The sequence below is a fragment of the Panthera tigris genome, chromosome C2 (genome assembly GCF_018350195.1).
Source record: "Panthera tigris isolate Pti1 chromosome C2, P.tigris_Pti1_mat1.1, whole genome shotgun sequence".
Lineage (NCBI taxonomy): Eukaryota > Metazoa > Chordata > Mammalia > Carnivora > Felidae > Panthera > Panthera tigris.
The window spans coordinates 147,382,034-147,667,257 of record NC_056668.1 but is presented as its reverse complement, the minus strand read 5'-3'; the positions used below and the strand labels follow the sequence as shown (position 1 = coordinate 147,667,257).

Here is a 285,224-nt window from a genome sequence, read left to right as displayed (position 1 = left end):
TGATATTGACCATTGTTGAACGTAGTCAACATGTGGTACTTGTGGGTTCATAATATGTACTCTTCCGATTCTGTACATATTTAAAACATCCTATAATTAAAAGTTGAAAAATCTCCCAAGCATGGGTGAGTAATACAGATTTTATTTAAGATTTAGAAACAGAATGGAGAGTTGGGTTGCGATAGCAAAACTTACTCAGATGTTCCCACTAGACACCTAGCCTCACTCACATCTCTGCGTTGCTTTGGCCACACCTGTCCTCCCTTTACTGCCTCCCCAAACCCACCTCCTCACCTCCCTCTGTGCTGCAGGGTACCTCACTCTTCATCATGGCTTCTCCACCCCACTCAGCAAAGCCAGAGCCTTTCACGCAGCCCAGCAGCGACCACCTGTATTTCTCCCACCGGCTCTGGGGGCCTCCGTTCACCCTGCCACCATATTAAAGCGCTGGTCCACAGCAAATGGTGGCTATTTTTCCTAGGGTCTAGTCCTGCAGCTCCTCAATCATCTGGAAGTGTTTAAAAATAAAGCCCCACGGCGCATACTGTCTGTCTGTCTGTCCCTCTCTCTCTCTCTCTCTCTCCTCCCCTCCCCCCTTCCTCCATCTGGGACACAAGCACCCACACCAATGGCTGGACCCCAGAGTGCCAAGTGGTGATACCCACTGCTCTCGAGAACGAGAGGGCAGGACATTACATGCATTGTATTGTCAATGATCAGCATAAATAACAGGGAATGTTTCTCTTCCAAAACATTTTTAAACCATTAAAAATACAAAACAGACTCTATGTTAGACTCTGAGGTAAGATACTGCCCCAGAATTTCCCTATTCTTAATTTAAAGCATTTGGTGAACAGTATTTAGAGACTGTGTTGATGCTCAGCTTTTTCCTCACTTGTAAAATGGTCAAAATAATAGCACCTACTTCTTAGGCCTCCCTCACTCCTTGTTCCTCAATCCCTATCTTTATCTCCCACCCCCCCCTTACCTCCCTCCATAGCACTTACCACTACCTATTATGTATTTTTCTTATGCTTGCCTATGATCTCCCTCAGAGCCCCCACCAGAATATAGTCTCCAGAAGGCAGTGATGTTTCTCTGTGCTGCTCACTGTCTTATGGTACAGTGCTTAATACATGGTAGAAATTGTCATTGCTGAGGCTTTGAATGCTTACCAACTTGGATGGCTGGGAGGATAAAATGACTTACCAGGATGCTTAGAAAAGTGCCAGGCACCAGAGAAGCATTCAGTAAAGATTTGCTATTATTAATATTCTGAACAATTAGCTTTCAGAGACTGGTCATGCCATACACCAATTTTCAGGGACTTTGTTTTCAATCCCCCCTCACCTATTTTTCCCTGAAATGAACTCCCGCTGGTCCTTAATGAAGATTTAAACAGTTCTCCATTAAAGCGGCTTGTGTGTTTATTCCATAGCCAAACGGGCACTTTACCCCCCAGACATTGGTCACTCATACTGCACAAGGGTTTGGCCTCCTAAAGTTTCTCATCGAGATACTCCCAAGGCCTTGGGGTCCTATGTGGACCTCCCCTGTTGACTAATTTTCCTGTTCTCATCAGCTCAATCCTTTATTCCCTTCCCCAATGCCTCCCCTCCCCCTTTCCCTTCTGCCATTCTTCCTTAGAGGAATATTTGGTTCCCAGACCCCATCCTCCAGCCCTGAGCTTGAAACCACAAACAGCAAGCCCAGAATGGAGAGCGCTCTGGCCAATGGCTTCTCTTCAATCTGCAGACTGGGGACAAGGGCAGGGTTCACTGCACTGTTCCTCGCTTGCTGTGAGAACAGTAGTAATCGACTGCCCTCACCGCGCCCCTACAGCCTGGTTGACAACCACCCCATCCCCACCCAGGGGATACTGTAATCATTTGTGAGCTTCTGGGATCCAGACTGTGGTTCAACTCTCTTTGCAGCCCAAGAGGGAGGTCAAGATTGCATGTCGAATAAATCAATGGACACTTCCTAAGCAGGCGGGATGGTACTTAATGTCTTACCCAAAGCCCATACCGAGTGGCTCTGCATTGCACACTTCGGGGTGCTCAGCTGGCACCATCAGCAATTTTTCCTGTTCCCACATCCCAGCTTGGGTAGCAAAAAGCCTTGCCACTTTGCTAATGGAGGGATCCTAGAGAAATGAGACCTGGTCATGGGCCACTCTTCAAAGATATATGGCAGCCTCAAGGACAACACAAGAGAGCAATACTGCTGAGCATCATGGGAAGTGTTAGTACCTCAGGTTCAATAGCTCTTACAGATAAATGACAGGAACGTGAGGAAAATAAAAATGGAGAGGGAGACAACCACAAAGCCCCAAGAGAAAGAACAAAATCTAGAAAAGCTTGTTGAAAACAACAAATGTATCAAATGTACCAAAGGTATCAGATGTAGTGGGGAAGTCGGAGAGGTAATGACAAAGCACGGTAAGTTCTAATTTTCTCAAGAAAAATGTGATGCAGCAATTGAAACAAGTAGGAATGAGTTGAAACAACCGTCTTGACAGCTAGAGCTAAAGTAGAAAGTGGGGATGGGGTGGGAAACAGAAAAGAAATTATCTGAGACCCAGAAGATAAGTCTTTTGGGCATCTAGAACGCCCAGGAATGGAGGGAGATCATCCCCGAGGATTCTGATCACAGCCCGCGGTCCTGCTGAGCACGTCCAGTGTGTCTGCTGCTACCTTCAGGCAGCCCTCCCAGAGGCTGTCCTCAAAATCCCCACAGGGCCTAGTCTCATGCTGGCCCCTTCACAGAACGCTCCCGCTCACCCTGTGGTAAACCTCACAACCACCCTTCGGGGAAACTCCGCCAGTTGTTCACTCTGAATGAAGCCTGGGATCTTGCTGTATTTTCCAATGCTCTATTCACTCTCTCAATATTGAATCACAGGATGATCGAATGGGAGGCCGGGGGTGGGGAATGTCCTTTAAAGAGAATCTTTAGTGGATACAAAACCCCCCAGGGCAATCTTGCCAAAATGCAGATTCTGGGTCACATGTCTGGAGTTGGACCTGAAAATCCGCACCTTGTCTCAAACTCCGAGGGGATGCCGGGGCTGCTGCTCACCAGACCACACTTCCAGAGCAAGACTTTGCACCTCACCGTGCAACACAGTAGCCACCAGCCAAATCAAATATAACTCAAAATTCACTTTCTCAGTCACACCAGCCACATTTCAATATCCACCATATTGCACAGAGCAGAACAAAACATTGTCACCACCACAGAAAGCTCTGTGGAGAAGCACTGAGAGATCAGTGACCTCCTCAGGAAGAAATTCCTTTTCTTCCTTGCTGCACACAGATCTCCAGTGTCTCTGCCCGTGGGATCCAGGAATTTTCATTCCAACCATATGTTACGGGCTGGATTCAACTGATCTGACCCTCACACCCAGTTTATTTTCCATCTTGGCTGCCCACAGCCAGTCTCCCCATTTTGAAGATGTAAAACGGCCCAAGACACAGCATATCATTTCGTTCTAAACAGCCACTAGCATCAGATAAACATCTCACGTCTCAGAAAAAGGTGGCAGAGGGCTCACTTCCTGCCAAAGACAGTTGTCAAAGACTCCAGCCCTGCTCTGTCTGATTTGTGGCTCTTAGAAAACCAAGAAATAAGGAGTTCTTGTTTTAAGGGCCTCTAGAGCCTTCCAGTGGGCAACACAAAATAAGAACAGCCCCTGGTTTGCACGTGACATTGGCAGTGTTCAGGCAAACAGCTCCGTGGGTCCTGGTTTTATGTTCTTGTCTGTGGGGAAAGAAGATGAGGGGCCTTCACTCTTTCTAAAAGGCACATAGAAGACCATCTGTCTTGGGGCGCCCAGGTGGCTCGGTCAGTTAACCGTCTGACTCTTGGTTCCAGCTCAGGTCATGATCTCGAGGTTCGTGGATTTGAGCCCCGTGTCGGCCTCTGTGCTGACAGTGTGGAGCCTGCTTGGGATTCTCTCTCTCTGCCCCACTCCTGTTCATGCTCTCTCTCTCTCTTTCTCTTTCTCTCTCTCTCAAAATAAATAAACAAAAAAAAGTTAAAAAAAAAAAAAGACCATCTGTCTTATATCAGAGTAACACATCGTACATATGCTATGCCCTTGTTCTTAAAATCATGGAATAACACAAATTCAGGTGTTAAGCAGTGTAATTTTCTTTATCACTTTATAAATCATGATCATTTCTATGATAAATCCCATGATGGAAGCTGGGATGTGCCTTCCAGATCTCCCTTCAGGAATGAAGAAAGCATTTTTTTCCAGCTGTTGGTCGTGCTGCTGGCAGACGGCCTCCACCGTCAGCCCCTTTGGGGACTGGCCTGGCTGAAGGGAGCCGTCTCCTCCAAGATTACCCTCCTTTTCCCTGTGGCTGCATCCAATGTCTGATCAGCGCAGGGGCGTACTGGTCCAGCCCCCTTGCCCCAACTCAGGATAACTCTAAAGGCCTATCCCAACTCCAGAGCTGCCCAGGCAGTTGGCTGAGCTCTCCAGTGGGATTGCATTGCCACCCAGCTCCTCCCTTTCTTTGCCCAGCCCTGCTTCCAGCCCCTCCCTCCACAGGAGGTGATCCTGAGAGCACACCCTAGTAAACATCCTGCAGGCTAGTCTCCATCCCAGGATCTTCTGCCCGGGGAACCCAACCTGTGGAGGGCCCTGTTTGTCCATCTTCAGGCTATTCCTGATTTCCAGGGGTCATCATAAACTCAAGGCATCAGGTGAGGGTAGGGGAAATGATGATACAGTCTTTCATTATCATCTGCCTACACCGCGTCACTGAGATGCCCAACATCCCATCTGGTCCTCGGATGTCTTTTCACACTACTCCCTGCCAAGTCAACCCCCAGTGGTCTCTACCAGCCTTTTGGGGCCAACTCTTTTTATGGGTGTCCCTCCATGCTCCAGGACATGAAGGAATCCACTCCTGTGCTCCCACATCATGCTGGGACCCAGGGGACTCTCTCTAAAGCCCCATCTTTATGTGCACATCACACAGCCATCTCTTTTTGAGGTCTTGCTATTCCCCCAGGCTCACCCCCAGAAGTGATACCAATCTGTTCTCAGAGCTACAAACCTATTTAGAAATTTCTGTGTCATTCCTCCTCCCTGGGCTTGGCCTGGGAGAGGGAGCAGGACACAGAGCCCCTCTATGGTAGATTTCAGATGGCTACCAATTCTTTGACATTCCCCCCTTAAAAAATAAGATATATGTCCCCCACTCTCAAATGTGGGTGTGCTTTGTGACTGCCTCCAACAATATATCACAGCAAAAGTAACACTGTGACTTTACCCATAGCTGGGCCCAGACATTAAGAATCTAGCAGTTTCCTACCTCTTGAAGCACTCTTTCTGGAAGCCCTGGGCCACGATGTAAGAAGCACGACCACCCTGAGACCCCTATACTGGAGAGGCCATATGGAGGTACACCAGTCATCAGTCCTGCTGAGCCCAGCTTGCCAGCTGCACCACTATGTGAGTGAAGCCATCTGGGACCCTCAGGACCAGTCAGCCACCAGCTGAATAGTACTGAGTGACCCCAGTTAACATCACATGGAACAAAAGAATCGCCCAGCTGAGCCCTGCCTGAATTCCTAGCCCATGAAACTGAGATATAATAAAATAACTGTTGTGTCGAGCTACTGCTACCCTGTCTCAGCAATACCACGGACTTCTTCATTCTTCTCCATCTCTATTCATACCCCCGTTAGTGAATCTGTACTGGTTGAGAGGCGAAACCATACAGAGCTGGGAACTAGAATCTCTACTTCTACATGTCGTGCAGTCTTTCAGATTACTCAGGCCTGAGCATGTCCCTCTCCCTGCCAAAGGTTTGGCTTTTAGAACTCAAAAGCCAGACTTTCTTGTCTACTTTCTGCTGTGCCTTCCCTTCCCCGAAGGCAAGGAATGATGAAGGACCTTGCTGCCAAAGTGACATGGTGGTGGGAGATTGTGGGAGGAAATACAGAGAGAAACATGAGAAAACATTTAAATATTATACTTCCACCCACAGAATTCTAGTGACTTTGGAGATCAAGGTCTCAACCACTTCTGTTCAAAGAAAAACAAAGACACAGGAAAATAGGTGATCAGCATAATACACAGGGCTGTGTGGCAGGGTGAGAACTGACCCTGGGACTCTGACTTCAGCCCTGTGGTCATTTGGCAAGTCTTCCAAAATATAAATGTCCAGCCATGTTTATTTGAAGTTGAATCATTCATCTTTTCTAAATGTCTATTTATTTATTTATTTATTTATTTATTTATTTATTTATGAGAGAGAGAGAGAGAGAGAGAGAGAGAGAGAGAGAGAGCGCGCACGCTCACACACAAGCGGGGTAGGGGCAGAGAGAGAAGGAATCTGAAGAATCTGATTCAGGCTCCAGGCCCAGAGCTGTCAGCACAGAGCTCCATGCAGGGCTCAAACCTACAAACTGTGAGATCGTGACCTGAGCTGAAGCCAGACACTCAACCGACTGAGCCACCTAGTTACCTCTGAATTATTTATCTTCAAAATATAATTCACTCTCATACAACGCTGGTGGAAATGCAAACTGGTATAATGACTTCAGACTGCTACTCCAAAGTTAGGCACACACCAAAAAGGTATGCGCGCACCTCCAGAAAACATGTACAGAAATGCTCATAGCATATTTATTCACAACAGCCCAAAACTGGAAACAACCCAAATGTTCTTCAGCAAAAGAATGGATAAGCAGACTGTGGTATGCTCATATAATGGAATACTACTCAGCAATAAAAAAGAAAGGATGCAACAAGGTAATTGAACCTCACAAGCATTGTGTTGAGCAAAAGAAACAAGACACAAAAGAGCATATATTATATTATTCTATTTCTATGAAGTTCAAGAGCAGGCAAAAGTCATCTGTGGGGTAGAGGGGCTCTCTGGACTGGGAAAACTGGCTAGAAAAAGGCAATGAGAGAACATTCGCATGTGATGGAAATGTTCTGTGTTTTGGTATATGCATATGTAAGAGTTCATCAAACTCAAGATTTTTCAATTTTACTGTGTGTAACTTATACCGCAGTTAAAAAAAAAAAATACTCATGGGGCGCCTGGGTGGCTCAGTCGGTTGACTGTCCAACTCTTGATTTTGGCTCAGGTCATGATCCCAGGGTTGTGAGATTGAGCCCTGCGTTGGACTCTGCTCTGAACATGGAAACTGCCTAAGATTCTGTCTCTCTCTCCCTCTACCCCTCTCTCCCACTTGCACTCTAAAATTAAAGAAAAAAACCCTCATACATATGTATATAGATGTGTATATGACATGTATATAAAGAAACTGTACACTCACTGTAAATACACATATATACCATATATGTGTGCATTATATGTATATAATATATATGCACATCTGTACGTGTTTTGTATATTATATATTACATACATATTACTGCTTCCAAATCTAATTCAAGAAGTTATTCTTCTGGCTACTTTTCTTTTACCACCAGGCATGGTTTTGATTCTCATTTTCTTCAAGATCAGTCTCCTTCTCTTCTCTTTAAATTTTGATTTTACCCCTATGATTATATCATTGGCAAAAATGCATTTTCAGCTGTTAATATTTTCTAAATGGCTGACTCATCAGGTCATATAGTTTTGCCCTCAAAAACACCAGGGAACAAGCCCCTTCTGCCTGAATGCACCACACAAACTTTCTTCTTCCAAGATCTTACTGCCTCCCCAGGATCCTCCAGAAGTGGAAAAGATCTTTTTGGCTCTCAGACCTCCACGATGGTTCTGGCCTACATGCCTTCACACATGCTGTTCCCTATGCCTGGAAAACCCTTCCTTCTGTATTTGTCCGACTTCTATACATCTTTCAAAACCCAACATCCTTGGTATCCTCCCCTTATCCTTCATCTGCTTTTCATGGCCTCTGCATCAGCTTTCTTCCCACCAGACTCCAATTGTCTGTTTCACCTCTGTGAATTTCCCCAGCTCATGTCAAGGGGCAAGTCTGCATGGGCTTTGCACCCCCTTCTTGGCACAGCAAACATGAGGGATGCAATCTGTCTGGAGGTGACTCCAAAATGGGCGGATAAATCCTCAGTTTCCACTGCAGCACAGCTGTTTCACAGGGTTTTCATGAACAAAAATTTCCAGCATTGCAAAAATTCATCTGGAGACTGGGAGAAATGAAATGTTCACAAAAATAAAAGTGCTGTGAGTGCAACTGTGTAAATGGGAAGCCTCTCCTTTCTATGGAGACTAATTGCCCCCAACGGGCTAACAGCAAATAATGAGGAATGAAGGATGCCAGAATTATTTATAAAGCTTCGACTCCTGTGGCTTTGATAAATTTATCATGAAATGCCCTGCTGAACCTCCACCCCAGGGGGAGCACATTGCTTCTGTGATCACAACTTGAGATGTGTTTAAGGCTCTGCCTCAGGCCGGGTTTAGAAACATCAAATACCTGAGTGTGTGTGTGTTGGGGTGGGGGGGGGTGGATAAAAGCTTTGGAAAACTGACTATTTGGACATACATGTTATCAGAGACTGCAGGCCTTTGACACATCTGTTGATTCGTGCCTGGTATTGTCACTGGGGGTGTGAAGAAGGACCCTGGAGAGATGGAAACCCTGATGGATGGAGAAGCATCCTGATGAGGGTTGTGACCATCTCCTGTCCACCCTCTGAAATAACCCAAAAAATGTGAAACTAGAGGAAGCCTGCCAGGTGCCAACCAGAGGTCAAAAACGTAGAGCAGTGTCTGCAATAAACATGCAGAGGAAACCAAACTGAAGAAGGCCACAGGGTGGGCCTGTAGCCAATCTGCTCGGAAAGTACGAGTCTCATGAGAAGAATGTCTGGGAGACCTGGGGTTGCATGAGCCTCTCATCCTTCACTTCTAGAAACAGAAGGGCTAGAAGCAGAACAGACTATGAGCACACGGGAGATCCTGGGGTCCCTTTGAAGATTCTCAAAGTTTAGAAGCACAAGAATCACCTGGGTAGCTCTTTAAAATGCTGCTTCCCTCAGGGCACCTGGGTGGCTCAGTCAGTTAAGCGTCCAACTTCAGCTCAGGTCATGATCTCACGGTTCATGGGTTTGAGCCCCGTGTCGGGGGCTGTGCTGACACCTCAGAGCCTGAAGCCTGCTTCAGATTCTGTGTCTCCCTCTCTCTCTGCCCCTGCCCCCGCTTGCATCCTGTCTCTCTCTCTCTCTCTCTCTCTCTCTCTCTCAAAATAACAAATAAACAGTACAAGACCCAGGAACCAGCATTTATCGAGCACACAAGAAGCACTTTTTCAGCTAGAGCAACAGACCTGTCACCCACAGGTAGACTCTCTCCGCGAAACCCCTGATTTCACCCCACACTGACTGACCCTCATGCCTGATTCAGCACTGTCTCACATCCTCCCCTCCATCACTACACACACACACACACACACACACACACACACACACAGCAGAAAGAACACTCCTCCACAAGACTCCTGTCAGGTTCAGAGAGAGGTCACACTGTAGGACACTCAGCATTTCATCACAAACTTCTCCTTTGGACAGCTCCTGCGCAGTACCTCCTCGTGGGCACCAGCCATGCTCAGTCTCTCCCTCCTGACCTTTCCCCAACTGCTCTACATTTCCCTTGTCTCTCCCTCACATGCTCCAACTCATTGCCAAATTTAACTCCGCCCACTCTGCCAATTTTGAGTACTCATACTTTGCAAACAAAATGTCCCCAGCTACTAGGATCCACACCCTCTGCCTTTGCTGAGGAGCCACAGCGAGGATGGGGCTCACCCCTGATGAGACACCAGGGGGGAAGCAGCCAGGCAGAACTATGCCAGGAGGCCCAAAGTCATGGTGAGTGCATGGGTGTAAGAAGCCAGTGGGCCATGGGGAAAAGGCTCCTCAAAACCACCATGCGATGCGACTCCATACCCACCAGGATGACTAGATTCAAAGTCAGGTAAGCAGTAGTGTTGACAAAGAGGTGGGGAAATTGGAACCCTCATACACTGCTGTTGGTAAGAATGCAAAGTGGTACGACTGCTTTGAAAAGCCGTCTAGCACTTCCTCAAAAGGCTATGCATAGAGCTATCATATGACCCAGCAATTCCCCCTAAGTATGTACCCAAGAGAAAGAAAACGCAGGTGCACACAGAATCTTATACATGAGGGTTCATAGCGGCATTATTATATTACATTAGCCAAGAGGTGAAAACAACCCAAATGCTCATCAACTGATGAACGGATAAACAGGTGGTCTGTCCATACACACTGGATGGAATGCCACGGAATACTACTCAGCAGTACAAAGGAATGAAGTGGTGATTCATGCTACAACAGGGATGAAACTTAAAAACATGTGAAAGAAGCCAGCCACAAAAGGCCTCATACTGTAGGATTCCATTTATGCAGAATGCCCGGAATGGGAAAGTCTATAGAGAGAGAAAGCAGATTAGTGGTGTCCTAGGGCTGGGAGCACTTGGGGAGAAATGGGGAAGGATCACTAACAGGTACACGGTTTCTTTTTTGGAGTGAAGAAAGTGTCCTAAAATGGATTGTGGCGATTGGCTGCACAACTCTGTGACTATCCAAAAGCCACTGGGTTGTGGATTTTAAATAAGTGAATTGTATGGCATGTAAATTATAGCTCAATAAAGCTATGATGTTTTTTTTTTTTTAAATAGAGAGAAAAAGAGTGAGAAGTCCAGCAGGGTACTTCATAGTCGTTGAGCCAAGCAGGCCTCTGGTGAATATCAGCTCCAACACTTTCTGGCCATCTGGCTTTGGGTAAGTTATTTAACGTCTTAGCGCCTCTGTTTCTTTATCTATAAAGTAGGGACATAAAAACATACTCACAGGCTCATTGTGAGATTAAGATCGTGAATACAAACTGCTTAATACACTGTTACACAGGGTAGCATACACTCCATAAGCGGAAGCTAACAGTGCTGCCAATAACGGTAATAACTGGTGTGCTTACAAAGCCTCAGAGATCTTTGCGCTCATTTATCCATTCAGTGAATACATACTCAGGGCTACCCTGTGTCCAGCAATGTTCAAGGCACCGGGGATACAGCAGTGAGCAGATCACAAAAGAATCCTGCATGTATGAAGCTCGCATTCCAGTGTGGGGAGAAATAACACAAACAGACAGTCAGACATGGCAAAAACCAGATAGGCTCAGACGGGCCTCCAGGCCTCCTCCTCAGATCAGCTCGCTGTTAGGTTTCGATGGCTGCCCTTTAAACGGGGTTTTATTTGAACGTCCACTCCTCAAGAGGGCAAAACTTCTGCCCACTTTATCCTCGCGACACTCCGAGCTCCATCTTGGGGCCAACGTGACATTTCTGGCATAAATGTTCTTTCCGAATTTTATCCTAATGACATGGCTTGAAATAGGCCCTCTTCCCAAGTCGCACAAAATTCAATTTCCCATCACTTCCAGTGAAAGCTAAGCTTCCGAGCAAATGCAATTCCAAGTAGTCGTCAAGATTCATGCTGCTAATAGGGCCTCCTGTCTTTCTGATTCAGTTTGGATCTTTTGAAAACGCCTTGATTAAATCTGGCTCTTCTGAAAATGTCAGGGGCTTTGATTCAGGAAGTGTGAATTCTCCGCAAGCTTGCCAAGTGTAGGACGCTTCTCTCCGTCACACGTTCACTTTCCTCGGTGACTAAGGCCTGTGTCTTACACAAATGGGTACATTTTTAGCCTGGTGGCTGAGGAAAAACACCTGCCAGAATTAAATTCCCATTTCCCTTTGCCTTGCAGCTCACTGTGCCGTGAAGGTGCCCTCAGTCCCCTGACCGCGTCTGCAGGGACCAGGCTGTGCACATCCCAAGCTTGTTCATCAGCAGTGCTCAGTTAGGAGGAGACGGGGACATGGCACGGTATCTGCCTGAAGATGTGCTTGGCTGCAGTAAAGCACTTCTCAGTTTCCAAAAGTCCCAGAAGCCTCCTCGGTCTTCTCTCCTCAGTCCTGAGCACACGGCAGACAGATGAGCTGGGATCCTCTCATGCGGTGCATCTGGCATCGGCTGACAGGACAGACACGATGACAGTCCCCTCTGGGAAGCAGCACCAGGAGCTGATCGCTGTATTTTCTGACAGATGCCAGGGGAGGAGGACGTGAACGGACCAGGTACACCTGTCCTTTAATAGCCTGACAGCTGTAACAACATCCACCCCCGTGGCCATGTTGGGACAGGGTTGGGACAGGAATAATGACAGACCCTTGGGATGTTTAACTGAGAGCCTCTGTGGGTTGCCGGGGAATACCTGGAAATATTAGCTGCACTGCCTCCCATGTCCTGGTTCTTTCTCAGCCCCAAGAGATACAACCTCCCACGGGGACAGGAAAAAGAACCAGAGCCAAAACCGTGGCTTGGTTTTTAAATGTCAAAAGTCAGCTTTGAGTTGTAAGAAACTGAAGGACTCAGAGCTTAATTCACAGATAATCTAGAAACTTGGAAGACATGTGACAGGTCAGAACCAGACTGCCCAGCTCCAGAGGAGAGGAAGTTCCCAGGATGGCAGGACAGAGAGCCTTTGGGAAGCCTTGCAGGCAGCAAGGGAGATGGACGCAGGAGGAGGTGGGGGTTCCCTGGAGATGATCTGCTCCCCCACCCCCCATCGGAACCTGCAGGGGACTGAAGAATATGACAGAGACCTCAGATGGGTGTGGGAGTCCTGGGGAGAGGGTCCCACACTTAGGGTTGCCAGATAAAATGCAATACTTGGGACACATTTATACTAAAAACAAAAACAAAAACAAAACAACAACAACAAAAAAAAAACCCCCACTCATTGTGTACCTGAAATTCAAATTTAACCAGGCAACTTGTATTTTTACTTACTAAATCTGGCAGCCCTTCTGGCTCCTCACCTCCTGGGGAGAACCCAAAAAGCCCCCTGGCCGTAGGTATGACAAGGAAGACCAAGGCAAGGTAGGGCTGCAGGGCACAGGGTCTGGAACAGCCTTGGGAACATCGTCGACCCATGGCCAGTAGCAGAAGGAAAATGCTGCGCAGTCAAGGCAGGCCCGGAGCCAGCCTCTGGGTAAGGTTCCAGAAGTCAAATGTAGAGGACACAGCTGCCACCTGCAGGAAGCATTCTACTTACTCAGACAGCACAAGCATGGCCTGACAGTGTCACCCAGACCAGATCTCTCTCCCTCTCTCTCTCTCCCTCTGCCTGCCCCTCCCTCCCTCTCTCTCTCTCTCCCTCTCTCTCTCTCTCTCTCTCTCTCTCACACACACACACACACACACTGTATGTGTGCCTCTGTGCAAAAACAATAAAAGCCCACACTTACAGAGCACTTGCTATGTACCAGGGACTTTTCACATAACTTATGCTTAACTCTTTCTAAATGCACTATACTTTGTCCACTCCTCTAATCTTTGCAACAACCCACAAGGTAGGTAGTTTTATCTCCATTTTCCTGATGAGGAAACAGAGAAAAAGAAGACAGATAAGCATCTCAGAGTCATCTGGCTGGCAAATGACAACCCAAGTGTGAGGTCAGCTGTTTGGGTCCAGAACCCACACTCTTAAACTCCATGCTCTACAACCCATATCACTTGGACTTGGGTGTAACAGCAAGTTATGGAAAAACCCAGTTAGCAGTGACCTAGACACAAGTCTAGAATTGGGCAGGCCAAAACTGGTGACAGCTCCACAAGGCTTCTCCCAGGCTTCCCTCTGCCCTCCTAGGTGACTTTCAAACTCATGGTCCAAGATGGCTGCTGAAGCCCCAGTCATCACCTCTGTGTTCCAAAGAGCAGGCAGGAGGGAAAAAGGTGAGTTCCCTGTCCTTTCAAACTCTTCCAGGATGTCACACAGACTACCTCTTAGTGATGTGGCCTCATCTTGCTGCAGGAGAGTCTGGGGCAACTTATCTTTGGGTTGGTTGGCAACATATCCAGCTACAATTAGGAGATAATAAAAGGAGAACATGACTACCGAGAAGCAATAGCAGTCTCTGTTACCCTGTCTCTGAAATGTGACAGTCCCCGGAACTATCCACCTCTAGTAAATTTCCCTTTGGCCAAACCCCTCCCCTCAGCTCCATCATGGGCACAGCCAACAAATCAGTGTGAGTGGTTTCTCAAGGCATCTGTGAAGAGCTCACAAGGCTGGAGGCTAAGGTACAGAAACGTTCCCAGGGACTGTCCCCATTCCCTGAACCCCCTCTTCGAAGCAACTACCATTCTGATTCCTATTACCATGGGTTAGTTTTGCATTGTCTAGAACTCCATATAAATCAGAATCCCAGAGCATGAACCTTCTGTGTCTGGGCTCTTTCACCCCGCCTTTTGTCTGAGATTCCTTCCTGTGCTGTGTGTCAGTGCTGTGTGGTGCTCCCTAAGTGTCATTGTCATCATTTGCTTATCCATTCACTCGTTGAGGGACATCTGGTCTGTCTCCAGTTTTGAAATACTATAAATAAATCTCGCGTGAGTATTCTTGCACAAGGCTTTTTGTGGACATCGCCCTTGAGTGCTGTTGGTTAAATACCTAGGATTAGGACAGATAGACCTGAGTCATAGGACAGATAGACATTTAACTTTCTACGTAATTGCCAAACAATTTTCCAAAGTGGTCATAACATTTTACACCCCCAGACAATGCACGAGTGTTCCAGTTGTTCCACAAGGTGACTTCCAGGGAGGAGCCCCAGCAGTGACACATTGTCCTCATCTGGACCTCAAGGGCCTGGTGAGAAGATCCCCAGGTGAAGCTCTACCCTCGGAAGCCAGGCAGAGTCTCCCCTGCTGGATGACCACAGGGAGGGCTGGGCTAAGGAAGTCCAGAGCACGAGGCCACGCCCACAGGTCCTGTCACGTGAGGGCGGCGTGGGCGAAGATATTCCTGGGACCGTGGAGATGGCAAGTCCCTCACAGAGGATGCTCCGGGCTCTCCTGCCATCCTTCATGTCCCTACTGGCCTGTCAGGAATGCAGGGATACAGCAGGATATATGGGGGAGGGGGGGGGAGGTAGGAGATGAGCCTGAAACACTCAGGATGGGCACCAAAAGGAGTAATGGCCCCAGAAAAGAGCCAGCAATGCCTCCCTCCGGAACCCGCACATGCTCTAAGAAGCCAGTTCGCAGGGACCCCACTGACCAGGAGTACAAGGAACGTGCAGGTGTGAGGAGCTGTTTCTCCCAGATGCAGAAGATTCCGTTGCCTTATGCAAGACCCTCCCAAGGGAGTCTTAGGTCCACAGCTCAGGATGTCTGGAAAATCATCAAGGATTTCGGGTGACTTGATCAAGAAACATCTCTCTCTCTTTGTATTTCTTCTGATTTTACTGTCTCCTCAACACAATCTCTGCCATAAGCTATGGCTAGGGATAGTGACTTGGGAGTAGATTGTAATACTCGTTTTTAATTTGTTAGATGTGGCATAGCCTAGTAGTTAGGGGAGAGGGGCTCTGAAGCCAGCCCAGCTGGGATTGAACCCCAGCTCTGCTGTGTGACATCGGACAAGTACTGAACGTCTCTGTGCCTCAGTTTTCTCAGCTAGAAAAGGAGGATGATAATAACGTGTGCTTCACAGGCTTTTCTGAGGAGTAAATTAGCTAATTTATGTACAGATCTTTGAGCAGGCCTAGAACACAATAAGCCCTTAATAAATTATGATTCTGGAAGATTGGGGCTTTCCTTAAAAGCTGCTGTAGTGGCACAATTAGTTATGGCTCTGAGTAAGGAAACTGAGGCACAAATCCAGCCCCTTGCCCAAGGCCCGGAGTCTCTAAGTCGCAGGGCAGTAGTTCTCATGTTCTCTGGGTGACTCCATAGCTGGGGTCCATTCTTTATACCTCTCCTCTTTTTATTTACATCTTGTAAACCGACGGGGCTGAGTGGTGTCCTGAGGGCTCCGGAACGTGATTCCACTGCCACCTGGTGGTGATGTGGCCACATGGCCTGAGGCTGGGGCTTCCCATGAAGACAAGGGGACGGAGATGAAGGAACACTCCACGGCAGCATGACCAATAGAATACAACAGGTTCCCAAAGCCTCTCTGGAAGCTTTGTCCCCGGAGGGCTCAGGATTCCCACGATTAGAATCTCTCCTTCTAGAAGAGGCATCTTCAGGTAAATGCTTGCCAACGTTTTTATGGATAACTAACACCTCAACATCTTAGGTGTTTACCTCGTCAGCTAGGGCTTACGAAGGAGACAGAAGGGTCCAGGGGATGGCACACAGGACTCCCATAAAGTTTGATGGGGAATACGCAATTCAGAAGTCGGGCTTAAAGCAAGGGCCTCATGCTCATCCAAAGAGGTCAGATTTGGGTGGGGGCACTGAACTGGGCGCTTTTTATAACTCTGTCCCCATTTGGTCGTCTTTTGCTAACTCCCCAAGTTGGGTGGAAGAGGGTGGGTAAAAATTCTTAATGAGGAATACAAAGCCCTCGGAGCTCTGGATCCCGGGATGTGTCCAGCCTCCTGTCCCCTGTCCCATTTCACACCCTTGGGCAGTTCCACACTTAGGGGAGAGTTATAAATTGGGCTGCTCCCTGCACACCCACTTTCTGGGAGATTCCCTTCATCCCTATAGAGGAGGGGGGGAAATGTCTTTTCGTCTAGGTTCCTGGCTGAGGCTCTGTAACAAAAGACAGATTAACAAGAGACAAAAATGGACTGGAGTTTATTAACACATCTCTCGTGCCTGTAACACAGGGAGGCACCTACAGATGAGTAACTCACAGGGATGTTTAGGGCTTACGTCCCATCTCAAGCGAAAAGAAAAGACGCTTGGGGTTTTTGGGTGGGCGAGGCGAGTCTTGGGCAGGTGATGGAAGTATGGTCAACAAGGGTTATTCAGTAAGGTTTTTTATGCAGATTTAAGTTGTGCCTACTCCATTGATAAGAGTTAAGAGTCCTCCTCTTCCTGGGACAGGAGAGGGAGACTTCTCTACAAATAGAAATTTCCTTTATCATAAACATAAATTTACTTTACCAAAGGAAAATTTGTTCCCTGTTTCTAGAGCTTTTTCCTGCACCCGCTGGTTCTTAATGACCTCAAAATAATCCATATGCCAGGGGCGCCTGGGTGAATTAAGCTTCAGAGTCTTGATTTCAGCTCAGGATCTCACTTGAGAGATGGTGCCCCACATCAGGCTCTGTGCTGATGGCGCAGAGGCTACTGGGAATTCTCTCCCTCTGTCTCTCTCTGTCTCTCTCTCTCTCTCTCTCTCTCTCACTGCCCTTCCCCCACTCATTCATGCTCGCTCTCGCTCTCTCTCGAAATAAATACACAAATAAACATTTTTTAAAGAATCTATATGCCAAAGAGGTGCACTTTGGGGTGGCATGTTCTGGAACCCCTTAACCCCCTAGCACTAAAACCCCAATACTACATACTCTAAGAGTACCTCCCACACTGCGTTCTATGTGGATGACATCCCTGGGTCACAGCTCAGATTATAACACAGGAGGCGCCTCAGGCGACTCATGCACCCTGCAGAATGCCACTGCCACTACCATCCATGCAATTGTGATGGGCAGTCATCTTCACAGCCGTGCCCTGACCTCCAGGCCATAGTTGACGGGTCTGGTGTGGGCTCCAAAATCAAATGGAGCTAGTCAGAGAGCTCCCATTCCCAAATATGAAATGGATATGAGATTCTAAAATCAGATTGACTGGGATGTCAAATAAAGGAAGGGTGTGTGACAGCCCTAAACTGTGTGTGACGGTGCCCCGACCAGCTCTCCCTTGTCAAGGTGGGGCACCCATCCGTCTGGTGCTGTGTAGGCTGCCAACGTCTCAAAGCTACCTTTTCTCCGGAAGATCATCTGCTCTCACAGACAGTCCACCTCTCCCCAGCCGACAGTCACGGAGATGCAAAAGGCCAGCCTGAAGGCACAAGAACTCTGCAGTGGATTTGCATCCCAGAGGCCCCTCCACCGACCCTGCTCAGCCCTCTCCTTCCCATTCATGCTTCTTCCCTGCATTACCAGCTTCACTTGAGAACATACCCCCAACAGACCCCCCGAAGCCGTCTTTCTGCTTCTAGGGAACCCACCTAAGGCGGCTGTGTTCTATCACACGGACTAGAAGCAAAGGGGACCAGTCTGTGGGGAGACAACAGCAAAGACTCTCCTCTTAACCCAACTTTAGATGGTTTTTTGACGAAGTCCCAACTTTGGCCTATAAAAACCGCAGACTCTCAGCACAAATGACCCATCCCCACACTAAAAGACTTGAACCAACACTAACATAGCCTCCAACAGCTCAAGGCTGCGTCCCTAGGATGTCCCGCTTAAAGTGATCGCCTGAGGGAGCTAAGGCTACCAGGAGAATCACGGCTTGTTCCAGCCAAAACCTGGTCCCTGAAACCCAGCCCCCAACCCTTAGCGCAGTTACTCTAGAAAGCTTGCCATCGTGAGTCCTTTCTCTCCCCCTTGACGTGTGGATCTTCCACCACCGGAACTGCCTTGTCAAGGACCTGAGTGCTATCTCTTTGAGATGGAAACATTTAGGGGGTAACTCGCACCTCCCTCCTATCCAACCCTCCCAGTCCTTGGGGACCTTGCTTTAATTTACCCTACCTCCCGACACAAAGATGTGAGTTTGCTTCTCCGCCAGGTGAGCACTGATGAACAAACCCAGTCTCTGCCCCAGCTCCCCACAACTCTTCCTTCAAAGTGCCCAGTCATCTCTGTACAAACCAAAGTTGAGTTCAGTTCACACTGGATCTTCCCCACCATCGCAATGGTTACAACTGAGTAGTCTATCCTTACCACATTAGACAGTGTCCAGCTTTACCTTGACAAGAGAAATGAAGCAACTATCCCATGGGCAGTGGGGGGGGAGGGGGGCTGGGAATCAGTATTTCTAGCACTCGAGTCCCAACTTTCCGGTCATTCCTGGGCACTTCATCCCTGCCCTTAGGCCCCATAAGATGCCTTGTGACATAATATATCCCCACTTCTTGCTTAGACGAACTCATGTCAGTTTCTATTACTTGTAAGGAATTCAGCCTTTACTGATATGTTTCCTCCTCATGCTGTGCCCTTCTCTTCCTTGCTGTCTGCCTGGCTTATACCTACCCATCGTTCCACACAGCTCCAAAATTAACTCCTTGAAACCTGCCCTGATAAGCCACTCTGCAGCCCCTGGTGTGTGCCTCCATCATACCCAGAACCCCTCGAACACTGTCTACATCTTTGGTTTACAATTACAGAAGTCCTTTGAGTTTATATGGGAAACCCACTTGGCCAAGAGAACTGAAAAAGTGTGTGCTTCACTGGAAAACTATGCATTGTTTACAGCATACTGGTTCCAGTTATCTAATCCTGATTTCATGTGAGTGAATCTGCAACTCTGTAAATCATAGACAACTGATAGCAATGCAAAATCATTCTTGCCTAGAGACATGTAAGTAAATTCTGTGCAAGGGAGGAGTGACCTTCCCTTCTGTGGAAAAGCCGGTCTTGCATCCACTTGTTCATTCATTTCAATATTCCCAATCCATCCGTAAATGGGTCTGTTCTTTCTAGTTGTGAAATTTTTACCAGTTTTCTCATTAGTAAGCTAAATAAAACCTTTAACATGTGTTCGTGTTTATACCTGCATGAGAGTCATGATTCTACCAGTTTTGGAAAATTGCTCTTTAACAGAAAACTGGGGTCTCTTTAATTATGATAATAATGGCTGCCACAAACTGCACAGTGGGTAATGGGTTATACTTTCAATGTTTCATTTAGAGTGGAGATGTCATCAGTCTCGTTCACTGAATAAAATACACCACAGCTCTTAGAACAGTCCCTGGCAAATAGTAAGTGCTCAAAAACGTATTTGTAACTAAATGAATAAATCTCAACAATGCCAGGCAAACCTGCTGTTTTCATTCCTATTTTACTTTTTTAAATTTTTTTACAGTTTATTTATTATTTTTGAGAGGGAGAGAGAGAGAGAGAGAGAGAGCGCAAATGGGGGAGGGCAGAGAGAGAGGGAGACACAGAATCCGAAGCAGGCTCCAGGCTCTGAGCTGTCAGCACAGAGCCAACTAGGGGCTCAAACTCACAAACCATGAGGTCATGACCTGAGCTGAAGTCAGATGCTCAACTGACTGAGCCACCCAGGAGCCCTTTCATCCCCATTTGAAAGATGAGGAGGCTGAGGCACATAGCTATAGATGTGTGAGATGATATATAGGTATCATCTATATCTATAGATATAGATATATACATCTATAGATGTATAGATGATAGTGTGAGAATTTGAATGCCTTGGGTCCTTAGATGAAACTGAAAGGAAAAAAAAAATCTCATTACATTTCCTTTTATAGAAGTATGGAAATTATTCCAACAGGAACTCCCAACAGATTTCTCCTTATTTCTCTTTGACCCAAATTGCAGAATATGTCCTTTGGTGAAGCAATCACCAAAGGAGTGAACTCTCACTTAGCCCATCTGGGCCATGCCTGGAGTTGGTGCTGAAGCCATATGCAGGGGGGCGGGTCTGAACAAAGCAGGTGGGTTCACAAGCAGCTGTGTCTACTCCAGCAAGTTTTGCAATTGCCTCTTCCCCACTGAGCTCACCAGCTTAGAATCCATTTTATTTTTGTCTTGTTAAATTGATTTGTATATTGTCATATTGTCATCATTTTTTAGAAATATATCATTCACATCAATGAAATGCATCTATTTAAAATACATGATTCCATAAGTTTTGACCCATGTGTAAATCCATGTAACCACCACCCACCCCAAAGTGTGTTTTTGTGCAACTTTCCAATCAGTCCCACACCCCTACCAAGAAGCAGGCAGTCACTGTTCTTGTTTGTATCACTAGAGACTAGGTTTGCCTCATCTAGAAATTCTCATAAATGAAATCATATCATATGTACTTTTTAATGCCTGGATTCTTTCATTTAACATAATATTTTGGGGATTCATCCCTGTTTTTGTACATATCTATAGTTTGTTCTTTTTATCACTAGGTAGGACTCCATTCATACAATGGGGATATATACCACAAATTGTGGATCCATTTTCCTCTTGTGAATATTTGGATTGTTTCCAGTTTGGAGTTTATGAACAAAGATGCTAAGAACATCCACATACAAGTCTTCTCAGATCTGTGTTTGTTTGTTTGTTTGTTTATTTGTTTTTAGAGAGAGAGAGCCCAAGCAGGGGAGAGGGGCAGAGAGAGAGAGAGAGAGAGAGAATATATTAAGCAGTCTCCATGATCAGTGTGGAGCACAATGTGGGGTTCAATCCCATGATCCTGGGATCATAACCTGAACCAAAATCAAGAGTCAGACACTCAACCTACTGAGCTACCCAGATCTGTTTTTAAATTGTTTTCCTGGCTCAAGGATCCCAGACCACAGGTGAAATTAGCCGAATACACACAAGCAGCAATGGCCCAGTGACCCATGCAAGACTTGGTTTCCACCCAGGGACCATTTCTGGACCAGGATCCTAGGCTGCCAGGCTGAGCTTTCATTCTTGTTTAGAGATCTCAGGGAAAACAACACCATCCCAGCTCCGTATCTGGCCCCCTGGCACATCTAGGAAAGGCCTCAGCAACTTTCCCTGAGTAGGGATTATACATTCCAATGCCTGAAGTGTGGATTTTGTCCACATCCACCCACTCCTAGGGCATCACACAGCTCCAACTCCAACTCACCACTTTGGCCATGGTGTAAGGACCTAGAGATTTTTCTTTCTTTCTTTCTTTCTTTCTTTCTTTCTTTCTTTCCTTCCTTCCTTCCTTCCTTCCTTCCTTCTCTTTATGCTCAACTGAGAAACTTAGTCTATTCAGTCATCCATTCATTAAATATTTATTAAGTACTTAGTATGTATCAGGAAGTAAGGATACAGCATTAAACAAAAGACAAAATAAAAGCACCATCACCAAGAAACCAAACCTGTGTTCAGGTAGACTGAAGGGCTACCCTCAATGACAGTTGCAATGGGGTGGATAATGTCTAAGAAAGACTATAATTCTCAGCCTCCTTGTAATTATTTGAGGGTCATATGACTACTTCTGACCTTGGAGTGTGAACAGTAGTGACATGTAACATTCCTGGCTGAGGTAAAGGATAGACATACGCCATGTACAATTCTCCAGTCCCCCTCTTCCTTTGGCCATTGGCAACCGGTCCCAGATGTGGCTGCTACAAAAATGATGGTATTTCAGTTAGCCCGTGGCCTTGAGCAACGGTGCAGCAGTCTCGTGTCTCCCCCCACACCCCACCAACATGTGGCAGGCTTTTGTTGTGTTACATCACTGAGATTTGGGAGATGTTTGTTACCACAGCATAAGCAGTCAATGGTGACTAATGCAGAAAATCAGTACCAGAAAGAAATCTGCTATAACAAAAACCTAAAAAATGACTTAACAGTCAGACCACATATAGCAAGGAAATAGATAGAGAAGGCTGGAAAGATGACACTACAAGTTACGTAGGGGCAAAACATTTGAGAGAACCATTCCCTGCAATAATTTGGGAGCTAGGGGCGCCTGGGTGACTCAGTCGGTTAAGCGTCTGACTTCAGCTCAGGTCATGATCTCATGGTTCGTTGGTTGGAGCCCTGCATCAGGCTCTGTGCTGACAGCTCGGAGCCTGGAGCCTGCTTCAGATTCTGTGTCTCCCTCTCTCTCTCTCTCTGCCCCTTCCCCACTCGCACTCTCTCTCTCTCTCTCTCTCTCTCAAAAATAAAATAAAAACAGGGAACAGCATGGAAGTTTTTTGTGCATCTTGCGTCCATAAAATACAACCAGACCAACACTGAACCATCCTACACACCTAGAAAACTGATTGGGGGATTAACACAACAATCTGCACAACCTGAACCACAGAACTCAGCAGGTATGCGGTGCAGAGAGTTGAACTTGGGGAGCAAGAAGCCCCGAAAGGTAGGGAACTGCTTTTGTGGGCAGAGAGAGGACAGAGACTGGGCAAGGGGGGAGAATATGGGAAAATCACCCCTCCCCAAAAGCAGCTGGAAAGAAAGTGAAAAATTGGAAACAGCCGCAGAGACTAAACTGAGAAGGGAGAAAGGAAAAAGGAGAGGGTTTAAAATCCATTAAGACTGTAAACAAGGGGAGCGCAAAGGCTGCAACTCCGCGGCTCCCTACCTGGCGGTGCTCTGGTGGGAAGGGCGAATCCCCAGGAGCAGAGTGGGGTCCGGGAGGTTCTCGGGCCACACAGGGAAAAGCGGCTCCACTGCTGGAAGGACATTTGGTAGAGACTTTTGAAGCCACCTGGTCCCAGCAGAACCCAGAAGGCGGCCACATTCACTGGTGCTGGAAAAGGTCATTGGGGATGAAGCCTGGTGCCAGATGTGTGTTGTGATTTTCCATAATCCCTGAAACCCTGCTGCTACACTGTCTTGCGAACTTTTTCTGGGGCGGGTGGCACCTGGCTGCAGTCTCAGGGCACCGGCAGCAGCAGGGTCCAGTGGACGTACCTGGGTGCAGCTGATATTTGGCCATTGCTCATTCGGCCATTGCTCAGTGAGACCCTCCTGCAGAAGGGCGGAACGGGTCAAAGTCGCAGTCCTTCGAAATTAGGGGGCTGGGCAAAACAGCTGCATCTGAGACAAACTCGGGAGAGAGGTGCTGCCTGGGACCTGGTCACGGAGAGTGAAAGAGCGGGGAGTGGACGAAAGCTGAAGACAGAGGACGGATGCGCTGCTGATCCGGGAGAACAGACTGGGTGGCTGGCTGACGCCATTTTCACCATTCCCCCGCATGCGCATACGCACCTACCAGTGCTGCAACACTCCGCCCCAGTAGGCCAGCAGCGCCACCTAGTGGAGAGCAGAGCTGTTACACTGAGCCCCGCCCAGCTGGGCCAAATTCGCTCTTCAAGAACACAAGTCTCACTGCCGACTTAATTTATGGACTATAAAGAACTACATAGACTGACTTCTAGGGCAAAACGAAGCAATTTCAGTCCTACTTCAATCTGTTAGCAGGTTCATCTATTCAATGTTCTTTTTTTTTTTTTTCCTTTTTCTCTTTTACAATTCTTTTCTTTTTCTTGAATACAGAAAGAGAAACAATTCATTTTATTTTCAATTTTTATTAAAAATATCTTTCTTTAATTTATTACTATACTTTTTACTTTTGTGTAAATTTTTTCAAATTCTACTTTACTTCCATAATTTTATTTTAGTATACTTCAGTGTACTCACCTTTTCAAATTCTCAAACAATTTCCTTTTTCTTCTTTCTTTTTCTTTTTTCCTCTTTTCATTTCTTTTCCTTTTCTTCAATGCAGAAAGAGAAAAAGTTCCTTTTTACTTTCAATTTCTATTAAAAATATTTTTATTTAATTTTTATTACTATATTTTTTGCTGTTATGTAAGTTTTTTCAAGTTCTATTTTACTTCCATCATTTTATTTTAGTCTACTACAGTGTATTCACTTTTTGAAATTTTCAAACAATTTTTTTCTTTTTTCTCTTTTTCTCTTTTTCATTTCTTTTCTTTTTTCTTAAATACAGAAAATGAAAAAAATCATATTTATTTTTAATTTTTATTAAAATTTTTCTTTAATTTTTTTCTACTACATTCTTTACTTTGGTGTATATTTTTTCAAATTCTATTTTACCCCCATCATCTCATTTTAGTCTACTTCAGTGTATTCATTTTTTCAAATTCTCAAACGATTTCTTCCCCCCCCCCTTTTTTTCTCTAATCTGTCAAACCACTTTCAACACCCAGACCAAAACACAACAAGGATCTAGTATCATTTACTCAATTTGTGTGTGTTTTTAATTTTTAATTTCAATATTTTTTTTAATTTTAATTTTTTTTCAATTTTTCTACCTCATTAATTCCTTTTCTCCCTTCAAGATGACAAAACGAAGGAATTCACCCCAAAAGAAAGGGCACGAAGAAACGACAGCCAGGGATTTAACCAACACAGATACAACCAAGATGTCTAAATGAGAATTTAGAATCACAATAATAAGAATACTAGCTGGAGTCAAAAATAGATTAGAATCCCTTTCTGCAGAGACAAAAGAAGTAAAAAATAGCCAGCATGAAGTTAAATGTGCTATAACTGAGCTGCAATCACAGATGGATGCAGTGGTGGCAAGGATTGATGAGGCAGAACAGAGAATCAGTGATACAGAGGACAAACTTATAGAGAATAACAAAGCAGAAAAAAAAAAAGAGGGAGAATAAGGCAAAAGAGCATGATTTAAGAATTAGAGAAATCAGTGACTCATTAAAAAGGAACAACATCAGAATCATAGGGGTCCCAAAAGAGGAAGAGAGAGAAATAGGGGTAGAAGGGATATGTGAGCAAATCATAGCAGAAAACTTTCCTGACCTGGGAAAGACACAGACATCAAAATCCAGGAAGCACAGAGCACACCCATTAGATTCAACAAAAACTGACCATCAACAAGGCATATCATAGTCAAATTCACAAACTATTCAGGCAAGGAGAGAATCATGAAAGCAGCAAGGGAAAAAAAAAGTCCCTAACCTACAAGGGAAGACAGATCAGGTTTGCAGCAGACCTTTCCACAGAAATCGACAGGCCAGAAAGGAGTGGCAGGATATATTCAATGTGCTGAATCAGAAAAATATGCAGCCAAGAGGTCTTTATCCAGCAAGGCTGTCATTCAAAATAGAAGGAGAGATAAAAAGTTTCCCAGACAAACAAAAATTAAAGGAGTTTGTGACCACTAAACCAGCCCTGCAAGAAATTTTAAGGGGGGCTTCCTGAGGGGAGAAAAGATTATATATATATATATACCAAAAGCAACAAAACATTAGAAAGGATCAGAGAACATCACCAGAAACTCCAACTCTACAAGCATCATAATGGCAATAAATTCATATCTTTCAGTAGTCACTCTAAACGTCAATAGACTCAATGCTCCAATCAAAAGGCATAGGGTAACAGAATGGATAAGAAAACAAGATCCATCTATATGCTGTTTACAAGAGACCCACTTTAGACCTAAAGACACCTTCAGATTGAAAGTAAGGGGATGGAGAACCATCTGTCATGCTAATGGTCAATAAAAGAAAACCAGGGTAGCCATACTTATATCAGACAATCTAGACTTTAAAATAAAGACTGTATCAAGGGATGCAGGAAGGCATTATATCATAATCAAGGGGTCTATAGACCAAGAAGACCTAACAGTTGTAAGCACTTATGCACCAAATGTAAGAGCACCCAAATATATAACTCAGTTAATCACCAACATAAGGAAATCCATTGATAATAATACCATAACAGTAGGAGACTTCAACACCCCACTCACAGCAATGGACAGATTATCTAAACAGAAAATCAAAAAGGAAACAATGCCTTTGAATGACACACTAGACCAGATGGACTTAACAGATATATTCAGAACATTTCATCCTAAAGCAGCAGAATATACATTATTCTCCAGTGCACATGGAACGTTCTCCAGAATAGACCATATACTGGGACACAAATCAGCCCTAAGTACAAAAAGATCGAGATCATACCATACATATTTTCAGACCACAACACTATGAAACTTGAAATCAACTACAAGAAAAAATTTGGAAAGGTCACAAATACTTGGAGACTGAAAAACATCGTACTAAAGAATGAATGGGCTAACCAAGCAGTTAAAGAGAAAATTAAAAAGTATATGGAAATCAATGAAAATGATAACACCACAACACAAAACCTCTGGGACACAGCAAAGGCAGTCATAAGAGGAAAGTATATAGCAATCCAGGCCTTCCTAAAGAAGGAAGAAAGATGTCAGATACACAACCTAACCTTATGCCTTAAGGAGCTGAAAAAAGAACAGCAAATAAAACCCAAACCACCAGAAGACAGGAAATAATAAAGATTAGAGCAGAAAGCAATGCTATCAAAACCAAAAAAAAAAAAAAAAACAAAAACAAAAAACAACCAACCAACCAAACAAAAAACAACAGTAGAATGGATCAATGAAACCAGAAGCTGGTTCTTTGAAAGAATTAACAAAATTGATAAACCACTAGCCAGTTTGATCAAAAAGAAAAAGGAAAGGATCCAAATAAATAAAATTAAGAATGAAGGAGGAGAGATCATAACCAACACAACAGAAATACAAACAACAATGAGAGAATAGTATGAGCAATTATATGCCAATAAAATGGGCAATCTGGAAGAAATGGACAAATTCCTAGAAACATATACACTACCAAACCTGAAACAGGAAGAAATAGAAAATTTGAACAGACCCATAACCAGTAAGGAAATCAAATTAGTAATCAAAAATCTGCCAAAAAGGGGCTCCTGGGTGGCTCAGTCGGTTAAGTGGCCGACTTCAGCTCAGGTCATGATCTCGCTGTCTGTGAGTTTGAGCCCTGCATCGGGCTCTGTGCTGACAGCTCAGAGCCTGGAGCCTGTTTCAGATTCTGTGTCTCCCTCTCTCTGACCCTCCCCCGTTCATGCTCTGTCTCTCTATGTCTCAAAAATAAATAAACGTTAAAAAAAAGTTTTTTTTTTTTTTTAATCTGCCATAAAACAAGAGTCCAGGGCCTGATGGCTTTCCCGGGGAATTCTACCAAACATTTAAGGAAGAGTTAACACATATTCTCTTGAAACTGTTCCAAAAAATAGAAATGGAAGGAAAACTTCCAAACTTTCTATGAAGTCAGCATTACCTTGATTCCAAAACCGACAGAGACCCCACTAAAAAGGAGAACTATAGACCAATTTCCCTGATGAACATGGATGCAAAAATTCTCAACAAGTTATTAGCCAACCAGATTCAACAATAGGTTAAAAAAAATTATTCACCATGACCAAGTAGGATTTATACCTGGGATGTAGGGCTGGTTCAATATCTGAAAACAATTAACGTGATTCATCACATCAATAAATGAAAGGACAAGAACCATACGATCCTCTCAATAGATGCAGAGAAAGCATTTGACAAAATACAGCATACTTTCTTGATAAAAACCCTCAAGAAAGTAGGGATAGAAGGATCATACCTCGAGATCATAAAAGCCATATATGAAAGACCCAACGCTAATATCATCCTCAATGGGGAAAATCTGAGAGCTTCCCCCTAAGGTCAGGAGCAAGACAGAGATGTCCACTCTTCACTGTTATTCAACATAGTACTGGGAGTCTTAGCCTCAGCAATCAGACAACACAAAGAAATAAAAGGTATCCAAATTGGCCAGTAGGGGGTCAAACTTTCACTCTTCTCAGATGACATGATACTCTATATGGAAAACCCAAAAGATTCCACCAAATAACTGCTAGAACTGATTCATGAGTTCAGCAAAGTTGCAGCACATAAAATCAACGCACAGAAATTGGTTGGATTCCTATACACCAACAATGAAGCGACAGAAAGGGAAATCAAGGAATCGATCCCATTTACAGTTGCCCAAAAAACCATAAAATACCTAGGAATAAATCTAACCAATGAGGTGAAAAATTTATACATTGACAACTATAGAAAGCTTAAGAAAGAAATTGAAGAAGACACCAAAAAATGGGAAAACATTCCATGCTCCTGGATAGGAAGAACAAACATTGTTGAAATGTCAATACTACACAAACCAATCTACATATTCAATGCAATCCCTATCAAAATAACACCAGCATTCTTCACAGAGCTAGAACAAATAACCCTAAAAGCTGTATGGAACCAGAAAAGACCCCGAATAGCCAAAGCAATCTTGAAAAAGAAAACCAAAGCAGGAGGCATTACAATCCCAGACTTTAAGCTGTACTACAAAGCTGTAATCATCAAGACAGTATGGTACTGGCACAAAAACAGACTTTCACATCAATGGGACAGAATAGAGAACCCAGAAATGGACAACTAATCTTTGACAAAGCAGGAAAGAATATCCAGTGGAATAAAGACAGTCTCTCCAGCAAGTGGTGCTGGGAAAACTGGACAGCGACATGCAGAAGAATGAACCTGGACCACTTTCTTACACCATACACAAAAATAAACTCAGAATGGATGAAAGACCTCAATGTAAGACCGGAAGCCAGCAAAATCCTTGAGGAGAAAGCAGGCAAAAACCTCTTTGATCTTGGCCACAGCAACTTCTTACTCAACACGTCTCTGGAGGCAAGGGAAACCAAAGCAAAAATGAACTACTGGGACCTCATCATCAAAATAAAAAGATTCTGCACAGAAAAGGAAACAATCAACAAAACTAAAAGGCAACTGACAGAATGGGAGAATATATTTGCAAATGATATATCAGATAAAGGGTTAGTATCCAAAATCTATAAAGAACTTACCAAACTCAACACCCAAAAACCAAATAATCCAGTGAAGAAATGGGCAAAAGACATGAATAGACACTTTTCCCAAGGAGACATCCAGATGGCTAACAGACACATGAAAAGATGCTCAACATCACTCATCATCAGGGAAATACAAATCAAAACCACAATGAGATACCACCTCACACCTGTCAGAATGGCTAACATTAACAACTCAGGCAACAACAGATGTTGGCGAGGATGTGGAGAGAGAGGATCTCTTTTGCATTGTTGGTGGCAATGCAAACTGGTGCAGCCACTCTGGAAAACAGTATGGAGGTTCCTCAAAAAACTAAAAATAGAACTACCCTATGACCCAGCAATTGCACTACTAGGCATTTATCCAAGGGATACAGATGTGCTGTTTTGAAGGGACATATACACCCCCATGTTTATAGTAGCACTATCAACAATAGCCAAAGTATGGAAAGAGCCTAAATGCCCATCGATGGATGAATGGATAAAGAAAACATGGTATATATATACAATGGGGTATTACTCAGCAATCAAAAAGAATGAAATCTTGCCATTTGCAACTATGTGAATGGAACTGGAGGGTATTATGCTAAGTGAAATTAATCAGTCAGAGAAAGACAAAAATCATATGACTTCACTCATATGAGGACTTTAAAAGACAAAACAGATGAACATAAGGAAAGGGAAACAAAAATAATATAAAAACAGGGAGGGAGACAAAACATAAGAGACTCATAAATATGGAGAACAAACTGAGGGTTGCTGGAGGGGTTGTGGGAGGGGGGATGTGCTAAATGGGTAAGGGGCATTAACGAATCTACTCCTGAAATCATTGTTTCACTATATGCTAACTAATTTGGATGTATATTTTAAAAAATAAAAAATAAAATTAATAAAATAAAATAAAAACATAAAAATATTTTAAAAATAATTTGGGAGGTAGCTCACGTGACTCATAAATTTGTAGCTATAGAGAAGTTTGGCATCAAAACAATAGTAGCATCTGGTAATATTGACCTCATTGGCAAGATAATACAAGAAAGAGAAACAAAACTGAATAGAGAGAATTTTTAAAAATGGGCATTTCACATTACCAAAAAGCCAACTGTTTGGAGACCCTAATTACCAGAAGATAAATTGAGAAAGCCCACCAAAACTCAGACTTTCAGCAAAGAGCAGGCTATCCATAGAGCTTTCCCATGGAAGCCTGATGGCCTCAAAATACCCCTCTTCAGAGTGAGAACAAGGCGGGGTGGCACAGGGGGAGGCAAGCAAAGAAATATGGTGATCTGAGAACTAGATCTTGGAAAGAACTATATTTATGGTTTCAATGACATGGAACTGGCTGGGGCAAATAGACAATAAATCTGCTAAGTTTTTGAACTGCCAAAGAAACAGTTCTGAACGAAAAGAAATCTGTGACTCCTCAAGATTTACACTGACCCCTCAACTCCCAACTTTCCTTTGTTTAGCAGGAAGTGAACTAAGAAATCTATGCAGCCCCCAAAGAGAATATATTCCCAACCCCCACCTGAGATTAGCCAAGGATAATAAAGAAGAAGCAAGAAATAATCAAAGAGAATTCCTCAGTCCCACAATAGGGGCACTCACAAGACCTACCCAGTAGAATTTCAGAATTGCTTTTGAGACACATTTGGAATTCGTGGAAGAGCCTGGGCTGGAGATATAAATTTGGGAGTCATAATTATATACAGAACTATTTGAGGCTGTAGGTCTGAAAGAGATTAACAAGACTGATGGAGAAGGAAAGTGGTCCAAATACTGAGACCACGGACACTGGCAGGTTTAAAAGTCAGCAAGATGAGCGGGAACTAACAAGGGAGCCTGAGAAAGAGGATGCATAGGGGTGGGTGGAAACTGAAAAAGCATAGAAGCCTGCCAGCCAAATGAATAAAGGGTGCCAAAGAATAGCTTAAAGTCATTTAGTTTGTACACAGCTGAAAATGTATTCACATACCAGAAATGTATTCACAACCGTGTATAAATTGTCACTCTAAACAAAGGAAAAGGCAGGATTTATAGAGCAAACGTCATGGAGACCATGTGAATCTTGTCCTTGGGTAGGGTGGTCGATCACAAATATTCAGGAAGGGCAGTGTGTCCTTGAGAAGGTTGGCAGGGTTAGGGAAGACAGTTTAGTTCTTTTTGGGGGTATCTCAGAAGCCCTAAGGGCTCTGCTGCAGGAGTAGATAGGACACCTGCCTCTCATGGTGGCCAGTGTCTTTCTGCTGGTGTCTCCATCTTAGGTAAGAAGGTAGTCTCTCCATGTCCCTCATTATGACTTCTCAGTCTCGCATTCGGTCAGCCTGAGCTCACTGAGTAGCTGAGAAGGCCAGCAGGACCACCGTTACTTTTTTTGAAATGGTAGTCAGATAGATTTCAGCTTGGGGTAACAGCTATAGAGTAACATTTAAGTGCCGGGAGATCCAGAGTAAGGCAAGAGGAAAGATACTGGCAAATACCATAAGAAAAAAGTAACACCCACTTCATATCTAGTTTCCTCTTCAGCCTACCCCTCACCAAGAGAATAAGATCAATTGACCAACAACCAAGTATCCCTTTCTCTCATTTGACTGATTATTTGGCTCCCCAGTGAATATACTCTGTTATAGTCTGTCAAGCCCCTGCAGCTTGAGTGTTTCGTTTGTTGTTTGGGCTACAGTCCCAAATAAATAGTGAATTTCTGTTAGATTTTGACAGTCGCTTATTCGTTTCTATATTTTTTTAAATAAGGACTTTATAACCTAGCTTATTGATTCCCTCTGGAGGAAGGGAAAGATATTGTAATTGATTTGCTCTGAGTTTTCATATTCAAGAGAAAGGAGAAGGAGAAACGTCATGTATTTAGAAGCTTTAGGTTGGAGGGAGGGAGGGCAGCCATGAAGGTCTAGATGAACCAAATGCAACGACCTCCTTTTATTTCTGTTCCAGCTGAGATTTGAACTTTTAAATACATATTTAGACTCACTTAAACAGTTCTTATACAAAACAGGTAATCTTGCTTAGAAGCTACAGCTCCCAGTTCTCTCCATCACGTGAGACCAATTTCAGTTAACTCTTTGTATACATTGCCTCCCTTTGCTGGCAGGTCGGCTCTATGAATTAGACATACATATGGTGCACACAAATGACAAGTTCTTACGGCCATTTAATCTCTAAAATTCTCCCCCCGCCCCAAGAAAGAGAAGTGGCTACAGATGCAAACAGAAGAAGGGGGGAAATAGTTATGTACAGGCAAAGACAACTGGAAGTCTCCCTTTTTTTTAAATGTGTAAATGAAATTTATTCGCCATTACCCCTCCAAAACACGGCAAGAGGAGGGAGACCTCGCAATATTGCTGCATGTCTAAGACCAGGCCCATCCTCCCCTTCCTGGGCTTAGTTCTTCACCTGTAAGATGTGGAGTTTCAGCAGGCTTTCCCTAGACTATTTTCCAGCTCTGAAATGCCACAGTTTTATGTTGAGTGTTCAACACTCATATTTTAATTTTCAGGATGACAGTATAGCCTAGTGGCCAAGTGTGGCCCCCAGCAATAGACTGCCTTATTCTGAATGTTTGCACCATCTCTCTTTTGTTTTTAATTCAAGTTAGGTAACATATAGTATAGTCTTGCTTTCGGGACATCTCTTACATATGACACCCAGTGCTCATCCCACAAAGTGCCCTCCTTAATGCCCATCACCCATTTAACCCATTCCCCCCACCCACCTCTCCTCCAGCAACCCTCACTTTGTTCTCTGTATTCAAGAGTCTCTTATGGTGTGCCGCCCTCTCTGTTTTTATCTTATTTTTCCTTCCCTTAAGTGAGTCAGAGAAAGACAGATATACGATTTCACTCATATGTGGAATTTGAGAAGTCTCCTTTTAAAAAAAAATTTTTTTTTAATCTTTATTTATTTCTGAGAGAGAGACAGGGTGTGAGCAGGGGAGGAGCAGAGAGAAAGAGAGGGAGACACAGAATCTGAAACAGACTTCAGGCCCTGAGCTGTCAGCACAGAGCCCGACGTGGGGCTCGAACCCCAGGAACCGTGAGATCATGACCTGAGCCGACGTCGGATGCTCAACCGACTGAGCCACTCAGTCTCCCTGAGAAGTCTCCTTTTTGAAACATATGTCAAAAACAATCACTGACATGGGGCGCCCGGGTGGCTCAGTCGGTTAAGCGTCCGACTTCGGCTCAGGTCATGATCTCGTGGTTCGTGAGTTCAAGCCCCGCGTCGGGCTCTGTGCTGACAGCTCAGGGCCTGGAACCTGCTTCGGATTCTGTGTCTCCCTCTCTCTCAGCCCCTCCCCTGATCATGCTCTCTCTGTCTCTGTGTCTCAATAATAAATAAACATTAAAAAATTTAAAAAAACACAATCACTGACACCCGTAAGCCAATTAGTCTACTTGCCTTATTGGGGCTACTATAGATCTTTATACACAAACAGTAGCACCACATCCAGGGACATATTCCAGGCCCCGAGGCTCTACACTGAGGGATGGCTATCCATGTACCCATCCAGGTCTGCCAGGCTCTCGCTCAGGAGACAACCAAGCCAGAGTGTTTTAGACTCTCACTGTCCAAGTCCACGTCTGCCAGCCTTCCTCTGGCAGACGGTCCTTGCCCATTGTCCCTGCTTCTAAAGTGTGAAAGACAAAGACATCTAACTATATCTAACAGACAAATAATGTCCATCAGATCTGAAAATGAGAACAAGTTGTTGAGTCTCACCATAAACTCACCATAAGCAGTTCCATAAAGGAAAGGCAGGAAGACACCAACGATCTCAAAGGTGCACTTGCTGCGATATTTCTTGATCTGAGGCTGTTCTCCACTTCCAGATGTTTGCTTTGCACAAAATTCTATTTGCACAAATTCTATTTGCTAATGACTTAAGCTCATACTGCTACGCAGACAAGCAAATAACACAGAGGACGCTATCAACTGTTGGGATTAATGAAGGATTAATCTGGCCCAAAAAAAGTGTTTGGCCCTTTGCCTCTTGCTCCTCACAGGCAACCTCTGAGGTCTTTGAAATGTCCTACCTGATAAGAGAGTGTCTTTCTTGTTTACACAGAGACAGATCGCCTGTGCTAACAATGTGGTTTGTGGAGGGAGCTAGACCTCTGAGGGGGGCTGGAGACTAAGGCCAGCAACCCATGCAGTCCTCCGTGTCTATGTGGCCAGCCCCCAATGGACACCATGGCTCTGGTGAGTCTTACAAGTGGGCAATACTCTGCACATATTTTCACACGCTGTTGCTGGGAGAAATAAGCATTGTCCACATGATTCCGACTTAGAGAAGACAAGTTTCATGCCTGGTCTCTCCTGACCCTTGCTTTCTGTGCCTGTTCCCATGGCTGATTTTAGTCTGTACCTTTTCACTGTCGCAAACTGTAACCATGAATATAACAGCTTTGCTGTGTTATGCAGATCTGTCTAGTGAATTACCAAACCTGAGCATGGTCTTGGAGAACCCCAGACTACAACAAAGAGACAAATTGTTTATGATGTGTAAGTGCATGAGTGACTTCTCAGCACTGTGCTTGAGACCAGCTAATGATCTAAATCAAAGCTTTGTGACCCAGTGATAGACAAATACCCTCCATGCGGAAGATATCATAATCCTCAAAGCAAAGTGTCAAAAAATATAACAACAAGTCACTTTGCTGCCACTACCAAACAAAATTGAATGGCCATGTGCAAAACAGAATCAGAATAGAATCAGACATGACCAAGAGTCATATTCAATGTTTGAGAACCAAAGAGTTTGATTACCATACTTACTAGAGAAGCTAAAGAAGGGTGAAGCAGGATTCAAGGAGTCAATGAGGTATACATCAGGCTTATCATTTGCTCAGCTCTAAGAGAGGGCAGTATCTTAGTATTACTTCCCAAGCTGTGAAAGAATAACTGAGATGTTTGGTTGAAGTACAGCTGAAAGTTTACATGTCACCAAGGGAAAATAACCATGTATACAAGGACAAAAGGCTTTGTAAAAGCAAAAACTATAGTCTGCGGAACATGGAGTCATATATTTTGTCCTTGAATTGGCTAACTGACTAAAAGTGGGCTAGAAGGGTAATCTGCTCTTAAGAAGAAAAATATAGTTGTCAGAGAAGGCAGTTTTAGTTTTTTGTGAATTTTCTCTTTGGGATATTAGCTCTTGAGTGTACTTTGACCTGACCTCAGACCTCATCCATAGTCATAAATTTGACCTTCAGAACTGAGTTTGCCAGGACCTTAGATGTGGACCTTGATATTGGACCTAAACATGGACAGTGGAAATGGACCTTAGACCAAGAATTCTCAGAAGTTCCTACTGCAGGTTAGAGTGAGTTAAATTATATCTGAGCAGTATTGGTGTAAAAGAGCCATTGTCACACATTGCTTTAAAAAAATAAGTTAATTTCTTTTGGCAAGTTAGAACCAATAAGATGAATCAGATAAGTGTATGGGAAAATAAATCACTTCCCCAAATGTGTAAACAACTAGTCTCATACACTGTTCTCAAACGTATGGTCTTACTGCAAATTAAATGAAAGTAAGTACACAAAGAGAAAGAAAACAAGTTCAAATTAAAGTCAGAACTTAGTACCAACATGAAAGTCCAAGTCTAAGATCAAAGGCAAATGTCTAGGTCCATGTCCAATTTCCATGCCTAAGGTCTAGCCCAATGTCCAAGCTAAATAAAGCAAGATCCAGGATCAAGGGCCAAGGTCTAGGTACAAGGTCCAAAGACCACATCTAAGGCTCAAGTCCAGGTCTAAGATTAGAGTTCCTGATACAATTTCCAGAATTGAGGTCCAGTTCCAGTGCAGAGGTCCATGCTGCAGGCCCCAGGTTCAAAGCCAGATTTAGAGCCAAGGTCCAAGACCAATGTCCAGTTGGTACAAGTTCCAGGTCTAAGGTAAGATCCAAGGAACTAGTCAAAGACTATTCCAAAGAGTAGGTCCAAGATTCACAACCAGATCCCACATCCATATCAATATCCAAGGTCAAGTTCAGGTCCATGATGGAGGTATAAGCCTCAGGTCAACATCTGAGGTTAGTGGTCAAAATCCAAGACATAGGTCCACATCCAAGTTCCAGCTCTGAGGTTATATCCATGTAAGTAGAAAAACCAAGTTTCAATGTCCAGGTTCAATATCCATGACAAGATTAGAAGCTCGGGTCCAAGGTGCGATGTACACTTCCAAGGTCTAGAAAAACTGCATATACAAGTTCTAAGTTCAAAGCTGAGTAACAGTTTGAGATCAACGACACAGGTTTGAGGTCAAAATCTAACTCCAGGCTGAAGGTCCAAGTCAAAGTCCAAAGTCCAATTTATATTTCAAAGTCTGAGGTCCAAGCCAACATCCAGACACAAGACAAATGCAGGTCCAAGGTCAAGTTCTGATTCCCATCAGGGTCCAAATACAACATCCAGGTCAAGTTCTAAGGTTTAGAGTCCAGTTTGAACTCCAGTCAAGGTCCAATATACAGATCCATGAATAAGCCCAAAGCCCAAGACCTGGTTCAGGGTGCACATCCAAGTACAAGTTCTAAGTGTGAGGTCTAGATCCAAGTCCAAGTTCTAACAGCAACATTCAGGACTATATCCAAGTCCTGGTCAAGGCCCTGTTCTAAGGTCCAGGTCTGAGTTTAGGTCTAAGCTCTAAAGCTGACTTTTAAGACTTGAGTCTAATTTCAGGCCGAAGGTCCAGATCCAAATGCAAGTCCAAGGCAGAGATCCAAAGTGTAATTCCGAGTCTAAGGTAGAGATCCATGTCAAGGTCCAAGATCTAGGTCCAAGGTCCAGATTCAGATCCAACTTCTAGGCATAAGATCAGGTAAAAATATAAAAATTAAATTAAAATTGAAAACAGATAAAGTTTAAAGTCTGAGGTTGCAATCTAAAGTTTAGATTCAAGGTCTTGATTTGATATCTAAGTTAAAAGTCCAAGTCTAAAGGATCCAAGGCTGACTTCCAAGTTTCAAGTCCAATTCCAGGTCCAAGCTCTCAGACCCAAATGCAGGTTACCAGTAGAGGGTCAAGGACAAGGTCCAAGTCCTGGTCTAGGTTTAGATTAATATCTAAGTGTAATATCCAAATCCAGTTTCAAGATCCACATCCAAGAGCAGTCCAGAAACTAGAAAAATATCCATGACAAAATTCCAGGTCCAAAATCAGTGTCCCAGGTTAGTTAGTTCCAGGTCCAAGTCTGCATTCCAGGTCTGAACTCCATCCCAAATTTAGGAGTCCAGGTCTAAGGTCCAAGATACAGTTTCAATGGAGGTCTTAATTGAGTTCCCAAGTTCAGTTCATATCCACCTCATAATCCAGGTTCAACATTTAGGGCCAGGTCAATGTGCAGGTCTAAGGTCCAGGTCCAAGGTTCAGCCCTGATCCAGCATTGAGTACCAGGTCTAAGTTCCAAGGTCAAAAAACATATCCAAGTCCATCCAGATCTGAGCTTCAAGATCAAGGTCAAATGTCATGGTCCAAGATTCAAATCCAAAATCCAGGCCTATGACCAAGGACAAAATTTATAGTTCTAGGTCATGGAAAAGTCCAAAGCCAAAATTCAAAGCCAAAATTGAGATCTTATGTCTGGTCTAAGGCCCAAATCATATCTAAGGGCTATACCAAGAACTAAAATTCAAGGTCCAATTCAAAGGTTGAAGTCTGGTATAAGGTATGATCCAAAGACCAAATCCTTGTCTAGAATTCATCTTCAAGATCTTGGTCCAAGATCAAGGTCTAGGTCTGAGGACTAGGTCTATGTTTCAAGTACAAAGTTCAGGTCCAGGTCTCAGTTACTGATCCAAGGTCATAATCCATTACAGAAATCCAAAGTCCAAGTCCAACATCCACATCCATTATGTTCCATGTCGAAGTTTGGAGGTCCAGGCTAAAGTTCTATTGTCCAAGTTTTGGTTCACATCAAAGGTACAGGTCCTAGGTCCAACTCCAAGGTATAAAGTTTACATTTGACATTCAGGTCCAGGTTTGAGGCCTAGATCTAAAGAATATGTCTAAGACTGAGGTCCAGGAACAAAGTCAAAATTCCATTACCAAAGTTCAGGAGCAAGGTCCAAAGTCTAGATCCAAGACTGACATTTGAGTCAGAAGTTCTTGTCCAATATCCATATCTATAATCTTGTGTCAGTTCAGGTATGATGTCCAGGTCTGAGATCAGCTCCAAGTTTAGAAGTCTAAGTCCTAAGTCCAGTCCAAAGTCCATGCTCAAGTTCAAGGTACAGAGCCAAAGTCCATATCCAAGTCCAGATCAAGATCCAGATCAGAGGTCTGGGTCTAAGGTTCAGTGCCAAGACAGGAGATGCTGATCCAAGATCCAAGCCCATGACAAAGGAAAGGTTCAAATCCAGGCTCAAGGTCCACAAGAACCAGGATGATGCCCAACACACAGGTCCAGTTATGAGGTCCAGTTTTAACATCCAGATACTAAAATCTGCTTAGATTAATTTTATTTTGGACTTGTTTGCACAAATACTGGTTGGATGTGCTTTAACCTGTTTTAACTTTCAATAAAACCTTTTGAGAACACTGTGTGACTTGGAGCTAGTTTTCACAAAAACTGCATGGATTTATCTTGTTTGTTCTAACTCAAAACAAGAGTTTCCTTTTTAGAGTAATGTGTAACTCTGAGCTCGTTTTCACATATACTGCTGAGATTTATCAGTGTAGTTGACAGGAATGTGTATTTTCAGATTTTGCTCATGTAATGCTATGTCCCTCGCAGATCACTTGCCCAAGCAGTAAGAAGTTACTCTGGAGATGGGTTTCTGGGACTGAACCTGTTTACACTAATTCTGTCTTCTTTCAAAACAATAGAGTTTTCCAGTTCTATCAAGATGGAGTTGTCCTGCTCTCCCTGCCTCTCCTTCTAAAAATCTCTGGACATAACACAACAAACAAGCATAGGGCAACCCTGAAGGGTAGAAAGAAGGACACAGACTATCCAGAGGCTTGAATCACACAGTGGTGAATCCCCTGGGTTTCCTCCTTACCTCCCCTATATTCTGGACAGAGTACTGCAGAAACTCCCAAACCAGAACCACAGACAGGCACAGACATAAAAACTTCAAGAAAAGCCTGTTCTCCCTGGTCAAAGGACCACCCCCTCCCCCCCACACACACACACATACAAAAGTTGGTGTAACAACAGAAAACTTTGGCAATACTTGCCCTACTCTCACCAAACACCAATTTTATTTTATTTTTTTTTAACGTTTATTTATTTTTTGAGACAGAGAGAGACAGAGCATGAACAGGGGAGGGGCAGAGAGAGAGGGAGACACAGAATCTGAAACGGGCTCCAGGCTCTGAGCTGTCAGCACAGAGCCCAACACGGGGCTCGAACCCACGGACCGTGAGATCATGACCTGAGCCGAAGTCGGACGCTTAACCGACTGAGCCACCCAGGCACCCCTAAACACCAATTTTAAAAACCACACTCTGTCCTGGCAGTATGCGCAGAAACACGTTGGGGTGGGAGATGGTGAGTAAAGGGATTGATCTTTCACCCACCTTCTCACTCCTGGAAGTAAAAGGCACTCTCAGATTTTTCTGCCAGTAGCGTTGGTGAGTCTGAGCAAGAAGTTAATATTCCATTCCCTGCACGACAGAAGCAGGCAACATTCTGATTCCCCCAAAAGGTGGCGTCAGCCAGGTCCAGCAGGGAGCTCAGCCTCCACCCACACCTGGCATTGATGCAACCCTACAAGGCACCGCAGGGTTAGTCATCCCTCCACTTTTCTTCCATTCTGGATGTCAGGGAGACCCAGGTGCGAGCTGTACTTGCACGTGCACCCAACAGCGTTGAGACTGAATGAGGGGGTACAAAGCAGGGCGGGTCAGCACTCCTGTCCCACCTTCCCTAGTGCTATCAAGGTCCAACTGGGGGCTGAGCTTCCACATTCACCCTGTGGCAATAAGGTGGTACGGGTCCGCCCACTTTCCTCCACTTCCTGGTAGCTGTGCAGCCCAGTGGGAGCTGAGCATAAACCCCCACTCAGAGGCAACAGGACAGTGCGAGTTGGTGTCCCACTTTTTCTCTGTCACTGAGGCTGTGGGAGAACTGAACTTCCCACCCCATCTCTCTGCAACAAGCCAGTGCCCCACTTTTGCCACAGTGGATGTTGTCCAGGCCCAGTAGGAAGCAGAACATAACACTCTCCCAGCCATGTGCTACATGTAAACAGAGGGACTCCCTGATTTAAAAAAAAAAAAAAAAAAGATTAAACAGAATCCAGCATCTTATGATTTCCAAAACATCCAAGAGACAATTGAAAATCAACCATCATACCAAGAACAAAGCAAATCATAACATGAATAAGAAAACACAATACACAGATTCCAACACTGAGACAAAGCAGGTATCAGAATTATCTGACAAGGATTTTAAAGTAGTCATCATCAAAAAATGGTTCAACATGCAATAATGAATTCTCTCTTTTTAAAATTTTTTTTAACATTTGTTTATTTTTGAGAGACAGAACATGAGCAGGGGAGGGGCAGAGAGAGAGGGGGAGACACAGAATCCAAAGCAGGCTCCAGGCTCAGAGCTGTCAGCACAGAGCTCAATGCAGGGCTCGAACCCATGAACCGTGAGATCATGACCTGAGCCGAAGTCAGATGCTTAGCGGACTGAGCCACCCAGACACCCCTAATGAATTCTCTTCAAGGGGGTGCCTGGGTGGCTCAGTAGGTTAAGAGTCTGACTCTTGGTCTTGGCTAAGGTCATGATCTCACGGTTCACGGGTTTGAGCCCCTTGTTTGGCTCCATGCTGATAGTGTAGAGCCTGCATAGGATTCTCTCTCTCCTCTCTCTCTGCCCCTCCCCCCTCAATATTTATTTATTTTGAGAGAGAGAGAGAGCTGCCCATGCATGGGCGGAGTCAGTGCAGGGCTTGACCCCACCAACCATGAGCCAAAATCAAGAGTCTGATGCTTAACCCACTGAGCCTCCCAGGCACCCTTCAAAGGTATTTTGTTTGTTTTAAAGAACCAAATGAAAATTACGAAACTGAAAAAGACAATAACTGGAAAAAGATTACTGTGGGGGCTCAATAGTGTAGTTCAATAGTTCAAATGAACCGTGAGATCATGACCTGAGCTGAAGTCAGATGCTTAACAGACTGAGCCACCCAAGTTTACCCAATCTTAACAACACAGGGAATAGATTGGGGGCAAGGGGAGGAAGGGCACCTATGGGACAATAACGAAAAGCATAAGATCATACTGTTGGAGTCCCAAGAAGAGAAGGGGGAGAGAGGGGCTGCAACAGTATTTGAAAAAATAATAGCTGAAAAATCCCTAAATTCACTAAATGACATTAACGTACAGATTCAACATGTTCCAACCAGGATAAACCCAAATAAACATATGCCAAGACACGTCATAATTAAACTTCTGAAAGCTAAAGACAAAGGGAAAAAAATCTTAAAAGCAGCCAGAGGGAAATAATGCATTATTTATGAATGAACGCCAATTCAAATGACAGAAAATTTCTCACGGGAAACTAAGATACAAGGTGAAAATGACTCAAAGCTTTTCAAGGATTGGAAGAAAACTATACCTAGAGTAACCACTAAGAAAACTATAAAGAGCCATATATTCAAACCTCTATAAATAAATCAAGATGGAAGCCTTAAAAATGTTCAAATTATCCATGAGAAGCCCAGAAAAGAAAGATAACGGAATAAGAAATACAGAAAACATGTGATAATTGGGGCGCCTGGGTGGCTCAGACGGTTGAGTGTCCGACTTCAGCTCGGGTCATGATCTCACAGCTCATGATTTTGAGCCCCACGCCGGGCTCTGTGCTGATGGCTCAGAGCCTAGAGCCTGCTTCAGATTCTGTGTCTCCCCCTCTCTCTGCCCCTAACCCACTCAAATTCTGTCTCTGTCTCTCTCAAAAATAAATAAACATTTAAAAAATTAAAAAAAAAAAAAAAAGGAAACGTGGTAACATAGCAAATCACCAACTAATGTAAATATACCAGTAAAAAAGAGATTGGCAGAGTAGATTAAAAAGATGATAACAACCATATGCCGTCTACAAGAAACACTTCATACACAAAGACACCAGCAAGTTGAAAGTATAAGAGCGGAACACTCCACGTAACAAGAGCAAAATACACCTTGTTTGTAAGCAGGCTTGGTACATTCATCAAGATAAACCATATCCCGGGCCGTAGAACAAACCTCAACAATTTTAAAAGAACTGAAACCAGGACAAATATGTTCTCTGGTCGTGATGGAATCACACCAGAAATCAATAGCAAAAAGATAACAGGAAACTCACAAAACACTTGGAAAGTAAACAACACACTCTTAAATAATCCAGGCGTCAAATGAGACCTCAAAGGAAAAATTTAAATATATATATCAAGAGAGAGAGTAGAATTAAACTGAAAATACAACATATCAAAATATGGAAGGTTCGGCTAAAACAGAAATGAGAGGGAACTTTAGAATACTAGAGGCTTATATTAGAAGAAAGAAAGGCTCAAATCAATAATTTAAGCACCCAGCTGAGAAACTAAAAAGAGCAGAATAAACCCAGAGGAAGCCAAAGAGAGGAAACTAATAAAGACACCAAGCAACAGTAACAGAAATTAAACACTTAAAGCAACTTTATGCTCCTAAATTCAACTACTTAGAAGAAATGGACCAATTCCTTTAAAAACACAAACTAGGGGCACCTGGGTGGCTCAGTCGGTGAACGTCCGACTTCAGCTCAGGTCACGATCTCACGGACCGTGAGTTCAAGCCCCGCATCGGGCTCTGGGCTGATGGCTCAGAGCCTGGAGCCTGCTTCCAGTTCTGTGTCTCCCTCTCTCTGGCCCTCCCCCGTTCATGCTCTGTCTCTCTCTGTCTCAAAAATAAATAAACATTAAAAAAATTTTTTTTTTAACACAAACTAGCAACACTCAACCAAGGTGAAACAGATAATGCAAATAGTCCTATAACCACTAAAGAAATAGAATTTGTAATTTAGAAGCCCCTGAGGAAGGAATATCCAGATGCAGACGGTTGCACTGGAGAATCCTACCAGTTTTTCAAAATGGGACCAATTTTACACAACCTTTTCCAGAAAATCAAAGAGGAAGGAATACTTACCAATGCATTTTATGAAGCCGGTAATACCGTGAGATAAAAACCAAAGACATCACAAGAAAACTGCAAACCAGTACCTTTCACAAGCACATAAATTCTCAACAAAATGTTAGCAAACTGAATCCAACAACGTACACAAATAATTATGCGTCAAAACCAAGTGTGATTCATCCCAAGTATGAAAGGTTGGCTCACCATTCAAAAATCACTCAATGTAATCCACCATATCAATCAGGTTTAAAAAAAAATGATTATAACAATATACGTAAAAAAAAGCATTTGACAAAATACAACACCCACTCATGATAAAACTCTCAGAAAAATTAGGAATAAAGAAGAACTTCCTAACTTGATAAAGAACATCTATAAAAAGCCTACAGCTAGCATCTTACTTAACGGTAGAAGACTAACGCTTTCCCTTCCAGATCAGGAACAAGATAAAAATGCCTGCTCTCACAACTGTCAATTATTGCAGTTCTGGAATGTGTAGCCGCTGCAGACAGGGAAGAAAAAGGAATAAAAGCATATAGATTGGAAAGAAGAATAAAGCTGTTCCTATTTGCAATGACATGATTGTCTATGTAGAAAATCCCAAACGATCTAAAAACAAAAGACAAAAAAATGAAAAACAAACTCCTTGAACTAATGAGTGAGCTAAGCGAGGTCACAGGACATGAGATCAATAAACAAAACAAAACAAACACACAAACAAAATAATTGCATTTCTATATCCCAACAATGTCATGCAGAACCCGAAATTAAAAATACAGTACCAGTCACAATCATCCCAAAGAAAACATGATACTTAGATATAGCTCTAGAAAATCAAGCACAGGATACATCCTGAAAATTTTAAAGTACTGACGAAAGAAATTAAAGAAGACCTAAATAAGTGGAGAGATGTACTATGTTCAGAAATGGAAAATTCAACATATTAAAATAGGTTTAATGCAATTCCTGTCAAAATTCCCAGCAAGTGTTTTATAGACAAGTTTATTTTAAAATGTGTATGGAAAGACACAGTACCTAGAATAGCTAAAATAATTTTGAAAAATAAGAATAAAGTGGGAGGAATCACTCTACCCAACGTCAAGGCTTGCTATGGTAATCAAAACAGTGTGGTATTAGAGACGGATGGACACATAGATCAAAGGAACAGGGTAAAGAATCCAGAAATAGACCCACACACATATGCCCAACTGATTTTTGACAAAGGCACAAAAGCAATTCACTGAAGAAAGGGACAAATTATTTCAACAAATGATGCTGAAGCAATTGGACATCCGCAAAAAAAAAAAAAAAAAAAAGACTAAAGTGAAAACCAGTGATAACACCACAAGCAGAGAAACTGGATCACTCATGCATTGTTGGTGGGAATGTAAAATGGTAGAGACACATCGGAAAACAGGTTGGCACTTTCTTATGACATTAAACATGCAAACGCTGAAAGCCCCAGCGGTTGCAATATTGGGCATCTATCGCAAAGTGAAATTAGACATTAGCAGAAAAACCTAGATGCAAATGTTCAGACAGCCTTATTCATAACTGCCCCAAACCGGAAACAACCCTCCTGTCCTTCAATGTTTGGATAAATAAACAAACTCTAGTACCTTCAATAAATAAACATGAATTAAAAAAAAAAAAAAGAATGACCTTTGGATATGCTCAACAATTTAGATGAATCTCCAGGGAATTATTCTGAGTCAGGAAAAAAAAAATCCCAAAGGTTACTGTATGATTCTATTTATATAACATTCTCAAAATGACAAAACTATAGAAATGGAGAACAGATCTGTGGTTGCCAGGGATGGGGATCAGGAATGGGATGGGGAGAGAGAGGAAGGTGGGTGTAGCTATAAAAGGGCAACTGGAGAGATTCTTGTGGTGGACAAACTCTGTCAACGTCAATATCTTGACCGTGACATGGCGGTCTAGTTTCGTATCATATCGTTACTATGGAAGGAAACTGAGTAAAGGGTACACCGGACCTCTCTGTATTATTTCTTACAACTGCCTGTGAATCTGTAATTATCTTGAAATAAAACACTCAATTAAAACATTTTCAGATACCAAAATAAAAATTGCTAGCTAGATTCCTCTGAACTGGCTCTAACTCAGAATTTAAAAAAAAAAAAAAAATCAGTTAACAATGTGTTTCTTAGCTTTTTCGCCCAGATAAAGCTGACATTCGTATCTGTTTTCTGACAAACAAGAAGTAGCTACTTTTGAGAAGCATTTCTGAGACTGAGCTTGCTTCCACTTATAACGATTTGTTTTCTCCAATGCAGTTTGAGTCATCTTCCTCTGCCTGTGTCACAAGTAGGTAGAGTCGAGAAGCAAATGTGTTTCTGAGTGCTTTTGTTCACATTTGTCTGCAGTTATTCTAAAAAGCAGTAATAAGTTCCTTATAAGTAGAACATTGGGGCCTGAGTTTCTTTGTTCTAATACTGCCTCTTTGCACAAATGCTGCTCAGATTCATCTTTGTCTACAAAACTGGCAAATACTGGCGTTTAGAGCAATTTCTTTCCCAGCTCTAAAATCCAATTCAGGACCATTTATTTGACTGCCATGTCTATTTAGTCCAATTGGTAAGCAATCCTCGCTCTTTGTTTTTTTGGGACTTTGACATTTTTGAAGAGTGCAGGTTCACTGTTTGTGCAGAACGTCCCTCAGTTTGGGCTTGTTTGATTGTTGCTTCGTGATTCAGGTAATGCATTTATTGGCAAGAATATTACATAAATGATATGTCTCCAGGATCACACCAGGAGGCAAATGATGTCAATTTGTCCCCATTACTGGTAATGTTAACTTTGATCAGGTGATATCTGCCAGGTTTTGCTATTCTAAAGGCACCTTTTTTATAATTTGTGTGGGGTGTGTTTTTTTAGTGTTTTATTTATTTATTTTGAGAGAGAGAGAGAGTGAGCAGGGGAGGGGCAGAGAGAGAGGGAGAGAGAGAATCCTAAGCAGGCTCCTCACCGTCAGCACAAAGCCCAACGCGAAACCCAAATTCACGAACCATGAGATCATGACCTGAGCCAAAATCAAGAGTCAGACTCTTAACTGACTAAGCCACCCCAGCGCCCGTGTGGGTTGTTTTTTTTTTTTTAAGCATCTTTCAAAATCAAGCCTCGTGATATTTGGAATATCCATGTTGGAGTAGAAGGGCAAATGTCTTCATATTTCTGCCTGTCAAAATGTCAATCCCAACAAGGTTCACCTTGGTGGGACCACCTTCCAGTTTGGGAAGTTAACATCTCTGCTAGTTTGCATGGTTGTCTTTTGAGCACCGGAAAGCTGTTATCACACAGCGTTGAACACTGCATTAGGAAAGTGCTGGAAGCACTAGCATCTCCAGCAGTGACACCCATCGCATCCACCATGATGAGATGAGGGGATGGTTGCTTCTCTGAGGGAACGGCCAGCCCCCACACCTGCAGTGGATGTGGTGACAGCCCTGGGTGTTCCTGTGTATGCTATCTGTCTAAAGTAATGTCTATGCCTAATGTGGGCACGAACTCACAACCCAGAGATCAAGAGTCATATACTCTACTGACTGAGGCAGCCATAAGCCCCGATGCCATTTTTTTTTATTTTTTTTATTTTTTGCCATTTTTAATGTTCATAGAATCAATATAAAGTTTTTGTTCTGATGAACATGGACATATGTCACTTTCATTTTTTAGAAAGAACTTTATATTTGAAACTAATCTATGAATGATAATACCTCATAGGCCTGCAGATAAAATATAATTGGTTTCTTTGCCAATATATAAATAATTTTTAGGGGGAAGAGCCAAGATGGCAGAACAGTATGGAAGGTTTTTTTGCATCGCACATCCATGAAATACAGCCAGATCAACGCTAAACCAACCTGCACACCTAGAAAACTGATTTGAGGATTAACACAACAAATCTGCACAACCTGAACCACAGAACTCAGCAGGTATGTGGCGTGGAGAGGTAAAACAGGGGAAAGAGAAGCCACAGATGACAGGGAGCTATTTTCTCATGCAGAGAGAGGATGGAGAGGAGTGGGGTGGGAGGAGTACGGGAAAAGCATCCCCCCAAAAGCAGCTGGAAAGAAAGTGGAACAGTGGAAACGGCTACAGGGACTGAACTAAAAAGGGAGAAAGGAGAAATGAGAGGGTTTAAATTCCACTAAGACTCTATAAACAGGGGGAGCGCAGAGTCAGAAACTCCGCAGCTTGATACCTGGAGGTGCTCTGATGGGAAGGGTGAATCCCCAGGAGCAGAGAGTGAAGTCTTCAAAGTCATCAGGCCACACGGGAGAGGCGGTTCCCCTGCTGGGAGGACGTTAGGTAGAGGCGGTGCGGCCCCTCCCACAGGCAAAGGTGTCAGCAGACCCCAGAGAACAACCACACCCACTGGTGCTGGAACAAGGTCGCTGGGGGTGAAGCCTGGTGCCAGATGTGTTGTGATTTTCCATAGTCCCTGAGGCGCTGCTGCTACACGATCGCGTGAACTTTTTCTGGGGCGGGCTGGCACTCGGCCACAGTCTCTGGCCATCGGCAGCAGCACGGTCCCTCGAACGTTCCTGGGTATGGCCAGCTCAGGCCACTGCTCGGTAAGACCCTCCTTCAGAAGGTCTGAGCAGGTCAAAGCCGCAGTCCCTCAGAAGTGAGAGGCTGGGAAACACAGCCTCATCTAAGATAAAACTCAGGGAGGGAAATGCCGCCTGGCAACCTGACGGCTTGCTCATGGACAGTATAAAAGCAGGGAGTGGACGGAAGCTGAAAACAAAGGAGGGGTGCGTGACTGCTGATCAGGGAGAACAGAGTTCTGATACAAGAGACTGGATAGCTGGGTGAGGCCATTTTCACCCCTCCCACACATGCGCATACACACTTACAAGCACCACAACAATCCACCCCTGTAAGCTAAACAGCGCCATCTAGTGGAGAACAGAGCCATTACACTAAGCCCTACCCAACTGGGCCAACCTCACTCTTCAGGAACATGAGTCTCTCCGCCTGCTTAGTTTACGACTATAAAGCACTTCATAGTTTGACTTCTAGGGAAAAACGATGTCATTTCAGTCGTACTTCAGTCTGTTCCCTGGTCCATCTATTCAATTTTTTTTCTTTTTCGTTTCTTTTTCTTGAATACAGAAAGAGAAAAAATTTGTTTATTTTCAATTTTTCTTAAAAATATTTTTCTTTAATTTTTTTCTACTATATATTTTACTTTTTTGTAAAATTTTTAAATTCTATTTTACTTCCATCATTTGTTCATTTTATTCTATTTCAATGTATTCATTTTTCAAATTTTCAAATGTTTTCCTTTTTTTCTTTCCCTTTTCTTTTTTCTTTTTTTGTTTTCTTCTCCCCACTCCCTTTTTCCCCTTTTTAATCTAATCTATCAAGCTCCTTTCAACAACCAGACCAAAACACACCTAGGATCTAGCATCATTTATTTGATTTTTTGTGTGGATGTGTTGTTTTTAATTTTTTATTTTTTTTTTACCTTACTAATTCCTTTTCTTCCTTCAAAATGAAGAAACGAAGGAATTCACCCCACAAGAAAAAGCAGGAAGAAACGACAGCCAGGGACTTAATCAACACAGATACAAGCAAGATGTCTGAACCAGAATTTAGAATCACGATAATAAGAATATTAGCTGGGGTCGAAAGTAGATTAGAATCAATTTCTGGGTAGATAAAAGAAGTAACAACTAGTACGGATGAAATAAAAAATGTTGTAACTGAGCTGCAATCTCGAATAAATGCCAGGGCAGCAGAGATGGATGAGGCAGAGCAGCAAATCAATGACATAGGGGACAAACATATGGTAAATAATGAAGCAGAAAGAAGAGGGAGACTAAGGCAAAAGAGCATGATTTAAGAATTAGAGAAATCAGTGACTCATTAAAAAGGAACAACATCAGAATCATAGGAGTCCCAGAAGATGAAGAGAGAGAGAGAAAGGGATAGAAGGGTTATGTGAGCAAATCATAGCAGAAAACTTTCCTAACCTGGGGAAAGACACAGACATCAAAATCTAGGACACACAGAGGACTCCCATTAGATTAAAAAAAAACTGATAATCAACAAGGCATATCATAGTCAAATTCACAAAATGCTAAGGCAAGGAAAGATCATGAAAGCACCAAGGGAAAAACAGTCCTTAAACTACAAGGGAAGACAGATCAGGTTTGCCGTAGACCTATCCACAGAAACTTGGCAGGCCAGAAAGGAGTGGCAGGATATATTCAAGGTGCTGAATCAGAGAAATATACAGCCAAGAATTCTTGACCCAGCAAGGCTGTCATTCAAAATAGAAGGAGAGAAAAAGTTTCCCAGACAAACAAAAATTAAGAGTTTGTGACCACTAAACCAGCCCTGCAAGAAATTTTAAGGGGGACTCTCTGAGGGAAGAAATGATGGGGGAAAAAAAGACCAAAAGCAACAAGACTAGAAAAGACCAGAGAACACCACCAGAAACTCCAACTCTATAAGAAACATAATGGCAATAAATTCATATCTTTCAGTACTCACTCTAAACATCAATGGACTCAATGCTCCAATCAAAAGACATAGGGTAACAGAATGGATAAGAAAACAAGATCCATCTATATGCTGTTTACAAGAGACCCACTTTAGACCTAAAGACACCTTCAGATTGAAAGTAAGGGAATAGAGAACCATCTATCATGCTAATCATCAACAAAAGAAAGCTGAAGTAGCCATACTTATATCAGACAATCTAGACTTTAAAATAAAGACTGTAACAAGAGATGAAGAAGGGCATTATATCATAATTAAGGGGTCTATCCACCAAGAAGACCCAACAATTGTAAACATTTACGCTCCAGATGTGAAAGCACCCAAATATATAAATCAATTAATCACAAACATAAAGAAACTCAATGATAATAATACCATAATAGTAGGGGACTTCAAAATCCCACTTACAGAAATGGACAGATCATCTAAACAGAAAATCAATAAGGAAACAATGGCTTTGAATGACACACTGGACCAGATGGACTTAACAGATATATTCAGAACATTTCATCCTAAAGCAGTGGAATACACATTCTTCTCCAGTGCACATGGAACGTTCTCCAGAATAAATCACATATTGGGACACAAATCAGCCTTAAGTAAGTACAAAAAGATCGAGATCATACTGTGCGTTTTCAGACCACAACACGTTGAAACTCAAAATCAACCACAAGGAAACATTTGGAAAGATAACAAATACTTGGAGACTAAATAACATCCTACTAAAGAATGAATGGGCTAACAAAGAAATTAAAGAGGAAATTAAAAAGTACATGGAAGCCAATGAAAATGATACCACCACAGCCCAAACCTCTAGGATGCAGTAAAGACGGTCATAAGAGAGAAGTATATAGCAATCCAGGCCTTCCTAAAGAGGGAAGAAAGGTCTCAGATACACAACCTAACCTTACACCTTAAAGAGCTGGAAAAAGAACAGCAAATAAAACCCAAAACCAGCAGAAGACAGGAAATAATAAAGATTAGAGCAGAAAGCAATGCTATTGAAACAAACAAACAAACAAAAAAACCAAACAAACAGTAGAATGGATCAATGAAACCAGAAGCTTGTTCTTTGAAAGAATTAACAAAATTGATAAACCACTAGCCAGTTTGATCAAAAAGAAAAAGGAAAGGACCCAAATAAATAAAATAAAGAATGAAACAGGAGAGATCACAACCAACACAGCAGAAATACAAACAACAATGAGAGAATATTATGAGCAATTATATGCCAATAAAATCGGCAATCTGGAAGAAATGGACAAATTCCTAGAAACAAATACACTACCAAAACTGAAACGGGAAGAAATAGAAAATTTGAATAGACCCATAACCAGTAAAGAAATTGAATTAGTAATCAAAAATCTCCCAAAAATCAAGAGTGCAGGCCAGATGGCTTTCCAGGGGAATTCTACCAAACATTTAAGGAAGAGTTAACACCTATTCTCTTATGGCTGTCCCAAAAAATAGAAATGGAAGGAAAACTTCCAAACTCTTTCTATGAAGCTAGCATTGCCTTGATTCCAAAACCAGACAAAGACCCCACTAAAAAGGAGAACTATAGACCAATTTCCCTGTTGAACATGGATTCAAAAATCCTCAACAAGATATTAGCCAATCAGACCCAACAATACATTAAAAAAATTATTCATCACAACCAAGTGGGATTTATACCTAGGATGCAAGCTGGTTCCATATCCACAAAACAATCAATGTGATTCATCACATGAGTAAAAGAAAGGACAAGAGCCACATGATCTTCTAAATAGATGCAGAGAAAACATTTGACAAAATACAGCATCCTTTCTTGATAAAAACCCTCAAGAAAGTAGGGATAGAAGGACCATACCTCAAGATCATAAAAGCCATATATGAAAGACCCAGCACTAATATCATCCTCAATGGGGAAAAACTGAGAGCTTTCTCCCTAAGGTCAGGAATGAGACAGGGATGTTCACTCTTGCCACTGTTATTCAACATAGTATTGGAAGTCTTAGCCTCAGCAATCAAACAACACAAAGATATAAAAAAACAACACATCCAAATTGTCCAGGAGGAGGTCAAACTTTCACTCTTTGCAGATGACATGATACTCTATATGGAAAACCCAAAAGATTCCACCAAAAAACTTCTAGAACTGTTCCATGAATTCAGCAAAGTTGCAGGATATAAAATCAATGCACAGAAATCAGTTGTATTCCTATACACCAACAATGAAGCGACAGAAAGAGAAATCAAAGAATCGATCCCATTTACAGTTGCACCAACAAACATAAAATACCTAAGAATAAATCTAACCAAAGAGGTGAAAAATGTATACACTGACAACTATAGAAAAATTATGAAAGAAATTGAAGAAGACACAAAGAAATGGAAAAAGATTCCATGCTTCTGAATAGGAAGAACAAATATTGTTAAAATGTCAATACTACCCAAAGCAATCTACATGTTCAGTGCAATCCCTATCAAAATAACACCAGCATTCTTCACAGAGCTAGAACAAACAATCCTAAAATTTGTATAGAACCAGAAAAGACCCCGAATAGCCAAAGCAATCTTGAAAAAGAAAACCAAAGCAGGAGGCATCACAATCCCAGACTTTAAGCTGTACTACAAAGCTGTAATCATCAAGACAGTATGGTACTGGCACAAAAACAGACATTCACATCAATGGGACAGAATAGAGAACCCAGAAATGGACAACTAATCTTTGACAAAGCAGGAAAGAATATCCAATGGAATGAAGACAGTCTCTTCAGCAAGTGGTGCTTGGAAAACTGGACAGCGACATGCAGAAGAATGAACCTGGACCACTTTCTTACACCATACACACAAATAAACTCAGAATGGATGAAAGACCTCAATGTAAGACAGGAAGTCAGCAAAATCCTTGAGGAGAAAGCAGGCAAAAACCTCTTTGACCTTGGCTGCAGCAACTTCTTATTCAACACGTCTCCAGAGGCAAGGGAAACAAAAGCAAAAATGAATGATTGGGACCTTACCAAAAAAAAAAAAAAAAAAAAAAAAAAGCTTCTGCACAGCAAAGGAAACAATCAGCAAAATTAAAAGGCAACCGATGGAATGGGGAAGATATTTGCAAATGACATATCAGATAAAGGGTTAGTATCCAAAATCTATAAAGAACTTATCAAACTCAACACCCAAAAAATAAATATTTCTGTGAAGAAATGGGCAAAAGACATGAATAGACATTTCTCCAAAGAAGACATCCAGATGGCTAACCGACACATGAAACAATGCTCAACATCACTCATCATCAGGGAAATATAAATCAAAACCACCATGGGATACCACCTCACACTTGTCAGAATGGCTAACATTAACAACTCAGGCAACAACAGATGCTGGGAAGGATGCAAGGAAAGAGGAACCCTCTTGTACTGCTGGTTGGAATGCAAACTGGTGTAGCCACTCTGGAAAACAGTATGGAGGCTCCTCAAAAAATTAAAGAAAGAACTACCCTACGACCCAGCAATTGCACTACTAGGCATTTATCCAAGGGATACAGATGTGCTGTTTTCAAGGGACACATGCACCCCCATGTTTATAGCAGCACTATCAACAATAGCCAAAGTATGGAAAGAGCCCAAGTGTCCATCGATGGATAAATGGATAAAGAAAATGTGGTATACATATATATATATATATATATATATATATATATATATATATATATATTACTCAGCTATCAAAAAGAATGAAAGTTGCCATTTGCAACTAAGTGGATGGAACTAGAGGGTATTATGCTAAGCAAAATTAGTCAGAGAAAGACAGATATCACATGACTTCACTCATATGAGGACTTTAAGATATAAAATAGATGAACATAAGGGAAGGGAAGCAAAAATAATATAAAAACAGGGAGGGGCACAAAACATAAAAGACTCTTAAATATGGAGAACAGAGGGTTACTGGAGGGGTTGTGGGGGGAGGGGGGGCTAAATGGGTAAGGGGTGTTAAGGAATCTACTCCTGAAATCATTGCTGCACTATATGCTAACTTGGATGTAAATTAAAAAATAAGTTAAAAAAAAATAATTTTTAAATACATCATTATTTAAAGCCTCCCGTTTTGATAAAGAAGGTATGGTATATACACAGTGGAATATCATGCCATAAAAAAAAATGAAATCTTGCCATTTGCAACAACATGGATGGACCTAGAGTGTATCATGCTAAGTGAAATAAGTCAGTCAGAGGAAGACAAATACCATATGATTTTATTCATATATGGAATTCACAAAACAAAACAATTGAACAAAGGAAAGAAGAGACAAACAGACTCTTAAACACATTGATGATTACCAGAGGGGAGGGTGGTGGGAGGATGGGTAAAAAAGGTGAAGAGGATTAAAGAGTATACTTATGACGATGAGCTATAGAATTCTCAAATCACTATATTGTACACCAGAAACTAATACAACCCTGTATGTTAATTATACTGGAATTAAAATTAAAAAAAAAAAAAAAGCATTCCCTTTCAGTCTCAAAGGTGCCCCAGTTTACTAAAATGTAAGACTTAAAACTACAAAACTCCTAGAAGAAAACACAGGGAAAAAGCTTCATTCACAGTTTCACAAATTTTGCAATGATTTGGACATGACACCCGAGGCACTGGCAAGAAAAGAAAAAATAGAAAAACTGAACTGCATGAAAATTTGAAAATTTGGTACATCAAAGACACTGTTGGCAAGTAAAAAGGTAACCCACAAAAATGGGAGGAAATATTTACAAATCATGTGTGTGATAAGGGATTAAGATCCAGAATACACAGAGAATTCCTAAAACTCAACTCAACTCAAAAAAAAACAAAAAACAAAAAACAGGCAAAGGACTTGAATAGAAATTTTTCCAGAAAAGTTATGTAAATGGCCAAAAAACGCATTAAAAAAGATGCTCAACACTACTGATCATTAGGAAAATGCAAATCGAAACCACATGGAGATACCACCTCACACCAGTCAGAATGGCTACTATCAAAAAAAAAAAAAAAAAAAACAAAAATAGCAAATGTTGGCGAGGATGTGGAGAAATTGGAACCCTTGTGCACCATTGGTAGGAACGTAAAATGAGGCAACTACCATGGAAAATAGTATTGGTAGTTCCTCAAAAAATTAAAAATAGAATTAAAAGGGGTGCCTGGGTGGCTCAGTTGGTTAAGCGTCCGACTTTGGCTCAGGTCATGATCTTGGGGTCTGTGAGTTCAAGCCCCACATCAGACTCTGTGCTGACAGCCAGAGCTGGGAGCCTGCTTCGGATTCTCTATTTCCCTCGCTCTCTGCCCCTCCCCCACTCTCACGCTGTCTCTGTTTCTCTCTCTCTGTCTTTCTCTCTCTCTCTCTCTCAAAAATAAATAAACATTAAAAAAAATTTTTTTTAAACAGAATTACCCCAGGATCCAGCAATTTGACTTCTGGTATATACCCAAAAGAATTGACATCAGGGCCTGGAAGAGAGATTTGTACACCTGTGTTCATAGTAGGGTTATTTAAAATAGCTAAAACATGGAAGCAACCCATGTGTCCATCAGTGTATGACTCGATAAGCAAAATGTGGTATTTTCATACAATGGAATATCATCCAACCTAAAAAAAGGAAGGAAATTCTGGCACGGCTACAACTGGATGAGCCCAGAGGACATGATGCTAAGTGAAATAAGTCGATCACAAAAAGACAAATACTCTGTGATCCCACATATGTGAGATACATGAGATATGAGTTGTCAGAACTATAGAAACAAAGTAGAATGGTGGCAGCTGGGGGCCGAGGAGATTAGGGGTAATGAGGGAATTACTGTTTCATGGGTACAGAATTTCAGTTTTATGAGATGACAAGAGTTCTGGGGATGGAGGGTGATGATGGTTGTACAACATCATGAATGTATTTTTTTTAAGTTTATTTATTTATTTTGAGAGAGAGACAACATGCAAGTAAGGAAGGGGCAGAGATAGAGGGAGAGGGAGAGAATCCCAAGCAGGCTCTGCACTGTCAGCATAGAGCCCAATGTGAGGCCTGAATTCACGAACCTTGAGATCACGAGGTTCAGACACTTAACTGACTAAGCCGAAGTCAGACACTTAACCGACTGAGCCACCCAGGTGGCCCGTCATGAATGTGTTTAAAATCACTGAAATGTACATTCAAAAATGCTTAAGATGATAAAATCTACGTTATATGTATTTTATCACAATAAAAATGTTTTTAAGGGTCCCAGTTTGGACACATTAGCCCACAGGCCTGATGATTCAACGTAAGATTGTCCTTGAGAAGTTGAATTCAAACAGACATTCAGAGAATTCAGCCAGAGATAGTAGAGGTGGTTCCAGACTAGCCTTCAGCACAGCCTCTCGTCACCCTCCATGCATCTTCCCTTCCTCCATGCACTGGACATCAGAGCCGTGAGCCCCAAGCCAGATATGCCCCAATGACTATCAAGGGCATGCCCACCATCCCACACTGTCAATAGGTCAAAGTCCCAAGTCAACAAATAGCTCAAGGGACTTGGGTTCTTCTGAACAGATCCATCCATCACTGTAAGTCTCTCTTCCTCCACCGTCATATCCCTCCTTCCCTTAAATGCCCTCATTTCACAAGTGAGGACCATGATGTCCAGAAGGGACAGAAGCGGAACCAATGGCATTGCCAAGATAACCAGAGAGCCAGGGGTCAGCCTACCTTTCTAACTTCAGGAGAGTCCCTGCTTTGGGGTGAGAGGCAGGAATCTTGGCTCGGATTCCACTGCTCGAGCTTTCAACGGGCTGCTCACTCCAGAGGAGGGTCACTGTGACCAACAGGACGGCAGTCCACACAGCACCAGACCACACCTCCAGGGGGAGTTATGGGGTATTGTCTGTGCTTCCCTAGCCCCTCCAGACTGCAGTGCACCACTCTATGCCCGGGGTGAAGTGCTCTCAAACACCAGAAACTCTCCTTTTTAGGATCTCAACTCTCCTACCCCAAGAAAACCCACCATCTCCATGATCAACCAGACTACTCCAGGGCTGGGAAGTCCCTTCCACAGTCTGATAAAGCCATGAATCGCTCCATGACAAGCTGGATCACCGTGGTAATTCCAGAGTTCTTTTTTTGGTTTTGTTTTTGTTTTTAATTCACACTCACTAGTTTTCTGACTCAAATCCACTCATAGGATGGGTAAGAAGTTTTATACTGGTCAGGCCAGAGTCCCCAGAAGCAGAGCCTGAGACAGCGTTTATCGAGAGAGGGTCTCAGGAGAAGAGGAACAGGTGAAGCAGGATGGGGCAGAGGAGGAGCTGAGTATGGATGGTTTGGACAGGCCCAAGCTCTGCCTGACCCCACAGGAGCACTGGTGCAAGAAATGCACCAGACTCGGCCCCCCTGAAGGCAAGGAAGCAGACTATTTTTTTAACCCCTGTACTGGTTGGTCTTTGGCCCTAAACAGCCTCTGGGGGGCAGTGGGAGATGTGTAACTCCCTAAGCAAAGTAGTTCCCACTGGTGTAAGGCATTCTCCAGAGAAGGCTGTGAGCCATCAGAACCACATTTACAGAGGCTGCGATGGAGGGTCTGATGAAGGGGACCTGGCTGGGTGCCACATCACCCAGGGCAGCTGACTGCCAAGGCCCCTGCCCCTGCGGATCACCAGATCCTTGGGACCTCCAGCTCCCAAGGATGGAGTAAAAGTTTAAGCCTGAGGGGGGTTCACTTCTGGTCTTCACAGATGCCAACTGGCCTTGCCCCACCCTGAGGCCAACCCACTGCTTCAGATGCCAGGAAGTCAACACTTCCCTGTCCTGACTCTCAAAGCAAAGTCTCCACCCTCCCTGTTCTTGGACAATCCAGTTTCATCCAGTTTCCTCTGAGAGTGCTCAGAGGTGTCTGAAAGGCAGCCCAACACCCCAGGCAGCCTCCCACTCTGGAATACAAAGAGGCTGTTGACTCCTCCCTGGCACTAAGGAGCACCCAGACCTTGGAAGGAGGTTCCTAGGAGGGTGGGTTTGCCTCTCCTCCCTTCCAATTGGGCCTTTGGCGGCAAGAAAACAACTCATCCTGTGACACACCTAAGTCACTCCTGCTCCTTCCAGCCAGTTCCCTCTGGTTCCAAGGAAAAGCAGTTATACAACTTCAGGCTTTGTGTGGGTGCGAATGGGTGGGGCTCATCAGCACATCACCCTTGGGGGCAGAATGTGTGCCCTTTGCTCAGTAAGGGTACTCCAGGCCTCAGCCCATAGCCCTGAGAGGACAGGGGCTGGTTCCTCTCCAACATACCGGCCACATGGCCACACCTCCCCAGGGCAGAAGGTGATGGTGTTCCAGGTGCTGAGGGGCCCGGCCACCTCCACAGAAAAGGCTTAGCCATCCTCCAGGGCAGCGAGGTTTTGTGGGACTCTGAGTTCACCTATAGTTTAAGCGATAGCTCTCCATCAACCGGAACATTCGATTCCCAAGAACTTCAGCAGCCAGCAGGGAGAACATTCTTGTGGGAGTCAGGGGCTTCTTGGTGTCTCCTGGGCCCCTGGGCCTCTGGAGAGGCTACCAGAAGAGGGAAAAGAACCCCACATTCTAGTCTAGCCCACTCTGTGTACTTGGGGAACTTCTGAGTTCTCTCTGGGTTTCGGCTTCCTCGGAGGTGGGCAGACAATCTCTTGGGCTGTTCATTTAGGGACTGCCTCTTGGCTCTACTAGGTCTGCCATCTGTTGACTCCCCAAGCATCCCCTGCTCTGCCCCCTGCCTCCACAGAGTGGGGTCTGGGAGGGTTGAATCATCCTCCAAACCACCAGGTGTCTTCCTGGGGCCTGAAGCACCCTGCCATCCCCAAAGCGTAGACACCTTGTAATTCCCAGAAGGTAACCGTGCTGCTCAATCCTAGGGCCACCTAGATCTCTCGGCCACATCTCATTCCCCAGAATGGTACAAAGAGGCAAAGTACACAAGAGGGCCTTAGGGCCATGATATCACATAGCAGGAGTGAGAGCAGGGACTATGGGAATGTTCAGCCTGGTTCATTATGTGACCCTCCCCAGGACTCCTCCCCTTCCCAGCCTCAGTTTCTTCCCCAATAAAATGGGCACAAGCATACAAGAGCCCAGGGCCTGGCCCAGACTCCCCTTACCACCTGTTCAGTTATGCTCCCTGCCCCAGCAGGGCCCCTGCTCTGTCACCCTCTACTTATTCTCATGACACAGGGCAAACTGGGCGAGCTGACCCTTTCTTACAGGGAATTCCTGGATCAAGCCCAGACACAGCCCTTACCTACAAAGGCCTGGTCCAACAGGAATTGTGCACACCTGTTTCTGAGAGTCAGAAGGGGGAAAGTCCCTGAATAACTTGCAGTTCCCCTAGATAAGTAGAGAGGCTCTGCTGAGTATGAAAAACCCCTGCTGTCAGTGGTTACCTCTGGCCCCCAGTACATTTAGCAGCCACTATATTTCATAGATGGAACACAATCTCAATAGCTTTGGATGCACTGTTTCTGAAAAGATTGGTGCTGGTTTCTGAAAATGAACTGATCAATTTTCATTGCTAGGCCTAAACATAAACAAGCAAACAAAACAAAACAAAACAAAACAAAACAAAACAAAACCCAGCCCCTTTCTAATATGTTCTCAGAGCTCTGTTCTCAAGCCTGGCCTGAGACCAAGCCCCAACCCTGACCCAGACTCAGCCCTGACCTTGTAGAGGCCAGGACCCCAAAAGAAATCTGAGCCCATCAGGACAGAAGTAGTTACACAAATCATGTGCAACGACGACATTACAAACATGGCCACAGAACAAGTGTCAGGTTAAACATACGAACTGAGAATTCTAGGCAGGGAAAAACTCAATGGGCTGGACCGTCTTAATCATTTCGGTACCCCCAGAATCCAGCCCAGATGCTGGCATGGAGTAGGTGCTCAGGAAACATTGGGAGGGAGGGAGCAAGCTGGACCTTGAAATGCAGAGAGCCTTCCAGACAGAAGAAGCGGCATGAGCGGAGATAGAGAGTTAGAGCCTGTGGCAGACAAGTGGGCCACAAGATCCTTGCCTCCTGGGGTTGACACTTTGTGTGATCCCCTCCCCTGAGTGTGGGTGGGACCTGTGACTTGCATCTAACTGACAGCATACAGGAGAGATGAGGGAAGGTGTGCGAGTGTGTGATGTAAGATTGTGCTGCCCGTCTTGGCAGTGTCTCTCTCCCTGGCTTTGAGGGAGCAAGCGGCCATGTTGGGGAACGCCACACGGCAAGGAGCCCAGACAGCCTCTAGGAACTGAGCAGCCCGCCAGGGCCCCCAGCAGCAAGCAGGAAAATGAGGCCCGGTGTCCCAAGCTACAAGACCCTTAACTCTGTCAACAGCTATGCGAACTCAGAAGTAAATCCTTCCCTGGTTAAGCGTCAGATAAGACGATCGCCTTGGCTGACAGCTTGGTGGCAGCTTCATGAGACTCTGAGGTAGCGAGGTCGTGGACCCAGCAGAACCATGCCGTAGACCCCCGAGCCACAGGAAAGTGTGAGGTAATAAATGTTCGTTGTTTTCAGCTGCTAAGCGTGTGGTCATTTGTCACACAACAACAGACGAGGAACAGAGGGCTGCACTGGGAGGTCTTGACAGAACTTCTGGTCACTGGGATAGTTGAGGGCGGCTAGCACGTGACAAAATATTGAGCAGCAGGGGAGTGGAGGGAGGGAAGCGTGAAGCAGGTGATAACGGCAACCTGTTACTGAGCACATACTATGTGCCAAGCACTATGCTAAGTGCTTTACGTGTGCTAAGTCCTTTAAGCCTCACACACTCCAGGAGGTAGGGACTATAACTGTCCCCATTTTACAGATGAGGAAACTGAGGTACAAAGAAGTTAAGCACTTTGCCCAAAGTCGCACCCCTGATCAGTAGTAGAGCTGGAACTCAAGCCAAGAAGCCTTACTACCTTGCTTCGCCCCAATACCCACCCTCCATTTTATTTTTTAATTTTTTTTCTTAATGTTTATATATTTTTGAGACAGAGAGAGACAGAGCATGAATGGGGGAGGGTCAGAGAGAGAGGGAGACACAGAATCTGAAGCAGGCTCCAGACTCTGAGCTGTCAGCACGGAGCCCGACGCGGGGCTCGAACTCACGGACCGCGAGATCGTGACCTGAGGAAGTCGGACGCTTAACCGACTGCCACCCAGTCGCCCCCACCCACCCTCCGTTTTAAAAGGCAAAAGATTTATGCGATCTGAAGAGAAACCAGAGTATGCCCACCCTCCATTTTAAAGCATTTTGCCACATGACTTCAAGAGTGAGGGAGCCGGATGTCAGCCTGAGGAACTGTGTTCTTTGGGCAGTAGGAGCCCTTGACTGGGGAGACAGGGGAGTGGCAAAATCTGCTTCATGTGTTGGAAAGCCTTCTCTGTCAGGGCAGCAGGGAGGGTGGGGAGGCAGGCCGTGGGAAGACTTGGAGGCTGGGGCAGTTTGTGGAGGATGGAGGCGTCAGAGGGAACATCCAGAGCCAGGCACCTGCGGATGGGCTGGAGAGCAGACAAGAGACGGAGTGAAGGTGCTGACAAAAAGCCACCCAGGCTAGGGGTGCCTAGGTGGCTCAGTCAGTTACGCGGCCGACTTCGGCTCAGGGCATGATCTCGCAGTTCCTGAGTTTGAGCCCCGTGTTGGGCTCAGAGCCTGGAGCCTGCTTCAGATTCTATATCTGCCCCTCCCCAGCTCAGGCTCTGTCTCTTTCTCTCAAAAATAAACACACATTAAAAAAAAAATTTTTTTTAAGCCACCTAGGCCAGCAAACATCTCTAGGCTCAGGACTGGATTGAAGTGATCCAGTTGGACCCTGAGCCTGTCACCTCCCCTTTTCTGCTCTGTAGTCCTATAGCCTGTTTCGCCTCCTCTCGGGGGCTGAAGCTGATGGGCTGGGCCTCCTGTCCACAGCCCCTAGCCAGTCTCTGGGCATGCCTTTCCCTCTTCCTCCAAGGGCTCCTGGGAAGTGCATGCAAGGGTGCACTTGGGAGGGGGGGTCGTGCTGGCATAACCAGTGTCACCAGGGCACAGACCCCACCCCCACCCCTGGGATTCAGGCTTGGCCTGGATCCCCTTGAGCTGTCCCTGCAGATTCCACAGCATCCACCAGAAATGAAACAACATTGGACAGGGACGGGAATGAGCCGGGCTTAGTGCAAAGGCTGCAATTCGTTTTTTAATCTGGTGATTTACAAACCTCTGAGACATCTGGACCACTCAGCCTGAAAGCAGCTGATCCCACACTAGCTAATGAGGGCAGTGGCTTCCAGCTGGAGGGCCTGGCAGCTGGCGCTTCTGGGTCTAGCTGTCCCGAAGCCAATATGTGCCCTGGTGGCTGGACCGGCTCTCCCAGTGGCGTCCACTGGAGGAAATGCCTGAGGGCTCAGCTTGGTGGAGCTGGGGCCCAGCCTGCCTGTCTGCTCATCTCTGTGCCTGTGCCTGGCAGCGCCTCCCCTCTTACTGTCCTACCTTCCCTGACTCTCCAGCAGCAGCTTCACAGAAACTTGTTGTGTCTCCTGCTGGGGGAATATCCTCCACCACCACTTGGCTTTCACAAGCCAGCATCCCAGGGACATCTCCCTGAATCCCGTCAAAAATGCTCTCTCTTTTACTTAAGGTTCTCCAGCACTCTCGTGACCCTGACGGCATTCCCCTTGCATGATAGTACTATCTTCATGGTCCTTTCCTCCTTGACCAACTCCCTGCCTGTGGCTGGGGCTGACTCCTCAGCTTTGCCCGTGCCCAGAAGCCATGAGGGTCATGATGTCTTGAGGCTAGAGTTTCCATCCTGTCCCCAGGGTCTGGCATTTCCCCTGACCTCAGTGGCTCAACAGCAACCAATCTGAGCAGGAAGATAATCTCCAACAGGGTCCCTGAGGTCTGAGAAAGCAACTCATCTCAGGTGAGGCTCCCTACAGAATAGGGCATCTTGTCCCTGGGTCCATTGACCCCCAAGGAATACATAAATAGAAATCAGAGGGTCCATATATTTGGGTGGGAGAAAATGACAACTTTATTCCCACTAACTTTTTTTTAATGTTTATTCATTTTTAAGGGACAGAGAGAGACAAAGTGTGAGCAGGGGAGGGGCAGAGAGAGAGGGAGACACAGAATCTGAAGCAGGCTCCAGGCTCTGAGCTGTCAGCACAGAGCCCAGTGTGGGACTTGAACTCACAGACCACGAGATCACGACCTGAGCTGAAGTGGGAAGCTTAACCGACTGAGCCATCTGGGTGCCCCATATTCTCACTAACTTTTAACTGAAGTTTAGCATTTTCTTCCACTACGAATGTAGGCAACAAAACACAGTGGTCAAAGCAGGAGCTTTGACTTTGTCAGCAGCAGAAATCCCAGATATTTTCATCTCACATCCCTACTGGTGGAGAGGCCTCAAAATGTCACCTTCTCTCAACCTTGCTCTAAAGTCACTGTAGCAGGGGCACCTGGGTGGCTCGGTCGGTTGAGTTCCCAACTCTTTAGTTTAGCTCAGGTCATGATCCCACAGTCATGGCATCGATCCCCACATCAGGGATTCTCTTGCTTGGTATTCTCTCTCTGCCCCTCCTCCATTCTCTCTCTCTCTCTCTCTCTCTCTCTCTCTCAAACTCTTTCTCAATAAATAAACATTAAGAAAAGAAATATATCACTATGACATAAATGTGTTTCACTCTTTTGATAACTACATTTCAATTGATTTCCTTTGCAATCCTTTACGTTTGTTTTTTTTTTTTTTAATTTTTTTTAATGTTTTATTTATTTTTGAGACAGAGAGAGACAGAGCATGAATGGGGGGAGGGTCAGAGAGAGAGAGGGAGACACAGAATCTGAAACAGGCTCTAGGCTCTGAGCTGTCAGCACAGAGCCCGATGCGGGGCTCAAACTCATGGACCGCGAGATCATGACCTGAGCTGAAGTCGGACGCTCAACCGACTGAGCCACCCAGGTGCCCCTATTTTTAATGCTTTAAAAACATCATCCGGGGGATCTGGTGGCTCAGTTGGTTAAGTGTCTGATTTTGGCTCAGGTCATGATCTCGAGGTTTGTGAGTTCAAGCCCCGCATGTGGCTCTGTGCTGGCATCTCAGAGCCTGGAGCCTGCTTCAGATTCTGCGTTTCCCTCTCTCTCTGCTCCCCACCCCCACCCCCTGCCAACTTGTGCTCTGTCTCTCTCTGTCTCCCAAAAATAAATAAGAACATTAAAAACAAATTAAAAACAAAACAAAAACAAAAAAAACACATCGTCCTAACCAGAGTCCACGGGCTTCATCAGAAAGTCCATGGCAATGAAAAGACCCAAGCACTGCCATGGAGTGACTCCCAGGGGAGAGGGAAGGGGTGACCTCTAGTCAGGAGGGGTCCTCTTTCAACCCTTATGGACGGGGACCAGGAAGTGCTAGAAACTAATATTCTGGGACAGTTGGCTGGGCATCCAGACTAGCAGAGGGCTTTATTCCATCTCTTCCTTCTACTTATTTTTAACTTGTATTATGTTATGACTTCTATTCCTGAATGTTTCCATCATGCCCAGCAGGGAGCTTGGCAGAAGAGGATTTCCAGCTGAACGGAGAGGAAAGTGAGAGCCTGAAGGGTAACAGTCTGTGGTACCCTGGATTGGGGTTTGGGGTGATGGCCAGCAGCCCACACGGCAGCCCTCAGTTTCCCAGTTGGGGGTCTGGGAATGACCAAGCCCGGGGGTTTCCCAGAGATGGCCCATTTGGCTGTCACTCATGGCTAGTGACACAGGGAGGGCCAAGAAGTAAGCCCCAGACAGGTACTAGAGTGAGCCCACAGCACCAGGCCTAAGGAGTCAGGGGCTGAAAGCAGGCCTTCAAACTTCACAGCCCAGATCCCTGTGCTCAGGCACTGTGGGTAGGGGGCAGGCAAAATCGGCAAGCTATCTAGGTCAGAGATACCGGTGTGGTCCCCCAACCTGTTCTCTGCTTCTTCTATAGTGGAACAGATGCTTTGGGGGTCCTTCCTCTGATCACAGCCACAGCTGTGATGGACAGTTCTGTGCAGGGTCTCAGCATCTCCCTTCAAAAGCACAGAGATGTCTCCTTTTACCTGGCTCAGGGCTGTCTCTGAAGTCATGGGGATTGGGGTGGGTATAGCCAGGAAGTGTGGGGAAGTTTATTTCCCAGGTAGGGCCCACGAAGAAATGCCCCAGCTTCCCACCCCCCAGCATGGACCACTCTGGGGGGTCCTTGTTGAGCTGAGCCCCTATCTCCTAAAGCAGATGCCTCAATAGCACACCCCTTGCCCTCTTCCTCTAGCCACATAAGATCACCTGCCAAATAAACTATCTGCACCCACATTTCAGCCTGCGATGTTGTGATTTATAATAAGAAATGTGTATTTGGTCTTCATCCCTGGTTCCTGGCACAGAGTCCCTAAAACCCTTGTAATTTCTAAGTGATAGGAGCACTGGAGGCATCTTTTATTCTAGTCTTTGGTCTTTGACCCCAGTTCCTGACACAGTAGTACATGCCTTGGGGTTTTCTGGGTGGTAGGAGTGACTTTGGTTCTAGTGAGGCATCTGTGGTGGGCTTCTGCGTGTTTCCTGGGTGGGGGCTGGTCACCAGAAAGACCAAGCCATAATTAGAAGCTTGGAATTTTTAGCCTCGCCCACCATTTTCTTAAGAAGGAGATGCACTGAAAATGGAGCTAATGATCTCTCAATCATGCCCATGTGATGAAGTCTCCATAAGAATGCCAAAAGTACAAGGTCCGGGCAGCTTCCAGCTTTGCAAACACATCCACTTACCGGCAGGGTGACATCTACGTACACAGGGACTCTCACTCTTGCACTTGGGACCTCCCAGATCTTACCCTCCGTCTCTTCATCTCTCTGTCCACCTGAGTCCTTTGTCCTATCCATTAACAAACCGGGGAATGTGTCTCCCTGAGTTCTGTGAGCCGCTCGATCAATTTAATCCAACACAAGGAGGGGCCACGGGAACTCTGAATTTATAGCCGATCGGTAGAAGCACAACCCGGATTGGAACCGAGCCCTCAACCAGTGGGATCTGTTGCTGTCTCCAGGTAAAAGTGTCAGAACTGAGTTAAACGGCAGCACAGGCAGTTGGCATCACAGAATTGCTCGGTAGGGAAAACCCCACACACATCTGGTGACTGGAAGTGTCAGAAAGGAAGTGTTCGGTGTGGGTTGTGAAGGGGTCCCACAAAGAGTGGGGAACTGGGGTTTTCCCTACTCACGGGGGGAGGGGGTGGGGGTGGGTAAAGACTGCCTTTTTCTATCCGCCGGGCCCGGTTCTGCTTTTAAGGAGACCCAAACTGAGACATGCGGTAACAGAATTTTGAACCTGGGCACGAGCTTGCCCCCGATCAAGGCCACAATCCCCAGCTTTGCGCTATAGCTGCATGTGACCATGACTGAGTTTCGGCAAATGACAATCCCACAGAAAGCCAGCAGACATACCCTGTGCTACCTCCAGGCCACTCTGTCACTAGGAAGGTGCGCCCTCTCCCTCCCACTAACTGGAAAGCAGAAGTGGTGGTGAGCCACCGTGGGCCATGTGGGCGAGGATTTTCGCACACCATCGCGTAGTCCCCTTCCACACTAAATCAGGAGCAGCCCGTGTGACCAATAGAGTATGGCAAAAGGGACACGGGGTGACTTCCAAGACTCGTTAGAAGAGACATTGTAGCTTCATTGGTATCTTGGACCCCTCACCCTGGGGGACGTGAGACTCTGTGCCGTAGGACCCTCAAGCAGCCCTGTGGACAGGTCTGCGGGAGAGGTGACTGTGGCCCTTGGCTGACATCTGGCTGCCACCCCATGACTCATCTCACGCCAGAGCTGTCCAGCCAAGTCGCTCCTAAATTCCTGACCCGCAGAAACCACGAGAGACGATACATGATTGACTTAAGCCAGCCAGTCGAGGGGTAATTTGTGACAAAACATTAGCTAACTGTTATGGGTTGAATCGCACCCCCCAAAATTCGTATGTTAAAGTCCTACCCACCCCCAATACCTCAGAATCTCATGGTATTTGGAGATAGGGTCCTTACAGCAGTAATCAAGTTAAAATGAGGTCACTGGGGCAGGCCCTAAGCCAACGTGATTGGCATGCTTATAAAAGAGGCAATTTGGAGACACACAGGCACACAGGGAGAGCACCATGTGAAGACAAAGGCAGGGACTGGGCTGATGCTTCTACAAGCCAAGCATTGCCAAAGGTTGCCAGCTACCACCAGAAGACATGGAACAGATTCCCTCTTTCAGCCTCAGAAGACACTGACCCCCATGACACCTCGACCTCATGCTTCACGCTCCCAGATCAGTGAGATGATGTTTTTGTTATTAAAACTATCTAATTTGTGGTCCTGTGTTACAGTAGCCTCGCAAACGAGTGCCATGACTGATCGGGGAAGAGCTAAGGGATAGCAGGGCAGCAGAATGGAAGGATCCCGGGCCCTTCACATCTCAGTGAGGACCCCCAGACCAGCTCTGGCTTCTATGTACCAAAGAAAGAAACTTCTCTCTTATTTAAGCCGCTGGTCTCTACCACATGCAGCTGAAGCTATATCCTAACTAATATAGCATCTAAAACTTCCTCCTCACATGTACTTCCCTCTCCCCAGCATTCATATGGAAATGATTCCCCCCAAATAAATAAATGGAGACCTGCACTATCATCGATGTAGAAACTGCCGTCCTTCCACATGGAGACTCTCAGCATTTCTTCCACTTGACGAGCAGGTGGGCTTGGGCTGGAGGAGACGCAGAAAGCCAGCTCCCCACTCTCCCTGTGAAAGAGCGACAAGTCCTGGCAGGACTGAGGGAGAGGCACTGGGGACTGCTGACCCTACTCGCGGACGCAGCACAGCATCTCCCTGTCAAAGAAGAAAACGTACCAGATGTGGGAGAGGCTGCACAGATCAGGAGCAGAGGCCAATATGAAGATTCAAAGGCAATGCGTCTCTCTGTCAGAGCTAAAACAAGCCACAGGCGCTTTCTCACTCCTCCCCAAGGCAGGCTTTTGCACTGTGCTCTCCCTGAGCAACATGGGCACTGGGGAAGACGAGGCTGCACTACCAGAATTCTTGCTGATTCGTGTGACGGAAAGCCAGCATACCGTGGCTTAAGTAAAGAAGGGTTATAGCTTAAAAACTGAAAAGTCCATGGCGAGACAGGCTTTAGGTACAGCTGGATCCAGGGACTCAAACAATGCCATAAGAAATCTATCCCTCACCATCTCTTGGATCTGATTTTGTATGTACTGGCTCAAAACTCAAGCAAGGTAAATAAGGCTACAACAGCGGCAGGCTTATATTTTCCTGGCGTGATAGCAAAAAAGCTCCCTTCTTTCCCAAAGTTCTGGCAGAGGCGTCAGGGTTGATGTTCATTGGTTCAGCCTGGGCCATGTGACTGTCATCTTGGCTCTCATTGCCAAGTCTGGGACAGGTACCCACCACTGGAGCCAGAATGGAGGTTGAGCCCCACCCAACTGCTGCACCACATAGGCCAAGAGCAGGGGAGGTGTGGTTTCCACCCCAGCAATCAAGCCACTTGCTGTTACCAGCAAGCCACTGGGTGATGATGGCCATGTTCTACGTGGATGTTGTTTCACACTGACAGGAGGACTGAGGAAACAACTCCAATAGCTGAGTGGCCAGCCTGTGCCAGGCTAGAACATCTTGGCCACGGTGAAACACAGCCAGCCCATCCATGTGGAGGGGAGACCAAGACCCCAACCCAATTCTGGCCCCAGATTAAGTGAGTTGGCACTTCCCTGGACCAGGGGTGGGACATTTCTTTAATGCACACAGTTCTGTACCTTCCTGGGGCAGAACGCCCTTTAATGGTCCTCAGATGGTGCCCAGTTATCCTCAAATGGGGTCTTGGCTCTAGCCAGCAAGGCCTCCGCTCTCTGGCTCCTTCCTGTTCCCCCACTGTGGGTCACACACACACACACACACACACACACACACACACACTCGTCCATCACCAGTCCAAGACCATCCCTCCCTGGTCCTCCATACCCTTCAGTGTATGGTCCCCACTGAGCCCCTCCTTCTGGTCTGCAGCACCCTAAGAGCCTAAGCCCAGCCTGCAACCCCCACTTACACTCTAACTCATCCCTACAGAGGATCCTGGTCTCCCCAACTACCCTGGGAGCTCCCAGGGGCCGGGCCTCCTCCTTGCTTCCTCTCCCCAACCAGATCCTCTCCTTTCAAGGCAGAGGATAGACAGATTGCATCTACCCCAAGGGGAGACAAATAATCACATATCTGGAGGCACTACGAAGCAAGAGAGCTAACAGTCAAACCAGGGTGACTTCCCAGAGGCGGCAGTGGGTGTTTACTTGGGCTGCAACAGAGTTACTGAAGCTATCTGGGCTCCTGACCCATCCCAGAGAAGAAGAGACCTAGGGGCAGACACAACTGGCAAGTGACTTGGGCCTGGGCTGGATCCAGGATAAGGAGGAAGTGAGAGAGGACTGCGTGGCTGAGGCTATTTTTACCTAGACCTGTGCAAATAGAGGCGTGGGCTGGTCCGGCCAGTTCTTCCCCTTCCCTGATGCTTGGCAGCTCCCCCTGGGTTGGGAGACAGAGAGGAGGGATGGGTAGAGGAAAAGCAGATGTGAGAACTGCCCCCAGGGGCGTAGAGGCTCCCAGCTTTGAGGCCCGGGCCCTCATCTAGGGCCTGTGGACTCAGAAACTAACAGTCTGCCTCCCAATAGCCAGCCACACACTCCCACTCCCCATGGCAAGCAGTGTGGATTGCGGCTGGAATCAAAGCCAAGGGTCAGCCTGGGGTCAGAAATTAGGTTGAGCTGAGGCCTGTAATTAGAGTTAGACATCATCCTGGGGTCATGGGTCACTCTGGGCTGGGGCCCATGATCAGTATCAAAGGTTAGTTTGGGTCAAGACCCATGATAAGGTGAGAGGTCAGACTGGGGTCAGGGATCAGTCTGCAGTCATGGTTAATTCTGGGTGGAGGCCCAGGTTCGTGGTTAGGGATCAGCCTGTAGTCAAGGGTCAGATCTGGCCTAGAGTCAGGAACAGGTCTAAGCAGGAAAGGCCTAGAGGAGCTCCATTTCTCTTACTTACCAACTTTCACTGACACCCACCCTGGGCCTATCATCCCAAGCAGAGGCCCCAGAAATCTTCCCAGAGGGGGCGACTGACATCAATTCAAGTCCAAAAGCAGGACAAAGTCACCCCTGAGCAATGTGTGGAGGAAACCATTCCTGGCAGAAGGAACAGCCCAGGCAAAGGCATGGAGGCATGAAAAGAATGGTGTTCTGGAAAGTTTGGGTGGGATGGGACCAGACTCCAAGGCCAGGCTAAGGAGGGGGAAGAGAGGCTTCCCTCAGAGCCGTAAGAGGGCCACATTAGAAACCTGGGACACAGAGGCACCTGGGTGGCTCAGTCAGTTAAGCATCAGACTCTTGGTTTCGGCTCAGGTCATGATTTCACAGCTCATGGGTTCAAGCCCCGCATCGGTCCCACACTGACAGTGCACAGACCCTGCTTGGGATTCTCTGCCTCCCTCTCTCTCTCTCTCTTTCTCTCTCTCTCTCTCTCTCTCTCTCTCTCTCTCTCTGCCCCTCCCCTGCTTGCTCTCTCTGTCTCTCAAAAACAATAAATAAACTTAAAAAAAAAAAAAAAGGAAACTGGAACACAGAGGGCAGCAACTGCTATGGGTTTTGGGAAGAATCATTCATTCATTCATTCATTCTGCAAATATGAATAGAAGATATACTGTTTGCCAGGCACCATTTCAGGGACTTAAGATACGTTGGGAACAAAGCTCCTGAAAATCCCTGCCCTCATGGAGCTTCTGTTCCAGCAGGAGAGAGAGACAACAAAATGTAATAAAGTAGATTCACAAATAATTAAAGGGCATGGCAGCTGAGAAGGTGGTAAGTGCATGGGGGAAAGTGTAGACCGGGTGAGGGGCCCAAGAGTTGGAGTGGGGGGAGCAGTTTGCAGTATTCAGTACCGATACCTGGGGAAGAGCATTGCCAGCAGAGGGAACAGCCAGTCCAAAGACCTGAAAGCAAGAGTCGGCCAGCAATGAGTTCTTGGAAAGGAAGGGAGGCCAGTGTGACAGAAGACGAGAGGGAAAGGATCCATTGGGCCACTCACTCAGGGTCCGCAGGGATTTGAACTGAGGAGTGACAGGATCTCACTTATGTTTTAAAATAATCAGTCTTGGAGAGAGAGGTTAAATAACACCAGAGAGATACAATCAGGAAACTTGGATCATGGGAAGCTAACACACAGGACCAACCCAGTTTCTTCAAAAGAGAGTTTGCAGGTTGAGGAGACATGGAGAACACCTCTGTGTTAACTTCCAGTGTGTGAAGCTGATTTAAACAAACAACTGGGTGTTTTTTTTTTAAGCATTTATAAGGCAAAGAATGAAAAAATTTTAAAACCTGAATATTTAACGCTATTAAGGAATGGGGCATGATAATGCTACGGTGGTCATTTTTTTTGACTCCTTATCCTTCGCAGATACGTAGTGAAATATTTACAGATAAAAATCACTTCCAAATGATCGAGGTTGGAGTGGGACACAGGGAACGAACTAAGTGATGGGGGGGGAAAGGGAGCTCATTATATTATTTTATCCACATTGTATATTTTGTAGCTCTTCTTAATACATTAAAAGATAATAGTCATCAACCTGGCTGCTGAGATTGGAGAATGGGGGGCCAGGGAGAAGCCAGGGGTTCCGAGTCAGCTACTGCTGTGAGCAGATGAGGGATGAAATGAACATAAACTGCTACGGGAAGTGGGGGCGGAGCAGGGAGGGGCTTGCCAGGGACACTTTCCCTGGGGAGACATCCCCCTGGCTCCTGCCTCTGGTTTCCCCTCCCGCCTTGCCCATTCCTTTCCTCTCTCCCTCCCAAATGTCCTTCCTCTGCCCCTCTCCTCACCCCCGATCTCTCCTTCCTCAACTCTCTTCCTCCCACCTCCCTTCTCCAGCTAGTGTCTCCCTGGCCTGGTTCCTGGCCCTGTGCAGGTGGTCCCTCCCAGCAGGTTTATGGTTTATGGCCGCAGTGGGTTGCCAGTCGCCACCCGGCTGCAGCCTCCCAGGCCTGTTCTCCCCATGCTGAGGGCTACCTTCTCTAGGTTTCCTCTGAAGAAGAAAGAGCTACTCTCCCTCCTCAGAACGGTCCCCTCGGCAGTTCTAGCCCCGCCTGGCAGAGGTGGAGTGGGGCCCAACTTGGCAAGGAGACCATGACAAGGTTTTTGCCGTTCTCCTCCCTGGAAAGAAGTCTTCTCTTGGGCAGGATCTCTCCCCACCAAGCAGGGTTGAAGCTAGGAGGGAGCTGACCTGCAGAGGGAGGAGAAAGGGAGACCTCCCTGGGACTCCCTAAGACTGCCTTGCTTGAGCAGCACTGAGCTCCCTGCCTGCACCCGCAGGGAGAAGGGGACGGTGTCTGTACTGAGAGGCTGGACCCTGGACATGAGACCCCTGGCCCCACCAGGATTCTCAGGCCCCAGAGCCTCAGCACCATGAAGACTGGACTAACGAGAGTCTTGGCATCAATCAATGAGACCCAAGGCCGGAAGAGAAGGAAGGGACTTGCTAATGCTTTCCCAGCACAAGCCACTCGGGAACCCAAGAAAGGGGGAAGTTGTGGTTCCCAGTTGCCAATCTGATGTGGTGAGGGTATAAAGTCAGTATTAATTTTAATTCTAAAACAGTAAAGACAAGCTGTATTTTTTGGACCTGGGAGTTTGTGAACTGTGAGTCCCACCCACGTGAAAGGGAAGGCAGGGAAGGGAATTGAGGGCTTCTGGCCCCAGTGAGGCCCTGGCCTGGCTGCACCACACTGCAGATTGCAGACCGTGGTCCGTGCCCGGGGGCTGGGCAGCAGACTACTTCCCGGCATGTGGACTGCCGGCAGGGTCTCTGCCCCTCTCACGTGGTACTGGGAACCGGGAAATAGCCTGTTTCCACAGGAAGCCCCCCGCCCCTCCCCACATGCCCTGCCCAGAGAAATCAGAGGGCAGAGCCTGGGGTTGATGGTCTGATAATAATCATAGTAATAAGATGGTAATAAGATGCATTTAAGGAGTATGGCCATATGCCTGTGGGGACAGTTAGACCGTAAAGATCCCAGGGGCCTCTTTGCTAGACATCTGTGGCTGAGGACCAGCTGGGGACCAGAAGAGGGACAATAGACAGGCTCTCCCCACCTAGCCTGGGTCCCTTGCTCTGTCTGCCCAATCTTCAACCACAGCCCCAGTCCTGGAGCCCACACTTCAGTCTGGAAGTCACACGGTGGCTGCTGGAAAGGGCCCAGGTCAGACTCTAGGTCCTGTTGATGGGGAAAAGGAAGTCAGCTGGATCTGGATGCTTTCACCCCAGCCCTGCAAGGACCCGGATAATGGTTGTGCCTGATGTTTTCCAGGCCTGGTCTGTGCTCCATCTTCTCTGTCCATGACACCCCAGCTTTGGGCCCATCCCTTTCTGGGAACACCTGGTTTATCAACACCAGCCTCCGGGTTACCTGCCAGGGTTTTCCCTTCCTGTCTCAGCTCCCACCTGCTCCCACAGAGCAGGCCTCTGCAGAAACACCTGCTGGGCCCAAGTGCCCTCACCTCAGCAGGCAATGGCCAGCAGTGTCCTGTCTGAGGCACATCGGCCGACGACAGAGCTGCCCCAACCGTTCCCCACCGCAGCAGCCATGCTTTGTCTCCCTCGTCCCAATTTTTGCTCCTATGTTTATGTATGAACACGAATTAAACATTAAATTGAATTATGTATGAAAATAATTCATAAAATTACTTATTTATTAATATCCATTAAGTTATAAAATGGAATTACAGTCTTCTCCACTGGTGCTATCCATGCTTTGTTTTAATATCAGCATTAGGAGACCTCATAAAATATCTTGGAAAACATTCTGTCTTCTCTGCTGCTGTCGAGCAGTTTGATTACATAAAAATCATCTGTTCCCTAAAGGTTTCAGAATTCTCCTATTATAATCCCAAACATCTCGATAGACTGAAAATTCTAATGATATGAACTGTTTATCTTACATTTTCCATCTTAATTCTCCTTCATTCACATGGGTAATGGTGATTAATATTCATAATTATTCCTGATATGTGAGTCTATGTTTTTATTTACCATGTATTCTTGTCTCTACCCCTCCCCCCATGTATACAATCTTTTACCAAATTGGTGGGGTTTTCTTTGTCTCATTTTTCCTTCCTCTGGCTGCTTAGGACTTACATAGAGAGCTCTATTTTTTTTTTCAGTTGATACGCTTAAATTTTTAACACACACACTATTCTCTTGTGTTATCGATTATGTTACTTACCCACCCCCACCCCCCAGCCCCGTCTGTTTTGTTCCACCCACATTATCTTCCTTTTCCAGAATCTCTGCTCAAGGTCAGCTACACACTGATTTACAGGAACACAGGGCCAGAAGGCGGGGAGGCGAGTGTGTAAGTTAGATCTGTGGCATTAGTCTGAGCTCTCCCTGGGCCCCAGGAGTGAGCTTGGAGGGACAGCCTGGTCCTGTGGTCCTAAGCACCCTCCCTGAGACTCATTCCCTCTCTGCCCCTAGTTACCCAGAACCTTGCCCCTAACTCCGCCTCCCAACACACCTGGCCAATGCCAGCTGGGAGCAGGTGTGCCCATTCACAAGGACACACGCTCACATGCGCACACACACAAAGACGTTGCAGTAGGCATTTGACCAAGAGACTGTGGCTGCTGTTAGAAAGTAAACGGGGGTCCTCCCCTCTAGAGTCTTCCAGAATCACTGCACCATGACCCGCAAGCCAGGTTGCACGATGACAGACTGTTGACCCCCTGGACTCAACTGAGCATTGGGATTTTGAGGAAAGGAGTTCCTTTCTCGAGTCTCCCCTTTCTGTGCCCAGACTGGACCCTCTCCCAGGGTAGGAGACCTAAGTCTCCTCTTCCTGTCTCCCAGAACAGGAGCTCTCCCTCTCCCTTCAGTTTCCATGCCTCAGTTTCCCCTCTGTGGTAGCCTTAGGCATGCATCACTTGGACCTCCCCTCAAGAAAGAACTTGCCACTCAGCTGTGAGGAATGCAGTGAGCTGACAGCCTCTAGACGTAGCACCTTCAGGATCGTTTGAGCTGAGGGCCCGCTCTTCCCAGATAGCCCCCAGCCATCGACCGAGCACAGTGAAGTTACTAAGGCATCTGTGTGCCATCTTTGGTCTGGAGCTCCCTGCTAGGTTGGCAGAGGCTCTGTCTGATCCGGCTCTCTCCCTCTTTGTCTTTCACAGGCTTCCCCTGCCATCCCATAACCTTCCACAGTCCTCATTCCATCTTAGCATCTGCTCACAAGAGGACCCGAATCGACACACCTAAAGGTGGCACCGTCCCCTCTGTTCCCTCTAAGCCCTGGCCTCCAGGACGAAGGGATGGGAGGGTGTAGGCCATTTCAGAACCAGTCCCTAGGCTTCATTTCCCCACCTGTCAAGTCAGGACAATTCCTCATCCATCACCTGTACTCCAATGAACTTTGTTTTTTTTCCTAAGCGCAGCTATAGCACCACCAGAAATTTCCCCAGCACCCGGCTCAAGCAGTGCTAGGCTCCCCTGGAGGGGCAGCCTGTGTCTGAGCCACTGTGACATCCACAGGGCCCATCGCTGGCCAGCACCAGTGTAGGTAGGTGATACATGCGGGATGAAGGGATGCTATTTGCTGCCTGCTGTTAGAGAAGGGATGGAAGGCACATTGCTTCTTTAAATACCTGTCTGGACCCCTCTCGCCCTCCAAATCACAGTCTGGAGTTAAAATGTGTCTCTCACAGGAAGGCCCCAAAGAATCCTAGAGAGACTGCATCCACACAGCAATGTGGGTGGCTCTGGAAGGGCAATCCTGGAGCAGTGACACCCCAGGCCAGATCCCTGCCTGGCCCCCACCGTGCAGGCCAAAACTGGTCCCCAGGCACCGTTCCCACTCTGCTGCAGAATCACACAACCAGTGGGTTCCTGAGCTGGGAGCCTTGAAGCAGTGAGTGCACGACTAAGGGACATGGAGAAGGACTGGGGGAGGCCAGGGTGGCACCCACTGCAGGAACGAGGCAGGCAGCCAGGAAGCCAGGCAGGCTCCAAATGAGTAACTGCAGACTCTTTCCTGCCGTGCCTGTCATCACGGGGAAAGGCAAGTGACTGCCTCTTTCTCTTTCCCCCCATCTTCTGCACCCCTGTGATTTCCGGCAGCGGCAGCCGGATGGGTGCTGAGGGGGGAGGGGGCGGGAAAGATTGGGCTACAGACTACTACTAGGGACTACTGGGACAGATTCCAGGAATCCAGGAAGGGACACCTCAGAACAGAATACACCAGGGAGGAATTGTTCCCCCCAAAAGGACATGGGGGAACAGGGAGCAGAGGGTGGCTGTGGCCCACTCCCCAAGCCTGGGCTGGTGAGGCAAAGGCCACCTCCAGACGGGGAAGAGAGATCCCAGTTACTGCTTCCCAAGCCCTCAGGTAGCCTGCTCCTGCCCCTCAACTTCTGATATCCGCCCCCACGCCCCTCCCAGCCTTCCCAGATAAGGGGACAGGTGAAAGGCTGGCTTCCCCATAAGATCCTTTAGGACTCTCAGGTGATGCCCCCTGTGCCTCAGAACACAGAACTGAACAAGCAGGAACAGTTAGTAAAAACACGGTCACACCTAACCTTGGCTGAATTTTTAAAGTTTTTGTTTGTCTTTGCTTTTTTCTGTTTTCTGCTCCTTCTTCCACTTCTGAATTTGTTTTGTGCCTTCTGACAAGTAAGGAAGGGTGGGTCCCCCGGGGGAACAATTTTGAAAGAACAAAGGAGTAATTTTCATTGCAAAGAATCTGCAGGGAAACGATTCTCCCTTAGTCACCTGCTTCCTTCCTGGGAGCCTGAGGAGCGGGGAGGAGGCCCTGCCAATTACTCTTAATGCCTCAAGCCTGCCCAGGCTGCTAAAGAGGAAGGTTCTTGTGGACCACCCTCCAGAGCCAGGGGGAAGGGGGGGGAGGGGGGGAAGGGGGGGGAAGGAAGCCCATTCCCAGCTGGGAGCCTTGAGTGTCAGGTGGCGAAGTGGGGTCTGGCTCCCTCCTATTCCTCAGTCCTCACCACCTTCCTCTCAGTGCATTCTCAAGTAGCCAAGATTCCTGTCCTCAGAGAGAGCAGAACTTGAAAAGACCAAGAGACGAGCTTTAATGGTGGGACTTCAGTATCCTGCAGTTTGCTAGGTGGTGTGTGTGTGTGTGTGTGTGTGTGTGTGTGTGTGTTGAATGGGCAAAGGTTTATGAGAGCCGAAGCCCATGGATTTGTCATTCACATCAGGCACTCCTAGGACACTGCCAGCAGAGGTGACTCCCCAGAACTGGGACCCAATTCCACTGTCCTGCTGGAGAACTGAGACTTGAGAAAGGGTGCTGTCAGGGTCACAAGGGGAGTCAAGGACTCCTGGCTCCTGAGCCAAACCTGGCCCCCAGAAATGGAGATGGCAGAGGAGAAGCCTGGAGATTCTTCAAACATGTCATTGAAAGGCTGGGTCCAAACCCCAGAATAGCCAGGTCAGAGACATCTCCACAGTGCGGGTATCTGGGGAAGGGCTGCTGTCCAAGCTCATCTGGAAGGAGGTAGAAATTGTGGGGAGTACAATAGCTCTCCAGATCCCTCTCCATCAGGAGGTGCTGCTGTCTTATCTACCTCTGTGTGCAGCACAGAGCCTGGCACACAGCAAGGGAGAGAGAGAGAGGGAGAGAAGGAGGGAAGCAAATGCTAGCACCCCAAATAAGCCTAAATCGAGGAGGGCCTGGGAGCTCATCCCTTCCAGGCTTTTCCCTGACTCCCCATAACTTCATGCCCCACCCCAGAAAGCCAGGGGCCGAGTTTCCCACGCTGTAAGAAGGGAAGCCTGGTTGGGTCTGCAGGGAACTCTGACGCACCTGCTAGTCGACCAGCGCCTGGAGTTGGGCCTCCTTCAAACAGCCTCACCTGGGGCTGGGCGCCCAGGGACGCACCAACCCTCTCTGCCTCTCCACTGAACAGTCATCCCCTTATCAATACCCGCCATCCACCTTATCTCTGCCGCCAACGCCTCCAGCCTCGATCACAATGTCTCCAGCCCTCGGAAAGAGGACAAGGCAGCCACCCGCTCTCGGTCTGCAAGAAGACCTCCCGGGGCGCGGCGCCAGTGTACCTGAGCCTCATTCTAGGGATGAGTAAAATTGAGCCTGAGGACGCGCAGTGGACGCAGGCTGATCCGTTGTCACCCAGAGGCCGACTCGCCCGGTCTTGGAAGCGAGGCACCAGAAACAGGCGGCCCGAATCCAGGCCTTTCTCTGCACTTCAGTTTCCCGGGCTGTAAAACAAGGAAGGTGGGGAGGGGGGAGGAGGGGGGGGAGGAGGTCTTCAGCTTCGTTTTAGGTAGGCTGCGCAGCCTGGTCGCGAGCACCGGGGACAGATCTTCCCTCCCCGCATGGGGGCGCTGGAACTTCGGCCCAGCCTCCCTCGGGAGGTGCCCGGGCAGGGGCGCGTGAGGGCGCGGACGTGCCATCCTCCCTAAAGCACGGCCCCCTCACTCCCTGGTCGTGAAGGGCCCGGAAGCCCAGCCGGTGCTAAGCGCATCCTGCCAGGTCGCCTGGGCTCAGAGGTGGCACCGAGGATCCCAGCGTCGGGCCTCACTCGCGCTCTTGTTTCCCCTCGCTCTGCCTGTCCCGGCGAGGGATGGGTTGGGGCGATTGAAAATGAACCAAACCACGCGCCCCACCTGCGGGTCGCTTACGACCTAGGGCCCTACGCAGGCCGCAGGCCGCAGCCCGCAGCCCGCAGCCTGGGGGATAAGAAGTGACCTGTCCTGTCTCATAGTCCGGCCCGCCCGCACCGGTCCTCCGACGCGCAGAAATGGGAAATGGGGAGGCTGGCAGGGAGACTTCCTGGAGGAGGTGGCTCTGAAGGTGGACGTGAAGAGCGTCCTGGGGTGGGGCTGAGGGGGCGTGTGGGAGTGGGAGATCTCAACCAGGCGCTTGGAAACGTTGTGATCTAAGCAGGGGAGGATGTGGCGTGTTGGGGTCTCAACACTCCCGAGGATGCGGCCCGAAGGGGTGAAGGCTTGTGAATCCCCGGCGACTGAGGAGGACTGACGTGGGTGATCCGCGGCGAGATCGCAGGGACACCCCACTGGCGGGGGAGCCCCCAGCCCCGCCCCACACCTGAGCGGCGGCCCCGCCCCTGCCGATCCATTGGCTAGACCCGCCGCCCGTCAGACGAGCCCCCGGGGCCCGCCTCCAGCCCCGAGCTGCGCCTCTTCGCGTTGGGGCCACCGCGGCAGCGCCACTCGGCCCGGCTCCCCGCCGTCGACCGCGCGGTGCGCAGCCCGCCCGCCTATTCCCGGCGCGGGGCCGCCTGTCGCGGGTTCAGGGCGGACCATGCGCCCGACTAGCCCGCCGCCGGCCCGCTGGCTATGCGTGCTGGCCGGCGTCCTCGCCTGCGCTCTCGGCCCCGCGGTGAGTGTCCGCCGGGCCCCCCCCCCCCCAGTCCCGGCCGCCGCGGGTGGAGTGGGGGGACGGCGGGAGCCGGGCCGTCTGTGCGCACGTCTGTGTAAGGGGAATGGGGGCACGGAGCGCTGGGTCTCGCCTCCCAGCTCAGCCTCGGACTGGATCTAGACCCGAGGGATGGGATCTCGGTCGCGCCTAGTCCCTCCCAGCGCCGCTGGGAGCCCGCTCGGCGCGGTGATCTGAGACACCGGTGGAGGGGCGCCAGGAGAAAGCGTGCTCCCCAAACTTGCCTTCGGTGTCGTGGCTGCGTCGTGCGTGGGGAGAGGAAGTCAGTGGGTGCAAGGTTGGGGACTGTGGTCGATTGGAACGGAAGGCCCGGTAGACCGTGGGTGGAAGGGAGGGAGGCTGTGAGGGTCGTCGTTATGGGCTGTGCCCGGCTGGAGGTGTCTGCGGGGTGTTGTGTGTTACGTGTAGGAGTGACGTCCCAGCAGCAGACCCAGCGCTGGGAAGGGGCTTTGGGGATAAGGCGGCTGACTGGCAGGCCCTTCCTGTGCCCTCCCACTGAGCAGAGCTGAAAGGTAAGAGCCCGAGGTGGAAGGTTGTGGGCAGTGAGGGGTTGAGGGTGGTGTTTATGAGGAAGGGCCAGACTTGTGCATGGGGAAAGCTGAGCAAGGTGTGAACAGCCAAGAGGCAGTGGCATCCTCTTCCTCCCACTCCTGGTTCATCCCCACACAGGTATGTTTTTGCCTCTGATGTGTGGCTGTGCCCTTGTGTGTGGGTGTGGGTGGCTCACCTGCAGGGCAGATCCTGGTTCAGGCAGGAGACGCATGGATCATCTCCCTCTAAGATCAGGGAAGACCTCAAGACTCACTGAATCCACCTAAGCCCATTTTACAGATGGGCAAAATAAGTCCCAAAGACACCTGTTCCCCCCTAATCAGACCAGGACTGAGGTTGATTTTCTCTCTTTCCCTACCCCAGGAATCTGGGGGAATCCGGGGTTGCTGCTTGAGGAATCTGGGGTTGCTGCTTAGTCAGAGCCTAAAACCCAAGTGGGTCCCAGGTGTGGCACCAGCTCCAGGTTGACTGCTGGGTGCGTAGAGTATATTGATCACCTACTCTCTTCTAGCCCATAATTACCTCCCTTACCGTCACCTCCACCAAATCAGGAATCTCTGTGTTTCCATCTAGCTAATGTCTTGTACATCCTGGGGACGAGAAGCTCATTGCCTGTCCTGGGAGCAGAACTTAATAACAATTGGTAGGAGCCTCCCCTCCTCCCATCGAGAGACATGAGACCCACCTCCTGAGCACTCAAAGCCCCACCTGCTTCTGGCCCTGAGGCCACAGCTCCACAGCCCTGGCACAAACTTAGAGCCCCTCAGTGTCCTGGAGCCTCCGGGCCTCGCCAACAGCCCTCTGGCTCTCCCAACTGGGCTGTGACCACTCAAATTCTCCTTGGATGAGCCAGGTTTCTTGGGACCACCACTGGTACCTCACTCCCCATCCTTGGAGGCTTCTCAGCCCAGGGGTGGAATACTTTCAGCAGGGCCTCCTGTCGTGCTAGGCCACATCTCCCCCCACCTCCTGAGGCAGTCCAAGCCTGCCTCCTCCAATGCCTACTGTTCCCTGTCCTTCCACATTTTATTCACTCAATACCCCACTCTATCACCTCTTCCAGACAGCCTTCCCTGATTGCTCCAGCCCACTCAGCCCTCCCCCCACTCTGACCCCACTCTTCAGCCCTACCCACCTCCCAGCCTGGGCTCTTCTGACCACCCCCACGGATCAAGGGCTGTGGTCTGTCATTTTTGCTGTCCCCCACAGCCCAGTGCAGGGCTGGGTCTGAAGAGGGAGGACAAGGAACCCACCCAGGACTAGGTGAGGGCCGCCTGGGATGAAGGGCTCCCCACATGCTTCTGCACTTGACCCTCCTCCCCACCAGACAGCACTTTCTCCCTCACTGAATGGACACCAGGCAGTCCCGCTCCAGCCAGACTCAGGGTTGAGGGGGCTGATGTTATCAGAGTCATAAAATGGCAGCTGCAAAGTTCAGTTTAAAGACCCAAGGCCTTATCGCTCCTATTTATGGTGCCCTGACCTCAGTCAGGGAAGGGGAAATCTCTGAACAGGGAAGCAAAAAAAGGGAAAGAAAACGTCTAGTGTCTCAGAAGAGGAAGTCTGCCCCAAGGCCACCTGTCAGGCAGGCCTTCTACCGCCCCTACCCCCTGGGCAGCAGACACGGGGCTCCTCAATGGTAGCAGAACTGGACAGGGCAATGCCCAGCCCAGGGACAGGGAGAGGGGTGTCAGAGGAGGAACAGACCCAGGTCCTTCCCTGGGAAGATTCTCAGGCTGGTCAGGGAGAGCAGAGCCAGTAAGCCAGGAGGAGGGCCCCGGGGCGTGAGGAGCATCTCCCAGAACTGAGGCAAGAGTAGCTGAGAGAAGCAGTCAGGGAAGGCTCCCTGGAGGAGGCAAGACAATGCCCCAAAGAGTTTCGCCACATGGGCCAACCTTCCACCAGAGACTATAAAGGAGCCTCTGTTGGCAGGACCAATGGGCCTGACCCCAGAAGGAGGAAGAAGGTCCCAGGTTCCCCTCTGAGGCTGAGATGGCCCAGGGGTTTGGGGAAGGTTTGGCTCCTCTAATTCCTCTCTGAGGCAGTTGCTGGCCACCTGCTCCTGAAGGGCTGAGTCTGCCGTAGGCATCCCGCCCTGGCCATCGGCTCCCAGCCTCTCCAGAGGCTGTCCACAGCTGACCAGTCTCCCTTGGCCCCCAGCTGACCACCCTGTGGGCTTCTGGGAACACGGCTACAGTGGGGTCAGGGCCTCCTCCTTGAGCAAAGTGACAACCTCAGGCCCGCCCAGGGCTCCTGGGGGACTGTGCTGAAGAGTGACCTCCTCCTCGAAGTTTCCAGCCTCCTGTCCTGGTGCTCTGAGTCTCAGCCTTCCCTGACGTTTCTGGAGCACATGAGACCTGGTCCTCGCCCTACTCTGTGGCAATGGTCAGTTGACCTTGAGAACAAGCTGATCTCTGTGGAAGGGCCTCAGTTTGCTCATCACAAAAGGGAGGGTAGGAACGTTGGCCCCGGCATAGGAGAAATGGGGCGAGAGGGCTGGGTTGGAGGCCAGCTGCACCCTGCAACTGGGGCGTAATTTTCCCTCTGAGCCTCAGGACTCTGTGGAAGGGGATTGGTCCTCCAGTCAGGACTTCCAGGATGCTTGAAGGACAAAGTGCCTTGTGAACTGAGATAGGCCATTTCTTCTCTTGATGCCCCAGCTCAGGAGCTCTGGGGACGGGGGTGGTCCTCATGAGGTAAGCCAGGCAATGTGGGGTTATGGCTCCAGGCCCAAATAGGTGACGAGTTGTCTCAGGGAAGGCTGGGTGGCAGGCACTGGGCCTCCTCGCACAGGGGGCAGCCTCGGTGGCAACCCAGCCTGTGTGAGCCTGCCACTCGCAGGGACCCCTCCCTGCGGCCCCTCCCTGCGGCCCCTCCGGCAGTGGATGCAGGAATGGGGCCAGGGGACTAGACGAAGCCCTGTCCCTTTCTCCCTGCTTTTGCTACTCAACCTCCCACGCTCTGCCCTCCCCAGTGTGACTTCCCACCACAAATGTATACTATGTGCCAAGTCTCACGCACACCTTAGATGTATTTCAGAAGTAATAGAGACACAGCTTAATGTCTCCACCACATGATGAGACTTTTTAGTCAAACCTTATTGTGAAGATTTTCAAATAGATTTTAAAAAGGAGAATAATATCATGAGCATGGAAATACCCATTCCTTGGAGTGATGTCAGCAAAATGGCAGGATGGGAACTGCCCGTGCTCGTCCCCCCAACCCCTAGGTGTGACAGTTCGTATTTGCAATATTTCCCTTTCGCGGCTGAAGTATCTTAAAGTAAATTACAGACATGATGACCTTGTGCTGCAAATTGTCTTAAGATGCATCTCTAAAACCGAAGGACATTTTCCCATGTAACTATAATACCACCACCACGGCTAACAAAATGAACAGGCATTCCTGAATATCTTGTGTTCAAATATCTCCAAACAGTATTTAGTCAAGCACCCCAGTATCATCGAGGGGTTGGGTCTGATAGCGAGGAGCATTCCTGCCTGGGTTGTGACGAGCCTGGACAGCGAGCTGGGGGGTGGGTGGACATCCAGCCCTTCACTGGAACATGACCCAGACTTTATCTGCACTCCTTTCCTTGTGGCTCATGATGTGAGGGTCCGTATCTCTCAGGAAGTCCCTCCCGCCCCCGCTATCTGAAAAACAAGCTTTCTGCACAATCTGTCATCAGAAGAGGGGAAGAGGTCACCAACTGACTCTGGAAGTCTCGCAGCCTCGTGGCTCAGCCCTCTGCATGGGGCCCCAACACCAATATCGCCCCACCCCCACCCCGGACACCACGGGTGTAAACTGAGTCCTCTTTCTCCAAGAGTCCCCAGGATGACTTCCAAGAGGCAGAAGATTTAAACCTGAGTCCCTGCTGCTCCTGCCTCGCTGGCTATTGCCACTGTGGTCCTCTGCAAAGAAACTCTGAGAGGCTTTGTGCCCCTAAGTACACCTCACAAGAAGGGCCCTTAGATGAGGCCAGGCTTAACCACAGGCCGAACATCTTTGCTTGTATTCTGATAATGAGAGCCCTTGTCCTGGGACCACCCTGCAATATGGAAAGTTCTTTCTTGCCCCAAGCTCAAACGTGCATCCCTGTGTCTCCCTCTCTGTCTTTACCGCTGCACCCCGCGCTATCACCCAGAGTTCAGCCTTTCCCAGGAGGAGGTATGGGTGGCAAAATTTGGATATTTAGAGGGGAGGCTTCAGACTATCAGTAAAAAAGATATAAAAATACATGGAGGGAGGGGTGCCTGGGTGGCTCAGTCAGTTGAGTGTCCAACTCTTGATTTCAGCTCAGGTTGTGATCCCAGAGTCATGGGATTGAGCCGTCAGACTCCAAGCTGAGCGGGGAGCCTGCTTAAGATACTCTCTCTCCCTCTGCCCTTCTCCCCCGCTCAAACACTCTCTCTCTCTCTCTCTCTCTCTCTAAAACTAAAAAAAAAAATTTAAAAATGGGGGTGCCTTGGTGGTTCAGTGTCCAACTTCAGCTCAGGTCATGATCTCACAGCTTGTGAGTTTGAGCCCCGCGCCGGGCTCTGTGCTGACAGCTTGGAGCCTGGAGCCTGCTTTGGATTCTCTGTCCCCCTCTCTTCTCTCTCTGCCCCTCCCCTACTTACACTCTGTCTCTCTCAAAAATAAATAAACATTGAAATTTTTTTTTAAGTAAATAAATGATTTAAAAAATTTTTTAAATACAGGGAGGAGGAAGAAATCAGACTGCAGTGGTGGGGGGGGAATGCCCAACTCGAGACCTGCCTTCTGGTGGGTACAGCTGCTGTCTGTCTATCAGACTGCCCGGGGTTCTGCGGCGCTCGTCAAGGCCGTGGCGAGGCCGGGGTCCCCTCACAAGGCTGGCCTGGCATGTAGGGCTGGCGGGGCCTTTGACAACAACTGCTAACCTTGGTTGGCAGTCCCCTAGTGCCATTTATGTGTGACCCGGGACACAGCCCTGGGAGTGGACAGCGCTGTCATTTGTCCCCATTTTACAGACGAGGCGGGAAGACTCACCCAAGGTCTCCCAGCCAGGGAGTGGCCGGCAGTCTGATTCTGGAACCTGCGGACTTAACTGGGCCCTGCCGTCTCACCAAGAGACGTTGCTTCTTCCCAAGCAGCTGTAGCATGCCCCGGGCTGCCCCGGGACGCAGGAGACATTTTTCAATTCATAAAATGTACAAATCTGAAGTGACATCCCGGGGAATTGTCACATACATATCTGAAGTGACGGCTCAGGCAATTGTCACCCATATGTTCACCCGTGTAGACACCGCTCAGATCAAGCTATTCCACATTCCCCATCACCCCAGGGGTCTCCCTCGAGCCCCTTCCCAATAGGACAAGGCCTGATTTCAACTTCTTGGAGTGCCCTCTGCGAAGCTGGGAGTGGGTTTCTCCTCTTTTCTGTGACTTCTGGATCACATGACTTACCTTACCTTCCTGTGCCCCCACTTCCTCCCCTCTGCCCTTATCTCCCCCTCCTCCCCCTCCTTCCCCTCCCCCTCCTCCCCCTCCTCCCCCTCCCCCTCCTCCTTATCCTCCCCCCTTCCTCCTCCCCCTCCCCCTCCTCCTTCTCCTTCCTCTCCCCTTTGCCCCCATACACCCTCTCCATCTCCTTACCAATTCAAACACAAAAGCCAGAATGAAGGGCACAGCCTGGGAAGCTGGGTTGGGGTCCTGTGTGCCTTTGACCACACTGCTTTCTCTCTAGGTCCTCAGTTTCCTCCTGTGACTCTTTGTTGCCCCATTATTTCAATAGGGGGAGGAGGCTTAAATAAATCATGGGATGGTGAGGGGGGAACGGTAAGTGAGACCACCACAGCTCTTTATTCTCCGTTCCCCAGTCCCCTACAACTTGGCGGGGGGGGGGGGGGTGGAGGGGGGGGGGAAGGGCCCTCCTTGACAAGTCTCAGAAACATGAACCATTCACGGTGACTCCTAGGGCTTGGTAATTCCCAGGCAGGAAGTGCTTTCTCCGGTCTTACCTAATCTAGCCTGCTGCACTTTTCACCCCTCTCAGAAACCAGCTGCCCCTCAGAGGGACTCCTGTTTCCCCACCATGCTGCTTCTGTCTCCCTTGGCTTCTCCCACCACAGTTCTCTGGCCCCAGATGAGGCCGGGAGTTCTGATTCCAGACAATAGCTGTGGGCTCAAGCTTCCCTTGAGGGATGGGTATGGCACCCACAAAACCTGAGTCAGCCCTCCACCCTGTCTTTCAGAGCCTCTAGCGTCTAACAGCCACAGCTCCCAGCATCTACACCCTACCCCAGATCTCGGTGAGCCCCACAGGCGGGAGAAAGCCCTCACGGTGGAGATAGAGAGAAAGATAGAGAGAAAGGGACCCAAGTAAGCCGGCGGAATTAGCAAGACTTGGTTAATCCCTGCCCCCAACCAGAGACTCAGGATTCTCCTGCCAATTTCCAGTCCGTCACCTCCCACCTGCAGCCAGTACCATGGCAGGGGACATAAGAGGACCTGGAATGAAGGGAGGCTACAGACTGCCTCACCCTTGCCTGGGTCTCCTCTTCTGGGCTCAGGAACTCCTGTGATAGAGAAGGTGCTGGGGACTCGGTCGGGCCTGAAACTCTCACCTCAACCCACCCACAGGGTCAGGTGACTTTAAGCCCACTTGGAGCTCAGCCCAGCACAGGAATTGGTGAGGGCTTGAGAGAAAGCCCTGTTTTCTCCTCTCCACGCGGGGCCTCAGGAGACAAGTTGGGAAATGTAGGCAGTAGTCGAAATAAGGAGGGACTTGAATGCCAGTTTTGAAGTGTGGGCTTTGACTGCTAGGCTTTGGGGACCCTGAGGTGCAGGTGGTGGTGCTGAAAACTAGTACACTGGCCCAGGCAGGTACTGGAGACCTGGCCCCTGCCTGTATCCCACAGCTTGTCTCCTGATGCCTCAGGACCCCTTGCTGCAGTCACCCCAGGCTTTTGCAACCTTGCATGGATTAGACATTTTCATACCTTCGTACTAGAATCAGTAGGCTTGGCTGTATCTGGCTGGGAATTTTCCAACTCCGCGTGTCTGCAGTCCAGAGGGATAATGAGGATGTTTAGCATAGGGAAATAAGTGGAAGAGGAAGTTCAAAGTCTGCCTGAATTCCTCAATGATAAGGACTGCAGGGAGCTGCCCTGGCCCTGTCCCCCAAAGGGCAATGGTAGACCAGATGGCCCAAAGCAAGGCCATGGAGAGGAATTGATGCAGTCCAGACTAGTGGTCAGAGATATAGGTCCTATCTAGGAATGTGCATTTGCTAGGTGACCTCAGATCCCTCTTTTGGTCTCTCCTTCCCCTACCCTTCTTCAGATGGGCTCTAGCATTCAACTAAGCTGTGGTAAAGACAGAGCTCATCTTCCAGACCATGCTCACTTTATTCAGAGATACCCCAGGCTCCTAGGTTATCCCAGGGCCTCCTGCCCCTGCTCTGCAAACTGCCTCTCAGGAAAGGCTTTATGGCTGTGCTGATGGGCGGTGCAGGCAGACTTGGCTAGAGAAGCTGACCTGATAGCCTTCCAACGTCAGAAGCTACTAGGAACCCTATGATGCCCTCAATAATTTTGAAGAAGAATTATCTCTTGGTAAGCAGCATGGCCACAGCTCTGGCTTAAGAGGACCTAGTAAATGAGGGCATCCATTGTCCTGTCCTCAGAGCACTAGTCTGGACTCTCTTGGTTACAGGGATAGAAAACTCAACTGATTCTAGAAATAAAGATAGACATTGACTCATGTTGTTGGAAGCAGGGCTACTTTCAGACATGGCTGCATCCAGGGACTTAGATGATATCAAGAGGATCCAGTTTTTCTCTATCTCTTTATTCAGGCTTTACCCGTGTGGCTTTCATCATTGTGTTCCACAACAACACAAGAAAAAACAAGATGGTGACAATAGTTCCAGCCCCTGCACCCTTTGAGGTTTCCAGTCTAGTGGGAAATCAAAATCCAAAGCCCCAGGAATGAGCCTGCTGGCTCTGAACAGCCTGACTGGGGCCATGTGCCAGGCACTAAGGCCAGGAAAGCTCTGACGGGCTCAAGTCTGATCACATGTTGATTTCTTAGCAGAGGGTTCATCAGAACCCCAAGAACTAGGGGTGGGGAAGGTGGTGGTTTCCCCGATAGAGATGAGGACGTGGCACCAGAGGAGGGTAAAGGATGGTAGGAAAGCAGCAACAAGAAATGTTTACTACCATCCATCCTGCGTTCATGTTGTGGGGGGAGCGGAGGGGAGAAGGGGCAGAAGGCAGAGCGAACCCTGTTGCTGGAGCTGGGAAGGCACTTTGGGGAGAAGCATGCTCCAGGCAAGCAAGACAGCCCGAGAGTGGGACACGAGCCCATCCCCAGGTTCTTCTTCCAGAGGCCACCCCTGGGGTCCTTTGGCCACCCCTCTTCCCATGCCTGAACAGCACGAGCCAGCCACAGATCTCTTGAGATAGAGCATCGTGAGTGTTTCAGTCTCAGTAATGCTTTTGAACAGGAAGGGAAGCATGGGACCCCCAAAGAGGGACCACTGCACATTTCCTTAAAGTCTCATATATTTTCTTTTAAACAGTTATACAAAAAACAACAACAACAACAACAACAAACACATATCCTGCTACATAATAGACCTTTGTAACTCTCCATATGCCAAGTTTTAAAGACTTAACCAGCTAATGCCTTTACCCCAATTAGATGATAAAGTTAAAGGTCCAAGATGGAACCCGGTGGGCCTTCCAGGCCATGGCACATGGGTGAGCGAGGTCTAAGTGCTAGGGAGTCTGAAGGCATCCTGGACAAGGACATCCTCCCTTGGGCTAGGCCAGCAGCAGTGCTTAGCTGCATATGGGAAGGTTGGACGGTGAGGACCTCTGTGACAGTGAGTCTCCACCAAGGCCTCCACAAGGGATGAGAGAGTATTAAGTGGAAGGGACTCAGCTGCACAGCTTCTTGGGCACTGAGTTGTCCAGCTTCAGCTTGGACCCCCTTCCTCTATAGCAATGGAGAGCTCCCTGGCACCTGGAATGCTTATCCCTCCAGGGGATCACCTTACTTAGAACAATGGTCAAAGTCACACCCTTGGTACCAGGCCAGACGGGGATACACTTAAGGAAAGAAATGCTTTCCCCCATAGCCCCACTGCAACAAGGCTTTGAGTCAGCAGGGGAGTTGGTAGAGGCCCGTTTGGCCTACAAGGAAACAGGGAGGTAAGGACCTTGTCCCAGGCCAGAAGGAACAAGTTGGAAGAGACACTGAGAGTCTCTGATTCTGGAGCTGCCTTGCTGAACAAGACTATTGGGGACTATGGCATTCTCTTCCCTGGGCAAAGATGAGGAAACCGATGTGGGGTCGCAGCCACTTCCCTAAAGCCAAAGAGACCAGCGGAAGCTTCTACCAGCTCAGTGGTACCTCCATGGAGGCCTTCACCTGCCCTTGCCCACCCAGTGGTTCCCAAGACCTGTTTTGTTTTTTTTCTATCTGTTCCTGGGCAGCCATCACCCCTGCTCACCTGTTGGCCCCAGTGCCAATGCCTGCCCACCCCCCATGCCTTCACACAGGTCTGGTTCCATCCCTGATCCCCTCGTAGGGTGCAGGAAAGGGGAGGGGAGAGGCATGGGCTTTCCCATCACTTCTCCCCACCTCCCAGAGGCAGGAGTAGGGACAGAGGAGGTTTGGTGGGATGGCAAGACAACCTAGAGGGGCCTCCCTTATTTCCTGAAACCTCCCTTCCTTCATTAGATCTGATATGGCTTAAATTGTTTAGAAGCTAAGAAGAAGGCAGGTGATGTGTGGGTAAAGAGGGCCAGTGTCCCCTTCCCAGCCTGATGACCCAGGAGACCGAGCACAGGCTCCTGGAATGAGGACAGAGGCTGGAAGATGCAGCCAGACTCCTGGATTCCTCCCAGGCCTGGCTCCAGGGACCAACTCCTCATAACCAGGTAGCACTAGCTGAGCCCCACTCATCCGCAGAGTCTGAGGCAAGCACTGAGGACTCCCCACCCAGGCTGGAGGGGAGCAGAGTCCAGAGGGCCGGCTCTGAGCTCTACAGAGAGGTGCCAGAGGGGTGCCGCCCACAAAAAGACTAAGTTGTTACAGCTGCAGCACTATTGGATCCGCCAGGAAGCCATGACAGGGCCCTCAAGGCAGACCCAGCTTTGGGGACTGTGGTCAAGAGTTCTGGGTCCAATCCAGGTCAGGGTCGGGTTTTAGTCTGGGGTTGGGACTGGGGTTCCATCTGGAAGCTGGGTCGGTCAAGTGACAGGCCTTGTTGGGTCTCATGCTCCTGGAGTCTGCGGATGAGAGGTAGGCCGTGGATGAGGCTGACGGGTCCCCCCTCCCCCTGTCTCTGTTCCCCAGGGCACCCGGGCAACCATCCTGCAGCAAGAGGAATGTTACTATCTGCAGCTGATCGAGGTACAGCACAAGCAGTGCCTGGAGGAGGCCCAGCTGGAGAATGATACGGCAGGTGAGGCCCAGCAGGAAGAGAGGGCCGCAGACCTCCAGGGAGCCCTGCTTCTCCTCACCCCGTGAGCCCAGATCCAGGGTACATGCCTCCCACACGCATCAGATGGGAATGGCGCCACGGAGCTGCTGGGGGTGAGGAGAGGACGCCGAGAGAAGCTGGGGGGCCAGGAAGCGAGAAGTCCTAACAGGCCTCTCTGGTCCCATCATCTGCCCCTGGTCTGGAAGCGTCCTGCTGTTAGCCCAGGAGAACACACTACATGGGGGGTTCTGAGGCCCAGCTTCTTCCTCCCAACCACAAGCTCCGCACCCAGAGGTGCCACCGCACACACACAGGCCCCCAGGCACACACGCGTCCCTCCCCATCCCAACCCACCTTCAGCAGGCCAGATGAACCACCCGCTCATTGTGCCGCCGATGAGACAAGTCTCAGTCAGACTCAGAGGCTGAGCACATGCGGGCCCGGCTCCCCCTGCTCAGGGGGTGTGGGAGAGCTCCAGCCTGGTAGTGCGAGGGCGTGAAGGGCGGTGCCAGAGGCACCCTCAGGCCGACGCTGCCCAGCTGCCCAGAGCCAGCAAGGCCATCACATCAGATGACGCCTCCCTAGCCCGGGCGCCCCACACTTGGCACAACAGCCTGGGGAAGGAATGGGAGGGCTTCCAGAGGCCTTCCTTTGCAAGGTGCCCTCGGGCCAGATTCTGAAGGGTGGGCAGGATGTGGAGAAGCCGAGAGGCTGCGAAGGTGGGAGGCGCCTAGGCAGACTTCCCCTGGGGACTGGGGGTGGGTGTGGCTCGAGGCTCACTGAGGGCAGAGAAGGGCTGGAGCCGCTGGGTGGATGTGCGTGGATGTGCCTGCTCCGGGCCTCCCTGCCAGGTCACCCCCCTGGGGCCAAACTTGCAGTTATGTAACAGCATTGCTCAGGAGCAGGGAACGTCTTTATATCTCCCAGGCTCCCCCGTCTCCTGTCACCTCTCTGAGACTGACAGTTATGCAACCCTTCCTGGATCCCTCCTTCTTGGCCCTGGTGCCCAGAATCTCTGCTTCCTACACCGTGAGTGAGTGCGTGCAGCCTCATGGATGGACTTTGCCTCCCCAGCTCTTGAGGAAGGACAGACTCCTGTCTCCTGAGGCCTTAAGACTGAGACCTGAGTGAGGGGTGGCCTGACCATCCACTGACCATCCACTGCCTATGCCTATGCACCCCTCCCCACCCTCCAGGTGGGAGAGGCAGGAGACACCGCGGACCGTCCTCAGCAAACCCCAACAGTAGGATCTGGGGGTGCACGTAGCCCAGAGAGGCCCTGACCCCGGATCTAGGCCCCATTGCACTGCCTCCTAGGCCCCAAGGGTGAGCCACCCTCGTGATCCAGGTGAGGTAATTGCTGGCACAGGATGCCTGTCCGCTGCCAGCATCCTGTCACCAGGAAGACAGCCTGGGATCCAGAGGAGGGCAAGTGAGTCTGCCCATGACCTTGTGTGGGTGGGGTTCTGTGCGTGTTCGCGCACATCCAGATGCGTGCTCCTGGCCCACGGCCGTCCGGAGCGGTCTCTGTGTCTGGGGTCTGTAAGCTCTATGTCTGACTCTGAGTGTCTTTGTGTGTTGTCTGTGTGTGATCGTGGATGTATGAGTGTGAATATCTGCGGTGTGCCCAGTCATGTCTATGCATGTGTGTTTGTGACTTGTGCGTGTCTCTCTGTGCCTTTGTTTGCTGGGGTCTGTCCTTCCATGTGCAAGTAAGCATGCATGTGTGTATATTTGCACGCATGACTGTGGTTCTGTGTGACTGGGAGTGCTTGTCTGTGTGTGTCTGTCGGTGCACACATATCTATAAAATGGCACAGTGGAAGCCCCCACCCTGCCTCGCCACCCCCGCCCCAGTCTCCAGGCTGTCTTTCTTGTTGAGGTGGCAGTCCCTTTCTTGTGGAGGTGACGCACACAGCCAACAAGAGCCCTGTTTCTCTGTGGGCCTGGGGACACGTGTGGTGGGGCCTGTGGGGCCTCTCTGGGTCAGGCACACAGAGAATACTCCTGAGGCCCAACCCAGGACAACAGGCTCTCCAGATAGCCAGCATTTTGTTTTCTGATTTAAAACAATTTATTTATTTAATTAGAGAGAGAGAGCAAGTGAGCATGAGTGGGAGAGGGGCAGACAAAGAGGGAGAGAGCGAGAATCCACACTGTCAGTGCAGAGCCCGACTGGGGCCCAAACTCACTAACAGTGAGATCGTGACCTGAGCCGATGTCAAGAGTTGGATGCTTAACCGACTGAGCCACCCAGTGCTCTAGCATTTTCTTGGCTGTTACTCCCTTCTCAGCTTCCTGACCCTGCTGCCTCCTCCAGGAAGCTTCCCTGACCACATGCCTCTAATGGACTTTCTTCCCAGGGTTCCCTGCCATGTCCACTGGCCTGCACCCCAGGACAGTTCGCAGCCCAGTCCTGGTGGTGTTGAGATTCCTTGAGGCCAAGTGCAGCCCCCCACCCAAGGGCAACACCCAGTCTCCCTCTCCCTGTGCCACTTGTGGTGAAGCAGAGCTCAGGGCCAGAGACCCAGCTCTGAAACTGCTCTCTGACTATGCTGCAGCTCAAGATCCAGAGAGCTCGAAGTCTGGTGAGGACACAGACACAATAACTGGCCTATAAAACAAGGTGTGCCCAGCATTGTCAGAGAGGGCTGAACAGAGTCCAGCAGAGCAAAATTCCCCAAGAAATGGGCATCGAGCCCTTCAGAAGAAGAGGAGCGCAAGAGGTTTGCTGGAGAGGGAGCGTATGAACATGTGAACAGGCTGCACCATTCACCAGCAATGTGACCTTGGGCTTAGTTACCGAATTGCTCCCTGCCTCAGTTACTCATCTGTAAAATGGGAGGGTTAAATAAATAAGTTATGTATTTAAAGAGGGTAGAACAGTGCCTCGCACATACAAAGGCTACATAAGTATTTGTTGATATTATTAATAGGGTCTTGAACTGCTAGCAGGATTTACCTGGCATGATGAGCCCCTACATGGCCTCCAGAGAGGCTGGCACAGGAGCAGAGGAGGGACCGGGAATCAGAAGAAGGCCACGGAAGCGTCATGACAGAGTGGACAAAAGGGCTTGGGGCCCTCAAGGAAGGGAGGCTGTGTTCTCTGGCAGGGCCAGAGTGGATCTGGGTGTTCTCAGAGAACGGATCAGAGAACGGATCCAGGTGTTCTCAGCCTTCAGCCATAGGTGCTACCTGGCTGCTGCAGCCCCGGAAGGTACCCCTCCCCGGGGCCACCCACCCCAGCACTCAGAGTCCCGAGGCTCTTTCCCACGTGGCGACATCCTTTCACCTCCTCTCTCTCCCCAGGCCCCCTTCTTGAGAACTTAGGAACCTTCGGACCTGGGCAGGGCTGGGCTTGGCTGAGCTGGCATTGACTTTGGCTCAGGGGTTGGGTTTCCCAAGGAAATCTATGGGACTGGCAGGGTTGCAAAGAAACAATTAAACCTCCCTCAGGGAAGGGGTTCCAGGGGAGTTCCAGTCCCTCAGGGGGACGCAGACCCTGAACAGGCAAAACCATGCATCTGCCAATTCAAGCAGCCCCCTAGGGACTCCACTGTGCACCCTTCGCTAGCCAGCCCTCGAGGCTAATACGTACATGGTGGAAAACACGGCCTGCAGTGCAGGGATTTCTTTGAACTCCCGTCCTGGACACCACTACCCCACAGCACAAGTCACAATTTGACAGAGTTAGGGGCATCTATGTTGCTTTTGAGTTCTATGAAGACTCCTCAAGAACTAGCCAACCCCCAATATACCCATCGTCCCATCACACCCAACACCTCCTTTTATAACAAATATTTTCTAATGTCTCCTTTCCTATACAATGAAATTCAGGACATGTGCCTTCATTTTTTTTTTTTTAAATGAAGTTCTGGTTGTAAAAGGAACATAAAAAGGAAAGTGATTTATAATAAAATACTATGTACATATTCAGGCACAATCACACTAAAAGATAAGAAGACACAGTTTGAAGGTTGTCCCTATAAACTCTGGGAATGCAGTAGCTATAGATGTAGATTGATACATACAGCAGTTGCTTCACTGACTCAGGTTCACGGGCAACATTGCTGTCGGTGATTTTCCAAAACCTTGAACAACTCTTAATAATGTTCAGCATTTGAGAAAGCACAATCTTCTCTCCCTTTACTCAGTTGCATTTCGGGAAAACCCCATGTATGTTAAGCCTCTGCGGTAAGTGCCTTGTGTTTAGATGTGAGATGGAGGAAGAGTCTAGACTCCAGCCGTTACAAAAGAGTTTCACCTGCACAAAGGCCCAGTGGCTCATCTGAAAGTCTTGCAGAATACTCCGCTTACAGAATATCTCCCTGGCACAGACCCATCAAATGCCAGGTGAGGCCTCCAATCTCTGCAACAAACAAAACCCCACCACTGTTCAAAACACCCCCAGGGGGCACTCCAGCCCTCACTGAGGACTGTGGAGCTGTAGTGATGCCTCCTCCCCACTCCCTGTCAGGACAGGCCCTTTACAGCCTGGGCAGGGTGATGCCACCCACCCCTCTCAGACTGAAGGCTCCTCTAGGTGGGAGCCTGGAGGGAGAAGAAGAGTGGGTGCCTGTGGACTCAGGCCCCAAGCCTGGAGGCACTTGGTGGCCATGCTGACCTCTGCGTCCTCTGCCTTCACCCCTCAGGCTGCAGCAAGATGTGGGACAACCTGACCTGCTGGCCAGCCACCCCTCCGGGCCAGGTGGTCGTCTTGGACTGCCCCCTCATTTATAAGTTCTTCTCTCCAGTTCAAGGTAAGAGCCTTGGGTGGAAGCAAGGGAGCCAGGGCAGCACAAGTGGTGCCAGCTGGAGTGGGTACTCACCTGTCAAGGAAATGAGAAGGCAAACGGGAAGGGGTCAAGGGGGTGAGCAATTGGGGGTGCGGGAGGAGATTTGTGGAGGAGGATGTGCCAGAACTAGGTCTTTGAAGGATTCGTGGGATTTGATTAGCTCTTCACGTAAAAGATAAACACGTGGGAAGGGCTCGCTAAATATTTGCTCAGCAGTTGATAACCAATTGACTGACAGATACAGGACTAATTATGGCTCCCATGTTCCCCATTGTCTTGGGCTGGTCATGATTCAGTCTTTCACTGCCTGGAGCCGATGACCTTTTGGGCTTTGCTTACACACCTTGTCATGTTTGTTTGTTTGTTTGTTTGTTTGTTTGTTTGTTTTTATTTTGAGAGACAGCAAACGTGAGCAGGGGAGGGGCAGAGAAAGGAAGAGAGAATCCCAAGCGGGCTCTGTGCTGTCAGCACAGGGCCTGACACAGAGCTCGATCCCATAACTGTGAGACCATGACCTGAGCTGAAATCAAGAGTCTGACACTTAACCGAATGAGCCACCCAGGTGCCCCACACCTTATCATATTTTTAAATGAATGTTCCCATAGAAGGCAGAAAAGAAGAGGGGCCTCTTTAGGAACTGGGCTTTCTTGTTACTGATTAACCAAAGAACCTTCCCTGCATATATTCAGCCATTCTTTCATTCAGTGAATATTTATTAAACATCTACTAGCATGACAAGCATGGGCTAGACAAACACAGCATGAAAACAGCCATGCTATCTGCCCACAGGGACCTAACGTTCTGGTTGAAGAGACATTTAGCAAGAGAACAAACACGTGTCATAAATGGTAAGAAGTGCCAGGAGGGAGAAGGGGGTAAGGCACAACATTAAGGCAGGTGTTCACGGATGGACGGGCTCGCCGAGGGGGTGCTACTGCAGCTTCTGTCTGAGGACCCGGAGGCCGGAAAGATCCTGGGCTGGGGGATCATTGAGAGGGAGAATCAGCAGCCTGTGGGATGGGCACTAAGGCAATGCAGTGGAGGCCGGGGCGGCTGGAGCAGAGAGAGCTCAGGGGAGGGAGGAGAGGAAAGAGACAGGTGGCAGAGGCCAGACCGTGCTGGCCCTGAGCACTGACTGAGGACTTGGGATTTTTTCCTAAGTTCACTGAGAAGCCACTGGAAGCCTGAAGCCAGTAACTGACATAGTCCAATTTAGGTTGAGGTTTTTAACCAGTAATTCAGATTTTTCATGAGGAGGGATTCTGGTAGTGCAAAGGGAAGACCCATTCACAGGGCAGCTGAAAAGTGGTAATCGTTTGGACTTAGAGTGTGGGTGGCAGAGGAGAGAAGTGGGAAACTTGCCTATGAAGGGTGTGCCAGGCTCATGGCGGGGAGGGAGAGATCCAGCATGCCCCTCTGGGGTTTAAGTTTGATGAGCTGAGACACTCACCAAGGACTAAGGGAGAAAAAAAAAGAAGACTAAGGGAGGAGCAGGTCTGGAGTGGAGAGGATCCCAGGGAGGAGCCAGTCCGGAATGGGGAGGATCTCAGGGAGGAGCAGGTCTGGAGTGGGGAGGATCCTCCTTTGGAGGAGCAAGTCCAGAGGGGGAGGACCCGAGGGAGGACCAGGTCTGGAGGGAGAAGCATTAATGAAGAGCAGGACCCAGAGTAGAATTCAGAGGGGGCGCCTGGGCGGCTCAGTTGGTTAAGCCTCCAGCTCTTGATTTCAGCTCAGGTCATGATCTCACAGTTTGTGAGATCGAGCCCTACGTTAGACTCTGTGCTGACAGCTGGAGGCTGCTTGGGATTCTCTCTCCCCCTCTCTCTCTGCCCCTCCCCTGCTCATGCTCTGTCTCCTCTCTCTCTCTCTCCTAAATAAGCATTAAAAAAAATCTTTTAAAGAATTCAGAGACTGAACAGAAAGACTCTTGGGCATCTCTTACATCAGGTGGCCTTTCCCTCTCTGGACCTGTTTTCCTGTTTGTAAAATGGGGACAGGAGGTGGGCCAAAGGGACTCTTTGGGGCAGGCTGGTTTTTCCCCCCAGGGCTCCGTGTTGTGACCTCGGCAGTCAGTGAACGAGAGATGTCAGTGCCCTCCCTGGGGAGTCTGGGAGCAGTCACAGATGTGCCGTACTCCAGGCCAGCCCCCACCTAGCCCAGCTCTCCAGCGGAACCCGGCACCTGGGTAGGTAGGCGAGGAGCTCCTCTGGCAGCTCTCAGGTGTCCAATCGGCAGAGGCTGCAACCAGCCTTCTCTCAGATTCCCTGGAAGTGCCTGCTACTTGTGTTCCTCCCTGACACTCTGCTAATTGCATTCCTCCTGACGGCATTTCCTTCTGTCCCTGCTGGAATTATCAAGGCAGCAACTTCACATAAGAATCTGGACTGCAGCCCACCATCTGGCTAACCCTGAGGCTGCCAGCCTCCATGGGGCCCACATGGTGCCTTTGTGCAGATGAGAAAAAGGTAGCCCTTCCTCAGGCAGAGTCAGCCTGTCACCAGAACCCACCTAATGACAGTTGAATATGAAACAGATTGCAGCCCCCACCATTTATCAGCCAGATGCCCCTGTGCAGTGAACAACCTGCACAGCTGTACTTGGTGCCTTAGCCTCCGAAAATGATGGAGAGAAACAGGAGACTAAGTTAGAGGCTGAAAATGTAAGGGAAAGAGGTGTGTTTTCCTGGGAAGAAGGTGTAAGCCAGTGACCTTAAACTCCAAAGAGGGAAGTTTGAGAGAAAGGCAAATCCGAAGCAGGAATAATACCACCCCTAACTCTAGTCCCTTTGGGTGACAGGACTGAGGAAGGAGTGTCCTCCCTGGAAGGGTTGGAAGGGACCTAGTTCTACAGGGAAGGCTGAAGACACCTGAAGAGGATAAAGACTGTAGAGTTAGAAAGAAGTCATCTCCCGGGCTGGGTAAACATCCCAGGGGAGGAGTGCCGGCCAGGCAAGGGATTGCTCATCCAGGGACCAAAATGTTTGTGGGGACCCGATCCTTTAATTCGTGGTCTGTATGTCTTTCGTCTGTGGTGTTTTTACCTTTAAATATTTGAAAAGACATTTTTTAAGAGTGAAAACTAGGATCGCTAATTTGGTGGAGAAAATTCAACACAGGCTGCTAACTGTGTCTCTGGGGTCTACGGGACACCTCCTCTCCCCGCCTCACCACCTGCACTGTGAAGCCATAGATAAGAGAGTTGTGATGCCAACCTAAGACGTTTGCCCCGGTTGACTGGGACAGGATACCACTGACAGGATTTTAGCAGGAGAGCACCACGGTCACATAGAGGATTTAGAACAATCTCTCCAACTCTCTCGGGTTGGGAGTGGGTTAGCGGGGACAGGAAAGCAGGGAGAGCCATCAGGAGGCTCCTACCTAATTCCGGGGAGATAAGGTGCTGGTGGTGGTGAGGAAGGGAGGCTGGGGCAGGACTCGTGGCTGAGGTGAGGTGGGGGGGGGGGTGCGGAAAGAGGGCAGTGGGAAGGAAACGAGTGCCCGATTTCTACCTCTAGTCACTGAGCCGTGCTTTTCACATGGAGGGCCCAGGGAAGGAGTGGAGGGGTGACTGTGACTTCTTTTCATGACATGGTGAGCAGGAAGAGACTCCTTCCTGCATATCACCCTCTACACATGCAAGTTCTGCTGGTTCCCAGGGCCAGACTGGGCTGCGTCTTGGGGTCCCATGGTGGCCACCTTTGAGATCTCCTCAGGAAGAGTTCCCTTTGAGACCTGGGCCCCAGTCCCAGGGCTCTTCAAAGAGGCCACCCAACCTTGAAGATGTCCCCCTATCCCCTGCCTTCCCCCCAATACCCAGGGCGGCCAGGGTTCCAGGGGACAGGGTGGCCCTTCAGCCGCTCTGGAAGTTCAGAAAGGTGCAGTCAGGCTAACCCAGGTCTGTATCCCAAGCCTGCTGCTTCCTTGCTGTGTGACCATGGGCAGGTCACCTCTCTCAGCCTTGGCATCCCCCTCTTTGAGTGGAACTAATAATAGCTCCTAATCACTAGCTTTAACACAGTACCGTTTGTTGCCCCCTCCCCCCCCCTTACAGAAGGCATGAGAAGCTGCTGTGTAGACACAGATGGGGCACCTAATTCATGGTCCCAGGTGCCTGCTATGTCATGGGCCTGGCCCATGGGGCCCTGGTCCTTCTGGTGAGAGTGGAGCTCAAAACTTGAGGCATTAGTGTCCCAACCTCAAGGCTGGCTGATCTGACCTTGTCCCTTTTCTCTACTTGCCCCAGGCTGGTGGGGGAAGTCCACACAAGATTCGGATCCTGGGAGGGGCCCACGGTGAGCTCCCTAGATCTGGGGCTGAAGCAGGCCGGCGGTTTACTGACGGTCTGCTCGAAGCCTGCCTGGGCCACAAGGGGGAAAGCTAAGGAGCTGAGCAGGGCCAGCAGGAGGACCTCTCTCTCGTGCTGGGAGCCCCCTGCAGCAGTGTGCTCGGGAGGCCTGCGCGGGAAAGGGCTGCCGAATCAGGAACCGGCCCAGCCCAGTGCCTCTTCCTCAGCAAAGTCCCTCCTGCCTCCTCTAGGACCTCGCAGTGGCAGGAGACCCAGGCCCGGCTAGTCCTCCCTGACTGTCCCCAGCCCCCCAGCTGTCCCTCAATTCCTCAGCCATATAAAGTAGGGTGCTAAGAACCTCTTTCAAATGGCAGCCAAGAGGATTAACAGAAATAGCGGACAGGGAATCACCTGGTATATTCCAAGCACACAGCCAAGTTTAGAAATAGTAGATGTACATGCACGCTGGACCCCCCCCCCCCCCGCCCCCAGCTCTCAGGACAGCTCGACGTCTCCAACAGCTGTGCACCTGGACACCTGACACAAGTCCCCAGGTCCCTTCAGTGCAGACGGGGGCAAGGGGGCAGCTGAGAAGACTCTGGGGGTCACACCTGCTCTACCCTCTTCTCTCCGTGTGGCCTTGGGCAAGTGACCAACCACTTGGAGCCTCACTTCTCAAGTGTGAACCGGGCTGGGCTTCCCTTCCTCACTGGAGGGTGGAGGGGACTGAGACACTGAGCCTACACTGCTCTGTACAGTACTGATGAATGAAGGGTTCTCGAACTTGTCTTTGTGATGGAGCTGTTGCTGCTGCTGCTGCTGCCGCCGATGCTGCCGGTGGTGGTGATGGGGACCATGGGGGTGACCGTGATGGTGACGATCGTGGTGGTGCTGGTGGCGGTACTAATGATGGTGACAGTGACGATACCAGTGATGATGGGGACAGTAGTGGCTGTGGTGCTGGTGAGGAAGGAGCTATAGGGCAAGGACGTCAGGACCCATCTTCTTTCTCAGCTTCACCTCACCTCCTTCCCTACTGTGCTCTCCCTCCTCCTCCCTCTTCCTCCATCCCTTTACCTCCTGCCCCTGCCTCTTCTCTCCTCCTGCCACCCCCACCCTCCTCTCTCCCTCTTTCCTCCTCCTCCTTCTCCTCCGCTTTCCCCCTTCCCTTCCCCAATAAGCCAGCTTTCACCCCGGACTCCAGTGCCCCTTTAATGAGTCCTGGGATAGAGGGGGGGGGGGGGATCTTCTCTGGCTCACCCATTTTTCTTCTTTTTTCTTTTTTCTTTTTTCAGTTTATTTATTTATTTTGAGAGAGAGCTAGAGAGCAAGCAGGACAGGGAGAGAAACCCAAACAGACTCCACACTGTCAGCGCAGAGCCGGATGTGGGGCTCAAACTCACAACCCTGGAATCATGGCCTGAGCCAAAATCAACAGTTGGAGGCTTAACCCACTGAGACATTCCGGCGCCCCTGGCTCACCCATTTTCTATTCAACTCCTCTCCAGGGCTAGAGCGTGGGCAGCCTCAAGGTAGCCCTCAGGTCACAGGCACTCTCATCAGCCCTGTCCCTTCGCTACAGCTTTGGGCCTCCAAGGACAATGGAGAACTCGGTGAAGTTCAGCCGTAAGCTCCTGCAGCGCTGTGCTGCTCGATTCCCTGCACACACATGCCTTTGCCCGGGCAGGTTCCCTGCCAGGACTCCCTGCTTCTCCATTCATGAGCATTTCAGACCTGCACCCTTAACCAGGTGCCCTCCACCCCCACTTCCTGCCTCACCTTTGGTCCCTCTCCAGCAGCACACCTGAGCCACACCAGGTGTGGGAGGAAATCAGGCCCATCGGCCCAGGCGAGCTGACCCAGGAGGAGTCCCGCGGCCCAGCCACAGGGCCGCCATCTGCACCCACAGGACAAAGAAACCATCTGCCACACCGGCTCCTGTGGCCCTGTGACAAGAGTGAACATTTAGCTCATGACAAGGGTCATGGGTCATTCTATACCAAGAATTCAGGCCGTGACAAAAATCGCTTTATTTATCTTGCACCCGGGGTCAGTTTCAGACACGACAAGGGGCAAAGCTGAGCCCAGGAATGTCTGCTCTGACTGTTACTCGTGTTGCCAAGCCCTGGAAGAGCTTTTCCCTGCCCCAAGTGCCCCGGCAGCTCCCTGGGAGTCTGGGTCAGGGCCGCTGGAGCCTGATACAACTGGGGGTGCCGGGGAAAGGCTGAGCTCAGAAACAGCCCAGCCCCATACCTACTCCACGGACTCACGCTGCTCCCAGCCTCAACCTCTCTCCTCTCCCCCCTCTCCCCTCCACCCAGGCCGCAACGTGAGCCGCAGCTGCACCAACGAGGGCTGGACGCACCTGGAACCTGGCCCCTACCCCATTGCCTGTGGCTTGAATGACAAGGCATCAGATTTGGAAGAGGTGGGCCTCGGTCCACCCCTGCCCTCCCACAGTGCCTTGGCCCGCAAGGCTCCTTCCACCCTCTCCCAGCAAGGAGTGAGCTTGCTGTCTATGCCGAAGCCAGGACTCGTGGGGTCTGCCTTCCCCAGCCTCCTCCCTAGCCAGGCCTGCATTTCCAGGGGCTCATCCCCCTCTCTGTCCCTGACAGGGAACAGGAAGGGGACTTTCATGAGGATGACACACAGCAGCAAAAGCTGAAACAGCACTCGGCCCTCCGGCCGGGCCACCCCGCTGACTCATGGAAGCCTTGCTCCAGCCCTAGAGGGGCAGGGAGGGCAGATTATCATCTTCCTATCTCATGCAGAGGGGAAACTGAGGGGCAGATCCTCAGCAGCCAGTCAGGGACAGGGACAGGGACAGGGACAAGACCATGGTCCTCAGTCCCAGGACAGGCATATGCCCTGGAGCAGGTGAAGCATGAATGGTTGCTGTGCAGATGTGGGCCCCAGAGCCACGTGGGGATACTGATGGGAAGCGAGAGTATGACTGGAGTCCTCAGCTAGGAGCCCCCTCACTGCTTGGGTGTGGGGTCGTGGGTATGTGTGTGTGTCCGTCTGCTGTGACGTTTGTCCCACCCCCAGACACCCTCCTCAGAGCTTTTGCTCCTCCCACAAGGGCAACGTCTTCAGAGGCCTTCAAAGCCCACCAGGTCCCCAGGCAGGATCTAAATCCCCTAAATCCCACCTAACCACTTGCCTGTTCTCCAGCAGGGTGTGGGACGTGGAGAGAAACAAGGGACTCGCCCAGTGGCCAAGGATCTGCATACGTGTCCCTAGGGAGGGTTCCTGGAGGGGCCAGCCAGAAGCCTTTGGATTCCAGATTAGTCCTGTCCCCCTGCAGAAAGGCTAGATTGCCCTCCTCCTGCTGACCCCTGCCTCTGAGAGCCCCGGAAGGGAAATTGTCCCAGTGTCGTCTTTAGTATTCTGATTCCCCGTGTGGCTCTCTCGCTGCATGGCGGGAGGTCCTCATGTGGAGTCTGAAGGGCACAGTGTTGGGCCGCCGGGGGGCCGTGCCCGAAGCTGGCACGGAAGGGGTGCTGAACACGTGACTGCAGGATGAACAAACGGGCACAGGGAACGCGTGAGGTCTTTGCTCTTTCCGTCACTGACATTTCCCTCGTGAAAGAGCAGAGAGAGGAGGTTCAAGTCAACCCCCGCCCCGCCCCGGGAAGCAGTCCTGTCCCGTCTGTGGAAACCCAGGGGAGGGATGTCAGGGGTCCGGGGACTGGAGGGGGCGGCTCAGCTGCTCTCGGGACCCTGGAGTCTCTTCATCTGCCAAGGCAGGGATGGGAGGCAGGGTGCGTAAGGCACGCACCCCTGCCAATACCCCCTAGGTGAGCCCACCCCACCCCCCCCAAGACCCCCAACCCCGCCACCCTCTTCCCTCTAGCAGCAGCAGTCAATGTTCTACAGTTCCGTGAAGACCATCTACACCATCGGCCACAGCCTGTCCCTCGCTGCCCTTCTGGTCGCTACAGCCATCTTGAGCCTGTTCAGGTGAGGTCCAGCCGCAGCAACAAGCCTCAGAGCAGACCTGGGCTCGAGCCCAGCCTGGCCCAGTCATGCTCTGGCCCCTTCCCTGTCACCCCCATGCAGCATAGAGCCCCTGCCCTGTCCCCCTACCAGGCCAGCCTCCCCTGGAGAGAGCAGGCTGCTCAAAGTGCTCCACCTGTCTCGGCCTAGTCCCCATGGGATGGCCCTGCACCTGGAGATCGGGCGCCAGAGGGTGGGGCAGGCTCTGGAGGCTGAGGCACTCGGAGGCCAGGCTGCACCAGGGTTGTGCCCGGGGGCGGGGCCTGCCCTTGGAAGCCCTATGCTCCCCCGCCCTGCCCTTGCTCCGAGCGCCGGACAGTGTGGTTGCAGTGGGGGGTCCGAGGCCCCCTCAGCCTCCCAGCTCTGCCCGCCTTGCACAGGAAGCTCCACTGCACGCGGAACTACATCCACATGCACCTCTTCATATCGTTCATCCTGAGGGCCACCGCTGTCTTCATCAAAGACTTGATCCTGTTCAACAGCGAGGACGTGGACTATTGCACCAAGGGCTCGGTGAGGACCCCACCCACGCCCACCTCCCTCTCCCTCTTCACCTTTACCTTCTCCAATCTCAGTCCCTCTCCGCCTGCTGCTTCTCCCCTCTTCCTCTCTTCTCCTTCCTCCTCTCCCTCCCCAAGAATGGCCAAACCCCTACCCAACCCCGTCTGCAGCTCCTTGAATCCCACCCCCCTCCCAGCCACAGGAAGTGGTGCTCAGCCACCTGGGAGTTCACAGACCTGCCCCTGCCCGTGACAGATGCCTCTCCTTGGTGGGAAATGTGACACTTCATAGCCAGAGTCCACAGTCCCCCGTCCCTCTTCTGTTGGTAACTTCCAGAGTGATCTTTGGGAACTCCCTGCCTCAGTTTCCCCATCTTGCAAGGACTTCCAAGCTTCCATCCTACTCCCCCACCCCTACCACCACCTGGATTCGGTCCAGATACACACACAGCCCTTCTCTTCCCTTCTTCCCCTGCCATCAGTCCGTTCTGGACCTTCCTCAGGAAGGGAAGTTAAGACAGTGTCTAAGGAATTAATTGTCCGTCACTAAGGGGTCCATCTCCAAATGACTGTGAGCTCAGGACCCCCTCCCTGAGTGCCCCGGAGCTAAGACAGAGAGCCCAAGACCAGCCCTGGCTCCTACCCATTCCTGTGGCCAGTGACTCTGCTTCATGAGGACCTACCTCAGGGGCAGTGCATTATTTTGGGCGTCAGCAATACCTTCTCCTCAGAGAATGGACCTATGATGGTGGAGTCTTAGGCATGTAGACAAGAAGGAAGGGAAACACAGGGTGGCCACCCTGGACAATCCCAGAGCTCCTCAGAGGATCCCACCCAGGAGCTGGGGCCCATGAGCCACGGACCCGGAGAAGCCAGGAAGCCTCCAGCACACTTGTTAAGGATAATTGTGGAGACTGGCTTTCTGATTCATTAGCAGCTCTCTGAAGCTTTTCTAAGGCAAGAAGCACAGATAACTGTCCTATTAAAGAGATGAGCTATTCTAGTTGCAAGGCAAGTGGGGGAGGATGGGGGACACAGGCCCGCCTGTAGCCGGAAGGACAGAAGTGGGACCTGAAGGAGCTTGCGGCCACAGGAAGAGGAGAGCAGACTACTGAGGATGTCTGAAAGCCAAGGGCACAGAAAGGAAGGAGTGGAATCTAGAGAGCTTCCCGGAGGGGGAGGGCTTTAAGTTCTGGCTCACAGGTATTGGGACTCGATCTGAAATGGAAAACTTTCTAGGAGAGAACAGAGGACAGAGAAGGTCCTCCAGTTGTGCCAGGTGGGCCACCCAGAGCCCCAAGTTGCCCTACTTCTGCCTCCTCTTGCCTCTTCTCCTCAACACTTCCATCAGGGCCCCACTCCACAGCCCATAGCCTACAGCCCCACATATTCAGGGAACCCTTGCAAACCCAAGCAAGAATCCTCCTCATACCTCTTCTAGCTACCTCCTATCCTAATTGAAATAAGGTGAATGAGTAGGTGGGGGCGGGGTTAAGTGAATGGGCAGGTAGACGGATGCTGAGTAAATAGACGCGTGGATGGCTGTACAGGTGGAAGGATAGATGGGTAAAGTAGGAAAAACTGGGTAGATGACAGGTAGAGGGGTGGATGAGTAGATAGGAGGTTGGATGAATGGATGGATAGCTGGTTAGGTGTGTGGGTTGGTAGAGGATGGCTAGTAGGTGGATAGGCAGAAGAATGGAGAGATAGGTAGGTGAGTGCATGGGTGGGCTGATAGACGGAAGATGAATAAATGATCAGTGGATGCATGGGCGTTAGACAGACAGGTGGGTGAGCTGGTAGGACACCTAGTGGGTAAATAAACGTACAGGTGGGCAGATGGATGGTTGGATGGGTAGGTGGGTAGATAGACATATAGAAGGAAAATGAATAGATGATAAGTTGATGGATGGATCATTAAATCTGCAAACTTATCCCCAAATCTCAGATGAACTAAAATCAGGGATAATGGGAAAACCACCGGGTACATTTCGAAAGGGACAATGCAAGAACAACAAAGAGACTAAGCTGGCCGTGCTGCACCTGTGTTTGTTGCCCCAAACGGAGATGTGGGCAGGCAGGGGACCCCAGTGAGCCCCTTCTCTGTTCCTCCCCCTGCAGGTGAGCTGTAAGGCAGCCATGGTCTTATTCCAGTACTGTATCATGGCCAACTTCTTCTGGCTGCTGGTGGAGGGCCTCTACCTGCACACCCTGCTGGCTGTCTCCTTCTTCTCTGAGCGGAAGTACTTCTGGGGGTACATACTCATCGGCTGGGGTATGGTACCAGGGAGGGCTGCCAGGCTGGGGACGGAAGGGGCAAGGCCTGGGGAGCTCACTAGGGGGTGGGTGCCAACCCTGCCTGCACTCGTAGGTCTCCCTGGGCCGCTGGTCCTGCCTACCAGGCTCTAGGCCAAGAGTTGACAAAAGTCCCCCCCAGTGTCTGACCCCGGGGTAGGTGCCCTCAGGCTGCAGCTGAAACTAGAGCTGATCTGTGGGACAGTTTCCGTGAGCATCCATTTCCCCTTCAGCCCTTGAAACGCAGGGCCACTGCTAGTCTGTAAAGTGCCCCTGTCAAATTGAGAAAAAGACCCTCCCTTTAGGGGGACACAGCCCCTCGGGCATAGCGCTCCACCCCCTCAGTAGAGCAAGCATGTTTGCACAGTGAGCGGCCTGTGCAACCGCAGGTGGCAGCCCCGGAAACCCACTCTTCTCTCCCTCCCTTTCTCTCTCTTTGTCTCTCCTAAATCTCTCTCTTGTGCCCTTTTCTCTTTTTCTTTTCTTTGGCCCTGACAGGGGTGCCCAGCATATTCACCATTGTGTGGACAATCATCAGGCTCTATTTTGAGGATACTGGGTGAGCTGCCACCCCGCCCCCTCCCCCAGGCTGCCATCATCTGGGGCAGATCCCCTAGGTGGGATGAAGGGAAGCTGGGAGGCACAGACTCTGGGCCTATGGTCTCTAAAGGGCTCGGGGGCAGAGCCGGAGCACCTGGGAGGGCCTCTGACCCTGGCTGAGGACAACCGTTCTCATTCTCCCCCACCATGCCCTATCCAGATGCTGGAACACCATCAACTCCTCATTTTGGTGGATCATAAAGGCCCCCATCCTCACCTCCATCTTGGTAAGGCCTCCTCCCACCACGTAGAGATGGGGAAACTGAGGCCTAGATTGGGTAGTCCACTGACTTCAGGTCACACAGGAAATTCGTGTCAGGATCAGAACGGAAACACAGGCTTCCCAGTGACTCTAGGCAGGGTCGTCCCCATCCTTTTCCCCATCAGTTTCTCCTCTAGGGTAAAGAACCCAGATGGGGAGGGCCAGTCCTTCAAGACGTGAAGTAGAATTCCCAGATGACCCCCCAAAGTGGGGAAAGCTAGGGAAGAGAGAAGACGGATAGACAGCAGGGTCCTGGGGAAGAAACCAGGACATCAGTCCGGGGAGCTGGACCCCTCAGCCTCCCCTCTCTGACCACTAACCTTGGCCGCGTCCACCAGGTGAACTTTATCCTGTTTATTTGCATTATCCGGATCCTGGTTCAGAAACTTCAGTCCCCAGATGTTGGAAAGAGTCACAGCAGCCCATACTCGTGAGTATGCTCTGGCTTCCCTGGTGTCCCCATCCCCCGTCCCCAAATCTGCCCACGTGTCTTTGAAGTTTTCCAGGAAGTCAGGTGACTCCAGAGTCACCAAAAAGCCACCTTGCTCTCGCCCACCTCCACCCCCCATGACCTGGCTCAGCCCACAAGTGTCCCCCGCTCCATCCGTAGCCTTGCCAGGCCCATAAACCCCGTGCCCGCTTCCCCTGCAGTCACTTACCTAGCAAGCGATCTGCCCCAGGTATGTATCCACTGCCAAGCCAGGGAGCTTGAGAACACAACAGATCACTTGTGCCCTATTCACACCAGGTGCCCAGTCCCTGGCAAGGGCCTGGCACGGAAAAGGGACACAGTAAGTACACAGTAGATGGATGCCCTGGGGGAGCCCCCAGCTGGACAACGAGATAGCCACATAGGATTAAGTAGTCCCCAGGAAGAGTTAACAGCAGTTTCCATGCCAGGTGTGCTAAGGGGTTTCCACATATCATCTCATGTCATCCACACTGTCCCCTATAAACTGTCCACATTTTATAGGTAAGGAAACTGACACTCACTCCCTCCTCTTCAAGGATTTGGGAGCACATGGCCCTGGCAGGGGGGAGGGTACAGTGTCCCTGGGACAGTGGTCATGCTCCTTGCTTGGAAAGAAAGGTGTGAGGGCTGTCTTCTGCTCTTGGCAAGACTGGAGAAACAGGAAGGTTTTCATGAGAACAGGGCTTGAAGCCAGAACTAAAGAAACAAGGACAGGGTGGCTGTGAGGAGGTGAGTAGGGGTCTGCATGCCTACCGATGGGAACAAGAGACTGATTATCAGTGCTGCAGAGACAGGACAACCCTGGAGCATCCCATAAGGGCCGCCCAGTCCTGGGATTCTGGACCGTTCTTGGCCTGGCTTCTCTTTGGAGAGTCTTGTGCTGTGGTTCTAAGATTCTTAGCTAGAATGTCACGAGCTGCTGGATTTAGGATTCTATTCTGGAATCCTGTGATTCTCTCTGATGAGACTAAGACTCACGTTCCTGGTGTGACGGCATTCTCCCCCGCTGGGTGCGTAGGAGGAACTTCCCCTCCAGTCTGAGAACAGGGTCTGTAGCCTGCCAAGGGGCAGTACATCAGGCCCGGGCATCCTTATCCTCTGCTTTGCCTGTGGGGCCCGGTTTGCCCCAATGCACAACTGCTCCAAAGGGCTTGAATCTGAGGCAAAGGAAGCCGGTCATCACCAGGTCCACGTGGGTGAGATAGAAACTGAGCAGCTGTCGGCAGGCAGAGGGGTGGGGGGAATAGGAGATGGGGCTCCCCGCTGAGGGGCTGTCGGCTCCCACTCTCCACCTCCCCATAAGCCTTCAATTTAAAGAAAACCTCCATCTGTCAGCCTTGGGCATGCGGGAGAGATTTGTGGCCAAAAAGGGGTGGGCAGTGCTCAGGATCTTGGCATGGCTGGGACCCAGGTCTAGGAAGGAGCAGGAGGGGCAAGGCTGGGGGACCTCAGGCCCAGGACTAGGTTTCCCTGGACTGACTTCCGAGGCAGAAGGGATCACGGCGGACACCCCCAGCCGCTCAGACCTCTCCCAGCCAGGGAACCGCGAGTTCACTCTGTCTGGACCGGCTGAGGTCAGGTGGTTGGGAGGCCTGAACCAGGATGAGCCCTGCTGCACAGGAGAGGGATGAGTCATTTAGAATGAATATCGACCCTGTCAAGCACACAAGGCTGGAGAAGGAGGAGCTGGTCCTTCAGAGCCTGCTGAGAGTGTGTGTATGGGTGTGGGGAGCCAGGGAGGGAGGGATGCAATCTCAGAAAAGGTGGCAACTTCTAGAGAAGTGGACAGGCAGAGAAGCCAAAGATGGACTAAACCAGGCATAAACTGGAGTGCCCAGCATCCTCCCAAGTGGCCTTGGGCGTATGTGATCAGCACCCCAATTACAAAATCTTCCTTCCCAAATGTCCTCATCCCTAGTAGAGAATTAGTCTCTTGTGGATTTTATAACTTTATAACTTTATAACACCCAAAGTAGTTCTGAGTTTCCAGTGAGGCCCATTTCTGTAATTTGATCATATTGAGCATACATTTACCCCCACCGTAAAGATTAGGGAAACTGACACCAGGAGAGGGGGAACCAGGATCTCCTGTTAGCTGAGAACATCTCTCCCTTGGCTGCCACAGACCCTGAAATACTATGTCTCATCCTCAGGGTTCAGCACTGACCTCCCCTATGGTCTCTCCTCCAGAAGGGTGAGAAAAGAGAGCTTCCTTCTCCTTCATGCTTCCTTTTAGGCTAGGAGACCTGGAGAGGGGGTGGAGGTGGAGGGTAGAGGCACTGCAGATATGGAACAGGAACACATGTGCACATAATACTTCCAGGAGCCAGTGGCCCGTCCTCACACACCCTGGTCATCATCCCTACCTCCTATACCCACTGTCTGCCCTCCACCTTGTCCCCAGGAGGCTGGCCAAGTCCACTCTTCTGCTGATCCCCCTGTTTGGAGTGCACTACATCATGTTCGCCTTCTTTCCCAGCAACTTTACAGCTGAGGTGAAAATGGTCTTTGAGCTCGTCATGGGGTCTTTCCAGGTATGAACCATCCACCAGTCTGGATTCTTCTCTGGGCTTTAAGGGAATTCAGCCTGGGGCCTTGGCCCCTTGCCACTGGATTCCATTTTTCCCCCACTGTAATAAGTCCTGATTAAGCACCTACTGTATATGCTTTGCCCTTTGGTTAATCAGGGGAACGTAAGGACCAGGGCCAGGGGTGGTACAGGGGCTGGGGGGCTCCTGGGGTCTGTCCACCTCACCTCTCCTACTCCCTTCCTCCCCAGGGGTTTGTGGTGGCCATCCTGTACTGCTTCCTCAATGGCGAGGTAAGCCCCTCCCAGACCTTGGGGGCCAGGCAATAGCACTCAGGTTGAAACTCAGGTTTCAAGGTGCGGAAACACTAATGGGATAAGTGCAGAGCAAGGATGGGTTAAATCTTGCTACTCCAAGTGTGGTTCTCAGACTAGAAAACAGGTGATGGCACATACCTAGGACCTGGTTAAAAAGGCTGATTTCTGCCCTCTGCCCCCCAGACCTGCTGACTTAGAATCTGCATTTTAACACACACACACACACACACACACACACACACACACACCTGGGATTTGTGTGCACATCAGTTTGGTTAAGTGGCTGTGTCCAGCAAGTGGGGATTAGGGGCGAGGGGGTGGACTGCCAGTGGAGGCTGAGTTACCGTGGAGCCTGGTCACAAAGCACAGAAATCCATCCACTCAGATGAGCGCGAGTGAGCTGGGGGGCAGCGATCAGGGGAATGGGGATTCAGCCACCCCCAGGCAGTACCCCTCCCCTTCCCCGACTGCGTTCTCTGATCCTCTCTGCCTCCTACCGCCTCTGGCTCCAAGGCCTTGATTTGACCCGGGTCCGCAGTGGTCCCACTGTGCACTAGCCTAGGTAGCATCCGGGTCTCTCAACTTAGACTCCCCAGGAGGATTTGACTGGCTGGCTCGGCACCCTAAATCCAGAGCAGCCCGATCAGCAGTGGAGGAGGCTTACTGGGGGCGGGCTTGAATACCTCCCTTTCCCCAGGTGCAGGCGGAGTTGCGGCGGAAGTGGCGGCGCTGGCACCTGCAGGGCTTCTTGGGCTCGGACGCTAAATACCAGCACCCGTCAGGAGGCAGCAACGGGGCCACATGCAGCACGCAGGTCTCCATTCTGACCCGCGTCAGCCCGGGCGCGCGCCGTTCCTCCAGCTTCCAGGCCGAAGTCTCCCTGGTCTGACCGCCAGGCGCCCAGGGGCCCCCAGCGGCTCCTCCCGTCCGCACCACCCACCCCGGGCGGCACCGGGGACCGAGGCCTGCCCGGGCGAGGCCAGCCCCGGCCCTGGGCTCGGAGGCTGCCCCGGTCCCCAGGCCACTGTCCGGACGCCCCTCAAGAACTCTGCCCTTGCGCTTGTCTGAGAGTAGGGTGCACAGATGCGGGAGCCGCTTCTCTGCAAGCAGGTGCGCCGGGGTGGGGGGTGCTCCCACCTGAGAAGACGTGGGGTGGAGCTCGGCCATCAGACTCCTCCCCGAAAAGTCCTCGTCCGCCAAGCAGGGGCAAGAAGTCCACATGCTCTCTCCCCTGACTCGGCGCTGGTGGCTCTCGGGCGCCGTCCAAGGTAGGCAACTGCCCGTCCTCGGACAATGAATGCGGGATCGTGGTGTGCGCCGAGGACACAAAGATCTTGGCCCTGAAGGTCACCGGCCACCACCACCTCGACGGAGCCTGAAGTTCCACCATTGCGTCAAGTTCCTTTGGGTTAAGCGTTACCATTAAGGCATCTCTTCCCAGAGGCGGTCGCCTCCCCCAGCGTCGTCCTCTGAGCTGCCAGCCCTTCCAAGTGGAGGAGTTTGCCTCAGACGGGTGTGGTTTTGATAGGGAGTTTAGTTTGGGGCGCACAGGTATCTCCATAGTCCCTGCTGAAGCGCAGTGGTCCCAGGATGGCTGGAACGATCGAGACTGCCGCCAGCCCTACAATCCCTACAGGCAGTGGGAGCTTCCCTTGGCTGCCCACCTATGTGCCAACTATCAGAACCAGGCTGAGAGATGTGCGTTCGTGCGCCCCTTAATCCTCCCATCAACCCAGCAAGGTGGGAACTACTGTCCCTATGTCACAGGTCAGGAAACCGAGTCTCGCAGAGAGGTGCCTCGCCTTGTCACACAGGTAGGGTTCGGTCTCAGATCCGTCAGATGAGAAAATGAAAGCACAAATTCTTTACTGCTGCTTTTTATATATTGTAACCAGCTTCATCCTCTTAGTTATTTGTATCACCACTGATATTATTGCTACCATCCCTGCAATCCCATTCCCACCCGAGCCACACTGGAGTGTGGCTGAGAAGTCCTCTAGCCCACATATTGTCTGGACAGGAGCCTGGTGGTCAATAACATCCTGTGCCTACCCTGCACCCTGTGGCCACATGGCTTCCTGCCCACACTCCAGCCAGAAGATATCCTCAGGACTGCAAACAGGCTGTGCGACAATAAACGTTGGGTTGAATCGGCTTGGCTTCCCTGGTGGTTGATGTTCCCACGTGACCTAAAATGGGGACCAGCTTTCAACTTACGGCCATTTTCCCCCTTTCAGAGGAGGGGAGGTCGAAAGCATCACTGAAGCCAGCTGTCACCACCCTTCTGGCTTTGGATGGGAATCCTACACTTCTAGGAGAAGCACGGAGTTCTAAAGGCCTTCACCCCATGTCTCATTGAATGGTATCCCATGTCTTCTGAGCGTGGGGAAGTTATACTAGGTTCTCGTTGTGTCCCCTGACCTTCTAAATCCAACCAAGAGAAGGAAATTCTATTCTTGGATTAGTACAGAACAGCTGACCGAGCTGCCGCAGTCCCAGAAATGGTTAAGTGGGAGCATGTTGCAGGCCACAGTGATTCCTGCAGACAGAGGTGCATGGGGTATAAGCTGACCATGTTTACACTGCCCAGGGTTCAGGTAAAAAGAGATAGAGGACAGAAATGTCACCAAAATGAGTGACAGAGCCAATACGACTGGTGGAATGGTTTAGACACAGGCAATAGGGCAAAGTAGATGATTTCAGTTAGCAAGAGAGGTCTCCCTCCAAAGCCATTGCCTGACCCCTTGGCTTCCACTTCCTGCAAACCTGCAGAGGGGTGGTCTTGTTTGGGAGCAGGAGAGGGATGTCAAGCTGGTAAAAAGAAGCTAGAATAGGCTGGCAAAGCCTCAGATCTGCTTACAAGCCTCCTTCGAAGCCTTGTCCTACTCAGTACCATCCCAGAACCCATCACCCAATGACAGCCCCAACCAAACCAGCATGCTGAGGAGGCCTGAGTCAGGGGTGGTCAGGCCAGGATCAGAGTCACCGTGAACCCAGGGCAGGGGCAGCCCCAGGCACATACCCTTGGGCCAGTGGCTCAGCAGGTCTGACAGTGGCAAACTCCGTCTAGAGTCACATGTCACACCTGCCCTGTGCATGGTCAGCTGTAGGACAGAGAAGGAAATATCCCTACCTTTGGTTTCAGGTGCCCTCTGGCCTGCTAGAGAGCGCATTCTCAACACTCACCGTCCCTTCCTCTGCCCGGGCCAATGGTGGTGACCACCAACGGGGTGTGGAGAGCTGGGCATGGGCATTTGGGTCACCCGGAACTTGTTCTATTCTTCCCCAAGAGTCTCCCATCCCTACTACTCCAAGGCATGGGGATAAGAGATAGGGAACAGGTGGGAGGGCCATGCTCCTCTCTCCCAGCTGGGTCATGTTACTGTCTGATTTCCCTCCCTGCCTCCCCAGCTCAGTGCTTCTCTAAACTGGTTCCAAACAGAAATGGGAGGAGTCAACAGATCCAAGAAGTGGGGCATTTGCAGAGGAATGGGCAGGACCTTGCCTCCCAAATCAGTGACCCCACAGGCTGCCTGAGCTATGGGAAGGCCAGGAGGGACCACCCTCCAAGCTAGACCCAGCCCATCCACCACAGTGCCTGAAATCTCACCATTAGTGAGTCATAGCTTCACAGTAAAGGAGAGAGCCCAGGGGAGACCGGATCTATCAGCCAGGAGGGTGGCATATGAAGCAAATGTAGGGAGACCCAAGACACAGGCAGCAAAAAGGAGAACACTGGTGAGGTCCTGCCCTGAGAGTAGGTGAAAAGTCCAGTGTCGGGCATTCAGGAACAGAGAGAAGCTGAAATACTGTCTCGGGTGGACAGGAGTATCCTATGGAATGGGAATAACCACGAGCAGAATTTCTCCTGCATACCTTCTTCCCCCCAACCTCCCCAGTCCCTCTCCTGCCTTGCAAGGCACTTGTCAGGCCAGGCCAGCTCATCTCTAGCGCCACCTGGTGGGTACCTCAAGGACTTCACCAAGGTTGGCCTTTGGGACCCAAACATCACAGGGTTCAGGCCCCTCCGCGGCAGGCCGGGTGACACAGAGGGCAGGCCTCTCTCCTCAGCTCCATTTCAGAGTGAAATACAAGAGGGAAAATGTAGTGAGGCCACAGGACTGGTGACCCCAGGGACAGCCTAGGAGATTAGGGAGACCCAGAGCCCAGTCCCTAGACCCAGTCCCCTGACTTCTGTGACACACAGTGATTCCTGTCCCAGTCCCAACTGTAGAGTTGGGCCTCTAGGGCACAGATTAGGCCCTGGCCCTTGACTGAGCCCTGACCCCAGGTCCTGAGGACAAAGTCCAGTTAACTCCGGTGGGCACCTCCTGGAAAGAGGAGCAAGGAGCCCCGTCCAACCCGGTGCAGAGGGCCACCATCACTTTGGTGGCAGAGGCCACCATGTGGACAGTACCTGTCACTCTGGGGCACAGGCTGAACAAGGAGGGTGGCCGGTGTGCCAGCTGAATGGATAGGGAGCAGCCTCCCAGGTGAAGAGACCTCAAGTTTTCTCCAAAGACTAAGCAGGGGTCTCTAGGTCCCAAGAGAGCATGATGGGTGCCAGGGACACCCAAATCCAAGTAAGCAGGTGCCTGGGGTGGGCCCTTAGCCGCAGGAATCCAGTGGAGGTTTCTTAAATGAGGCCAAGGGGATGAGGGTGGTCTTGGGTCCTGAGAAGGGCCCCAGGGGCAAACTGAAGAAAAGCTGCCGGTCCATCATCCAGGTGAGGGAGGAAGAAGAGAAGGGGGTTTGGGGAGATGACCTGGTTGGGGACATGCTGAATGTGATGTCTGTGGGATGTCTGGGGAGAGCCCCCAGGCTACTAAAATCAGGATGGAAAGCGACAAGGCCCAGGCAGGAGTGGGGAGGCCTGGGCAGCCCCCATGGGGCAGGGGGCACAGGGAGTCCGTATCTGCAGGCACCTCCATCTGGCAGTGCTGGGCCAGGCAGGAGAAGGAGTCAGAGTCAGCCCCTCTGTTCCCACCACTTGCCCAGGGCCTGTTTTCCTGAGAAATGACCCTGCCTCCTCCCAACTCTCCCTATGTGGGAACAGGAACTGCTCTTATCTCTCCCAAGGGAGGGGGCCAGAGCCACAGCTGGCAGTCATTAAACACCCTGATCAGGCCGGGGATGGTGGAGATATTAATAGCCAGGAGTCAATGGCCCAGGAGACACAGCCTCCCGAGGAGAGGGACAGTAACCTCAGCAGGCCATGGGGATGAGGAAGATGGGTCAGGAGACCATCCTGGCAATGCCCTAGCCTCCACGCAGGACAGATGGGGGTAACCAGAGTCCAGAGAAGGGAAGGGACTTGCTTGGAATCACCAGCAAGTCACTGGCAGAGCCTGGCCATGAACCCAGGTCTTAAAATCCCAGAGCCCCGCTTTGTTATACAGACTGTCATAGGTGAGATTCATCAAGAGTGCCCTGTGTGGAAACAGGCAGAGCAGACCTAGCAGGAGACACTAATTCTTTAGTCTCTTTCCAAAAATCTTGATATTTTGTTCATTGTGTATTTTTTACATCAGCTTTGATTTGTTTGAAGTATTGCATTAAAAAACCGTTTATCCTGATTACTGAGTTTTTTTGCCACCTCCTTAAAATTTGCATCTGAGGCAAATGCCTTGCTTGCCTCACCCTGGTCCCAGCCCAGTTCATACAAGTCCCAGTATCCCTAGGTCCCAGTATGTCAATGTGGAAGAAAGGGAAACGTTCTGCACCGGCCTCTATGTGGCTCAGAGGGAAAGGGTCCCACCTGGGTAATGCCTAGTAAAAGTAGGCAGCTCCAGGGTTAATGCTGTGGCTCAACCTAGTATTTTCTGTCTGTCCCCTCTACCACCCTCAGTATGTTGACTTTCGTCACAGACGTACCCCCTCGTCATTGCAGATGGCCGTCACTACCCCAGGCATCATGTTCTCACAGAACTCCATCCAGTGGCAGAGAGAACGTTTCCTGTGTGTCTCCATTTATCAGAAAGATAAACTATCCCAGAACCCATCTTCTGCACACTTTCCTCAGGCTTCTGGGCCGGGACCAGGTCACATACCCAAGGCCTGGCTGCAACTTCCAGAAGGAAAGTTGATCTAATAAGGAAGGAGGGAGAGATGGCTGCTGGCTCTCTTTCTGGATGTTTCTCTGGGTAAATTTGTGGCCTGTCAGCATCCCTCCATCTGAGCCTGGTGGTATAGTAGTGTGAGGTGTGTAATGTAGAGGTGAGGAAGTCCCATCAGTCCAGAATAAGTGCACAGAACAGAAGAGACTCTAGGTACTTTGTGCAGAAAGATATTGAATGTAGGGAATTAAATGTAGAAAGGTCTGGAGGCACGGAAGTGAGGGCACACTTCTGCCCTGTGGTAGGTCATATACTACCCCAGCTGCCACCTTGCAAGAAATTACTGTCAACATCCTAGTTGCACATCCATTAAGCTGTGACAAGAAAATGGAAGGAACAGTGTCCTGCTGCTGTGAAAACTCCTGTCTGCCAGATCCCAGCCAGCAGCCACTACACTGCGGGAAGAATGGCCTCCGCCTCCCTTCTATCTTCCAGCTCTCTCCTGTGGTGCTTCCCTCTGGTGGGGCCTAGGTTGCATCCAGATCTCCAGCAGCAAGGGGGCGCTGGGAAAGGTAGTCCTCAGCATTCCAGCCCCTGCAACACACAGGAATATGGAAGGGGCAGACGGGGATGGTGGCAGCATAGAGGCTCAGGTGGCCTTGTAGCCCGTGTCACCAGAAAGAGAGCCCGAGATAAGAGTCTGTGATCAAGAAATAGGAATTGGGGACAGAGAAGTGTGAAACAGGGAAACGGGGAAAGCCAAAATGGTGGTGAGTTATTGCACTGGTCACCGGTGTGGCTACTGGGACCCTCTATGAGAAACAGGCAGGACACGCCTCAGAAGAGTCCTCCTGAGGGTCAGGATTAAGTGCTGGTTCCCAGCAGCTGTCACTCCAGGTCTGCCATGTCAGTATCGTCATACTTCCACGCATGAGTTGTCAGTGGGTTCCTGCAGGTGTCCCACACCATGGCTTCTGGAGGAGCTCTGGGCAGAAAGTGATAGATGAGGTGGGGAACAGGTTATTCCTGTAGAACTGGAAAAAGTAGGTCAATAGGCTACAAGGCAGCAAGTCCAGTACGTGGCCTCCTGCCGGCAGTGCGACCCTCTGTACTAGGGTCTTTTCACGGATACTCACTGCAGCCAAGGTATTCATAGCCCGTTCTCTTGGCTGGGGCCCCAGGGCCTGCCCTGGCAAACCCAGCCCCGCCTTGGCTCACTCTGGCCCCTCAGTCACGCCTCCCTCCAGCCCTGGGTGTGAGCCACCCTCACCTCACCATTAACCATGCCAGTGCCACATGCCAGGCCCACCGGCTCTAACTCGGCCACCTTCCTCATACCCTTTGGAGCATGCGAGAGCTTCTGGCGGGCCTGCCAGGCCTCTGGGAGCTGAGAGAGGCTTGGTGGTGCTCACTACAGCCTTCTAGCCATCAAATCCACCCATCGGCCGTCTTTACCTAGTAGGGCCACCTAAGGGGCACAGGCTGCTTGGGAGACGGATTCCAAATGCGGAATGGGACAGACGCATGCCCCCTCTGTTTTCGCTTTTTAGGGTTTCTCCCCCCTCTCAAGATTTCATCCCAGAGGATGAGACCATGACACGTCTGAGAGATTCTTCCCCTTCTCGGTCTTGCCATTCACCAACTTAAGATGGGCTTTCCACCCTCCTCCTCCATCCTTCCTTCCGGTTTCCCGAGAAAGTGTCCCCTGGGTCATAATGGTGGAGTGGCTACTAGTCTCAGGGGTTGGGAGATGAGAGTTACATTGGTCTAATATTTTCAAAGTGTGAACGCCATGATACTCATTCAGCAAAGAGTCACTGAGCCCTTACTGTGTGCACAGAGGGACCAAGGCACAGGCCCCGCCTTCACAGAGCTGACCCTCTAATGGAGGAGTCAGATGCATACATGGGGAAAATTACACGAGGATGAAAAAGGACAGCGCAGGGAACATAGTCCATAATGTGATAATGTATGGTGTCAGATGGTGATAACACTTATCGCGGTGAGCGCTGAGTCATGTACAGAGTTGTAAACCCACTATGTTGTACCCCTGAAACTAGCACTGTATGTCAGTTACACTCCAATAATAAAATATAGAAAAATAACCTATTGATGTTCACACAAAAAAATTTTAAATGAGGAAAATTACAGAAGGAAGAAGACAGGATGAGGGGCTAAAGGGGTGCTCTGTCAGTTAGGATGGTCAGAGGAGGTCTCCCCAAGGGGTAACAGTGGAATAGGAGCAAGTCATTACCCCATCTCGATAATCAGAGGGTTTTAAACCACAGATACCAGAGCCAGGGCCCGAGACCTTAAGGACCAGGTCAAAACAGGCAGTCCCCTGCCTCTGCAGCAGCAGCCTGAATAGTATGTGAGGAGAGCATGTACCGGGGGCCTGGGCCTCGCCGCCTAGCCCAGGGCTCGGGTGCTCACTGCTTCCTGAGTGACCAGGACGGGATGCCCGCCTGGACATGGGGAGGCTTGTTTCTCGGGCCCTCCATTGCAACAGTGACCTAGGCCCACAGACTCCATCTGGGTGTGGGGACCAAGAGGTTCCCCCCCGACCCCGCCAACCCCAGCTCAGTGTCCTCAGCGGTGCCAAGTGACGGAGAACAGGCAGCTCTTGAAAAGACTAATATTTACTCTTCAACTGGGAGCTGGCACAGGCCGTTTCCTGCGACTGGCGTCTGGCTCACCCCATGCGATGGACACGACAGGAGGCACCCGGGAGATAGGCAGATGTCCCTGCGGACACCAGCACCCAGGATGAGGCAATGTCTCCGAGACGGGGACGGCATGTGCCGAGGCCCCATCCGACACAGCTCCTCTCCGTTTGCACACCTTCGTGGCAGAGCGCTCACGATCTCCCGGAGCCCTGCTGTACGGCCCTGTGAGAAAGTTCACCGTACTCTCAGCCCTGTGTTCCTCGCTTCTGGCCGCTGCTCTTACCCCTGGGGCCTCAGAAAACGTGCCTGGAATAACCCCTCAGGGCCATGGTGGTCCTGGTTAGCTTCACCCTGCCGGCCCCAGCCCCCTCGGCCTTCACTTCCCCAGGCACATGCTTTCGGCTGTCGCCAGAACAGACTATTTCTGGGGTGGGAGGAAGGACTTGCCACCGGGGGCACCTCCGTCCCTCCTGCAGCTGTGTTCCTTTTTCCCTGAGAGTCCCCCGTGAGAGTCCTTCAGCTGAATGCCTCATGTGGGAAAGAGTCTCCGCCAGGAAACTACTGGTCAGGCGGCGAGAATCTGGGAAGGATAGAGTCCCCGGTGGCCAGAGCTGGCTCACCCATCTACTTTCCCCTCTGGAGTCCCCTCCTCTCTGCTTTCTGCCCTTCCCCTCCCGCCATGTGTCCCAGAAGCGCTCCCTGACCATTATAGCCCCCGGCCTCGGCTTCAGTTCCCCCACCTCACCCACTGGAGAACCCTGGGAGCTCAAACACTCTGCCAGCGTTTGGGGCTAGAGCCCCGCAGAGGCAGGCCTTCCCAGCCTCAAGTCCAGCGAGGGCTGGGCACAGCGGGGGCAAGATCCCCGGGGGCAATGCAGGCCCCCTGGTTCACCCAGGGCTCTCAGACCTGGATGCTGACCCTAGCAAGTATTCTTTTCTTTCAATTCCTTATTGTCTCTGTCCCTAACTCCCATGCTCCTGGCCCCTTCAGGCCACCACGCGGATGTATTTAACACGGATCTTTTAGAATACATTCTTACAAAATACTTTATCATTTTGTGTGCGTAGATTTCCAATCATATAAATGTTATTTTTCTACTCGGTTCTACGTTTTGAAGATCCATCCGTGCTGCTACATCACACCAAGTCTGGAACTTCCGCCTGCTGTGTGGTGTCCATGCTGAGCCTGCGCACTTTACCTGTCCGTGCGTGGAAGACACACGGATTGCTTCCTGCCAGTACAGATCATGCTTCTGTAAAACCTAACTTGGGGCGCCTGGGGGGCTCAGTCGGTTGAGCGTCCGACTTCAGCTCAGGTCACGATCTCGCGGTCCGTGGGTTCGAGCCCCGCGCCGGGCTCTGGGCTGATGGCTCGGAGCCTGGAGCCTGCTTCCGATTCTGTGTCTCCCTCTCTCTCTGTCCCTCCCCCGTTCATGCTCTCTCTCTGTCTCAAAAATAAATTTAAAAATGTTTAAAAAAAAAAAAAAAACACAAAAAAACCTAACTTCACACAGGTCCCCTTAAGGATCTGTGTGAGAAGTTCCCAGGGACATATAACCAGGAGTGAAGCATCCACATCATGAGGCCTGAGCACACTCAATTTGGGTAGGTAGCCGAATTAGTTTTCTAGGGCTGCCGTGACAAAGTACCACAGACTGGGTGGATTAAACAACAGAAATTTATTTCCTCACCGTTCTGGAGGCTGGAGGTTGGAGAGCAAGGTGTCGGTAGGGTTGGCGTCTTCCGAGGTTTCTCTCCTTGGCTTGCAGACGGTTGCCTTCTCTGTACCTCCCAATGCACACACGTTGAGGTACTGGGGTAGGGGTTAGGGCTTCAACATATGCATTCGGGGAGGGCACTGTTCAGCCCACGACAGGGGCACTGCCTTTCAGATTGGCTGTGCATGAAGTCCTATAACCACTCACTCCCTCCAACATTCGGTGCTTCCTAAGTGTTACCAAACTAATAGGCACAAGGTGACATCTTACTGTTGTTTTAATAGGTACTTCTCTGTTATTTCTAATGATTTTACACATCTTCCTATGCTTATTAGCTTTTTGGGTTTTCTCTTCTGAAAACTGTTCATTGTTCTACTGAGGTTGCTGTCTTTCTTGCTGACTTACGGGAACTGATTGTACATTATTGGCTTCAGACATTCTAAGTACCTTCTCCCACTCATTTTCCCCGTGAAATCTTTATTTGTATGCAACCAAATTCATCAATCATTTTGCCTTAAGCGTTGTATCTGTAACATTTTTATTTAAGAGCACTTTCCCATCCTTGGTCACAAAGATACTTTCCTTCATGTTCTTCAATGAACTTTATCGTTTTTGCCTCGCACATCCGACCCAGTGACCTCTTGGAGCCGACGCCACAGAATTAGGCAGCACTTCCCTGCCAGGCGCAGCCACAGAGACCCCTTCCTCTCTGAGCCTCACTCCTCCACTGGCACTGCTCAAGGATGCTTGGCAGTTGTCTGCTCCCTGGCCCCGTCAGGGGTAGAGCCCAAGAAAAAGGAAGGCAACTCCGCAGCCTGACCGGCACCCGGCCCTCCTGGAGCAGGAAGGGCATCTTTCATGGGCCAAGATCCCCCTTCACTCTTTGTGGTGCCGCCGATGGCACACAGTACCTTGTCAACAAGGAGGTGGAACCAGGTGGTGGCCAAAGGCTCTGCCAACTCCCAAATCCCAGAACCCGGTAACTTAAGAGTCTACTTGGGAAGTCTCTGCCCTCCCCCAATCAGGACAGACGGTGGAGAGAAGCTTGGACCATGCATTCCCTACCGCGCCTCAAATATGGGCAGAAAATTGGTGCATCTGTTTCCATTCTGGGAACTTCGTCAGCTGCTTACAGGGAGGACCTCTGTAAAAGGGTGCAGTCCCTCGGGCCCCGAGCCTGACGACCGGCTGGCAGCTGCGCCTCCTGCTGGCCATTCTGTGGTGGGGCTGGTCCTGGGAGATGGAACTCAATGGTCCCTCAGAGCACGGCCAGGAGCTCAGAGCCTAGAGCAGGGCAAGTGCCCGCTCACAGGCACACAGATAAGCAGGGGCAGAGCCTGCGTAGAAGGCGGGCCTCCCAGCCCCCAGGGCTGCTCTGTGACTGCTATGTTGGCTTTTCCAAGGTCTTTCCTGGACCCACGATCGCTTTCCGGAGTCTGGGGTTGGTGCTAAGGACTGAGGCCTGGCACCTGTCTAGACATTGGAGACGAGGATGTGAATTCCACTTCTTTCAACACCCCCCGCTCCATGATGCCAGGCCCACATCACACCCTCTAGGAAAACAGGCCCAAAACTCAAAATTTTTTACACAAATACACGCAACGTAATAAGCACCTTAGATTTATTCTCCTCTCACTTCTGAAGCCATGTTAATTTATATATACATAGTATATAAATGGCTATACAATATTCTTTACATATATTAACACGAGTTTAGGCTTTACTACTGTGTGAGAGTTTGTTAAAACATACCCATCATTTATTCAAAATAGATCTTTGTTATTACATGAAAACAGTAAGAAGCTTGTACAACATGGACAGCAAGCATTCAAAACGCATATGTGAAGGAAATGGTTTTGCCCTGGCTAAATCAGTCTCGATCTTTTACGCTCTTAGTAGAAAAGTCTATTAAATGAAACAGAATTCGGGGGAGGGGGGGTCAAGTTGTACAAATAATTCATTAAATATACTTCCGAAGTAACCCCAGAATCATAGAAGGGTTAAAGAAGGTCACACGTACCAAGCACAGGTTAGAAGAACAGAATGGATTTGATAATTTGACCCGAAATAAAAGGCGCTTGTGAGCCGCGGCTCTGCCATCAGCACACACGGGCAGATGTTTCCATATCCGGCCATTCCCAGGTCTTACTGACAAGCCCTTTTCCACAGGTTCCCTGCCAAGACGTTTCCCCAGCAACCGGGGTCTGACAGCACTGCTCCCAGACGGGAGACTCAGAGCTCTCCCCATTTGGCTCGGGGCTGGACTTGAGGTTTGGTTCGAGCAGCAGAACCGGCCTCCCTGGATGCCGGAGGGCCCAATGCCAATGGTAGCAAGAGCTCTGTGGCTGGAGGGCAAGAGGCACGTTCGGCGGGGAGAAAGAGAGGTCACCACCTTTCTAGACTGGAAGACCGAGCCCATCTACCTAGCAGGATCATAAAAGGCCTGTCTTTGTAAGACCTGGAAGACACGGCTGCACTGTGCTGCGTAGAGCGTGAACTTCCTCTCCCCGGGTGAAAGCCTTTTTCCTCCTGCACGTGAACGGGGGATTCACCCAGCATTCTCCTCCACCAGGCTTTTCTCCTCATGACAGCGTGCCGGGGGAGTAGGTGGTTACCACCGCTTCCCAGCTGAGGACCCTGTCCCTGCGGGCAGAACCTGCCCACAGTGGTGGAGGCCTGAGCAGGAGAGTCAGGTCTCTCTTCCTCTACGTTGTTCACACTCACAGAGCACAGTGGAGCTTCCCTGTGCCCGGGCCGGAGTCTGCGGAGGAACGTTTGAGATGTGAGCAACACCAGAGCGGGGTGCACATCTGGTCCCTGTAAACACTCCCACGCCTGCCGGGCCTCACTTGCGCTGCCCCGTGCACTCACAACAGCGGGCTCCTGAGGGCCACCTGCCCTGCATGTTACAGTGAGTGGCCGATTCCTTCAAGGAAAAGCAGACAGCAGCCCTGGATGAAGGTGCAGCACGTGCCCCCAACACGCCAACTGCTTGAGGGCGGCTGCTTGAGGGCCCCCAGCTCTGCTCCTCACCCGTCTCCTGCTTGCTGCACCCCAAACAGCCGGCCCTCCTGGCTGTCGTCTTTGCCGACCCTGGCAGTGCCGACCGCCAAAGTGCTGCTGCCCTCTGAGCCCCGACTCCCAAGCGTGTGCTGCAGCTCCCGGGGGCACGGAGGAAGAGGGCCGGGCCTCAGCGCACTCTGCTCCGCCCCTGAGCTCCTGTACCCACCTTATCAACTACAGTGAAAGACTGCTTTCCCCACCCCTCCAAAGATTCCAGTTTCAGCCTCTGTTTCCAGGGCTGCCATGTGTGGGACAGACACGGGAAGAGGCAGAAGGGTCCCGGAGAATAGGGGCACCTAGGAAAATAACAGGGAGCTCAAGGTGAGGGGACAGAAATGAGATTGTTTTAATTTCAGCACTCCTCCTAACACCCTTTTTCCAACTCCTTAAGGAATTTTAAAAGGTTGCTTCACAATGCCTGTCACACAGACCACAGGGGTGCAAGCCTGAGAAGCAAAACCGGGAGCCTCCGGTCACATTCCTCCCACCACCAGCAGAGGGGCCTCTAGTACTGAGAGGTAACGCCACCCCCAAATACACCCCGATTGTCTCCTCCCAGGAAAAAGAAACTCAGGGATGATCCTTATCACAGTAAGGCTACCCTAGGGAAATGAAACCAGAGTCTACGTGTTTCTCTCACCTGCATACTTGAGGAAGGGAAAACCCTGTGGGCCTTGGCCCCATGGTTGGGAAACCCTGGCCAAGAGCACTGAGCCACATTCCCAGCCCGATACGGGAGATGGGAATAATGCGCTCCGACGTTCAAAGATCTTGCAGTATCTGATCCCAGAAGGCACTTTTAAGGTTTGTTTTCAACATTATTTCAACTATTCCCAGATCCACCCCTGCGAGGTTGGTTGGGCAGGTAGCATTGAACCATTGGGAAAATAAAGTGCGAGAACAGCAATGAGTCCGTGGGGTAGTGAGGATAACTCCTGCGACGTGGAGCCACCTTTCTGGCATCAAGGATGACACAAGGGGCCACAAAACTCCAAGCCTGAACCGGGTCAACCCTGAGCCGGGATTTCCCTCGGACAAAATCCCCAGAACTACTTCTCTGTCATTTGTCTCTTCCTCCAGTGAATGAGGCTTCTTTTGGCTGGGTTCCAGGTGAACAATGCTTATGTGGTTATTATTTTGTACTATTTGTCCAGTGCATCTTTTCCCTCTCATTTGCAAAAACCAATCTGAAACCCCATGTAGATGTTAACTGATGAAAACCACATTCAGCCAAGTGTAGACAACATCTCCACCAGTGCAGGAAGTATTCACCAGGAGGGACTACTCTTCAGGATAGTTCTCTACTGCCAAATATGGATCACAGATTCTGCCCCCGAGAGCATCTGGGGTATAGGGCTACACGGCAATAACACATGAGCTCAAAAAATATTAATAACTCACTTATAGGCTGTGCTTACCAACGTTTAAAGCCTTTTTTTTTCTTTTCTTTTCTTTTTTTTTTTTTTTTTTTTTTTTTGTACTTCTAATGTACAAAGACTTCTCTTCCCTCCTTGGCTTTCCATTCTATTTTACCATCTCTTCAAAGTTATCTCCCAGAGAGCCTGAAGATTCGCCTGCTGGGTATGCAGAAAATTACGAAGATGCAACACTGATAGAGTGACAACTGTGCAGTTGACATCTGAGGATGTTGCCAATATAACTTTCATATCAAGATATTTTGATTAAAAACAGAAAATTGTATTATAAGAAAATTACTGTAGCATCATTTTCCCAACAGTTTCCAGTCACATAAACTTGTTTTTCTTAACCTGATACCAAGGTAGCTCAGTAACAATGCACTACCAGTAACAACCAAGTACAACTGAGTTCCCTAAAATAATATTCTTGCTTTCCCTACGTACTCAATAATTCTTGTGAGGCTTTTCAACTTTTAAGATCAAAGTAGGATTATTTTAATTTATCAAGACCACATAATTCAACCCAAAATATCCCACGCAACTGCCAGTGAGCTATTCAGATTCTAGACTTCTACCAAGAACAATCCAAAGAGGGGTGCCTGGGTGACTCAGTCGGTTAAGCGTCCGACTTCAGCTCAGGTGATGATCTCATGGTTCATGGGTTCGAGCCCCACCTCGGGCTCTGTGCTGACAGCTCAGAGCCTGGAGCCTGCTTCAGATTCTGTGTCTGCCTCTCTCTCTGCCTCTTTCCTGCTCACGCTCTGTCTCTCCCAAAAATAAAATAAACATTAAAAAAAAAATCAACAATCCAGAGGGCAAACTCCTGAAATGGCCTCCTAAATGTACTGGACAACCCAGGCTGAACTTTCTGGAGACCAAAAGGATCTTACACAGAGCCTCTTTCTGGACAACTGTGATCAATCACTATTTTAACAGGGAGAAGAAAAGTAACTTTTCAGGGCATGGGGTTTATTATATCCTTATGAAGCTTGGAAAAAAGTTAACACCTCCTTAACTCCTGTTCATAAAGAACAAGGCCCTCCATCTAATTAAGATGACTGGAAGAGGGGTAGAGGAGTAATTAACTCAGGAGGTCTTCCGGGAACAGGTAACAGGGTCAGGCATTCATCATCATCAAAATGACAGGCACTCAGCTGCCATGTACAAGGCTGATGACAAGGGTTTTTTTGTTTTTTGTTTTCTTACTACAACCTGCATCTGTAAAGTTGCCACTGTGTGAACCCATGTGACGCACCTACTCCTGTCTGTGGCCCCACCGCAAAGAACCCTGAAATTCTCAGGCTCACGAGCCTATGATCCAGTAGCACTGGTTACTCAATTTTTTAAATATTCAGATATACCCTGCAGACAAATACAAAACTTTTCTGCGCCCACGCAGTCCCACCGCCATAAAAAGTTATATACAAATTAAATAAACTCGGCTTTCTTAACCATTTTCTCAGCTAGAGTTTGTCCTTTCCCCAAATGAAGATAAGTTCAATTTATATCCAAAATACATTTAAATATTCTAAAGGTATCGTATCAGACCTAAGTTATCAAAAAATGTAAACAAAATTTATCTAGCTTATACTTACGAACCATATTTTAAAATGTTTAATTCACCCTGTATTGACCCTCTACAAAAAACTAACCAAGTCCCATTTAGACTGAAAAGCTGATGTGGGTTTTAAAGTGGTTCCTCAGAGACAACCGCCAGTTACTAAAGCTAGTGTTATTGAATCTAGTGGTTTATTGCATCATTCAATTTAAAAGACCAAAATAATTCCATTCTGATCTTCTAATAATGCTCCTTCTGAATGAGCCCCCAGATTCTGCTGTCCTAAGTAAATGTGCTGAACTGGAGATTCCGCCATGATGCCCAGCACAAAACCGGGGCTGGGGCGACCTCGTGCTTTCCATCGCTCCTGTTAAAAATCCCCAACTTTCGGTATCACTCTGGTTTGGTCGAAAGGAACTTCAAGGATGGAAACTCGAGGTGAAGTCGAGAAGCAAAAAGGGAAACAGAGGTGACTCTCACAAGAAAACGAAAGGATCCATTCATCACATGATGTCATCTTCATACTCCATAGTCAGACTGCTTCTCCTGAAGCTGCCTGGTCAGTATCTGATATGAAGACAGAAAAGCCACTCCTATGTGGAAAAGGATTTGCCAGAGGTTCCTTAGCCCATGCAGGTACATGTTGCCCAGGCAGATAAAGAGCAGCATCAGCACCACCTTCACAGTCCTGGCTGGACTGTAGAACAGGTACAAATAACACTGAAATGACACCATAAGAGGCAGTCCAGTCAGAGAGGAGAAAACAGCCACAGGTCCGATGCAGGACTCACTTCCTACACCTGCTCACACAGTGTCATCTCACACATAGTAGCTCATTAAACTGAAATCATGACAATGGAGCCCGGCCTTGCCAGGTGAGCTGCTGTTAATCAAATCACTGGATGAAAGTGGAGATCCAGAAGAGACAAGAAAAGTGGAACAGATGTCACAGGGGGAATTAGAACATGACACTCTTGAAAACATTTAAGAACTACAGACAGAAATGCCCAGGCTGTGGGCTGTGGAGAAAGAAGAGGTGCAGGTAAGGGGAAGACAGCCAGGCCAAGACACCCCAACAAGAACGACTGGTCTCCAACTGGACTTTTCCTTCCGGGAGTCATGACAGGTAGGAAAGCCAGTAAAAGAAGCTATGCTTTTATTATTTGTTTTCCCTGAGTTCCAACGACATCAGGGACCAATGTTCCCTAGACATCCTCCTTATCGTGTCTTCAAAAGCATCTCTGACACAGGGAAAGGTCTCACAGCAGGGAGGGGGACTAACATTTTGTGTAGGGCATTCACACAGAAAAGAGGCCATTCTTGTTCTACAAAAGCTAAAAGTAACTTTTTGGTTCAATGTTTAAAAAAAAACAAAAAGCACATTCTCAAAACACAGAGCAGTTCGACAAAGGCTCAAGCTCCAGTGGGAGGGAAAGAGTTCCCCACTGAAAGAGCTACCCAAGTAAGAATGCAGTTGGGGGAACGAAGGCCAAAGTGCAAGATCCCTGCAGCCCTGGAAACAGGCTCTCGGTGCCTCAAATGGCAACACTCGAGGCTTGGGACGCTTGATTTCTAAAAAATGAGTGCATTTTTGGTCCTGGGTTGAAAATTTCTTTTCCCACAATCATGTCACTCTTAAAAAATAGACCATTCTGGGATGTATGTGGAAGAGAGAAGAAGTGTTCTTTGAGAAAATAAATTTTAATTGAAAGGAAAAGAAAAAAAAAAGCTTAAGAATGTAGACAAGGTACTAAAATCCGAGCCTCTATGGAGGATGGGGAAAGAAAATTACAGGTTTTTTTTGTTTGTTTTTTTTTTTTTTACTAGAATTAACTCTGCCTACAGGGGGTTCAAAAGCTCCATTTTAACTCTGCCCTGTAAGTATGCAGCTTATTTGAAAATAACTAAACAGTAACCAGGGGCGCCTGGGTGGCTCAGTCGGTTAAGCAGCTCAGGTCACGATCTCGAGGTTCAGGAGTTCAAGCTCTGCGTTGAGCTCCATGCTAACAGCTCGGAACCTGGAGCCTGCTTCAAATTCCGTGTCTCCCTCTCTCTCTCTCTCTCTCTGCCCCTCCCCACTCACACCCTGTCTCTCTCTCCCAAAAACAAATAAATCTTTTTAAAAATCTGAAAGTAACTAAACAGTAACCAACAGTAAAAACCCACTAGTTAATGTTGTGATGTTTGCCTCGTTTCCTAACGACAGATTTGAGTCAGATGGTATGACTATTAAAAAAAAAGTTTTTGGGCGCCTGGGTGGCTCAGTTGGTTGAGCGGCCGACTTCGGCTCAGGTCATGATCTCGCGGTCTGTGAGTTCAAGCCCCGTGTCGGGCTCTGTGCTGACAGCTCAGAGTCCGGAGCCTGTTTCAGATTCTGTGTCTCCCTCTCTCTGACCCTCCCCCGTTCATGCTCTGTCTCTCTCTGTCTCAAGAATAAATAAACGTTAAAAAAAAAAAAGTTTTTACCTAGTCTTGTATTTAAACAACACACACGCACACGCGCGCACATGCAGCTGTTACTTCTGCAGGAGGACATTTCTATACTTGGACTGCCATGACACTAAGCAACACCCTGCCTCACATTAGTCAGGTAACCCAATCCCCACAGCACTCTCATCTTTCCTTTCTTGAAATGTGAGTCCCAAAATTCCTGGCTTCTGTTCAGCCGTCGTGAAAGGCTCTGCGGCCTAGGGTAAATGGCTTTCCCTTTGAGTCTAATGCTATTCCTTTGTAAAATGAGAGGACTGGACAGGATGGGCCTAGCGTGGTTCCACTAAGGGCCTGGTATTCCGTGACAGGCCTTGGTGGAACAAAATCACATCTAGAAATAAGTTGACGGTCCCAACAGAAGAACAAAATAAGGTCACGGGTTCAACCCACTCAAAATATCAATGTTTCACCCACCTGGAAAATACAGGCTACAAAAGGAATAAGAAAAGCCAGAATAGTTCCAATTTCCTCGTGGGCAACCTAAAACAAATGTAAGAAACAGGAGAAAAGGAATATTCCGATGAAAGGAAAAACGATGACATGAAGCTCTTCACACCTCATTGGGTCTGGTTTGGTTGATAGTGCAAAATCCCTGACTGGGACAGAGCGCCCTGTTTCTATACCAGAACCGGGGTTGACACGCAACTGTTTCCAACAGCCTGGACACACCATGTGCCCTCCTGTCCCCGAGCATCTGTACGAAGCCCCCAGGCTGGAATGCCCCCCAACACTACTGCCTCTCAAAATCCACTCATTTGTCAGCACTAAGCTTTCCCTAATTCTGCATTCTTCAGGTACTGCCACCTCCTTAGTGATGTCACCACATTCTACTTTGTGCCCCATCTTAACTGTCTTGTCGGCCATGTAACTGTTCTAGTGCGTACAGACGCTTGGTAAGTATCTGGGCATGGATAATCATAAAAAATAAGAGTAGGAAACAGCACACATCAGCCAAAGACAGGACGCAGTAACAGGCGGTCACCACTCTCACAGGACAGGCCTGCTGCCACTCTCCACACAGGTCAGTCTACATTAGTCTCCTGAGAGCAACACCAGCCATGCTTCAGACTTTAGCTACCGCAGTGATGGTGTGGGCACGATGGCTCTATTTTTAAATGAGGTATCTATCTGTTTATGCCTACAGTGATTCTATGCTTTTTCAAAGTGTTTTAAATACTTCAAAATTTTAAAAAATATCTTAAGAGCCCTGACATAGAAAGTTGCTTTGATTTAAGCAGCCTGGCAAATCAACTGCCCAATGATACAGTTCTCTGACAAAGACATAGGGAAGTGGCATCTTGCTTGATATAAATCAGACTAGGAGGCAACTTTTTAACAGGCAGAAACAGCCTGAACCTCAGAGGCTGAGAATCAGATTTGCTCTTGACGAGCAATCAGGACCCTGGGGTGACTCCTGGGGCCCCAAGGATGTCCCTGTAGCAAACTATTTCTCACCAATTCCCCCTGACAGGCCCCTTTGGCTTCTTGGGACAACAGACACAAAAGAGCAAGTTTTATATTTGTTCAATTTACTTAAAGAATAAACTTTAAAATAAAAATTGTATTTTAATTAAACAATTGTTAAAACCTTTGTACATAATAACCTTACAAATAAAGTGTCTCCCCCATCAGTTTCTGCCATCACAGGTCCTTCAATTTAAACTATAAAAACAAAGGTTACCTGTAGAGAATGTTCTGCGAGGTGAATCCCACGGATGAGGTTCAGAGCAGCACACATGATGTTGAGAATGAGCGAAAGGACACCCAGGGCTGTCACTGGCTCCATTCGGAAATTAGGAGCTTCACAATTAAAAAAAATAAGTGTCTAGTGAAAATAATTTCTATATGAAAGAAAAATAAACAAAGACATTAACTAGACCTCCACTAATGATAGGCTCATTATGTTAAACACAGAATAACAAACATATTAATTAAAAGCAGCTGCTGTTAGACGGCAAAAAGGCAAGAAATGGAGGACAGAATGGATCTGGGAATCTGAAGTGAGTTTCTTTCAGCACGAGGACTGTCTCTGAGTTAAGCACAGGTTTTCCAAGGCCTGATTTTCTTTCTACTTACAGCAGTGGTTCTCAGAGAGGGGCGATTAGCCCCTCAGTGGGCAACTGGCAATGCCTAGAGATATTTGGGGTTGTCAAAACTGCAAACAGGGTATTACTGGCATCTAGTGGGCCACGAATGCGTCTAAGCATCCTACAATGTACAAGACAGCCCCTCACAACAAAAAATTATCCAGTACAAAATGTCAGTATGGCTTAGGCTGAGAAAACCTGATGTAAAGCAATTTATGGCTTTATTTGTAAATTGATTGCCAAACTGACAGCATTTCTATCAACTCTGAGCTTCTAAACAAAGACAGTATTCAGGGACTCGTGGGCTTCCGGGGCAAAGTGCAGCAAATGCAGTTTTTTAAATTCTAAAATAATTGGGAAGAGGAGGTAAAAACACTGATTATTTGAGCCACAATCTGTTTCTGGAACTCTAGACCAAATGATCATTCTCTCTTCAGAGATAACTACCAAGACCGATTCTGGTTCACACTATTAAATGGTGACACCCTGCCCCATTCTCTTAGTATGATCTTTTAAATCATCCCTTCTGGTCCTTACATTTCCCACATACACACACATGCGCACACACATGCACACACACAAATATCTAGCCACAACCCAAGGGATGCCTAGTGTTAGTGTGTTAGAGTTTCCACTGAGCTACCAAAGCTCCTGTTAGAACAGAACATGCTACCTGTAAAGATTCTAGCCTCAGGACAATAGGGTGGGTCAAACCACAGTAAAATGTCCTAGAAAGATAAGCAAGTTGATGTTTTCTGGATTTTACCCCTCTTGTCTAAGTGGTTGAAAAACAAAATACATTACAGAGCCACCCCATTTTTATATATGGCAAAAGAAGAAGCTTGCAGCTCAATTACCCAGTCTTCCTTCTACGAAAGTTAAGTTCATTCCTAGTATAAATTACATGTTACTGATTGGCATAAAAGCCAATCCAGGAATGTATTTGGTTTAAATTTAAATAGATTAAATCAAAACACAAAGTTAAGCCAAAAAGGTGAACATTAAGGAAAAAAAATTTTTTTTTAATGTTTATTTTTGAGAGAGAGAGAGAGAGAGAGAGACAGAGCACGAGTGGGGTCAGGGCAGAGAGAGAGGGAGATAGAATCTGAAGCAGGCTCTAGGCTCCGAACTGTCAGCACAGAGCCCTATACGGGGATTCAGATTCACAAACCGTGAGATCATGACCTGAGCTGTCGGACGCTTAACCGACTGAGCCACCTAGGTGCCCCCCAAAATGTGAACATTTTTAATACACCACTTTTAAAATTCAAGCAGTGAGTTTAGTATAAAAACTGTTAAAACAAAATAATTAGACTGTTATAGTGTAGACAACTCTATCTTTCAAAGAAGGATTCAGCTCTTAGACCATTACAAGAATGGTTAGAAGATAAATTCTACTTTAATTAAAAATTGGTTTAATTGTGTGTGTAATCATAAACAAGGAATAAAAAAAAATCATGCTTTGTTATGTGCTCTTAAACCATTACAGAATGGTTAGAAGATAAACTCTACTTTAATTAAAAATTAGTTTGTGTGTGTAATCATAAACAAGGAATAAAAAAAAATCATGCTTTGTTACGTGCTAGGCGTTGAGTGGCTAGTGGTGTTAACGGCGGACTAAGCCACAGAGTGCCAGGGCACCCAGCTCGGAAATCCACAGGGCTCGCAGGGAAGCAAACTGAGAACATTCGAAGCCCTGGCTCTGGCCCTGCCCACCCTCATCCCCAAGGCCCTTCCCTCCCAGGTCAAGGAGGGCATGGTTTCTCAGTGGAGATTTGCAATGTTTTCACTAAGTGATAAGATGAGATAAGGATTCATTGTCAAAAGAAAAAAAAAGAGAGAGAAAGAGAACAGACAAATCTGTACACTTTAGTAAGTGACTTCCAGCAAAACCGAATGACTTCCCTTTACATTTAAACGGGTAGACTTCACCCTGGTTGAGAAAACAAGTCACTCTTCTGAATTTCATCAAGAGTTGCACCGCCCCCTCCCCAGAACGACGCACTATGGTGACAGTTTTTTTGTTAACAGTCACCTGGAAACAGGATCAGTCCATATTTTCCAGACACCCATCCCCTAAAAAACAACTCCCTGGTTTAAAAAAAAAAAAAAAGCCAATTGCATTTGAAATACCTAATGTCACCTCATCTTCACCAACATCAGAGAAGAGCAAACCACTTACCAGGCTCCAAGTGTATCTGTGTGTGACCGTTCATTATCCCATTCGCTATATCTGTGTCCTCCACAGTGAGAACCACTGGAGGCTGGAAGTCAAGCTCCTCCTGAATTTTTTCTAAGCTGCTCTCCATCTGAGCGGAACTTACACAGTTAAAATGCCACTTCACTTTCTGAATGATGCTATCTGCAAAAAGAGAGCAACCCAAGTTGAGCAGTTGCGTCAGAATGGATATTACAGAACAGTATGTGCAAAATGAAGTTCACCTTTCTGAGCAAGCTAGTAAGTCAGCCAGATTCTGGGAGTGTCTGGATACACCTAAAGGTCAGATGTTCACTGGGTGTCATTACTGGTCTCATCAATCTCTTCAGTGCATAATACTTAAAATGCGATTGTCCACAGAGAAGGCAACAATGCTTCCCGGAACCTCAGTGATGAGGGAGTCAAGGGATAGGGGCTGGAGTCTTACTCAGCCACTGCTGATAGTACAATCCTGGGCCGTTCACAGAATGATGCAAAGCTTAACAAAAAGGGGAGACAGTTATTCTTGAATGAATTACCTCAAAAAAGGTGCGGGAGAAAAAACTTACAAATAAATGTGAATATTTTGTGCAAACTAAAATCACATACTTGAAAGATATCGGTTTTAATTGCTTCGTTTGCCTTAGTATTAATCGATTACCAAGTTTTAATAAGCACTTGGAGTTTCGTACACATTGGCAAAGCAAAATCACGCACAAGGCCGGTATCTAGTATCCACCGTTATATTCTACTCTCACTCAGTGATGAGCAAACACGAGGCCGGGGCAGGGTCTGCTGTCTGATCAAGCACACCACTTTAGAAGGAAGGCACATGCAGAGCAGCGGGGAGCAGAACACGGTCCACACTGCATATCAACCGCCACAGCTGTGGTGTGCCTGGGGCCAGCGTGCCCTCTTTGTAGGAAGAAGTGGGGTTGAGAGCAGCGGTGGACGAGGCCTCACAGGGAGAACCGGGGAGAACTCTGTCTACATCACAGGTCTGCCTGGCAGAGGCCTGCGTACCAGGGAGCTTGCCAGCACCTTTGGGTGACAACAAAATGCACCAGCCAGTGGACCACGTGAGGGAGTACGAGGGCTACGGCAGTACAGCCAGGAAGCACACGTGCCAACACGCCTGTGCACCTGACCCTTAGTACCCACTGCTGCCAGCCCCTCATTCAAGGGCATCACAGAGACAGCAGCTAGTTTACATACAGGCCACAGGATGCCCCCCCACTCCCACCTCTACTCCTGTTCTCCCAAGAGCTTAGAATGACTTGACTCACACCTGAGGAAAAGAGAGCATAGGCTACAGCTACCATGCTGTGCTCCAAAGCCTCCGAGCCTCTACGAGCCTCTCTGACAATGCCTAAGAGAAAACAATCCTCTTCCAGGGCAGTATTTCTCAGACCTTTGAATAAAGGGGCAGTTTTTCTTATTTCCAAATGGTTACAGACTGATTCTTTGATAAAATGCAATAAAAAATACCACAGGAATGTCAAATCACCATATGAGTTTCTGGACACTTATTCTCACTTTCTGTACCTCCCTTATGATAGAACAAATTCCCATACCAGCCTTTGAGTAGCACTGCTCTAGAGCAGGGGTTAGCAAATTTTCTTAAGCTGCCAGGTAGCAAATATTTGAGGCTTCTAGGCCCCATATGGTCTCTGTCACATCTACTCAACTCTGCTGGGTAAGGGCAAAAGCAGCCACAGGCGACCCATGAAAACAATGAACCCATGAAAAGAATGAACCCATGAAACAATGAACGTACGGTTCCACTGTATTTACAAGAAAAAAAGAGGCGGGGGAGCTGGCCCTTGGACCAGTTTGCTGACCCCTGTCCCAGAGGGCTGTGGTTTTACCACTCCCCAACCTGCCTCAGGCTCTGAAGAGATGAAGAGCCAGCGTTAAACCTTGAAGCTCTCCAGGCCGCTCCTTCACTGAAATCTCTTGGTACAAAACTGATCTCCAGTGACATGTTATAGCCCCTGCAGTGGTTTTCCCTGATGGTCAAAGCCAAATCTAAACCATTAATTCTACACATACGATGCCGTGAGAGAACAGTAAATAAGAAAGAGGGTTACAAACCAAATTCAAGAAAGGCGTATGGCCTGGAGGCTAGGCCAATACAGGTGGTGTCATAGGAAGCTGTGAATTCCCACCACACGGTCTCCAGGAAGCAGAAGGCCATGGCCGCTGGACACTGGCGGGAGCAGATAGCCATGCAAGCCACATCCCCCAACGAAGAGAAACTGAAACAAAAGGGCAGCATCTCCATTACCGGGGAACAGACCCCTGTATTCCCATCCCATATTCAGACACAACGATGCTTCCGCCCTGCTCTTCCTTGGCCTTGAACAGCCCTGGAGCTGTTTGCTGCATGCATACAGTCCCTTCAGCTGGACCTCCCTGGGACTCTCTTGTCCTTCCTCTAAAATAGAGAGCAGTTGGGGCACCTGGGTGGCTCAGTCGGTTGAGCATCCAACTTCGGCTCAGGTCATGATCTCACGGTTTTTGAGTTCGAGCCCCGTGTCAGGCTCTGTGCTGACAGCTCAGAGCCTGCAGCCTGCTTCAGATTCTGTCCCCTTCTCTCTCTGTCCCTCCCCACTTGTGCTCTCTCCGTCTCTCAAAAATAAATAAATGTAAAAAAAAAAATTGAAATAGACAGCAGTTATTTGCCACTGACAGTGTGCAATCACTCTACTAATTTGTGCACGAAGGATGCATGCTTCATGAGGGAGAAGTAGCCTCAGACTTCTCTGCATCTACTGAGGAAAATATTTTTTTTCTTTAATCCACATCAATAGCTTTCTAATGTTAAATCATCCTGCCATCCTGAAATAAAGCCAAGAGGTTATGAGTTTGTACATATGCACATACACACAACTTACTGGATATAGTTTGCTAATGTTTTATTTAGGATTTTTGTGTCTATGCAAAGTAATATTGGCCTGTAATTTTCCTTTCCTGCACACTCTTTATCTGGTTGTGGTATTAGGGTGATTCTGGTTTCATAAAATAAATGCAGGGTTCTCTCCTTTTTCTACCACTTTTCAGAATGTCATGCTACCATTTGAAGTTCTGGGGACTCGAGTTCTCCTGTCTGTGGTGTCTACTGACTCACACTCATTGTAGAGTATCTCCTCTGCTGTTCTGTAACTTTTGGTGAGGGGACCAGTGTGGAGCTGTTTTCTCTTTTTTTTCCTTCTTTAAGAATCTCTCAAGCACTGAGTTGTGGCACACTTCTTCCAGAATGGTTTTATGTGCAGCATTGGTGGTATAGTCCCTTCCAGAGTGGTTTTCCATTTGTTCTGGCCAGCTACTCCAGGAGTGTCATCAGTCTGGAACCAAAACTGAGAGCTGAACCTTGTTTAGGAATTCCTAGACCATGGAGAGTATAAACTCAAACTCCAATCCTACAGGAGGCACAGAAGCTGGGTTTCAATTTCTTAGATGAGATTTTGTGTTTCCTTCCCATTCAAAGCCAGGTAGAGATGAGCTACCCTGTACTGGTGGGTGGCTATTTCTCACCTATTTTCATTCCAGCTGGGCTGTGTGTGGCCTCACAAGAATCCCTTCTTCATCCATGGGTCTTCTCACAACACCTCAACCCCAAAGGCCTCTCCCTTAATGGGTACTGAAACTCAAGCCCTGAGTTTACCATGACTGACTTATTACCCAAGAGCCTCAATGTCAGCTCACACACTTACTACACCCTGATACTCTGTTCCCCATCATTTCTGGCACCTTGGGAATTCTTTATTTTAAGCTCAGCTACACATTTAAAATAATTTCTCATATATATTTACTCACATTTCAGAATGTTTCTGGAAAAGAGTTTTACAGTTATATTGTTCTATCATCTTCTCATAATTGCAAGTCTCTATATAAAAACTTTTGTCAATTAAAAAAAAAAAGACAACCTGCTCCTTATACAAGGAATTTTCCAGAAGCCCCTATTTGTGGGCTGACTTGTATCTCCCAAAAAATAGGCCCAAGTCCTAACTCCCAGTACCCGTGAACATGACCTTATTTGGAAACAGTCTTTGCAGATACAATTAAGATGAAATGAGATCATAATGGATTAGGGTAGGCCTCCATCCAATGACGGTGTGAAATTTGGTTTTAGAGACAGAGGGGAAGAAGGCCATGTAACCAAGAAGGCAGAGATTGGAGTAACTCTTCTAAAAGACATGGAATGACAAAGACTGCCAGCAACCACTAGAAGGTAGTAGAGAGGCATGGGAAGGAGTCTTCCTTAGAACCTCCAAGACAGCACTTAGAACCTGCAGACACCGCGATTCTAGACTTCTGGGCTCCAGAACTGTGGGAGAATAAATTTCTGTTGTTTTAATTTGTTATGGTAACCGTAGGAACATAACTCAACTCCTTAACTATAAAATAAGCTATAGTACTGCCCACCTGTACAAAAAAAAAAAAACACACAAACTTCAGTTTCATCTGTGAAAATAATGGTGAATATTTAATTCAAAATACAAATGAGCAGAACGTTTTATATTCTAGTTTTCAAAAAATGACTGAAGCACCCATAATTTCATTTGATGTCAAAGATGTTTTCTTAACAGAGAAAGGTTTGAGGCGTAGCACCAAGATCCCATAAGGTGTTAGAGAATCAGAGCGTAATGAGGGAGGGACATGAAGGACAGTGGTTTTGGGCACCCAGAGAAAGGAGGCACAAATGCGGACAGAGGCAGCTCAGCTTTGGCTCCTGAGCCCCCAGAGCCCACACCACAGGGTAACGGCCACATGTGTTTGCTACCTGGCCCCCCCTTCAGGCAGGCCCCCTCTTGCCCAACGACACCAGCAAGCCCCAAGTCAAGCCTGGCCTTTTCCTTTTGTTTTTCGGATTCTGAGGCTGAATTCCCCTAAAAGGACCCTACCTTATCAGGTCAACTAAAAATTTAGTGTTCAAAGGGAGCAGGAGAAACCTGGCAAATGAGGGCCCAAATAATGGAAAACAATGATGTAAAATCTATGACAAGCCATCGTGATACTTCAAAACCTGCCAACCCCTGCGCCCTCCTGTAGAATGGCTTCGTGCATTTTAGTCCTAGAATAAGAAATGACAGAACACATGAGGAGCAGCCCTTGGGGCCCAGTTGCCCATACTCAAATCCGGGCCCTACCACTTACTAACAGGACAACCTCAGCTAAGTCACTTCACCTGTTTTCTCCTCTGTAAAACACGTATGATACTGTCACCCACCTCACAGGCCAATAAAGCACTTAGAACAATGCCTGACATATAGAAAGCAGTCAACAATACTAGCCATTCTTACTAGGATTATTGTAACCACTTGATTCCTACTTCCACTGGAGCATTTTCCCTACTGTATGATATTCAGTTAGGTATTTCTCTTGTTCCCTCCTTAGCCTTTAAGTTCCCTCAGAAAAGGGACCTACCTGTGCTCATTATTCACTCCCCTGCTCCGTTACATAATAAAAATTTTTTTAATTTAAATTTAAAAACCAAACAGGCGAAAAATTTAAAAAGTAAAAAACTAAAGGCAAGAATTAGAAGTCTTTTATTTTCTTGGCTTTCCTACTCTCACCCTTTTCCCTCTCTGACATTATACCCTAGACTTTTCCCCCTTCCTCAGCTTTTCCACCCCTCCATCTAATGCAGAATAAACTACCAAACTACAGACATGAAAACTGATTGAACCCAGGTCTCCCGACACTCAAGAGCAACCCCACCAACAGAAGGGCAAGAGTGGGAACAGCACACCCCCTTGATCCGATGGCTGTAAATGCACACAACCTCAGACTGCTGTCTGACGGCAGACCTACTCTTAACACACAGTGTGATCGGCCTCATGTTACCCCAACATATGGTTAAAAGTAAACCCAAGTTTGCGGATGTCGTGGAAGAGTGAGCATGCTTGCTTACTGTATACTGAAGTCACGTCCTTCTGCAGAACCTCGACCTGGGTACTGGGTCAGTCGCAAGGCTAAAGTCTTGAGCCGTCTCCTGCATTCCAGAAAATCCTGGGTGTGGTAAAAGTCAGTGGAGGCCGAGAGGGGCAGTCCATCCCTCACCCTCACCACACAGGCAAAAAGGATCATAGACATGGTCTGCAGGGGAAGTCATGAGGACACCTGAGGAAAGCAAAGGCACCTTGTTACTGAAGGCAGATGATGGTAAGAGAGACACCCCTGCCCTTGAAACGTCCTTTCTGGCTGTTTCACCCTCACCCCACTGTAACTGCAAATGTTGCCTTTATTATTACTTCCCTGGCCTCTACTGCTAGGTCACGGCCTGTCTTCATCCCTTCATTTTCCTTCCTGTCTCTTCTTCACTTATAATCCTCCTTTCCCTTCTCTCTAATGAATCTCTCCCTTTCCAGAAGTCTACCAACTAGGATGAGGGAGAAAGGCATGGAGAAGCAAGGAAGCAGTGCCAGAAAGGCTCAGGAGCAGCAGCAATGACAGTGGGTAGTAGGACACAGGTAGCAAGACGGCGCCGAAGGGACAGGAAACACCAGACGCTGAAGCAGCAGGGATGGGGCCCAGTGACCTATGCGTCTCAGGTCACCCAGGCAGGTAGGTGCTGAGCAGTTTTGTTGTCTTATCCTCACCTGCAGTAGAGGGATTCTGAGCATCCAACCAGAAGTTGGTGGCAAGGAGAACAGAAGGTAAAAATGGAACCGAGGGAGAAAAGCATGTCCTCCTGAATTTCTCCAAGTGTTTGATCCCAAGCCAGTCTTCAGAATGATGACTGAGTCCCTACAGATGGCTAAAGGAAATCATTTAGCAAATTATACTACAGTAAGTTACTCAATATTTGGCCATGAAATGTGGGCACTATTAAGCAACAAAAGGAATCAGATCTTGAGCCCTCGTGGTGCCTTTGGCAAATCAGACCAAAACGCTTCTCAGGGTGAAAAGAGAGCCTGGCAGAGCCTGGCTGGGTTTTGGCCCCATCTGCGAACTCTGCAGGTGCTTGCACAGGCCATAACCTACACACGTAGGCCGTGGCAGCCCCACAACCAGGGGTCAGTGAGGTGGCGAACGCAGCTTTAATGGGTCTTTCCATGCACCCACACATCCCGTTTCATAGATTTTGTTCGTGAGGTCCTCTACTTGATAGGATGGGAATAGGTATACACATTGGTGGGCTTTTCTTTCAAAGAACTCCAAATACGTCACCTTATTTGGCCTCTCAACTCCTACAAGGAGTAGGAAAGGGGAACCCCCATGATGCACACTATTCTCTTCACCTCTGTGCCTCTACGGATTCTTTTCCTCTGTCTGTTCCTCCTCTGATCTCCCCATATCCAAATCCGCAGCCACCCTTTCCATGACCCCTTCCCAGGCTTGTCTGGCTGGAAGTCTTCCACCTCCTCCGAATTCTCAGAGACCCTATCTCCTTGTTCTCTATTTTACTAATTTTTCATTTCCATTACCTAAGTGTAGGTTCTAAGAATAAACACCCTATCTGGAATGCATAAATGAATAATTCTTCCCATTTTACCCATGAAGAGACTGCAGTGGTATAAAAACAAGAGAAAGCAAAAAGAAAACTTGGTCTACTAGCCAACAGATCCTACAAAGTCCATTTGTCCCATCTCCCCACACTTTCCATTCAAGAGTAAACATGTGAAAAGCCCCAGGAAAAATACCTCCACACACAAAATTGCTATGTTCCCAGCACCAGTGGCAGGCCCTGCCAACTGCCAGAAGGCCATGTGGGCCGCACCCCAGCTGCTTGGCCAACGCTGAGGCCTCTGGTACCAAAGAGGTCATCAGGGATTGGGTGTGTTGCGGCTAATCTCATGACCTTCTTATACTTTCGGGAATGCTTGAAATATTTAATTTAGAAATAATTTTTTTTAATGTTTATTTATTTTTCAGACAGAGAGAGACAGAGCATGAGCAGGGGAGGGGCAGAGAGAGAGGGAGACACAGAAGCCGAAGCAGGCTCCAGGCTCTGAGCTGTCAGCACAGAGCGCCACGTGGGGCTCGAATTCATGGACCACGAGATCATGACCTGAGCCGAAGTCGGACGCTTAACCGACTGAGCCACCCAGGCGCCCCTAGAAACAAAATTTTAAAGACTTACAGGCACAAAGCCCTGATAGAGACAGGGGAAGACTATAAGATCAACTTGAGACTAGGCCTTAGGAGCAAAACAAGAATGACAACTTGCTTGCTACCTTAAGAACAGTGTTATTTCAGTGCATGCAAGTTGTAACTATTCTGCAAGGCACGTAGAGGAGTGTTTAAGAATAGTTGTAATTAAGGGGTGTCCGGGTGGCTCAGTAAATTCAGCGTCCAACTCTCGATTTTGGCTCAGGTCATGATCTCATGGTTGGGAGATCAAGCCCCCAAGAAGGGCTCTGAGATGGGCTCTGTGCTGGGCACGGAGCCTGCTTAAGATTCTCTCATCCTCTCCTTCTGCCCCCTCCCCTGCTGGTGTGCACTCACGCACACACACTCTCTCTCTTTAAAAAAAAAAAAAAAAAAAGAATACTTGCAATGAAGATGTTTCTAAAAACACTACTAGATAAGAAAGAACAATATAAAGACACTGAGCCCCCCCCCCCACCCCCCCCCCACACCACGCCTAAAAAAGAGAGAACTCGAGAAAGACAATGAATTAATGAGATACCAAGAGAGTCAGAGACCGGACAGAAATGCCCCAAGGCAAAATAAGAAAGACACTGCTTAGGGGGCTGAGTAAATTCTCTGCTCTTTAAAGGAAAAGCAATATACATGTATTCCAACTGTCAACCCCCAAATAGCCTCTCTAGTGCTGTTTTTATAGAGCATCTGCCATGTGCCAGGTATTGTGTTAAACCAATGAAAGGAAAACAGTGAACTTTTACAAGTGATAGTAATCTAAGAACAAGTTCTACCACTCTCTAAAGGACACAACTGTCCCTTTAGATTCTCTGCTTGACCCACTTGATCCTTGGGGTGACCAAACAATAGCATTCAAAATAAATAAAACTGTTGGTCAGTTCTCCCAAGTTACTAGTACCGGAAACTAGTGAAATCCGCATACATTTAAGATATTTAAAATTTTTTCTGATGCTTAAATGAAGGGGATACTGGGATATTAAGTGTTACTTGTGTTTGTGTATACATATGAGTGTGTAAACATACAGGACAACAGCTGCCTGAGAGGTGGAGGAATTTTACACACTGCTGTGTTAGAGTCTAAGAGCAGAGACAACATTGTTTTTCCCTTTTTGAAAATGTACTTTGCATTCTAAAAAATGAAAAAAAAAATTAGTACAAATAGGGAGAGACTCATCTTTGTGTCCTCACAGCGCTTGGTAAGAGCTTTGCATACTGTAGGGAGCTGATGTTTGCAAATTCAGATTATGAACTATGATGAGACAATCTGTACTTTCATAAGAGATCTGACCACTGCTCAAAAAAGAATGAACTGGGGGCTTTTGCTTCTGAAAAGGTAGAGTTGAAGGGCTTTTTCCTACTCCCACTAATAGTGGTATAAAAAATATGGACACTATATACAACATAAACATAAATAAACATCTGAAAGGTGGGGATAGGAAAGCAGACTGGCTAGGGACTTTGGAACCTGAGGAATGGCACAGTTATGAGTTTGCTCAATTTTCTTTTTGCCTCAGATATCCTAGTCTTGGTGCTGGAGAAACCGGCAACCCAGAAATGCCAATGAATGCAGGCAGGAAAAAAAAAAAAAAAAAAAAAAAAAAGCCCAACAATGAAAAAGAGCCTGGTCTCTCCAGCCAAAGAACCAGGAAAGGTGCGTGCAGCCTAGCAAAACAGTAAAGTTTAGACAAAAACATTCTACTCCAGTCAACCACCACAGAAAAACTGCAGCCATCATATATACCCACAACAAAGGCTGAAATAAGAGCCCAGACTTCTATTTTTGCTTGGCAGTAATGAGGTGTCCCCACGAACTCTCCACACTGCTGGAGTGTCAGAGATCAGGTAGGGAGCTACAGGCAGCAAAGAGGCAGCCTCTCCCATTGTAGCATTAAGGAAACAGAAATCCCCTTCTCTTCAGGGACCCAAAAGAGGCCCAGTGGGGAAACCTGAACTTTTACTCCCACCTGGAAGTAATGAGATAGTACCTCCACCACCCCTGCTAACACAGTGTCAACAAAGGCCAACTAAAACAGATCTAAATAAGACCCAGAGTCTCATAACACCCCAAATGTGCAGGTTTTAATAAAAAAAAAAAACCACTGGTCATACTAAGAACCAGGAAAATCTGAAATTGAATAAGAAGAGACCATCAACTGATGCCAACATCAAGACGATAAACTTTAAAGTAACCATCATAGGGGTGCCTGGGTGGCTCAGTCAGTTAAGTGTCCGACTTTGGCTCAGGTCATGAATTCAGGGTTCGTGAGTTCAAGCCCCACATCAGGCTCTGTACTGACAGTTCAGAGCCTGGAACCTGCCTCGGATTCTGTGTCTCCCTCTCTCTCTGCCCCTTCCCCACTCAGGCTCTGTCTCTCTCTGTCTCAAAAATAAACATTAAAAAAAATTTTTTTTAATTTTTAATAAAAAAATAAAATAAACCATCATAAAATGCTTCAATGAGCAATATAGACACACTTGAAACAAATGAAGAATTAAAAGTCTCAGCAAAGCAATAGAAGGTATAAAAAACCAAAGGGAAGTTTTAGAATGTAAAAAAATACAATAACTGAAGTAAAAAACTCAATAGATGAGCTCAACAGCAAAATGGAGGGGACAGAAGAAGGAATCGAATCAGTAAACATGAAGACAGAACATAAAAATTACTTAATTTAAACAATCTGAGAGAAGTTAGATTGAAAAATATTATACAGAGCCTCAGGGACTGTGGGACTATAACAAATTATCTAACACACCTGTCACTGGAGTCCTAAGGAGAGGAGAAAGAGGGTAGGAGTGAAAAAGTATTCAAAGAAATGTCTGAAAACTTCCCAAATTTGGCAAAAGACATAAGGCAACAGATTCAAAAAGAATAAATCCCAGGGGCACCTGGGTGGCTCAGTTGGTTGAGCGTCTGACTTTGGCTCAGGTCATGATCTCACTCCTCATGGGTTCGAGCCCCACGTCAGGCTCTGTGCTGACAGCTCAGAGTCTGGAGCCTGCTCTGGATTCTGTGCCTTTCTCTGACCCTCCCCTACGTGTGCTTTGTCTCTCTCTCAAAAAATAAATAAAAACATTAAAAAATGTATTTTAAAAAAAGAATAAACCCCAGAAAGGATAAACCTAAGGAAATCCATGCCAACAAAAGTAACAGTCAAACTTAAGAAAACTAAAGACAGAAAAAATCTTGAAAGCAGCAGAAAATAATACAGAGGGGGGAAAACAATTCAAACGACAGCAAATTTCTCACAGAAACATGGAGGCCAAAAGGAAGCACGCTTTTGAAGTGCTAAGAGAAAAGAACGGCCAACCCAGAATTCTGTATTTTCAGCAAAAATATCCTTCAAAAAGGAAAGGAAAATTAAAACATATTTAGATGAAGAAGACTAAAAGAATTTGTTGTCAGCACACCTGCTCTAAGAGAACGGCTAAAGGAAGTTCTCTAAACAAAAAGGAAATGATAAAACAAGGAAACTTGGGAAACAAAAACAAACTCAAAGAGAATAAAAACATGGGAAAATACAATAGGCTATACTTCTCATGAGTTTTGTAAGTTATGTTGGATGACTGAAGTTACTAGAACATTTCTGATACTCTCAATGTATTTAGAGGAAATATTTAAGACAATTAGTAATGGCGGGTACAGAGATGTAAAGGCAGGAAAAGTTTCAATGCTTCACTTGAAATGGTAAAATCCTGTCTCCAGGAAACTGATAAATCATAAATATGCACAAACATAGATGCACATACATGCATATATAAGTATGCATATGTACACAGGTGTATACTAGAGCAACCACTGAAAAAGCTATACAAAGAGATACATTCAAAAACACCATATGTAAATACAAATGGACTTCTAAAAGATGTCTGAATTATTCACAGGAATGCAGGAAAAAAGAAAACAGAATCTTAGTGCTCACTTTGGCAGCACATATACTAAAAATTAGAACGATACAGAGAAGATTAGTGTAGCCACTGTGCATGGATGTCACAAATTGGTGAAGCGTTCCATATTTAAAAAAATAAATAAATAAAGAAGAAAGAAAACAGAATAAACAGAAAACAAAAAGTAAAACACCATATTAAGCCCTAACATATCAATGATTACAGTAAATGTAAACGGTCAAAATACATAATTAAAGACAGAAATTGATAAAGTGGATAAAACAAATGACCCAATTATTTACTTTCTACAAGAAATTCACACCAAATATAACAATATAGGTATAGGGGCGCCTGGGTGGCTCAGTCAGTTAAGCGGCTGACTTCAGCTCAGGTCATGCATGATCTCTTGGTCCGTGAGTTCGAGCCCCGTGTCCGGCTCTGTGCTGACAGCTCAGAGCCCGGAGCCTGTTTCAGATTCTGTGTCTCCCTCTCTCTGACCCTCCCCTGTTCATGCTCTGTCTCTCCCTGTCTCAAAAATAAATAAAACGTTAAAAAAAATTAAAAAACAAACAATTATAGGTATATTGAAAGTAAATGAATAAATATACCATGCAAACATTAATCAAAAAAAAGAGTAAGTTATATTAATATCATAAGCAGACTTCAAAGCAAAGAAAATTTCCAAAGATGGAGAAAAACATTACATAATGATTAAAGAATACATCTACCAAGAAGACATAAAACTAAATGTATATGCACTAAATAATAGGGGTGTAAAATAGGTGAAGCAAAACTGATAAAGTGAAAGGAGAAATAGACAAATCCACAAAATTACAGTTGAAAACTTCAACATCACTCTTAACAATTGATGGAAAACCGGCAAAGATATAGGAGATCTTAACATCACTATCTACAAAAGTAGGTAATCAACATTTATAGAACACTCCATCCAACAACAGAGTTCCTTTCAAGCACTGACAGAACATACGGCAAGATAGACGTGGGTCATAAAACAAACCTCAACAAATTTTAAAAATGCACACAGAGTGTGTTCTGGGACCACAATGTAATCAAAATAGAAATTAATCAAAGAGAGGCACTAAAAACCTCCAAACACTTAAAAATTAAACAACACACTTAAATAATCAATGAGTCAAAAAGGAAGTCTCAAAGGAAATTTAAAAATACACTGAACTGAATAAAAAGGAAAACCTATCAAAATTTGTGAGACACAGCGAAAGTAGTGCTAAGAGGTAAATTTACTGCACCAAATGCTATCATTAAAAAAGAGGAAAAGTCTCAAAATAATAACTTAAGCTCACATGTCAAGAAACTAGAAAAAGAAGAGCAAAAAACAAAAACAAACTGAAAACAAACAAACAAAAAACCCAAAGCAGACAGGAGGAAGGAAATAATAGAAATCAATGAAACTAGGAACAGAAAAGTAATAGAGGAAATCAATGAGATAAAATTTTAGTCCTTTCAAAAGATCAACAACATTGACAAATCTCTACCAAAACAACAAAGAAAAAACTAGACAAGAGACATATTACTAATATCAAGAATCAGATAGGAAATATCACTATAGACACTATGGACATCAAAAAAATAAACAATGGAATACTATAGACAACTCTACACCCATAAATGTGACAATGTAGGTAAAATGGTCAATTCCTCAAAAAACACTACCACAATTCAACCCAATATGAAACATGTAATTTAAACAATCTTATAACTAAATTTCCTATTAAGAAATTTTCATTTGTAATTTTAAAACTCTGAAATCTCCAAGTCCAGATGGTTTCACTGGAGGATACTACCAAACATGTAAAAAGGAATTAACACCAATTACACACAATCTCTTTCAAAAAATAAAAGAGGAGGAAATAATTCCAAATTCATTTTATGAAACTAATATTACCCTGATATTAAACCCAGAAAACTGTAGACCAATAATACTCATGAATTTATATGTGAAAATCCTTAACAAAATATTAGTAACTAGAAATCAGCAATATAATAAAAAGAATTAGACATCATAACCAAATGAGATTTATTCCAGGATGCAAGGCTGGCTTAACATAGTAAAATCAACCACTATAATCCATGATATTAAAAGGCCAAAAAAATGATATCAATTAATGCAGAAAAGGTGTCTGACAAAATTCAACCGTGCTTCATGATAAAAATTTCAGCAAAATAGGACCAGAGGTGAACTTCGTCAATTAGAGGAAGAGCATCTACAAAAAGCCTACAGTTAACATCATACTTAATGGTTAAAGACTGAATGCTTTCTCTCTAAAATCAGGAACAAGGATGTCTCCTCTCACAACTATTTTTCAACATATTACTGGAAGTTCTACTTAGTGCAACAAGGCAAGAAACAGAAATAAAAGGTATAAAGATAGGAAAGGAAGAAACGAAACTACTCCTATTTGCAGATGACAAAATCATCTACATGAAAAATCCTGAGGAGCCCACCAAAAAAACCTTCTAGAACTATTGAGTTCAACAAGGTTGCAAGACATAATATCAACATACAAAAATCAATGTACTTCTATAAACTAGCAAGAACACATAGAAACCGAAATTAAAAATAAAATACCATTTACAATCACACCAAAAAAAAGATCCCAATAAAGCTATAATTTTTAAAATAAAATACTTATAAATCTAACAATACATGTACAGACTTCTATGCTGAAAACTACAAAACACTGCTGAAAGAAGTCAAAAAAGTTTTAAATGAGAAAATACATCATGTTCACAGACTGGATAACTCAACATAGTAAAGATGTTAATTCTCCATCACACTGACATAAGGGTATCATGTAATTCCTATAAAAATATCAGAATGACAGTTTGTAAAGATAGAGTATTCTAAAATTTATATGGGAAGGCAAAGAAACTAAGATAGCTAAAACAACTTTGAAAAGGAGTAAAGTGGAAGGAACCATGCCATTCCATTTCAAGACTTATTATATAGCTACGGTAGTCAAGATTGTGTGGTATTGGCAGAGGAACAGACACACAGATCAATAGAACAGAAGAGAGAACAAAGAAATAGATCTACAGTAGTACAGCTAAATTATTTTCAACAATGGTGCAAAGCAATTCAATGGAGGGAGGACAATTTTTTCAATATTTGGTGCCAAAGCAATGGATAGCTATAGAAAAAAAAATTATTGACCCAAACCTCACACCTTACATAAAAGTCAATTCAAAATGGATCATAAATGTAAATCTAAGAAGTAAAACTATAAAAATGGAAGAAAATGTAAGAGAAGATCTTCAGGACTTGGGGATGAGTTCTTAGACATGACACCAAAAGCATAATCCACAAAAATCAGTAAATTGGATTTCATCAAATTAGAAACATTCGATCTGCAAAAGCTCACGTGAAAAGGAGAAAGAACATGGACAATCCAGCGACTGGAAGAAAATATCTGTAGGCCACATATCTGACAAGGGTCTCTGTATATCTAGAATTTATAAAGAATTCTCAAAACTCAACAGTAAAAAAAATCCAGTTAGAAAATGGGCAAAGTACGTGAACAGACATTTCACCAAAAAGAATATACAGATGGCAAATAAGCACATGAAAAGATGTTCAGCATCACTAACAAGTCAGGGATAGTAACTTAAGATCACAGTAAGATAATGCTCTATACCTGTGAAAACACCTAAGATTTTTTTTTTAAAGTGAATGCTGTCAAGGCACACAGAGGAAGTGGATCTCTCATACATTACTGGTAAGACTATAAAATGGTAGAGTCGCTCTGGAAAATAGTTTGGCAGTGTCCTTTACTTTTATTTATTTTTTTTTTTTTTGGCAGTGTCTTAAACATGCAAGGGCGCCTGGGTGGCTCAGTCGGTTAAGCATCTGATTCTTGATTTCAGCTCAGGTCATGATCTCAAGGTTTTGAGATTGAGCCCCATGTCAAGTTCTGCGCTGACAGCATAGAGCCTGCTTGGGATTCTCTCTCTCCCCTCTCTCTCTCTCTGCCTCTCCCCTTGCTTGTGCTTCTCTCCCTCTCTCTCTCTCAAAATAAATAAACTTTAAAAAACTAAACTAAACATGAAATTAACATATGATCTATCAATCACACTCCTGGGCATTTATCCCAGAGAAATGAAAATTTACATCCACACAAAACCCTGTGTACAATTGTTCATAACAGCTTTATCTGTAATGGCCAAGAACTGGAATCAACCAAAAATTCTACAAATACTGAATGGTTAAATAAAACATTAGATTCATACCACAGAATACTACTTAGCAGTAATAAGAAATGAACTACTGAAATTCAGAACAACTTGGATGGATCTCAAGAGCACTGTGTTGAGTGAAAAAAAAAAAAAAACCTCAAAAGGTCACATACCGTAGAAATCCTTTCTTTCTTTTTTTTTTTTTAACGTTTATTTATTTTTGAGACAGAGAGAGACAGAGCATGAATGAGGGAGGGTCGGAGAGAGGGAGACACAGAATCTGAAACAGGCTCCAGGCTCTGAGCTGTCAGCACAGAGCCCGATGTGGGGCTCGAACCCACGGACCGCGAGATCGTGACCTGAGCCGAAGTCAGACACTTAACCAACTGAGCCACCCAGGCACCCCCCCGTAGGAATCCTTTCATGTAACATTCCCAAAATGACAAAATTACAGAGATGGAGAAATGACTAGTAGTTGCTAAGGGTTAGAGGTGGTGGGGAGGAGGGGAATGGTTGCGATTATTATAAGGGAGAGCAAAAGATCTTTGTGGTGATGGAATAATTTTGTATTTTGCGACGGTGGTGATAGGAATCTACATTAAGTGCTAAAATGGGCATGAAGGTATACATACTTTAAATCAATGCTGATTTCCTGGATTTGATATTGTACTATACCTAAGTGAGATGTAACCAATGGGGGGGAAAGTAGGGTAAAGGGCATATGGGACCACTCTGTACTATCTTTGCAATTTCCTAAAACTGGAATTATTATTTTTTTATTTTTTTATGTTTTTATTTTTTTATTGTTTTAATTTTTTTTTAACGTTTTATTTATTTTTGAGACAGAGAGAGACAGAGCATGAAAGGGGGAGGGGCAGAGAGAGAGGGAGACACAGAATCGGAAGCAGGCTCTAGGCTCTGAGCCATCAGCACAGAGCCGACGCGGGGCTCGAACTCACGGACCACGAGATCGTGACCTGAGCCGAAGTCGGATGTTGAACCGACTGAGCCACCCAGGCACCCCTGGAATTATTTTTAAATAAACTTTGAAGAATAAAGTATTAACTTCAGATCTTTATATCACTTACTTAAATTATGCTCCCACTTGCTTTTTATGTGTAAGCATCATTTTTAAATATCTCTATAAGTAGGGGCTCTGGATGGCTCAGTCAGTTAAGCTCCTGACTTCCACGCAGGTCATGCTCTCGTGGTTTGTGGGTTTGAGCCCTGTCTCGGGATCTGCACTGACAGCGTGGAGCCTGCTTGGGATTCTCTCTCTGCCCCTTCTCCACTCATGCTTTCTCTTTCTCTCAAAATAAATAAACTTTAAAAATAAAATAAAATAAAATAAAATAAAATAAAATAAAATAAAATAAAATAAGCATCTCTATAAGTAGATCAATAATCTTTTCTGCTAATTAACTGTAGTTTCAATGATTTCTGCTTGAATGTTGAAAAACATGTTTTATAGTGAGCAGCTCCATAACTACATGACATTTCCAAACTAGAAGGTATTCTAATCTCAGAATTAATTAAAATAAAAGCTATCTGCATTTAACTAGTATTCAGTTCAAAAAACAAGAGGTAGTGGGATGCCTGGGTGGCTCAGTTAATTATCTGCCTTCGGCTCAGGTCATGATCTTGTGACTCGTGGGTTCCAACCCTGTGTCGGGCTCTGTACTGACAGCTCGGAGCCTGGAGCCTGCTTCAGATTCTGTCTCCCTCTCTCTCTGCCTCTCCCCCACTCACAATCTATCTGTCTGTCTGTCTCTCTCAAAAATAAATAAAATGTAAAAAAAAAAAAAATTTTTTTTAATGTTTATTTATTTTTGAGAAACAGAGTGAGACAAAGCATGAGCGGGGGAGGGGCAGAGAGAGAAGGAGACACAGAATCCGAAGCAGGCTCCAGGCTCTGAGCAAGCGGTCAGCACAGAGCCTGATGCGGGGCTTGAACCCACGAACCGCGAGATTGTGACCTGAGCTGAAGCCGGACGCTCAACCGACTGAGCCACCCAGGTGCCCCTAAAAAAATATTTTTTAATAAATAAAAATAAGAAACAAGAAGTAATGGTATAAATCTGAAAAATCATGCCACAATAATAAAAAAAAAAATGTATTATCGATTATACAAAGACAAAAGCACCCGCAGAGTACTCACACAAAGACAATAGTCTCTTCCAGGTCTTCCCGGCTCCCTCTACAAGCCAGTAGACTGGCTTCCTAACCTAACACCATGCCTGGCACACATGAGAAGCCTTCAGTAAAAACTGTTAAGCAAACGAATGAATGACCTAACAGCTGCCTTATTTTTGCCCACTGAAACAAGAAATGTGGGTTTTCAGATCTTGTCATATCCTAATCTGTATTTTGAACACTTTTCCACAATAAATTTCTACTTGGAGAGAAAAAGACATTTATACAGATGGAATTTTTCTGAAGTAGAAACTGAATTAGTAATCAAATATACATACCCAAGTCACAGCTACCACGCTTTATAAAAATTACATTTTAATCTGCCTCCCCCATTTCCTAAATCCTCTTCTCAGCATCTATTTATAAACTGCTCGTGTCATAGATTATCCCTATTCTACCAGCAAAGACTTTGTCCTTAGCTGGAGGCCACCCTTGCTTGTTCCCATTGGTTTTTTTTTTTCCTCACCCTTAGCCCACCCCCAAATCCCTACCACACATGCTCCTCCCCCTCCTCCTCCAAAAAAGAGGGAAAGAAAAAGCAGGAGAGAAAAACAGCATTAAACGACCAGACCAGGACCAAGCCTTGCAAAACGGTAATGCAAACAAACAACGAATTTCATTGGGCACACAAATACTCAAACACAAGTCTTCACCATGAGGCATATTACCCACTCCTCAAATACACAATACAGGAAACAAAACTGGGTTAGTCACCCTTACTGAATTCATCTTCAACTTGAGAACCGGTAACCTAATGTGTAGATCACTCAGGATCCTCTGTTCCATGTTTCTTGGGGATGGTGTGGGGATAGGGAGGGTACACATATCTCTGAAATGAGTTAAAAAGAGTAGGGGACTGAACTTGATAGCGACTAACATTACGTGCAAGGCACTGTGCTAGGAACTTTTAAACTGATAATGTTATTTACTGTTCAAAACTATCTATGAGGTAGGCATGATCTACACTGGACAGGTAGGAAAACTAACACATAAGCGAGAGAGCCAGGTTTCAAACCCAAACTTCCTTACTGAAAACATCTGAAAGCCTATACAATCTTTTCAATATACTTTGCCTCTCTAAATCCAATTTTGGGGATCACAGCTACCCTATTTCTATTTTCTCTTTCTCCTAGAGCATTACTAAACTAATCAGAGACCTGTTAATAGAAGGAGCAGAGGCCTAGGGTCACACTTGTTACAATTACTCCTTACTCGCTGTGTTACTTTGAATAAGCCAATTTTCCTCTCTGACCCTCCATCACCTTTTGGATGCAGCTTGTTTCTGAGGCTCTTTCTGAGAATAAAACTTTCGGACTCCAAGATGTCTTCTGTGTTGTAAAGACAAACAGAGCTATAACCGCATTGTCTACAATGTATTTTCCAGAGCAAACTCTATTATATCGATTTAATTCTATTTACCAATATGAAACCACCTTCAATTATTTACATTTTAATTTTACTAAAATTACCTTTATCGGGATTAATTCCTTTGTAAAATTTAATTAAGATTTACCCTATCCATTGGTCTGAGCTTTACTTTTTTGTTCTGACCATGTAACAAATGTCACCAAATACTTTTCGCCACTAGGAATAATTCTTTTGTGGTTTTGATTTCTAAAAACCTCATTTTTCCCAGACTGCTTTATCCTTCTGTCCCTGGAGGTCTAGAGGTGAGCCTGTGATGGACACAAATGTACATCACCTCCTACATCTAATGTTCGGAAAAGCTGGTCCAGTGCACCCAGTATTTGGTAAACCAAGTCGTATAATTTCGGCATGGTAAGGGAAGTTTGCAATTAAAATTAAACAGTACTCAGACCGGGGCTTCGTGGATAATCAAGGATAATCAAGGAAATCGTCCCCTCTCTCATTTGGACACACCCCTTCTCTTCCCACCGGGAGCAGCGCTCCACGCGCATCAGTCAGTTTAGGGTTCCAGCAGGCGCGCCCCGGCTGTCCCCGAGTCCAGAGAGCCGCCCGGGGAAGAAAGGGGGGACAGGCGACTCGGGGAAGACCCACGAAACCGGGTGGGGCTAAGTCGGGCCTGAGGGCGGGGCGGGCCCGGGGCCGCCTCCACCTCCAGGCCCGCCCTGCGCCACACCCGACCCCGCCTGCTTTCCGCTAACGGGCCGGGGCACCCGACTCCGCCCGCCAGCCCTCACCTCGCCCCGACGGCGGCCTCCGGGAGTCGGCGCCCGCCCGCCGCGCCGCCTCACCGCCGTACCACCCGCCGCCGCCTCTGCAACCTCAGCCCACCGGGCGGACCCGGCCCAGGTCACTGGCGGCCCAGGCGCAGGTAGGCGATGGTGCGCATGCGCGAATCTTGAATCTCTATTTGCAGCTGCTAAGCGACACCCGCACCCGAACCGGCCAATCCTGGAGTGGCTTCCCCGCCCAGTCCCGGAGGAGTCCCGAATTAGCTAGTTCTTAAAGGGCTGCCACCCAAAGGCACAGGGGGAGTGGCAGGGGCGCGCGCTCCTCCCAGCTTTCTTCCCGTCTGCTGGCTCTCACCCGCTTGGGTTTGACGTCCAAGCGTGTAATTCCCACGTCCGGAGGTGCGAGGAAACTTCTGGGTCTAAGCTCGATTCCTCCTGGGGTGGAGAACTGACGTGCCGAGACAGGGAGGTTCTGCGTAAGTCCGCGACACGCCCCCGCTGTGGGTTCTGCCGTCTGCGCAGCTGGGCGGGAAGTCCGAGATAGGCAAACCAAAGAGCACAGCCTCCTGCCAGCCTGGATGAGGTGCTAAAGTCCGACCCTGGAGGGACACACCCCAGTCTGGGGGTGGAGGCACTCACAGGTGTCACACGGATGGATGGCCCAACGCAGGGAAGCGGAACTCGTCCATTTGTTTTTCGCCCAACAAATTTTGAGCACCTGCTGTGTGCCAGGCACTATGCCTGGCGGTGGGGACACAGTGAGGAACTCCTGACACTAAACACTATGTTAAGAGAAGGCAGAGCGAAAGCACTCATCAATTAAACAATTACACAACATGTGTTGAAATACAAACTGAGATGTGTGCTCTTCCGAGAGGAACAAGGTTTTTGAGAGAAGTTACAGGAGCTTCTGGTCTGAACTTGGGAGTCCGAGGAGGCTTCCTTGAGAACGTGACACTACAGCTGACTGGTTGCTCACTAGGCAAAGGGGAAAAAAAGAGTGTTTCAGACAGAGGGCGGTTTGTGTATAAAGAACAAGAAGGCGGCAGGGCTCCTTTAGACGGATGAAAAGAAAGAGGTGGTGCGTGAGGAGCTAGTGTTTAACAGGCACAGAATTTCAGCTGGAGAATATGAAAAAGTTCTGGAAATGAATGGTGGTGATAGCTGCACAATAATGTAAAATTTTAAATGTCACAGAACATTTAAAAATGGCTAAGATGGTACATTTTAAGTTATGTATATTTTGCCACACCAAAAAAAAAAAAAAAAAAAAGACAAGAAAAGGAACTGAGAGTTTAGAGAGTAAGGAATAGGGTGAGAGCCACGAGAGAGAATAGAAGAGCTAAGACCAGGCAAGACCTTTGTAGGCCATGCTAGAAAGTTTAGGACAGTGGGAAGCTGAGAAAATATTTCTTGTGTAAAATCACTTTGGCTGCTGAAGTTAAGATCAAAATGAAAAAGGCTCATAGAAGCTATGGTAGGACCGGCTGGGAAGCCAATGCAGTCGTCTGGGCAAAAGACGATGAAGCTGGGGCTCGCTTAGACTTGGACTGGAGCGATGGTGAAGGGGAGGAGAACTGGGCAGTCTGCAGAGACACGTAGGAACAAAATCAACAAGACGTGGCGACGAATTGGATGTGAAAGAGTAACAAAGTGGCTTCAAGGATAATGCCACTGTTCAGCCTTGAGTGAATGCGTAGATAGTGGCGGGGTTCCTAGATACGGAGAAACTGGAAGAGGATCTGATTTTGGAAAGAAAAATGATCTCTAGTTCTATCTCAGACAAGTTGAATTTGAGGTAGCCTAGAGACTTCTGGTCCAGATGTCAATGCAGGCAGTTGAATGTACAGGTACAGGCCTGGGCTAGACATCAACTTTTGAAAGTCATCACCACAGGGGTGGACACTGAAGCAGGCCTTACATAGCCAGAGAAAAATTACAAAATGAAAACAGATGACCCTCCAGGGATCCCCACCTCCTGGTATTCACACTCTTGCGTGGTCTCCTCCACATTGAGTCAGGGTTGGCCTGTGTGACAAGTGATCATGAGGCTAGGTCGTAAAAGGCACAAAAGATAAAAGCAATGAGATTTGATCGGTAACAGAGATTGAAACCTCCTCACTGAATGTGAGGGAACCACTGGGATTCCCTCTCCAAGTGTGTTCGCAGGCGAATGAAGACCTGTTCTTGTCACCACAGGTCATGAAGACAAAACTCTGGCTTAAATGGGGAAGGAAAAATTGGCGCCAGACCCACAAAAACCAAGAGTTTTTGAATGTGGGGCCTCAGGCTCTCAAAACCTGCTACGTGAGTGCTTTATAATAGGGCTTTGTGCTCTCTGACGGGTGCAGCTAGAGTGGCTCAGGCACCATAGTGGATTGGGCTACAGGGGTAAGATATGGTATCTGGAGTCCTAGCCCTCCTCTCCAATCATTGGTCATTTTGACTCCAGGCTCCAGAGATTTTCTTTTCCAGCCTTCTTCATTCCTCTACTTCCAGGCTCACACCCTAGATTGCTGTATCACCGCAGAAGAAGAGCTCCACCTCTGAAGTTGTAAACGCAGACACCTGATCTCTGACCGTCCCTTGGCTGTTCTCAGAATTCTGCCCACTGTTGCCTGGCCTGCGGAAGCCTCCAGTCCACTCGTCCTTCTACTTTGTTGTATGTATCACCTTTCTCCAATCTTTATTTCCTTCTCCATCCACTGAAAGTGCAGGGTTTATCATTTCCATCACATTCTTCCCAATATGCTTACCTCCATTGTGCAGTTTTTCTTCTGTCACATCTGCCTGGGAGCACTCCAACTCAGGAAAAAAATCCAATCTTCTGGCTTCTCTAAATAAGCCCCTGAGCTGGAAGTGCTGCTGGAAAAAAAAAAAAAAATCGCACAACCATACAGATCAGTGCTATGTATGTACCTCGCCAGCCTCCACCAGGTCCTCAACACTGTCCGGCAGTCCCATGTTTGCTGGGTTGGCTCTGTCTCCAGCTCTCCCCAACACCAACCTCAAAATCTCCTGCATGCTCCCCAGATCTACCACTCTTCAAGATCCCCCTAGCCTCCCAGGTGCCCCCTTCACCGAGGAAAGAGCAGCCATTAAAGTAATAGCCCTCAGTTCCCACCAACTTCTGTCCCTCTACCACCTTCTTTCCCTTTTCCCCTTTATTGCCAGGTTTCTTGGAAACAGTGGCCTGCTCTAAAGACTCCATTTGCTTCATCTTTCCTGTATTTCATAGTCCCTGGAAATTCTCACTTCTGCCTCACCACATCACTGAAACCTCCTTCATTAAAGACATTAAAGTTCTAGTCTTTACCTTGCTTGACCTTTCAACAGCATTTGTCATTGCTGTCCTGTCTTGCTTCCTCAGTCACTCTTATTTTTATATGACCCCCCCCACCTGATTTCCTCTTATATCTCTAGTCTCCCCACCCCTCCCCCATGCTCCTCTGTAGCCTCTTTTCCTTGGCCATGAGAGAAACCAAGTCACTCTCCTTGGGCAGTCTTATCCACTGCATGGTTCCATTTCCACAAGTGATGCCCCTCAAAGCTTATATCGCCAGCCCAGCCCTTGACCCTGAGTTCCAGACCCAAATAGCCAGCCACAGACTTCTACATCTCCGTCTGACATCACCTTGCATGCACGTGTCCATGGCTGAATTGATCACTCTCTCACGTCCAGTCCAACTTCTCCTTCACTGTCCCCTGTCTCCAAAAATGGCACCACCAGTCTCTCAATTGCTCAAACCAAGATACCAGAAGTCATCCCTAATTACTCCGTCTCCCTCCCTCCTCCATTAATTCATTAAGACCTGGCAAGTCTATTCCGAATATCTTTCAAATGCACACATTTTTTTCACTCCTCCACCGTTTCCGGCCTGCACACCTGCAGCAAGTAGCCTTCTCTGTAGTTGTTTGTTTGTTTGCTTATTTTTTAAGAAAAACTCTAAAATGCATCTCTGACTTCATTTCTTTTTTGCCTAAAACTGTCTATAGCTTCCATGGTTCCTAGGAGAAAGTCCAGACTCTGGGTACCAGTCACCTGGGTAACCTCTACTTCCTCTTCATATTGAGACATCTGTCTGTTTTCTGTGGAGCCTTTGGGGACTTTTCCCAGGGAGAGAGCCTTGCTGGGGTTAATAGTACAGACTTGGGAACCAGGAAGCCCTGAAGTCCTGGTCCAGTTCAGGTATGTTGCCCCACTTTTCTCACTGGGTTTGCTCCTCTGTGAAATGGAATGAAAGCTGCCTCCTCACAGGGTTGACTAAGGGAATTGTGGAGGGAGAGCCCAGCAAAGTAGATGAACCTGCTCTGGATCAGGGTCACTACTCAGGGAAATGAAGCTCTACGAGGCAGAATCGCCCCCCCCCCCCAGATCCCTTTTGAGTAAAGGCTTCGAAGATCTTCCTCCTAAATGATGTGGCTGCTGTTCACCCTGTACTGCAGGGAAATCCAGCCTTGTTCCCATGTCCGTAATGGATGGGTTGAACAAGAGAGGACAACCACTTCAGAGTGTCAGCGGTTGCCAGCAGTAACTATGTGGCCCAGGAGGGTAGGACCAGCTTCCTTCTTTCATCTTGCAGCAAGCCACCTCTGCAGTATGGTGCATAGGCAGTATGGAGTAGTAAGTTAAGAACGACGGCTCTAAAGCAATACTACCCGTGTACAGATATTGGCTCTGCCCTTAGTGGCTGTGAGATCTTGGGCAGGTTACTTAACCTGTTTTCTCATCTGTAAAATGGAGAAAATAATAGTTCTTTTTAGGGCCGTAAACCTAGTGAGCTTTATTACTACCCAAAGGAAAAATAGGTGTAGATACAAGTTTCTTCCTCAGCAAAGAATAAAGCTAACAGCAGTGTTTTCCTACTACCTGCAGGGTTTGGCTTGGCAGGAGGCAATGGCCAGGGTTCACGTTCCAGACGCGTATCTGGAGGCACCAGAGTGATGTCGAAATAGGGAGGAGTGGACTTGGAGCCAGATATCTGGGTTCCAGCCACAATACCTGTGTGACCCAACGCAAGGTGCTCCTGCAGATAGACTACCCAGCCCCTAAAAGGCGAGGAGCTGATGCCCGGCCCCGCCCCCGAGGCTAGCTCTCCAGACTGCGCAAATGCAATCGAGCGCCTACAGCGCTGAGCCCCAGGGGGGCGGGACCGAGGCTGACGCTCTGACCATCGCTCTTGCGCGCCCAATCACAAATGACGTTCCGTCTGTTCCCAGTCACCGGGAGGACCCAATCAACGTCGAGAGTGGAGGCCCCACCTAACATGGGTCCCTGCTTCAGTAGTAGTGCGCCTGGAGCTGCCGGTTGGCTCCGGTTTAGATGCACGGGGGTCCTCAGGGCCTGAGACCGGGTTCCAACCTGGCTTCTCGGGATGTCGGTGGCCTTCGTACCGGACTGGCTGAAAGGCAAGGCGGAAGTTAATCAGGAGACGATCCAGCGGGTGAGCGCTAACGAGGGCGGAGAGAAGTTCCTTCGTTGAGATCTTGAAAGGGTTCGGGCTCGGGAAGCTTCCTAGAGTGAGCAGCATCCCAGCTGAGGCTTGTGGTGGGTTTGCGTAGGGGGTTGGCTTGCAGCGGTGTGGCGTGAGACCGGAACGAAGTCGGCAAGAACACTGGGGCAGTACAGCCCCGCATTGAAGAGACTAGGGGGCAGTGTGCCTGGCCGTCCCGATGACGCACTGCGCTGAGCCTTTCTCTGGTCTTTCAGCTCCTGGAGGAGAATGACCAGCTCATCCGCTGTATCGTGGAGTATCAGAACAAAGGCCGGGCGAATGAGTGCGTCCAGTAAGTACCCGCCCCTCCTCCCAACTTTTGAGAGGAGGATAAACCAGTGTGGTGGTACAGCAAGCTGACCTGAACTAGGAGTCTTGGGTGACTGATCCCCGATGAGGCTCAGAGGTTCCTTACCTGCTCCAAACCACACAGACAGCACATTGTGAAGCCTGGAGTCAGATGTGGCACCCTCTTTGAATTTGAATTATGCTCACTGCAAACTTCCTTCAGGGAGACATGTCAGTTGATGACAACAGGGGTGGGGAGAAGATCATGTGGAAAACTAGTCTCGGGGAGATGAGAGCTGTGGCCCCTTGCTCATCATGGATCCTCAGCTCATCCTTTTTCTGAGGGGGTCAGACCATTTGACTGTTAAGTTAGTTCCCTTTCATTTTCTAACTCGCAGTCTGTAATGCACACAAGGACCATAAAAGACTTACAAGTTAAGCCAAAGGCACATTCAGCACAGTAATTGAATGTTTTCTAGTTATATACCAAAATGAGAGAAAACAGTCTTTCTAAATGTAGTCTAGGAATTATGCTCCGTTTATTGTTACATTATTTCATTCTTACTGAAGACATGTTTAAGAAACCCATGCTTTTCCCACCCCCTAAAAAAATCACCCACAATCCCTCACTGAATAGCTCAATGGAATAGTAGAGGTATCTTTGTGTAAGTCTTTGCATTTGATTCTGGCATCTGACAATTTGCTCTTTTACAGTTTATAGTAAACTCTCATTTTTCTATATAGAAGTTGCAAAACATTCCATTTGGTGTAGCGATTCTCAACCTATGCATAAGAAAGTTATCAAAATTCCCTGGTGGCCTTTTTCACATTGCATAGGCCATGCTTCCTGCCCTCCTAGTCTGATTTGCCTTCCTAGGTAGAGAACTCTGTCACCTGATTGAGAATCACTACTATAGTAAGCTCACATTGATACCACAGAAATGCTTTGTCCCTTTAAGTTTGTTCAACAGACATTCTATAAGTACTACTGAGTACCAGACACTGTTTCAGCTACTGGGGAATCAGTACCAAAACCAGCTTTGCTTTTTACCAAATCAGGTACCTTCTCTGCTCTTACAGAGTTTACATTCTAGACTCCAGAAGCTGTAAGGAGGAAATCATACAATTAGGCACATAGTAGTAAGTGCTTTGAATAAGAATAAACCAGGGTAAGTGAGGGAGAAGGGATGCCATTTTACACAGTGTATATCTGATGCGACATTTGAGCAGACACCAGAGGTGAGGGAGCCAGCTATATAGATTTGTGAGGCACAGTCAGCATCAGGTGGAAAAGCTCCCTAGGCTGGGACACGCTGGTTATCTTCAAATCACAGCAAGGAGGACACTGCAGCCAGAACTCAGTGAGCAAAGGGAAAGTGGTAGGAGCTGAGATCAGAGACATAACTGGAGGCCCCAATCTCATAGCCTTGCAGGCCATCAGAAGGGCTGAAAGAGCTCAGCTTTACTCAGAATGAGATGGGAGCTTTTGGAGGGTTTTAATCAGAGGTATTGCAAGTCTTGACTTATACTGTACCATGATCCCTTAGGTTGCTACTTAGGAGTCAAAGGTAGAGCAGGGAGACCAGTTATGAGACTGGTCGGATACAATAGCCTAGGCAAGAAGGGGAGTGGTTTGGCCCAGAGAGGTAGCCATGGAAGTATAAGTGCAAACAGGTAAGAAGCTGGATATATTTTCCTTGGTGTTAAATAAGGAGGTTGATGATACTAAATCATCTAAACAATAGATGAGCCATTCCACTAGGGTGGGTAAATTCCTTTCCAGTGTTTTGTTAGTGTTCAGGAAAAACAAGCCTCTGATTTTGGCCCGTTTTTTACCCATAGGTACCAGCATGTGTTACACAGAAATCTCATTTATTTGGCTACCATCGCAGATGCCAACCCCACCAGCCCTTCAAAACCAATGGAATAATCTTTCAGCTGGCTCTCATAAGGAGTAATTGAGTGTAACCCATTTCCTATGAAGTAGAGATAGGATCTTTACCAACTCAACTGCTTGAAACATGAATGAAACCTCTGTGACTCTTTGAAAAATGTGAAAAGGTGAAGAAAGCTACTAAGTTAACTGTATTCGCAGCGTAAATACTTATTTTAATAATTAAGCAGATTAAGTTGACTCCAGATGTCCTCTTTCCTGTTTGGATGTTTCGATAACAAAGATATCATGGGCATCTTCAATTCAACCTTTTCAGTTTCAACCTGAAGAGGAAACTGAATAGATGTTGGGCAATCAACAGGAATCGGCAAGACTCCTAACTGAGGCCCTGCCGAATGGATGTGTAACTGTGTGCTCCCTCCTACCAGTTTGTAGTTGTGGACCTGACCATTTTTTTCAGGTTGCTTTGAAATAAAGCTCGCCTTTCCATGAAAGACTCCTATTGAGGTATAGAGGTTTTCATATAATAAGTGTTCCATTTGGTCTTCTGGAAAAACCGTAAGGACTTAAAAATATATGTAACAATGGGACACCTCTGTGGCTCGGTCAGTTAAGCGTCTGACTTTGGCTCAGGTCATGAACTCACGGTTTGTGAGTTCGAGCCCTGCATCGGGCTCTGTGCTGACAGCTCAGAGTCTGGAGCCTGCATGGGATCCTGTGTCTCCCTGTCTCTATCCCTCCCCCGCCCCCAACAATGAATAAATGTCTTAAAAATATGTGTATATGTGACAACACCATTATCATTGCTAACCAAATCAATAGTAATTCTTAATTATTATTTAATATCATCTAATATCTTTTAAAATACTTTTTTAAAATATCTTTTTCCACCTATCTTTTTAAGGTTCTTGGCTGGGCCTCTATAATAAAAGACAGGTTAACAAAAGAAAAGCATATAAGTTAAGTTTGATGTGACATGGGAGTGCTTCATAAGGAAATGAAGACCCAAAAAAACAGTTAAACCTGAACATTTTTATATTAGATTTGATGAAAAGTAGAAAGTTGTGGAAAACTGTGGGTGGAACAGTAGGGTATGAGTGAAGCGTTGTAAATTAGGGGAACTTAGCATGGCCTTTTCATTCAAAATCTCAGTGTCCCTCCTTTTTAAAAGATAAAGATGCTCCTTTCTTCTGGGTATAAGGAAGGCACTTCTCACATGGGGTCTCATGACCTTGCTTCTTGGAAGGTCAGAAAGTCCTTCCAGCATCTCATTTTTCAGATTCCTTCAGCTTAAAATACTCAGTACACCAAGGTGTCACGTTTTGGAATAGCATGTCCTGAACCCCATCAATTATCACAAAATGTCTTTTTGTTGACTTGTCTAACTCTGGGTCCAAACAAGATTCATAACACTGCATTTTGTTGACATCCCTTAAATCACTGTAAAAATACTTAGCAGTTCCCCTTCTTGTCTTCATTGCCATTTGTTGGCAAAACTAGGTGATATGCCCTAAAATTAATCATGTTCTGGATTTGCCTAGTTGCATCCCTATGATGTTATTAAATATGTCCCAGTATTGCCCACTTTTCCTGTAAACTGGTAGATCTAGAGGCTCATTCAGACTCAGATTCTAGTAATTTTGGCAAGTATACAACATAGGAGGTAAGAGGTACTTGCTTCTGCATTATATCAGAAACGACCTGATTTATCCATCAAGTGCCCAATAGTCTTTGACTTAAATTATGATCTACCTAGCTTTGATCTATTATTTCGTTAGGGATTGCATACTGGTGATTTTCTATTTTATCATCCCTCCTGCCTTTATTAGCTTTGTGCAATAAAGAACTTTCCCTCTTTGACACTTCTCTATAAAATGAAGCGAGGAGATTTTCCTAAGTGAACCCAAAATTAGAACCTCCAGTGCCTGGCTCCTTTTGTAGGAGTTAAGGGTTGTAACCTACAGAGGCCTCATTTTGAGTCCCAAGTCTATCATAACCTCTGACAGCTGTTTCCTCACCTATAATATGATGATAATGAAAGCAGTATCTGCCTCCTGAGGTTGTAAGATTGTAATGTGGTTGAGAGCTGAGCACGTAGTAAACAATGTGTGTTAGCTCTGATGTGTTATCTAAGGGCTTTGGCCCTTTCTGGCCCTTCTCTGATCGGGGAAGAAGCCAGTTCTTTGTTTCCTCATTCCCCCATTCTTCCATCCTTAGAGTTCTAGTCCATTAATGAACGACTCCATCCCCCACTGTTCATGGGGTTGGCGCCCATACTCTATGCAATGTGGTCTGCTCATGGGCCTGATCCGTTTAGCAGATATGGTGGGCACAATGTGATGTTTTTAGTTTTGAATTAGGTGCTAACATTTAAAGAGGGTCTCCCACTAAGCCTGAATTTCGAGCAGTGCTGGGCCTGCAGGTCCAAGTGGCAACCATCAGCTGGAGTTGGATGGCAGTTGCCCCCTTTACTAGGCAGCTTGACCTGTTCACATAGGGCTTGGCTCGAGCTGGAATAAAAATGCCAGCTGATGTTTCAGTTTGGACCTCCTCTAAAACAGCCTGAGACAAGGCCTTGGGTGCAGATAGTTTATTTGGGAGGTGATCTCAGGAAACAGGAATGAGACAGGGAAGAAGGAAAACCCGCTAAACAAGTATGTTATCAAGGTTACCACTATAGGCAATAAAGGCTCAATTCTGGGGCAGGGGTCAGAAGGATGGACCTAAAAGCACACAAACGTCTCAGAAGTGTCTGCCTGAGAGACCCTGGCTGGGGTTGCCTCCAGGGGAGTTAGCTCCTCTGTACTAACAAGCAGCCTTTGTGGCCAAGTGGGCCCTAGATGTCAGAGGAGGAAGAAAGTAAAAAGCTGCATGGCAGCCCCTCCGATGGGCTTCTGCTAGCACAATGTGAGTCTGACCTTGTAGGAACTGTCCACTACTGGCACGGGAGGCAAGGGTCTGTGACAGAGCACTGGAGGTTCCAGTGTATGGGTTCTGAGCAAGCCTGTGTGGCCTATGGCAGTTTAGGGTAGCTTCCTGTGTAGTAGGGGGAATAGCCGTAAAGACAAAGTCCAGTTCCCCCTTAGAGGGAAGGAGTTGGTGACCTGCTGTGTTCCCCTCTTTTCGTCTCTTGGAAGGATATGTCAGTCCGCGTGTAGACAACTGAATCAGGGCAAATCAGAGGCCTCTGGAAACAGCCAAGTCTGTTTAAACCACAGTTTACCCGGATGCCAGAAAATTGCCAGACTCTCCAGAGGGCCCTTTTCTGGAGAGACACACTGGAGAAGTTGGCACAGGCCACTTAGCTGTTATGGTACACGCCCCAGCCCGTCTCTACCAGTCTGCTTCAGAGGGAAGCACCTACCATCCCTCTTAGGGGACCCAGAACTCAATATAGTTGTGAAAGGTGATTTAAAAAGGTAAAGACCAAACCTGACCAGACTGTATTAACTGCTTTTCTCAGAGGATCTCCTGCTTCAAGATTAAGCCTCCACTCTGCCTGTCAGCCCTTTTCCAGCTCTCGGGGTCAAGCTGATCTCCCAAAAGCCGACATAGGGTCTGGGCCTTTCTCTTGGGTTTCCAAGCCTGCTTCCCAGGATTTGCAACTGTGGCGACTGATGTCATTATCACCTTCTCCCGAGATGAGGATATGGCAGCTAAAACAAAGAGAGCCGATAATTTGAAGTCAGGTTTATTCCACAAAATGTTAAGCTATTTTTTCCCACTTCCTCATGAGGCTTTTTGACATCACAGTCTGACTTTTGGGGACCGTAAGTAACAATATGGCTGGGAAGAAATGATGTTCAGTGCTATCTCATATACTCTTGAGCCTCTGTAATAAACATCCATTACTAAAGGTGATCCTGACTATATTTCTTAAGCTGGACACATAGTATATTCATTTTTGTTGTTACTCTACCTCACACATATATTGTTTTGATTCTATTTTAATAAAAGCGATTTTAAGAAGTTATCTGTTACCTCTTTTCCAAATGAAAATCCCACAGATTCTTCTGGAATCTAGACGTTCCATTCAGTCACTGGGACATTTCTTTCCTTCCTAAATCTTTTCATTTTTTAAAAAAATTTTTTAATGTTTATTTATTTTTGAGAGAGAGAGAGAGAGAGAGAGAGAGCGCACTAGCAGGGGAGGGGCAGAGAGAGAGGAGGCACAGAAATGGAAGCAGGCTTCAGGCTCTGAGCTGTCAGCACAGAGCCCGACGCAGGGCTCGAACTCACAAACTGTGAGATCATGACCTGAGCCAATGTCGGAGACTTAACCAACTGAGACACCTAGGTGTCCCATCGTAAATCTTTTTAATAAGAGTCTAGGGCCCAAAGGGAAGTTGTTTGTTTTCATTTCTGTTTGTGATAAATTCATTCATAAAAAAAATACTTACTGATCCACTAGTGTGTGCTGAAGGTACTACAGTGAGTAAGCCAGACAATGTCATTGCTCTCATGGAAACTTTATTCTTATATAAAGAAGGCAACACGGGGGGCGCCTGGGTGGCTCAGTCGGTTAAGCGTCCGACTTCAGCTCAGGTCACGATCTCGCGGTCCGCAAGTTCGAGCCCCGCATCGGGCTCTGGGCTGATGGCTCAGAGCCTGGAGCTTGCTTCCGATTCTGTGTCTCCCTCTCTCTCTGCCCCTCCCCCGTTCATGCTGTGTCTCTCTCTGTCTCAAAAATAAACGTTAAAAAAAATTAAAAAAAAAAAAAAAAAGAAGGCAACACGGTATAAATAACCTGTATTTCTGGGGGAGACAGGCAACAAACTATAAACCACCAAGGAAAGCTTCACATGGCAAGAAGTGCTGTGCAGAGAATTACAACAAGGTAATGTGCTAAAGAGTGTCTGGGTGGCTACTTTAAGTAATGGAGTCAGGAATGACCCAGGGAGGTGGCGTTGCAGCTGAGATATGAACAACAAGGAATCTGACACACGACCATCAAGGGACCCAGCAGTGCAGGCAGAAGCAAGAGCTATGCAAAGACTTTTCATTCCAACTGGCTTTTCTTCTCTCTCTCTCTCTCTCTCTCTCTCTCGTCCATGTATAGAGCAGTATTCACCTATGTGGTCATCAATTCAATTAGAACGTGAGTTCTCGTTTGGCCAGGCCTGTGCTGGGTTTTCCAGTGAGGAAACTAGAGGAGACAGGGCACTGGAGGGAGCTCCCAATAAGCCTGACAAGATAAAAGAGGCCTACACCCAGGCACGGATCAGGGCACTATGCAGGACTGAGGATGCTGAGAAATTGTCCATATATTGAAGCTGCACGGATTCCAAGTGGAAACTAGCAAGTGCTTCTTACAGAAAAAGTCTATGCTTTTCCATTCCTGAGCACCCTTTTGTCTGCAAACAAAAAACTTCCCGTTGCAGCAGAAGCTACCAGCATCCCACGCTCATTTCTTGAACTTTATTTACTCTTTTAATTGTGCTGCAACCAACTCCCAACAGTCCATATCTGTATCTTTATTCCTGAGGACTTTTTTCTAAAACTAGACGTCTGCCTTGCCCAGGCATCCTAGACCAGAAGAACCTGGGGATTACCATGCTGGCAACAGCTTCTCCACTCAGGACTCTCAGTAGATGGAGTATTAACATCCCAGCTTCCTCACCCCTCCGTAGGGATAATTCCAAGATGTTTCTTGTGTATTAGTTGCCAGAGTTCCTCATCAGGATTAGGTTCTCATCACCCACTATGGTAGCTGGTTTATTAATAGCACACGCTTTACTGCCTATCTTCTTTGTTTCACTTCTCCATCCTCTGAATGGAGTTTCCTAGGGCCACTTCTTGCACTCAACTTGCACTCAAACCATCATCTCAGAGTCTTCTTCTGAAGGAAATAACCAAGATACCAGTTGTTTAATGCCTTACCCTTGGTAGGTAGACCCAGATGGACTGGCTTAGCAAATATAGCCTCCATTAGCACCAGAGCAGATAATTTTTTACCCAAACCCTGTCTACTTGCAAACATTAGTGTCTAGAAAAAGCATCATTAGGACCAATTTAGAGTTTGCAATCAGAGAACAAGTTGATCAACATAAAGTGAGGAACCTACCTGACAAGAAGTGCTTGTTGTCGTGAGTTTTTCATATGCATTTGATGGGAGCCAAGCTCCCTGCTGAAGAGGACGAAGCATTAGACATGTGTGAAAATACAATCATGCTTTAAAGCAAGTTAGTGGCGGGGCACCTGCGTGGCTCAGTCGGTTGAGCGTCCGGCTTCGGCTCAGGTCATGATCTCACAGTTTGTGAGTTCGAGCCCCGTGTCGGGCTCTGTGCTGACAGCTCAGACCCTGGAGCCTGCTTCGAATTCTGTGTCTCCCTCTCTCTCTGCTCTTCCCCTGCTTATGCTCTGTCTCTCTCTCTCCTTCAAAAATAAATAAAAACACTAAAAAAATAAAAAAAATAAAGCAAGTTAGTGGCAAAAAAGCCACTTGCCTAAAAGGCCAACAGATGTGTAGTATCCACAATTAAGGTGACTTCTTAGTTTGCAGCCATTGCCTCAGTGGCCATTTCCGTGCTGCCATACCCCTGTGCTTCTCCTGGTAATTGGCGCCACCCAAGCTGATCAGTCACGGTATCTGCCCACTACTGTGACCATCAAGACTGATGGATATATGAACCTCATCAATTCAACAGATCTCTCGCTGGGATTTTTCTCACTGGTGCTGGCAGGAAAAGTGCCTTCCCTTCAGATTTCCAGGCTATAAGAATATATGCTGGAATCTGCCACAGCCATGTCCCCTGACTCCCGTGGGAAAGACCATCTGCTCTTGACTAATATCATGAGAATGTTATTCTCTCAAAATGTACATTTTTTTGTAAAATGGAAGTCTACTTGTTTTCCACAAAAGAATAAATCTAGGATTTCAAAAAATGTATTTAAAAAATCTCAATATAGATATTGTTATCAAATACTGGTAATACTTCTTTTGCTATGTTTAGGTCCTAAGGTTACCTCCAGGTTTGATGATTGGCTAGGAGGACTCACAGGACTCAGCATATATACTCAAACCTATAACTGTTTATAGCAAAAGAATACAAAGCAAATCAGCAAAGGGAAAAGGCACATGGGGTGAAACCCAGAGGAAACTAGGTTCAAACGTCCCTTTCCCAGTGGAATCACACAGGATAGGCTTAATTCCTCCAGGGATGAATCATAACAACATGTGAGAAATGTCTACCAGGGAAGTTCATTAGAGACTGAGTGCCAAAAGTTCTTACTGGGGGCTGGTCACATACGTATATATACTCTGCCTAGTACATACCCAGTTTCCAGATCCACAGAAGGAAAACAGGTGTTCAGCAGATTGTTTGCTTAAATAGTTCAGGCATAATAAAGCATTCTAATCATTCAACTGAAGTTTTCAATAAGCATAGGAAATTGATTACCATTCAAGTTCCCTGATTCCACCCACAGAGCAGCCTTTTAGGCAGGCTTTTCTAAAGATAGCAGTCTTGGGCCTATTAATTCTTTTCTGCACAATTTCCTATTTAAGATATAGGATATTCTTTAATTAAAAAATGGTATAAGCAAATAAGGTAGAATTGTATCTTCTCACTGGATTCCTTTTCTCTCCTTTTGTTCACCTTTTTTCTCCTTTCCCTAAATTATAAAAACATGAAAGTTACTTTGGTAGGGATCCCTGTGTATTATAGTGGATATACTGAAGGAACTTAGAGGCAATAGATAACCAGTACACCATACGCTGGGATAATCATATGCCTTTTCTTTATTCTGTTAATATGATCAATTATATGAATAGATTCTCTGATCTTGAACCATCTTTGCCTTCCAGAGTTAAAGCCAACTAGGTCAGGAACATTTAGGGGTTTAAATGCTGCTACATTCTATTTCCTAATATTTTATTTGATTTTTAAATCTATGTTTATAATGAGACTGGTCTATAACTTTCTTGCCCTGTCTTTGGTATTGGTATAACAAGATAAGTTAGGTAGCTCTCTTTTTCCATTTTCTAAAATATTGTGATTGAGAAAAGATTATTGATCCTTAAGGGTCTGGTAAAATGTGCCTATGAACTAATGTGGAACCTGTGTTTTTCAGAAAGGAAGACTATGTTTGGTCATAATGGTTTTATTATGAGTCATTTCAAAGAAATATAAAAGTAGAGAACATAGCTTGCTCAAAAATCCCCATATACCTCTCACCTAGATACAATTATCAAGATTAAGCCACATTTATTTCACTCATTATATCTAAAAAACAAAGGACATTTTCTTGCATAACCAAAATGTCATTATCCTTATGTTCAATATTCATTATTAGATGGCTAACAAAATTAAGTGTGTTTCCTTGTTTTCACCTACTATCTAGACCATTATCAAATTTCCCATCTGGCTATGTCAAAATGTCCTACACAGTTGTTTGGAAAGAGATTAGGGGTTACTAATTCAATTTTTTCAATGGTTGCTAGTTTATTTCGGCCTTCTATTTCTTTTGAGTCAATTTTGGCAATTTCTCTTTTCTAGAAAATTATGTTTCATCTAAATTTCCCGACCAGCACTCCTGATTAGTTTTGCCAGGGTCCTATCCATTAAAGTGCCAACTGCTGGTGTGATCCCACTGTAAAAGGCTTAAAACTCAGAATCAATACCTGAATATTCCTGCTACCAAGGTTCTCCAAATCAAGCCTGAGTTTGTAAACTCCTTGGATATGAATTTTCTACTCTGGAGGAAGAGGGAGGAGGTATCAGTCCTTTTGGCGCATGCTGGCCCTAGGCCTGCCTTCTCCCAAGAGTTCCTTCACCTTAACCACAGCCTGAATAGCATACCTTATGCTCAAATCATGTGAAATATAATTTTAATTCACAGGACAGAATAAAAGAATTTTGAGCAAGGAGGGAACTTGGAATGTATTTCATCCTGCTTATTTTCCAGATGAAGTAACTGAACTCCAGGATCAAAGTGATTTGCCCCAGATCATTTGATCAGGAGACTTTACTGGAGGAGGAGGGGGGAGGAAGGAGACTTTACTGGAATGGCAAGATACAAACGAATTCCAGGAGATTTAATGCATTTTAAATACTCCCCAAATTAAGTACACTACTACATTCCAGAGCCCTAAAGTCTAGTTACATTGAAGTCAGCTGCCCCAAAGCATAGTAATTACAAATTATTCCCCATGGCAATGCTTTTCTTTCTTCCACAAGTCTTTGTATGAAAGTCAGTTTTACCAACCCATTTCATCTCAAAGTAGGCAATGTACATTTCACTTTTTTCCAAACCTATAAATGGTCAGCTGTAACACTGTAAGCAAAATCAGACCCAGGACCACTAACTTCTCAATTCAGCCTAGGTTACAAATGTGAACCCCAGGAGACTGTTGCTTTGATAGAGATACTGGACTTTTAGAGAGGTGGAAATGGCAACCTGACAGAGACAGCACTTCCACTGTGGTGCAGAAAGTCTCTGTACTTTACAAGGTGGCACAAGTGCAAAAACAAATTAGAAACCACCTGAGTGACCCTGATTAAAAAAAAAATTTTTTTTTTTACGTTTCTTTATTTTTGAGAGGCTGAGAAAGACAGACCATGAGTGGGGGAGGGGCAGAGAGAGAGGGAGACACAGAATCGAAAGCAGGCTCCAGGCTCTGAGCTGTCAGCACAGAGCCCCACGCGGGGCTCGAACCCACGAACCGCGAGATCATGACCTGAGCTGAAGCCGGACGCTCAACCGACGGAGCCACCCAGGCGCCCCGTGACCCTGATTTTTAAATTTACTGTAAAGCTACAGTAATCAAAACAGTGTGCCACTTCACACTCATCAGGATGGCAATTATTAAAACAAAACAACAGAAAATGACAAGTGTTGGGGAGGATGCTGAGAAATTGAAACCTTGTGCATTGCTGATGGGAGTGTAAAACAGTGCAGTTCCTCATAAAAACAGAATCAGCTTATGACCTAGCCATCCCACTTCTGGGTATGTACCCAAAGGAATTGAAAGTAGGCTCTCAAAGAAATATTTGTACCCTCCTCCTGATAGCCATATTATCACAATAGCCAAAAAGGTAGAAGCAACCCAAGTGTCCATCTGCTGGTGAATAAAGGAAATATGGTATACTCACACAATGCAGTTATTATTTAGCCTTAAAAAAAAAAAAAAAAAAAAAAAAAGAGAAGGAAATCCTGCAATATGTGGTAACAGGGTTGAAACTTGAGAACATTTTGCTAAGTGAAACAGGTCAATCACAGAAAGACACATATTGCATGATTCCACCTGTATGTGGTAACTAAGAGTCAAACTTATTCAAAGCAAAGAATAAAATAGTTGTTGCCAGGGGATGGGAAGAGGGGGAAAGCAGTTGCTATCAAGGGTTACAAAATTTGACCTATGAAAGATGAATAAATTCTAAAAACTTGCTGTGCATTTTGTCTACTGGTAACAATACCACATTGTACATTTAAGAGTCTGTTCAGAGAATAGATGTCGGGGCACCTGGGTGGCTCAGTCCGTTAAGTGGCCGACTTCGGCTCAGGTCACGATTTCACTGTCTCTGGGTTCGAGCCCCGCGTCAGGCTCTGTGCTGACTGCTCAGAGCCTGGAGCCTGTTTCGGATTCTGTGTCTCCCTCTCTCTCTCTCTCTGACCCTCCCCCGTTCATGCTCTGTCTCTCTCTGTCTCAAAAATAAATAAATGTTAAAAAAAAATTAAAAAAAAAAGAGGGTAGATGTCATGTTAAGTGTTCTTACCATAATTAAAAAAAAAAAAAAAAAAAAAAGAGTGGTTGCCGGAGGCTGGGTAGAGGGGAGAATACAGTTGGATACAGAGTTTCAGTTTTCCAAGATGAAAAATGTTCTGTGGATAGATTGGTGGTAATGATTGCACAACAATGTTAATGTACTTAATGTCTCCCAAATTTTACACTTGAGTTAAATGACAATTTTAGGCAATGTGTATTTTAGTTTTAAGAAAAAACAAAAACAAAACAGCGTGGCCCAGGCATAAAGATAGGTACATGGAACAGTGTAACAAAGTAAGTGCAGAAATAGAATAATAAGTGGTCGCAAAACCAAAGGTAATTCAATTGATAAAACGCAGTGTTTTCAACAAAGGCGGTGGAACTACTCTGTTTTCATGGGGGGGGGGGTGTCAAATGAACCTCAACCTCTACCTGGCACCACAATGAAAAGTTCCAATAGATCGTATTCTTACACGTAAAAATTAAGACTGTAAAACTTCTAGAAGAAAACACAGGAGAAAATCTTCAGGAGCTTGGGGTAAGCAGAGATTTCTTAGCACAGAAAGAGCACAAACCATACGAGAAATTGATCAAGTGCCTTCACTAAAATTAAAAACTGCTTCGCACAACCACCGTCTAAACAATGAAAAGGCCCAGCTGAGGAGAAAACATTCGCAATTATATATGAAAAAAAAAGATTTGTATTTAGAACATATACGTATCACTCGTTTAACAACACATTTGCACACAGAACTCTCGCATTCAATAGGACGAAAAGGGATAAAAAAAAAAAAAACGGGAAAGGTCTTGAACTGACCCTTCACAAAAGAAGTAGAATGGCCACGAACAGAAAACTATTCCAGGGACGCTGGAGCCAAAGAGGGAACGAACGCACATCTCAACCTAAAAGGCTTTTGAAATGAGACAGTCTAACAGGTGGAGAGCGTCTTAACTACCCCTTGCGAAAAGGAAAACAGGCAAACAGATCGGTCGGTTTACTAGACGTCAACGACTTAATTTCTCACTGCTTGCTCACAGGTGTAGACAACACGGAAGCACCGCGACACCGGAAAAAGCGCGGACGCTCACGGCTCCAGAAGGAGGGCGAGAGGAAGTAGAGAGTGCAGGCGTGATGTCAGCTCCCAGATTGGGCGACTGACTCCGGGGCGGGGCAAAAAAGGACCAGCTCAGGTATGGGAGCTTCGGACCAGAAGCTCCTCTGGAGCCCCCAGACACGCCCACCTGCGCGCGCACCCTTCAGTTAAACACCCCCTTGGAGACCGTGCTCTCGCGGTATTTGTCCCGACTCTCGCGGGGTTTAGCGTGGCACTGGGAGGCGGGGCCCCGGGGAGGGGGTGGTGGTCGGTTAGTGGCGTTGGGCTCCGACCGCCGCGGTGGCATTGCTTTCTCCTCTGCTTACGGGGAGCTGCCCAGGCTGGAGGCTGACCAGGTGAAGAGCTCGCCCGCATGTGTGTGCGCGGTACTTGGGAGGCGGGAGGCCCGGCGCTGGAGGGGACCCCGTCTCAGCCTCCCGTGGTGTCGAGGCAGGCCGGCGCGAGGCGACCGTGGCGCGGGCTCCGCCCCAGCCTCCGCCCTAGCTCCCGCCCTGACCGCTTTCCTCCCCCTTCCTCCTAGCTCTTGCCGCCGCCTCGGTCGCGATGGGGGCGCAGGACCGGCCGCAGTGCCACTTCGACATCGAGATCAACCGGGAGCCGGGTGAGCCGGAGACTGGGCTCCTGCTGGGGCCTGGACCATCCCTGGGGAAGGAGAGGGGTCTGCCCTCATCAACCCTCCCCCAAGCCATTTTGGGAGCGGGTAGACGCAGTCAGCACTCCCTTTTCTCCTGAGCGAAAAATCCATGGAAAGGAGATTTTCCACGGAAAATCTATAGCCCGGATCCACCACTCCCATTCTACTCGGAGTCCGGGCCTCGCCCTCCCAGACCCCTTGCGGGGACACTACGCCCGGCGCCCCCGAACTGAGTGTTCGTACCATGCCTGGCGCCAAGATAAAGGGGGTGCAATCTTCGGACTTTTTCTCTCTCAGTGTCTCTAGGGGCAAACACTCCCAATTCCTGTTTCTGGTATTTTTCTCTCTGAGGTTTGGACTCGTATATTGTCTTTCCTACGCCTTGTATATGTCATTAGTAGATTAATCCCACTAATATTTCTCCTTAAGTATCTTTAGCCAGAATGTCTTGGTTCGTGGGAAAATTACTTTGTGAAAGTCTTGTGCGATAAACCAAAGCAGTCTGTACCAACAGGCTTGCAGCACGAATGCACGTAGCATTAATGCTTCGCCTTTAGGGAAAGCAGCCGTTCGTGAGTATATTTTATTGAGAATAAAATGTTTTCTTCTGAAGAGTAGTTGCTACGTAGCAGACCCTTCAGGATTCCGAACTGTTAGCCTTCCCCACCCCCACCCCCCCCCACCCCCGTATCTGGGACAGAAGTTTTAGTTGGAAAGTCTTTGTGCAGCGTCTTGTTCAGCAGATTCTTACTGAGATCCTGCAACTGTTCAAGACTGAGGACAGCAAGGAATAAAACAAAGGACTCTCTTCCTTGTAGTTTGTATTCTGTTTGGGGGAAGACAGACCATAAACAAGGGGAAAAAATACAGTGGCTTATAGTAGGGGTACTGTTTTAATATGTTGGTCCGAAAAAGCCTTTTCTGAGATGACAGTTAAGCAGGCATCTGGAGGAGATGAGGAGGGGAGCCATTGTGGATACCTTTGAGGAGCATTCCTGGCAACCGAAGTTAGTACAAAGGCCCTGAGGAAGGGAGTGTGTTTGCATGTTTGAGGAACTGCTGGAAACCCCTGGTGGAGTAGAGGAGCGATGAGAGTAGCAGGAAATGGCTGCAGACCATAGTGGGGACTTTGACTCTGAGATAAGATATTGAAGGGTTTTGAGCAAAGGAATGTTATGATCTTAGAAATCTTGTTGCATTCTCAGTTTTTAATATGTATATATGTTTTGGGGGGTTGATGGATTTTCCTTTATTTTGATTGTTATAGTTACAGAACTGTATGCATTTGTCAGTATTCACAAAACTTTACACGAAGAAAGGATTAAATATGCTGTATGAAAATTATATCTTAACAAAATATTATCGTTTAAAAACATCACCTAAAATAACCACAATCATTCTGTGACACAGAAATATCACTGGGAAGAGATTGATATAATTAGGTTGAGCAGTTCATTCACTCTTTGTGGTGGTTGTAGATGGAAAAGACGATAATTTTTAGTTGAAGCTCATGGATGGGTGTCAAAATTCCCTAAATATTTGCATTGTTTTTTTTTTTTTACCTGTGTTGCATAAAATCAAATTGAGCAAATAGTGCTTGTGACATTTATCATTACATTTCCACAAATGCAATATGTAACTTACTTTATCTTTTATGCATTATAAAACTTGCTTTCTCTTTGAAATAAACATAAAGTACTTCCAAATTTACATTTATAGCACCCAAAAGAAAAGGAAACTCTTTTTAGGATGTGGCATAAATATTATTGACTTACCTTTGGAACAATGTGAAAATATCTCTTTTTAAAAAATTGTTTTTAACCATGTTTATCATTTTTTAAAATTTATATCCAAGTTAGTTAGCATATAGTGCAACAATGATTTTGGGAGTAGATATCCTTAATGCCCCTTATCCATTTAGCCCACCCCCCCCCCCACAACCCCTCCAGCAACCCTCTGTTTGTTCTCCATATTTAAGAGTCTCATGTTTCATCCCCCTCCCTGTTTTTATATTATTTTTGCTTCCCTTCCCTTATGCTTATCTGTTTTGTATCTTAAAGTCCTCATATGAGTGAAGTCATACGATATTTGTCTTTCTCTGACTAATTTTGCTTAGCATAATACCCTCTAGTTCCATCCATATATATATATATATACATATATATATATATATATATATACGTATATGTATACCATATCTTCTTTATCCGTTCATCCATCGATGGACATTTGGGCTCTTTCCATACTTTGGCTATTGTGGATAGTACTGCTATGAACATGGGGGTGCATGTGTCCCTTCAAAACAGATACCTGTATCCCTTGGATAAATATCTAGTAGTGCAGTTGCTGGGTCATAGGGTAGTTGTATTTTTAATTTTTTGAGGAACATCCATACTGTTTTCCAGAGTTGAGCACTTTTTCATGTGTCGGTTGGCCATCTGGATGTCTTCTTTGGAGAAATGTCTATTCATGTCTTTAGCCCATTTCTTCACTGGATTACTTGTTTTTTGGATGTTGAGTTTGGTAAGTTCTTTATGGATTTTGGATACTAACCCTTTATCTGATATGTTGTTTGTGAATATCTTCTCCCATTCCGTCAGTTACCTTTTAGTTTTGCTGATTGTTCTTTTCGCTGTGCAGCAGCTTTTTATTTTGATGAGGTCCCAATAGTTCATTTTTGCTTTTGTTTCTCTTGCCTCTGGAGACATGTTGAGTAAGAAGTTGCTGTGGCCAAGATCAAAGAGGTTTTTGCCTGCTTTCTCCTCGAGGATTTTGATGGCTTCCTGTCTTACATTTAGGTCTTTCATCTATTTTGAGTTTATTTTTGTGTATGGTGTAAAAAAGTGCTCCAGATTCATTTTTCTGCATGTTGCTGTCTGGTTTTCCCAGCACCACTTGCTGAAGAGACTGTTTTTATTCCATTGGATATTCTTTTCCTGCTTTGTCAAAGATTAGTTGGCCATATGTTTGTGGGTCCATTTCTGGGTTCTCTATTCTGTTCCATTAATCTGAGTGTCTGTTTTTGTGCCAGTACCATACTGTCTTGATGATTACAGTTTTGTAATACAGCTTGAAGTTGGGGATTGTGATGCCTCCAGCTTTGGTTTTCTTTTTCAAGATTGCTTTGGCTATTCAGGGTCTTTTCTGATTCCATACAAATTTCAGGATTGTTTGTTCTAGCTCTGTGAAGAATGCTGGTGTTATTTTGATAGGGATTGCACTGAACATGTAGATAGCTTTGGGTAGTATTGGCATTTTAACAATATTTGTTCTTCCTGTCCAGGAGCGTGGAATATTTTTCCATTTTTTTTGTGTCTTCTTCAATTTCTTTCATAAGCGTTCTATAGTTGTCAGTGTATAGATTTTCACCTCTTTGGTTAGATTTATTCCTAGGTATTTTATGGTTTTTGGTGCTCAGTTTTTATATTTTGAGGCTTGATGGATCTTAATCCTTACACCATAGTGAATCTATGTTTCAGATAACAGGGCTTATGTTTTTTTAAGAATTAAAAATAGCATACTCATAAAAAGTGTTAAGCAAAACAGATTCTATACATAAAATACTCCTTTCCTAGTACATATTCATATCCTAGGTTTGCAAATAACCTTTGTTATGAAAAATCTATAGAAGATGTTTGGTAAATGTTGTGTGAATTTCAGTCCCGAACATCCAAGGTAATTCATTATAATACCATACCATTCTGACAGAAGTGACTAGCAGTCTTGAGAACACTGAAACATAACAAGGAATGCTTATACTGTTCTAGGTTGACCCAGTTGATAATTGGCAATTTTATATGGTTCAGTCTCACATAGAATACTTTTAGCACTTTTCAGTGTATTATCTAAGTAGTAGGTAATTGATTTTTACACAACTTTTAAGGATCACTTCAATTGTTTGAAATGAGGTACCCCACTTATAGGATTTAACCATTAGTATGTCATTTGAGTACTTAGTCAAGTGATATTCTTGACTTCTTGAATTGTTAATAATTTGCTTAATGTAAATACAAAGTAGTAACAAAGATGGTTTAGAAATGGCCATACTGTTGGGGCACCTGGGTGGCTCAGTCGGTAAGTGTCCGACTTCGGCTCAGGTCGTGGTCTTGCAGTTCATGGGTTTGAGCCGCACATCGGGCTTTGTGCTGACAGCTCATGGCCTGGAACCTGCTTCAGATTCTGTGTCTCCCTCTCTCTCTCTCTCTCTGCCCCTCACCAAACTCACGCTCTGTCTCTCTCTTGCAAAATTAAATAGAAACATTTAAAAAAAAAAAAAAAAAGAAATGACCGTATTGATGAGAGATCAAGAAGTATTGATAAAAACTGAGTTGAATTCAACACAGTATGTATTATTTTTCATTACTATCAATGGAGATGTGTGTGTTTTATAGCAAGTTAACTAGACTTTTGAATTACAAAACTACAAAATGAGTGCAAGTATATATTAAAAAAAGTGCCTTTTTTTAAGTTTATTTTGAGAGTGAGCAAGTGTGTGCACTCTTTTAAATATAGTTTTTTAAAAATTATTAAGGTTTGATAGGTTCTGTTTTAGGGGAGGGGCGGGGCGGGGCGGGGGGGGGGGGTAGAGTGAATCCCAAGCAGGCTCCTTGTTTTCCGCACAGAGGCCTATGCTTGTGGGGCTTGATTTGGGGCTCTATATCACAAATCATGAGATGACCTGAGCCGAGAACAAGAGTGGGTTGTCTGCCCTACTGAGCCATCCAGGCACCCTAGGAAGAGTCTTTATGTATGAGTTTTTCTCTATGAATCCAATAAAATGGTTCCTATTTGAAATAATTCCAGACTATATCTTAGGAATTTTTTTTTCAGAAGGTTTTTAACTAAAATTTTCATTTCTTTAATAGTTGCAGAACTGTTCATAGTATTTCTTCTTGTGTGAGTTTATCTGTGGGATCTGTAGTGATAGCTCTTCCTTCATTTCTGATATTGATAATCTGTGCCCTTTGTCTTTTTCCTTGGTCTGTTTGGCTTAGAGGTTTATCATTATCATATATATTATCATTTCAAAGAACTAGATTTTGGTTTATTTTTTTCCACTACTGTTTTTCAGTTTTTATGATTTCTGCTCTTTATGTCCTTTCTAATGCTTGCTTTGGCTTACTTTGCTCTTTTTCTAGTTTCTTTAAAGTGAAAACTTGGATTGTTGACTTGAGACCTTCTTTTCTAATGTAAGAATTTAATGCTATAAATTTCCCTCTGTATGCAGGACCCCACAAATTTTGATATATTGCTTACTTTATTTTAGTTCAAAATATTTTCTGATTTCCCTTGAGGTTTAATCTTTGGCTCATGAATTATTGAGAAGTGTTTTGGGGCACCTGGGTGTCTCATTTGGTTAAGTGACTGACTCTTGGTTTTGGCTCAGGTCATGGTCTCATAGTTTGTGGGTTCAAGCCCCACATTGGGCTCTGTGCTGTCAGCACTTAGGATTCTCTTTGTCCCTCTCTCACCCTCTCTGCTTCTCCCCTGTTCTCACAGATGTGCTCACACCCTCTCTCTCTCTCAAAATAATAAACTTTAAAAAAAAAAAAAGTGTTTTAATTTCCAAGTACAGTACTTGGATATTTTGCAGTTGTCTTTCTGTTAATGATTTCTAGTTTAATTCCATTGTGGTCAGAGAATATACTTTGTATGACCTTAGTTCTTTTAAATTTATTAAGGTTTGATATGTTCTATTTTAGTGAATTTCTCATGTACACTTGAAAAAACGTCTGTTTTGCTGCTTTTGTGTGGATCTACATTTTTAAATTCTTAAAAAATGTTTATTTATTTTGTGGGAGAACACGAGTGGGGAGGGACAGAAAGAGAGGGAGAGAGAGAATCCCAAGCAGGCTCCACACTGCCAAAGCAGAGCCTGATGCAGGGCTTGAACTCATGAACTGTGAGATCATTACCTGAGCCAGAATCAAGAGCCAGATGCTTAACTCACTAATCACCCAGGCACCCCTCTGTGGAGTGTTCTATAAATGTTAGTTTGACATTTGGCTAATAGTGTTGTTCTATTAGTTTGGCTACGGGTGTCATTTCGACACCAGTTGGCTAATAATGTTGTTCAGTTCTGTATTCTGGCTGATTTTTTTGTCTCCTTGTTCTGTTGATTACCAAGAAAGGAGTATTGAAGTCTCCATATATAATTGTGGATTTGTTTATTTCTTCTTTCAGTTCTGTTAGCTTTTGCTTCGTTTACTTTGAGGCTCTCTTGTTAGGTGGATGCGGACACCTTTAGGATTGTTAGGTCTTCCCAATGAATTGAGTCTTTTATCATTATGTAATGACCCTTGTTAATTTCCTTGCTTCAAAGCCTGCTTTGTCTAATGTGAATACTGCTACTTCAGTTTTTTTGTTAGTGTTTATATGGTATGTCATTTTCTATCCGTTTATTTTCTAACTTCTATTTAAAGTAGGTTTCTTGTAGATGGTAAATAGTTGGATCTTGTTTTTTCTCCCTCCCTAGTTTTATTAAGATATGATTAACATATAACATTGTGTAAGCTTGAGGCATACATACGGTATGAAGATCTGATACACATATATTGTGAAATGATTGTCATAGTAAAGTTAGTTAACACTTGCATCAAAAGCAACCTGTTGCTTTTTTATAATAACCTCTTTCTTTCGATGTGATTCTGGGGATTAGAATTCACTTTAGAATGGCTGTTGTTATACTGTTGGTTAATCCTTACAGCAGCCTTGAGAGGTAGGCATTTTTGCATCCCTCTTACAGATCAGCAACAATCTCAGATAAGTAACTTGCTCAAGGACACAGTGCTTATTAAGAACTGAGATTCAAAGATGGATCTTGTTTTTTAACCCATTCTCACAATCTTTTAAACAGTATATTTAGACTATTTACATTTAATGCAGTTATTGTTTGGATTTGTCTAATATTTGTTTTTGCTTCCTCTGTTTTCTTGTGTTTGGGATTATTTGAATATTTTTTAGTATTTTTAATTTTTCTATTGATTTTTGATGATCTCCGTAGTTTTCATTTGATGTAGTTTTAATAAAAATATTATTATACAGCAATAATATAATCAACACTTTTCCAAATCCAAATGATACTGAATACAGATCTACATGGTGGATCAGAGTGACTCCAACAAATTATATGGATTCAATCTCTCTGCATAGTTTTAGTGGTTACTCTACAGATTACAATATACATATTTGGCTTTTCATGGTGTATCTAGAATTAATATTTTACCACTTCAGGTGAAATGTTGAAACCATCCCACCATATAATATCCCTTTACCTCCTACTTTATAGTGTATTTGTCATGTGTATTACATCTACAAACACTGAAAGCCTTTGCTTTCGAACATCACACATAGTAGCTTAAGAAGAGAAAAAATACTCTCATTACTTTCTGTCATTATTTCTGTTGCTCACATGTGTTCATTCCTGAAGTCTCAAGTTCCCTTTGGTATCATTCCCTTCTACCTGAAGAACTGGCTTAAAGTATTTCTTTTAGAGCAGATCTTCTGGCAACAAATTCTCTTTGTTTTTTTGTTTTGTTTTGTTTTTAACCTGAGAATATTACTTTGCTATTATTCTTGAAAGATATTTTCACTAGTTATAGAATTCTGTGTTGACAGTTACTTTCTTTTAGTACTTGAAAAATGTTCACTGCCTTCTGGTCAGTTTGGTTTCTGATAAGAAATCCATAGTCGTTCAAATTGTTTTGCCTCATATGTAATGTGTTACTCTTGTCTGACTGCTTTTGAGATTTTTACTCTTAAATTTTAGCAGTTTTATTGTGATGTGTCTGGGTGTGAATTTCTTTGTGTTTATTCTCTTTGGGATTTACTGATCTTTTGAATCTGTGTTTGTCTTTTGCCATCTTTAAGAAATTTTCAGCTAATATTTCTTCAGCTATTTTCTGTCTAGCACTCTTTTCCTCTTTCCAAGACTTTGATGACACAAATATCAAACGTTTTGATGTTACCTCACAAGTCTGAGGCTTTGTTGTTTTTTTCCCCCCCAATATTTTTTTCTCTCTGCTTTTCAGATTGGATAATTTCTATTAATTGGTCTTTAAGTGCACTGACTTTTTCCTCTGTCATGTCCATTGTACTGTTGAACTCACCTAGTGAATTTTTAATTTGGCAATTGTATTTGGTTTTAAATTTTCCTTGTTTTTGCTTGAGAGTTTCTGTTTTTCCATTCATTTGTACTTAATGTAGTATGATTGTAATAGCTGCTTTAAAGTCTTTGTGTAACAGGTTTCTAACATCTGTATCATTGTGGAGTTTCTGTTTTTGTCTTTTCCCTTATGGGTTATGAGACTTTTCATGGTTCTTTAAATGTAGATAAATGTTGAATTGTATCCCGGACATGGCCCTGAGTGTAGCTTAATTCTTGTGGAGAATGCTCACTGTTGTTGTTATTGGTGGTGATGATGATGATGATATTGTAGTAGGCAGTCAGCCTGCAACCACCTTCTGCTGTTTAGAGTCAGTTCCACACATGCATAATGCATGGATAAGCCCTGGAGTTCGTACCTTATGGGACGGTTTTCTTGAGGGAGCTCCCTCTTTGAGATTCCCTCAACACGTTTTGGCCCTTAAGGACTCCCTTTTTTGGTCATCTGGCCAGAAAGCTCGAGTTTTAGTTTCCTTACTCTCCCATGTACTTCTTATGATTGTGTCTGTCTCTGAGGCTAAGTGGCAAGAGAATAGAGAGTAAAAGCAGCAAAGGGGCACCTGGGTGGCTCAGTCTGGGTGGATCAGTCGGTTAAGTGTCCAACTCTTGGTTTCAGCTCAGGTCATGGTCTCTTGGTTGTTGGGTTTGAGTCCCGCATCGTGCTCTGCACTGCTGGTGTGGAGCCTGCTTGGGAATCTCTCTCTCCCTCTCTCTCTGCCCCTCCACCACATGTGCTCTCTCTCTCTCAAAAGAAATCAACTTTAAAAAAAAGATAAAAGCAGCAAGGATTCTTATCCTTTGGGAACACAGTTCCTCTAGTCAGCAAGATTTACCTCCCTTGAAGTTTAAAATTTTTTTTATGTTTTTTTTTTTTTTCTTATATTTGAGAGAGAGAGAGAGAGACACAGAGCATGAGCAGGACAGGGGCAGAGAGATGGAGACAGAATCTGAAGCAGGCTCCAGGCTTTGAGCTGTCAGCACAGAGCCTGACTCAGGGATTGAACTCATGAACTGTGAGATCATGACTTGAGCCGAAGTCAGCCGCCTAACCGACTGAACCACCCAGGCACCCCAACCCCTTTGAAGTTTTGTATGCTTGCTTGGTCACCACTGCTCTAAGGCTACTATCACTGTGGAATTGCCTAGGAGTTAAAACAGGACAGAGTGGGAAAAACAGACGGAAAATGAGATTTCCCCTATTCACTGTGATCTGTAGGAGTCCTCTTTCCTGCTCCCTAGACTAGAAATAGAGGGCTTTCCTCAGAGCTCTTTTCTGTACCCAGAGTGCAGTTCTGGGTTTCTTTTGGTTCCAGGTCACGAGATAAGGTAGGAAAACAAAATCCATTACCGATTCGGTGGGCTTTTGTGTTACTTCCAAGTCTGTCTGCTTCCATTTATTTTTATTAGTGCTTAGGTAACTGTTCCATGCTTCCTGTCCAAGGTTTTTTAGTTGACTTGCATTCAGTGAGAAAGTTAGGGTGGAATATATTTGTTCCATCCAGACTTCCTTATAAGGAAGTCTGAATCTAGAATTCCTCATAAATTTCTAAAGATGTTAACGAATAGAAATTAGCCAGTCATTTTTCATTGTCTTTACAAATACGTTCATGTTTTCTGAAGGCATAAGCTTTTTGAATGAAATGTGATACCCACTTTGGAAATACATATATATGAAATCCTCATTGACAACTTCATTTTTCTGACAGACTCACCCTTCTCTGGTTAAATGTTAATTCTCTAGGGTTGTTAGTGAGAACATCCTAGGGGGGCATGAAATAGTAATCTTGTTTTTTTCTTGTTTGGTGCCTCAGGAGCTTGCCTTTTTATTCAGATCCCGGTACCAAGAAATTGGGAGCCCAAGTAACTGTGTTTTAGATATCTATTAGTAAACTGATTTAAGCTAGGTTAGTCAAGAATGGCCATTAGGGTTTTTTTAAAGTACATATTGGGGAGTTGCCAATGAGTTAGGTGCAGGCCATACATTGCCTTTGTCACAATCTTGCTACCAGGCTACCCCCAAAGCCACATTTTGCCAACGCATAGACATTAGCAAGCAAGTATGCCCACACATAAGAAGTTCTGTAAGTTTGATGAAGTCCCAATTCTGTTTTTTTTCAGTGCTCCAAGAACTCTTTATGTGAAAGATTCCTGCTCCTGAAAATTGTCACGCAAATGTTTATCAGACACCAATACTCTAAACTCATGGCTAGACTCAGGACTTTTTTGGTGGACCTAGCCTCAGGTTCTACTCCAAAGGGTGACCCTCCAGATTCATTTGTCCTGTTAACGCAAGGGCATGGATTATCTCCAAATATTTTTATTCAGTCTCTATATCACTAATTCTGAACATGGCCAATAAAAACCCATTTCTAACGTTTATGTTGCTAATTCTAAGGCCTCTGGTTGGTGAGAGATAAAGATAGTAAAAGTATTTTTAGTAGCCACCTCTGACTGAGATTTGGCCTTTGATTATCACCTTTGGAGGGTGTTTCTTTATGGTTAAGGTGAGGTTAAAACTTGTGATCCCTTTATATCAATGTCTACATAAGAAATCTTAAATTATAGTTATACTACATCATAGTAGTAAAATGGTGTAGGCCATTTGTTTTCAAATTGCAAGATATTTTCACTTTTTTTTTTCAACATATGAAATTTATTGTCAAATTGGTTTCCATACAACACCCAGTGCTCCTCCCAAAAGGTGCCCTCCTCAATACCCATCACCCACCCACCCCCTCCCTCCCAACCCCATCAACCCTCAGTTTGTTCTCAGTTTTTAAGAGTCTCTTATGCTTGCAAGATGTTTTCATGAAGCTCCGGGGTATCAGACACCCATTTGTTCACTTGCATCCTGTCAGTGTGCAGTGGTTTCCCACGGGTTACGGGACACGTGATGACACAACAGGTGCAATGCAGGAGCAGTCAGGAAAACCTGTCTTCTGCCGCACCAGACATTAGTTACATTTGCAAAAATGTAAAACCATGACACTTGAAAACTTTTTGTTCATTTTTGGAAGTATAAATTATTAAAAATATTTGTGTTAGCACGTAATGAGTTTATTTTATTGAAAATTGATTAATATTTTTTAAAATTTCTCCATTTTACTTTCTAATGTGGTAAATATCAGTAAATATAAACCCATATAAAAAGTCTTTAAGGGCCTCAATAATTGTTAAGAATATAGAGGGGTCTGGAGCGCCTGGGTGGCTCAGTTGGTTAAGCATCTGACTTGAGCTCCGGTCATGATCTCATGGTTCATGGGTTTGAGCTCCGCATTGGGCTTTGTGCTGACCGCTCAGAGCCTGGAGCCTGCTTTTGATTCTATGTCTCCCTCTCGCTCTGCCCCTCCCCCACTCATGCTCTGTTTCTCTCTGTCTCAAAAATAAATAAACATAAAAAGATTATTTTTTTAAAGAATATAGAGGGGTTCTGAGACCAAACAGTTTGAGAACTATTGTTCTAGACACATGCTTTCATGGAATGCAGGCATTGGGCTTTACCTAGAGATGTTTTGAACTTTTTGTTTGGCTATAATTTCATATTTGTAAGAAGTTGAAAAATAAAAATAGTAAAAATCATCCATTTATCCTTTACCTAGAATCACCTGTTATATTTTATACCATTTGCTCCCTCTGCACATATAATTTTTTTCTGAACCATCTCAGGGTAAGTTACCTACATCGTGGCTCTTTACTCTTTTATTTAGCATATTTGTTAAGAATAGAGATATTTCTTAACTACAGTGTAGTTATCAACTTTATAAATTTGCATTGATGTGATAACTTTAATCTGCCATCTATGTATTCCTTCCATTTTTGTGATTTGGCCTAAAATGTCAATTACAGCATTTTTTCTCTTCCAATACAAAATCTAATCTAGCATCACATATTACATTCAGCTGTCATGTCACTTTATCCTTCTCTTTTTAAAAAAATGTTTATTTACCTTTTTTGATACAGAGCCTGCGCCCGGGTGAGATTAGAAAAGAGGCAAAGAGAATCCCAAGCAGGCTCTACACCAACAACGCAGAGTCTGATATGGAGCTTGATCTGACGAACTGTGAGATCATGACCTGAGCTGAAATCCAGAGTCAGACACTTAACTGACTGAGCCACCCAGGCACCCCATCCTCCATTTTTATACCTTTTTTGTTTCTTTTGTGACATTGACATTTTAGAGGAATACAGTGCCCTTCCCTCATTTTTAAGTAGAACATTACATTTTTTATTTGTCAGAGGCTTGAAGTTTGTTTTCTTTTTTTTTTTTAAATTTTTTTTTCAACGTTTTTTATTTATTTTTGGGACAGAGAGAGACAGAGCATGAACGGGGGGGGGGGGGGCAGAGAGAGAGGGAGACACAGAATCGGAAACAGGCTCCAGGCTCCGAGCCATCAGCCCAGAGCCCGACGCGGGGCTCGAACTCACGGACCGCGAGATCGTGACCTGGCTGAAGTCGGACGCTTAACCGACTGCGCCACCCAGGCGCCCCTGAAGTTTGTTTTCAAAAGTGATAACCAGGGTATTTCTTTAGAGGAATGTTCAACTTTGGAATTTTTATGTGGGCCTCAGAGCAATATCATAAAACCTGGGCAATACATCAAAATTGGTAAAAAAAAAAAAAAAAAAAAAAAAAAAAAAAGAAATGGGTAAATAGTTGAAGTTGGAGTTTTTACTTTATTGCTTACGATTCACATGGATTCAAGAAATTGAACTGAAAACGGAGTACAACTTGTGATCTTGCACAAGCCACTTGACCTCTTTATAGAATGGAAATACTATCAGTTTTGTCTTAATGTGATTCTGAAGATAGCACAGCAAAACTTGCTTATATTCAGAATTACCCTTTCAACTTTAGACTCACACTCAATAGAATTTCTCCTTTGAGAATGGGGCATGTGGGGATCTGGTATATACTGAGGGAACAGGAGGTTGCGTCTGCCATGTCAACCTCGCCCTGGTCCTAAACTCATTAATAGACTGACTGGAGGCAGTGGTCTGCACTGTTTAGATGATTTTTTCCCTTTTTATATACTCACAAACTAAATAGGACTCCAGTGTATTAGTGCCTGTGTAGTAAGGTTGTTGGGAAGACTAATAAAATAATAGAACCAGCTGTCTTACAGATTGTGTTTTTGTAACATGAATTTATTGTGATGGCATTGGTTAATTATGGAGCATAGTTTTAATTAGTTTTAATAGAACACAGGCAACTGTTTGTTTATAACGATCAGATAACAAGGTGAGGCACTAGTTGTGTTGAGGCAAGGGCAGTTGGGCAGCACTGCTCTTCTAAGTTATTCTTGTCCGTCCTGACTAATCTGAAAGACCACAAGAAGAGTTATGTTAGTGATAGTGCTGGGAGAAGGGGGGAGAGTGAGGTGTGATCACTTGTAGGATTTCCACAGTGATGTTTAAGTTTTATAATAAACCCTTATAGCTAAAAGCATGCCTTTGTTAGTGATACTCCTCTAACAAAAAAAATCATTCTTACTGCAACCCCACATTCCTTTGTCTCCCAACTTTCATTTTCCCATAGAAACAGTTGTTTTTATATACGATTATTGATAATGCAGTGTTTCTTTAAATTCTGTCGTGTTATTTGCAGAGCAGACTCTCAATCTGCATCTAGCACAGTGACATAACTGTTTTTATGTTGCTTTAATTATAACGTGCATGAATATGAGCATGTGCACTGAGTTAAGTACAGCTTTCATATTGAGGTATTGTTTAGACAGATCTTTGTAGATTAAGCCCTTTTGTTCACGTTGTAGTGAAAAGGCTTGTTTCAGGTTTCTGTAAGCAAGAGGGTTTGGTGTGGTTTGTTTATTTTTTATTTATTTATTTTTTTAAGAAATTTGGCCTGGAGAATCCCAATCCAGGCCTGACTGGATGGTTTTGAAGGCAGACACGTAAGGGTTTTCATGGGGACTTTGAGAGGAGTAAGTTGACTTCTTCGCACCTTCCTTTCCCTCCCCTTTCTCTGCCTCAGAAATCCCAAGTGAAATATACTAACTTTTTTTTTTTTTTCCTTTTCTACTTTTAACATAAGATGGCTGTTTCTTGTCTGACTCCCACCTCCTATCCCCCCATTGAATTCCTGTACTTTTCTGTTGTTTTTCTACCTTTGTTGGTTTTCATCTGTCAGTGTTGTTGCAAAGGGAATTCTGACATTAGTGGTATGAACCAGCTGTCCAGTACAATTCTTTACAGTTATGATTTGCACATCATTTACATAAAGTCTTAAAAGCTTTCCAGAATATATATCTTTCAGCCTGAATCCTTGATAGAACATAGCACTTAACACAGATGGTCAGGTGTTCAGTAAACAGTTATCCTACTGGGAATAAAAGCAGATGGAAACTAAAAAGATTTCTTTAGATAGCCGGAAGAAAGCTCAGGCTAAAAAGGGGAAGACTTAGGTAACAGAATTATCTAGAATTGAGATAATGCTTTCAAAGTTATCTCAAAAATTGCTGTGCTCTACTGTGAATGCCTTACTATGTAAGCCTTGCCACAGGTAGAACCCTACTGTAGTTTCATTGTGCTTCAGGGGACTATGTCTTAAGTAGAGTGCTATATAGTGAGATCTTGAATTTTTGTACAAATCATTGAAGCTGATTCTTTTTTTTTTTTTTAATTTTTAAAAAATGTTTATTTTTGAGAGACAGAGTGTGAGCAAGAGAGGGGCAAAGAGAGAGGGAGACACAGAAACCGAAGCAGGCTCCAGCCTCTGAGCTGTCAACACAGAGCCTGACCTGGGGCTCGAACTTACAAACCCAACCGTGAGATCATGACCTGAGCTGGAGTCGGACACTCAACCGACTGAGCCATGCAGGCGCCCCGAAGCTTGATTCTTAAGTCATGTGTGAGTAGAGGGGCTAAAAAGGGTAGATTCTCTCTATTCAGGTTGGGTACCCCACATGAAGGGGGAAAGGTAAGAGTTAACGTTCCTAAATTAAGCTCTAGGAAGGGATCCTTATAGGTAATGTAGATTAATATGAAGACCCTGACATTTTCATCACAGAACTGCAGTGACACTGGTAGTTTGGAAATGACCCAGACAGCGTGAACTACTATAGCTGCTGCTCTTGTCTCTGCCTCCCTGGTCTTGCCTAGCTGTTGTCACCACCGGAAAAACTTCATGTTTTTTTAGAAGTCTAGTTCCGGGAGTCGAAGAAGGAGGCTGTGAAAAGCAGAAATAAACCGATGGTATGTAGCTTCTGCCCCAAAACAGTTACCTTTCCCAGAGAGCCTGAACGTTTCCATATGACCTTTCCATACCAACTGCAGTTCTGGGTACATAAGCATCCCCTGTTGAAGAATGCTATCATCTCTGGGAAGGTTTGTTTTTATACGTAACCTGAACTTATGCAGCAAGACTGCTTTCTTCTTCTTTTTTATAATGCGTGTTTATTTATTTTGAGAGAGGGAGCACATGTGAGTGGGGGAGGGGCAGAGAGAGAATCTCAAGCGGGCCGTGTGCTGTCAGTGCGGAGCCAACTCAGGGCACCGTCTCATGAACCGTGAGATGATGACCTGAGCCGAAGTCAAGAGTCAGATGTTTAACCGACCGAGCCTCCCAGGTGCCCCAAGACTGCTTTCTTCTAAATTGTTTGATGAGAGAGCCACTCTGGGAGTTGTCTGGGGCAAGGGGAAGTCGGTGATGTTACAGCCAGGGAAGACAGCTGAGTATATGTATTGGAAAGACCATTGGACGAGGACTCAGAAGACCAGGCTCTGGTTCTGGCTTTGCTCATTTCTATGTAGGTGGCCTTCGATAAGTTACATTATTAGTAGCCAACTGTGTTTGAAAACAGGGTAATAATCTTGGCTATGATAATAATACCATGTATTTTTAAGGTGTCTTAGTCCATACAGCATTATGATGTAAGATTTATACCCATTTTAGAGATGAGGAGTGTCTCAGAGGGGCTAATTGATCCAACCAAGATCCTACAGCTAGTAACTGTGAAAGCCAGGGCTCTAGCCTGGGTTTTCTTTCTTGCCCATTATACCATGGCTGCTGTGTAAAACCTAGGGTTTAGTATTATGAAGTTCCTGGAAGAGCAGATTAGATTTGAGGAGAGTGCTGAGTAGGGCAGCATTAGGATATTTGTTGGCTGGGGAGTGGAGCACCTAAGATAGGAAGGAAGATAGATATGGCAGTAGGGAATTCTTAAACAAAAAAACAAAAGTATTTCCCAACTATATCTTCCATTGTCATTGTATACTGGAAGGAATGAAAAACTCCTTTTACCTTTTCCTCCCTTTCTAGAATTTTAGCTAATACTGTTAGTTATTTGCTTGATTGCATCAGTATCATGGATCAGGTAGGCTTTCTTGGCTGTCCTGAGAACTTAATCGCCACTTACAGCATTGTTTCTGTTAGAAAACATTTTCCATATTCCTAACCACCAATTTGAAGATGATTGTTTATTTTTTATTTTTATTTTTGTTTATTTATTTTAATATGAAATTTACTGTCAAATTGGTTTCCATACAACACCCAGTGCTCATCCCAACAGGTGCCCTCCTCAGTGCCCATCACCCACTTTCCCCTCCCTCTCACCCTGAAGATGATTTTCTAAACATGTAAGATTTAAGATAGAGATTGCCAGTGTTTATGAACGACACATTAGGGAAAGAAAGGAATATTACAATCAGTAAAGTTAATTCACAAGTTCTAAACCGTGTGAACTGAACTCTTATTGCATGTGTTTGGCACATTTTAAGCTGAAAAGGGCTTCATTGTTTTTTCTGTTAGTAAAAATAGTGCATGCTCATTATAAAAACATCAATAATATTTAAAAAGTTAAACCTGTCTTAAAATCCTGCCATGCAGAGATAATAATCACAACTAACCTTTTCTGAACCTCTTAATTCTGTATAATGGTCCATACATAATTTTTAATTTTTTTTTAATGTTTGTTTATTTTTGAGAGAGACAGAGACAGAATGTGAGTGGGTTGGGGCAGAGAGAGAGGGAGCCACAGAATCCCAAGCAGTCTCCAGGCTCCGAGCTGTCAGCACAGAGCCTGACGTGGGGCTCAAACTTCACGAGCTGCGAGATCATGACTTGAGTCGAAGTCGGACGCTCAGGCGCCCCCATACACAATTTTTAAAAATGGTATAACCTCCATTCTATTCTGGCCCTGCCTTTTTCTGTTAAACAGCATGTTCTCAACTTTTTTCCACTTCAATAAATTAAGCTTTATGTAATCACTTGTAGTGGTTATATAGTTTACTATCATATGGAAGTATCTGTATTTGTTAGAGTATATGATGGCAATGGTTGCTAAACATAAAGGCTGATAAATAACAGTGACTTAGATTTAAGACAAATTTTCTCTTACACAGCTCCCAGCCAGTCAGCAGATCAAGGCTGATGATGTCAGGGACTCAAGCTTTGTCTTGTTACTCTGTCACTCTTGACATTGGGTGGATGGGTGAAGCTCTTAACAGAAGAATTCAAGCTGGGTAAATACAAATGAAATGATGGAATTAGAAGAAACATTTTGCAACCCTCAGTATGATTGGTTCGGAAGAGGATCATTAGTGGCCAAACTATTGGGTGAAAAGTTGTTATAGAACATAGTATGCACATAAGTTTCAAAATATCATTCCATTTATTAATTTAAAAATGGGGGGAAGTACATTTACAGCTGAGAGATTGGCTAATATAATAACTTCAGCATTACCGGTAATGGGTCAGACTGATATGTGCTTCCTGATGGGATGCAGAAAAAAGGGGGGGGGGAGATGTTTTAGATTAAAAGAGACCAAAGCATGACAACCAAATCAATGCATAATCTTTGGTTAGACTCCCAGATTTAAAAAAGAGGTATAAAGGGCATTGTGGAACCAGTTGGGTAAATATGAATATTGACTATTATTAGACTGTAGCGTTAATCACTGTTAACATGTTGTGACAATGGTATTGGGGTAAAGTACAGAATATCTTTGTTCTTTGGGAATATATAGCGAAGTAATTAGGCTGAAGCATTACAACATCTATAATTTTCGGTTTGAACCACAAGAAAATTATGTGTAGAGTGGTAGGAGTAAAGTTAACATGGCAAAGCATCTTTATAGATTTAAAATTTTTTTTCAATAAAAAGTTGATGGGGAGAAGGGCATTGCGTGTTCATTCAGATAACCTTCAGATAATTTTGTTAAATATCTCCAGAAATCTTAATACTTTGGGGGGGTTGCAATTAAATGACTATATTTTACTTTAGGGAAAATTGGACACATTTGCAATTTTGAGTTTTCCTGTCTAAGAATAAGTTACGTCTCCTTTTATTCAGATTGCCTTTATGCTTATCAGAGGTTTGTAGTTTTTATAGGTCCTACACTCTTATGGCTAAGTAGCTAGAATGTTTTTTGTTGGTGTTGTGAATATGATTTGAATTGTTATCTTTTTTACTAGTTCTTACTGATCATAAAAAATATTAACAATTTCAGTGTCTCCATTAATATTTCAGTTGGTTCTTTTAGGTTTTCTAGATGTACAGCTATGTCTTTCAAATAATGATGAATTTGCTCTTTTTGATATGTATACTTCCCATATGGTTCTCTTGTCTACTGCATGGCCTAGAATTTCTAGAACAGCATTAAACAATAGTGATGATAACAAGCACCTTTTTAATTTAATTTTAGTTTTTATTTTTTAAAATTTACATCCAAATTAGCATATAGTAAAACAATGATTTCAGGAGTAGATTCCTTAATGCCCCTTACCCATTCAGCCCATCCCCCCTCCCACAACCCCTCCAGCCACCCTCAGTCTGTTCTCCGTATTTATGAGTCTCTTCTGTTTTGTCCCCCTCCCTGTTTTTATATTATTTTTGTTCCCCTTCCCTTATGTTCATCTGTTTTGTCTCTTAAAGTCCTCATATGAGTGAAGTCATACAATATTTGTCTTTCTCTGACTAATTTCGCTTAGCATAATACCCTCCAGTTCCATCCACATAGTTGCAAATGGCAAGATTTCATTCTTTTTGATTGCCGAGTAATACTCCATTGTATATATATACCACATCTTCTTTATCCATTCATCCATCAGTGGACATTTGGGCTCTTTCCACACTTTGGCTATTGTTGATAGAGCTGCTAGAAACATTGGGGTGCATGTGTCCCTTCAAAACAGCACACCTGTATCCTGGGGATAAATGCCTAATAGTGCAATTGCTGGGTCGTAGGGTAGTTCTATTTTTAGTTTTTTGAGGAACCTCCATACTGTTTGTTCCAGAGTGGCTGCACCAGCTTGCATTGCCACCAACAATGCAAAAGAGATCCTCTCTCTCCACATCCTCGCCAACATCTGTTGTTGTCTGAGTTGTTAATGTTAGCCATTCTGACAGGTGTGAGGTCGTATCTCATTGTGGTTTTGATTTGTATTTCCCTGATGATGAGTGATGGTGAGCATCGTTTCATGTGTCTGTTGGCCATCTGGGCGTCTACTTTGGAGAAGTACCTATTCGTGTCTTTAGCTCATTTCTTCACTGGATTATTTGTTTTTTGTGTGTTGAGTTTTTGATAGGTTCTTTATAGATTTTGGATACTAACCCTTTATCTGATATGTCGTTTGTGAGTATCTTTTCCCATTCCATCGATTGCCTTTTAGTTTTGCTGATTGTTTCCTTTGCTGTGCAGAAGCTTTTTATTTTGATGAGGTCCCAATAGTTCATTTCTGCTTTTGTTTCCCTTGCCTCTGGAGACGTGTTCAGAAGTTGTTGCGGCCAAGATCAAAGAGGTTTTTGCCTGCTTTCTCCTCGAGGATTTTGATGGTTTCCTGTCTTACATTTAGGTCCTTCATCCAATTTGAGTTTATTTTTGTGTATGGTGTAAGAAAGTGGTCCAGGTTCATTCTTCTACATGTCGCTGTCCAGCTTTCCCAGCACCACTTGCTGAAGAGACTGTCTTTATTCCATTGGATATTCTTCCCTGCTTTGTCAAAGATTAGTTGGCCATATGTCTGTGGGTCCATTTCTGGGTTCCACTGATCTGAGTGTCTGTTTTTCTGCCAGCACCATACTGTCTTGATGATCATAGCTTTGTAATACAGCTTGAAGTCCAAACAAGCACTTTTGACTTGTCCCTTACTAATGACATTAGTGCTGTCCTAATGTTCCACCACTAAACATAATGCTGTCTCTTGATTTGAAGGGTGTCTGAGAATTTTTGTGCTTATGTTAAGGGATGAATGTTCAGGGTGCCTGGGTGGCCCAGTCTGTTGAACTTCCGACTCTTGATTTTAGGTCATGATCCCAGGGTCGTGGGATCGAGCCCCCATCGAGCTCCGTGCTGAGTGTGGAGCCTGCTAAAGAGTCTTTCTCCTTCTGTTCCTGTCCTCTGCTCGTGCTCGCTTGCTCTCTCTCACATTTATTCTCCCCTCCCCACTTTTTTTTTTTTTTTTTACCTTCATCAAATGCTCTTTTGGTTTCTGTCTCAGGATAGTACCTTTTAAAAAATGAGATTGATATATAGAGAGTTTTCAAGTTTGTTAATGTCATCTTTCTCAGGCTTTGGTATCAATTTAATTTGCTTCATAAAGTTTGTTAAGCTTTTCATCTTTTGCTGTGCTCTGAAACAGTTGAGATGGCGTTACATTTTAATCTCAAGAGTTATTTAACAGCACTCTTTTGGATGTATACTTACCAGCATTTTGTTTCTTTCTTGGCTCTGTTTTTTAGTCTCCATCAGCATGAAGTTGTAATCCATACCTTCTTACAATTTTTTCCTACAATTTAGTGTCCCTTATTTTTCCTCCAAAAGAGCCAGCTTTGGAATTTATCAAGTCTAATACTTTTTTTTAATGTTTGTTTATTTTTTTTAATGAGGAAAACATTGATGTATGTTTATTTATTTACAGAGTATAAAATAACCCTCTCTGCAAAAGAAAAAGTGAACATATAAGTTAAATGACTGATTTTATTTTGATCTAAAATTTATTCATTCTTAAAATGCAAGAAACAATTATTTATAGAAGAAAATATAACCAATATGATTTAATACCTGCATTTAACATTATTTTAATATCAGTTTTGTATATAAACAGACACATACACACTTTTTTTTTTTTTTTTTTTTTGGACCGAGCCACCCAGTCTTCCCAATGGGCCACTTAGTTTTTTATTTTACTTTATTTTATTTTATTTTAATTTATTTTATTTTATTTTATTTTTTATTTTTTTTTAATTTACATCCAAATTAGTTAGCATATAGTGCAACAGTGATTTCAGGAGTAGATTCCTTAGTGCCCCTTACCCATTTAGCCCATCCCCCCTCCCAAAACCACTCCAGTAACCCTCAGTTTGTTCTCCATATTTATGAGTCTCTTCTGTTTTGTCCCCCTCCCTGTTTTTATATTATTTTTGTTTCCCTTCCTTTATGTTCATCTGTTTTGTCTCTTAAAGTCTTCATATGACTTTTGTTATATGATTTTTGTCTTTCTCTGACTAATTTCGCTTAGCATAATACCCTCCAGTTCCATCCACATAGTTGCAAATGGCAAGATTTCATTCTTTTTGATTGCTGAGTAACACTCCATATATATATGTGTGTGTGTGTGTATATATATATATACACACACACACACACACATACATACCACATTTTCTTTATCCATTCATCTATCGATGGATATTTGGGCTCTTTCCATACTTTGGCTTTTGTGATAGTGCTGCTATAAACATGGGGGTGCATGTGTCCCTTTGAAACAGCACACCTGTATCCCGTGGATAAATGCCTAGTAGTGCAATTGCTGGGTCATAGGGTAGTTCTATTTTTAGTGTTTTGAGGAACCTCCATACTGTTTTCCAGAGTGGCTGCACCAGCTTTCATTCCCAATGTTTGTTTATTTTTGAGAGAGACAGAGCATAGCAGGGGAGGAGCAGAGAGCGAGAGAGAGACACAGAATCTGAAACAGGCTCCAGGCTCTGAGCTGTCAGCACAGAGCCTGATGCGGGGCTCGAACCGATGGACTGTGAGATCATGACCTGAGCTGAAGTCAGATGTCTAACCAACTGAGCCACCCTGGTGCCCCATGTCTAATATTTTTATTTTCTAATTTATTAATTTTTTCTTATACTTTTATTAAAATCTTTGTTAGGTTTGTTTATTACTTTTCTTTCTTCATTTGAGTGAGTAATGTATCTAATCATTAGTGAAAACATTTAGGGCTGTGTGCATTGAACAGGACAAAGAGGTGGTATTCAGTATTTTTTGGCCTTTTGAAACCTGGCAACTCTGCCATTCCCTGGCCTCATTCCCTGACATCCTGGTTCCTACAGTTCTTTGGTTCTCTGATCTCAGCCCATATCCTTGTCAACTAACTACACAAGCCAATAAATTCTCTTGAGTTTTTGCTGGTACTGTCTGCAGGATATTTTTAGCTGGGTGTTAGTTGACCTGTCATGAAAAAAGCTCCATGTGCCTAAAAAATTAGAGAGCTTTTTGGTTTTATCTGAAATCTTGTGTTTTCGTGCTGTTTCCTTTTCTTTGTTTATAGCTTTTTACTGTGGATTGCGCCTCCATAGTAACTTGAAAAATGTTTAATGTATCTTCATGGTATATTCATTAAGAGAGTAAAATAGAGTATGGCACAGTATGCATAACATGCTACCTATTTTTTTAACCAAGGAATTGCTCATTTTTATTCATGTTAAAATTGAGATATAATTGACATATAGGGGCGCCTGGGTTACTGAGTTGGTTAAGCATCCAACTCTTGATTTGGGCTCAGGTCATGATGTCACAGTTCATAGGTTCAAGCCCCGCATCAGGCTCCGTGCTGACAGTGTGGAACCTGCTTGGGATTCTCCCTCTCCCTCTGTCTGCCTCTCCCATGTCTCTCCCTCTCTGTCTGCCTCTCCTATGTGTGCTTGCTCTCTGTTTCTCTCACAAAATAAATAAACTTAAAAAAAAATTGATATCTAACATCTTAGTTTCAGGTCTACGCATAATGATTAGATATACGTATGTATTGTGAAATGATCACTGTAGGAAGTCTTGTTAATATCCATCACCACACAGAGTTAAGGTTTTTTTTCTTGTGGTGAGAACTTTTAAGATGACTACTTTCAGCAGTTACGCTACTTTGTCAAACAAGAAAAATAAGAATATATCACTATTTGCCTGTGTGTTTGAAGAGAGACACTGGAAGCACACACGTGATATTGAAAGTGATTACCTGTTGACAGAAGTACGAATAAGATTTCTCATTCTTTATGTTTTTTCCACTGTTGGATTTTTGAATCATGAAAAACATTACCTATTCAAAAGAAAATATTTTTAGAAGGTTCCTAAAAATAGCCAAAAGAAATTTTACCAACACCTACTTTGTTTCCCAATAGCTGAAACATTTATATTTTATTTTGTAACCATACCTACCATAGTTGTTTAGGTTTGATTCTGTGTTGTAATGGATTTAGTGCTCAGTATCACTCTTTTCCCACTAACCTTTTCTCATTTGTTCTTTGAGTCCTATCTTAGGCTTATATTTCAAATAGATTTTTCAGGATGAAATCTAATTATTGTATTTCCTTTGCTATGTATAGAATTCTGTGTTCACAGCCCATTAGTCTGTGTGAGATGGTAGGCAGTGTTCTGTTGTCTCCAGTTTCTAAAGTAAAGTGTCTGCAGTCAGCCTAATTTCTCTTCCCTGTAGGTGACATTCTACCGCCTGAATGCTAGAAGAAGTCTTTTCCTGTATATCTCTGAAAATAGCTTTTATTAAGCAATGTCTTGATGTCGTTCCACTTGTAAAAACTTTTCCTGGTGTAATGAATACTTTTTATCTGTGTATTTAGGTGTTTGTTCATTTATATTTTGTTAGGTTCTATCTTTGAATAGTTTTGGTTTCAAGTGTTTTTATTGTTTTTATTCAAGTATTTATTGTGTACTTATTTTGTGCCAGACTCTGTACAAATCAGTGGGGATAAAGTGGGGAGTAAACAGACCTGGTCCCTATCCCTCTGCCCTCACATGCATCAGTCAGGCCTAGGGTGGATATAAGTGCATTTTGTTCATACTATTGACGGCTCACTCCATTGTGTAAGAATTTGTATCTGTCATTCCCAGCTAAGACAAGAGCTCCCCCAAACAGGCACTGTGTCTTACCTACTATTGGACCACCTGACACCTGGGGAGGATCTCAGTTAAATGGATAAATGGCCTGATTTTGTTGAAGTGGTATATCCATTCTTTAATTTCCTCTTAGATTTTGCTCTCTGCCTAACCCCTACGACCCGTTCATACCTTTGTTCTTATCCTCATCTCTTACTTGTAATTGTATATGTGATATTCTTTGCCTTGTGCAGTGGACCATCTGCTAAATATTTTTTCCCGACCAGTGCTCACTTTTTCAACTACTGTATCTTTCATGTCTATGATATATGTCTCCTTTTTCACTACTATACCTGTAATTCCAGTGCAGCTGTTTCTGAGAACAAGAAACAATGATATTATTGAAAGGTGAGGTTTGTTATATTCATATTCCAAGTACTTGCTGATTGTATTGCTGCCATCTAGTGGCCACATCAGGATTACAACAGGACTTAGGTGTGTCTTGCTTGGCCCTTCCTGTGTGTAGCCAGTGTTTATTTATTTATTTTTTTAAGTTTATGTATTTATTTTGAGAGAAAGAGAGACTGGGGGAGGGGCAGAGAGAGAGAGGGAGAGAGAGAGAATTCTAAGCAAGCTCTGTACCATCAGAGTGGAGCCTGATGCAGGGCTCGAACTCACAAACTGTGAGATCATGACCTGAGCCAAAACCAAGAGTTGAACACTCAACCGACTGAGCCACCCAGGCACCCCTTTCATTTACTCTTAACAACATAATGCCATAAAGGAACCAAAACTTCAGCTCTAACTTAGACCCTGTCCCATGAGATTGAGAAGTGAATAGAATTTTTTTTTCTTCATCAAGTTAGAGGGTAAGATATTTAGAGGTGAGTGGTTTTTTAGAAACATCATTGTCGTTTGCTATCCCTCTCTGAATATTAGACCTGGCAATGTAATCACATTTAACTCTTTTCATATGTATTATACCACTCGAGGGTTCATAGCTCTTAATCATCTGTAAAGGAGGAACTAGAAACATTTGAAACTTTTACTGGCTTTCATTTGGAAGCATCAAAGGTTTTGAAAAAAAGAAACTTGATGTTGAAGTTACTATAGTCCTAAAAGAAAAAGCTAAGTTTTTGAATGTTTTGATTATATCTTTTATCCTGGAAAGTAACTATCTTACAGGGATTCCAAAAATCTATGTTCTAGTCCGCAAAGCTAGATGGTTTTGAACTGACTTGTCACCAACCTAGTCAGCTATTTCCCAGGGATTTATGAAGATTGAAAATATTTTTATTACACTAGCAAAATATTTCCATGTAAATACAAAGAGTGGTATTATTACTGATATTACATGCATTAAAAAAATTCTAATTCCCTATCTTTTTCTTCATTCCTTTAGATGTAAAGATGAGCTAGAACGTTTTGAAATTGCTTTAAAATTTGGCTCCACTGAAGCGATAAGCAGAGTGTTGACACAAGAAAGTCTTATGTAATGCCATTAATCCCACTTTTTATCCCTTAAGGGTTTCTGTTACGAGGTAGTTTGTAGCTTTGTTTTGTCCTCCGAGAAACTGACTGACATGGCCAGGAATAAATTCAAATCTTAGTGGTACAGAGTGATTCCAATCAGTGTGCATCTGTGCTGAAGACAACTTAACATTTGGTCCACAGTTAATTTTGATTTATTCTGTAAATCCCTTTGATTAAATAAAAATGTTCATTCATAATGGAAAAGACTGTGTAGAATAAAAAGGAAAGGGGACTCGGGAAAGTGATTGTAAATCAAAATATTTTTTACTCTATTTGAGAACCTTTCAGGTCTGTAAAGCAAAACTACTTTGGTAGTAATACAATTTGCCTGTTGTGCTCTCATTCACAAGTCAAATTTTCCAGATATACAATACGTAATGATCTCACCACTCTGACAGCCGATGGAATGTATGCTTTATATTCTTGTCTTTTAAGAATTTCAGAGTTTTAATTTATAATATAGTAAATAGCAATAGATATAACCCACATTGTAAAAGCTCAATAATTTTTAAGAGTTTGAAGAAGTCCTGAGACTAAATAGTTTGTGAAGCACTTCCCTGTGGTATAGTTAAATCAAATTTGTAAGCTTGTTCCTTCTCATTTCCTGTGTATTGTATTTTTTTTTCTGTCTGTTTTGTGTGTTTTTGGTATTTTTTAGGAACCATAACCAAGATGGCAGTTCAGGAAGTTGGTTCTAAGTAGTTCTTGCATAAAGGTAGAAAGCTAGATCCAGAGGGCAGAAGAACCTTCTTCTAACAGTATGGGCCAGAATGAGTGTCTTATGATGATGTGCTCTCATCACTAGACGGGCTCAAGCATAGATTAGACAACTATTATTGAGACTATTTTAAAGCAGACTAATGGTGTTTAGATAGGAGACTGTACTAAAAGGGATCTAATAATATGAAGCCCCTTTACAACACTTGAACACTCGAGATCCTACAGTTTCCGGGCTGAAGCCACGTGGGCTACACATGAGTTCTAGCGCTAACAAATAGAGTAGAATTCTTGTTAGTTGGTGTTGCTCCATTAAATTTTTTCCCGTTAAGCCTTTTGAAAAATTAAGTTACAAAAATGGACTTTTCAGTTTGTTGATTCAGTTTGATTATTTGTGTTTTCTCCCATATAAAATAAAATGACCTATTTAATCATCTTGCTTACCTTTGTTTTTTTTAATGTGTTTTATTTCAGTTGGTCGCATTATGTTTCAGCTCTTCTCAGACATATGTCCAAAAACATGCAAAAACTTCCTTTGCCTATGCTCAGGTAAATGAATTGTTAAATCATTTCTGATGAGAAGTCATGACTTACAGTTTTATCTTGCTTAACAGAATAGATGTTTTCCTTAAAAAGTAATGGGCTGTAAAATGAGTTTAGCACGTTAAAAAACACTATTTTCACTGGTAGGAAATCAGGGAAATATTTCTTGAAGAGAGGACAAAGAAATGGTCTCAAAAGTGAAAAAGAAAGTACTACTGCATGTAATTAAATCATCTCTAAACACTGTAGTTCAAAATTCTAAATTTCAGTATTTTGAACAAATTTAGCATTCCCGATTTCTAAGAAATTTAGGCCGAGAAGATAGGCAAAACATAATGCAGTTGTTCTTTGTTATTTATAGTTGAGTTTATATATATTTTTTTAATGAAAATAGGAAAAACATCTATGATGTTATTTTAAAATAGCAAATTAAGATTTTTAAGTGTGTGCTTGGATACACTTACGTACATATACAGTGTTCGTACCAACTCCTTCACTGCTCTCTCTTGGAGGAGCGATAAGCATTTCTAATCTGCTTTTCTCCTATAGCATATAGAGTCACTGCCACACAATTTAACAGTTATATGCTGCTTGATACTTACTTTTGGAACCCATGTGTGTATTCCGTCGTCACCCTGTGTCTTGTGTCTCTTACAGTGCCAGCACACAGGAGGGATTTCACAAAGGACTAATTTGGACTAATTTCCATGGACAGATACATTTGTAGCTAAACGTCATTTCTTTGTTTTCCAGGAGAGAAAGGCCTTGGGAAAACAACTGGGAAGAAGTTATGTTATAAAGGTTCCACATTCCATCGTGTGGTTAAAAACTTTATGATTCAGGGTGGGGACTTCAGCGAAGGTAGAGCTAAAAGTTACGCTTTTAATAATCGGTTTCTTATGTGTCTCATACTGTTAATTGTAAATATTGTATCACAGTATGATGTAAATATTAAGTGGTCAGTGAATAGATGTGGGATGAGTGAATGTTGTAGAGCAAAAAATGTATGAAAAGCGAAATACTAAGCCACTTTATTTTGTTTTTATGTACTTTTAATAATATTACAGATTTTTGGTGAATTCTCTTACAATGAATACCAAGTACTTGTGGATTATTTTTATTCTTCCCGAATTTTGTTGGTATGATTACTTTTTGAAATAAATGGGTTATGGAGCTAGTTTATTTTTTTTATTTTTATTTTTATTTGCTTTTGAGAGAGAGAGAAAGAGAGCTCAATGAGCAGGGGAAGGGAAGAGAGAGGGAGACAGAATCTGAAGCATGCTCCAGGCTCTAGGCTCTGAGCTGTCAGCCCAGAGCCCGACGCGGGGCTTGAACTCGTGAACCACAAGATCATGACCTGAGCCAAAGTTGGATGCTCAACTGATTGAGCCACCCAGGTGCCCCTGGAGATAATTTTTAATAATATTTATTATAACAGTACTGGACTTTTTTGCACTTATATTCAAAGATGAGGTTAATTGAGGATTTGTAGAATTTTGATTATAGCAATTACAAGTTGTTAGTTTCTTTAGTAAATTGAAAGCATAAGAAGTAATTTATATGTATTAGTATATTTTAAATTGTCATTATGACTTAATATAGGTCATTATTTACAGGTAATGGAAAAGGTGGAGAATCAATTTATGGTGGATATTTTAAAGGTAAGGCTTAATATTTTATGGTCTTTTGTTTCAGTTCTGATGTTAAAGCAAATTTGATCATGTACTTTTAATGAGGAGAGGTTTACTTATAGTTCACTTTTTGCATGAAACTAATGCTGCATGAAAAGACTTTATTTGCATGAACTTGGGGATAAATTATATTGTAATATGTAACTTTTAATTGACAAGATTAATTAAGGCTAACTTTATGGTTAAACATGACTTTCAGCATGGAGGTTAGGCAACTATATACATGAAAACTCCTATCTTCCTGCCTAAAACTGTCAACATATTCTTTTGTTTATAGAGAATGTGGTCTTTTGCAAAATGAAAAGGTAAGAGAACGAAGCTCAGTAACACAAACTCCAATTCTGTTCCCTTGCACCCTTCCTAATAAGTGTATGGACAGCCTGGGTCAGGTTGTGGCTGGATTTCTTATATTGCTTGAAGACTTGGAAAATTCTGTATACTATTTCATACGTGCATCTGTATCTTTTTTTCTTTTCACAATGGGCTCTTAGTTCTACATCAGGGAAAAAAATCTAGTTGTGCTTTTTTCCCCCTAAACCAAACAATTTCTTTGAATAAAAGTTGGTATTTCCTACTTTCTCAAAGGTTTGTATGTTTTCTTTTGTGTACTAGAATTATATGATTGTATTTTATTCCTACAGTAGTAGTATTTGCATAAGTCTAACTATTGCATTTGCCCCAAAAAGCCTTAGAAAAGTCAGTTGCAGAGATTGATAATGGGATCCAATCTGATTAGATTTTAATGCCATGATAGCTTCAGCGTTATAATAGTCTTTTATATTTCTTTTGGGGGAAAATGGATTACCACTCTTTTTCAGAAGCCTGTTCCCAAGGTAATCATTTTTTAAAGTTTTCTATGTTTCTGTTTGTTCTAAAGAAAGGTTTGTTTGTATGAATGTTACACGGAAATTTAAATTCGTTTTCAAGATATTTCTGCTGGAATTAAAATCCTCTCTGAGTGATCTTTATGGCAGTTTTTCCTTTGAACCAGTAGGAAGCAGCTCATTAGCTGGTTCTATCAGCTTGTAGCAATTTGAGACTGATGTTGTAGGCCGCTTGAATGTGGTTGTTCCCTGCGGCAGATACTTATGTATCTTAAAACTATGTTTCGCCCTTTAAGTTTTTGTTTTTATAGGATTTTCTTCCTTAGGTAATTTTTTATCCTGTTGTTAGGAATCTATATACTTGATTTAATTTAGGCATATTCTTACAACTTAAGTTCTGTAATTTTTTGTTTTTTGCTCTTGTAGTCTAGCTTTAGTACAGTTGAGTAATAAATTTACCATATAGAAACTAAGTGCATAAGATTATTAAACTTCTCCCATGTTTAGTGCATTAAGTAGGATAATTGGAAATTTGAAGGAAATGAGCTTTACTGTAGAGATTTTTCTAAAATTTCTTTACTAGTTTTCCCTGAAAGTCATAGTTCACATATCATGTAGCCAAACTATGTTACTACTAAAAGTGACTGTTCTAAGGCTGTTTGTATAAAGTATTAAATATATGTTCTTTTCCTCAAGGCTTTAAGTAGTATCTTTGATCTTTTTATGCTTTTGTTTTTTGATTAGTTGTAAAAATTTTTTTCTAAATATTCAGACAAGTATCTGTACTGACCAGAAGAGGAATTTCATCCTTTGCTTTCTATTTATTACTGTGAACATTACACTTTAAAAGTGGCTTATAATTGGAGACTGACGAATTTGTGTTTTCTTCAAACAGATGAAAACTTTATTCTCAAACATGACAGAGCGTTCCTTTTGTCAATGGCAAATCGAGGGAAACATACCAATGGTTCCCAGTTTTTCATGTGAGTAGGCATAATTCAGAGATGAGCTTTTCTTAAACAGAGAAGCGCTGTTCATGAGAAAGATGGTATAGTTAAACCAAGTTTAATGCTAGAATTCTGTCAACTTGGGCTTTATTATTAATTTCTAATGTTACAGAAACTGGTAAGCTCTAACAGCCGCCTCAGCTTTCAGCATATATCCTGCATTTGAAGAACGGTACTTACGAGATGTAACTTGAAGATGTACATTATTTTCAAAATATGTTGTCATCTTAAGAAAAGAAATTGGCTTCTACTTAGCAAATTTGGGGGCTCAGTTTGCTAAAACTAGATTGGAACATAAACTATTGGTCAACATTTAAAAGTTGTTCATGGCCTAGGAGTAGATGTCCTCTTGGCCTGGAAAGTAGTTGCTTTGAGTAAACCATTGTATGGTGGCTTTTTCTCTTAATGATGCTCTTTGAGTTCATTGGAGAGAGGTGCCATTATTTTCTGATATTGTATAGAGACGAGTGATTTGCTGTTGCATCAGCATTGTAGAAATCTTAAATCTTCTGAGATCTCTATACATAATTGAATTAACCCAATATTGCTGTCATTTCGACCAAAATTTATGAGATTATCACTCAGGAAACTTCCGAATGCCGAATTTGCTTTTTAAAAAAATAAACAACTTTTCATGTATGTGCATGCACAACCAAAACCTTACTTACTTCTCATCTGAAAGCCCTTTGGCATACTTGTAGTTATATATTCTAATCTAAAGCTACTCTAAAACCTATTTTTATTATAATCCCAGGATATAAAATAAGAAAGATAATTGACTAGCATGAAGTTCAATGCTTTTGATTGGAAGTAAATCTCTAGAGTTGTGCTACCTATGTTGGAGAAATATTTTATTCACAGTTTACCAGAGAAAGTTTTTGTCATCTTTCTGAATGGATGAGTGTGAATGGCGCTTCCCTGTCTTTAAAGGAGTAAATTATTCATGTAAAATAAATCTCACATTTTAAAGTTGTCTGCAAAATAGATTTCCAACATGATCTGATAAAAGTTCAGATAAGGGGCATTCTGTTTCTAAGAATGTCCTAAAAATGGAAAGCTGATGGAAGATGACCGTGCTTGGAGCTGTGCAGGAAAGGAGGACCAAAACCATTTGTTCCTAGATCATGTTTTGATCCCATAGAGCAGTAGTTATTAAGACTTCTCTACTAGAGCATGTTTCTATCCTTAACCTTCTTAAGGGCCCAAAAAAAAAAAAAAAAAAAAAAAATCAGTTGGAAATATTTTGAAAACCTTCTTTTATAGTAATTTAATATAAAACTGTTTACTCTTTGATTGAGGTTTCCCATTTTCCATTTTTAAGCTTATCTGAACTGTGAACATGATAAACTAATGATTCATTGGTCAAGAAGCTACCATCTGAGGGCTCTAAAGTTTCTTTTAGATTTCCTTTTTTATATCAGTACATGCAAATTTATCAGGCAGCACCAGCTTCTTCCCATTGCCACATACCAGTTAGAATGTAAAAACTGGTGCATACATTAATTACAATCCAGTGTCTGAGGTTCTCCCTTCAAAAAAATATAGAGTATTTTGTTTCTATGTACTTCAGTACATCCTTAAGTCATTTCTAGGAATGCTTAGTATCAAACAAAATTAAGGCCATTGCTGTTTCTACCTAGTTTAATTTTACATTGGACTGCTATTTTTGACAAAGAATGCCAAATGAAAATTTTGACATCCATGAATTAGGATTAAAATTTTTAAGCTTCTTTTCATAATTAACTGTAGATGGCAGTAAAATCACTGTGAATTTGTGTTGAAAGAAAATTTTCTATTTTTAGTTTGAAATTTACTCATGGAAATGAATTTGCAGTTAAAAGCAATCTTGGAAGCAAATTTAGTGTTTTTGCACATACAAAAAAAAGATCCTTATCTTTTTTTTTAAAGAAATTTTTGTGGCATGTGCTTTTTTTATGCTGGCTAAAACTGCCAGTTCCCCATGTGTTGAAGGATAAAATAAAACTAACATTCACCTTTCTATACAAAGCACTTCCTTGCTTTTATAGAAAGGGAAGATGGAGATAATGGTCCGTAAAAGAGAAATGTTTGAAAATCTGTCTTGCAAGTCCAAATCCTTTTGGAGTTGGAAGTAGTAAAAAAAAAAAAAAAAAAGAACTTACTATCTTCAAGTTGTGTAAACCGTCGCAGACAATCACTCTAAGAGGTGGGGCTGCGAGGGTTGGTGGTAGCAGGGCTAGCTGCCAGCTCCCCAAGGGCGGCAGCTACACCCCTCCCTCTCACCACAGCTCTGCCCTTTGGCACCTTGAGCAGCTCTTCTGCATTCTGAACAAGAAAGGGTGGTGTGACAATGGTGGTAAAATGCCAACGACTCCCTATATGGTTCCAGTCTCATAAGCTTACTAAGAACTTGTAATGCATCCTTGCAAAATTGCATTTGTAGCTCATATTTTAAATCTACTTTGTAATTCCTAAGGAGTAAATTTGGTGCTGTTAGCGTGAGTATTTGCAAAATGTTCCTCAAAGATTCTTGTGCTTTGTGCAGTAACTATTGTCTTTATTATTTACGCATTTAAAACTTCCCCTTCGTAAGGCATACATCATTTTTGTTAAACATGATTGTGCATATATTGCTTCCTTTGGATGGAACAGTTATATATCTGATAAAATTCGCATTTTCTTCTTTAAAACTATTTGTGATTTTTGCAGTTACTGCCTATGTCTGTTACTGTGTTAGTCACAAAGATTTTGCTTTGGAGGGTTTAAATAGAATAAAACTGATTCTTTTTGGAATAATACTGTTCAAGAAACATGGAAGAGATGATATATAGCACTGTCCCCATGAATCACTAAGGAAATAACGGTCTGTTCATGTTGAAGTATTTTTGAAGAAATTCAAAGACCTGGGACCAAAGTGGTAACCCAGTTAACTCAGTATTTAGTCACTTTGTCCTTTATTATTTATTTGTTGGAGCCAAACACTAGAAAGAAACCATAATAAAAGCTATAGAATTATAAAGTCTTAGAGGAGAAAAGGATGTGATCCTCTAGACCAACATTTTCCTTGTATGTATAATGCTAAGATGAAATGACACACAGGGAAACATTTTTCTTTTCCTTTGGCTGTTAGTAACAGTCTGTTAATTCTGCTCTTATTTTCATTGTTTTTGTATATATTCACTGAAGAGATAAAGAAGGTATTGTATGAAGTAGTCATTAAAAAGATTAATTAGGGTGGTTTATAGCTTTGTATTAAATAACTATTTTTCTGGGTTAGAGCCACTAATCTAGCTATCAGGAGGCCTTGGTTCTAGTTTTATTTGCTATTCACCTTGAGTTAGTTCTATCTTTCCTTTTCGGTTTATAAGATACCTACCCATTCTCATAGGTAAAGTAAACATTTTGGCATGAAAATGTGGGCATAAAAGGAAGAAAGTGTTTGTAGGTTGATCCTAAGTTTTTGAATATGTGGAATGATTTCTGTGCAAACATTGTCTTGCCCCTCAAGGAGATAGTTTGCTAATTGCCTAATTTTCATCAGTCTGAAAGGTGCTGCAAAGAAACTTCAGGCTCATTTGTCTAAATTAGGCAGCAGTCTTCATCAGCTATGGATAGAACGATGGCGTGGTGGTTACACTGGTCTCCCTTTGCTTAGTGTGTGGGACCTTATGTACAGCCGTGGAGTAGGAAGACCTATAGAGCTCTGGAGAACAGTGTTTGTCACTGGCCACTATCATTGGTCATGGTAATTATAAAAAGTGAAGAAAAGATAATGTAGGCGAGTCAAGCTTGAAACAAAAAGCCTTATGTTTTAACAGGCATAAAGAGGACTATAGGAGGACAACATAGAGAAGTTCCAGGGTGTGTTCTAACCAGACTTGTAGGTGGCTGCTCACCTCCGTAGGAGAGAAGTGCTGGTCACTTCAGAGCAGAGCAAGGGGTACTCAGGGTGGTTTGTTGTTAAGGGGTTTATAAAACTGTGGAGATTTTGGGTAGCAAAAGAGAATTTGTGCAGAAATGCTTTTTGCCTCCACACATTCATGAATTTGAGAAGAAACGCTAGTAAGTGTTAATAATCCGGGCGGTTCTGGTTTTCCTGCCTTTTGGGGGGTAATATCTTCATGTGTAAATTGTAAGATATTTCATCAACAAAGATGTTGATGAAACTTGACCTTAAACCCAAGTTCTCTGAATATGAAGTGTCATCTGTAACATCCAGTCTTACTATTACTTAGTGTTTATGTGACATATGTGTCAGCCGCCTGGAAAGGATTTTGTGTCTGGTAGTGTTTGGTGTGTATTATGTGAACCTGAGTGCTGAACTTTTGAAAGCTGTTCGGTGACTTTTGGAACACACAGGAGGAGCTCTGCAACACGGCTTGGTTAGTTTCTGTGGCCCTTGTCACTCTGTATAATTTGGTGCCTGTTCCATGATTGTGTGGTAGTTTCGCGAGTTGAAGGGGAAAATTGCATGTGAGAGGCTACGCTAGACAGAAATAGGTTATTTTTACTTCCATACTACTTTACACCTGGAGTCACTTTTTCTTTTTAAAACATCCATTGAAAACACCACATTATTTGAAACATATTCTTTTTTAACAGCGATTCATGTGTCAATGCCTTTATAAGAAACTAAAGCTTATTTTTAAAGATTTTAAGGCTTAATATGTCCAAAACCTTAATAAAGAATTTTGTCCACTGTGTATAATGTGGGTTTTGGCCTGATAATAGTAGATAATGTTTAAAGTTTAATAGAGTCAGAGTTGGTCAGACTGCGTACTTTTTGAAAAAAATTTTTTTTTACAATGGGGAAAGTCAGATTAGGCAGGGAAAGCAAGTATCATGGCCAAAATTTGACATCATACTCTTATACTTTTATCTCCCTTGCCTTTTTATCCTTTGAGAAGATCCTTAAAATTCTAATTATGCCGCTTTATTATTTTATTATTGTTAGTTGTGGGGACTTAACTTCGAAAGTGTGTGTAAAGGCAGCGAACAGAAACTACAGTCCAAACTTTGCTCATTTACTCCCGATAGTGGTCTGTTGTGAAGTGTGATGAAAAAGATTTCAAATGTAGAAACATGAAAGGTTCTTCAACTACTTGAAGAGAATTACTGAAAAAGAAAAAAGTTCCCTGAAATTTTGTGCTGAATTCTCTTAATTCTTTTCATTGACGTTTTGCTTTCCACTGGTAGTAACTAACTGCTCCTGGGCATTCAGATTTTTAGATTTGTATACTCAGGATACATTATTCTCTTTTTGCGAAAGATGTTGGTTGACTTAGCAAGTTTGTAGGATTTGCAAAGCGAAATAGAATGCTTTGTTATTCACACTCTAGTGTTACAATATTAAGGCTCTGAGCAGATTCCCATTTTAACCACAGTGTTTTTCTTAAGCATAGTTCATCTCTACGTACATATCCTATGTGAAAGAAAATTTAGAGCCCTCCATTTTAAAAAAGCTCTTGTGCTTTGCATAAAACTTGAAAATACTTAATTTCAAAGTTATATTGATATTAAAACATAGAATCAGTCTTGTCTTAAAAGTGTATTACAATTTATTTCTTGCCATTTTTGTGTAAAATTTACAGAAAGAGTGTTACACCGTGCGCTCCAAAGGTAATGTCTCAATCCTCTAAGGCTCTCTTTTTCTTTCTTTGCCTTTATCTCTTTAATCCTATTGTTATGTGCATTGAACCATTTTAAGAAAAACTTTCTGCTTGATTTATGGCAGCAATACATGTAAAACAAGTGTGTTTTATTGTTCATGGTTAATCCTGGGAAGTGTATTTTAATTTCAGTGGCTTGTTTCCACCATTTTCCACACCTCTTCTGGGGGAGGGTGGGGAAGAGGGTATATTGTATAAAATGGTTTAGATTTCATTGCAGTACAGAACTATTAATTTCTGTGTAAGGCCAAAAGATTCTTTGATAATGGTATAAAACTGTAGATTGTTTTTTGGAGTAACAGTGACACTTTTTGATTTCTAGGATTTACAAAGTTTAAATGAATCCTTATGCTTATATTTTTAAAGTATATTCACGGGGTAGATAAAACTGGAAAAATGAGTGTCGAGTGACAGGAGAAAATGGAAATGTGAAAATATCGAAAGCTTTTATAATTTGAAATGTTCTTTGTGGTTCTTTCTCTTTTAGGTATGTTTTCATAAGCGTGTGTAAACTTACATGTTGATGATAATCTCTGGCCTTTAAGGTCTGAGCTTACTGAGCATATGTCCCGTCCCCACTGCATGGGTCTTGACAACCGTATAGTTTTGAAAGATCAGTACGATTAAGAGGTGGTGGGATGAGATCTCTGCCCGGTTGAGTAGGATTGAGTAGCATGGACGGAGCATATCCTTTCTCCCTGCCCGTTTGGCAGTGCCCTCTGTTTTTCCATGTCTGTTGTCAGCCCAGTGCCTGTATGCCTGCTTCACAGTGTTATTTCTACTCCTGAAATGTAGGCTGAGAACCCCAAAGGGCTTCTTTGTTCAGATACTGTTAGTGTTGTTAATATGTAGCCTACCCCAGTTAAAGTATAAATTTGTATTTCTGCATCCTGAACTGCAGATGCCAGTGATGGACTTAATCACTCACACCAGCTTAGGCACAGCAGGCCAGCTGAAGTTTGTCCTTCAGATAATTTGTTCTTGTCTTCATTTGTTTTCCTCCCCGTTAGAATAAAGGACCGACTTTTTTAGTTCTCATGTGAATTCAAAGCAAAAGTCGAATCTGTCACCAAGGTAGCCATTCCCTCTTCAGATCCAGTCTCAAGTAGTCTGTTGCTACATCACTGCAACTAGCTGAATTGTTTTCATCTCACCATTTGCTCGAAAGTTTTGCCATCATGTGGTTTTTACAGGACCCCTATTAGCCAGCGTAGCAAATTGAATTCGGTTTTGTGTGTTTTAGGAAAATCTGTAGGCTTTTCCCTAGCACCAAAAGATTTGAGAGTTGTGAGAGAAAGGATCAAGGAAGGAGGAGGAATATACCTAATTAATACACCACTCCTTGTTTTCACTGCTACATATTTGAATTTGATCCCTTACACTATAAGAACATTTTTTACCTTTAAAAATTTTACCTCTTACATCTTTCATACAATAGAATCACTGTCCAGCATATGTACTAATTTCTTCCTGTCATTAGTGTGCTTTACTAAAGTTTTATATTTGTGGGAAGCACATTATTATCCAGAGTAGTTTCTGGATTCTGGTTTAATTATTTAATCATTAGTTCCTCACCAGCTTGCTAGATTTTCTCTTTTTCTTTCTTCTGTTTTTACTCATTTTTACTATTATATTGGCTTGAATTACCACTTCTCAGTCTTCTAAGGAGAATTTGAGACTTTGTGGTTTTAAAATTCAAGATTGCTTTTAAAATTCTGGAACTTCCTAAATTGACAACTTAAAAAAATTCCATAGTACTGTTTCAGAACTGAATATTCTTAATGTAAGTATAAATGCTATCATTCCTTGCAATGATTTTTAACATTGCTGTGAAGGTTACAAATTGTGTTTTGTTGACTTACATGTCTTAGAATTGCCTTAAAATGAATATAAAAATTGATATGGGAGCTTCTAGTACAGTTAACTTCTTTAACATAGCCTCATATCCAGTGTCCTTTCTCAAATTCTTCTATTTCTCATTATTATAAACTAAGGTTTTTGTGGCTTTTGAATTTTTTCACTGCAGTTCACATAGTGTGAAAATTTGTGAAAATGCTATGGGAAAACCAGTTTGGGTTCAAAATCTCTTAACCAGATAATACCCCATAGGCTTCCTAAGAGTGACTATCTGCCAGTTTGTGACTGTAGAAGAAGCTGGTTGGGCATTTTCTGGGCCATGGAAATTTAAGGTGTCTATAACGTTATCCATCATTACTTGCTGGCTGTCAGAAGTTTGACAAATTGGAGGTTTGCTCCCTGTCGCATTTTCAGAGTTGCTGTGTGAGTGGCAGAACTTCACCTTAGGTGGGAGAGGCAGGAAGTTTTGAAAACAGGACTCCCGAGGCCTACCTCCATCTGCCTTCCTAAAAGATGCAGACTGACTCAGTATGAGAAGTAACAAATAGAAGAACTCATTTAAGGGGGAGGTGGGGGGAGGGGGGCAAGCAAGTGTTGATCACGCTTTTTTTTCCTTAGGGCAGATGATAGTGCTTTTTATTCTCTTTAATTATCTTGATGAATTTTGAGTTGATTTTTGCTTTTGTTGTTATTTTGGATTCGAGAGTATCTTTAATTTTATTGTATATTTATGCTGTACATTTCAAACCTGTTTCATATGTTATGTATAGGTATAGTCTTCATATTGGAGAAATAGATACAACTTTGTAATTATAATCTTGAGGGTTTTTTTAACCAGTAAAATGGCTACTATGGCTGTTTGTAAGGTTTTTAAGTTGAGATGTGTATCATGTTTAACTTTTTCCCATCTTTTTATCTTTACCTCTTTGTTCTCTACATGCCCTTCTGCTCTGTTCACCCGAACACCTGGTTTTTGCCATCTTTGTGTTGATGTTTACATAGTACTACCAAACCTGCTCCACACTTGGATGGGTAAGAGTTACATTTTATTACCTTGGGGAGTTGGTGGGGTGGCCAGTCTACTACAAATTGGACCATGGATAAACCTCTGGGGGGTGCTCTTGATTCCTGATCTAATCTCTCACAGCCAAGCCCCTCCTTAAGGATCAGAGGTTAGTCCGTCTTGAGAACTCATATTGTCATGTCACTGAATCTGGGCAATGGATAGACTTCTCAGCCTTGCTATCTCTAGGGACCCTGTAACAACGGTTTCTGAGTATCGAGTGCAATCTGTTCTCAGATTCTCCACCGTAAAATAGTTAAGAAATATTGTTTTAAGCAGAAAACTAAGGCCCGGTTTGAGTCGTGTTTTTATTTTTTCCTTTTTATGAAGCAGATGTCAAGTTCTAATTCCCTTCTAGTTGTTTCATTCATCAAACACTTTGCTTTTATATTTAGTTCTGTAGACATGTCATTTATAACAGTTGTCTTGATTACTGATTGTGGCTTAATTGTCATCAAACCAATTCTTTCTTGAATTTGTATTGTGACAGGGTGCATGTCGTCTTTGGATTGGTTATTTCTGGTTTTGAAGTAATTGAACAGATTGAAAATCTGAAAACCGATGCTGCAAGCAGACCTTATGCAGATGTGCGAGTAATTGACTGTGGGGTGCTTGCCACAAAATCATCAAAAGATGGTAAGGGTTTTGGGGGGAGTGGAGGGGAGCTAGGATACTGGTAAAACACGGTGAAGATTATAGTTGAAAGATACCTCCTGAACTTTAGTAGTGGAAAAACCATTCAAGTAGTACATACAGCAGTAACCCATGCCTCTGTATCATACCTTCTATCCAAGCCATCAACAAATCTTATCAAATCTTACTTCTTTTTACTTCCCATGTTACCAGCCTTGTCCAAACCACTGCTGTCTCTGACTTGGATTATTGCAGTAGCCTCATAACTATTCACTTTGCCTCTGCCCTTCTTATAATCTCGTCTTAGCAGCAGTAAATTCCTAACTGGTCTCTTTGCTTGTACTCTTGACTCTGTAGTCTGTTAATAGCAACCAGAGTGATCTTCTCCAAGGGCTCCCTTCTTAGCCAAACTAAAGTCTTTACTTGGTCTGTAAGGCAGTCTGTTCTCTCCTGTGTCTCTCACCTCTTCACCCTCATTCATTGCCCTCCCAGCCATGTTGACCTTTACCCAGACATGCCAAGCACAGGGATTTTGTGCTGGTGTCCGTTCTTTCTGGAACACTCTCCATCCAGATACCTACATGACCCCTTATGTCACTTCCTTCAAGTCTCTGTTTGAATGTTATCTTCAGTTACTGCCCATCTCTCCCTATTCCCTTTGCCCTGCTTTTTTTGTATTTCTGTCCGAGCACTTCTCATTTGTCATAGTATGCAGTTACTTACTTCTTTTCTTATCTGATCCAACTAGAATATAGACTTCATAAGGGCAAGGGCTTTGTTACCTTACCATCTCACCAGCAAATTGTGTTATCAGCATGAAAAAATGTTTACTTAAATTTTGTCTTTAGTTTGCTGTTTATAAAGCATGTTTTATGATACTATTTTTTACTCTGAAAGGTAGACACTAAGATCTAGTACTAATATTTTTGTTAATATTTCTTAAAAGTTTTTGAGAAAAAAAGGAAGAAACCAACTCATTCAGAAGACTCGGGTTCCTCTTCCAATTCCTCTTCCTCTTCAGAATCTTCTTCAGAAAGTGAAATTGAACATGAGAGAAGCAGAAGGAGGAAACATAAGAGGAGGCCAAAAGTTAAGCATTCTAAAAAGAGACGAAAGGAAGCAAGCAGTTCCGAAGAGCCAAGGAATAAACATATAATGAGCCCAAAAGGGTAAGTGTGAAATGCCAGGGTAATCTTAACCTAACACAAAGACACTCTGGAATGGGGAAAGTATATGCAATTCTGTAAACTTCATTTTATTACCTATTGTTGAAAAAGGATAGCATTTTTTTTAACTTTAATTTGAAATCTGACAAATCTAAGGGTAGCACAGACATTTCATATTAAAGATTTATGTGTTTGCAGGTGAAAAAAAATCCCTGAAACTCTTAAAAGAACAAAGGATCATTTGACAGTTTCATACCATAATTTTAGTACTGTGGCTTTTTCACTGTGTTAATGTTTTATATGTTCTTTGTGAAAATTGTACACACCTTTTGAGATTTGTGAGATATTAATAGTTTTGCTGTTCCATAATTAAAAAAATTTTTTTTAAGTTTATTATTTATTTTGAGAGAGAGAGAAATAGCGCACGTGCATGCGTGAACAGGGGAGGGGCAGATAGAGGAAGGGAGAGAGAATCTCAAGCAGGTTCCTTGCTGTCAGCACAGCCCAACGTGGGGCTCAGTCTCACAAACCGTGAGATCATGACCTGAGCCAAAATCAAGAGTCAGATGCTTAACCAGCTGAGCCACCCCGGCACCCCGCTATTGTTTTATTATTAATTGTTATATATCATTATTTAATATTCTTGTGAAATGCAGACATTGCATATTTTAATTGGTGACTTGATTTGTTCTCTCTAAGTTACTCTGAGAGGAGTGATACCAATGAAAAAAGGTCAGTTGATTCAAATGCTAAAAGGGAAAAGCCTGTGGTCCGACCAGAAGAGATTCCCCCGGTTCCAGAGAACCGATTTTTACTGAGAAGAGATATGCCTCTTGTCACAGTGGAACCTGAACCGTAAGTAGGGTGATTAACCTCTTTGTTTTCCTTTCTGTGAATGGTAATTCCATCAGCTCACGGCACTTCCACACTTATTTGTTGAGCATGACCCATAGGCAAAGATCTTTGAAGAATACTGTGGGAGATGCCAGGCTAATGAATGACATGTACCGTGCCTTTCAGAATTCACATTCTACTAATAGGGAAAGGGGGTTGGTCAAGTGGGTCAGGGGAGAAGTTCTTACGGGAGGTCTGGAAAGATTTCATTACTAATTTTTTTTCCTTGACTTTTCATTAGAGGTGAGATTTGGTTATCAGAAGAGAGGGTTAGTTGAACTCTTTGGATCCACTTGAGTGATGAAACGTGTTCCAATTTGAATAGTGTAAAATTAATTGCATTGATTAGGGATATAATTTAGTATCATAAATATGTGACTTTTGCTAACTTGCTAACAGAGCAACAGTGCTTTTGCTAACAGAGAGTGATAACTTCTCTGCATTGGAAAAGGTAATGTGTAGTTTTAGATTTGGTATAATAGTATATTTTGTGTATTAACTCAAGTTTAGAATTATTAAAAGAAATATTGTTTGAACAGAAATGTCATAATGTGGCTGGTGTAATTGATAAGTGCCCGATGAAGAGTTACATTGAAGGTTAAGAGGTTATGCACGTGTTCCTGTTCACAGTCAGGTGTCCACATAAGGTTATCGTTTAATTCATTAAATATTTTTAAAGCCTAGTATTGTCTTATTTTAGAAAGTTATTATAAGATGGGATTTATCTTTGAATTAATAGCTGGTGTTTTCATTTTTAAAAACTGGCTGTTAATAAATTTTAGTGGGATTCTTCTTAAAATATAAGATACCAAGTTCATTGATGGAATCTATTTGACTTTCAGAAAGTAGGAAACTTGAAAGGTTAGCTTCTCTGTCATATGGCAGGTATTAGCAAATTATGGTCCATGGACCAAATTTGGCCTGTTGCCTATTTTTGTACAGCCCATGAGCTAAAAAAAAAATGGTTTTCTTGTGTTTAAATGTTTGTAGGAAAAATAAAAAGAGTAATATTTTGTGACATGTGAAAATTATATGAAACTCAAATTTCAATGTCCATAAATAAAATTTTACTGGAACACGGCCACATCCATTTGTTCATGATAAGAGAATAAGCAAGGGCTGTTTCTGTGCTACAACAGCAGACTTGAGTGGCTGTAGCAGAGTTTGTATGTGGTGTTCTCTTGCCTTACACTGCTACGTGGTGCACTGCCCATCACAGTGATGCTGGTAGAACTCTCCAGTATTTCAAGTGCTACCCATATAACCCATCTATGTGAAAAGATATTTTTTAAAGATGAAATATGTACAGTCTCATTATAGATCAGCATTAGCACTATATTGATAGGGAACACTGTGAACCCCAATTAACGTGAAATGTTCTCTCTCCTCCTTAAAAGGGCTCCATTCCTTTCGTTAGTAGATCTTTATTACAAAGAAATGATACTCAGTTATATTTCCAAATTTCATTGATAAAATATTAGTTAAAATTTGTTTTCTTTCTTGTTATGTAACTATCTACATATTAGCCTTAATTTTCTTCTTGGCCTACAAATCCTAAAATACTTACTCTTGGATTCTTTTCAGAAAAAGTTTGCTGACCCCTGTTATCTGGTGTTGTTAAAGCAGTGATTGCATTTGTGACTGATTACCGCTGGTAATTTTGTTTGGTCGTCACTCTTCTTTAGTCACATAACATCTTTGGAAGTTATTTTGTGCAGAATTATTTTAAATCATAATTGACTGCTAGTTGTGTTGTATTAAGATAGCCCATTGACCTATTTTATTAGGATCCTTAAGATTTTGATCAGTCGTTTGGGCGTTATAATTAAGTGTGCTTCAAGAACTCATCATAGGCAAGGATAAGAAGCAAGGGCTGTCAGCCATATGAACTTGCCACCTTACTGATTGACCAGCAGTCAGGTGAAGGGAGGGTAGCAGAATTGGATCAGTACCAAAAGGTTCCTAGGTAAATGTTAATTCTTGCTGAACACCGGTAGGCAAGTTCACTGCTTTTTCTTCACAAGGAAAATGGGGTTAATGGTTGCCTACCAAGATACCTACTTCTCTCATTGTGAGAATTAAGTCATGTCATGAACATGAAATGGCTGAATAAACTGTTGTATACTTTGTAGTTGACTTTTTTTTTTTTACAGTATCATTTTATGTTTATCTGGACCCTTAGAAAACCCTGTATATTGGTTTTAAGAGTCAAGTTGCATTTCTTTCTGTGACTTTGGGCAAGACTTTTAACCTCTTAAAATTCTCTCTTTAAAATGAAGATGTGAATAGTGCCTACCTCATAGTGCTGTTAAGAGAAGTCTAAATGAGCCAATGCCTTTAAAGTGCTTATTAACAACCAGCAATGAACAATCTGAAAAGGAAATTAAGAAAGCAGTTGCATTTAAAACAACATCTAAAAGAATAAAAGAGGTGGGGGGGCGCCTGGGTCACTCTGTTGGTTAAGTGTCCAACTTCAGCTCGGGTCACGATCTTGCTGTTCCCAAGTTCAAGCCCTGCGTCGGGCTCTGTGCCAACAACTCAGAGCCTGGAGCCTGCTTCAGATTCTGTGTCTCTGTCTCTCTCTGCACCTTCCCCACTCATCCTCACTCTCTCTCTCTCTCTCTCTCTCTCTCTCAAAAATAAATAAACATTAAAAAAATTAAAAGAATAAAATGGGAGTAAATTCAATTAAAAGGGTAAAGGACTTGTACAATGAAAATCACAAAATATTTAGAACTAAATAAATGGAAGGACATTGCACGTTCATGGGTTGGAAGACTTAATATTGTTAAATGTCAGTACTAGTCAAAGCAAGTTTTGGATTCAGTGCAATCCCTATCAAATTTCAGCAGCCTTTTTGCAGAAATGGAAAAGTCCATATCCAGAATCTTGGAATCACAGGGGGCCCTGAATGGCCAAAACAATCTTGAAAAAGAAGGGCAGAGATGGAACACTTCTACTTTTATTTTAATGTTTATTTAATTTTGAGAGAGAGACAGAGCAGGAGTGGGGGAGGGGCAGAAAGAGAGGGAGATACAGAATCCGAAGCAGGCTCCAGGCTCTGAGCTATCAGCACAGAGTCTGATGCAGGGTGCAAACCCATGAACTATGAGATCATGACCTGAGCCGAAGTCAGCCACTTAACCAACTGAGCCACCCATGCACCCTGTAGCACTTATACTTTCTGATTTCAAAACTTAACACAAAGCTATAGGTATCAAAATAGAGTGGTACTGGCATAAAGATTAATATATAGACTAATGGGATCGACTTGAGATTCCAGAAATAAATTCACACCAGTATATGTGGACAGTTGATTTCAGACAAGGGTGCAGATTCCATTCAGTGGAGAAAGAAGTCTGTCTCTTCAATAAATGGTGCTGGGACAACTGGACTTCCACATGCAACAGAATGAGGTTGGACCCCTACCTCACATTATATGCAAGAATTAAAATGAGTCCATGACCTAAATATAAGAGATAAAACCATAAAACTCTTAAAAAACATAGGAGTAAATTGTTATGACCTTGGGTTTGACAATGAATTCTTATATTTGACACCAAAAACATGGACAACAGTAACACAAAAAGACAACTCAGTTAAAAAAATTTCTTTTTAAATGTTTATTTATTTTTGAGAGAGACAGAGATAGAATGCAAGTGGGTTAGGGGCAGAGAGAGAAGGAAACACAATCCGAAGCAAGCTCCAGGCTCTGAGCTGTCAGCACAGAGCCCGACGCGGGGCTTGAACTCACGAGCTGCGAGATCATGACCTGAGCTGAAGTCGGACACTTAACCGACTGAGCCACCCGGGTACCCCAAGACAACTCAGTTTAAAAAATAGGCACAGCACTTGAATAGACATTTCATACAAGTGGCCAGTAAGTGCATGAAAAATGCTTAACATCATTAGTCATTAGGGAAATACAAATCAAACTCACAATGAGATACTACTCGCTTACTAGGATGGCTGTAATTTAAAACTAAAACCAAAACAACTAGTGTCAGCAACGATATGGAGAAATTGAAATCCTTATACATTGGTGGCAGGAGTCTAAAATGATGCAGACATTGTGGAACACAGTTTGGTTGTTTCTCAAAAAATTAAACCGAGATTTACCATGTAACCGAACAATTCTATTGCTACAATTTCAAAAGAATTGAAAATCAAGAACCAAACAATACTTGTATGCCAGTGTTCATTGCAACATATTCACAGTAGCAAAAAGGAGAACAACTGATCCCAAGTTACCAACAGATGAATGGATAAACAAAATGTGGTGTGTACATGCGGTGGAATGTTATTTGGCCATAAATTGGAGGTTACCAGAGGCTGAGGGAGTTGGGGGGACTGGGGAGGTATTCCTTAATGGGTAGAGTTTGGGTTTGAGTTTTGGAAAGGTAGTAGTGATGGATGTACAACATTGTGAATGTAATTAATACACTGAACTGCGAACTTAAAATGTCCAATTTTATGTTACATATAATTTACCAATAAAAATGTTAAAAATGTTGATTAACATAATGTCTGACACATAGTACTCAATAAAAGCTAGCCATTATGTTAATAACAGATAAAAAACAAACTTACGGTGGGGGCACCTTGGTGGCTCAGTCAGTTAAGCTGACTCTTGGTTTCAGCTCAGGTCATGATATCATGGTTCATGGGATTGTGCCCCTGCATTGGGTTCTGTGCTAACAGCACAGAGTGTGCTTGGGATTCTCCCTCTCCCTCTCCCCCTCCCCCTCCCTTCCCCTCCCCCCCACCTCTCTCTCAAAATAAACAAACAAACTTGAGGTATGAAGACTTCTCATGCATGGAGGATGATAGCTGCCCCCAAAACTATACTTTTAGCATTACCATAAGGTGGCAGCATTGAAGGAGGGGTAGCTTATCTCAGAGTCGGGAAGACAAATGAATTATTAAACATTTGAAATAGGGGCACTGGTTGGCTCAGCCAGTTCAGTGTCCAGCTCTTGCTTTCGGCTCAGGTCATAATCTTGCAGTTCGTGAGATTGAGCCCTGCATTGGGCTCTGTGCTGACAGTGTGGAGCCTGGTTGGGATTCTCTTTCTCTGCTCCTCCCCTGCTCATGCACGTGCTCCATCTCTCTCTCTCTAAATAATTAAATAAACTCCATATATACATATACATATATATATATGTATATGTATATATATATGTATGTATGTATGTATGTATGTAAATAAAAAACACAACTTAAGCATAAGAACCAGGAATATCTTAGGATTCCCTCAGAACATCACTGTTTTTGACAAGAGACATAAAAAGGGATTTTGTTTAAAAGAAGTACTGTGCTGGGGCACCTGGGTGGCTCAGTCGGTTGAGCGTCCGACTTCAGCTCAGGTCACGATCTCGTGGTCCGTGAGTTCGAGCCCCGCGTCAGGCTCTGGGCTGATGGCTCAGAGCCTGGAGCCTGCTTCTGATTCTGTGTCTCCCTCTCTGTCTGCCCCTCCCCCGCTCATGCTGTGTCTCTCTCTGTCTCAAAAATAAATAAACGTTAAAAAAAAAATTTTTTTTTTTAAAATAAAAGAAGTACTGTGCTTAAAAAGGTATATAGTATGGTATGTTTCTACTCAATTGGATTACTTTTTTTTTGTTTTTCTTTTTAAATTTTGGCATTTGAAGAGTTTGCTTAGAAAAATTATCTAGGGAGTGCTTCATTTTACAGAGGTGTTGGATCTAAATGAAATGATTTTGTTTTGTAGGAGCATAAATTCTGCATTTAAATATTGAGAAATCCACCTAGCATTTGCTTATTTTTAATTTTCAGTTTTCTTTTCCAGGAAGATTCCTGATGTTCCACCCATTGTAAGTGATCAGAAACCATCTGTATCAAAATCTGGACGGAAGATTAAAGGAAGGGGTACAATTGTATGTTTATTAAGACTTCTTTTTTCAAACTACTTATCTAAGCAGTATGTTTTTGCCTATAGGCAAAACCCCAGCCTTAATTTTAGGTATAATCCAACATCTGTTCAAGGAACTAGCTGTATTCTCCATAGGTATGGGAACGTACTGCTGTTAGATGAAAATTTATTGCTATGTTTTTAAGTATGAAATGGCCTGAGAAGCAATAAGTGATTATGTTGAGAAATCTTAGTATGTTGAGTAATCTAGGCTAATGAAGGTAACTGTTAGGATTTCAAAGAAAAAATCCCATTTCTTTTAGTCTCTTACGTTTGACATAACTTCATACCATCCTTTTGGTACTTTAATCATTATAGCCTTTGAATGGCATCTGAGTTTGGGTCATACTCCTAACTCTGTCCTATAGCAGACTGTAATTAAGAGGTATTTTAAAAATAGTTATTCCTATCTTTGTTTTTAAAGCGCTATCACACACCTCCAAGATCAAGATCATGTTCTGAATCAGACGATGATGATAGCAGTGAAACTCCTCCTCACTGGAAAGAGGAAATGCAGAGATTAAGAGCATACAGACCACCTAGTGGAGAAAAATGGAGTAAAGGAGACAAGTAAGAGCCTTGAGTATAAGCACAATTCTGTGTCTGCTATATTTTAAGTGTTAAGGGGAGAGAGACTTACTTCTGGACTTTTCATTAAAGACTTACATTGAAAGTTAGACTGTGACCAAAGAGAATACATTTGGAAATACTTGGCAGAAAGAGAGCTATTAACTAGGAGGGCTGATTGGCTTCAGGGTGCTTTTAAATCAAGATTCTGTTTTCCCTCATAAAACTATAAAACTACCGAATCTCTCAGAGATTTCCTGTACAATTTTAAAAATAATCAGCACCTAAAAATTATATAGCAGGTTCTTTCCTAGTCAGGTCACTGGCTCTTAGTCACTGATGATTGAATAGATAGAAAATCTGTACCTTTCGTGTTGGTTAACTTCTGACCCCAGGGACTGTTGCTGCTTCAACAGTGTACCTGTCTCTTACCCTTAGTAACACCCCACAGTGGAATATCTGTTGTAGAAATGGGCCTGGCTCCAGAATAGCTAGTGAAAAACATACCAGTAGGACCCTTTATAATCGTTCCCGGTAGAAGTCTCTTTTCCTCTTTGAGTGCCCAGTAGTATGGTTACAAGTTGGAAGAGGGAATAAAAGGTGCACATCTGCTGTGTGAGAGTGATTTAGACACAGTGGTATGGAGGCCTCTGAGTTGTGGGCCCTGACGTGACAGGTTGCCGTTAAGATTGTAAAACTTGCATCTGTTTTTATGTGCTTTTTCCTCCATTTCTGTACTAATTTAACCAAAACCTTAAGAGAGAGTCTTGATTACCTCTGTGAAGCTGAAATAAAACAGAAGCCATGCTAGCTTCTCCAGACGCTTCTCTTTAAAGTTCAGGCAGCTCTCCTCTGTCTGCAGGGAATCGACAGAATTGTTTGGGAACTTAATTGGACTGTCTCTCAAAACTTGCTCCCAGAAGCAGAGGGTCATGAACAGATCCTGGGCGGGAACTCGGGATGTGACCGGCGCTCCTGTGATGAATTGCTTTGGTTTCGTTTGACTCTCAAAATCATTTTTCTGTCAAATTTGAAATCCTTTGCTTAATTGAAACAGAAACAAAAAACTAAACTAAGTCCTTCTGTAAGTAACTCTGTTAGTAGTTGTTAGTGCGTGTCTCTGAAATCACGAAGCCTATCCCTCTGATTTATCCTTCCTACGTGTACTCAAAGTGTGGATAGAGTCAGTACTATGTTGTTCACTGGGCTTTTGTCAGTACATTTGTATTGACAGCAAACGTGTTTTAAATTGAAAATATAGAAACATGCTTATAAATAACTGCATGCATGTTGGGTCATTTTCTACAGATTAAGTGACCCCTGTTCAAGCCGATGGGATGAGAGAAGCTTGTCCCAGAGATCCAGATCATGGTCCTATAATGGATATTATTCAGACCTTAGTACGGCAAGACACTCCGATGGTCACCATAAAAAACGCAGAAAAGAGAAAAAGGTGAAGCATAAAAAGAAAGCGAAAAAGCAGAAACACTGCAGAAGACACAAGCAGACTAAGAAGAGAAGGATTATTGTACCATCTGACATAGAATCCTCAAAATCTTCCACCCGACGAATGAAATCCTCTTGTGATAGAGAAAGGAGATCTCGTTCTTCCTCGTTATCGTCTCATCACTCATCAAAGAGGGACTGGTCTAAATCTGATAAGGATGACCAGAGCTCTTCAACCCATTCCAGCAGGGACTCCTACAGATCTAAATCTCACTCACAGTCTTATTCTAGAGGAAGCTCAAGATCAAGGACTCCATCAAAATCTTCATCACATTCTCGAAGTAGATCAAAGTCCAGATCTAGTTCCAAGTCAGGGCACCAAAGGACAGCATCAAAATCACCAAAAAGAACAGCCTCTCAGTTAAGTGAAAACAAACCGGTTAAAACAGAACCTTTAAGAACAACAGTGCCACAAAATGAAAATGTCATAGTACAAGCGGTGGTGGCAGAAAATATTCCTGTAATACCACTGAGTGACAGTCCCCCTCCTTCAAGGTGGAAGCCTGGACAGAAGCCCTGGAAGCCCTCGTATGAGCGAATTCAGGAAATGAAAGCTAAAACAACCCACTTGCTGCCCATCCAAAGCACTTACAGTTTAGCAAATATTAAAGAGACTGGAAGTTCATCATCCTACCACAAAAGAGAAAAAAATTCAGAAAGTGATCGGAGTGCTTATTCAAAATACAGTGACAGAAGTTCAGAAAGCTCACCAAGGTCAAGGAGCAGATCTTCTAGGAGTAGATCTTATTCCAGATCATACACAAGGTCACGAAGTCTAGCTAGTTCACGTTCGAGGTCTAGGTCTCCCTCATCTAGATCTCATTCACGAAATAAATACAGTGATCATTCACAGTGTAGTAGATCATCGTCGTACTCTTCTGTTAGCAGTGATGATAGAAGACGAGCCAAGAGAAAATACAGATCCAGCGGGAAGAAAAATAACACTTCTCGTAAAAGGCACAGCAGCAGTTCTGAAAAGACGCTTCGCCATAAATATATGAAAAGCAGGGACAAGTCTTGTCAGAGAAAGTATAGCGAAAGCAGGTCATCTTTAGATTATTCTTCAGACAGTGAACAGTCAAGTGTTCAAGTTACACAGTCAGCCCAGGAGAAAGAGAAGCAAGTCCAAAAGGAAATGAATAATAAGCAAGAGAGAAACAGAGATGAAGAGAAATCCAAGCCCGAACAAGAATGCCCTCGTTCAAAAAAAAGAGCCTTGAAAGAGAATCTTTCTGATCACCTTAGAAATGGCAGTAAGCACAAAAGAAAGAATTATGCGGGAAGTAAATGGGACTCAGAATCAAACTCCGAACGAGATGGAACTAAAAACAGTAAAAATATTTCCCGGCCATCTTCTGATAAGGAGGAAGGTGAAGCCACATCAGATTCTGAGTCAGAGTTTGGTGAAATTCACATCAAAGCCAAATCCACAGCAAAGTCTTCAGCAAGTACTTCACTGCCTGATGGTAATGGTGCTTGGAAGTCAAGTAAACAGCGGTCTTCAACCTCTGATTCTGAGGGGTCCTATTCCAATTCAGAAAACGCTAGAAGAAAGGCACGGAAGCACAAACACGGGTCAAAGGAAAATCTTAAAAGGGAACAGACCAAAAAAGCAAAAGAGAAATTGAAAGGGAAAAAAGACAAAAAGCACAAGGCTCCAAAACGAAAACAAGCATTTCATTGGCAGCCTCCACTAGAATTTGGTGAGGAGGAGGAAGAGGAGATTAGTGAAAAGCAAGTTACTCAGGAGGCAAAAGAGAAAAAACAAGTTTCTGAAAACAGTGAAACCTTGAAAGAAAGTATTGTGCAAACTGAGAAGTCCTGTGAAGAGGGCAACCTTTCAGGTAAATGTAATACAGTAATGATTCCATCAGATATCGACCAGCCTACTAAAGATGATAGTAAACTCAGCATTTCTCCTAGAGCTTTAAATACTGATGAAAATGTAGCTGCTTCTCCCTCAAACGTTCAGCATATTGCAGAAATTGTCTCAAGTGGAGTGGAAGATGTGCTTCAGACAGATGACAACATGGAGATTTGCACTCCTGATAGGAGTTCCCCAGCAAAGGAGGCATCCCCTCTAGGAAACTCAAGGCTCGACACCCCAGATATAAACATTGTTTTAAAGCAGGATGTGCACACGGAGCGTCCTGAGGGAGAGGAGCTAAAGCAGGAAAGCAGCACGTCTGAAAGCAAAACAATGGGGGACATGGGCAAACAGGACGGCGGCCCCACTGGCATTGCCGGTGCTGCAGAAAGCACTGTGAAGAGAGAGGTGGCTGAGAAGAGCCAGATCGGTCTCTTAGATAATAAATGGAAGCCCCTGCAAGGTGTGGGGAACGTGGCCGCCCCGGCTGCTACTACATCCAGCACTGTGGAAGTGAAGGCATTGACTGCTGCACCTGAGATGAAGCCACAAGGCTTGAGGATAGAAATCAAAAGCAAAAATAAAGTCCGGCCTGGGTCTCTCTTTGATGAAGTAAGAAAGACAGCACGCTTAAACCGGAGGCCAAGAAATCAGGAGAGTTCAAGTGATGAGCAGACACCTAGTCGGGATGGGGATAGCCAGTCCAGGAGTCCAAGCAGATCTCGAAGTAAATCTGAAACCAAATCAAGACACAGAACAAGGTCTGTCTCCTACAGTCACTCAAGAAGTCGATCACGAAGTTCCACATCGTCTTATCGGTGAGCCCTGTATTTATTCTCTTTCCTTTTTCCCTCCCAAGGAGAGTCTGTTATTTTTAGCTTGGAAGAACATCAGAATTAGGGACAAGATTACTATTTCCAAATGTCTGGAAGGGAATGAGGGGAAGTGTTGTGCTGTGTGACCCAGAGAGCAGATCGGGAGCATAGGAAGTGGAGATTTTAGGGGAAGAAATTTGGGCTCAGTGTCAAAAACGATTAGCTTTTCAGGGCGCCTGGGTGGCTCAGTTCATTAAGCGTCCGACTCTTGCTTTCAGTTCAGGTCACGATCTCACGGTTTATGAGTTTGAGCCCCACATCGGGCTCTGTGCTGACAGTGCGGACCCTGCTTGGGATTCTCTCTCTCCCTCTCTCTGCCCCTCCCCCACTCACGCTGTCTCTGTCTCTCTCAAAATAAATAAACTTAAAAAAAAAAACTATTAGCTTAATCAACTAAAGCTCTTTGGCAACAGAGATGAGTTGCCGTGGTAGATGGCAAGTCTCTCTCTTTCAAGGTGTGTGTTGTTCTCCCACCTCTCTGTGATGTCGTAGAAGGGAATCCTGAACATATAGAACTGTGTAGGATTTAGAGATCATTAACTCTCCATTTTACACAAGTGGAAGGTGAGGGCCAGAGAAGCAAAGTTACCCGCCCAAGACCTGCATCTAGTTGATCTTTATTCAAGGATTGGGGGAGGGGCATGGCAAGACCGATCATCTTTAGATTTATGTATTTTGGTTCAGGTTGCCTGTAACTTTGGTCAGCATAGACAGTGCAGAGAATGAGAATTTTTACAAACTAAAAAATTAGTGATGGTGGCATGAAGTTAGTAATTTGTATTCCTTTTTAAATTTTCTTTATAAATAGTTCACGGTTTTACCTCACTGTCTCTTAGTTACTCCTATCCATTAATATATTATTGTGCTTGGTCTTCATCACTTGAACTTAAAACATAAGAATCTTCGAGAACTTTTTTCCCCTTTCTAGTTGTTTATCTTCCCTTTCCCACCCAGATTTCTTTAAAAATAGGAACCAGTACGTGCCGTCTGTAGTAACAGTGCCCCATTTACTCTTTAGTTGCTTGCAGGCTGCCTTCTGTGCCGTCCCTCCCTGCTTCTCCCTAACGGGCTATTTTCAGGTACTTCGCATGAGTGCCAGGGCATGTTTTCAGTCCTTTCCGTTCTTCTGGCACCTGCCGGTGGTCCTCCTCTTCCCTCTCAGACCGTTCCATGCTTGTGTTGTGGGCTCTTCTTCCTCCTGCCCTGACTCGCAGCAGGCCTGGAGAGCTGGTGAATCCTGGCCTGTTCTCTCTAGGTTCATAGGCCAGGTGCGGTCAGCTATGGAGCTACTTTGGCTCCCTGTCTGCTCAACGTCTGCCTTCTCATTCACACTCCAGCAGTTCTGAGCTCTTGTTGATGCTGGCCACTCACTTAGCTTCTTACTGCTGCCTTTGGAGTGGCTGGCCTTTCATCTTCGAAACGAAGACAGGCTTAGAAAGCCTAAGGAATTTGCTTTAGGTTATGCAGCTGATAGACTGGACAGCCTCTGTTTTGGTTACTCGCCTGGCCCTGACTCCCCTAACCACACTGTGACTTCACTGAAGTCGGGAACTACTTCCTACTCATCTTTTAGTCACCTCACAGAGTCTGCTCTATACTTGTTGAGTAATTGAAAAAAAAAAATGGTTGAATAAATGACGGGAGTCTTACTAGAAGACAGTGTGTTCCATTTTCTTATAGATAAACTGGAAGCACATCATGTCTTCCAAAACATAAGTACATAGTGAATAAAATAAAACCTATGAGGGGGTGCCTGGATGGTTCAGTCGGTTAAGCGTCCAACTGTGGCTCAGGTCATCGTCTCGTGGTTTGTGATTTCGAGCCCCACATCGGGCTCTCCACTGTCAGTGCAGAGCCTGCTTAGGATCCTCTGTCTCCCTCTCTCTGCCCCTCCCCTGCTCATGCTCTCTCTCTCTCAAAAATAAACATTAAAAAAAAACCCAAAAAACTATGAAAATGTTACATAGCAGCCTAGACATAGGGGTATTGTTCTGTCCTAAATGACAGGTATAAAGTTGGGGGAGAAGGGTGGGGAGCCAAGTGAATGCGGGCTGGGGGGGGGGGGGGGCAGAATTGTGCTACTTAAGTTCCTTGTTGTATTAAATAGATAGAAAAAAATAAAATGATTAGGTATAAATAAATAATTTAAAATGTCATCTAGTTTAAAAAATAGAGCTTTGACATACCTGATATATCCCTATCCTCCTTTCTTCTAAAGTTGAACATTATTCTAAACTTTTGTTATAGTTTTGTTGTTTTTCTTCAGTTTTGCCAGAGATGTTTCTATTTGTATACAGTGTTGTTTTTGTAGGTTTTCAAAAAGGTCTTTATACATACATATGTCATGTGTTCTATTTATGCATTTTTCACTTAACATTAAGTTCCAGGAGATGTCTCTGTTGATGTATGTAGCTGTAGTTCAGTCATTTTCCTACATTAGAATATTCTGCTGTATATCTGTGCATTAATTTTTTCCCCCATTCTGTCATTAATGGAGAGTTGGATTATTTCTTCTTCCGATATTACAGATAGGGTTCCAGTGAACACACCTTTGGCAGCCTGTTCTGGTTTATTCCATTCTGTTCAATTTAAACACTGTTCATAAGCTACCACTGGCACACCCACAATGAAGAGTTCCATGAAAGACTTTTCCTTTTGTTGTGTTTTCCCCTTCCCACTGTACTAGTAAGGCCTTGAACGGCAAGGTGAGTTCATATAATTGTGCCTTTTCACTCTTAATTGCAGATCAAGAAGCTACTCTAGAAGTCGGAGCAGAGGGTGGTACAGCAGAGGCCGCTCAAGAAGCCGGAGCAGCTCCTACCGCAGTTACAAAAGCCACAGGTGAGCTCGCGAACCCCGCCCTCCCGTGTGGTCTCCATCCTGTCTGCTCTTCAGGGCGTGCGCAGGCAGAGTGGGGGAGCTGTTGAGAAGAATCCTGTCACTGTTGAATAGTAGACAGGCCTGTTGGCTCGTCCAGTTGTTTCTAAGAACTGTCAGATTGTCACTGGCTCTTCTCAGGATGTGATCTTATCAGAGTGAGGAAAGAGAAGCGGTAAAAATATTTAAAAGAGGCCCTGCCCGCCAGCTCCCCCTCCCTCCACCTCCAGTACATCTTCCTTAACCTTAGTTCACCTCTGCAGTCACCTCTTTCTTGACTCGGACTAGGGATCGGGATAGGAGGACTGATTTGTTAACAGGGGCCACAAGATGAAGCGTGTCGGGGGTGACCCCGGGTCTCTATTTCTTCCACGTTCTTGAAACCCTCTTGCCTCTCAGGCATTTTCCAGTGCTGCAGCTTCATTTTACTTACAGACGTCTGACCTGTGCAGACCCTTCCCTCCCCACCCAGTTCGAACCTCCCCAGAGACTTTCGTTATGTGCATCTCATAGAAGAATTGAATAAGACATGAGCTTTCTAATGATAACCAACCTGGCTTTTAAAAAATACAACATACTTTTGATATACAAATGAAATACAGCTACTGGATTTCATTGTGTTTTTTCCTTGGTGGGCAAAGAAACGTCTAGATTTTTTATATAGCCTGTCCTGACCCACAAGATGATGGTCCCTCATGTGATTAATATTAGGACATCCAGCAGGAGCAGATCCAGGAGCAGCTCGTACGACCCCCACAGTCGGTCCAGGTACGGAAGGGGTGGGGAACCATTTGTGGGGGCGGGATTGAAAAGCCTTGTTTTATAAAACCCTTCACTTCCTTTTCAAAAGTGCTGTATTCTGTTGAAAAGTGTAGATACTGTATTTGTCTCATGTAATCCTACCCTATCTACGTGAGGTCTTTTTGACAGCTTTTATCTGTTGGCCCATGGTACTCTAGTGTCAAAAGTGACCATTGATGACCAGTTGTAATGGCAGGTGTTTATCGGATATAATTGCCTAATAAGATCCACCACCTTCATTCAAACTTAACTCAGTGTCAACTTCGTGATATTTTTCAATGCAGAAAATAAATGAACATTTTTCTTTTTACTATGGTAAGTCTGACTGGGGCAATTGTTCAGTGTTTCCAGTACTTGCTGTGCAGCTGTGTCCTCGCAGTGTCGTCTAGGCCCTTGTTTTCGAGAACACTGATCAGGTCATAAAAAGAAATGGAAGCATATAAGTATCTGAGTGGGAAAATTGAGTGTGTGTTGTTGCTGTTGAAGCAGGTCCTACACTTACGATAGCTACTATAGCAGGAGTCGGAGTCGAAGTAGGAGCCAGAGGAGTGACAGTTACCACCGAGGCAGAAGTTACAGCAGGCGGTCCAGGTGGGTCCCCCTCCTTTAGGGCACTGCACGGTACTGTGGGCACTTGGTGCATGAGGTGACAGACAGCTAATAGAAGAGAAAGCGTAATCTTGGGAGGACAGAAGTATTTTTCTCTTCTCGAATTTCAGCAGTCCACAGGCAGCTACTAAATAAAAGTGGCCGTTGTGTTAAGGGTTGCCGGGTCAGGTTTGCTGGGTATTGTTACATGTGTGAATCCAAAATGGATCTTGTAATACTTACGTATCTTTGAATAGTTTGCAAGGAGTAAAGAGAGAAGGTCACCTAAACCATGGGCCATTCTTTTAAATAGGGCTAGTTGCTAAAAATAGCAAAACAGATTTGTTAATTTTTTTTAATCAAAAAATGTATACTAAAATGTCATCATTTGCTTCAACAGCAGAGTTGAGGTTTATACCATCAATTTTTAGTAAAAACATTTTTATATATTACAGATATTTACACATATTACATTTTATGTAACATATTTTGCCTGGTACTGTAAGAGTCTTTGTGTTGACTTTTTATGGTGTCCCTTTCCTAGTTGCTTTTTTGGTCTTAACCCTTCTCCCATTCATTGCAACTACTGTCAGTGATCCTTGTTGAATATCGGTATAATCTAAACACCTCCCTTGTTTGAAACTCTTGAAGGACTCCCTGCTGCCAGAAGGGCAGGTCTAGGCTCTTTAGCATTGCATGTAAGGCCTCCCTACCTACCAGCTCCAGCTGGGGCTTTTCTGTCTTCCCTCCTTTAATGTGCTAGAACCTTTCCTTCTGCCTGGAGATACACACGCCTCTTGAAATGGCCAATTCCCACCTACCTACCCCACAGGCCTCAGCTGCAACCCACTGCCCCAGGAGGCCCGCCCTGACTGTTCACCCTGAGTTATGCCACCCCCACCTCCCTGCCGTGTGCCCTATTTGTCTTGTCCACTATTCTGTACTGTCCTTGAGCCCCAGGAAACTATACTTGGTCTACTGTGTATGTCCTAGCATTTGGCAAAGTGACTGGCTCCCTGAATTTTTTTCAAAATAACTGAATGGTGACAATTGCCAGGTCCTCTTGACTTAGTTTCCCAGAGGTCCTATCTGCATGCACTTGCCCTACCTTCCTCCCACATCCCTCATGGGGTCCCCATTTTTTTTTTTTTTTTTAATTTTTTTGGAGTGAGGGGTAAGTGAGGGAGGGAGGGGCAGAAGGAGAGGGAGAGAATCTTAAGCTGCCCCATGCAGAGCTCCATCTCACGACCATGAGATCATGACCTGAGCTGAAATCAAGAGTTGGATGCTTAACCGACTGAGCCTTCCCAGGCGCCCCTTGGTTTCCATATTTTTAATGAAACTATTTGTGTACCTTTTTTATCCCTTGCTTCCTCGGTCTCATTAAATATTGATGTTCAGTTTGGGTAACATGGAAAATTATTCTGCTCATTTGCATGAGTGGATTTCAAGTAATTTCCCAAGATGCGATGTTTCTTTATCTTAACGTTGATATTACTATTCTGTCATTTAAAACGTCTTTGAAAAGTCTACACTGTTGCCACAGTCAAGACCCCACTCATCCACCCACTGTGCTCTGCCACATCAGTATTGCTTTCAAGCCACTCATATAAAAAAAAAAAAAAAAAAAAAAAAAAAAAAAAAAAAAGGCTTCAAGAGGAATTCAAAGGGTTGAAGTTAAAAGGTGTCTGTATATTTCTTTTGTTATACAGGAGTTGTAGATCTTATGGCTCTGACAGTGAAAGTGACCGAAGTTACTCTCATCACCGGAGCCCCAGTGAAAGCAGCACATATAGTTGAAAATGTCCCCCCCCCTTTTTTTTTATACAAATTATATCTTATTTGTAAATATCTGGTAACTTAAAAGTTGGAGAAACTTAATGGCAGTCTGTTGTTCTATTTCAATATTAGAGATAAGTTTCAAAAATAGGCACTTAATTGTTATCGTTCATTTACATGTACACAGAATTTGAAATACAGATATGTCTCCTAAAAATATTTTTATGCCACATTTTACAGTAGCCAACTATGGAAATGAATTTCATTTTCTTGAATCAAGAAATCATGAAATTTAAGTATCATTTGCAATATTATTTTAGACAGATGATTTCTTTCCATCTCATGTATTCCTTAGAATACAGATTCTTTTTGCCCGTTTTTCAGGTTTTAGCATATATGCTGCCAAGCATAGAACTGTGAAGAACTGTTAAAGGTGGCCAAATATTTATGTACCAATCACACAGTCTCATACATACGTGCTCTTAAGAACAAACCACCCAGAATTGATACTTGATGGTAGCCAGGAATATAAGGCAGTGGCTCTGGAGTTCTTCATTCTTTCCTTCTTGGTTGTCTCAGAGGATCGGGAAAAGTGGTCATCATACAGCCCACTCCGGCTGGCAGGTGAGGTTCAGAAGAATAAATCGGCCTTAACTGTGTACCTGCACTGTCCCTAAGGACCTAATGTTTTATGTGCTTTTTAATGAACACTATCACGAGTTTAGATTGTAGAAACAATTCTATTCCAGTTCATGTTTTGGTGCTCGGTACCTTTTGGTGCCTCTTTACGTGTACTTTACGTTAGAATCTCCTAGAAGAGAGATTATTATTATTATTATTTTAATTCACTGGCGCCAAACGTTCCTTCTGAGCTGTATTCACTTTAAATATTTGGAGGGATTCTCTCCAGCTCAGGTGTGGCCTGGGGTCCTCCGGAGCAGGCAGGACTGACCCAGAAGGTTGTGTGGCCGCTCAGGGCTGCTGCACGTAACTGACATGTGTGCCTCGGGAAGAGTCGATTGAAGAGTGGACTTCAAAGTACCACCAAAACCTCACTGCCACCATCCTGGAGACACTTGGCAGAGCTTTTAAGTCTTTCAAGTAAGAGAGAGAGATACCACAACAGCAGCTGAACTGTTCTAAGCACCAGCATGTTTTCCTCTTTCTGCCGTGACCCGCTCGGACTCGGTGAAGCCTCGCACGACACGAGGAAGTCCGGGACATCACACAGGGGAAGAGGGTGTGCACGACAGCACAGATGACACATTTTCGGTTTGGGGTGGTTCCTCCAAAAAGGATTTGACCTGTAAAAACTGGTGTGATTTTTTTTTTTTTTTTTTTTTAAATCTTTTGAGTTTTTCCCCCAAGTGTACTTAATCACCTTAGTGCCAGTTTAATCAGTTACACAGAAGAAAATCCTACTGGATGTCGGGTGTGGAACTCTGCACCAACCCAACCCAGGCCTTGGCTAGGGGTACCTGGGAAGTGGGAAAGAGCCCTCAGTTGGAGGGATTTGACAGCCTCGGATGGGTGGAGGGGAGACCTTGGATATATTAAAATGGTCATCCGTAAAAGGTTCATAAACAGGGTTAAGTGGTCAGCTGTTTGCCAGGTTGATAGAGTACGTTAGAAAACAGGACCCAAGTCAAATAAACGGACTTCTTAGTAAACACAAAACCATGTGTGATTCATGTGAAGGGTTTTCAAAAGTTGCCTGTAATATTCAGTGGGGGAAAAAAAACGCATTCAGAAGCCCAACAAACTGCCAAATCTAATTAGGTTAAGAAAAGTTACCCTTGGACGATGTATTTGTTTTCTGCTGCTGTGTAACAAAGTACCCCAAACTTAGCAGCAGAAGACAACGCCTATTTCTTAGCTCACAGTTCTGTAGCTTGTGAGTCTGGCACAGTGTGGCTAGATTCTCTGCTCAGGGTCTCACAAGGCTGAAATCAAGGGTCAGCAGGGCAGCATTCCTTTATGGAGGCTGTGGGGAAGAATCTGCTTCCAAGTTCATTCAGTTCCTTGCTGGCTGTCATCTGAAGGCTTCTGCCTCAGCTCCTGAAGGCTGCTCTCATTCCTTCTCGCGTGCTCCCGTCCATCTTCAAATTCTCAATGGCCCATGTTCTCACGCCTCCCATCCCTCTGCCTTCTTCCTCTGTTTTAAGGTTCATGTGATTAGATCAAGCCCACTGATCAAGTCTCCCTATTTTAAGGTCAGTTCTGCCATAGAACATAACATAATCACAGGAGTGACTGCACAGGCGCGGGTTCCTGGGATTTGGGCATGGAGTGGGGGGGGCGCAGGCCATTCAGAATCCCACCTACCACAGACGATCACTGCCCATTGCGCTGGAGTTTCATCCCAACAAGGTGGGCCCTGGAAGCCTCATTTGTTTCTTCCATGGACAAGAACAGCCCTCAGCCGTAGCATTCAACTGTGTGTTTACTGAATGAACTACAGAAACAGCTTTTCTGCCTAGAGGGGATTGTTCTGTATTTTAAGTTATTTTTTAATAAAATTTAATTACGTTGTGTATTGTGCTTCTTAATAGAAAATGCATTGTTGGACTGTTTTTGTAATGTCGTTTACTGCAAATGAAACATGATATAGCTGGTATTGTTCAAAAACTGTAGAGAATACTTTTGTACATATTGGCAATGTCTAATTTGTATACACTTCATTTAAATGTTCCTAAAACTTGAAAAGGGGGACCTTGTAGAAATTAAAATATATACTTAGTCTAAATCTGTGCCTGTGTCATCTCTCTTTACTCGTCCAGACTTCCAGTAATCTTTCCGAAATGGAAAAGAAAATGTCGAGTCTCTTTGCTGAGCCAGGCGGCAAAGAGACTTCGTCTCTGCTGCCCGTTTCCATCTGGCGGCTGAGTATCGGCGGGGCATGAGGTGGGGCCGGAGAGGCACTGCAGGCAGAGATGTTCACCTGCCCAGATGGTGCACCTGCTCGGTGATGGTGCTTTATGTACCAAGCACACGGGATGGTGCTTGGTCTCTCTTGCCCTGCAAACTCCAGGTTTCCTCCAGCTCCGTTGTTGTCATTCAGCCGAGGTGACCTGCATACAGAGGTCTTTGCTGAGGAAGGAATATGTCCCATCTTCTCTGGGAGTTGCTGCCTTGGGGACAGAACATTTACCTACTAAACCACCCACAGCCTCCACACTTCCCTCTCTACCAGTTCACTAGGCACAGAGCACTGGCTCTTAGAGAAAACATTCATGGTGATATTTTTAGTGTCCACATGAGAATTTGCAGGGCAAGTACAATTAACTTTTTTCTCCTCGGGACTCCGAGGAATTTGTATTTTCTTAGTGAATACCTCATAACTTCTCACAGTAAGACTTGCAGAGATTCAGTTTTCAGAATTGAGTTAACAGTAGACCCCCAAGTCAGGCAATCCCTGACAATAGTCCAATCTGGATGCATTAAAATTTAAAGAAAATTTCAGAGTCTTTTTACTGTAGGGAAATCCCCAAGTGAGGTTCCTTTTTAGTGAGCTCCAGCATTGTGTTCACATTCTGATACTGATCATTTTGATCAGCTGGGCAGCACTGGGGGAAACGTGTCAAGGATTTTGGCCTTGACTTTCTGAATTAGCCGGGCGTTAAATGGGAGGTAAGAGAATTCAAGAAAAATGCCCCTATCACAAGTGAAAACTGGCTGGACACCACTGTTGGGAAGGGAGAGGAAACCGTAGTCCGTGTAGAGAGAAACTTGCCACGCAGGTGATGCAAACCAGCTGACTAGGTGAGGCCCGGAAGCCATGCCTCACATGCTAGAAGAGCCTGGACTCTGCTGGTTTCTACAAAGAAGTCCCCTGCAGCACTTGTGAGGGGTTGAGCTGGGAAGCAAGCTGAGAGGAATCCTGCTGGGCAGGGAGAAGTCCTTTGAGGACAGGGGTAGGGAGGGGGTGCCCTGGAAGAACAGGGCATCTGCTCGTCTTCAGGACCCACTCCGGGCAGCTCCAGTCAGTGCCTGATGCTGTGTGTGTGTGAGGCCAGGGGAGCACACTGCCGCAACACACACACAAAGGGGCAGGAGGCTTTAACGGTCTGTTTTCTTTAAAGGTTTCAGTAGAGGGCAGAGGCAGTGCCCTTGCCCCTTTCTCTTCTCCTCCCTGTGAATCAAAAGGCCAGAGTGGGGCTGTGCCGAGCTCCAGGCCAAGTACTTCTGCCCCTTAGAGACCCTGGGCCCACCGTTCACAGCTCTGCAGGCTGAACTGCGTTTCAGAGCCCGGCCCCAGGACCCAGGCCAGCCTGAGGACTGCTGTGTCTGAACCGGCATAGAGCCCTGAGGAAATCAAGGTAAAGAAAGTGACCTCAGGCTGCAGGAGAGACCTCCGCATCCTGTCTGTTCCTGGGCCTCTGACGGCTCGTCTGCACCAAGAAGACGTGGATTGCCCATTCCTCGGCTCATAAGCCCTAAAAGAGGGTGCGCGCAACTGGCACAACTGGGCATGGGAATCCGTGGTGCCCATCCTTTTCCCAGACCCGTCTGGAGAGGAGTCGGCCTCCCAGAGGGCCTACAGGGAATGGAGGCCTGGGCTGCCACTCCCCCAGCCCCAGGTTACCCGGGTCCTCCTGCAACTAACTTCTCTACCAGCGGGCCAGATTCCCAGAGAAAGGCTGCCAAAGACCCCACTAATGTCAATGCCTCCAGCCTAGTTTGACTTTATTTTGAAGAGATAAAGGATCTCTGTGAGCAACGAGTCTGTGGTATAGTCCGTAAGGGGTCTGAGCCAGAGCCAGACTTTCTGGGTTCAAGTTCTGCTCTGCCACTCTCTAGTTTGTTAACTAGTTAGATTGCTTGACCTTTATAATTCAGCTCCTCATCTGAAAATCTGGGGTACCAAGGCCTCCCTCTTGGGAAGTAGGGAGAATTAAATGCTTAGAGCCAAGCATACATCAAAGGCCCAGGGACGCGGGCCCTGGGATCGCCTCCAGGAGGAGGGTAGGAGCCCACAGGTTTCACGTGGAGGGCCAGGCTCAAGTCACCAATGAGAAGCCCACAGTCCCTTGAACCAACAGGGAGGGAGAGGATCCTGGAAGCTACTGGTGAGGCATGCCAAGGCCATGACGTTTACACAGCAGGAGGGAGCGAGGCAACCTGCTGGTTTGAATTAGGCCCCCACCCCGGCAGCTGTAGCCTATTAGTGTGGCGCTCAGTGGAGGCAGAACACAGGGGCAACACCCCCCCGACTCCACACTCGGAGCTCTGTGCTCCCGTCCCTGTAGGGCCCTGGGTCAGCCTCTGGTGGGTAGCTCGAACATCCCTTTCCATCCCACCGACTTCACGCTGTGTTATCCCCTTCGGTTTTCTGACACCGTCCACTCTTGTCCTTCCCCATCCCAGCTACGGCAGCTACACAGCCTCCTGCACCCCAGGGAGGCTGAGTCCTGTGCTGTGCAAGTGTGCGTGCACACATCCCCCCAACCACCTCTGGGCTGTTTGTTCTCTCCAGGATCAGAAGAGGTGGGCCTGGTGTCCCCAGCCAAGCTTGGGGACTGCCCTCGCACAGTTTGGGTGGCCCCATTTGAGCCCACCATACCGGGCTCTTCAAACAGCCCCTTGCTGCAGTCTCATGCGACCCAAGTGCCAGTAGCCTCTCCCAAAGCTGGCTGCGCCCTCGGGCTTCCCCAGTAGATGGGCTGTAGGCCAGAGAAGCAAGAGGGAAACAGCTGTGGTCTTCAGGGAGACTGAGCCCCCATTCCCTCTCTTCTCACCCCAATTCCAGCCCCTCCTTGGCTTGACCACCACAGCCAAAGCCAATCCCAAAGGGGCCAGGGGCCCCACCTTCGTTACTTAGGCTGGCCACACCCCTTGCCAAGCTTTGGCAGACAGTGGACCCATGAGGGTGTCTCGTGCAGTCCTCTCTGCCAGGATCCTCCCAACCCGAGGGGAGGCCACACTCTCCCAGCCTCCCCTTTCCCTGGCTCCTGACACTGGTGCCTGGCTGCATTATCTGTACTCCTCTGGGCCTCACTGTCCTAATCCAAGCAATGGGTACACAATCCATCCCTTGCCCCCTCCCAGGTCAGTGCAAGGACCCACTGAATCAGATGAGGAAGCGGGTTGGAACCGAGGAAGAGGCAGAAAGCAGCCCTGAGGTGACCAGCTGGTCCCACATGCTGGCCGGCTCTGGCCTGGCCTCAGCCTGAAGCCTCTGGGAGCTGAGCTAGCTGGCTGTGCACCCACCATGGCCACAGAAACGCAGGGTGTCTGCAGTGGCCGCCTCTGGGGGCATGTCCCCAGCTGTGCCCCCACCTCTCCTCCCGTGTCTTTATTCACTCGGGGTCTCTCCCACGCTGCATCTAGCTATGTGCATTCCTCCCCTTCCTCTTGGCACTCTTTGGTCGCCCCCATCTTTGCCCCTGAGATGTCTTCTCCCTGGCCCCAGCGTCAGGAGGCCCTTGCAGGAGGTCTTGCAAAAGACCATCAGACTTGTTGACGGTGTCGCCCTGGGATCTTTGCCTCTGTTCCATTCCCTCTCCCGGCACCCAGAACCAAGTCAATCTGAGCAGGCCCCAGAGACCCTGCCCACTCATGAGGAAGATGGCAAACCCAGGGGATACTGCGACAGCTGGGCAGGGGCTGCTGCGTAAGCACAAGGGCACATGTGTGAGGGGTGTGGGTATTGCCAGGACAGGGGCACTATCTCAGTGACCCAGACGGGGCAGCAGCCGGTTTGGGGTGGGGCGAGGGCACAGAAAGGCCCCTGAATGATGACATGGGCCACACGAGAGGCCCACAGAGGCCCCCTCTCCACCCTGGTGGCCCAGCCGCCACCTGGGCCCTGCCAGGCCAGCGCCCTGCGGTCCCCACCCTGCCGCCTGCTCAGCCTGGCAGCGTTCCTTTGCAGCCTCCTGCCAGCACAGCTAGCCCCCTGCCCCCACTGGTGTCCGTGCCAGAGCAGCATTCCGCAGGCCAGCAGAGACTGAGCAGGGAGGCTACTCAGCAGTGGTCAGGTCACACGGCTGAGGGGCACAGTGGGGCCTGGGCCTCTGGCCCCCACTCCTCTCATCTTGCGTTTCCCTAGTGCTGGGCCGGCCACCGTTAAAGGCTTGGTCGCTGCAGCTGGGGTCGGGTTCTTGCATCTCCTGCCCTGGGCCCCTGCCCTGTGGAAATCCAGAGGAGGCCACCAGGTAGGTATGGGCCAACCAGCACAGAGTAAAAAGAGCTCTGGGATGCCCTGGGGAAGGGGGGTGTGGGGGGCAGGGCTAGCTGGAGATCCTAGACTCACCCTCAGATCAAAGCAGCTCAGGCCAGAGGGTGGGGGTGGTGAGCGCGGCTGGGGTACGGGGGTTCGGTCTCTCAGCTGGGGTCGCTCAGGGGAGCAGGTGGAAGCATTTCTGCAGCTAGCTGGGGAGTGGGCGCGCCCAGCTTCCCCATTTCAGGGCCGCCTCCTACTCCGACCCCGCCTCTGTGGCGCAGCTGGAAGGCACCGAGATTAGACTCTCGGACGAACTTCCCGGCAAGAAGGGGGCTCGGCGCGAGAGAGTCAGGCCGGGGCCCATCCGCTAGGATGGGAGCAGTGGGACCCGGCTGGGGTCCCCTGCGGCCCGAGGCAGAGCAGGCTGCACCGGGACCGCGCACACCACGCGTGTCCGCGCCCCCCGCCGGCACGCAGGGCGGCCTGGCCCTTTAAGCGTCCAGACGGCGGCCCCAGCTGACGCGCGGGCTCCAATCGGCGCCCCGCGCCCCCCGCCCGCCGCGCCCGAGGCTCTGGGGCCGCAGCTGCTCGGCTGCTGGACTCGCCGCGGCCCTGCGCCTCCGCCCGCCCGGCCGCGCCCCCGGGGGCCATGGTCGCGGGGCCCTGCGCGGGGGCGGCCCCCAGCGCGGCGCTTCATGGAGCGGCCCCGGCCCGGCCGCCGGGGGCAGCGCGATCCCGCGGGGCCCTGTGAGCCCCCAGCGCCACGGCACCATGGTACGCAAGGCCCTGCCTGTCCCCCCGCTTATCCGCCCACCTGCCCGCTCTGCCCTCCCGAGCGCACGGCCCGCCAGCTCAGGGTGGAGTTGCTGGAGGGGTCTTCCCCCTCGCCCGTCTCCCCGACCCCTTCTCCCGGGTCCCCGCGGGCCGGGAATGCGGCGCTACGGCGCGGCCCTCGGCGGGGAGGGGGTTAAATTCCTGGGGTGGGGGCCCAGGCGCGAAAGGCTGAAGTCTTGCTAGGCGCGGGCGGAGGGGGGCGCTTCTCCGAGCCTGGGACGCCGCCGCCCTCGACTGGGTGATGGGGGGGAGGGGGGAGGTCGGATTCCCGCCTGGGCCTCGGGCCACGTGGGCGCTGGAGCCGCCCTGTTTGGGGATTTGGGGCGACCGGGCCAAGCCGGGTGTGTTGGGGCGGGACGTCCGCAGCTCCGGTCCAGACTACTGTGTGACCTTGGGCCAGTCCTCTGCCCTCTCTGGGCCTGTTTCCTGGGGAAGGAGTGGGGCCATGAACGCAGAAGAGGCTGACACAGACACCGCCTCTCCAAAAAGAGGAGCCTGGAAGTCATGAACCTGTGCCCCCTTGCTCAGTCTGGGCCCCACCTATGGTTACCCGGCAATAAAGATTGTCGTGGGCGTTTGGGGTGTGTGTGTGGGGGGGGGTGCCGATGCAAGCCCAGGTTTCATCCCGGGGCCTCCATGGAGGTCAGGATAGGGAGCCAGAGGCTTCATGGCGCTGAGAGAGGGTATCCCTCAGATCCAGAAGGCTCTGGCCCTGGTGAGCAGTCTCGGCAGGTGTCCCTGGCACCTGGGCTCCTTCCCACCGCCCTCCCCCCCCCCCCCCCCCATCCCCAGCCTGGCTTGCCGGGAGAGTTTGAGGGCAACAGGAGTGCCTGACCACTTCCCTGGTCTTGTATCTTAAATAGGCTGACCTGGTCTGGACTTGAGGATGGAGTGCACCTGGCTGCAGCTGGCACAGCCAGTGGGGAGGGATGTCTGCAGTTTCAGGGAACTGGCACATCTGGCTGGGGAGGCAGGCGCAGCTTGGGGGCCTTGCATGGGAGGTGCCAGGCAAGGGGGTGGCCGAGCCCTGCCGAGGTAGTTGACAGGTTATGGACTCAGGCTGGATGGGTGTGCCTTGCCAATTAAGTCCAGAGAGGGTTCCTGACTGTGAGCTTCTCGGGCCCCTCAAGGGTGCAGGGTGGTACTGGCTTGGGAGGGGGGGGGGTACTGCTGTGGGAATAGCGTCTTTAGGGGCACCAATACCCTCCAGGCCAGCCCCTCCTTTCCTGCTGAGGCCAGAGGGCCCTGGGACCAGGTCTGTGCATGGGAAGGTCGGGCACTGCCCTTTTTCCCAATGCCAGGTAGGCACCGGAGGGCATTCTGGGAAGGGGGATGTGGCCTAGGATGTGCTCCCCTCAACAGGCCCGGCTTTAACAAGCCCTTATCCAAGCCACTTCTGCCACTGTCTGGCCCCTGGTGGCCCTTAGGGGCCCTCTTACAACCCAAGTTGCATCCTGACCCCTCACTGACCTGCAAGTGGTAGCAGCTCTGGGGAGGAGGCCACAGGTTGCAGAGGGTAGTGGTGGGGTCTAGGGAAGCACAGCTGGTCCCCTGAGTCTGAGGTTCCCCAGAAGCCTCTTACTGCTCTTTAAGTCATTGCAAGCCAAGAAATCCATCCACATGGAGTGGCGTCCAATCCAGCAGGGAAGGGGTGGCCTCAGCAAGGAGCTGGAAGTCCTGGGGCTCTGCTGTTGTTCACTTGTGGGATCCTTCCATTCTGAGCCTCGGTTTCCCCATCCGTGCAGTAGGGTTTGGTCCCAGAAGATGAATCAGGATGAGTCAGAGGAGGGAGATGGGAGGGACTTGGCACCATATCCCTGTTAGATTGGCCAGGCCTGGACAGGCTAGCAGTCCCGAGACAGAGGGGCAGATGGTTGGCTTCTTGGCTGGGAGGCAGGAGGCGTGGGAGAACTTGAGGAAGATGGTCTCCATGGTCAAGAGTCTGGCCAGACTGGGATCTGAGAGAGCATGGGGTGGATGCTGCCCTGGATATGCAGGGTGGGGCTCAGGACAGATCTGGAAGCAGGTTGCCCCTGTGGCTCCTTGAGGTTCATCCTGACGCCTGGGGCAGATTCTCATAGGTGAACATAGATACCACCCCTGAGCCCAGACTGGGCCCACCCACTGCTGCCCTATCAATGGAAGGACTGTCCTGGGGCGTTGGGGCGAGCTCTGGATAGACGGAACCAAGGTTTCATCCCAGGGCTTTCAGGGAGGTGATTGGGGGAGAGGAGCTGATGGCTTGTCGGCAGTGGGGCAAGGTAACCCTCAAATACAGGCGGCTCTGACCCAGCTAAACGGGGCCTGAGGAGGGCCCCGAACTGGAACCTGTGGAGCTGGTCCGGCCAGGCAGGTGGTCGGCAAATATTAACTGAACATCTGTGCACCTGACCTATGCACAGGACTGGGCAGCCTGCCTGTGTGCTGTCTACCTTTTGGGGAAGCTGCTGTGGCAGAGCCAGGGATGATTAAGCCGGCCCCTTATTCTGGACAATTCACAGGTGCCGGATGTGGCCCAAGGACCTGATAATCTGACCCATCAGACTTTGAGGGCCTCTCTGAGGCTTCAGAGTAGTGTGACTTCCAAGATGGGGCCATCTTAGAGCCTCGGGGCCTGGACCGTACCGGACCTGGGGTCTGGGGGCCTAGAGGAAAGAGGGTCTAGGACAAGCCTTGGGGGGCTCCTGTCTCTAAGCACAGTGGACAGGTAACACAGCTCTGTCCTTCTACCCCCACAGAACCCCTGTGTGAGGGGGAGCTGCTGGCAGCCAGTCCTGAGGCCATGGGCAGCAGACTGGTCCCGTTAAGAAGGGGCTGGCTAGATCCCACCAGCCTCCTCCAGCAGAACAGTGGGGCCAGGCTCTGGGCCTGGATTTCTTCACAAGAATTTCCACCTCTGCAAGGCCTCAGGCCCAGACCCTGAGGACTTCCACTGGTGAGGTGAGGGGTTTCTGAGGTGCTACCCCCAGGGTGCAGTAGCAGCCAGAGGCTGAGCGGTGAGCTCGTGAGCCTGACTTTCGTTCTTGAGGTGTCTGGGCTTGGGCAGGCATGGTTTTATTTCTACATGTGAGTGAGTATGAGGGAGAGAATCCACGGAGCTCAGGAAATGCTGAAGCAATGCTTGTGTCTGAGGTGACCACCTCGCCCCAGTTTGCCCAGATCGGCCCTGGTTTTAGCACAGAAAACCCCCACGTCCCAGGAAACCGCTAGGTCCCAGGCACTCCTGGACAGTTGGTCACCCTAGTCCCTGTTACTTCCTCTTTCCTTCTCTTCCCCTTCCCTGTCCAGGATGACTTCCCGTTTTGCAGGGAAGCGCTGGGGGCTCAGAAAAGCTAACCTACTAACCCAGGAGCCGAAGGTCATGGTTGGAGTCTGAGCTCTAAGGGGCAGCTGGCTCGGGGGGCTTGAGTCCTGGTCCCGCCCCCCCCCAGCCCCGCCCCGCATCCTTGCTTGAGCCTCAGCTCTTTCTCCCTAATGTGGAGCCAGGAGTGATGGGCAGGCTGCCTCCCCGGTGGTGGGTGCTGCCCAGGTTGCTGGCCTTGACCTGACCTGTGCCCCGTGCCCCGCAGTTGCTGGTTGAGAAGACGACAGACTCACCGGCGGCCGAGTTCTCGCTGGTGGAGGACGTGGCATTGCACTTCGCCTGCTTGATGGGCCGCCTGAATGAGCAGCGCCTCTTCCAGCCTGACCTCTGCGACGTGGACCTGGTGCTGGTGCCCCAGCGCAGCGTCTTCCCGGCACACAAGGGCGTGCTGGCTGCCTACAGCCAGTTCTTCCACTCCCTCTTCACCCAGAACAAGCAGCTGCAGCGCGTGGAGCTGTCCCTGGAGGCGCTGGCGCCCGGCGGCCTGCAGCAGATCCTCAACTTCATCTATACATCCAAGCTGCTGGTCAACGCGGCCAACGTCCACGAGGTGCTCAGCGCCGCCTCATTGCTGCAGATGGCTGACATCGCCGCGTCCTGCCAGGAGCTGCTGGATGCCCGCTCCCTAGGCCCCCCGGGCCCCAGCGCCGTGGCCCTGGCCCAGCCGGCCACTGGCTGCGCCCCGGCCGCACCACCCTACTACTGTGACATCAAGCAGGAGGCAGACGCCCCAGGTCTGCCCAAGATCTATGCCCGTGAGGGCCCTGACCCCTACTCTGTGCGTGTCGAGGACGGGGCAGGGGCCGCGGGTGGCACGGTGCCTGCTGCCATTGGGCCAGCCCAGCCCTTCTTCAAGGAGGAGAAGGAGGGTGGTGTCGAAGAGGCCGGTGGGCCCCCTGGCAGCCTGTGCAAGCTGGAGGGCGGGGAGGGGCTGGAGGAAGAGCTAGGGGGTTCTGGCACCTACGGCCGCCGGGAGCAGTCCCAGATCATCGTGGAGGTGAACCTCAACAACCAGACTCTGCACGTGTCCACGGGGCCCGAGGGGAAGCCGGGCACCACCCCGGGCCCGGCCACCATGGTGCTGGGGCGGGAAGACGGGCTGCAGAGACACTCGGAGGAGGAGGAGGAGGAGGAGGAGGAGGAGGAAGAGGAGGAAGAGGAGGGTGGTGGCAGTGGAGGGGAAGAGGAGGAGGAGGAGGAGGAAGAGGAGGGTGGCAGTCAGGGAGAGGAGGAAGATGAGGAGGAAGGGCACAGTGAGCAAGAGGAGGAAGAGGAGGAAGAAGAGGAAGGGCACAGTGAACAGGATCAAGAGAGCTCGGAGGAGGAGGAGGAGGAGGAAGAGGGGGAGGCAGGGGGCAGGCAGGGGCCGGCGGGGCGTCGGGGCAGCAGGGCAGAGCCCCCTCCCCACGGTCGCATGGCCACTCGGTCCCGAGAGAACGCCCGGCGCCGGGGCCCCCCTGAGCCTGAGGAGACCAGGCCACGGGGTGGGAAGAGGCCCAAGCCCGCGCCGGGAGCCTCTGCGCCGGCCCGAGGGCCACAGGCCACTGACGGGCTGGGGGCCAAGGTGAAGCTGGAAGAAAAGCAGCACCACCCATGCCAGAAGTGCCCTCGCGTCTTCAACAACCGCTGGTACCTGGAGAAGCACATGAACGTGACCCACAGCCGCATGCAGATCTGCGACCAGTGCGGCAAGCGCTTCCTGCTGGAGAGCGAGCTGCTGCTGCACCGGCAGACGGACTGCGAGCGCAACATCCAGGTGGGCCCCGCCGGCTCCGTGGGGGGGTGGGGCAGGGCCGGGCAGCAGGCCCGCTGACGCCACACGGCCACTGAGGCCAGGCACCCCGCGTCGCCCAGACAGACAGGCTGGGGAAGCCGGACTTACCCCTGGCCCCTGGAGCTGGCCCAGGCCCAGGGTGGTGGGGATAATGCCAGTGCCTTCCTGGAGGAGGCGGGCGGAACCGGGCTTGGCGTGTGGAGACACGTGCAGATAGGACTGAAACAAACAGTACCCTTGGCCAGAGGGGCGAAGGGGAGCATGGGCTTTGGAGGATGAGAGGAGGGAGTTGTCTGAGTACTTGAGACTGGCGGATAGCCAGCTGCCAGGAGGGATGAGTCCGTGTTTTAGTAAATCCTAGGGTTGCTAGAAGGCCAACAGGTCCACCACCATTTATGGTTTGACAGACAAAGCGGGGCAGGGTTTGCCCAGAGAGGGCGCCATTTCCACTTGCCACAAAGGCTGAATGGAGCAAGGGGTGACCGAGCAGGAGAAAGCCCCTGCTTGCTGTCAGCGCTTTGGAGATGCCAGCTGGCCTGGGCCTGGAAGGAGGGATTGGATGAGAAATTTGGGAAGAGCAGGGGCTGCTGGGGCCAAGCAGGGGAGCTGGGCTGGTGGCCAGGCCCCGGGTCAGCCTGTGTGCCAGCCTGGCCTCTCAGGGTGTGGGCAGCACAGGGCCAGCCTGGCTGCTTTTGGCTTGTTCTGACGTGGGAGGGGATTGATGGGGCAGCAGGTAGGCCGGCGCTAATTGCCTGAGCTAATTGCTAATTGCATGGCCCTGTGGAGAAAGTGTTCCCGGGGGGTTACCTGGCCTCCTGCCCCACCCTCCTGCACCTGTTCCCACGTGCCTGCCTGCTGGGCAGCCCTTTGACTGTCCACCTGCACACACCTGAGCCTTCCTCCTGAAGGGGAAAGACGCGTGTGCCTCTTCTGAGCTGGGCGCCCTGACCCATTTCTGCCCAAGCCTGACCTACTCCAGCCCTCTGGAAGAGTGTCCTGCAGGGATGCGTAGGACAGGAGGAGGAGGGGGGCCCCCAGGGTTCCCACCACCCTCCGTTCCCTCGTGGGGCCTGGTACCTCCCACAGTCTCCCCCACCTGGCCCTTTGGCACCTATCTCCTCGAGGATCCGCGGGGTCAGGGCTTGGGTCCCCCCAGGGGGAGGCAGCAAAGGTAGTGCCCCAGCTCCGCCAGACCTGTTACCATGGCCCCTCAGTAGAGAGATGCTTTGTTAAAATGAGCACCGAGGAGGGGCTTCCTCGTGTAGGAGGGCCCTGACCCTTGTTCGGTTCAAGGATGGGGGAGGGCCCCAGGCTGCAGCCCTGGGTGGGTGGATTACCATCCCCAACTCCCAGAACATCCGATTTGGCTGGTCGCTGGACATCCGGGGCTCTCTCGCCAGCACAGGTGAGGTGAAGGAACGGAGGTCCAGAGAGGGGCAGCTTGTCCCAGGTCACACACGGTCCTGACTCAGGACCTGGGGCCTAAAGTCCTCTTACCCCACAGTGTGTGACCTGTGGTAAAGCTTTTAAGAAGCTCTGGTCCCTCCACGAGCACAACAAGATCGTGCATGGCTATGCGGAGAAGAAGTTCTCCTGTGAGATCTGCGAGAAGAAGTTCTACACCATGGCCCACGTGCGCAAGCACATGGTTGGTGAGTAGGCCGGGAGAGGATGGGGCCCGGGGTCAGAGCTCGGCCAGCTGCTGGCTGTGCTGGGAAGGACTTCCCATCCAAGGGCGGTGTGAAAGCGTGAAAAGGCCCCTCTCAGCTGTGAAGCCTGGGGAGGCTGCTTGCAGTGGCAAACGTGGCCGGGACAGGACTGCAGAGGTCAGGACTACCATGTATAGTTGGGCAGGTTGCACGTTGCACAAGGGTTCCTGGACAAGATGGCAGACGGGGACCAGAATCCAGCTGGCACACTGCTAACCGGACTATGTGCCACAGCATGGGGTTGTGGCCACCAGGGAAAGGAGCGCCTTTTCCTAAATCACGCAAAGTGACGTATGGGCAGACATAGGCCCTCGGTTTCAGGACAGGTGTGCCTCCCATTTTTTTATCACCTTCTTTCCGGCCGTCACAGGGCTTTGGGCTTCTCTGAATGCAACCCATGATAATGCGACACAGTAAGGAGGCCCCCCCAAGTGTGTGTTGGGTTACTCTGCCTCGGGCATGGCTGTCCCTCCCCTCTGTGGGCCTGGCTGGAAGTCTGGTGTCCAGGTGCCCCTCCTTTCTTTGCCCAGTTGGGGCCTGGGGCTCAAGGGAGATATGGCCCTGGCCAGGCCCTCCCCCCTTTCTCCAGCCACCTGGGAGCTGGGGCCCCAGGCTCGAGGTCTCAGCCAGGAGCATGGGGAGCAACCCAGAACTGGTAGTCTTCCTGGGCTCGAGTTCCCCAGCTCTGAGCTCTGGCTCCAGTTATTTCCCCCCAGATCTTCCTTGAACAGTTCGTTAAGTCCTCACCTCTCCAGGGTTTTAGGGGAGCACAGCTAACTCCCTCTGGACTGCTCAGTGTCACCCCTGTAAGGCCCACCTTTGAGGTTCAGTACCACTCCTAGCCTGTCTTTATAGAAGGGCATGCTTGAGGCCCACAGAGGCTGTGCAGGGAGCCAGTGGCGGGCCAGGGTTTGAGCCGAGGCCAGTCCTACTTGGGAGTCCTTCATTCTCTCCCCAAAGCTTTGGGAGTGAAGCAGCCTTGGCCAGAGGCTGAAGAACGTGAGGGCCTCCATGCTAGTCTGACCAGACTTGAGAGCAGACAGACAGACATAGCCCAGAGGGAAGAGCCCTCACCCTGAAGTCAGCCCCAGATCCTGGACTGAGGCTCTGAAGCAGACCTTAAAGTAGGTGGGCCTCCCGGGAGGCCCTGTGTGGGAGGTGGTCAGGCAGCGAGCCCCTGGGAGGAGCCATGGGGGTCCGTCCCCCTGAGACATAATGGCCTGCCCCACAGCCCACACCAAGGACATGCCCTTCACCTGTGAGACCTGCGGGAAGTCCTTCAAACGAAGCATGTCTCTCAAAGTGCACTCACTGCAGCACTCTGGGGAGAAACCCTTCAGATGCGAGGTGAGCTCCTTCCTCTGCCTGCCCCGGGGGCCACCTGGACGGACAGGGAGCGGGAGCGGCAGCTGCCTAAAAACCTGGGAGTTGTGGGGAGTGGAGTCCGGGATTCAGAAAGAGGGGGGGGCCCACCCTGGTGTCTGCGGCCCCTGCCTCCCACTCCATCTTTACCTGGATGCCCACCTGCCTGCCCCCCACCCCCGGCCCCCACCCTCTGCCACCCCAGCTCCAACGCAACCCCCACGCATTCAGGGTGGGCAGTCTCCTTGGGCCGGAACGGTACATGGGGTGGGCTTTCTGGAGAGGTGGAGAGAGGAACATCTCAGAGCAGAGACAGGGCTGTGGACGGGGATGAGGGGGGCAGGTCTTCCAACAAGGAGGAAGGACGGAGGGGCGGTGGGGGGGGGGGGGGAGCTCAGCTTTAAGCATGAGGACTCCCTCCATTCTGTGGCCTTTTTCCACTTCTTGACCTCCGTTCCCGCCTGGGCCCTGCCTGCCCTTGGCCTCTCTTCTGCCCGTGTGCTGCCCCACCCCAGGACCCCCTCCCGGTGTGTGTGTCCTCCCTGGGCCCTGCGGTCACAGGCAGGCGCTTCCCTTCCTGAAGGCTGCTCCCTCCTCTGCCCCTGGGCCTCACCCTCCCCCCCACCCTCAGAACTGCAATGAGCGCTTCCAGTACAAGTACCAGCTGCGGTCACACATGAGCATCCACATCGGCCACAAGCAGTTCATGTGCCAGTGGTGTGGCAAGGACTTCAACATGAAGCAGTACTTCGACGAGCACATGAAGACCCATACAGGTATGGCGGCCTCCAGGGAGGGACCCCTTCGCAGTCCTGCTCCGGAGGCCTGGGGTGGCCCCAGCCATGCCCCTTTTCTCAACTCTGGGCCTCAGTTTGCCCTTCTCTATGAGGCTCGGTGCCGTCCTCCCTGCCTCCCAGGGTAGGGAGGCCCTGCGGATGCCGGGGCTGGGCCCTGCTATGGTTCTCTGGGCGCGGGAGGCTGGTGCGGAGCTGGGGTCTGGGGACTCCTCAGTGACTCCCCGGTGCCCGTCGCCAATGCCTAGGGGAGAAGCCATACATCTGCGAGATCTGCGGCAAGAGCTTCACCAGCCGACCCAACATGAAGCGGCACCGGCGCACGCACACCGGCGAGAAGCCTTACCCCTGCGATGTCTGCGGCCAGCGCTTCCGCTTCTCCAACATGCTCAAGGCCCACAAGGAGAAATGCTTCCGCGTCAGTCACCCCTTGGCCAGCGACGGCCCCCCTTCTGCCCCAGGCCTGTCCCCCACCCAGCCTCCGACTCACGCACTGCCCCTGCTCCCGGGGCTGCCCCAGACCCTGCCGCCCCCGCCCCACCTGCCGCCCCCACCGCCACTCTTCCCCACCACTGCCAACTCCGGCGGGAGGATGAGCGCCAACAACTGACTGCCGAACCGCGCGTGCGCGGGGCCTGGAGCCCGGGGGGGCGCCTCTGGGAGGGACCCCCCACCCCGCCCTCTCGTCTTTCCTGTGGGAGGGCAGCAGCACTGGCCTGGCACTGCCGCCCTCACCTCCAGAGGCGGCCGGACACACGCTGCTCAAGGCCCCTGGCCCTGGGAGTGTTGCAGGCTGGTGGCCCCAGCGTGGGGGAAGGACACCAAGGGCCCCCCCTTCAGTGACTCCTTGAAGCCTTTACTTTTTTTTTCTTGGAAGTGAAGGAAAAAGAAAAGAGAGGAAACTATTACCAGCACCGCCCTCCAGGTGAGGGGGGTGCTGGAGCAGCAGGTACAGCAGGGAGGGAGGGGCTGGGGAGCAGGTGTGACGGGTCACTCTGCTGATGCCTAAGCCGGAGGGGGGTTGGCCAAGCCAAGCCTGGGTCAGCTTCGGTGGCTCATCTCTGCCGCCCTTGTGCACCCCAACTTGCCCCCTCATCCTGGGGAGTCTGGGGAAGAGTTGGAGTGCCAGCCACCCCCCACCCCCGGAAGGAGTCGTGGACCCAGTCTGAGGGCTGTGGACACTGAGGCACAGAGCTTGAGTCTGGATGCCTGTGAGCGTGTTGTGGAGGGAGTGGCGGAGTGTGAAGGCTGCAGACCCAGCTTTGCACCGTGTGCAGTGGGGTAGGCAGGGGCTGGACCCCAGGCATTTGCTCTCCCGCCCACCACCCTGGCAGCAGGCACAGGGACCCTGAGCTGTACCAGGCTGCATTGAGGTCCCTGAGTCCAGGAGAAGACATCCCCAGAAGCCTCTGGGCCTCAGGGGGCTGGGGGCTAGGCCCTGGGTGGGCAGACGGGCTGGCTCCCGCAGTGCCAGATCCCAAGGGCTGCAGTCGAAGTCCCTGCAAATGGGTGAACACCAGGGGCAGGGCCCTGAGAAGGAGGCATAGACAAAATGTTTTAAGGTTTCAAGGTGCTATCAGTGGGGCAGGGGGCAGGGCTGCTGTTCACAGAGCACCCCGTCCCTCACCAGCTGCCCTGGTCGTCTCTCCCACACCAGAGATGTGTGTGTGTCTGTCCCCATCCCTGCTCTGAAGGCAGAGGCCTCATCTTCCTAGGTCTGGCCACAACCCGGCATCCCTGGGCCTCTGCGGTGTGGGCAGGGCACCTGTAGCACTGTGGGCGAGAGGAACCTGCACATTCAGGGCCCAGGGTGGGGGCAGGAGTTCTGGGGGAGCCCCAGCCTGTGCCCAATGCTTGCCCCCACGAGGCTGGCACTAATAGGACACCGTTTTTTGTTGTCATTTAATGTCTTTATTCCTGCCTTTAAAATGGGGAGGAAGGTTCCATAAGCTACATGTTTCCTAGTTAAGCTCTTTCCTTTTGTGTTTATACGGTTTTGTTTGTTATACTCTGCACCTTAAACCCCCACGACTACCCCCACACCACCACCTTCCCAAGCATGGCTGGAGTGGGTAAGCCCAAAGGGGGACAGGGGCAGGGGGCAGGGGGGGGAGTGGGTCCCATCAGCCCAAGGGCTGAGGGGGTTGGAACCCCTCTGACCTCCTTGTGAGGCCCATGGCGCTGGGGTGGGGGCTGGGGACATTTTAATCATCAATAAACGAAGCACTTTATTCTGTACAGATGTGGGCAGCTCCAAGAAGCCCGAGTGATTTGAGGATTCGTAATCCAAGCTACACAGCCCTGATTGTTCTCTGGGCACAGAGCGGGCAGTGCCCTGGCCTAGTTGCATTTGAGGCCGTGGCAGTAGTGCAAGCCAGAGCCTACAGACATGCCCTCAGACACCCCTGCTGTCCTCTGGAGAGAGAAGGTGGGCCCCTCACTGAGGGAGGAAGCCTCCCTGTCAGGCTCCCAGTCGTGTAGCTCCCTTACCCCAAGGCTGAGGGTTCCGGGCTCCTGCTTTATTATAGCTCCCTCTCCTCTACCCCTTGATCTCTGGGCTTCCATGACGTCCTCAGGGTCCCCCCCCGCCCCGTCCTCTGTTTCCTCCTCTTCCTTGCTATTTCTAACCTCTGGTCCCAGTGCCTGGCAGCTCTTCAGAGCTGGCTCATGTTTTCCCCGAAAAAGTTGATCTCCCCCAATGTGCTGTAGGTCTGGACCCCTTTGGGTTCCCCCAACCCCCTGTCGCTGACACCAGGGTCTCCCATGGGGACTGGTGGTCTTGTCACCAGCTAGCCCCACTACAGCTTTAGTGAGTGAGCCGGGTGGGGAGAAGGCAGGGGGGATGCGGGGGCTGGCCAGATCAGGTCCCCGTGAGGCCACACTTTGATAAGCAGAGGCTGGAGATGGCTGTTGTGGGGGGAGCTGGTGTTGAAACCCTGTCCCAAGATTTGGGTTTCCTGTTCTCATACACCTCTCCTCTGAGGGTGGGGATCCAGACAGCAGGCAGCCTGGGCTCTGGTCAAAATGGTCCTTGTAGCTGTGGGTGGGCATGGCCAAGCCCTCTCTTGGGAGGCCCCTGTCCCAGTGGGGTCAGGAGTCCTGGTCCCTGGTGCTAAATGCTCTCTTCCCCTCAGGCCAGTGTGGGTGGGAGCTCCTTTCCAGCCAGATCACAAGGGTCTGAAGCAATAATGGAACCTCAGCAGTGCCAGTATGGGTAGGGGTTCTTGTTTTACCAGCTTTTCCTTTTCCTTTTTATTTTTAAGACATTAACAAGCACCTGGATATTGGAGTAAGGGGACTGGGGCGTCCTACCCACTTCCCAGGGCCTGTGGGGAAGGGGGCAGGGGATCATCACATCCCGCTAGAGATGTACAGGGCAGAGGGGGTGGGGGTGGGTGCCCCTCAGTCCAGATGGACTTCTCAGCCCATTTGTCCAGAACTTGGGTCTGGAACCTGGGCCTGCCCCCTCCCCAGCTCCCCCTGGGCTCCCTGGTCTTGGGCCAGCTGGAGGTGAGCAGAGAGATGAGGTGGGCCTCAAGCCCCCTGACCACAGGCTGGAGTTAGAGCCTCAGCCTCTGAACTTGGCAGGTGCTGCCACCACACTCCTCATTGGGGGCCCAGAGGTAGCTGTGTCGGGTGTGTGTGTGGACCCTTGGTGTCTGGGGCCCAAGTGCGTGGGGGATAGCAGGAGGGTGAGGACAAGAGTGAAGGGGAATAAAGTCAGTACAACTGTCCCTTGGCCCAGCCTCTTCTTTACATGTTCCCCGCCCTGACTACTGGCTGGAAAGACCTAGACCAGAGCAAGGGCAGCACGGAGCCCGGCCGCTCAGCCGCAGACCGCATGGATAGCCGTACCCTGGAGCAGCTGTAGACCCTGTGTCTCTCCCTTAAGAGCGGGCTGGGCCTTACGAACACCCAGAGTCAGGAGCTGAGGCAAGAGCAGAGATGTGCCCCCAAACTGGTGTTTGGTCTTGAGCTGGATGCAGAAGGGGATGGAGAGAGGAGAGGTCTCGGGGTAACCGGTGCCGAGGCTCCCAAAGGAGTGCCCACGGGAGGCCAGGCCCCCTGCCGTATGGTTCTGCGTGAGCCCCAGGACAGCAGGGACAACTCCGGCTCATGTGCGCAACACTTGGCAGGCAAGGGTGGTTTGAAGGAGCCAGCCGTCAGAGATGCTGACGTGGGCACCAGGAAGACGGCTGGTGGCCTCCAAGGAGGGAGCAGATGGCTTTCTCTGGGGACCTCTAAGAATTATTAATATCATTGCACAGGTAATATACAGAGCCCTGGCTCTGCACCAGGTGGAACTCTAGGCCCTGGGGCTACACGGCGAACAAGGCCCCTGTGTTTGTGGCAACCGGCTGAGGATACAGGAGGAGGGGTCTGACCCTGAGCAGCTGGGTGAATTCACGAACCAGAGAGGAGGTGCAGGTTCTGACAGGCAGAGGCTGGAGATGGGTGTGGGGGAGCTGGTGGTGAAACCTGTCCCAGGACGTGGGTTTCCTGTTCTTATGCACCTCCCCTTCGAGGGCAGGTCCGAAGAGCAGGTCCCAGAATTTGGGGGCCGGTACCTTTCCGCACAGCCCTCCTTCTTTGAGCAAAAGGAACAGGCTCACTTAGGTCGCCCTGAAAATGAGGCTTGCTGATGAGGTCGCCCTGAAAATGAGGGCCTGGCTGCTCCCCTGCTCTCTTGGTATTCTGCCTCTCTGGTTCTGCTCTCCACCCCCTCTTGTTCCCCATCTGTGTGCCTGATGCCTCTCTGCACATCTCTTCCTTTGGCCCCACCGCCACCCCCCTCATTCTCATACCATTTCCAACTTCACATTCTGTCCAGAGCTGCTCAGGCATGAGTCACGCTGGGCTCGGAGGAGGACGTTGGGTGGCGGAGGGCACCATGGCTGGCATCTCTGGAGCACTCATTCTTCCCCAGTTTTGCTCTTTGGGACCAAACTGCTCATTAACACATTGCGTCCTGGAGTGCAGGAGTATTTATACCTTACTTCCAAGGGAGGCTGGGAAGGTGAGCATGTCTGGGACTTCAGGCAGGTAGGACTCACAATCAGAAAACGGCTGTCCAAACACGCTGGGTGGCCGCAAAGGGTCCCTCTCCCACCCCGATTCCTGGTCCTGGGACCCAGCCATCCTGAGAGAAACCACGGCCCACGCATGCACACTGGGCACAGGTCTGGAGTGGACACTGAATCCTACAGGAAAGCCCCAGCCTGGCAAGGCAAGTCTCTGTGCTGGCTCCATAATTGATTCTTCCCTAGACAATGTCACCACTCCACAGCATCAGCTGCTCCTGGGCGCTGGGTGAGACCAGTGTGTGCTGTGAGCACCAGCCCAACACCACACAGCATTGTTTTCTGTAGAATCCCTTTTTTACAGAATTGAAATTAAAGTTTTTCAATTAAAATTTTATAATTAAAATTTTTCTGGACATTTAAAAAACCAAATATTTCTGGAAGACCCGTTAAAAAAAAAAAAAAACTAAAAAGCAAGGCTTGCAGTTGCCTGTATCTCTTCCTTTCCAACTCCCAATGGGCAACCATTTCCAATTCAATTGGTATTTTTGGTGTTTACCCTCATGCCTATGAAAATCACGCCTCCGCAGCGTTAGGCATCATTTATTGATTTCTTTAACACTCCCAACACACACACACACACACACACACACACTACACACGGCTTCTCTTCCCCTTTCTCCATGTATAGTTGTATTATTATTTTGGGTTAGATTAACATTCAGTGTATATATTATTATGACTATTACGACCTCAACAAAGTCACATCATAGAATATGATTCCATTTCCTTTCTTGTACAACTTCTTACTTTTGTCACTTTTTAAAATGTTATTTCAGTTTCTAGGCATTTATCACTTCTGTGTACCCAAAGTCTGCCGTAAATGCAACTCTCCTGATATGTGCACACCCGTCAATTTCCTCTTGGCACTGTGTTTCCAGAATCCTCGTTCGCTCGAATCTGGGCTGGTTGATTTCCCCCAGCTGTCATGGTGGGATCTCCCACCCTTCTGAGGATTTCCCTCTGCTACTTCCTACACAGATCTCCCATTTTCCTGAATCCTCTGTCTTCCTTTATCTGGATTTGCTTCCTTGATTTGGTGAAGCACATCCACAGGGGGCTTCCTGCAGACAGGCTTCTGGGCACGTGGAGACCTGTGGCCAGGCCCAAAGTGATCCTCCCCAGATCGGTCCTCCCCAGACCTAGGAACACAGGAGGCAGTGGAGCTAGTGGCTGTCTTCACGAAGCTCCATCCTCGTTATAACAAGTGGCCAGTGTGTCAGACAACCTGGTGTGCACAAAAGTGAAGCCATCTCCCGTAAGGACACTTACTGCTTAACAACATCCCCGGGCCTATGTTCCTTGTCACACTTTGCTGAGACCGTGTCCCTTGAAGTTTCCTACAGAAAACTAACTTCTAGAAGGTTTATGACTTCGTGGACTACTTTTTTCCTAACCCTAAAATGTAGCTTCTCTTCAGAACCACTTCAGGGAATGAAATTCTGAAGGTCTTGACTATTTTTATTCTAGTCTTATGTAGGGATGAGCTTGCCTGGGTAACAGAACTCTGGGTGGGAATTCATTTTCCCTCAGAATTTTAGATGCCGGTGTTTCCCCATCCCGTTTTGACTCCCAGTGCTACATGTGTGTTGTGCTTCTTCCCTCTCTGAAGCTTTCAGGCCCTTTGCTTCACCTCCAGCCTTGTGAACCTTCAAGCCGATGATGTACTTGGTGTGAATTTTTCTCACCCACCGAGCTGGGTACTCGGTGAGCTCTGTCAGTCTGGGAAACTTTCCTGAATTATGGCTTTAAACCATTTTCTCTCCAAGTTTTCTCCGTTCTTAAGCTCCTGTTATTTAGATATTGGACTTCTGGGCTGCTTGTCTCATTCTCTTACCTCATCTTTTTTGTTCCTCAAATTTGAGATTTCCTCAAATTTCTTTTCCAACTCTTCTATCCAGTATTATATTTTTGCCATTATACTTCTTAATTTCTGAAAGTTCTTCTTAATTTCTCTGGAATTTTTTTTGTAGTGTTTGCCGCTTTATTATGTAAGCATTTTTGGACATTATTACTAGCAATGTTTGAATTTTTTCTGCGTCCTGATGTTTTTTCTCTTTGTTTCCTCCAATTTCCCTTCCTTTCATTTGTTTCTCGTGAGACTTTCCTTAGATATTGGGTAATCTTTGATCTTTTTCTTAGTGGAAATTTTTATTGGGATAATTACAGATTCATACACAGCTTTAAGAAATAATAGAGAAAACACTTGTACATTTTACCTAGTTTCCCCCAATGATACTAGTTTGCAAAACTAGTACAATATCACAACCAGGGCATTGAAAATGACACCCCACTGCTCTTATCCAGATTTCCCCAACCTTACTTGTCCTCATTTGTGTGCATATTTGGTTCTATAGAATTTTATCACACGTGTATGTTCACGTATCCACCATCACAATGGAGACAGAACATTCCACCACCATAGGGTTCCCTCTCTTGTGCTTTTATAAATATACAGAACCCCCCCCCCGCCACCACCCACTCTGTCCCTAATGACTGGCAGCCACCAATCTGTTCTCCATTTAAAAATTTTTGTCATTTCAAAATGTTATGTTAATGTATATGGTATGTAATCATTTGGGATTGACTTTTTTCCCTCAGCCTAATCTTCTGGAAATTGACCCAAGTTACTGTGTATATCAGTACTTCACTCTTTTGTGTTGCTGAGTAGTATTCCATGGTTTGTATGTACTACATTAAAAAAAATTGTTTTTAACGTTTATTTTTGAAAGAGAGAGAGAGAGCGAGCACGAGTGGGGGAGGGGAAGAAAGAGAGGGAGACACAGAATCCGAAGCAGGCTCCAGGCTCTGAGCTGTCAGCTCAGAGCCCTACACGGGGCTCGAACCCACGAACAGCGAGATCATGACATAAACTAAGGTCAGACACTTAACGGACTGAGCCACCCAGATGCCCCTGTATGTACTACATTTATTCATTGAGGGAGAACAGTGCTGTTTCTCAGTTTTTTGCTGTTACTAACACAGCTGGCATGAATATTCCCGTATCGGTTCTGTAGGAACAGAAGTTTTACTTTCTTGGGGATAAATGCCCAAGAGGACAATTGCTGGGTTACATAATAGCTGCAGGCTTAATTTTACAAGAAACTGCCAAGTGTTATCTATGAGGCTATGCCACTTTACGTTCCCACCAGCGATGTATGAGGGATACGGTTTCTCCTCCTCTTCAGCATTTTGGTGGTGTCATTATTTTTTTATTTTAGCTACTCTGATAGCTGTGCAGTGATGTACTTTTAACTTATATTTCCCTGATGAGTAATTATATTGGACATCTTTTCAGGAGATGATTTGCCATCTGACATCATCTTTGATGACATATCGGTTTAGGTCTTTTGCCTGTTTTCCAGTTGGATTGTTGGGTGTTTTTTGTTTTTTGTTTTTTGTTTTTTTTACTGTCGAGTTTTGAGATTTCCTTGTGTGTCTAGATGTTGCAAATATTTTCTCCCAGTCTGTAGCATATCTTTCCATCCTCTTCACATGGGCTTTTGCAAATCAAAAGTTCTGTACTTTGATGAGGATTAATTTGTCAAATTTTCCTTTTAAGGATCATGCTTTTGATGTTGAGTCTAATAACTCTTTCCCTAGCCAAATGCCAAGACTACTCTCCTGTTATTTTTTTTCCCCTAGAAGTTTTATAGTTTTGTTTCACATTTTTTTAAAAAGATGCTCACTTACTTTGTTCTTTAAGAGCCAAGTCCAGGGGCGCCTGAGTGGCTCAGTTGGTTGGGTGTCCAACTTCAGGTCATGATCTCACAGTTTGTGGGTTCAAGCCCCGTGTCGGGCTCTGTGCTGACAGCTCAGAGCCTGGGGCCTGCTTTGGATCCTGTGTCTCCCTCTCTCTCTGGCCCTCCCCCACTCACACTATGTCTCTCAAAAATAAATAAAAATGTAAAAAAAAAAATTAAAAAAAAAAGAGCCAAGTCCAGTCTTGGACTGACAAAGCTCTCTCTCTCTTTTTTTTTTAAGTTGTGGTAAAATATACATAACATAAAAGTTAGCATCTTAACCAATTGTAAGTGTACAGTTAGTGACATTAAGTACATTCACATTGTTGTAGGATACCACCACCATCCATCTATAGAATTCTTTTCAATCTCATAAAACTGAAACTCTGTGACCCACTAGGCACCAACTCCCTATGCCCTCCTGCCTACCCCAAGCCCTGGAAACCACCTTTCTCCTTTCTGCCTCTATGAATTTGGTTATTCTAGGTACCTCATTTCAGTGGAATCATACAGTATTTGTCTCTTTGTGATTGGCTTTTTTCACCTAGTATACTGTCGTCAAGGTCCATCCACGTTACAGCGCGTGTCAGAATTTCCTTCCGTTTTAAGCCTGAATAATGTTCCATTGTACGTATATACCACATTTTATGTATCCATTCATCTGTAGATTGACACTGGGGTTGTTTTCATCTTCTGGCTATTGTGAATGATGCTGCAGTGAATACGGGTGTACTTGTTTTTAATACCTTTGGGTATATAACCAGAAGTGGATTACTAGATCATATGGTAATTGTATTTTTAAGTTTTCGATGAACCGCCATACTGTTTTTCATAGTGTCTGTACCATTTTACATTCCCACCAGTGGTACACAGAGTTCCAATTTCTGCACATCCTTGCCAACACCTGTTTGCTTTTTTGTTTGTTTTTGCATAGCGGCCATTCTAATGGGTGTGAGGCGGGATCTTGTGGTTTGGGTTTACATTTCCCTAGTGATGAGTGATGCTGAACATCTTTTCATGTGTTTATTGGCCATTTATACACCTTTTGCAAACATGTCAAGTGCTTTGGCCATTTTTTAATCAGCTTGTTTTGTTACTGTTGAACTTTAGGAGTTCTTTATATTTTTCAGATAGTAACCCTTTATATGATTTGCAAATATCTTCTACTATCCCAGGGGCTGCCTTTTCTGTCAGTTGTGTCCTTTGATATACAGAAGTTTTCAATTTTGATGTAGTCCAAGCTGTTTTTTCTTTTGTTGCCTGTGCTTTTGGTGTCATATCCAAGTAATTGTCAGTTCCGGTATCATGAAGCTTTCACCCCATCTTTTCTTCTAAAAGCTTTCTGGTTTTCACTCTTACATTTTGAGTTTATTTTTTATATGGTGTGAGATAAATGTCTAGCTTCATTCTTTTGGATATGGGTATCCAGTTCTCTGAACACTGTTGAGAAGACTGTCCTTTCCTCATTGAATGGTTTTGGTACTCTTGTCACAAGTCATTTGACATATATGTGAGAGTTTATTTCTGGGCTTTCTATGCTGTTCCAGTAGTCTGTATGTCTGTCTTTATGCCAGGACCACACAGTTTTGATTACTGTAGGTTTGTAGTAAGTTTTGGAATAAAACTGTGTGAGACCTCCAACTTTGTTCTTCTTTATCAAGATTATCTTAGATGTTTTACATTTAAGTTCATTTTGAGTTAATTTTTGTATAAGGTATGAGATGTAGGTTGAAGTTCTTTTTTTTTTTTTCTTGGCCTATGGATGTCTGATTGTTCCAGAACCATTTGTTGAAAAGTCTCTGTCCTCCATTGACTTGTTTTTGACCCTTGTCAAAAATCAGTTCAGCACATTTGGATCTATTTCTGGATCCTTTATTGTGTTCCGTTGATCTGTGTGTCTGACTCTTTGCCACACAATCCTGATTACTAGAGCTAAACAGGAAGCCTTAACGTCAGGTAGAATGATTCCTCCCCCTTTATTCTTCCTTGTCCAGATGGTTTTAACTATTCTAGGGCCTGTGCCTTACCATATAAATTTTATAATAAGCTTATCTATGCCCATTAAAAATGTTTCTAGGATTTTGATAGGCATTGAATTAAATCTATAGTTCAATTTGGGGAGAACTGACATCTTTACTGTGCTGAGCCTTCCAGTTTATGAACATAGTATGTTTTTCCATTTATGTAGGTCTTCTAGGATTTCTTTCGTCAGCATTTTGTAATTTTCAGCATAGATCCTGTACATGTCTTGTTAAGAATATTCAATTTCTGGGGCACCTGGGTGGCTCAGTCAGTTAAGCATCTGACTCTTGATCTCAGTTCAGGTCATGATCTCACAGTTCGTGGGTTCGAGCCCCACACTGGGCCCTGCACTGATGGTGCAGAGGCTGCTTGGGATTCTGTCTCTCTTTCTCTCTCTGTGCCCCTCCCCACTTGTTTTCTCTCTCTCTCTTTCTGAAAATGAATTAACTTAAAAAAAGAATATTCAATTTCTTTGGACTTATTATAAATAGTATTAAGTTTTAAATTTTATTTCTACATGTTCATTGTCAGTAGACAGAAGTGCAATTAATTTGGGTGTGTTGATTTTATATCCCCCAGCATTGGTGAGCTCATTTATTAGCTCCTGAAGGTTTTTTTTTTGTAGATTCCCTGGAGTTATTTACCTTTCGTTCCTGATAGTTTCATTGGATATAGAATTTACCTCTGACCATCCTTTCAGCTCTTGAAAAATGTGACACTTTCTTTTGGCCCCCATGGTATCTGATGAGAAACCCACCCTCCTTTGAATTAGTGTCCCCTATAGGTAATGTGTTTTTTCTTTCTGGCTGCTTTCAAGAATTTTTTTCTTTGTCTTTAGTTTTAAGAAGTTTAATTATGATGTGTCTTGGCATGGGTTTCTTTGGGTTTATCCCTGTTTGAGGTTTGCTCGGTTTTTTGAATTTGCAGGTTTGTGTCTTTCACCAAGTTTTGGAAGTTTTTAGCCATTCTTACTTCAGTTACTATTTCAGTAACCCTCTCTCTTTCTCCACTCTTTCTGGGACTATCATGATACAAATGTGGGATCTTTTGTTATTGTCTAATGGGCCCAAGATGACATTATTATTATTATTTTTTTCACTCTGCTCTCTTTTTGTTCTTCCGATTAGGTAAATCCTACTCATCTACCCTCAAGTGGACTGATTTTATCCTCTGTCATCTCCCTTCTATCGAGGCCATCCAGCGGCTTTTTGTTTCTGTTTTATATCTATTTTATTTCCGTATTTTTCAGGTCTATGATTTCCATTTGGCTCTTCTATATAACTTATATTTCTTTACTGAGATTTTCTCTTTTTCAAATGTATTTTCAAGAGAATTGTATTGATTGTTGAAGCATTTTTATGAAATATTTTATGAAGCTTTAAAATCCTTGCCAGATAATTTTAACGTCTGATTAATCTCAGTGTTGGCATCAGTTGATTCTTTCCACATTCAAGTAGTGATTTTCCTGGTTATTATTATGACAGGTGATTTTTTTTTTTATTGTATCCTGGACATTTTGGCTTTATGTCAGAAGACTTTGGGTTCTATTTGGTTCTTTTTTTATAACGGGCAGTTGCCCTGTTTAGGTTTGGCATGCGGGTGCTGGCCTACTTCTGTGGGCTGCGGTTCCAATGACAATTTAATTTTCAGAGACTTTGCCATGTTATTTTCACCAGCTTGGGCTATCTGGTGCTGCTGGGGTTCCCACCTGTTCCTGCTGCTGCTGCCAGAGAGAGCAGAACGAGTTTCCCCAGGCCAGGTCGCCCAGCGTCCCTTGGCAGGGAATGTGGGTCTCAGGCCAGGTGTGGAAGGAGAGTGTTCCACTGCCCTCCACCGGCTGCTTGTTGTTGGTGGGCTTCTGATGAACTCCCCTTGCTGGCGGGGCTGCATTTGTCTGGTGTCAGTGGGACTCCTGTGCAATTTGCTAGAGGAGTAAGCCTACCCGGGTCATCCTCTGTTGGATGGGAGTATATCATCCTTCTGTCACTTTTCAGAGTTACTCTCTAATTGCCTCTTGCATATTTCCATGGTTTATCATTGTACTTAACAGGGAAGAGCAGGGAGAAAGGAGTCCCACGTTGTCTAAGCCAGAAGTCGTCTTTTCAATAATTACAAAATTAGTGTAATAATGGCACTGTGGGTTTTTGTAAGCTTTTTTTTAACGTTTATTTATTTATGTTGAGAGAGAGAAAGAGAGAAAAGAGAGAAAAAGCACGCAGGAGAGAGCGTGCTGGGGAGGGGCAGAGAGAGGTAGAGAGAGAGGATCCCGAGCAGGCTCCGTGCTGTCAGCAAAGAGCCCAATACAGGTCTTGAACCCACGAACCGTGAGATCATAACCTGAGCCAAAATTAAGAGTTGGATGCCCAACCGAGTGAGCCACCCAGGCGCCTCTCAATAATTTTTAAAAAGTGGAGCACCAAAAAACCCAATGGCGGTCAGCATGTGTGAAAGGACTTGTGAACTGGAGGGCCTCACTGTCCACTGTCTCCTTGGGGTCCCTCGGTTACTGGTATCTTTTTTTTTTTCCTTCTGGTCAGTGAGGCTGAGAAAATAAGTTCTGGCTTCTACCTTGGGGAAGGACTATAGATGTATGACTATCCCACGCATAGAAAGACCATTTAGGAGATGGGAGGAGACTATTGAGCGTGACAAGTATCTTGTCATACAGCATGACTATTCCAGCAAATACTCGGCGGCCGAGGTACAGCCCCAAGTCTACTTCTGGGTGAGGCCTGCTCATATGATGAGGCTTGCAGGCATTGTTTGGTTTCTTGGCACATTTGCAAGGGGTTTGTTCTCTGACCTTGGTGAAATGAGTGTACATTTTCTCAAGAATTTTCACTTGGCCAAAAAAAAAAAAATTTTTTTTTCACTTGGCATTTTTCTTAAATAACCCTTGTGATGTGCTAAGATTCCTAATGAAGGCAGGACATGAGTAGACAAACTGGATGAAGTTCAAAATAGTTGTCTGAGTAAAAGAAGTCAGAAGAGAGAGAGAGAGGACATACTACATAATTCTGCTTCTATAAAACTTTAGAAACTGCAAAGGAATGATAGTGACAGCAGATCTGTGACTGTCAGGCTGGGGGTGTTGTGGGGAGAGATGAGGGAGGGATTAAAGAAGGGCACAAGGACACATAGATCTGTTCTCTAACTTGATTGGGCTGCTGGTTTTGTGGGTGTATATATATGCACATCAAAACTTACCAATTGTTGGCTCAGTCCTTTGCGCATCTGACTTTGGCTCAGGTCATGATCTCACGGTTCGTGGGCTCGAGCCCCACTTCAAGCTCATTGCTGTCAGCGCTGAGCCTGTTTTAGATTCTCTGTTCCCCTCTCTCTCAGCCCCTCCCCCACTCAGGCTCCCTCTCCCTCTCTCTCAAAAATAAATAAACTTAAAAAAAACTTCTCAAATTGTACACTTTATGTGCGGTTCATTGTATGTCACTTATGCTTCAACAAAGCCATTAAAAAAAAAAAAACATGGGGGGGGGGCCCTGGTGGCTCAGTCGGTTCAGCATCCAACTTTGGCTCAGGTCATATCTCATGGTTTGTGAGTTCAAGTCCCACATCGGGCTCTCTGCTGTCAGCACAGAGCCCGCTTGACGATTCTCTGTCCTCTCTCTCTACCCCCTCCCCCACTTGCATTCTCTCTCTCTCTCTCTCTCAAAAATAAATAAGCATAAAAAATTTAAAAAAAAAACATGATAAGACTGATCCCTGTTTGCTGGCCATTTAAGTTTCAACTTCTATAAGGGGGGGGCAGGTAATTCCTACCTCCTAATTTGGGGTAAGATTAAATGAGTAAAAATTCAAAGGATGAAGGGAGATGACATCCTCCCTGATTCAGCTGAAAGCCATGTGCTTTGTCCCACTCTGTCCCATACTCGCATCCAATCCCCGGACTTCTCCCTGAGTGACTCGCAGAGTGGCTGGGGCAGATGAAACGGGATTGGCCGCAAGTTGGTGACTCAATAGTTGCTGAAGTGGGGAGAAGGGGACATGGGAGACTGGCATGGGAGACTCTTTACTTGTGGGTAAGTTTGCATTTCGCACAATTCTCATTAAGAAATAGGGGCACCTGGGTGCCTCAGTCGGTTAAGCACCCAACTTTGGCTCAGGTCGTGATCTCGCGGTTAGTTTGAGCCCCGCATTGGCTCTTCATGGACAGTGTGGAGCTTGCTTAGGATTCTCTCTCTCTCCCTCTCTCTGTGTGTCTCTCTCTCAAAAATAAATAAACTTTAAAAAAAAAGTCCTCTTTAAAAAAACAAAACAAAACAAAACAAAACAAAACAGTGGCTTCCCATTTCACCAAAGAGAAAAACCAAAGTCTGAACACTGGCCCACATGGCCCTACTTGACGCCCCCACCTTACTCCTCTGCCCTTAGCTCCTCCTACTCACCTCCTCATTCATTGCTTCAGCCTCACTGGCTTCCTCCCTGTTCCTGGAACATGGCAGGTGTGCTCCTGCCTCAGGGCCTTTGCTCAAGCTATTACCCCTGCCTGGAATCCTCCTATCCCATGGCTTGAACGTGCTCAAATGGAGTCCTCTCAGTGAGTCGACCCTGACTTATCTACTAAAATTATTACCACCGCCACCTGTCCCTTCCCATGACCTCTTCTCTGCTACTTGTCACTTAGCAGTTATCATCTGACATTCTGTATAACTGCTTGTTACTGTCTCCCCCCAACCGCCCACTTTGGCTGCACATAAGCTCCATAAAGACAGGAATTCCTGCCTGATGTGTTCACTGTTGAATCCTCAACACTGAGAAGAGTGCACAGTGGGTACTCGATGAATGAATGAGCCACATATAAATATGCTAGCGGAATGCCTGGTAGGCAGTGAGCACTATGGGATTCATCATAATCTAAAAATACGTCATTGAGTCATATGATAAACATAAGTTAATTGTTTGGTATGTACTTTCTGTCCTGGTCTTTGAAAAATGAAGCTACCACTAATTTGTTGTTGTTGTTGTTGTTAATTGGTGGGAGGCAGTTTGGTGGGGAGGGATTCCCACAGCCTTTGGAGGTGGGCAGATCTGCCTTGAGCCCTGGCCTGGCCACTTGCCAGCTGAGCAACTTGGCCAAGTTGCTCAGCCTTGCAGAGCCTGGTCTCTTCACTGATGGTGCTTGTTGGAAATGCCCCGCAGCCCAGGACCGCGCTGGGAGCCCTGGGGTGAGACTTTGCCCTTTCTGCAACATGGACAGGACCACCTCCAGGACGTGCCCGGCTGCTGTGCCTCTCTAAGACCTGCCGGTGGGGTGAGCAAATGATCGTTGAATGCGCTGCTCAGGAGGGACAGGAGGTGACATCTCTGAGATCGCCAAATGAGAGGTGACTCAGTCCTGGCCTATCCTGAGGTCCCCTCTCCAATCCCTCTGCCCCTCAAGCCTGAGGTTATAAACAAGTGACTCAGAGGAATGATGGGAGAATGCCCCATAACCGTTCACACCAGTGTCCTGGGGGCTAAATTTAACCCACAGCTGCAGCCTCTGGCACTTTGGGAGCAAGTTAATCTTGGTGGCTGAGGCTGATGTGTGTGTGTGTGTGTGTGGTGGGGGTGGGGGGAGGGTGGTAAGGAGGTCAGAGAAGGCTGGGCATAAGGACTGGCTATCCTTGGCCTCTACTCTGACCCCCTAAATGGTAGACAGGGTACAAGGGCCCCAAGGCCACGTAGGCTCAGGTCAAGCTTAGTATGGACCAAAGACAGTGAGCATAGACAGCTGTCTTAGAACATTAAACTCTTAAGAGTGTTAACTGTGTTAACTGTGAACAGTAGAATCCACAGTGTCACTCCTCTAGAATGCTAAAACCCTGGGAGTTTATATACCTAGAATAGTTAAATCCTAGGAAATTAATTTTCTAGCGTGTCTGACGCCTTACAGTGTTAAAACCCTGTGATAGTGTACTCCCAGGAACACAGAACCTCAGTGCTTCTGAGCCTCAGCAGGACTCTAATTGTGGCCCTTAGAATCGAACTCCTCCAACGCCTCATTGTGTAGAAAGGGAGACTGAGGCTCAACAGAGCCATGTGACCTGTACAGGCCCTTCAGAAAGATGGTGACCTTCCTGTTTCCTTGCACAGTCTAAGGAGGGTCTCAGATCTGGAGCAGAAAGGGGGAAAGGTCCTCCCATTTTAAAGGTAGGGCACCAAGGTCCCCAGTGAGTGAATGCCATTCCCAAGTTCATTGAGCAGGAAACCCAAGCACACTGACTCCAGGGGTGCCTGGGGTGAGATATACTCCAGGGAAGAAGATGGAAGCACCCAGACAGAAAGGCCCAGAAGGCATGAAGGAAGGGAGACCCTGGAAGAGGGATACCAATGCTTCCTCCCTGGACCGAGGGGCAGAGCTTGAGTCATCCCCTTCCTTCAGGGGTATTGCCTGACCAAGGAATGCAGTCTTAATTGCAACGGAACCTCGGTGTGCTCCATTTAGAAATGAGGCAGCGAGGCTCTCCTAGGCCCAGACACCCCACCCCCGTCCCATGAGCCCCTGGGGCTGAGTCAAGGCTGCCCTGGGAGGGGGCCTCCACCCAGCTGTCCCCTCTGCGTCATGTGCAGGAAGCCAGGCGGCTCGCCTTACAGGGTCTTGTCCACCTCTATATATAGCTCCGTGAAGACAGCTGCGTAGACTGAGAGCGGCCCAGAAGGAAAGCAGAGGAACAGAAAAAGGAGGCCCCCCTGGCCGGGCAGCGGCACCCCAAGCCACCCACCATGGCGCTGGGCTTGGAGCAGGCGGAGGAGCAGCGGCTGTACCAGCAGACGCTCCTGCAGGACGGGCTCAAGGACATGCTGGACCACGGCAAGTTCCTCGACTGTGTGGTGCGGGTAGGCGAGCGCGAGTTCCCGTGCCACCGCCTGGTGCTGGCCGCCTGCAGCCCCTACTTCCGGGCGCGCTTCCTGGCCGAGCCCGAGCAGGCCGGCGAGCTGCGCCTGGAGGAGGTGTCCCCGGACGTGGTGGCCCAGGTGTTGCACTACCTGTACACGTCGGAGATCGCGCTGGACGAGGCGAGCGTGCAGGACTTGTTCGCAGCAGCGCACCGCTTCCAGATCCCGTCCATCTTCACCATCTGCGTGTCTTTCCTACAGAAGCGCCTGTGCCTCGCCAACTGCCTGGCCGTCTTCCGCCTCGGCCTCCTCCTCGACTGCGCGCGCCTGGCCGTGGCCGCCCGCGACTTCATCTGCGCGCGCTTCTCACTGGTGGCGCGCGACGCCGACTTCCTCGGGCTCTCGGCCGACGAGCTCATCGCCATCATCTCCAGCGACGGCCTCAACGTGGAGAAGGAGGAGGCGGTGTTCGAGGCGGTGATGCGGTGGGCGGGCAGCGGCGACGCCAAGGCGCAGGCGGAGCGCCAGCGTGCGCTGCCCACGGTCTTCGAGAGCATACGCTGCCGCCTGCTGCCGCGCGCCTTCCTGGAGAGCCGCGTGGAGAACCACCCTCTTGTGCGTGCCCAGCCCGAGTTGCTGCGCAAGGTGCAGATGGTGAAGGACGCACACGAGGGCCGCCTCACTGTGCTGCGCAAGAAGAAGAAGGACAAGGGGAAGGAGGCAGCCGGGTCCAAGGCTGCTGACAAGGGCACAGGCGAAGCCAAGGCACAGGAGGAGCAGGTGGAGGAGGACGAACGTATCATACCCGGGATCCTCAATGACACTCTGCGCTTTGGCATGTTCCTGCAGGACCTCATCTTCATGATCAGCGAGGAGGGAGCCGTGGCCTATGATCCGGCAGCCAACGAGTGTTACTGTGCTTCCCTCTCCACCCAGATCCCTAAGAACCATGTCAGCCTTGTGACCAAGGAGAACCAGGTCTTTGTGGCCGGGGGCCTCTTCTACAACGAGGACAACAAAGAGGACCCCATGAGTGCTTACTTCTTGCAGGTGCCTGCCCAGCCCTGGGAGGGGCAGCCAGCGCTGGGTTCTGGGAATGGAGAGGGGCAGCCTCGGGGCCCAGGAGAGGCTTGTGTCTACTTGTTGGGAGTGGCCATTGGGTCTAGGATGAGAAATACACGGGGGGGGGGGGGGGGGGGGGGGGAGGGGTTGACCGAGCCACTTGCCTGAAGGTTGAAGACTGTTATAGGCAATTGACAATGAGTTACATAACTCCGATGTCTCAGTTTCAGGGGGATGTTGGCCCCAGGATGGTCTGATATGTTGGAGGCTCTATCTCTGCCCAGGAGTTGAGGTCAGACACAGTGAGAAAGGGGAGCAAGGTCAGCGTAGGGGTCTGGAGCCAGGGCCTTTGCATGAAGCCAGGACTGGAGTATAGAACAGAGTGTCCCAAACAAAGGGACTTTCCTGCCTAGTCTTTTCACTGTACAGATGAGAAAATTGAGGCCCGCAAAGGGCCAATAGAGTGGGGTGTCCAGTCCAAGTGGTAGTGTAGTGTGGGATCTCGGAGGGCAGAGAGGACGGTTTCCTGGTGACTGGCCATGTAGGTTTGAGTCTTGCTATTTGGTGGGAATTTGGACGCGTGAAGGGGAAGGTAGGGTGTTTCTGCCTGGGGAATGGTAAGCAAGGGACAGAGACTGGAATGAACCTAGCCAGTGGTGTGCTCAGCGAGGCCTGACCAGGTGTGAGAGGGGTGAGGGGCAACACGGTGCCAGGGTTAAACCCGGGGCAGGGTGGGGGGACCGGGGGCGGCTCCACCAGTTACCAGCCAAGGCATATGGCGGGCACATTGTTTATTTTCTCCCGGCCTCCGTTTGTAAATGGGGGTATTATTTTGCCTGCTTGATAAGGTTGTTTGAAGGTTACTCGATGGTGATAAAGCGTTCATCCTCACACCGCTCAGCCTTCGGAAACTTTCCAGATAGATGAGCCTCTGATACCACCGTGTAAGACTGTGGAGGTGGTCGGGGCCACAGATTTACACTGTAGATCTTAAGAGATGAGTGGCAGAGCTGTATTTGGAGGTTTCCTGTAGAGTGGGATGTGGTGGAAAACAGGGCAGGCAGGCCTCACTTGCAGAGTTGTACTGGGGAAGGGACAGGACTTCGCGTGGGGTGCCCCATCCTGGCGCTGTAATGGTGGTTTCCGGGCGCCTAACCTCCGGAGGCCTCAGTTGTTCTTCGCCTGGCAGGAAGAGAGGGCACTGTCTCCAGGGATGACCTCCAGGCTGCTCTGGCCCCACCTGGAGGCCCGGGATGGCTGGGCGGGGTGGAGCGGGGCCGGGGACGTGGGGGCCGGTGGCTGACTGGACGCCCGGCCCCGCAGTTTGACCACCTGGATTCCGAGTGGCTGGGAATGCCACCGCTGCCCTCGCCGCGCTGCCTCTTCGGCCTGGGAGAGGCTCTCAACTCCATCTACGTGGTCGGCGGCAGGGAGCTCAAGGACGGCGAGCGCAGCCTGGACTCGGTCATGTGCTACGACCGGCTGTGAGCGCGGGCCGGGGGCGGGGCGGGGCGGCGCTGAGGGGCCCGGCGGCGGGGGCTCGAGCGAGAGCCGGGACTGCGGGCGGGCGGAGGCGGGCTGGGTAGAGGCGGGGCGGTCGGCAGCGGGGTGCGAGAGGGACCTGGGGGGTGCCGGTAACGCACGGGGTGCGCTCCGAATGTGCGTCGGGTGGGCGGGCGACTGCAGAGACGCGGACCCAGCGCACGCCTGACCCCGGCGCTCGCCCTACTCCCGTCCGCTTCAGGTCGTTCAAATGGGGCGAATCGGACCCGCTGCCCTACGCTGTGTACGGCCACGCGGTGCTCTCCCATATGGACCTGGTCTACGTCATTGGCGGCAAGGGCAGTGACAGGTGAGGCTGGGGCCTGGAGCGGGCGCACGAGCGGGTTTGTAGGTTAGAGCGGGAGCACGGCCTCCCCAGGTTCTCCGGGGCTGGTGCGGGCTGCAGGGACCGAAGCCGAAGCCGAAGCCGAGGAGGGGCGCTGTGCTGCCGAAGCCGAGGAGGGGCGCTGTGCTCAGGCTCCTCCCCTCTCACTCAGTGTCCCCCACCTTCCAGGAAGTGCCTGAAGAAGATGTGTGTCTATGACCCTAAGAAGTTCGAGTGGAAGGAGCTGGCACCCATGCAGACTGCCCGCTCCCTCTTCGGGGCCACCGTCCACGACGGCCGCATTTTTGTAGCCGCTGGGGTCACAGACACGGGGCTGACCAGTTCAGCGGAAGTATACAGCATCGCGGACAACAAGTACGACTGTTTCCTGTCCCCCTTGGGCTGGGCAGCCAGGGACCAAGGGCCCCACTGTAACCGCCTGGCTGTGTGGCTTTGGGCCTGTTGGCCCCCTCCGTGTCTGTCCTGGCAGGACGCATAGTTGCTGCCCTGGGCGTCTGCTGTTGAGCTTGGACGTCAGCACAGACATAGCCTCTCTCCCTGATCAGCAATGAGGCGGGCTTCCCCCACGAGGTGGGGCAAGGGGTATGGCCAGCTTGCTCTGCAGGAGAGAGCTCCCAAGAGTGGGGTGGGAGGTGCCAGGTTCCTCATTCAGAGACTCATACCAGGCAGTGGCCTGGTGCCAGGGATACAACGGTGACCAAAACGGATGCTGCCTGGTCCTGGGAGGTCGGGAGAAAACGGAGTTGGAAGTCCATTTGGACTTAGCCCACGAAAGGGATGGTGGGAGAAGGATGCCCCAGGCAGAGGGAAGTTGGTGCCAAGTTGGGCCTTGGCTCAGGTATGGTGGGTGGGCTGGAGAGGTGGCAGCAGGGCTGTGGGACTTTATCCTGAGGGCGGTGAAACGCCTGTGATGGGTTTTAGGCTCACATCTGTGTTTTATTAGATGACAGCTGATGCGGAGAACAGATGAAAGATTTCCCAGGAGGCAGGGGTGCAGCTGTATAGCAAGGGAGGGTGGTGGCCTGGAGATGAGGGCACAGCAGAAATGGGGCAGAGGGGATGCACTAGAGAAAGACGTAGGCTAGGGCATCTCCCACTGTAATGCACACACGAATCTCCCAGGGATCATGTTAGAATGCAGATTCTAATTCTCAGGCCTGGGGAAGGCCCTGAGTGTGTCTTTGTAATAATTCCCCCTCCGCCCCCAGGTGATGCTGATCCCTTCTGGTCTACGAGCCACACCTTGAGCAGCTAGAGTTTAGGAGACAGAATAAATAGAATTTAGAGACTGGATGTTGGGGATAAGAGGGAGAAGTGGATGCCTTTGAGGCAGGGTGGGAGGCCATTTATTGGAGAACAGTTGGCATTAGATCAGAAATGTGAGGGTCCACTTAGGACCTGTGGATTTGAGGGAACTGGGGGCATCCAGGAGGAGCCCACCAGGGCAGGGAGAACGCTGAGCAGGGGTCAACAGAAAATGGAGGGGACGAGCTCCCTCGGGAGAGAGAGTGTAAGAAGGAGAAACCGAGGCCCGAACCCCAAGGGATGGTGAGGGCAGATACATCATCCAGGAAGGAGCCTGAGGACAGGAGAGGGTAGGCAGGGGGGATGTGAGAAAGGCACATCAGCAGAGATGCCTGCTGTGCCTGGATTTTATGCTCTGTGGTGGCTGGGGACCTGAGTGCTGTTTTGGGGGGTAGGGATGAAAGTCCAACTTCAGGGCCAGAGGAGGGGAGTGAAGACACCCTGAGAATAACTGGGCAGTGAAAGGAGAAGAAGGATGGGGCAGGGGCACCAGGAGAGGACTGCTCAGTGGCCGCTGAGGTAGCGAGCAAGCAAGAATTAGTTCAGGAGCAAAGGAGGGACACTGGGGAGATCTGTGGTGGATTTCACGGGACAGGCTGGATGCAATGACCAGGGGTCCATGAAGGGAAGTGGGAGGGGCAGGAGAAAGGGGAAGACCGGTGGGCAGTCCTGGGAGGGTCAGGACACAAGAGGTTGTGCTGGGAGCATGGGTGTCTGGGATTCAGGTTTCAAAGAGGTGCAGCTGAAGCTATGGGCACTGGGGCTCCTGAGGCCCCTGGGTGATGCGCCTCTTCATGCCCCCTTCTCCCCACCAGGTGGGCACCCTTTGAGGCCTTCCCGCAGGAACGCAGCTCACTCAGCCTGGTCAGCCTGGCGGGCACCCTTTATGCCATCGGTGGCTTTGCCACACTGGAGACCGAGTCTGGAGAGCTGGTCCCTACAGAGCTCAATGACATCTGGAGGTGAGCCTGGCCCAGGGAGGTGAGGGAAGCCTGAGCAAGGCTGATGCCCCACAGCAGGAACTGGCAAGCTCATCTGGGAGTGGGGCGATTCCTCTTCCAGGGAGTCCCATGGGGAAGGGCAGCAGACACACCCTGCTCGGCCCCTGGAACCAGGTACTCCAAGAGTCGGTCTCTCTGTGTGGCTGGCAAAGTCTGGGTTGACTCACAGGGTACCAAGTCCCACTGTGGAGCATCAGCCGTGTCTCAGTCCGGAGCTGACCCCAAGCTTAGGGCAGAGACCCACAGAAACAGGCCCCAGGGAGTAGAGGGGGCCCTGAAGAGGCAGCCAAGCTTTTCTTCCCTGCTCCATCCTGGAGAACTGGGGCCAGGATTGAGAAGAAGCTGGACTCCAGCTTCTCAGAACCATCACCTTCCATGCTGACCCTTCCTGGGGGTGGAGGGAAGAGGTTTCCGTGCTTGGGGCACCTGCTGCCGGCATGGGGGTGGGTGGAACTTGGGGACCGGGGCTTCTGGAGTGCTGAATACAGAATGGTCCAGAGGAGGGGCCATGGAGATGCAGGCCTTCCTGGAGGAGTGTGACAGTCCTTAAGAGGTGACCCTTCCTGGAATGTGGGGTGGCTGTTCTTTAAGGGTGGGCCTTGTGGCAGCCCCCTTTCCCAGGGCATGAGAATTCTCCAGGACCAGACCTTCCTGGAGATGGGCCTGGGGCCGGAGGGACAGTCCCCAGGGGTGGGCCTAGCATACCCAGCCACCCCTCCCTGCCGGGGCCCACTCTGCACTTGGCTGACCAAGCTCTGCGCTCCTGTCCCCAATCCCTCCCACCCCCAGATATAATGAGGATGAGAAGAAGTGGGAGGGCGTCCTGCGGGAGATCGCCTACGCAGCCGGTGCCACCTTCCTACCTGTGCGGCTCAACGTGCTGCGCCTGACCAAGATGTGACCAGCCCGGAGGGCCTGAACTTAGCATCCCTCCTGTCCTGTGGCCACACAGGCCCGCCATGTGGGGACTCCCGAGAGGAGGCTGGGAGAGGCCAGAACCCACCTGGATCCCGTTGTGCCGCCCGGGCTGCTGCTTTGGCAGGGGAGGGAGATTGCTGCCCAGTCCTAGCCTTTCCGGCAGGGATGAGGAACTGAAGGGCTCATAGGCGTCCCCATATCCTTGGTGTCCTTGTTCCATGAGCCAGAACCACAGAGAGGTGTCCCAGGCAGCATTCTGGCCCAGTCCCAGCTTGCGTGTGTGTGCGTGGGGAAATTTCCCCACGGGAAGCCATCTCCTTACCTGTCAGATGGGGAGTGTCCCCCTCAAGCACACCCTGCGGCCTGGATAAGTCACCTTCCTTAAGAAGAATAAAGTGCCTTCTGAGCAAGTAGCTCAGGGTCTGGAATCAGATACTCCAAGAGTCAGTGACCAAGTGGTTGAAGATTCTGGGCTTCAACGTTCAGCTGCTGGGCTGGCCAGGTCAGCGGCCTCTGCACTCCACACAGGTTCTCCTCCACAGTCTGTGTGCACCAAGAGCCTGCCCCCCACTCCCTGGGGCCCAGAACCTCCACCCCCTCATCCAGCATGGACAAGGAGCCAGGAGACCGCTGGGAGAAGGGACAGGGAACAGCCAAACTGTGGTAGAAAAAGTCTTTTATTCTATCAGTCAGGCCCCATCTGGCCTGGTCTGGGCCCGGGCCTGGGAACAGCTGAGCAGAACCCATCCCTCTCCCCTCTTCCTCCTCCCACCTACTCGGGCTTCTCTTTGTCCTGCTTCTGCTCCTCCTCTAGTGCTAGGGTTCGCTCTCGCTCCTTCACCAGCTGGACACCACAGTAGGTGACAAACAGGATGGCCAGAGTGGTCTGGGGGAACCCTGTGTGGGAAAGAGGTCATCAATGCGCAGGAGCAGGACCCCATCCCCAGTGACTCTTCTCATGCCTGTCCCCACTTGACTAGCCCTCCCTCTGAGTCCCCAGGGTGTTGGGTTGGGGTGGGGGCATTTCAGAAGGGCCAGAAGGTCACAGTCCTTAAGGTTGATGCCTGGCATTTTTTATAGTCACACCCCCCTTTCCCTCACCTGTGAGTAGCAGGCGCCTGGCAACCAGCTCTGTGAACTCCAGGCTGTTCAGGCTTACAAGGTTGTACATGATGATGGCCCAGAAGTTCATGGCCCCAAAGAGGGCCCGGACCCTGCGAGACATCTGCTCCGACAGAGAGGCCTGCCCAGTCCAGGAGAGCATTGGCAGTGGGGCAAGAGGGCCAGAGGAAAGAAGACATGGTTGGCCACAGGTCTTGCCCACATGGCCATCCCAGGTCCTGGAGATGGGCTTGGGTCTCTGAGAGCCCCCAGGTCAGCTCTCCCTTTTTTTTTTTTTTTTTGATGTTTGTTTATTTATTTTTGAGAGAGAGACAGAGCATGAGCGGGGGAGGGGCAGAGAGAGAGGGAGACACAGAATCCGAAGCAGGCTCCAGGCTCTGAGCTGTCAGCACAGAGCCTGACGAGGGGCTCAAACCCACGAACTGTGAGATCATGACCTGAGCTGAAGTTGGATGCTTAACTGAGCCACTCAGGCACCCAGCTCCCCCTCAGTGTTAAAGATGAGGACACGGATGACCAGAGAGAGGGGACAGTCTGGCCCAACACAGCCTGGTGCAGGTGTCCACTTCTCATAGAAGGAAGTGCTAGATACCCAAAGGGGGAGCCACTGCCCTGACAACAAGGAGGGTGTGCTGAGAAAGTTCTGGACGGGGGGCCACATGTGGCTGGAAGACTCTAGAGAGCAGCAGTGCCACCCCCTCCAATGACCCAGCCAACCACTACCCCAGACCTTCCCCACTCACCTCAATTTGTGCTAGGGGCCCCAACTCAGCCAGCTTCTGCACCCAGAGCTCAAAGTTGAGGCCAAAGCAGTTAAGGAATGACCACAGGTAAACAATATCACAAGGTCCAAGCCACAGAGTGGTGATGGCAAATGTGGCCACAGTGGCCCCCAGCTCCGGGATCACCTCGGAGTGCTCCCCACCAATGTGGTCATACACATACCTGCAAGAAAGGCAGGAGAAAGGACAAGCAAGAGTGTGGGTGAGGGCAAGTAGGAGATGGGCAAAGGATACACAACAGGGGCAGCCCTCCTCAACGCTATCACCCTGGGCACATTTTATCCAGAGGAGGCTGCCTCTGCTCTACCCAACTTCAGAAGGTGCAAGGCTCAGCTTTGAATTCCCTATCTCCTATCCATTCCCTAAGTGATCTCATCCAGACCCAAGACTTTGAACACTGCCTCTATGCTGATGAGCCCCAAATCTGTGTCTTTAGCCTGCTCCCTTGATTCATACATTTCCCTGTCACTAGACATCTCACTTGAATGACTGATTCCCCCATCCCTATCCAAACCCGCTGCATCCTTATCTCAGATGATGACACTTCCATTCATTCAGTTGCACCCAGAAGCCTCGGTGCCATTTTGGACTATCAAGTCCCCTCTCCACGTCCAAGCCAGCAAATTCTATAGGCTCCACCCAGTCCTGACCACTGCTGCCACCCCAATTACCACCCTCATCCAGCCGATCATCTCCTCACATAGATTATTGCAAGAGCCTCTTAAGCCATTTCTCTGCTTCTCCCTTTGGCCCCCTACCATCCATTCTCCCCCCTACAGCAGCTAGAGGCATCTTTTAAGAGTGTAAGTCAGATCACATGACTTCCACCCTCCCCCAGCGGCTCCCCATTACATTTAGAAGAAACCACCTCTCTACTAAGTCCAGAAGATCCCTCCCTGACCTCATCACCCACCATTTCCCCCCTCATTCATGCATGCTTTTGCCTTACTGGCTTTCCTGTCCCTCAGGCAAACATAGCTGGTTCCTGCCTCAAGCCTATGCACTTGTTCCTTCTCTCTGGACTTCTCTTCCTCAGATTTCCTTATCACTCAATACTCTATTCAAATAGCTTCTCACAGAGGCCTGCCCGGACCACAACTGTAGAAGCTTCTATCCTGTGGCCAGCTTCTATCCCATTACACTTGTTTTATTTTTTTTCATAACGCTTACCACTCTCTAAAATTATTTATGTGTTTGTTTACCTGTTTATGGTCTGTTTCTCCCCACTAGACTGTAAGCTCCATGAGTTCAGGGTCTTTGCCATGTTCACTGCTGTATCCCCAGTGCCTAGAACAGTGCCTGGCACATAGTAGGTTCTCAATAAATATTTGTTAAACAAATTCAGTAGAAGACCCCTTGAGTAACTGGCCTCACCATGCCTTGACCTCTTCATTGCCAATGGCTTCTTCTCCACATCAACTCAGCCACCCACTCCCATGGACAAACTCCAACTTTGTCACCTCTTGAAATTTCACTCCTTCCTAATTACCATTCTCGACCAGCCCCTCCTGATGTGGCCTCCCACCTCCACTTCTTCAATTTCACTGACCCCTCTGCCCCTTCCTCATCTTAAGACCCTATCTTTACCACCATCTTTAATGGGCTTAAATTCAATGAGTCATCATTATAAATAATCTAAAACCCTGTATCCTTCACTTCTTCCTTCTCACCCATCTGAGAGAGCCCAATCCCCCACTTTCTCCTCACCTGCACCCAAGAAGCTAAGCCCTAATAAGGAAAATCTCACACCTTCACATATTAGTGTCCAAAAATCCACTACCTTCAACCCCACCTGGGCTCTCAATGCCACGGTTTCTCTGGTCAGCTTCGTCTGCTATGCTCTGCAGTGGTTATGCCACCCTTATCTCTCCCACAACGTGAATGGGTGTGGTGGGCGAGCTAGCCAGGAGGAAAGCAGACACAAAGATGCCGCCTCCCTCCATGCCCAACTCTGCATCTCTCAGCTGGTGACCTTGCCTCCCACTTCATGGAGAAAATCAAAGCCTTCAGGTGGATCCCTTACTTCTCTACACTCATCTGCCATTCTGCTTCCATGATGGCTTCTCTTCCTCCTCCCTGTCCCAAAGCCAAGCTGCTGCCTAGCTCTGGTTCCATCACCTCCCAGAGACCTTACGCTAACAATCACCCCTGTATTCTGCCTCCCCAGCTTATACTTCCTTCTAGCAACCAAGCATGTCCCATTGTTTGCTGTCTGAAGACACCTCACCTCTCCCTTCAGTCACTCCTCTGTGTTCCCCCCTCAGTAGCTTCCCCAGCAGCATCTGACCCAGCTGCCCCCACAATGCCTGGTTGGTCTCCCTTTGTTTCCAGGCTGTCATGTGGTCTTGACCGTTCTGCTCCTCTGACCATGCCTTTCAGTCCCTTCTACGGTTCTCCCTTTCCCCCCAATGGGAGTCCTTCCAGCTCCAATCTCAGCTACGCTTAGTCTCCTCTTCTTTGCTCTCTCTCTCCTGGAGACTTAATGCACTCGCAAGGACCAAAGACTACCCTCCCACATTCATGACGCTCAGAGCTGCATCAGTTGGCCAGACTTCTCTGGACCCCAGACCCTCAGACCCAACCACCTCTCTGAACCTCCACAATGATGTCTCCCAGATCTTACCAGACATTTCTCACACTGAACCCCTCTCTGGATGCTGCACCTCCCAGACAGGAATCTGGGAGTCATCACCCTCTCCTTCCCAGTCCCTCAATCCATGGCCAAGTCCTGTCCAGGCTCCCCCTGGTGTGTCTCCAACCATCTCTCACCTCCAATGCCCCCATCCACGTCCAAACCTCTGTCTTTCACCTAGACCTCTGCGACGACCTCCTCCTTGCTTCCTCTGGCCCAGGGCTGATCTTTTAGAACGTGGACCAGTCTCTGCACTGCCCTGCTCAGACACCTGGCAGTTTGATGTGACCATTGCCCCACCCCACCCCAACTCACTTGCAAAGCCAGTCGTTGATGCCACGGTCGAAGTGCCTGAGGGAGAAGAGTGGATGGGAGTCATCAGCCAGTAGCAGAGCTCCAGGGGAGTGGGGGAAAGAGGCTACGGGAAAGTGGGGATCCCCGTGGCGTGTCCCCGGGATCTCGCACTTACGTTTCCGCGAAGACGTAGAGTGCGGTGATGCACTTGGGAGGCTGCGGCGGGTCCAAGTGGTCAAGGCGAGCCACGGTGTTGACCACGCCGAAGAGCACGGCCGCCTTCACCCAGTCGTACACCAGGTTTGAATAGGCTAGGCCAGCTGGGGACAGGGTGTCGTCACTGCCTGGGGGGCGTCGCGCGGGTCTTCGCTCCCCGCATCCCCAAATCCCAGGAGGGGGTGGCGCAGAGCCAGGGTCTCCCCTACAGACTTTCTCCACAGTGCGTAGGGGAGGTCCTTGCACCCGGCCAGCCCCCACAGAGACCCCGTCCCTACTTCCTGGGGGAGGAGCTGGACTGGGCCCGCCCCGGGGAGACCCCTTCCCGGTTGTGGAAGTCAACCCCAAGGCCCAGTGGGGCCGGCTTTAGCCCCAACCGCTCTGGCCTCGCAGAACAAAGCGATCTCCAAGTCCCCGGCATTTCAAAGAATAAGTCCCCGTCCCCCCACCCTTGGATAGGTGCTGTGCCCTCTCAGGGTGTCAGCTTCCCCAGCTGTGACGCCATGGGGGCGCAGAGGGTCTTTTGGTCTTTCCCAGCCCCTGTTCTGGCTCAACGCGCACCCACCGAGGGCGCTGTCCGGGAGGCGGTTGGCAAACTTGAGGTCGTTGGGGATGGTGAGGATGTAGAAGAAGTGGAAGAAGATGTCCACGGCCATGACGGCCACCACGCTGAGGCCGGCCTGGGCCCGGATGCGCCACAGCTCACCCTCGCGCCTCACCGGCTCCACCTGGCTCATCTGGGGAATGCCAAGTGTCTGAGTGGGGAGGCAAGCCTTGCCGGAGGAATCCTTTCTGAATGAGGAGGCACCAACTGCCCGGGGATCCGAGGCTGAGGGGAGACGCGGCTTCATCCTGGCAGCCTTGCCCGGGAGTGGAGACACTTCTCCACCCGGTGATCCTTGTCTGAAGGGGGAATGTGGCCCCATGCTGGGGTCTGAGGAGGCAGGCCACTACGGCTTCATCCTGGGGTCATGCCTGAGGATGGGGACACAGCCTGCCCTGGGAGTCCTATCTGAGATGGGAGCCCCTCTCTGAACACCGGGCCCCAGCCCTGCTCTGGGGGTCCACAGGGTGTCCTCTCACCTGGGTGTGGAAGCGATCAAAGGTCATGATGGGCCCGAAGAAGAAGAAAGGCAGGTAGAAGTTGTACTTGAGCAGGTCAGCTAGGGAGTAGCGGCGATCGGGGTGGGCACAGCTCTCCAGTGCAAAGCTGGTACAACGCAGCACTGTGAAACCGCTGCCCCCGTGGAACAGCACCTCTTGAAGATCAAAAGTGCCTGTTACAAACCCGCTCTGGATGGGAGAGAATAGGCCGCCAGCTCACCAGGTGCCCCTGTCTCTGGGAAGCCCACCCAGCTTCCCACAGGGGCCCAGCCTTGTCCTGCCCCTTCCTGTCTTGCCCAGAGTCAGTCAACACTGGCCACTGAGGGCTAATTCATGTTAAGTGCTTGGACAGAGCAGGAAACCACCTGTCCCTGCTGCAGTGGATGGGGCCACTTTGTGGGCAGGTCTATGCCACAGTCAAAGGCTTGGAGACAGGTGGGAAAGTGAAGGAAATGCTTGGGGAGACTCAGGAGGTAAGGGCTCTGGATGGAGTGAGAAGTTTGGGGTTCTATTCCTGCACCCTCCGTCCTTGCTGCTCCCCATTGCACACCTGCCAGGAGATTAGAGGATCAAGCTTGAAGGAGGCAAGGCTGGCCAGGCCAAGGCCGAGACAGAGCCAGGGCTGGCCCAAGAGTGAGGCCACATAGAGGCTGACACAGTGGCCAAGTAGCAGCAGCAGGTACCAAGGACCCATCGTGCCCAGCACAGCCAGGGCCCCATACACGGCATACATCCAGGAGCGGAGCTGTAGACAGGGAGAAGGAATGGCTTATCTATCCATACAAATGGAGGTGGGACCCCAACCCTTGTAGCTGAGGGGGAGTTGCAGGGAAGGCTAGGGTGGCCCAGTCCAGCTCACCTGGGGGGCAACCATCGTGCAGAGTTTAGCAAACAGCACATGTCCAGAGAGGGCGAAGATGATGACATTGCGGAAGGAGGTGAACCACATCACCCACTCGAAGTCAGCCACGTCCTGGGGCAGGCCCGGGAAGGTTAAAGAGGGGCAGGGGGCAGGATGGGCTGGCACTTTGGCTGATCAGAGTCCCAGCACCCCTCCAGCCCCTGTATTCTTATGCAGTAGAGGACAGCAATAGCTGAGGTCCTTGCCTTCCCCAGCCAGGTAGGTAGAGAGGAGTGAGGGGCACCATGTGAGCTGCCCTGCCCCTCAAAGCTCCCCTTCTGTCCAGCATATTGCCTCCCATTACACCATTATTGCACTGTTCCTGGGAAGGGTGGTTCTGGAGGCCCCTGCTGAAGCATGTCTCAATTTATTTGCTAAACGAACAGTGTCTGGGTCAGGCTTGATGTGGCCCCAGGAGGACACAGGATGGGCCAGTGGAGAAACTGAAGGCATTGAAGCTCAAGCCACAGACCCTCCCCACTGTGAGTCCTCTGTTACATGGGAATATCTGGAATAGGAGAGTCAGGAAGGGTCTGGGATGGGAGAGACATGCCAAGGGTAAGGGACCTCAGTCAGGGATCCTGGGGTGTGGGACCTACCATCTTCCGGCCAATATACTCCCAGCCAGGTCGCACAGACTCCCGGAAGGCCTTCCGGTGGGCCCCATCTGAGAACAGAAAGTGGCCTTAGTGGGGGCTGGGGAGGACTCCACACACACACACACACACACACACACACACACACACTCACACCTGCCGCTACAGCAAGGCTGACTCCCACCCTAGAGAAAGGGGAATGGGTCTAGGTCGGTCTCTCTTTCTCTCTGCCTCTGCTTCTCTCTGGGTCTCACTGTGTGTCTGGGGCCAGGTCTCTGACTGTATCCCTGAGTGTCTAAGTCTCTCTCTTTCTCTCTGTGGCTCTGTGTGCAGGTCTCTGTAGTGTCTCTGCATCTGTCTCTCCCTGTGACTACGCCTAGCTCAGCCCAACCCCCTGGGCCTAGGGAATATGTTGGCCTTGCTGGGTGGAACCCTGAGGCCCCAAGGGGAAGAAGATTCCCACCCTCTGCTCCAGAGCCCGGCTGTTACCTTGTGAAGCTTCTAGGAGGCCCCGGCCAGCATAGGCCAGAGCCCCACTCAGCACCAGGGAGTACAAGCCCAGCTCCGCCGCGGGCAACGCTGTCTTGATGCCCATAGCCTGGATGGTGCTGGGGGAGACAGATCGAGTGAGGGCACTGCTGCCCCCCTGCCCTGTCTAGCCCCATCTCATGGTGCCCCACAAAGGTGATGGGGATCCCATTCTGAAGAGAGATTGCCCCTCCTGCCCTTCAGAGATCTCATGCTATTATCCTCCCCTCCCCTCCCCCCATTCCTCACACACCTGCCAACATACCGTGTCCCTTCCTAGCTGCTACTCCCACTCCCACCCTGCCCATTGAAGGCTCTTGAAAACATAAGCTTCACTCTCAGCCTGTCTGCCTCATCTTCGTTTAATCTTTCATACCTCTCAGGGAGACCGGTCCCCACCTTTTGCTCAAACTGCTTCTGCCAGGGCCTCAGATAACCTTCATGTGGAAGAACCCTATATCACCTCAATCATGTTTCTGGCCCCAAGGGTCCCCACACCCCTCAGTAAGCCTCCTTTAGCTCCTAACAATGCCCCACTCACCTCAACATCCCCTTCTCTGATTCCCACACCCCTCCAGAGCTGCCTTTACTTCCCTGAGAGCTCAAGACCCCTGTCCCCAGCATCAAGCTTCCTTACCTCTCATTCAGCCTCCAGCCTTTCACTGACTCCCATTGCCCCAACCAGCCTCTGAGCCCCAGTCTGCCACTTCCGTGGTCCCTGCCTGTGTCCGTGGCCACACCAGCCCCACTCTCTCAGTACTTGTGTATTCAGGCCCTGGATACTGGCTGGAGGCGGTGCTATTTGAAGAGGTGCCCCAGGGTAGTGGGTGTGGGGCCAGGCAGGGCCAGGCGGACACCAGGGAGGGTGCTGGCCACTGTCCAAGGTGCTGACTGGTATCGGGCTCACGGTGAGCCTAGCCACTCCCTCCTTCCGGGGCCTAGTTCATCCTCAGGAGTCCTGCTGGGCCATCCCTTCCTATCCCCTCCTAGACTGCAGCCTGGCCTGGGGCCTTCCCGAGGGTGCATTGGTTAACAGACCCAGGGCCAAATTAAAGGGAGAAACATGTATAGGCACCTTCTTGGCCTGGGCTGGGCCAAGAGGTGGCTGGCATGACCCTGTCTTCCACCCTTGATCCTCCCCCAAATCTTCCTTACCAGCACCACAACCAGCTCTCCTGGGCCCCCAGAATTGGCATTCTCCCGACTACATAGATAGAGGGGTCATGGACCAGAGCGGGACGGGGACCTGTCAAGGTCACACAGTGAGCCTGGGACAGGATTGTGTGTTCTCAGTGAGCTGTCTGGAATCTCAGATAAGAGAAGAGCATTGCTGCCCCTGCCCATACAAGGGGGCTTCCCAGCCTGACTTCTGCACTGTTGGGCTGAGGGCTGAGGCAGCTCCTCATCGGCCAGGTGGGGGCAGGGAGGCCTGGAGGATCGGGTTATTGGAGCAGGAGCTTGAAACCGGAGCACAGTGAAGAGCCCGCGAAATAGCTTTGTCAGCTGCCTCCCACTTGCTACTTTCCAATTTTAGCTCCCCATGGCCGGTGCAGGGTGTCTCCAGTGAGGCCCCTGTGAGCAGGGCCAGGGCTGGCCCCCGGCCTCGGACCTCTTCCGATAGACCCCTGGAACCTAGGCTACCCTGTGGACACAGGGGTGCCCCTGCCCCCTGGTCCTGCCTACCTTAGGTACACCTGGGGTAAAAGACTGCTTTGGGGCCTGAAGTCTGGGATGAGGGGCCTGCGGTGGGCTCCACAGGTCTCAAGGACCCCAGAGTGGCTGCATCCCCAGATGGCACTGACCTTGAGGAGGTTGTGAGGGACCCTGGCACACTGCCCACCTCGGGCTCCGGGGTCCTGCGTCCGACCTTGCGTCCGTCCGACCAGCTAGGCTCTGGGGCCACAGTGGGGTGTGTCCAGCCCTGGGGTCCCCACCCCCTCAAGGCTATGAGCGGTGAGTGGTGACAGCAGGAGGAGGGTGGAGGAGGGCAGGGAGGAGGTGGCCTTCCTGGAGCGGAGCTGAGCAGAGTGGAGCAGAGCCGAGCGCTGCAGAGCTGCTGGCCACAGGGAGCCGCAGGGAGGATTGTGGGGGGGGCAAGGGCGGGGGAAGGGGTGGTCAGTGGCATAGGCTCCAACAGGGACACCTGGGCCTCACTCCAACCTGCCTCTTCTGGTCTATAGAGCCTGTGTCTCCCTCTCACTGCTATCCAGGCTCCCCTCTTCCAGGAAGCCTTCCGGACAGCCCCTACTGGCTTTGTGCCCTGCCCCCACTGCACACACACACACACACACATGCACACTTCATGCGCAGCTCGGTACTCTAGCCTGCACCTTTACATGTGAACTCCCAAGGGCCGTCCCAGGGCAGATCCATCTAGCCCCCTGCCCTGGTTGATTTCATCATGCCAAGAGTCCTAACTGGCCAGGCATCAGTGCCTGCGGCAGGACTGTCTTAACTAGTAGGGCTGGAACTGGCATGAGACATGTGGCAGAGGGGGCCCCATACTTCAGCCCTGTCCCACAGGCAGTTGCCCAAGTGGAGGGGTGCTAGCAGGGTCACTTGGCAAGGCTTAAATATGTATGTGGAGTGGCTGGCATCCTCTTGAGTGTCCCTAACCGACCAGGAGCTCTCTGGGGGCAGCAGGACAGGGCCCTCACTCACAGAAGGGGCAGCCAAGGCCTCAGTCCAGCCTTCCCAATGCAGAAGGGTACGCTGAAGAACCCACAGAGAGGACAGGAACATCTGCTAGTCTCCCTTTAGGATGAGAGCCTCGAGTCTAAGGGAGCTGTATATACTTGTGCCGTGTCTGTGGGGGCCTGTCCAGGCATGTGCAGTGAGGAGGGTCTGGGGTCGGTGGAAGAGTGGCGTTGAAGGAGCTGTGTGACTGAAACAAATCACAGGACAGGTCCTGGAGCTCCTGCTGATCTCTGGACCCCAGCCACAGGCTCAGCTGAGGATGGGGAAGGAAGGAGCTGTTCCTCCCCCCTCCCCTAGCAGGGCAACTTCCAGAGCCTGACCAAGGTCTGGGAAGGGGAGAGAGAGTCCCCTATCCTCCCATAATGCCCTTAGGCAATGAGCTCCCTCCCAGGCAGACACACTGGCCCAGAGGAAGAAGCAAGGAGACCCCCGCACACACACCACACAGAATGACACAGTGGCCTTCGTCATGGTGCCTGGCCCTGAGAAGTGTACGTGGAGA

At 47.0% G+C, this 285,224-nt stretch overlaps 7 protein-coding genes, 1 long non-coding RNA gene and 1 other non-coding gene across 40 annotated transcripts; 7 read left to right on the top strand and 2 right to left on the bottom strand.

Annotated features, from left to right (window-relative positions):
• Positions 1-79,189: 79,189 nt before the first annotated feature.
• On the top strand, positions 79,190-112,675 carry VIPR1 (vasoactive intestinal peptide receptor 1). Of its 3 annotated transcripts, none has more exons than XM_042956695.1 (13): positions 79,190-79,328; positions 90,270-90,378; positions 95,049-95,156; positions 101,798-101,904; positions 103,336-103,439; positions 103,856-103,988; positions 106,097-106,250; positions 106,769-106,829; positions 107,031-107,097; positions 107,471-107,562; positions 110,009-110,138; positions 110,384-110,425; positions 111,147-112,675. In XM_042956695.1, exons 1-13 carry the CDS (start codon positions 79,251-79,253, stop codon positions 111,336-111,338), a joined length of 1,377 nt encoding a protein of 458 aa, XP_042812629.1. In that variant the 5' UTR covers positions 79,190-79,250; the 3' UTR covers positions 111,339-112,675. The 3 variants fall into 3 exon arrangements, with proteins under 3 accessions (XP_042812629.1, XP_042812628.1, XP_042812630.1); XM_042956694.1 differs by having other exon boundaries at positions 103,333-103,439; XM_042956696.1 differs by lacking the exon at positions 106,769-106,829 and having other exon boundaries at positions 103,333-103,439; positions 106,097-106,230.
• Positions 112,676-120,819: 8,144 nt separating this feature from the next.
• SEC22C (SEC22 homolog C, vesicle trafficking protein) lies at positions 120,820-154,699 on the bottom strand. Of its 9 annotated transcripts, XM_042998647.1 has the most exons (8): positions 154,267-154,400; positions 153,367-153,432; positions 139,620-139,828; positions 135,797-135,960; positions 133,688-133,867; positions 131,100-131,218; positions 129,833-129,898; positions 126,705-127,648 (listed from the first exon to the last, which is right to left on the bottom strand). In XM_042998647.1, exons 3-8 carry the CDS (start codon positions 139,799-139,801, stop codon positions 127,448-127,450), a joined length of 912 nt encoding a protein of 303 aa, XP_042854581.1. In that variant the 5' UTR covers positions 139,802-139,828; positions 153,367-153,432; positions 154,267-154,400; the 3' UTR covers positions 126,705-127,447. The 9 variants fall into 9 exon arrangements, with proteins under 9 accessions (XP_042854584.1, XP_042854585.1, XP_042854586.1 ...); XM_042998650.1 differs by lacking the exons at positions 126,705-127,648; positions 153,367-153,432; positions 154,267-154,400 and adding exons at positions 120,820-120,984; positions 140,308-140,465; XM_042998651.1 differs by lacking the exons at positions 126,705-127,648; positions 153,367-153,432; positions 154,267-154,400 and adding exons at positions 122,494-123,650; positions 140,308-140,465.
• On the top strand, positions 145,727-145,832 carry LOC122230823. Its single transcript, XR_006207907.1, has one exon. It is a non-coding gene; the product is annotated as a U6 spliceosomal RNA (small nuclear RNA).
• Positions 154,657-159,474, top strand: LOC122241972. The gene is made up of 4 exons (XR_006222084.1): positions 154,657-154,736; positions 156,760-156,922; positions 158,257-158,449; positions 159,137-159,474. It is a non-coding gene; the product is annotated as an uncharacterized LOC122241972 (long non-coding RNA).
• A 6-nt stretch (positions 159,475-159,480) lies between these two features.
• Positions 159,481-162,571, top strand: SS18L2 (SS18 like 2). Its single transcript, XM_007080994.3, has 3 exons — positions 159,481-159,704; positions 159,971-160,047; positions 161,886-162,571. Exons 1-3 carry the CDS (start codon positions 159,636-159,638, stop codon positions 161,971-161,973), a joined length of 234 nt encoding a protein of 77 aa, XP_007081056.1. The 5' UTR covers positions 159,481-159,635; the 3' UTR covers positions 161,974-162,571.
• Positions 162,572-173,789: 11,218 nt separating this feature from the next.
• NKTR (natural killer cell triggering receptor) lies at positions 173,790-235,725 on the top strand. Of its 21 annotated transcripts, none has more exons than XM_015537053.2 (17): positions 173,790-173,836; positions 174,281-174,361; positions 201,351-201,425; positions 202,173-202,280; positions 203,036-203,080; positions 204,830-204,917; positions 213,449-213,478; positions 214,000-214,145; positions 215,089-215,311; positions 216,008-216,163; positions 222,009-222,096; positions 222,556-222,701; positions 224,007-226,889; positions 229,692-229,787; positions 230,535-230,591; positions 231,111-231,215; positions 232,925-235,725. In XM_015537053.2, the coding sequence occupies exons 2-17, from the start codon at positions 174,304-174,306 to the stop codon at positions 233,010-233,012; spliced, it is 4,392 nt and encodes a 1,463-aa protein (XP_015392539.1). In that variant the 5' UTR covers positions 173,790-173,836; positions 174,281-174,303; the 3' UTR covers positions 233,013-235,725. The 21 variants fall into 21 exon arrangements, with proteins under 21 accessions (XP_015392539.1, XP_042812998.1, XP_042813004.1 ...); XM_042957064.1 differs by having other exon boundaries at positions 173,818-173,836; positions 231,114-231,215; XM_042957057.1 differs by lacking the exon at positions 173,790-173,836 and adding an exon at positions 173,957-174,095 and having other exon boundaries at positions 231,144-231,215.
• A 4,246-nt stretch (positions 235,726-239,971) lies between these two features.
• Positions 239,972-253,952, top strand: ZBTB47 (zinc finger and BTB domain containing 47). 2 transcript variants are annotated; one of them, XM_042956652.1, is made up of 6 exons: positions 239,972-240,148; positions 244,560-246,110; positions 247,633-247,780; positions 249,069-249,184; positions 249,831-249,975; positions 250,242-253,952. In XM_042956652.1, exons 2-6 carry the CDS (start codon positions 244,641-244,643, stop codon positions 250,601-250,603), a joined length of 2,241 nt encoding a protein of 746 aa, XP_042812586.1. In that variant the 5' UTR covers positions 239,972-240,148; positions 244,560-244,640; the 3' UTR covers positions 250,604-253,952. The 2 variants fall into 2 exon arrangements, with proteins under 2 accessions (XP_042812586.1, XP_042812585.1); XM_042956651.1 differs by lacking the exon at positions 239,972-240,148 and adding an exon at positions 240,847-240,930.
• Positions 253,953-267,562: 13,610 nt separating this feature from the next.
• On the top strand, positions 267,563-274,243 carry KLHL40 (kelch like family member 40). Its single transcript, XM_042956402.1, has 6 exons — positions 267,563-268,726; positions 270,062-270,222; positions 270,483-270,590; positions 270,795-270,980; positions 272,747-272,893; positions 273,722-274,243. The coding sequence occupies exons 1-6, from the start codon at positions 267,563-267,565 to the stop codon at positions 273,831-273,833; spliced, it is 1,878 nt and encodes a 625-aa protein (XP_042812336.1). The 3' UTR covers positions 273,834-274,243.
• A 266-nt stretch (positions 274,244-274,509) lies between these two features.
• HHATL (hedgehog acyltransferase like) lies at positions 274,510-284,008 on the bottom strand. The gene is made up of 12 exons (XM_007075087.3): positions 283,828-284,008; positions 281,987-282,105; positions 281,501-281,568; positions 280,860-280,973; positions 280,551-280,745; positions 279,980-280,189; positions 279,462-279,633; positions 278,856-279,000; positions 278,702-278,737; positions 275,716-275,917; positions 274,952-275,093; positions 274,510-274,747 (listed from the first exon to the last, which is right to left on the bottom strand). The coding sequence occupies exons 2-12, from the start codon at positions 282,090-282,092 to the stop codon at positions 274,623-274,625; spliced, it is 1,515 nt and encodes a 504-aa protein (XP_007075149.1). The 5' UTR covers positions 282,093-282,105; positions 283,828-284,008; the 3' UTR covers positions 274,510-274,622.
• Between the last annotated feature and the right edge of the window lie 1,216 nt (positions 284,009-285,224).

Coding starts and splice junctions, on each gene's coding strand:
- VIPR1 (XM_042956694.1), top strand. CDS start 79,251: ATGCGCCCGACTAGCCCGCCGCCGGCCCGCTGGCTATGCGTGCTGGCC. Junction 103,989..106,096: donor ACTATTGCACCAAGGGCTCG/GTGAGGACCCCA, acceptor CTCCCCCTGCAG/GTGAGCTGTAAGGCAGCCAT. Junction 110,426..111,146: donor ACTGCTTCCTCAATGGCGAG/GTAAGCCCCTCC, acceptor CCCTTTCCCCAG/GTGCAGGCGGAGTTGCGGCG.
- SEC22C (XM_007080995.2), bottom strand. CDS start 139,801: ATGTCTATGATCCTTTTTGCCTGTGTGGTGAGGGTGAGGGATGGACTG. Junction 133,868..135,796: donor ATACGCCTTTCTTGAATTTG/GTTTGTAACCCT, acceptor CTCTTTTTGCAG/ATAGCATCATTCAGAAAGTG. Junction 131,219..133,687: donor ACAGATACACTTGGAGCCTG/GTAAGTGGTTTG, acceptor TTAATTGTGAAG/CTCCTAATTTCCGAATGGAG.
- SS18L2 (XM_007080994.3), top strand. CDS start 159,636: ATGTCGGTGGCCTTCGTACCGGACTGGCTGAAAGGCAAGGCGGAAGTT. Junction 159,705..159,970: donor ATCAGGAGACGATCCAGCGG/GTGAGCGCTAAC, acceptor CTGGTCTTTCAG/CTCCTGGAGGAGAATGACCA. Junction 160,048..161,885: donor CGGGCGAATGAGTGCGTCCA/GTAAGTACCCGC, acceptor TTTTACCCATAG/GTACCAGCATGTGTTACACA.
- NKTR (XM_015537053.2), top strand. CDS start 174,304: ATGGGGGCGCAGGACCGGCCGCAGTGCCACTTCGACATCGAGATCAAC. Junction 215,312..216,007: donor CATATAATGAGCCCAAAAGG/GTAAGTGTGAAA, acceptor GTTCTCTCTAAG/TTACTCTGAGAGGAGTGATA. Junction 231,216..232,924: donor AGTTACAGCAGGCGGTCCAG/GTGGGTCCCCCT, acceptor TTTGTTATACAG/GAGTTGTAGATCTTATGGCT.
- ZBTB47 (XM_042956651.1), top strand. Junction 249,185..249,830: donor AGAAACCCTTCAGATGCGAG/GTGAGCTCCTTC, acceptor CCCCACCCTCAG/AACTGCAATGAGCGCTTCCA. Junction 249,976..250,241: donor GCACATGAAGACCCATACAG/GTATGGCGGCCT, acceptor GCCAATGCCTAG/GGGAGAAGCCATACATCTGC.
- KLHL40 (XM_042956402.1), top strand. CDS start 267,563: ATGGCGCTGGGCTTGGAGCAGGCGGAGGAGCAGCGGCTGTACCAGCAG. Junction 270,223..270,482: donor GTCATGTGCTACGACCGGCT/GTGAGCGCGGGC, acceptor CGTCCGCTTCAG/GTCGTTCAAATGGGGCGAAT. Junction 272,894..273,721: donor GAGCTCAATGACATCTGGAG/GTGAGCCTGGCC, acceptor TCCCACCCCCAG/ATATAATGAGGATGAGAAGA.
- HHATL (XM_007075087.3), bottom strand. CDS start 282,092: ATGGGCATCAAGACAGCGTTGCCCGCGGCGGAGCTGGGCTTGTACTCC. Junction 275,094..275,715: donor GGCCCCTAGCACAAATTGAG/GTGAGTGGGGAA, acceptor TGGACTGGGCAG/GCCTCTCTGTCGGAGCAGAT. Junction 274,748..274,951: donor CAGGCGCCTGCTACTCACAG/GTGAGGGAAAGG, acceptor TTTCCCACACAG/GGTTCCCCCAGACCACTCTG.